Consider the following 288,358-nt stretch of genomic DNA (forward strand, 5'->3'; position numbering starts at 1 on the left):
GGTACATTCTGCTCGCGTGAAAGCCCTATTCATAATCGTGCCAATATCAATGTAATTTAACAAATGTATGTGCTATCAGTCAAATAGATGCCATTACCTTTTTTATATACAAAATCAACTGGAAGAAAAAAAGATTATTGTCTAAGGAACTATGTACAGGTAAATTGGCTTTGACTTTTGTTGATTTGCTGATCCTTTGTTGTAGCCGTGAGCGAGGGCAATTATGGTAAGTAATACATTGAGATTCAAACAGACGTGACATTATCATCCAATTTCGCCCAGATTTTCATCAATTTGTAGCTCCTGTAAAAATTATCCAGTATGCTCAAAATTTTAGGAAGCATCTCATGTACGTCTGCGAGATATGTTTTTGGAGTTTGCCTGCTTGTGAGGTTCGGCTAGCCCTTTCAGCTAATAGTAATTCAAGTAATGTGCATTATTTTCAAAGTTGGACTCAAAAGACACGGAACATACTTGACTCCGTTCGTGCCGTTGGGACTGATTTGATTATCATTCTTATCATCTTGAACATTCTCTCTCGTCTGTCTTAAGTCAATGAGTTAAAACATGCTTATTTTTTTTTTTGTTTAGAATGGGCATTAAGAGTATTGTGTCTGTTTGTGTTTCAATAAATTGTGATTTACTCCATTTTGTCTTTCTTATATGTGTACATGCTTCTGATAAATTGAATCACTGCATGAAATAGTGTAATTAGTTACGGTCATTTTATGTTGGTATGCATATATCGATTCTGTAGCATCAGTGCTTAGTATATCATAAATGGATTTGAAAAAATTCCTTAAAAAGAAAGAGAAAAAAGGTCTCCATGTACTGAGTATAAAAGTAATGTGACCTGAAGATCCAACAGATTTTATACCGCATTTCGAATCACAGTTCATGTCGCCCCTACCAACGAGTAAACAAATGAGGTCGGAAAGGATGAGCCAATAAGTCAATACGATTCACAAAAGTAAATCCCAACAGAGGGACATGCACCACAAACAGAACATGACAAGGATTACCTCCTACTGACCGACAATGGAAGAGACTAGTGGGATGGATCGGTATAATAAGTATGCTCATTTCACAAAGCTGGATGACGGATGTAGAGTCTCCATATTGTTACAATATCACAACTTCTTGAAACCAAGAATGTATACTTGCATAGGTGTGTGATGGTGGAGGTGGTGGTGATGACGATGCTAAGGGTAATGACGATGATACCTAAACATCACCACCATCAGCACAACCACCACCACCACAATTTATTATGTAACAGTGACAACAAGGACAACGTCGATGCCTAAGTTAAAGGGTGTGTACAGTTTTGGTCGAGGTGAGGATTTAGCTTTTAACGTTTTACGAGGTACAATGTATTCAGAAACCATTCTATGAGATGTCAAAGAGCATGCAATTCTAAGGGGTATCAAAAGTTTATTTGATGGAAATCGGTTCTGAAATGGCTGAGATATACGAAAACAATGTGAAACAAAGAAATCCTAATGAAAGGCGTGGCCTGTTGCCTTTTATAATCACTTTTTTTGATATCTCAGTCATTGAAAACTAATTTTCATCAAATAAACATTGAATCCTTCTTTAAATTACATGCTCTTTCATATTTTATAAGAGGTTTCTCATTATCTCACTTAGGAATGTTCATAACATGAATCTCCACCACCTCAACCAGTACTGTACAGTCCCTTTTAACGTTCATTGTGATGGCGTATAGATTTATTATTGAGGACGAGTTCGGCGACTTCTTCTCTTGCATGGAATGATTGTTTTAAATAATTTCCAAATTATAAAATTATGACGAGTAATACACAGTGTCGTGTAAAGACATGGACTTTTTGACTGCATAGGTCTACTGACAGAAGGCTGTCGAGCAGACTCGTTTATGTATATTGTAATTTCACCTTACTCTTTGCAAAATACGAGCCATAACTTGCCTAATCATTAGTTGTGAGATGAAATCGTGCTGTCACGTTTCCAACACACGAATAATGATGTAATGGAAATGAAAAGGACAGAAGTTATATTGAGGAGGAGGAGGAGGAGGGGGGAAACTCGAGATAAAGAAGAAGAAGAACAAGAACAACAACAACAACAACAACAACAAGACGACGACGACGAAGAAGAAGAAGAAGAAAAGAAGAAGACAACTGAAGAATATCGTGATCGAAGGAGCAGGAAACTGAGGGCAGTAATTTAGTTTTTAACTCTCATTGTTGTTTAACTGAGGCCAATTGTCAAAATGCAGACGTTCTTCTAGCTTCACTATGAACAAACAAAGAAAGCGAGAGAATAAGAAGCCACCTACTTCCTCTGCACTGGAATCGTTCGCAAGCTGCATACCACATTGTTTCTTCGAACAAGGATATGCCTTCTCCATTCCGACGTATAGCCCCATACTGTAGTCTGCCCGCTGCGGTCTGCTCCGCCCTTTTATAGCACCGTTGCCGTAATAAAGCTGCGATAATATGTGACAATGGAATGTTGTAAGGAAAAGACGTGCAGACTATTTCCGTGGGCATGGATAGGGGAAAAGTAAATGAATATTAAAGAAATGCAATTGTACTAGGATATATAGTGTTATAGTGACAAAGAATGTGCATGCATGTGTGTGTGTGTGTGTGTGTGTTTGTGTTTTATATCTGTGTGTATCTCCCTCACCTAAATTAGTGATAGGTGAGAGAGGACATTTATTGGATAATTGATGTTTCTAGAGAAAGGGATTGTAACACAGACAAAGAACGAAAAGGATATGAGACATATAGAGAGATTAGGGAGAGATAGGAAAAGGGAATCTTTGAACTTTTTAGTTTTACTTTTTCATCCAAAAAGACCATAAGAAAACCCCTTTGTAATAAATGTGGTTATTCTGTTTTCCGTGATTCTGAACGAGAAATTAGGAATACATGTAACAATATATAAGCATAATCGATTACCATGCAAATCAAACTGAGCTATAAAATGATTTGCTTCAATTTCAAGTCAGTCTACTCAGGAGAATGGACCCAGATAACTCATGAATAATAAAGACTGGTTTTGTTATACAATTTTGTACTACTGAAGCAAGTGCAAAAAAAAAGTTATGCCTTACCCACTACCATGTCCGAGATTTCTTCTTTAATCTGTAAATTGAATACTGTATCACGACAAAGGACACACACGGTACATTGAACAATCTAGTCAAATTTGCCTGTCTGATGATTCGCCTCAAATCATCACACGAACATATATCATACATACATACATCAAAATACATACATACACACATACACCAATACATACATACAGTCAGTCACATACGTAATACATGCAGACAGATAGTATAGGCCTATACACAGATTGTGTTCATACACACATACACACGCATACACGCATATACACACATATTTACGTATACTACATGCATGCATACTTGCTTATATACCGGTATAACTCACGCAATGAATGAATAAAATACACTGTTGTGAAATTCCTTTTATATTTTTCTTACTATTTTCCTTCACATTTACTTGGATAAAAACCTTCCAAACTAAGATGCCAATGACATCGTCTGTCAGTCACTGTGATTAACAGAAAACATTGCATTGCATATTCCTTGTAAGTTTTATGGTATCAGGGTATTATTACTAGTACCCCCCCCCCCCCCCCCCCGCCATTAATACCCCCCGGCTAAATACTGGTACCTGGTAAGTGATAAGGTTAGAGTAAAAAGATTAGGGTTAAGGTTAGGTTTACGGTTAGAGTTTAGGTCACGGTGAGGTTCAGGATTATAAGGATTAGGATTAGGGTTAGGGTCAGGGGAAGGGTCACGGGGGTAAATGTTGTCCAGAGGATTGCCCTAGAACCGGTATGAATCATTATTAAAACTCTATACTGTGTATGTGATGTAGTAGAGTTCTGTGGTTGCGCCACTAGATCTCTTCCCCCAACAGATGGCGCTAATGATAACGCCACACAGAGCCCTCTATGTAATGAATGCTCCGACGCCGCACATTGACGCAGCACCAAAAAGGGTCCAGTGAAATCGAAAACTCAGCCTGCGCAACACTGTTACAGTCATCATCGACATGTACAATACAAAATGCAATCAGAACCATGGAACAAGATTCTCTTACATATACATTTCCCCTAGAAAAGGCCTATAGCCTTTGCATCTGATAGCAGAATGGTCATAATTCTATTATGATAATTTATCGAAATCATGTTGATAACGTTGTTCTCTCCAATAAGTAAAGTGTTATTTGTTCTTTCTAACACAAGTATAATGAGAATGATGATGTGGTACGTATTATTGCCCTCAAGTTAAACTAATGTGACTCTGTATTTTTTGTAGGCCTATTCGGTTACTAGTATCCGAAATGCATTTAGAAAGCTCACTGCTAGCATTTTTTTTTTAATCGGGTAGATCACTTTCATTTGTGCTCATTGGACAAGGTTCAAATGAAACTATGCAACTAACATTCACTGAAAGCAGAAAACAACATTATACATAAAAAACAGAGAAAAACTAAAAATAAAAAAGCGTATTTTTTAAGCGCCGATGTCAAAGTACAAAACCTCATTATCTTATTCTGTTTGTACAATTTTACTCAATTTATTAAAGTCAGCTTGATCACGCCAATACTGCACCATGTGAGGTTCCAAGTGCCAACCTCTCACGTTTCTCATAAGTAAAAGGATACTCTCAGAGCTACGGTGACGGACTAAAAAAAACCACCCCAAAACAATAAAGAAAAAAAAAACACCCCGAGATTTTAGTCCGAAGATATTGTTACACATGAACATGATTAACAAGAGCATAGCTCATCTTTCAGACGCCCGAGACGTTTCTGTCATCAAATTCTTAACTCTTTGTCTGTAATACCTCTCCCAAAGAGATTTTTCCCACTACTCATTAAAAAAAAAACAACTTTATGAAAGCTCGCTTTAATTCTCGACTTGCTCAAGCCGCGTTCTTGTAACTTCGAAAGAAATACATTGTTACTAGTATAGCGCCATCTCATAGGCACGCAAGGCGTCTCGCAGTTGTGATTGGCATGTCCTTCCCTCTGCTCTGTATCTCTCTCTCTCTTTTAACTTTACACACCCCTACATTTTCCTGCAGTTTGAAAGTCTTTTAAAATGACTTGATATCTCTTGCATAATGTTTTCTAATAATGCGCATACAAAGTCGCACTTGAGGGGAATGAAGGGACAGAAACAAAAATAACGTTACCGGACACCTCACACTTTCATGATTTGCACTAATCTAGGTTACGTCCGTTTTGTGATTTGACGCGTATAGTAATTGAATACGACGAACTTGCACAACCGTAGTTGTTTGTGTGGTCGTTATGTCGTCGGTACTCGAGCGGTAGTGAGAAAGCTGTGGATTTTCGCTGAGAACCTCATCATTCATCCCAAGAAATGCTGTTTTTCTGTATGTCATGGCGTGAGAGTGGTTCCACGTGTGGATATAACCATCGATTTCGTGCGTATGAGGTTTAGGAGTTCCTATGGATCGAAAATCACCTAGTACGAGCTGTGTTTATTCCGTGACGATTTCGAGGTCGGCCTGAGCTTTTCAGCTGACATTGGCCAACCAAGGGCATCGGAACGATAACGTACGCTCGCCGCCTGCGCTTGGCGGCTGTTGTTCTCTGTACTGTAGCCTTCTTCGCTTGAGGCTTGCGATGCCATATGACGTGATTCCGTATGCCGTAGTGTGGAGCCGTAGTGGCTTGTAATTGTCTCTCTGTCGTGGAATATGTTCTAATCAATCCTGATGTATGTATTTTTCTCCAGAGTATCGGTATTTTAACTTCTGCAACTTAGTTCCACATCCATCTATCTATTGCTCGCATGCTGTGCACATCCAGAGAGCTAATGTCATTGGATTGGTCAACTCAAGGAGACCAAGTAAAATACAGTCGCTAGTCGCCAGTCGGTAGATCAGAAGAGTCGCGAAGAGTCAACACTTTATTGACATTGGAATTTTTTCATCATGGATTGGGGCGAGAGTGCTGGCCAAATTGATGAACTAGAAAACAGTTTCAATGACCTTGGACTGGAAAAGTCTATAACAAGTGGCTTGAAGGTAAAAATAAAATTCATAATCAGTAGACCATGTGATAATGATACACTGTAGGCCCTATGCATTTTGTATTTTGCAATGTTTTGTACACTTGATTGTGCAAATATATAGAGGTCTACATTTATACACCCTGTTGCTGGGCTAATGATCTTCCTTGAGTAAATGAGTATCCTCCTCCATGAGCTCCACTAAAATTTTGGGAGAAAAAAGAAATGTGGATTTATAATGCTTTTAAGTTGAATATATCCAAAGTCTTACTCTTGTTAGGTTTAGTGTTTGGGAGAGGGATTACAGATTAAACGACCAGGGTTGATATGTAATATTTTTATGATGTAAGTTGTTACACTCCAAACGTTTTCTGAGCCCCATTTCAAATTTAACTTGATGCTCAACAGAAAGACTGCACTCTTTTAAGACTGCTTGTATCCTTAAATTTCTGTTGAGAGTTCATACAGCTGTAGGAAAATTTTTATTCCCTGCTTCTACAGCTGTACTGTACATTTAAGTGTTGATTTTTTTAGTATGAGTAATACGTAATGCAGCTTGTACATCAGTATATAAATTTGCCAACCTGATTAATTGTGTATTCGTCAATAAGAAACCTAAAATATACATATTGTACAAAGCATTTTTGGTGGAGCTGCACCTAGATGAACTTGAACTTGTGTTTTAATATACAGGTACAGCTGTATGAGTCTGTGAATGTGTATGTATCATACATGTAGGAATAGGATTACAATGAATATGTTGGGCAAAGATTCACCAAATTATATGTAAAAGAGAAGATCAAATTCAGTATACCAGCAGAAGTAGATAAAACAAGAAGCACAAAATTAGAATCAAAGTTTGTGTGACAATCCTTTACTACCAATGTACCCATGTACATGACAGCATATCCATTGAACCTTTCGAGTTACGAAGTACTGGGATTCCTGTGGCAAATAATCTGTAACTCAAGACTGCACAATCTGTATTCAGTCTTTTGGGAAAGAATTTACAAGAAGTAGGTTGAGATAAGACTTGCTTCCACTGTTATTAATACAAACATTTGATACCAGAGTGTTTGTCAGGAAGTGCTCATAATTTAAACATAGTATATTGTACCTCTTTGAAACTAACGGTTTGTATAGTAGGGACTGTACAAAGAGCGAGTCTTTATTAATTAGTATTGAATCAACTGTATCAATGAATAAAATGAATCTTCATATATAAACAGTATAAAGAAGCTTTAGAATTATTAGTCTAAAGACTTCAATGTTTTATGTCATGTGCATATTTGTACTTGGCATGTTTACAGTAAGAGTATACAAAGACCCAATCTTTGCTGTGAACTAAAACATGCTAGTTATTGACATTCATTCAGGATCATGCCCACTGACAATGATACATTTACCACCACTACTATAGCCGATGGTGTTTCAAGGTTTTGTCATACATTGTATTTGTTATACTGCTATTGCAGTGCTGGTAACTTCTGCAAGTTGTAGATGAAGCTGTGCACAGCTGTGTGTACACTGAACTTCAGAAGTTTGAGTGAATTTATCATAGTGAAGGCCTGCCTGATGTACCACTTGTATGGCTGGTATTTTGTTCATGAATAAACTTTATCCTTATTTTTTGTCTTTTCTAGACTGCTGAAGAAATAGAAAGCTTGACAGTTGATGAACAACTCGGAGATATTGATAGAGCGGTGTTTCTGCTCAGGTGAGATTACATTTTGATACAGCATAAAAGATATGCAAATCAACAGATCAATAGAGTTTCTCTGAAATAATTGATATTTGTACCTGATTTCAAAGTCGAGCAAGTCTTTGGAACAATGAGAAAAAATGCTTGCCCAAATTGGGCAAACAAAAACGTTTTTAAACCACCTTTTTTTTTCACCCCCCCCCCCACAACCTACAAAGTCAACCATGCAGAAGCACAAAGATAATGACTGTTTAGTGATGCAATACACTTTGATTTCATTTCAGCGTTTTCCCGATACTTGAGTGAAGAAGATCCATTTCAATGCAACACAATCACTTGATCAAACCAAGTTTGTTACTCCAATGTGTTTTAGCATGCAAAATCAATGTGTAGTGTTCATTCAAATGATTGTGTTTCAATAAGCTCTTGACTTTGTGATTTTCTTAAACAATTTTTTAATTTTTGGTCTTTCTTTTTGGGCAAGTAAAATTTGTTTGGGCAAGTGTTCTGCAACAATTTGAAAATCTGCTTGCCCAACCAGACAAGTGGTTAAAAAAAAAGAGAAAAGTTATGTACATTGTGCATGTAGCATCCTGCTAACAGGTAGTAATATTTCATCTAAAATAACTTTATGAGTAAATGGGAGGTTTCTCCATTAAAATGTGTAGATTAAGTGAGTTCATAGAATACAGGAAGCTTAATCTAGTTACGTTCACACAGTAATCCTTAAAGGATGTGTACAGTTCTGGTCGAGGTGAGGATTTAGCTTTTAACGTTTTGCGAGATATTCAGAAACCACTCTTTGAGATGTCCAAGAGCATGCAATTCTAAGGGGTATCAAAAGTTTATTTGATGAATATTGGTTTTGGAATGGCTGAGAGGTGAAACAAAGAGATCTTAATAAAAAGCGTGGCCTGTCGCCTTTTATTATTATCACTTTATTGGATATCTCGGCCATTTGAAAACCAATTTTCATCAAAAAAAAACGTTGAATCCTTCAAATTACATGCTCTTTCATATTTCATATGAGGTTTCTCATTATCTCACTTGGGAATGTTCAAAACATGAATCGCCACCTCAACCAGTACTGTACAGTCCCTTTAACCTCAAGGATAAGTTCTATGGAGCACAAAATGTTGCACGGTCAATTTCATTACAAAATCAGTCATTTTGTTGACGTAAAAAAAAATTGTCCACCATCTTAAGAGAAATTAAAGTCTCAGTGCAGACATGCTCTCAACCATGTCTCTGAAACTACAAACATGGCACATGTTTTTTCTGCCTGCATGGCTGCAAAGGTACAGAATGCCTTATCATAGGCCTGTGCATATGAAGAACATTGTAGTTTTAGAATTCAGCAAGTTGAGGAGGAGAGCATCATTTACATTTGGACCCCTAAAATCTTTAACTCTGAAATTTTGAAAGATATAAGTGGCCCAAAATAAAAACAAAAGTTACAATCCATTTTGAATCTTAGTTGCCCGATTGGGCCACCAAAAATAAATTTGGTGACCCAACACCAAGTCTTAGTGGCCCCAGGCCACCGCTAACATTGAGCCCCGATACTGTATGTTCCTGGATAACGTCATCCTGATATATTTCTGTAGGAGCATGGTGAAAGCTTGACCTCACTGTTAAATGTCACTACTTTAATGAGACTTGTGTCCCCAGGTTGTTATCAACCCAGATTCCCAAGCTGCTCATCAAAACTTTTCATGGATTTAAAAAAATGCTTGCCACCAAAGCTGTGACCGAGATATTTGATACTTTTTTTTTTGTATTTATTCAGGAAAAATAAATTGAATTGATATGAGATAGTTACTACATGTATATGACGTACCCTGTTGAGATGAGTCTTATTCTACTCTGCATTGCATTAAAGTTAGCTTTAATAAATGGAGTAGATCTGTGGTTGAATTTAGTACTAAACTACTATGAAATACTGATAACATGATTTAGCTCTGAGATGTTTATTGTCCCCGCCGAACGAGTTCGAGCAGGGGACTATGAAACGGGCTCCGTACGTGTGTGTGTCTGTGTGTCCGTCCGTCTGTCTGTCCGTCCGTCTGTCTGTCTGTGCGTCCGTGTGTGATCAAAATGTTCAATTTGCTACTTCTCTGTCATTTATGAGCCAATTTTGATTCTGTTTGCTTTATATGATAGCACTACATGGGAGCTTTGAAACTTCTACACAGAATTTCAGTTGTGACCTTTGACCTTGACCTTTGACCTATATTGTACATTTTGCTTCAAAATGCTACTCCTTCGCCATTTCTACCCCGATTTCGATTCCGTTTGCTTTATGTGATGGCACTAGGTGAGGGCTTCAAAACTTCTACACAGAATTTTGACCTTTGACTTCTTTGACCTTTGACCTTGATTTTTGACCTATATTGTACATTGGCTACAAAATGCTACTCCTTCGCCATTTCTAACCTGATTTTGATTCCGTTTGCTTTATGTGATGGCACTAGGTGAGGGCTTCAAAACTTCTACACAGAATTTTGACCTTTGACTTCTTTGACCTTTGACCTTGATTTTTGACCTATATTGTACATTTTGCTACAAAATGCTACTCCTTCGCCATTTCTAACCCGATTTCGATTCCGTGTGCTTTATGTGATGTTACTAGGTGAGGGCTTCAAAACTTCTACACAGAATTTTGACCTTTGACTTCTTTGACCTTTGACCTTGATTTTTGACCTGCCTTGTACATTTTGCTACAAAATGCTACTCCTTTGCCATTTCTAACCCAATTTCATTTCCCTTTGCTTTATGTGATGGCACTACAGTCTGTAGGTGAGGGCTTCAAAACTTCTACACAGAATTTTGACCCTGGACTTCTTTGACCTTTGACCTCGATTTTTGACCTATATTGTACATTGGCTACAAAATGCTCCTCCTTTGCCATTTCTAACCCGATTTCGATTCCGTTTTCTTTATGTGATGGCACTAGGTGAGGGCTTCAAAACTTCTACACAGAATTTTGGCCTTTGACTTCTTTGACCTTTGACCTTGATTTTTTACCGATATTGTACATTTTGCTACTAAATGCTACTTCCGGCGGGGACATATTTTACGCACCGCGTAATTTCTACTTTTCCTTGTTAAGTTTCACAAATGTATATTGAACAGTCATATTGCAAAAAAAAAAAAAAATACACAGGGTAGATAGGTCATGAGAAAATTTTCCATTTACCCTGCACTCTAATCATATCTAAAATTAGTAAATGATGCTTTTTGCAATGATATAAAACACAAACATTTCATCTTCAAATTGAATTGCATATGTTAATATGATTTGAATTGGTGAAAATACTTGTGATTATTACTAAGTTATTGAGGAAAAAGTTAAATACATGTATGATTTCATAAAATTCATACCAAATTAGAAAAGTTGTAAGGGGAATGACATCAGCTTCTCTTCTACTTTGCATGTTGGGTGCTACCATTATATAATTATTTGGTGGAATATGAAACTTTCTAATTCTGTTTCCGATTCTGTACAAGTATTTTGTTTGCTTGATTTTACTCATTGATAACAAAATATATCAGAGTCAACCTAGATTTGGGATGCCATTGCTCTTTAAGGCAAGAACAGAAAGGTCATGGATACAGATTTCTTGGAAGGCTGAGGGGTAGGCCTACCAAGGAGGTACAAGCGTACTAGGCGAGCTCGCCTAGTACCTCCTTGGGCCTACGTCGCTACTAGACTTCCTCTCAACATCACGCATAATACTCTGGATGTAACTGGATTGAATCCCCACCCAGTGACACACCATTCTGAGAACCTTGACTAGTAGTAACTGTTCACTTTTTGGATTAACAAATATTTCTTTGAGTTCCATGATCCCCTCTGTCACATCGCCTCAGCGTACATGTACCTTCAAACTTTCATGACAGGAAACATGAACATTATTTGGTCCTGGAGTGAGAACAGTGTGCATGGCATGTCTGTGGAGTGAATGTTATTTAACCTGCATAGTTGATTCTAGTCATCCATGAAATGCCATTGTAAATAAGTGCTGTTAAACTCTTTCATTGGACATGAAAAACTTTCATTTCATCATCATATGCCTTCTTTGGGTCATGAGCATTGTACCTTTTTGTATGAATCATGAGTGAGGTCTTTTGCATTGATACATACCTTTAAGTAGCGAGTAAGTGCTAACGCCAACCCAAACAGAACCATGTTTGCACAAGCTCCCTGACACATAGAGGAGGGATTATAGGTTCATAAAATGGATGTTGTGTTGAACCATGCTAAAATCAGGTGAAATTGTGCCATACCTGATGTACCGGTATCTTACATACAAAGACCTTAGCATACTTGGTACACAGTGTATCTATGCCAAAATAATACACAAGTAGCAGAAACTTTATTCTTTGTGTAGTGTGGTCAGAATGTGGCAGGGCTTACAGAAACAAAGGTTTACTGTCAGAATGAGTTTATGTACTAGGTACTGTGCAAAGAAGATTGTGGCCTGTGGAATCTTTCCCCCACTTTGCTCAGATACAGTTTACATTCATGAGTAGAGCCATAAAACTATAAACCACCTTTTGATGACATGTATATCAAGGGCAGTATTCACGTATTTAGCAAATGTTGTCCTGCTAGACTGTTCAGAGGTGATTATAAAGTGGCATATATTTTACAACCAGGACTGATTCTATTTGCTTTAAGTTTGTTTTACTTCATGTTTCATTTGGGGTTGGCGAGACTCCTGCAAAGACACAAACTTATAGCACCCATGGGTTGTATGCATTATGTTGTATTGGACTGTTGTGTTTGTGCGTGAGTAGGAAAGCATGTATAGTATGCATGTTGCATTGTTCTAGCGGGAAAAGGTTGTTATTCCCTTCAAAGCCAACATGGGTCTTGAACAATATGCGGATGACTCAAATCGAGATATATTGATTTGTTTCAGTACCTCATCCAAGGACACAAGGCACTCCACTGAAAAGCATAGATCTTATTTTCAAAACCTTATGGTGAGATTAGGGTAGTAGCAAAGGACTTTACTTTGGATATTGACAGTCAATAAGTTAATGTGTTTGGCTTATTTGGCTTTTTGACAATGATGCATTTGGCCTGTGTAAGTTATTGTGGTTTTCATAGAACTTTGATACCTAGTGAAGTCAGTCTGTGTTACATACCATGTGTAGGGCATTAGAAAGTACTGTTGGTTCAGTTTTTAATTGTTCATATTTCATGTTTCCCAAAACATTTTCATAATATTTCTAGTCTGTTTCATCCTTATGTTGGGAAATGATGGTTGTATGAAGTGACATTATCTGATTAATGTGGTTATGTTATCGAATTACCTCAAGTGATATTTATCACTTTAGTACAGAGGATTGCATAGAAGTGTATTCTGCTCTCAGTTGAATAATACAAATCTGTGATAAGACTTCATCTTGGAAGTGGTTTCACTTCATTTTCAGTGACCATTTTTGGGCAAGAGAGATGAGATTCACTAGAAGTACTTCGAATTTGTCTCTTCATAATTAATGTAAATTTAATGCATTGAAACTTTTGTGTCATTTCAGGATTACAAATTGTAACACGGCATCGCTTGAAACTTCTGTGAAGAAATTGGAATGCATATAGATATCTTCATTATGTACAGTATGTAAATGTGAAGGAAGATGAGTTTGAGGGATATTCTACTCTCTGAAAATGTTGTCATATGTTTCAAACTTTCATCATTGGTGGATAGGGTCCAGGTTTAGTGTCCTCATACCATCGAGGCTGGAATGTAGGCATAAGGTTGGACATTCAGCATGGCGCGAGGCAAGCACTATTACTAGGGAGCATTCTTTGGCATCAGCAGAGCGTCAAAATTTGTTTAGAAAGGGAGCGTCATTGAGTGGAGAGCAATCTTATTGTTCGCGCCCTGGCTTCAATAATCAATACGCAGCCTCTACCTGTGGGCATAATGGCGATGCAACAATGGCACTTGACTGGAGCGGAGGTTCGGTCTGCAGCCAGTCGAAGTGTGTTACCCTAATGCCTGGTAGCCCCATTGTCGTGGCTATGTACACAGAAACATTCATGATGGGTCCTGGGAAGAGCCACTTTGATATTGGCATGCTATGTTCTATTATTGGGAATTTCTCACTATGCAGTGTATAATGAATACACTCATGTACAGAGCCACTCATTCAATTTTTGCCACTCTTAGTCAAAGAGAATGGGCCCGTATCTCCCATACAATGTACACTGTAGGTACACTGTAATGGCAATTGTTTTTCACAATTTAAATGAAAGTCTGTAAGAAAGACATTTATTGGTATCTAACGAAATCACATTTCTAGGGACTACAGCACCTTGCATAATACCATCTTGAGACTTTTATGTTCACAAACCCCCTTTTTTGTTGTGACTTTTTTTTTCTTCATGATGGCAATCCAACTGCACATAAAACTTGCAACATGACACTATTAATATATCTGGGCAATTACTACCCCCCACCCCCCAAGGTGGCAAGGTTAGAGTAAAGATTAGGGTTACTGTAGGAGTAGGTTCAAGATTAGGATTAGGATTAGGGCCAGGGGAAGGGTCTGGGGTAGTTCAATTGCCCTTGACCCCTCTATTAATGGTGTTTTGATGTGCATAATGCATGGTGCAGCCATTCTATAGTTCCGAACACCCCTACAGCGAATATAAAATTCTTATCAATGACCACTGCATTTAACTTGAATTAGTACCATATGTTTGTAACAAAGTCAGCTTTTCAAAAGTAAACGCTGAGATATGAGAATTATAAGTTTTACCCAGTCAATGATGACCCATACAAAATGCTTGTGCTTTCTGTGGGAGTCCTGAAATGATGCACAATGATTTTTAGCAAGTATTGTTTGATAATGATATTGTTGGAGTGACTTTACCAGTAACCAGTACTCTGTCTGGTACAAAATTTTAGTACACCATAGTCCTACCTATTGTATAACAAGTGTATTCAACAATGGCTACAAATATGAAGTGAAGACAATAGCTTCAATATTCACAGCTTTAAATTCACTTTGAACCATGATATTGGAGTTCATGAACCAGACTCTGAAAGTGTATGTGACAATTTTGCTTTCAATACATACTTTCTAAATTCAATGTTTTTAATCATCATAAAGGGGCTTAAGGTAATATTTATGCCCCATTACACACCATTGAAAAACCATAGTTTTTCATTTTTTGTCAGAAGTTGCTAAGCAACAACCAGTTTGTGAGCAAAGATTAAAGAATTTTAAAATTAAACAAACACTCATCAGAAGTAGTTAAATTCCACAGTTTTATTCCGGATTTTGGTCATGTGACATCTGCCTTTGGTTCCTCTAAATCTTGTACCTGCCTATCTACATGTACACTCACAGACAGCTCGGCAAGGTGACACATGCGCTCTACTCACCGAAAACAAAAACAAAAAAACAAAACAAAAAAAAACAAAACAAAAAAACACAAAAACATGAATAATCTGTTCTTTCCCATACATGTTCATTTTTTTGCCAAAACACAGGAGCGTTTCTGATTTTTTTTTTTCCCAGTGTAACTGGTACTTTGAAAAACTCTGGCTTTTCCAGTTCAGGTTGTTTTTGTTTTTTTTTTGGTTTTTGTTTTTTTTTTTGCAATACATACGTAAATGCACCTATACTTGTATTACTTGCATTGGAGAGGGAAAGCTGTGTTTGTCAAGCATATTAGGTACCAAAAATTAACAAATCAAACTTTGTTGCAATGATACCCCAATTCCAGTCTGGAAATTATTAGCAGCTCTGTTGATATCCTGTTTGAGAGTGATGTCATACACAGGATTTACCAATTTTAAAAGTTATAGTCAGGCTAAGTACAAAATGCTTACTACAGTACAACTTTGTATGTAAAGGCATTGATTTGTGTCAGTGACAGAAAGTGTGTATAGTGAAGTCAAGTGTGTCAGGATTAGGTTTATTTCAAGACTTGCTTGCCAACCTGTGCTCTTACACTGTCATCATACAACCATAATTTGTGACACATTCAAACAGCAAACCCTTTTCATATTTGGTGCATGGAAATCCATGCTTAAAGGTAGCGAATCCCATTTGCACGCCTTAAAGGGAAGATAAACCCCAAGAACAATGTGGATTGAGTGAAAGCAGCAACATTAGTAGAACACATCAGTGAAAGTTTGAAGAAAATCGGACAATCGATGCAAAAGTTATGAATTTTTAAAGTTTTGATGTTGGAACCGCTGGATGAGGAGACTACTAGAGGTTATGACGTATGAGTGGACTACAATATCAAGAAAATATAAAGAAAATACTACAAAAATCCATTTTTCATGAAAATTACAAATTCCATCACCTTGATATTGACATATGTTAAGGGTAGCAATTATTCCCCCTGCTTTCTGAAAGCGGTTGGTCCACTGCTCTTTCATAATTCTAGAAAAGTGAATTTTTGTTGAATATCCTTTATATTTTCTTTGTATTGTTGTCCACTCATACGTCATATCCTCTAGTAGTCTCCTCATCCAGCGGTTCCAACACCAAAACTTTAAAAAATCATAACTTTTGCATCGATTGTCCGATTTTTCTCAAACTTTCACTGATGTGTTCTACGAATGTTGCTGCTTTCACTCAATCCACATTGCTCTTTGGGTTTACCTTCCCTTTAAATGAAGAGTTGTATGAATACAGTGGTATGTTGAAGAGAGTATCATTTTAGAAACTCCCATAAAGTATTGAAAGTGGAAGGTAACATTTAGTACATTTTTTGACCGTTAGATTTTGAATTGAATTGTTTTCGGGGCTCACCGTAAATTCCAGTACATTACTAGGCTACCTTTGCAGACCCATGTACTGCATGTGTGTCCATCATGTATATTTTGTGAAGAAAGTTCATCAACACTTACAAACATTTCTATATACATTCTTGCCACACACTCTATATGTTATTACATCAACTCTTGTACTTTTAGATTTGTGTTTATAGATCACAAATACAGAAGAATGCAACAAAAAGGCTTAAGTGTGGCTGACACACAGAACTACTGAGTAGTTGAGTTTTGTGCATTATTCAAATTTTAGATAACTGTTGACTTCCAAATTTCTAAGCAGTGGCCTAAGCAAGTCCCCTGAGGTTCATATTTAATGTTTTGCTGCATTTTGGGAGGTCTGTAAAAGGTATCCCCTACCTTTAAAGCATGATTGATGCATCATGTATTCTATCAGGATCTACATTTCACTGGCTTCGGATGGCGTTGGAAGCCCTGTATTGAACTCTGCAGACTTACAAACATGTACACAGTAATTTGGTTGAGTAATCACAGTTGACAGAGGTGGAGATACGTGGAAGAACCAGACTTCTGATTTCTGTGCTTGTTTGTGTTGTTTTGTTGATTTTTTTCTGGGTAGAACTACAAAACATGTAGCTTGCTAATCTGGAATGCGATGAAAACACAAGTTAACTGTAGGACATCGCAGTAATTTAGGCAGTCAATTTCTACAGGGCAGTCATCTCTTCTCTTTCTCTGTTACTGAACACTGTTGATTTCCATGGTCTCTAGCTGCTAGCTGATTCTACTTTGCCTTCAATAGCATTGTGATTATGCCATGTGTATAAAATTATGACATTCTTTGGTGATACACGATTGTAGACCTGTCTGTTCTGCAGCTCATCTTGTTTGTGACATGTTTGCTTGTGTGTGTGTGTGTGTGTGTGTGTGTGTGTGTGTTTTTTTGGGGGGGGTTGTAGTTCATGATCTAAAGATGGTCTAAAGAGCTATCTCATAGTGTAGGCTATATGTTTCTGAACAGATTGCAAATGACAGGTTGTGAGAGATGAATTTTTATCTATAAGTTTGTTTAGTTCAATTTCCTCAGCTACTTCTATTCAAAATTTAATGTTTGGCATTTATCAAAATGATTTTTATTTCTCTTTTTTTTTTGGGGGGGGGGGTAGAAAAAAATTATTGAATGTCTGACCTGCACACATGGATAACACTCGGGTATTGATCAGATGATTTACTGTATGAGTGCTGACACAACCACTTTACTGCCCTATACTTTCAATTTTTAGAGTTGTTCAGCTGTAGAACAAGCCCAAGAACTGACCACAAATATTTATCGGTCAATATAATTATTGATTGTCTAATTTAAGACTTACCCTTTATCATTATCATAATCTGAAGAACTCATCAAATATTTTTTCTATATTTTTGTTAATTGTGCATTCCAAGCAGCTATCCACGTATTGATTTGTTGTTGTTATTATTCCTGTTTAAATCTCCATCCCCCACAGCTCTGGACAAGAAGTACAGAGGATCAGTGTCATCCAGAACCTACCCAACCTCCTACGTGACAACAATGTGGATGCCATGCGCAGGGTGGTGCCAAAAGTCAGGGTAGGTCATACCCATCGCTCAAGAGGATGGTGTCGTCTATCGCTTCATGGAAGGCTCTGTGATATCTCATGACATTTTCTCTAGAACTTTCATGCTATGACCTCTCACCCTTCAACTTAGGACACACACACAGAAAAAAAAAAACAGAAAAGAAAACAAAAACTTTAGCCAATCTTCGGTATAATTAATATTCTGTATACTTAGCATGTGATTTGTTGACCTTTGCTGATATTGACTTTATGTGTACCTTTTGTAAATATTGTAAATATGTTGTTTACCTGTTGGTTTACATCCAATGAAAAGTAAAAAAAAAAAAAAAAAAAAAAAAAAACTTTAGCCAATCAATGCAAGCATTGCATATTCAGCATGAAGATTCAGCACATGTTTGCTCTAAAGGAGAACTTTTTTATTGCTTACATGTATTTGCCCTTGGGTGCAAGACGACACAAACAACAAAAAACATATGTCTGGAATTAGGCTTTGATCATATCTTGTGTACAAATAAATTTACATGAAGACCAAGCTATGCTAAAGTCTTATTGATGGAGTTCTAATAATTCAGGTATTAGTTATGTTTGAGTTGATGTCCAAATGATCAGATTTTATCAAGCATGGACCTGGCTCATGTTGCAAGCAAGTCAACGATTGTTGGAATGTTTAGCTTGATTTGTTTGTTTATTTATTAAAGGTGAGAGGTTGAAACTACAAATCTAGTGTGGTGTTGCTCCCTGAAAAGATTGGTGCAAAAGAATTTTGCATTCACATGACTGCATAGTATGTGGGCACACAGCATGTTCACCACATGAAAAGATTAGGATTTAGCAGATCCAATAATGCACTCTTATGTGTTGCTTGCACATGATATTTTATGTCATCATGGGGTTTAGCCTGCCCATCAGGGTTGGCTAATTCCGCCGGGAATGTGAAGAATGCTTGATGGCGGGGTGAGGTTGTCCTTAGCAGGAATTAATATGTAACATGCTCTCCAACCCTTTCCTTTTGCCAATGTAGACGGTGTTATCCCTCAATCCCTGGATATAGGCAGCCCGTTTCAGTAGAAACAAATGAGTAATATGCAAAACAACAATTACCAAAAGTCTCACACACACATGATTTTTGACCAGAGCAAGTTTAAGATGGCCATAGATAACCGTTTGTATACTCCTGGGTGTGTACATCTCAAAAAGAGCTTATAAATGTTGTGTCTGACATTGTGAACATATGATTGGCACATGGTAAGAAGTGATGATGCTTCGTAGATACGTATTAGACATTATTGCCATTCATTAGGTATGTGGCTGTCAACATAGACTATTTGCATGTATTTGAATTTTGCGAGAGCCAAGATTCACAAAATCAAAATGCATTCGAAAGTTCTTGTCTACACTGTATGCACTGAATGCCCATGGCAATTCGCGAAAATTTCATGTGTGAAAGAAGCCGTTGGCTCCAATTCATTCGTGAAAATTTCATGCCGTGAATATATCTTGCTGTACAGTGTAAGAGTAGTTAATAACTTGTGAGGAACTGTGCTTCTTTTCAGATGGTAAGTTGCAAATTGATTTATAGTGTAAGCGTATTGTTAAGAGGATTGCCCTAGATATCGTTGAGAGTCAAGTGGCTGGGATACACACAGAGAAGAATGACAGAACATATCACAGTACAGACTATGATCTACTTTTTCGTAGTGAACAGTTAATTATGTAATTTATATATTTGCGCAGGTGCTCAATGAACACAAGGATCATTTAATTTTTCATCATATTTAGATAGTAAAAAAAATACAGTAATTGAAACTTATGTTTAATGGGCAGTTGATTTAAAAGAAATCATTATTCAGTGAAATAGACCTAATTGAAATGTTCTCACCAGTGTACCGTAACTGCACAATGCTAAGAGCCTTTTTCTCCTGATTGCTTTTATAGGTCATGACAATTCTTATTGACACATGCGTCATTGCATTTTTCTGTTTGTTTCTCACTCGCATAAAGTATGGCCATTGAACCATCTGCCATACCCACTATTAAAGAACAAACATGCTCAAGATATCCCACACCCTGTCTAAAGAGTCCATGCGGGCCTGAAGCTTTCATTGATGTGCATTTCATTTATCTCTTATTGTTTGATTTAATTGCTTCACCTTCCTTCACCACATGGTGTTATGAGATATATGAGCACATCAGGCTGCTATCAAAAGAGATTATCTCACATAATGGGCAAACAATACACTCCTGACCTTTCTTGCTAACGGTTTATGACACAAGATCTTAGAACAGAAGATGACACTATACAGAGATGTATCCATTTAAGTAGTTATTGTTATTGACCACAGAGCAAACTACTACAAATAATGATATACTGTAAAAGTGGAAATAATCATGGCAGTATTTTTTTTTCATGTTTGGCCATGTAAGATAAATCTGTGTGTTTTTTAATTTCACGGACATGACTATAAAGCAAGCACTGAAAACAGCTCACCTCTGCCACAGCACATACTAAAGGTAAAAGGTAAATGGTCTGCAACTGGTACCTGAACACAAAATCAGACTAGATGCAGCCATAGCCAATGTGAAGAAAACTACAAATAACTTATCAGTTATACCTCTGCAATGAATCTACCTTAAATCAAAGTTATAAGATACATATTTAACAAACAAACAATTTGCATGCTTTTATTTTTGTAGTGGTTTCATGCATGAAATGTGCAAAAATTTCCACTTCAACAGTAATCCACCACCAAAGGTTTGCAGGTGCTTGTAAGTAAGGACGCTGTATCAATGTGATGGCTCAGTATCAGAAATTATTCGTTTTGAATTCTTTGAGCATTATGATTATGTTCAAATGCATAAAAAAACACTTTAGCACACCAAAGTTTTGACTGTTATGCTGCCACTATCAAGTGATATATGAACAGGTATCACATGCTGATTAGGTGCTTAACTCGTTGAGGACGAGTCCCGAGTATACTCGGGCAAGTGTCTATGGGAAATGCGTGTTGTAGCTAATTTAGTCTGTCCTCAATGGGTTAATGAATTCTATCGCTGCTGTCCATGGGAAATATTGAGATCTCTGCAATCCGCTGATGTTCACTCTTTTTTCCTTTTAAAGACCCAATAGCTTATACATGTAGGGAGACATGGATGGTTTGATTGAATTGATTTCCATTTGATGCCCATTGGGATACATAAGAAAACTATTAAGAATAGCACCTGTCAGCTTTGTGTGAGCGAATATGTGCATTGAGGCACATGCTCATTGGTAACGGTCGACTCCTGTCAAGATTCTTCGGCTGTGTGTGTACTTGCACAGAGATCAGTAATAAAGATCTGTACAATTCGTTACAGGGATTCTTTAGTCTGAGCAAGGAGGTACTACCACCTTGGTCTGAGCAGGGCCATCCTTCTAGCTCCATGGTATTCCAATGATACCAGGTCTTAAAAGCAGTTTGACTTTATTATTTTTTAACTGCTAGCTTGTTCATACCTTCATAGCTATACCTTATCAGAGACTCTGGTAGCATGTAGGACCATGCAGTGCAAATTTGTCAAATTGGACATAAACTGTTAAACAGTGCCTTTATTAAAGATTTCATACACTCGTCCTGCTGTACATCTTGTCAAATTAGCAGGATGATCTTTGATGTTTGATTTTTGTTTATTTGTTTGCTGTGCCAGGATGTCCTGCACTTTGGCAATCAAGACTTACAGGATGCTGCCACTGCGTCCTTTATCAAGATTGCAGAGGAGCAGTCGGTGCCGCACCTTACCTATGCCCAGACTTTTCTGCAGACCATCCTACAGAATGCAGATAACAGAGACCCAGGTGAGCCCAGATAAAGATTGATACAACTGCATACATATGTAGCCTTGACTTTGCAGACCCTGTTTTTATGATGACTACCAGTCATTTTTTCCTTAGTTGAAACATACAAAGTAGAAGTTACAGAGGGAGGATATGAAAGAGAAAATAAAGGAGAATTGAAAGGATATTAGTTCAACATGTATCAATTTTCTGGTCATTTCTGCTGAAATATATATAAAAAAAAAAAGAAGCATGCTACCTTCAAAATTTGCAGGAATGCGAGATGCTTGCAAATTGTGATATCACTCTAATGTTGAGACTACATGATGAAGAGATGGGGGGGGGGGGGGGGGGAGTTAGAGGAAACATTCTCTAAATAGCTCTGATTTGTGTCGATTGATCATCTTTATCAGTTTTGATTTATGGGAGCTTCAGCTTGTGAATGTGGGTACCGGTATTGTACGTGGTTATTGCACCTGAATATTTTATGCAGTGATGATCAGGATTCCACCTTTTGCGTGGAAATGATAGTGCCAGCACACATGATATATAGCATAGTAGTTTTTGTACTGGAGAAAGCTTATACTACTCAACTGTAGAGTTTCTCTGTGGTCTTCAACGGCAATGCAGAAAGAAATTTTATTTAAAATGAATGATAAATTTCCAATCTGAACAAGTACATGCACTGGGGCACAGAGTAACAGTGCAGGCTGTATTGAGTTGCGTTGTCGTACTTACAAGTATAAAGTGTCTTAAAACAGACATGGATAACCACTTTGTTTCAAAGAAATTGAGGGATTAAATTGTTGTAAATGTTCATCATGCCAAACTTTTTATTCTGTTGGTATTGCTATCATGATCGTGATTTTTTCCCCCTCTACATTTAATAGACATCTCAGAATCCTGGCTAGATGTTCTTTTCCATAGCCACTTTGTTTCAAAGAAATGGAGGGATTAAATTGTTGTAAATATTCATCATGCCAAACTTTTTATTCTGTTGGTATTGCTACATGATCGCTATTTTTTTTTTTCCTCTACATTTATTAGACATCTCAGAATCCTGGCTAGATGTTCTTCTCCAAGTCATTGTTCATCTCCCCAAAGAAGTTCTCAAGAAAGATGTAAGTGACACAGTGCCTTGTCAGTTTGTGTGAGCCTCTTGTTGACTTGATATTTTGCAGTATGTAATTGGACAATAATGCTGGAGAAATGAAAATATACCTATGTTTATTACATAGAAAGAAAACTTGAAGCTGGTGTGAGATTCCACGATTTAAAAAAAAACAATGACACCGTCAGTGATTACAAGTGAAAAATTTGGGTGTGGGTGAACAAAAAAGAAGGAAAACTGTCGTCTTCTGAGCAGCTGGTAGTTTCCATACAGGTGTCAAAGCCTTTTCAATCATGTGGAATATTTCTCTACCTTTAATAATTGGAGTCATATTGTTGTAGAATAGGATGTTTGTTGTTTTTTTTAAAGGTTTTTTTTATGCAGCGTCATCCCAAGACATGCAGTCACTACTCACACATGTTGCCCGTAGCTTTTACCATGACAGTCATGATGTTACTTCATATCAGCCTATCCCTTACTCAATCACACACCCTTTCTCTCATGTCTCCTCTCCACCATCAGATCTTGCCTGTCGCACTGTCAAAGGGTCAGCTGGCGCAGTCTGTCCAATCACGGCTTGCGAGTTGTCGGCTGTTGGGCAGGATTGCCACACGCTTTGACACCTTCATGTAAGTTCCTGCCTTTAAGAAAAAAAAAAAAAAACATATAAGGAAAGAAAACAGTGAGATGAGTAAAAGCCAGTATGTGAAGGGCAAGGATGTATCTTTTGAATAAAAAAGGAAAGAGTATTATGTGTGTGTTGTTTGTATGTATATATTTCTGTCTGTGTAAAAAAACAACAATTAAGTTATCTGTCTTGAATTCATACAGATGCAATGTTCAACATCCTTCATAGAAATCCTGAATTTATATACATATGTGCATCCATGTGATTTGTGTGAAAAGCGTACCTACATGTATAAAGAAATTGTTGGATGTCATTTATTGATGTTCCTGGCATTTGGCAAGTTTTGTTTTTAGGAGTTTGATGGGGTTTGGGTGCAGCATTACAAATGGAGCACTTGTGATAATGTATGGGGATGTGATATGGATTGTTTACACCTGCAATACAAGTATAAGGATTGACCGTTTCTGTAATTTAGTACTATACATGTATGGATGGTTCTTTTCTTACAGCCTAAGAACAAAGCATTTCATTCACCTGCTCCCTCCCATGAAGTTCTATAGGCAAGAATTTACGTAGTTATTGCTAGGTGGGGCAAGCCTCTGGCAAGCTTTGTGGTTGTTAGGGCAACTTTTGTGACCAAATAGTACTTTAAATCTGAATTCATTAAAGAATCAGTCTCTTGTGTAACACAACAAAGCTAGTGGGCTCAAATTATTTTACCTGCTGGCATCTGGTATTCACATTTTGAATGATATTGGGAATGCATGCGTAAATGTTACAGTCTGTAGATAGTTGTCGATGATGTTTAAGATTTCATATTTGTGGCGCAAAGTTTAAAGGTCAATATATCAGAATTGACAACAGTCGGTTGACTAATACCATACATAGTTTTCTTCCATCACAGAGAGAACTCATTGTTTGCCTAAGCTGAATTTATCACCCAAACATTTAGTTTTTGGTATTTGGGGCAAGTGTTCTTATTGTTGTTGTTGTTCTTTTTTTTAATTCTTTTTTCCGGGGGGGGGGGGGGGGGGGGGGATGGAGAGCATAAAGGTGATGCCTTCTGGGCTGCATGTCACTTTCAGCTGACAAGAGCTCTCTCAAAGAAGTTTTTGATACCTTCTTCTCACGTGCATGTTACTGTGGTTACAATGGGTTTGCAGTCCACCACAGAATCAAAGGTGTTTATCCATAGAGGGTAGGCAAGTGGATCCCCGGAGAAAATTGGAATGTCCACCTTCGGCAACTGGGTAGAGGCTAGCATTTGCTGATTTATGCGACCTTGCTGAAGAGATGTCTCAGCGAGTTGTAACATACACTTTTCCAGAGACGAGATGATATTATGCCAGTCCGCTTGTTGTGAATTGGCTTTCGGCTGAGATGTTACTGGAGGCTGTCCGGCTTCTAACGTAGGAGGGGGTGTTCCTTGATTGTCTTGAGAGTTAAGGAAGCGATCGATACATTCATCCTTGTCCTCCTTTCGAATGTTCTTTAAAGCAGGATTTTCATCCTCCGATGATTCACTGCTGCATTCATCGAGTACAGCTTGCTCTGCTTCGATTTCTGCGAGTTCTCGTTTCTTACGAAGATTTCTTAGCCTAGTTTCAGCCAGCCTAGCTTCAGACTCCAGTCTAGCTTCCTCCTCGTCGAATGATAAGGAAGCCCGAAGAGCAGCCTGACGTCGACGCAGATCCACAGAACTCACTTTCGAAGATCGGCTGGCTCTGCTCCCACTGGTCTTGTGGCTGGCAACACTAACATTTGTTTCGTCTTTCACGGGATCCATGACGAAAGTCCAGTTTAAACAGTGGTCGAAGTGATCAATTCGGTATCAAGTTGTTCATTCTTAATTTGTCAATTGTATTTTATTGTGGCTGCCTCACTTAACACGAGTTGCTAAGTGAGGAGTTTCGGTCGAGTTCGAAGAACGATAGCACTCCAACAGAATTTATTCCGAACAGAAAGATATGAATTTGCGAAAACGAATTTATTGGAATCCAAATCTCCCATGTAGAAGTAGAGTAGATAAAATACTGCAAGAAGAATAGAACAAATAAAGCGAACATTTAGTATGCTAATCAACGAACAATATTACAAGGAAAACAAAGTCATAACAGCGACTAAGTGCGTGTGATATTAAAGAAAAGTGCTTACAAATAACTCTCCTTATACTAAGGTCAACAGATGTGCATTCACTGAACATAACAGATATAACCAAATCAAACCCACATGTACATATCCGAATAGTGAAATGTAGATTATTTCTTAAGCCTTAAATATTACTGAGCATTACAATTCATAAAATGATAAAACAAGTACAGCTCTATCTGTTTTACTAGACTGTTAATCTATAATACATTGTAAATACACACATGCGAACATATTATTCCAACAATGAATATGACCTTTAGACTATCATTTGAGTTACTAAAATCAGAGAAATAAAGGGAAACAGCATTACAGAAAGTAACTAGCAATAACATGAAAATCTTAACTTTTGTAATGAACTCAGAGTTGATGAGAAATTAAGCATAGTTATTTAGCCTACAATGTACATTAATCTTATACTTGTAAAAACTGATTTCAATTATAACTCTGAGCAAGAAAGCTTCCAAGAATTGAGTTCAGAAATGCTAGAATAGTTTTGGTCATTGAAATTACTAAATACAAATCACCTTATACTGAAATAAAGAACTGTTCTTACCAATTGGAGGCTCTGAACTGTTGAAACTGGTTTTGGAATGAAGGAACGAACTTCGAAGATACGAGATACGAGATACGAGATACGAGATACGAGGTACTATATATGAGATGCTTTCTCAACGATGATCGAACATGATACTGACTAGTTTAGCTTTCTTGCTGGCTTTCCAAGCCCAAGATGTTGCAAAAGCTAACTTGGTTCCCACGCCAAGGCTACCAGCAGAAGTTGGGTTCAAACAATAGGGGACTACACAATTTGAAAGGGGCCTTTGTTGTGTGCTTGGGAGGTTAAGTTTATGACTAAGATAGGGCCCAAGCGTCCAACTCCTATACATAATAGAGGCTGGACAGACATAGAAATTAACAATAGGGGCTGTGGGGGCAATGCTGCAAGCTTCATATTAAACGCCAAGTTGCAGGTATACAGGTATATGTAAGATACATGTGTAAGTAACTGTATACCAGCTATGTACAAAAATGTCACCATAAGTTATATCACAGTACACAAGTTGCATTCAGAATACTTCTGAGAAATATATACACAAAAAATAGCGATGAAATGGAATGAGAACTCTTATATCTCTTCACTGCATACTGCTGCAGTGACAGTTACAGTGTGCATTTTGTTGATGATGAAGCTGCTCCCAGATCTTATCAGTGTCATCTCAGGAGCAGCATGTGAGGTTGTGTTTTGATAGGTTATCACTGGTGTGTGAGAGACAGGATGGGAATGTGTTTGCCATTTCCCGGTCATTGCCTCTCGCTGCATCTCACTGAGTTGTGTGTGTGGAAACATCAGTGGTGTAAGGGCATCCCATCTGTGATTCTGATAACGTGTGATGGAGAGTGAGGTGGATGAAGAATGTCTGTGCTTGTAATTCAAATATCTATCATTCCTTTTTTATTCAAGGGTGCATTTGAGCGCTCTCTGTCGAGAAAGCGTACCGCACAAGTTATTTTTAGAAAAGGTCACGCTTGTTTGTAGCAAGAATGTCATCCACCTGGCGCTTGAACTACTTATAGTTGTCCCGAACAAAGAGAATGATGTCTTTGCATCATGACGTATGCGCTTGATATGTGCATGCTTTACAACGAACTTTTGGTACGCTTTGGTACGCTTTTGGAGCACATCGGGAAGTGGTCCACTTTTGGATCGGTGCAGTACGGTACGGTACACTTTAGGAGCGTTCGAGCGCTCCTCTGGTGCGGATACAGTACGGTACAGTTCGCTTTAGGAGAGCGCTTGAACACACCCCAAGTAATGCTAATATGGTTAGATACATGTAGGTATAGCCTCTCACCCAATTGATGCAAAACTTTTTTTTTCTTTTTTCTTTTTTTCTGCTACAGCCCTACACAAATAAACGTATTGAGAGGAAGGTGGTGCTTGAGCCAAAACTTTTGTGTCAGAGTTCAGGCAGAAGCATATAAATCAAGTTCTACAGTAATACAAAGTACTCTGTGACATGTCCTACATTGTCAGCATCCCACACTTCCAGTGTAAATATGAGTTTCTCATTGGGGTAAATGTAAATCTGCATTATCCTTTCCAAGATGTGAAGGAATTTATTACGTCAGTCTATGTGGAATGCCTACAATACAGTGCACGAGTTGACTAGCTGGAATTATTTTGCAGGGTTATTTTGCCAGTAGAACTGTCAGCCTGTAATTTTAGGTTTATGTCAGGAGTCTTCATCCTGCTGTCTTTATATAATATGTTACAAGTATCAAAATTTAAAGGGACTCTATATACATTCAATATAAAAGCATTACAGCAAAATCCCTCTTTGATCTGCTCTCTAGCAACAGTTTGTGAATGGTTGTTACCTTCAGTGACCTCATTGACGATGTGAAGAAAATGTGTCGTTATGACAGCCGTCAGTGACAATTAGGAAATATCAGTTTCATCCTACAATTTGCTGCACGTAAACATTAACTTCTCACATTTCGTGTGCAATACTGTAGTAGAAAGCAGATACAGGTGTGCAGGTGAGCTTTGATGCTGTGTGTGAGTGTGTGTGTGTATGTGTGTGTGTGTGTGTATGTGTAGTTGTACTTTTGCCACCCATTAAAGCCTCACCACCTCGCAGAAAGATGGATCTCTTACGCACCTAACCCATCAATTTATCGTTTGTCACGTTCTGTATTACCTCATTAGAGTGCCGCTGTCAATAGCCTTGTTTACAGTCTCACCCCTGTCACAATATTAGAGATAAGGACTGCTGGGAGGACATGTAGAAATGAGATAGATTTATTTCCCTGCCCTGTCATTCCCATGCGAAATTCTATCCCCATGAGAGAGCTGTCCGCTGTTTGAAACCTCTGCCAGATAAAGATGAGCCGAACTGGGTTGAAAAATAACATCTATATCTCTTTTCTCCCCTATCCCCCCCCCCCCCAAAAAAAAAAAAGGCTTATTCAGCATTCAGTGCAGTAACTTATTGTGATGTAAAGATCTTTAGTACAAAATGATTCTGGTGTATCACACACTTTCTCAATGCATGGTCTCCAAATTTTGTTTGTGGAATAGTATGATATATTCAGAAGAGTTTGTAGAAACAGTTTTTAGATTTAGAGACATGTTCAGAGGTGGGAAACTAAACTTCACTATTAAAGATAATTGATTGGCATGCAGCAAAACTGTCATTCATTATTGTGTAGGATGAGAGTGTGTTATGTTGAGGGCAAAGGGAATACAAGTAATTAATAAACTGATGTTACCATTCAAAGCAAGCCATGCATCTTAAAATCGTAAAGCATCCTCAATGGATGTGGGAGGCAAAGATTCTGAGAGCCAACCAAAAGACTCCAAGCCCAATATCTACCCAATGTGTCACACTTGGGGGAACCGGTTTGAATAACTCTGTGTTCCATGTCCCAGATACAGCAGACCTTTCAGCCCCGGCTGGCCGGGTAGAGGGACATGGCCTTTTACGTCCAGACAAACTGTCTTGCCTCCCCGATTGATTCATGTGTCAAGTATGGTGATGGCAGTAATCACTGCTCAGCGGGGTCTCTTTCAGTCCAACTGGGGTCATGCTGTACTCTCAGATTGATACACCCTTGTAACAAGATGTGGCAGTAGAGTGCTATAGGATGTACAAATGACAGGGCTTTACCAAGTCAGTGTACCTTGGCTCATTTCAGGTCAGATTGTCAACATACCTTCTAACTTAAATTTGTTCGTGGCAACCAAGTATCTTGCCAAAGGCTTGCCTTATATATATGATATATGTTAGGCATTGCAAGCCTTTATTATGTACTCTTAAAAGAGTTGGTGATAATAAAGTGTGTTGTGAAATAACTGATATGCCAGGTAACAAAGTGTGTTGTGATATAACTGATATGACAGCTAACAAAGTGTGTTGTGATATGACTGCTCATATCTAATAGACCATTATACTTGTGATGGCAATACATACCTCTATAGCAAATGTTGCTCCTTTTAACGGGAGTACTTGCTTGATGCTTGCCTTACATATCATGCCACTGACATATGATATACCTACTTGTTTTCAAGTATTGAAATATATTCTATTTTGATAGATGCAAAGTGAAGCTGGTTTGTAAGTGTTTGGGTTAAGGGGAAGAGAATCTATATAGTTGAATATGTTTATGAACTGGATTATGGAGAGGCATCACAATGTTTATAAATACACTGTATGAGTTTTGTTTCTAGTCAATAATCACCTATTGACAACTACTTTCTTTTATGGCAGAGAAATTAAGAATGTATGTGTACATGCTAGACATTCCTTTACCTACCTTGTTCCAGTTCATTACCACCACCAAGGATGTTCTGTTTGTCTCTCTCTGTTTGTTTGTCTGTCTGTCTGTTTGTGTGCAAAATAATTCTAAAAGTTTGGAACAGATTTGCATGAAATTGTCAGGAAAAATTGATAGTGATGCAAAGAACAGATGGTTAAAATATGGTAGTGATCTGGATGACCATCTGGATAACCATCTGGATCCAGGATTTTATGTGAGATTTTTGAAGGATTTTGTGAATAGCTGTTAAACTAGCAATGACCTCAGTATGATACCAAGTGCTAAGGGGACGTTTTGATGATCAAGAAATCTAATAATCTCACTGTATTGAGACACCAATATTTTATATGCTTTATCACTGACCTCTGAGGCCTTGCCCCCTTTCCAGGGGAAAAATCCCACCTCATAAAGAAATGGCCATAAGGCACACCTGTCACCAACCCTGTTCATTCCAACCAAATATATGCATTAACCAATTATGTGATATGCATGGACAATGTCATTGACCTCGAGGTCTCCTCCTGTTTCCAGGATCAGAAAAGGATCCTCCCTTACTGAGGAATGACCGTAAGACACACCACCCACCAACCCTATTCCATTCCAACTAAATGTGTTTATAAACCAATGAGGTGATATGCTAGGATATGTGACTAACCTCAAGGCCTCGACTCCTTTCCAGGATAAAAAAAGAGAGATCTTTTTATTATGAAATGACTGTAGGACTCACGTCTCACCAACACTGTTCCATTCCAACCAAATGTATTCATAAACCAATAACATTATATTTGCCATTGCTGTGTCACTGACCTCGAGGTCTCCTCCCCTTTCTAGGATTGAAAAAAGGAGATCCTTCCTTGTTCAGAAATGACCATAAGACTCACCTCTTACCAACCCTGTTCTATTTCATCATTCCATCCAAATGTAGTTATTATACATTGTACCAATGATGGTGATATGCCCTGGATGATGTCAATTACCTCAAGGTTTCCTCTCCTTCCCAGGATCAAAAAGGAGATTCTGCCCCTGGTTACCTCTCTCTGTCAAGACGTGGACTACGAGGTCAGGGCTTGTATGTGTAAACAACTGGATAATGTCGCCAGAGGCTTGGGGTAAGTCGATTGCCTTATGGTAGGGCCAAGTTGATCACCTTATGCCAGGATTCTGTTGCATTCAAGATATACATGCCCGCATAAAGTCCAAAGTTCAAGGTCAACATTCTGTTATGGTGTGTAAGTATTGATTTGACAGGTCACATGTTAAGGTAGTAGGACTTTAATGTTTCACTTCAAACCATATGTTATTGTGCAGTAGGACTCACACATTCAGGAGTGCACCTGCTTTGTGAAGCCAGGGTTGGGAGACAATGTCAGCTCATGTTTGTTTCATGCAAAGATGTCTTTGATCAAATTTAAAGGTCAAAATATTGACGTCAAAGGTTACAGATCCAAGGTTAAAGACTGAATCACTACATTTCATGATTGAACAAATTGCATATTCATGATTTAAGTATTTCATGAAGGTCAAAGGTCGTGCTTAAATTTTCAATCCTTTAATTGTTAATCCTCTGATGGAATTTATCAATCTTTGTAAGGACATGAACTTTAGCAGAGCAGTTCATTAAGTTCATGGTACACTTTTCTTTGCATGATATCATGTCAAAAGCAGGGGCCAATTAGAATATTTCCATAGGAGTAAGATAATTCTGCCATCACTGGAAGACACTGAGCAGATATTCCAGGATATAGAGTAGCAGGTGAAATCTACTGGATTTCTGATTGCTGTCAGATCACTTACAAGTTACATGTGCAATCAAACTAGCAAGTACATGTGGTCTGGTCAAACTGCTATGTAAATCAGATGTTGGAAACAAAAATTGAGTCATATGAGTGCTGAGGATAAAACTTCTACCAGGTTGAGGGAAGTTTGGGCATCTTGAATCACAGATAACTATACTTGATATTTCAAGTTTTGATAGTGATTCAAATATGTATGGATGACTGAAATCAAAATGGGTGGTTTGAAAAAAACTCACTTGTTGTTGCAGTCTTATACTGTATATGCTGAATATTTCACAAGGCTTTTATTCTGGCAAATTTTGCGAGTCGAGTGCTGATCTCAAATTTAGAGACACACAAAAATATTGACTCTGATCCCATTGTGAATGTGACGTGCATGTGTACATTTCTCTGATCAATATTGTACTCCAAAATTGGGAATTTAACCACTTCTGAAATTGTTGGGAAGTCCTGACTTGCAAAAAAATTAGACTCACTAAATATATGGCATATTCAGCAGTTGAAAAAAGATGTCTTTCTAGTTTCTGCTTCCTTTAATGAAAAATAAAGATATTAATGATATTGATAAGATATCATTTGTGTTCATGCCAAGATGAGTAAAATGTATCATTGTTTCATCGATTTTCATTAAGACTGGAGCCAACAAGAAGTGCAATACTACCTGAACTGGTGGAGCTTGGGAAGGATGAGGAAAGTTGTGTCAGACTGGCTGCACTCGAAACAATAGTCAGCCTACTCAGTTTGCTGGACGATGGTAAGTCACTAACTCTCATGAGAAACATGTTCCCATTCTCCTTTGAGGAAGAAAAAAAAAAAAGGTCTGTCCTTGCCATGAGTTCAAGGTTCCATCCAGCTTGAACAAACACTGACAATTGTCACTTTTGTCTGTGTGTGCTGTCTACATTGGTGATTTCCCCTCACAATCTTCCTGTGAGCTAACACGGCAGCATATAAGAAGGTTGATACACTGTTCAGGGTAGTGTATGCACAAGCATTTCCCACGATAGTACAAAGGTTTGTGTGAAGTTCTTGGCTGACTGTGCTTTTTTAACATATTTCTCAATTACAGAAAAATGTAATGTTTGATTAACGAGAGTATGTCTGTGATTTTGAGTTGCAGAAAAACTACTGGGATCATATCAGAAATGGTCAAATATCAAAAAGGTCAAAGGGACAAAAAAAAAATGATGAATGAATACAGGAGTGTGCATTCTATACAAATGAAATATGTCTTATCAGCTCATTTTGTACTGCTGAATCAGATTCATATCTTGCATTGAAACTCATGATTGTCTATAAATGTTGATTGAAATAATTCGTATTTGAATTTTGGATAACTAATTATGGCAACTTCTAGCCTGATACCAACCAACTGATGTGTTTTGCTCTAATTTGTTGATTATTATTATTTTTTCTTGTACATGTCCTTTCCCATTCGCATGGCTGACAGTGAATTACATTCCTCCAGGTATAGCAAAATCCACTCTTTTTATTTTAAAAAGAATCAAACGTTGCTGTTTGTGTGAGAAAAACAGGAAATAGGTTACATATTATATCTAAACACATCAGCTTATAACAAAAAATGTACGCTTCCTCATATGCACAGATATTTCCATTTGATAACATAGTCACCTGAGGATATAGTCACAAAAATATCATTTTGTATTATTCATCACATCATTGCAAGAATTTACAATGTATATTTTGAAGATGCCCTGTGATATTCTGGTTTGCTTTAATTTGCTCTACGATGTAAGTCATTTTCCAATGTGTGCTTATTAGTGTGCCTCTACCCCTGTGACTACCAGAAACAATGCACATTCTTTTTGTACACCTAGGTGACATTTATATGGAAACCCTGTAAGGCTTTCTGTGCAGTGCATGAGAATCCCTTAAAACATTTCATCATACTACATTTGTATCTAATACAATTCACAGCACATCTATTCTCAAGCATATGAATTCAAGGTATCATCATATAACTTTATCAAGTGCACATTTCCTGCCTCATCTATACAAGGACTACATCAAACATATAAAGAAGTTAAAGATCTCAGTTACTGCTTTTAATAGGGAGTGCTTATCAACCTACTGCCCTGTGTTTCCTTGTGATGTTCAATGTGTATTGGAGTATTACTGGTTATATTTTTGTTGAAATTGTACATTCAATATACCATGCATGTTTAAAATGTTTGTGCATTCTACCTCTGTGATGAGATACTTAGCATACGATAGATTTTCCCTGAGTTTGAGAGTTTTTCTTTCAAGTCTTTTTTTTTTTTTGGGGGGGGGGGGGGTATGTGGAGAAGATCATGTGTAGCTTTTGTACCAGAAAACAAGACCAAGTTATGACATTCCAATTTAAAGAAATCTCACATACATTGTATGATATCCTTGTTGGTACTCTGACATGAACCTTGTGAAAAAGTGGATAAAGTTGACCTATCAACCGTTCTGAATTAATTCATTCACTTTCTTTGTAAGAAATATATGTAGATGTATATAAATTTATTTTCTTTTTTAATGATATTTCACTAAATTCATACTATAGCTTCAAACTTAGGAAAATGGCAAATGAGTTATCACGTCCAACTCTGCAAAGCATGTCATTATAATATATCGTTATCAGTGCCTCTCAATATTTTCTGCCATGTGCAACAGATAGTTTAATTCCCCCCCCCCCCCCCAATGGAGTTTATGACTGTGAAAATGTTGTGAGGGATTTTTTAGTCTGCCATCTAATCCTGTAGCTTAACTACATCATCAGGGCTTGGGGATGTATTTGAGCATTTGAACAGATGGGCTTGGATCAACTTGAATAGGATTTTGACTCACATGTAATGAGAAACGATCGATCAGAGGGTAACATGGGAGGTCAAATGTCAAAGATTGAACCAGCGTTCGTTGCCTGGCTGAGACTTTTGAGTACAGATATTTGTCCTAGGACATGCTCCAGTTCTAAACTCTGTAGACATCTTTCGATTGGGTAACTGCTGGTTAGGGCGATTTTTAAAATCTCAAGTAGGACATACAATGTAGGTAGGAATGAAACAGTGAATAAGAAGTAGCAGAAGTGAAGGTGTGGACAGAGTTACGCAATTGAAGTACGTAAGTTATGACCACTGGAATGTTAATGCTTAATAATTTCACAGTATCCTTTATATGGTTAACTTGAAATTGCCCTCTTACTATTTATGACTGTCTGATGCTTCAGTAGTCCAAGTATGTTTTTCTCCCCTATGCTTGTTTTGAATGTCTAGGAAGAAAACTATGCGTCAGAAACTTTATGGAGAGTTAACAAAAATTACAAAATCATGTTTAGTATACATACTCTGTAAGGCAAGAAAAAGTCATTCCGAGGAGTCCTATGTACAAAGACGTATGAAATAATATTTATCTTATTTTGTACAAAGATATGTGGAAGCAGGTAAGGTTGGATGAAATACTCTCCCAGCTGTTGCTTTCAATTTGGTCGTTTCTCATTTAATCACTTTTTCCTTTTTTGATACAATTACAAAAATTCTCTCTCTAGAGGGCAATATCTCTTTTTGATGAATGGACTCCACTTTCCAGATTTTTCTTTTGTTTACACTGCAACTTGATTGCATCTTGCTATTGTGTTTGCTTCTGAGAGAGAGAGTATGAATGTTGGCTCAAAGACATGTTTTCTTTACCCTTGTATCACCCATAGAGCAAAGAAGTTAAGTCACGCCCCTGGGGCAGTTGCTACAGCTAGACTTAAGTTCCCAGTCCTGCTCCGGAAATGTACCATGCTAGGTTTTTTTTCCACCGAAACAATGTTTTGGCTAATATTGAGCCAAGATATGAATTGACTGCATTGCAAAAAAAAAAAAAAGAGAAAAAAAAAAAAAAAAGAGAAAAAAAAGTGAAAGGTACATTTCCTCCAGTCAAATCAAACAAGTCTGAGGAAAGCTTTTTAATAGTGTTGTTTATTGTTAATCATGTCTGGCATTTTAGAAAAATAAACTTGTGTAGAGCACACACTGTATCGTAAATCGTTGTGTGTGAGTATATTTTAACACTTGAGGTTTATAGTTGTTTTCAAATGTATCTCAATTTCAGTTTTCGATGAGGCCTACTAACTTGATGTCACACTGATGTGCAGTGCTGCTGTAGATGGCCTTGTTATCAAGCATTTGTTTGAATGGGAAAGATTAATTGCGATTGTGTTTTTGTGGCTGACAATGAAAAATTTTGTGCTGCGCTTTTTGCAAACCTGGCTCTATTTGATCAGATGTAGCATGTTGTGAGCATTGTGTGTGTGTTTGTCGGTTTATTTCTCTGTTTCCCCTCCCACAGTTGCTATGTACCTTGTCATACATGCATGCCCACACTGTGAGTGAATGTGATTGCTGTCTACAGTATGCACTCTTCTCTGATACTGTATACAGTACTGTCATACATGGAATTACCTACACGTTTCATCTGTCAATTATTCGCTCTGTGCTTCCCTTTTTGTATACTCTCATTTTACGCAGTCAAGTGCTGCAAGTACACTTGTTACTCTGCAGGGTGTGAGTCTGTGTACCCATGGGATGTAGAGTTCCGTAAAAGTTTTGTGCAGCCCTGGATGTACGTACAATGTCGGTTTAAATTGATCTTGGCAACATTCTTGTCTGTGTGGAGAGAACACATGTTTTGTGTTATTTAGTCTCCATCTCTGCAATACATTCCACGCTGAGCTAGAATTGGCTACATGTATGGATTGTGGCTATATCGTTTTATACATAACTCCAGCATGATGTTAATTGTTTGCATCACATGCAATTTTCCAATGTATAAACTGATTAGACCTCTGATATTTTGATAAAGTATGCACTTGCACTAGTTAGCAGTGAACCTTGGTATCATATATTTCAAACAACAACAACACACAAAAACACATGCAGAATTGTCAGAAAAGGATGAGAAGTTTCAAGAACGTTATCCCTACTTTATTACAGTCATTGTGAAAAGATCTGGTTTGGCTCATCCAAGACATTTGTGTTGAAAGAGTATTTTATACCAAACATTTTCTTGTGAGTTTGGGTCAGAGAGTCCTGATCAATCCTGCTTTGAACAAAATAATACGAGCAACTTTTGCAGATCTTAGCAAACTTGTAGAGAGCAGACTCGATAGTATTCCTTTGTTCCATTCTTGCAAAGAATAGAGATCTCTGTGTGCATGTATGATCATCCCAATATTTCATTGTTTCTAGGATAATCTGCTGCAAACTGTTTTTTGTTAAATTATATTCCTTCTGTCTTTGTTCATTCATTTATTTATGTAGTCCTTCTTATCATCAGTGAACCAATTTGCTTTGCCCTGCTCAGGAGATCCACTTAAAGGCAATACTCAATCTGGCTATGTTTTATAATTGCTAATTTGTATGGCTCTTCCAGAAAACTTAGACTTGCACAGACAGCAAGTCATGGTTTGTTTTCAATGGAGAGTATACCACTTTTGTCTCGGATATTTGTGGTATCAAGCATCCCTTTAATGATGAAGTTCACATTTGGTCAGCCTTACCTTGGAGTAACTTGTTTGTTTAATTTGTGTGAAGTGACTTTTAATTCTGTATGATGGATATATATGTGACTGAGTGTTGTTAGAATATTGAAGATGATTTTTGGCTTCTAAGAGTCTGCTTTTATAAGATATATGTTGGATTTCCCTTTTGATAGCTCAGTGACTCACATTCAGATGTATTATGTCTGCAGATAGTATAGATAGTGATGGGCAGTTAATTTCATTCTTTTGTGTGTGTGTGTGTGTGTTTGATATTTACAGCTGTATATTAGGAGAAAAATTTCCTGCAACATTGTAGGGCAAACCTAAATGGGAGGGTGAGGGAGTGTAACATTTAATGGCAATATGTATTTAAAAAAAACAACAACAAAAATATCCCTTGATCACCAAGCCCATTAGATAGAGCAGCATTCTGTCACATGAAAGAGATCTTTTTAACTTTATACTCTGGCATCATACCAGACGTGGATAGCGTCAAGATATCTCGGCTTGCTGGTGCAGTGAACAGAGAGGTCATATGGATGAATTGACAGAGACCAGAGGTGTGGCTGTGGAATTTCTCTGGCAGGGATATGTCCTTGTAGCCATTCCCCTCTCAAAAGAATTTCCTACCCTTTGATTGTTCGATGAGCGCTTGGCTCTTACATACGTACATCAGCAATGCTTGTTTCGGTAGTATTTGTCATTCGCTATCATACTGAATTTCCATTGGATTTTGTTGATAAGCTGGTTTTGGGTATAAGAACAACATATTCAGCCCAATTCAGTACAAGGATGAGAAGACAAACAATATATATGAGAATACCATTGTGAGAAAGTAAAAGCAGCATAGTGTAAGAGTGAAAAATGGCAGTATTTTCCAAATTTTATCTTGATATTTCCTGAAAGGGCTTAGGCATCTTTGCGTTGCATTTCAAATTAAGGGTGTATTTCATCTGGGAGATGGTACTGTGGCATTATGAGTGAAATGTCCACCGTGCGTGCTGTCATTTTCACTCACACGTAATACATAGATCTGTGCTTTAGACCACTGATGCTGGCGTTGTTGAACCAATACGGTCTGTTTCTGTCTAGTCTGTAGGAGGGACGTGGTCATGGTAATGCTAATCTTCTGTGTGTGAGCACATGTCATGTCATTATTTCCACATGTATCTCTTCATCAAATTGTGGTAACTGGTAATAAGATGGCACGTTTTAGCAGGACTTTGAAAGAAGGGTTATTCTTCCGAAGAGTTTGCCATTTATACTGTATATATGCTAAACATTTCAAGAGTGTAATATTTCCCAAACTGGGTCTTGTAAGACTAAGTTTTCATGAGTGGTTGAATTTGTGATTGATGACCGCAGAGAAAAGTTAGTGATTATCCCCTTGGAGATGAAATACTGTGCATTTGTGTTACAACAAGCAATATTTTGCGTAAATAGCTAATTTTTTACCAGAGTCATCATCGCTTCTGTTGTGCAACATGGACTGGGAAACACAGAAAGCATGCATGGTTGAATGAACCTTCTCTCAGTCTGCATTTTATAGCTAATTGTGATTACATACACACATGTACCTGTTCAGAGATGCTTGCCAGAAACACTCATTGCTTATCGTAATCTGTGTGTGTGCTTGTCCCATTTGTATACCTTATACACAGATACCAGTCTTTACTTATATGTGTACTTGTATGTTGCCTAGCTTTGTTATTTGTGTTGTTGTTTTTTGGGGTGTCCTTTTTTTTTTTTCCTAATGTACATGTATTTATTCAATTCATACAAAGTTTGAAGGAGTGATATGCAGCTGGATTATCTTCATATTTGCAGCTGCAAGTAGGTTTTGTCACACTGCAATATTGTGATATCTTTTAACATCTGACACGGCTACATATATTCTTTGATTGTGGATTACAATGCACTGTGAAATTTGTAGTGTGTTGGCTTTCTGCTTGCTGTGACTTCTTCTGATGGCATATCAGGGGTTTATTTCAAGTACTAAAACTTGTCATACTTTGTTATTGACTCATGCTTTAGAAGCACAAGGGTATAAAGTCCAGAATGTGAGAATGGGTATGAGAGCCCTTCTGGTTCTGACTGTTCAGAAGGTGTTACAGACTATACTTATAATGCTAACTCTGCATTTGCACCCAGACACTTGTACTCACACCATCATTCCCCTGGTGAAGAAGTTCTGCGAGAATGCCATGAACAATGAAGACTCCACTTTACCGGCTGTAGCCAAACAGTTTGGGAGACTATGCCATGGTTTGTCAGGTAAGGTCACATGTCATTTGGACTGTTAGTATTCCACACGAAAGACAGAATGCAAAAGCAGGCCTGATTGCCAGTTCATTTTAAGGATATTTCACATTGATTTTAATCATTGGTGAGGTGTGTGGTTATGTATCGGATTTTTATTTAAAAACATTTTTTCCATGGTCCTACAAAAACCTAATACTTTTATTAAAAAATCTTTGTTTTCCCTGGTCCTACTAATACTCTTGAAAGCTGTGTAAATTGTCCTTTAAAACATAAAAGGCAGAAATTAGTTATCTTTCACTAAGTATGCATGGAGAGACTTCTACAGTGGGTACAGTATAAGGGAGACAGAATCATTACATCAAAGAATCTCTCTTTTTTGGGACACCAAAGAGCTAAAATGTCAAAATAACAAATAGGCTTCAGTACTAGATAAAGCTTTTCAACACAGACAGAGTTCTGCTTGCAGTTTGACATACTTCATAAAAATAACTTTGTTATTTTTTTCATGCTATTGATACAATTAAAGTGGTAGGAGAATGATTGAACTCGTGGAAAAAAAAAATCCTAGAATCAGGTTTGGATTTATGTTTCGAAGGCCGACCATTCACCTGCTCTTTGGAATCAACCATTTTGTGGTCAATTGCTGTCTGAAGGAACAATAGGTCTGCTCAATCAAAATGTGCAAAATATGCCTACAGGTATCATGCTGTCTGCTGGCTGTGTGCATATGCCAAGTTTGGCGGTAAATCGTAGCCGTCAGCAAGATATCACGAACGTGACCTCATGGTGTAATGGAGAAATCTTGTACGGTGTAACATTTCAGGAAACGCTTGTGGGCACGGAGTGGGCATTAGACAAAGTCATATTGTGACGATGGATGGCTAGATCCTTCGCTTTTATTGGTATTAATGAATGGCATTCCAAGTGTACCACATTTTGTTCTTTCTTTCTGTATGGATTTGATACTGCACTGGTTTGCCATTTTTAGGTGCAGAAAAACAAGCATGTTAGCATCTGAAATTGATTTTGCATGAATGTGTTAGTGAGATGTAGAGGGTAAATTAAATTGTGAGTTTTCTTTTTCTTCCCCCTTTGCAACCTTGCATCTCCTCCAGTGAATTTGACGGAGGAGCTGAAACTCTGGTTCCTCAAGTTTTACTACCAGCTTTGCTCTGTGGGACTCAATGAAAGAAGTATCAGCAATGACAGACTGGTGAGTACAGGAATGTTTGACCTTTGACCCATCAAGTGATGACGCATGTTTGCTGCAGAAGCTATTATCTTTTGGTCATCAAATTGGCAACTCTGAATTTTACTGCATCTCTTTTGAAGATGACATGTATCTATTGGAATTCATTACATCTGCATGATATCAGACTGCACTTGACAAAATTTGTCAATTTGAGTAACAGACTGCTAGTCTCCCAAAATGTGTTGCCGATTTGAAAAGCAGTTAGAATTTATTAAAAGCATTCTTTAGGCTTTTGGAAGTTCTGCAAATGAAAGAAAGAATTGTACATAAGCAACAGAGGGATCAAATGAAAGAGAATTTTCTGTACCGCATGAATCACAAACAATGAATGGTGAAAACATTGAAAAGATATCATTTGGTTTCTGGGACTTAAAGAGTTAAAGTAAAAACAAAAACAAAAAGGCAGTGATGTAAGCAGAAAAAAAAAAAAAAAAAACAGACTTTAGTACTCAAAGCTGTTGTTTTGAATTGAGGTTCTTTTATGTAAGCCTATAGTTTCTGTGTTAGCCTACCGTTTCTGTATTAAAATGCTTGTGAGATACGAGGTAAACAAGATCAACCTAAGGTGTGTATACAGTCAATGTCACAGTGGATTTTTTGTCATCAGTGATGTGTATTGAACTTGAATTTTATTCCATGCTACTATAGCAAAGCAGGAAAAATACACCTTCTATACTCCTTACCACTTGATTGAGTGTCTGGGTGCAACAGATCCTTTTTTACATTTAATACCTTGTTGTGACCCAGAGATATATGTTCATTGTATCGCCCAAACACAGTTTGGAGGATACTATGGATTTTCTTGTTGTATTTCTAGACTTGATTCTAAAGTGAACCCTACAGAAGCTATTGGTGGAAATCAGTCATGAGTTTCTGTGTATTTTTCTTGTGGAACATGCAGATATAATTTTATACTTTGGGGACAAGTGACTTTTCACAGAATATATTCTAACACATGTTTTGTATGACCTATAGATCTAAAGTGTGTTTAACCAGTAAGAATACATATTTGAGAATAATATTATGTTTTGAAGTATTTTTATCTGCATAGGAGGAAGTGTTGAAGTATGTGTTAGGAGTCATCTTTATAAAGAGAGAAATGTAGAAGTGTGATTGCAAGGAATCAGAAAAGGAAATTTAAAGTGTTTTTTTTTTTTTTTTTTTTTTACACAAGGAAAGAGACACACCAATTGTTAATTTTTTGATTAAAAAACCCCACAAAAACACACACACACACAAAAACAACAACAACAACAACCTGAAAACCTTCCATTAAAAAACACTATATTATCATTCTGTCATTACAAGGACATAGGCAGTGGCAAGCAACAATGTGAAATTAAATATGATTTGCCACAGGGATCAAAGTTTGGTAAGAAACAACAACAGCAATACTGATAAAAAGAGGAGTCAGTGGTCATCACTAAAGCATCTTTCATCACTAAAGCATCTTTCATACACCAGGATAATTCATGCACAGATTTTAGTGACTCAGGAAGGATGATACAGTACTAGTAACTGTTGGCTGTCCATTAAGTAGGTTGCCAGGTTTCCCCTTATGAGACTGGGATTTTGTTGCCTTTTAATTGACCCATTAGCTTAAAGCACTGGTATAATCTATGCTTGTCTTTTCTCCCTGGTTGCTATGGGAGACTAATGGAGGAGGAAGTGAGATGGTTGTATATCAGCTATCTTGCATAACCCCCATACCCTCCTTTTCAAGATGCAATCTCCTTTTTTTCTTTTTGCCCTCTGGAAAGATTTGATACATGATCAGTGAGAGATGAATTTCGTGTATATCTTAATGGGGAAGTCCAGACGATTTTCATAATTTCACATCATGCTGTACATAAATCGACAGCTCCAGGTATAGATTTGTGGAATTTGTTGCGGTCCTTGAGGTGAAAAACCAATACCCTGAAAAAACCTAAACAAATTATACTGAATAATGATGATGACAATAGGAGGCTCGGATATTTCAGAGATGTAGCAGTGCAATTCCATTATACTGCCGCTTGCTTAACAAGTTCACCTGAGTAGAATCTATGCATCATGCCTTCTTACTTTTTTCTGGTTCCTTGAGCCCCAACTCATGCATTTTCATGGTGAGGTTGCCACGTCATCATCCTTGTTCTTTGTGACTTGTTATAAATTTTGAAAACATTCTTATTCCTCATCCCAATCACTATAAATTCTGCAACTCTGTACCCAGTTCAACCAATTTATAGTCATTAAAATGTAAAAGTCTGAAGATCATCCAGAGGTCTCCTTTAACTGCTTATTGCAGCGATGGTAGCAATTTGGTTGGTGGGTGTATTACTTTTCCATTTCCTCACCCGTACCCAAAAAACTTTGTTTTTCCATAAAAAAGGAAGAAGAAGGAATGTATATAAAGCTGTATTTTACATCTGTAAGCGATTGTCCTCAACGTTCTTGACTCTTCTTGTTGGTGTTATTGAATGGGGTTGGTTTGAATGTCATGTACAAAGTGTGGAAGTGTGTAGTACAACTCCAGTGTACCTACACCCCAGCATAACAATAGTCCGAGTCAATAGGAGCGGCTGTGAAGTCACAATAAAGCCCTTCACACATCTGACACACGGTCAGTGAGTAGAAGTGTTGACATAACGTGTGTGTGCATTGTATTCTCAATCAGGAACACTCCAGTGCAGCCGCCAATGCCTCCCAGGTATGGTTTATGGTCCCAGCAGAGTCTTCCCCTCCCCCTTCTCCTTTTTTTTTTTTCTTTTCCAAAAAAGAAAGAAGAAATAATGATATAACAACAGCAACTACAGCAGTGCCCGTTGTTGCTGTGTTGTTTGTAGTGTGTTTCTTGATGTAGAGAGAGGTTTTTGACATTTTCTCTCCCTTGCAGTTTGCTCTCAGAATGCTGTTTAGTTTCTCTTCTCCAAACTGAGTGCTAGAGATAAGTACTGTTCAGCCCTGTTGGATCAGAATCATGAACATAGAATGATAACAACAACAACAACAAAAAAGACTTGTACAGGTCATGTCTTGAGAATGATAAATATTGTATGAATTCTGTATGCTGTTTTAAGTCCTGAAAATCTCACTCGGTGATTATGAATGTTGATGTATCCAAGTTTTTCCATGATGCTGTCAAAGCATGGACAAATACAATTGCATTGGCATTGGGCTGCACCTTGTGCGAGGCCATGAAATAACAGTGTTTAATTAATCTTATTGGAAAGACATACAATGTCTTTCATAAAAATCATCTTGCGTCATGATTATGAGAAGGCTGAGCAGTGCCGTACCTAACCTTCAATCTATACTTCCATTTAACCTTCCAGTTAGAAACTATACATGGAAAACAAAATTTCATTCCAAGGAAGAGAAAGCAGGTGTACATAACCAATACTCTCTGAAATTCTGCAGCCAGATTCCTGCTCAGAATGCTTTGTAGTGTGTTAATGTCTCTCTGTGTGTGCTATTCTTGATTCTGACATGTCTGCATATTATTATCTTTAATTGTTATAATGCAGTGTATTTAATGAAGTTCTGTGTATATTGAAAATGTTTTCTTAACATATTTTGAGAGTATTCCAGAACCAGCTTTCTTCTCCCCCTCTTCCTTCCCTTTGGCCATGGTTTTATAGTTGTTATTCTGGTAGGACAGTTTGAACAGTTGCATTGTACTTCTTGTAGTCAGCCCTTGTGAAAGTCAGCTAATATCATATCAGTTATGGCAGCCATATTCATTTTTTTTCTTGTTTTTTTTTTTGTTGTTGTCACAACCATGGATGGTAATCTGTAAACATGATTGACTAGTAAATGTAGATGATTTTATAAGTACTGCCAATTCTCCAAGCATTTTCATCAACTCATCAAAGTCAGGATTATTTCAGTCTTTTATTTGTACAAGAAGACACTTCAGCAGCCACAGCATATGAAATACTAAATTCCCAATAAAATATGCATTGTCAAATGTACAGCATATCTTTCATAAAATGATGGGCTAGATTAAGGAATAGCATATAATATAACATTTAGACAATTCCTGAGTGTGTCGTGTAAAACTTTCATTCAGCCTTGAAATGAGTCTTGTCTTGATTTTCTCTTTCCATTAGGAAGATTTACATTTATATTAAAGATAATATAAAATTTTGGTATTACCTCAAAAGTTTCCCTGAATTTCCTTGTCTTAGTTTGTGTTTCAGGTTAAAGTACCTTTCATATAACTAACACTGTGAGACTTACTCGCCCCAAAGTGCTCTCATGTCTTAGTAATCATGCAATAATGGTTTCGTACCAGAGCCGCCGCCGTACGGCGGCGAGGTAGTACACGTATTGTACAAACCATTATTGCATGATAACTGCGACCAGCAGCGTGCAGCCCCGTACGCATACTGAGTAGCTAACTGCGACCAGCAGCCCCATACTCATAGCTAAATGGGGCTTGGCATTGTAGCTTACAGGATCATGACAGATTTAGTATCGAGGGTAAATATCAACTTAAAATCCAAAAATTTCTTCAATTTGAAGACTTTACCAGTTAAATTGAAGTATTGAAACAGGCTTCGGGCAACGTCTGGTTCTGCCAATAGTCCCTTTCTGTTCGAATTGATGACTGAATGTGACTCGGTCGAGAGGACCTTTGGAGAGCTATACTGAATTGACGGCCAGCGCATGCGCGCACAAACATCTTATCCGTTCATGGATTTGAAATTTGTTCGCATGTGATGTGTGCGTATGCGCTGGCCGTAGTAATCAGTGTATGTAGCTCTCCCAAGGTCCTCTCGACAGAGTCACATTCAGTCATTAATTCGAACAGAAAGGGACTATTGGCAGAACCAAACGTTGCCTGAAGCCCGTTTTCAAGACTTCAACTTAATTGGTAAGTCTTCAAATTGAAGAATTGTTTGGGTTTTAAGTTGATATTTACGCGCGATACTCAATCTGTCATGATCCTGAATGCTACAATGCGAAGCCCCATTACGCTATGCGTATGGGGCTGCTGGTCGCAGTTAATTGCATGATTACTAAGAAATGAGAGCACTTTGGGGCGAGAAAGTCTCACAGTGTTAGTTATTTGAAAGGTACTTTAACCTAAAACACAGAAATTCAGGGAAACTTTTGAGGTACCAAAACTTTTTATTGGCTTTAACAATCAAGTTCTCATAGTAGAAATTTTGCAGCCTGGCAGTGCAGTGTTTCTTATACCTGATGCATGCATGTGTGTATTCATGTTGTCATGTTTCCATTTATGTTGATTGTTGTTTATGAAGTGTTTGTAGTGATGATGTGTCACAGCAAATGCTGATACATTCAGGATGAGTAAAGGTCATGACTTTGTGCTTTATGTGCTCCCAGGGTTGCATATAAATCAGGAGCACTCTTTGATGATATGCCAAGTTAATACACTTGTGGTGCGTGGTTATTGTGGTGATGTCCTTCTATATAACAGTCCTGGTTAATCTGATTGCCTGTTTACAGCATCTCTGGAGTGTGTGTTTCAATGTCGTCTTAAGTCATAGATCAGACATCAAAGATTCCTGGACTGTTGGTAGGATGATGGAAAATTAACTCTTGAGATTGGTTTGGATATTATTGTTTTCAGTCCCCAAAGTCTTGATATGATATTTTGTATGTATTTACATTTTTTTTAATTTTATTTGTTTATTTATTATTATTATTATTATTTTTTCTTTTTTGCTGTAAAAGAAAGAGTATAACATGTTTAATCAGTTAACAAAAGAAAAGACAAAAACTTCAACAAGATGAAATTATGTCCATGGATAACCATAGAATGCAGTGAGGTTGTATTTTGTGATGCAACAGAAACTACACTTTCTTCAATACTTGTGTAAGTTGAGCTGTGTGAATGTATGGGATTTTTTTTTTCTTCTAAAGCTCACTGTTGTCAAACAGGTGAATTATGACCCCCTCATTGATCTGTCATCCTGTAGTATCACTGACATTAGATGAAGAAAACATTGCAACCACATGCTCCCAGGAATATGGTAGTATACAAATCAGACACAGAAATAGTCACTTTCATCTGTAGTATGCATTCATTTTCAGCAGAAATAGCATCACGTAAAAGAGAAAGTCATCAAAAAAAAAAAGTCCTTTAGTAGCGTGCATATTATGTACAATAGCAGCAGAATTAGTGTAATTTTTTTTTTGTTTTGTAAAGAATTTTTCTGTAGTTTTTCTTAGAAACCAGAAAGAATATTCTGCTAGTAATTTGATAACTCTGCTAGTAATTAAATAATTCTGGAAGGTAGATGCAGTGTATTCTATAAATCTGTTACTTTTCCAAACCTAACTTTCCATTTCTTGGAAAAAGTATCACCATCTGTGATCTTTATATTACTGTATATGCCAAATATTTCGTGAGGTTTTTATTTTCACAAATTTCGCTAGTCGGATGCTATTTGTGAAGTTAAAAACACGTGGAAGTGTTAACTGTGATCCCAACAATGCACATTTCTTCATTCAGTAACGTGCACCACAACTGTGAATTTAACCACTTGCAGAATTGTTCGGAAGCCTAGCTGCACGAAAAATTAGACCTGCAAGATATATCGCATATATGCAGTATGTCGTGGCCGCTGTAGAACATCTTTTGAACAAACCAGACATTCCAGCATTAAAGTTTTTAATTCTACTCGTATTTTTTCCCAAAACCTAGCAAAAAGGGGAAAATTTACTGAATATTGAAAATCATGACAGATCTATTGCAATATTGGTATAAATGGATGTCTAGTGTCTGTTTGAAATGACAAGCACTGAGCATGAAGTGTCACTAAGGACCTCAGAGGACTTGGAATATTGGAATGAGGTGTGAAGTTTGTGGCATGAATACCAGTCCATTTCTCTGCTGAGTCTGATTAACATGAATCTTGTCCCAACTCCTCTCTTTCATTGCATCAGAATTCACCGGTGCTGACGATGTATCGAGAGGAACACAGACTGACGGAATGCAGACAGCACTCTGCCTTCAACTTTCCTGTGAGTGAACAAGGCTGCAACCTTGTTTTATTTGTGTTCCTGTCTTTAAATACTCTGAACTCATAACATTAGTGATGCACTTGAAGGTAGTTTACATCCTATGTGGACATAGTCACATGAGAGACAATGATGCTAGGCAACCTTGCAGGTGAAATGGCTACTCGTTTCTTTATAATCAAGAAATGTGAGCTCCATTGCCACTAATTCTAGAGAGTAAGGGGGAAATGCTATTAATGTTGAAGACCTTGTTAATGAAAGGTAATCATACTGATCGAGTCCAGTGTAAAGTATAATGGAACGGAATTGGTATGTAAGCTTATAATGCATAATATCCTTGATCTGCCAAATTAAAGGGAAAGGAAGCTGCTTAAAGGCTTGTGACAAAACTTGCATTGAACAAACCTGTATGCTGAGGGACTCATGATTTTTGAGATGCATTTTATTGAGATCATTTTCTGGAGGCAAACTTGTTCATGTTGACAAGTAAAGAAAAGTGACATCAGAATGTGTACAAGACTGCATATGCGTGGAATAGTATCATAATGCTCATGACTATGGATTGGGGATGTGTGTTTTTTGTTTTTGTTTTTTTGGAGTATGTAATGCCAGAAATCAATGCAATACTGTAAAAGTGGAAATTTTCGCGGTGTTGAAATTTTCGCGCATTTCGCGCAACCAGAAACTAGCGCGAAAATAAAATCCCGCGAATATTTTTGCTTGCCATATGTTCCTGTGCGTGATGTCTAGATTCCGCGGAATTAAAAACACGCGAAACTCTTCTGACCCGGCCAAGCGCGAAAAATTAGTCGCGCGAAAATATCCACTTTTACAGTACTGTAAAGCGGGATATTTTTGCGGCATGAAAATTTTACGTATTGGAGCCAATAGCCTTTTATGCGGCATGAAACTTTTTGCAAATTGCCTTTGGCATTCAATGCACATAGTGTAGCGAAGAACTTCATGTGCATTTTATTTTCGCGAATTTTGGCTCATTATCAGGTGAAGAAGCAGAGTCTTGCAGTTTTTAAAAAATCCAATCTGGCTGTTTCCCAAAGCTTCATTATGGCTGTAAGTTTAAACAATAACTGTCAAAGTGCAGGATTTAATGTCCATTATAGGATACTTGAATGATATTGTGTTGATTTTTCTTTTTATCCTGCTTTTCCCAGTGTATGGTGCTTTTCGCTGGTCCCCGCAACTTCAAGGCAGAGCTCCACGGGACCTTTGCCAGTCTATGCGACGACCCTCAGCCCCAAGTCAGAGCGACATTGGCGTGTGGGTTCCATGAGGTAAGACAGAAGGCTCTATTGAGCTTGGATTTGTTGCTAATAGCGCAAACACTTCAAACAAATAATTCATTACATGGTTGATAGCGACCAATGAAATGACTTGTGATGGCAGTGACTCTGAAGTCTGTATCATGAGAATAACTCAAATTCTAATGGATTATTTTTATAATCTGTAATTTTCATGATCAGTAAAATGCAGTTTAGCCATTAGAATGCTGTTTTATCTTTACTAGTACTGCTGCTGCTGCTACGACTACTACTACTACTACTACCTCCAGTACTACTACTACTACTGCTATTGCTACTATTACTGCACTGCTACTACAACTACTACTGCTACTACTGCTGCTACTACTATTACTACTACTTCTGCTACTGCTGCTACTAGTACTATGAAACTAGCCCTCCCAACCATTCTGAATTTGGAGGAATGAATCTGAATTTTTACCATTCTCAGCTCTTGTCTCAATAGGAGTTTTCTAATTTTCTTGATAATTTTAGTATGCACTCCTATGAGAACTGCTATTTATTTTTCTACTTATTAGCCAAATCATCCCTATTTGATCTGTCAGAAAGGTTGGGAGGTCTGTGAAACATCCTTTTAACATCTCAACTCTTTTCCTTTGATCTATGATCTGCAGGTTGCTCATCTCCTAGGAAACACAGTATCCTGTATCCACGGTGAGCTGGTTAGCTTGCTGAAGGATGACAGCTTACAGGTATGGATCTCTCGATATTTTCATCTCATCTTACAAGAGACTTGATATAACATGTCTATGAAATTAGTATTACCTGAATTGATTTAAAAATGACTTTGCTCTCAAGTAGAGTCATGTAGGTCTGTCAGCCCTCGTTTTATGTTTTGCTTCTTGCTTTATTCCAAACTGGTGTAGAAGTCATTGAAATAGAAGTCAAATTTTAATGGTGTCATATGTGTGACAGCTTTCTCTCGTCACAAAGGTATGCTGTGATGGATTCCCTTTTTCTCCATACCACCTTTGCCAGGTTGTACAGGGTGTTGTGTCACACCTCCCCGAGACCTTGACAGCCTTCTCCAAAGCCAGCGCAAGCCATCACAATGACAACAAGGTATGAACGATTTGCTGCCCCTTGGAAACTTTCTCCTTCCAAAAAAAAGTTTCATTTTCAACCCCATTCACACTTCTGAAATACAACCTGGCTTCTGTCTTAAGACCCGTTTCTGAACACCTGTGTTTTCTTTATGCTAAACCTATGGGCAATCTATGAACAATCACAACAATATGCTACCACACCTACAGTGTATTTCTTCAGATAGACAGTAGAAAGCTTCTCTTGCATGTGCGTGTCTTCACAGTCCTGCATTAAAAGCATTCCTAATAGTCTACTCATGGCATGCACAAATGTCATTCTGGTGCCAGTTGTTTAATGATAGATACTGTAGATACAGATAAAGCAAACATTGTTCCAATCTGCTAAAATTTGGCTATGAGGGTTTTACTGCCTTAAGATCCTGAATGCCAATCTGGAATGGTCAGTCACTGTTGTTATGTTGGACTCAGATCCTCCTTCACCCACCGTAATCATCGGATCGTCCTGTGTGGTCACCAATTTCCACTGACTGTATGAGTGTCACACCTCCATAGAAAACCAAGAGTCATGTGTTTCTTCCCACTTCCTGTCAGATATATCTCTTTACTTTATACTTGTCCCATCTATTCTGAGGATGTGATGGTTGTCAACCTTCCTGTAGCCTGTCTCTCTCTCTTTCCTTAGTCTGCAGAAGATTGCAATTTGACCTATTATCTCCCAGATGCCATAATTCCCCTTAAGGTTAGCACATGGCACTCCAAGTTCCCAGAAACAATGGCTCATCAGTTTGTGACGAAACAAAGGAATTTATTCTGAAAAGTGCCCCTAGCAATTATTAACGACTTGCTGAAGATTCTGATCACAAGTTACACAAAAAACAAAATGACACAAAAATAAAAGAAAAATAAAATGCCTTTAGTTCTTTGGACTCAGCCTTTGTAAGGGACAGAATATTATCTTTATAGTTTTGCCTCTACAACAGGTTTATGTAAGAAATAGTGCAGAGATTTACACTAGTTGCATTAAGTTGATAGTAGTTGATTTTGGGAGAAGATTCACCACCAATGTCACTGTCTTGATAGTTGGTCTGGCCTATGCCTTTGCCAGTATTACATGTGAGTTGGATAATGTGACCCTTGTGCCAAAGCTAAATCAAAATATCTGAGCAAAATGACACCCTCTCACATTTTCTTGTCAGATCTACACAACATGGCCATGAATTTATGGCCATGTCCTCGACAATATCCTGAAATCCTTCTTCCATGTCCTTTCAACACTGATAGGCCCTACCTTGTAGAGAAAGTAATCGCTATCTTGTTTTCCTTTCAAACTCTTGATAATTTTAAAGCTGTAGTCAATGATTTGCATCATTTCTTTATGCTAAAAAGTAATTGATGGTCTTTTACGGGTGGAGAGGTGTTTTCATATGCCCTTTGCATCCTCTATGATTTTATTTACATGTGAGTTTTTGTTGTATGATCTGTCATATCTTCCTCAGATGATAAACATTGCCATTTTTCCCTATCGGAGGGTAAGAGAATTTCATCTGTCCCATATTTCGTAGCATGCACAGCGATACGGCATTTACTTTAGCGGTAGACCCGTTTTGCGTCTTTCATGCATTCGGCATTAGTTTGCTGTCTATTTTTCCTGACATGCCTTTTTGTTTTGTTTTGCATTTATTTTCTTGGTGTGTGTGTGTGTGTGTTTGTGAGTGAGTATGTATGTGTATGGTCATTTAGCTGCTGCAGTGACAATTAAAATATTGCTTCATATGGCATAGTTTTCTTTGTAAGTAAGGCTGGGTTGCTTAGAGGCGTGCTGCTCCCTTTTGGACATGGTTTTGTTTATGATACGTAGATTTGTTTTAGTGTGTATGTGTGTTTGTTTTTTGTGGGACTGATAATTGCTTTGATTTCTATATAGCTACATTTAGCCTGCTGATACAGAAATCCTTGGAATGCAAGAGAGATATTCTGAGAGGAGATGGCTGTATTAATGAAACTCCATTTCATGTCCATCTGCAAAAAGAATAGAACTAGATGAATGAGAAAATAATTGAGAAGTGAAAAGTTTATTTAATTTGTTTGTTGGACTAAGCTCTTTCTTATGGTGTCAATGTAAACATGGAGTGGAGTTTCCATTTAATAACAATATTCATGAACATTTGGATATCTATGGAGACTGACATGCCATCATAGTTTATTGACAGTAGTATAACAACATGGCAGTGCTCACAGGTTGTAGCCCATATTTGCTATTCCATGAAATCACCAGAAGATGTTGGTTAAACAGTGGCATACATGTGCAGCAGAGATGTTTACTATAGACACTTCATGTCTTGTTTTGAAACTGGAAATATGTATATATTCATCAATTTTTTTCAAACCTTTAACGCATACTGTATCTAGCGCAGTTTTTGCAGAGGAAAACAATCACATTTCTATAAGCAAACTGCAAATGACAGCCATGACTTGACTGTAAGGTATGAGCTATCATTGCACAAGAGCACATCAAATCAGCATCAGAACCCATTTTTGCTTCATCAAAGTGCTCATGAACAAGAGTTGCTTTCAGCCTCATACCTTCATTCATCTATTTATGAACCAGTTCGGCAGAGAATTAGACATCTGTAGACATTGCGACTCATTCTATGATTTCAGACACGTCCACCAAGAAGTAGGTCATAATTCATTGTTCAAGCTCACATGACATTTATCGTTTTGGTAAGGTAATTGTCTTAAGTTGTCATATTCATCTCATTCAATACTTGCAGGTCATTCTTAATAAAAGATAACATAATTCGAATTTTGTAAACTATTTGTGTTCAAAGCATTAAACTAGGTGAACCACATGATCAAAAAATATGTGTGCATGAAAAGTAAAATGTTATTTGGTTAAAAGTTTGAGTTTGCTCTGCATTGAATGCCATTCCTTATAAATCTGAAAAACATTGTTGCAGTTTTTTCTTTGTTTGTATGTGTGTGCAGAATCACCTATGCTTTTGTAGGTAAAGTGAAGTCATTATGACCACTTTTGGAACAGAAGAAGTTATTCATATTCATGACACATGATAAGTGATGCCAATTACTTGAAGCTGGGTTGGAAAAAAATCCACATTGTTTATCACATCAAAGCAACGGTGTTTGACTGTTGTTTCTATATTCTTGTGCCTTTTTTTCACTGTGATTTATTACAATCGTCTCTGAAAGTTTCATTTTTCGTATAGGAGTTTGTCTTTAGAGCAGTATGTTTTTAGGAGGATGCTAATAAAAATAATCGTGCAGAATGGCTGATGATGTGGCTAATGAATATCAACTCATCAAACAGCACTTTGTCAAGCTTCCTATGAAATCAAGATTAGATGTGTACTTTATTGAGCTTGTGACACACAAAACCAATTACAATGTGATTGCTAGGGATCAGGGAAAAAAATACAGAGGGTGTTAAATCTGCAGGTGTTTATGTATCTATTATTTGCTTAATCATATGACATTTATCATCTGATGTATATCAAACAAAATGTGCAGCAGAGTGTAGCTCTGTGTAAACTTATAATATTATAGTGGCTGTGCCTTAAGCTATTCTGTGGCATTGAACAGGACCTCTAGCTCTATCTGATCTTGATCCAATAAAAAAATGACAGGAGTCAATATTGATCTCTTCCTGTCAAACTCGTCTGTTGCTCTTCCCTAATGCTACCAATGACTCCATCCATCCATCCATCCATCCATCCATCCATCCATCCATCCATCCATCCATCCATCCACTCCCCTCAACACAGGTTACTGGTCTGTCTGACCTTATCCCTTCCATCTTGGCTGCTGAGAGCCGTGCGGCATCCTCCAGGAATTGGAGGCTCCACGTCGCTGTCCTTGAGAAGTTTGCTTGCCTTCCAAAGTGCCTCACCAGCGAGCAGATCCATTCCAAGTTTGTGCCACTAGTCTTCAAGTACGTCACCTCCCATGTGAGTACCCGCTTAGCATTGGTTTTTGTCATCTGTGACGTTGATTGATACATGCAAAATATGAGGCGGTGTGTGCCAGGATTCTGCATCAGATACTGAGCAGTCCATTTCAATCAGACAAGATAGCCATTTATGTTTAATAGTGTTTCAAGAAGTGTTATTGTGTTTCAAGTAGGGTTATTATTTGTAATGTACACAGGTGAGTTTACATGAGGATAATCCATCACATCTCATTTATCTCATTTTCTCCTCTTCCCCTATGTCTGCATTGTTATTGAATGCCTTCCTTATTAAAATATCTCTGATGGCATTGATCAATTTTGATATGTGAAATGTGCAAACTTGCAGTGGGCCTTGCCAATTCAGCATGCCGCAGCCAGGACATTATGTGTGTTCATGAGAAACTGCAGAAAGCTGGATCACAGGCAAGACATGTGCAACAGGCTAATACAAGGTAAGTTCCATGCGACTGGAAATTGACTTGTGCCATCGAGCACAGAAAAACTGATAGCGTCAGGAGCCATTTACAATAAACATCGATGAATTTGCACGTATGCATAAGTGGAATTGAAGCCAGTCATTGTTTTCCTCTGATTGAGTGAAGTATTTGCACCTTGGTTGAATTTAGAGAATTATGAATCATTGACAGACAGATGAATGAATGTGAAGACAACTTAACATGAAGCAAATAGATATCAACATGATTGCCACCCGTGATTGATATGATCAGGTTCAAGGAGCTTTGAATTCCCATTTTGGGGGCTTTGTACCTCTGTCATTTCACTTTCAGTGCTGTAGCTGTATCTCATCTGACGTGATTAGTCAGCTATTCAAGGCTAAAATTGCCATGTGTCTTCTTGCACCTTTGCAGAGTGTTGTAGGAGTAAGAGCAGTCGCTACCGCAAGTTATTCATCGACGTCTGCGTCATCGTCATGGAGATGTTCTCCAAGGCATTCTTCAAGGAGTTCTTCATGGAATCTCTTATGGACCTTGCCTCAGACCCAGTCCCCAACATCAGGTGAATCCAAGTGATGAGGATTCATAATGTCACTAGGCGTGGTCAAAGGAAGAACATGATACCCTCTATGAAACTTGTTACACCCCATGTAACCTTTTGTCTAGACTCTCCAAGACTAGACTCCATGGACAAAAGAGAGTTCTGTGTTTGATATTAATCATATACTGGGTACCTCATAATCTCTTAATTGACATATGACTGGTTAGCAATGCGATCTTGTATTTTTACTGATATCACCCTTCAAGAAAAAAACATAATTCCGTAGTAGCAGAAAAATTGACAAAACAAACTGAAATGAGTACATGTTGCCCAAGGCAGACTTCCATTATGTGTAGCAGACACCATAATAGTGTTTGCACCTGAAACTATGTTATCACAAGCTGTGTGTTACTCAACACCATACATTGTGTGCAGCTGAAATTGTGTTATCACACTTGTGCTTGTGCTGCACAAAAACACACCCACAAACATTTATGGTAAGTTGTAAAATTGTTGTTGCAAATCAGCCTATCTAAATGTGACTTCTAGTAATACACAAGGATGATGCACAATAGCTCAATTCCTGTACATTTCTTTCTATGACTCAATATTCTTTGCTTGGCTTTCCCCTTCTTCTCAAAGGAAAAAAAAAGAAGAAGAGATGGCTACCATCCAAATACTTCTGAAAAGACTCCTCCACAACAACCCATTTGCTGTTTTTCAGGAACACTCACGATCTGTTCTCATTTTTTGCCCCCCTCCCCCACCCATCCTCCTTTGGTTGCCTAGGTTACGGATGTGCACCATCCTGCCGATGATCAAGAATCAGATGAAGCTCCCCGGAGACCGGGAGAACTTGCAGGCCCTAGAGATGGTGGTCAGGAAGCTGCTGTCATCTGAGAAGGACAAGGATGTTGATGCTGCCATCAGACAGGTGGAGGAAGCCAGCTCACCTTTTTACCCACCAGCCAAATTTTACTCCTTTTTCTTTCCCCTATTGCTATCTCCTTCAATCTTTTTCATCTCCTCTTCCCACATGCTCCTTGTGCCCTTCTTCTCCTCAACCAAAAAAAAAAAAAAAAAAAAGAGGAGAAAAAAAGAGAGAAATATATATGGTGCATTACAAACTGCTCCAACTCATAGTGCCTGTCTTGTACATACTGTAGGTACACTTTCTGATACAAGTTTTGCTGCCCTCAACTTGTGCCCCACAAACAAGCAAACAGACAGACAAACAAACAAACTAGACATCTAAGCCATGGGGAAAGGCAATTTTTATACAAGAGTGCAATTAATCATCCTGTGCCACAAAGTTTGCAAGGCAAAGGAATATTATTTTAGGGATGCAGTTTGTGTCATGCGTGTGATATGTGACAGATATTGAAGTTTTAGAAGTTATGATATATTGCAATAATGCAATAAACTTTTCACTGGTATCTTATATTTGTAATGACTTGGTATATCACATTGCGATTTAAAGTAAATGTTTGCAAAGATGAAAGTACTTATATTGTCAAAGATTCTCTCTCCATTATGTTTTACCGCCACTATCCCAAAGGTTCTTAAGGCATTAATTTTGTTCCTTAAGATAAATGTTTTCAACTCTTGTTTTCTTAGGTTTTATTTCCATGTTTATGTCTAGAAAACCTCTTTACAGGTTCCCATTCAAATATGAATAGAGGGGAAGTTTTGATTACAGTTACAGGCGACTCCTGTTATAACAAAGTCCTCAGAACCAGCAGTTTTCTTTCATAATCTATATGTAAATTTTGTTATAGCCAACTTATAAAGTGTGTAAAGGATATAAACGTGATAACTTTGAAACCTGAATTTTTACTTTGTAATGAAATTTTGTTATAACTGTGTTAATTATAACGAGAGTACACTGTGTCAGCATTGCAACAGTGTTAATGAAAGTCTATCTCTGCCTATTCTCCTTACAGGCTGTCTTTGAATTGGACAGGATACAGGTTCAGGTTGAATCAGTAAGTTGTTAAACTTCGGCATCAATAAGTTTGTTGTTGAGATTGCAGGGCAGTGTGTGGTGAGATGCTTGCTGTGTAGTCTCTTAATAGTCTCTGTCAGGCAGTCCTGATATATATTTCTGTATGAGTTTGTTGTTGGGTTGTGGCAGTAATGGTAAATCAGAAAGGGTTTAGTCCCATCACTCTAAATTAAAACAGGTAATATTCTAATTGAAGCATGACAAAAAGAATATGCCGAACGGAATTGGCGAAAAGTAGTTAAGTGGCTCAGTTTTTATTAGTGTTGACTTATTCTCATAAGTCAGTAGTGGAAAGTGGTGAAAATATGACAAGCATTAGTCTTACCTCTGATTTCAACAGCTACATGTTGTTATCTGAATTCAGTTGAGATTAAAGTGATGTGATTGTATGTTTTTATAATATTTGCAAGTGAATGGCTAGTCTGTGTGTTTGCGTATATCATGGATATACATGCATGCCTGTCTGTAATTAGCAGTCAAGAGTGTCATATAGAGTGGCCTTTATTGAAAGGCGGGCTTTGTGTTCAAATGGTTCTCTTAAGGTTTTGCATACTGTATTTAAACCCAATCATGATTCATTTTCAGCTAAGCAGCATGTCTCAGTACTATGACGACGACCAGCAAGACCGGAAGAAGGAGGCAGAGGAGCGGTCCATGATCGAGGCGGAGAAGAGGAATGCCGACGACGGGATGGAGAAGGGATCGAAGGAGAAGGGCTCCACCCGACACTCGGAGAAGAAGAAGCTGGAGAAGGAGACAAAAGTGGACAGGGGCTCACCGAGCCTGGCAAACTCCTCCTCAGCATCCACCTCGTCCCCATCAACCAACTCATCTAGGAAAGGTGAGTCTTGGGTTGCAGGGATACAAGGTTGCTTTGTGAATGGATCATACCTTTTCAATAATCCTTTTAACTCTTTTCTCCTTTGCTGTGAGACATTGAAAGTAAGAGTTAACTTGTACAATCTTGAATATTGTTTTCTGCATAGTTTGCTTGTCATCAGTTGAAAAGCAGAAAGGCATTAATGTTGAATAGCTACACACCCTTCTGGCTCTCAACTGATGATGTGGTTAAAGTGTGTACTTTCTTTCTCTCAAGAAACTTGTAGAAAATGACAGCCAGATCAGAGCTTGTTGAATGCAACTTTATCCCCTTCTTTAGGAAAAAGCCTAAGTCAATCAATTAGCAAGGAATGATTACTAAATTGGTCCAACAGTTTTGTAGTGTAGACTCTAGAAATGGAATCTGTAGTTTGACAGCAGTTCACAATATACAGTAGACTCTGCTCTTCTTTTGAGTTGACAGCTTGAGTTGATAGCTAGAATACTGCCTCTTTTTTGAGGTATGGAAAGTGCTGCAAAGCAAGATAGATTTAGAAATAATCTGTCATGAATAAGTCCTTTATTTTCTTTGGTGCTACAGAACATATCTAATAGATTAACCTTTTTTTCTATACCTGTTTGATCTCATGTACAACTCTTTGTGTAATCATAAATCACATGGTGACCATAACAAGGTTAATCTAATGAAGTCTTTTGAATCTTGCATGTTGCATGTGGTATTGAATTTTTTATGCCATGCTTACATTATATTTATCTGACTTCTAATTCTATATTGTTTTTCTTATTTTCACTTGAGGATAGTTTCATTTTCACAAGTTAGAAGAAACTTGTTCATTGTTGTTTTTAGGGCAGTTTTATCATGTAGACTGAATATCTGCAGCCACATAACTAACTTGAGAGATGATGTTCATATTTGTAGAGAGGTGAATTAGCCTGCGAAGATGGCTGATTGAAACTTAACGCTGTTTCTCTACAAAAATTTACCTGCAAAATTATGCAAAAACTGAACTGAAAATATATTTTGGGTTGTATTTGTGAATTTTCAAGACTCATTTGTTGATGGTTGTGCAAAAAGCCACCAAAATGTTCATAAAACACAGATTTTTGAATTATAGCTCCTTTATTTCCATGACATCCGTACCCCAAGTTGAAATACATTTAGTTTTAGTTGAATTACATTTAGTTTCAGCCAATTAATCATAGGAAAACCAGAAAAATACTGTATTCATATTAGTAGTTCCCTTCTGAGAAGACAGTTACTCTAGTGACATGCTTAGTGCTTATTGGGTAAGTTTGTAGTGAAACAGTCAGAATGGAAATGAAAATGCTTCTCATTCCATGGTTGCTGCAGTGTTGTAAGGCTCTGCAGACCATTGGACCTTTCTGTGCATGTAACCCTCCTGAAGTTCGTGTTTAGAGAGGTGACATGAATGATGAAATATACCATACACTCCCATTTGGTTGGTTCAGAGCAGTTTTCTTCCCTTTCTTTTCCTTTATTTCGGTGACGGAGAGATGAAATTGAGAATATGTTTGTTTTCTCACATCGTGTTTGTCCAAAATGTATGATTTCTCGTGGCTCTCCTCTTGACTTTGGGTGAACTATGCACAGACTGGTCCCGGAAGCTGATGGTTTCTAATCATACTATGTAGTAACAATGCATGGGGTGTGCTGTGAGTGTGTGTCTCTCTCCTCCTCCTCCTCCTCCTTTTTGCAGTGGCTAAAAGCAGCAGTGGTAGACAAGCTAGCCTGTCCTCCCGTACCCGTGGCTCATCCTCACCCAATGGGCCCCCTATGCACACTGCCATGAGAGGTAGGGGTCTCCTCGTTCTAGTACCTTTTACTGTCAGTGACTTACAGAGGGGGCTTTCTGAATCCTATACATAGACAAAAATTGTAAGCCAGTGGATATGAATCTAATTGATAGCCTTTCCTGTTAGTAAGCCCTAAGAAACTACACCAAACACAAATCTCACGTATGAATGCATGCATGTTTGAAGAATAAAGTGAAATGTCATTTATCGATTATATTTGTATATATTTTATGCAATATCTATTGTGTTTCACACTGTAAATATGATGTAAGGTGAGTTTTGATATCTCAGTACAGTGTGGGGAGAAGGTTTTTGAAACCAAGAGAGCTGAAGTAAGGTAATTTTTGAAGTAGAGTAATTCAAGTAAAGTAAAGTAATTGAAGTAATTTAGCTTGCTATTCAATAATTTATGTGAAAAAGGAATCTGAAAGTTTATGTTAACATAATTTGCTTTCTAGTGCGTAAAAGATTATCAGTGAACATCAGTAGGGAGCTTTAGATTTGAGACGCGGACGTTTAGACGATGATTGCATTGGCCGTTATCCTTTCTCTCTGTGTCGTGTTGCAAAATGGCTTAAGATTACATGAAGATGCAGCCTCTACAAAGTAAAATGGCAACCCCATATGGTCATTGCATCAAGTAGCTCTCTGCATCATGACTTTGAGCAGAAGCTAAGATGGCCCAGAACCGATCGTGAAAACTCAGACGGTGCAAGATAGATTTTGATATAAGTTTGCCTGTGTGCGGAACAAGTTTTTATCCTCTGAACATCCGCGTCGTGAAAATGTAAAGCTCTCATAATTCTTGGTACAACATAATACACAAATGGTGCTGCAGTCATGCATTGAGGTGACCATAAAATTGAATTCATGTGGGCGAGATATGTTTTAGTAATAAATTTTTGATCTTCTAAAGTGTACTATCAGTTACCAGCATGCACTTGAAAGAATCTGAGGTGGTTTGTTGACCTTTGTATGTATTAATACCTGACTTTGTCTCTCTCCCGCTTGGTTGGTTGGTTTAAAGCAGGAAAAAGTAAGTTACTTCCAGCTTTAATCTTCTCATGTGTCCTCTTCTTATTTGTTCATTCCTTCACCTTGAGAAATATATTTCATTTGTATTAATGTTTGATATTAACTTCATTCAGTACCTTGTCACATTCCAAATATTTGTCACATCTAATGTATTACCTGTAGTGTAGTCTATTTTTTTTATGTGTGTGTTACCGATGTTTCTATAGTTTTGTGATATTCTTGAAAGTTTCAGATACCTTTATCTTGTTTATCTCTGTGAGAAGCATAGGTAATGACAGAACAATGCTTATCGCACAAAAAATTCAATCTGCGTGAAGAGTTCAAGGGTTAGCATTTTGCTGTGTTATAGAAACAAGAGTTTTTAAAGATTATATGGGCAGATTTAACTCTCTGTGGTCAAAAGTGTGCTGTCCGGAATGATAACATTACGACCAAAGCGTATCTACCTAGCTAGTGTGGAATAACTTACATTGGACATTTCACAGATATTCTCATGAAACTCAGTGATAATGTAAAGTAATTTACATCATCGAGAAAACAAAAAGGAGATTAGGCATGTTCATTTTCCTTTTTTTTTTTTTTTTTTTTTTCAGACTCACTTTCATATCATCTAGCAAAGGCACTCACATACTTGCACAGCCCACACACTCTCTCTCTCTCTTTCTCTCTCACACACACATACACAGATGCACAGTCATACAGTGGAGTTCTAGTATTTGCATGTGCATGTTTTGCAATTTGTATTGAATTCTTTTTGTTTATTGTAATTGGCAGTGCAAATATCTCTATCATATAGCTATCAGATGCACCCTGTGAATCACAATTCATACAGTATCCACATAATGATCATAACTTAGTCTAATATTCATCAAATTAAAGTGTCTAATGATCATAACTCAGTGTAAGATTCATGTAATCCTTACATGTACTTCTACATTGAGCATCTTGTGATATTGTATAGAGGGAAATAAGATTATATTGTCCTCATCAAACTGATGCACAGTGAATTCAGATTTACTTCGCAATTTCTGCACACATAAAATTTCATAGAAATATAAAGGGCGGGCGAAGGAGCAATTTTACATTTCAGTGTGTCTGTTGATTGAAACCTATATGTGGACAATTGTGTCAATATTTTATGTATAAGAAAAGAGAAAAAGAAAGAGAAATATTTTATACCAGATTTTTAGTATTTTGTTAGGTACATCTACTTTCATAATATTAATTATGAGGACATTGCTTTTGTAATTTAAGATTTTCATTAACATTAGAATCGACTATTAGAATACACACTATGTATATTGTCATGTGCATCACATATTCCATGGATATTTCCCAGATGTTCCTAGTAGTTTCCTTAATATTTTTTCATATAATTGTTTCAGTTGGTTATGTGTATGAATGAAAATGTACAAGTATATTTCATGATATCATTTGTCAGACATTGATCTTTCTCTATGATTCAGTTTAGTTTATTTGCCCTCATCTTTTTCTTTTATGTTCGTTGTTTGTCTGTAAGTTCTAATAAAAGAAGAAAAAAAAATCTAACATATCTACAGAGTTGCCAAGTCTCCTGTTATCTGCAGGAGGCTCCCTGAAAACTTTGATATTTCATCATTTTGTTAACAAAAGAAAGTAAAAGTCTCCCTCAATTTGAGAACTATTTTTAGCCTATTGAGATGCATGCCATGCACCCAAGCATCTCCCTGATCAGTCTTTAGAACCTCCCTGACCTTGAGATAAGAATGTTGGCAGCCATGCATGTACATAATGAATCTAAAAATGACGAGTATGATATAAGGGAAATGTGGGTCTTACCAACACGTAGCACCAACCGGTTTATCACATGTAAACTACAAACTACTCTTATAGGACTACCATTACTGTAGAGATTTCATTTCTTAACCATGCATTACGGGTACTGTATTTCCATGATTTTTAGATGATGTTTAGATACACTTCAGTTTATCAAATGAATCATAAACCATTCATATCTTGAGTTGTTCATGTGGTCAAAACAACAAAAATGAGATAATCTTGTCAGTGATTAGTCAAAGCCTTAACAAGGAGGAAGGGAAGTACAGACACCAGAGAGCATAATAATAAATAGTATAGTAGCATTTATTCATTCTATTTTTACTGCTTTTTTTTTTAGCTGCATTTTGTTATTTTTTGTTGTTGAAAAGTGTAGATTGAGGAATTATGCTGTTGATGACTTCTGAAGGTATGTATGAGACAGCTGTACTGATGTAAAGATGTACACAGTGATTTTGTATACCTCCTGTCTTACCACTCCCCTTTTTGCAGTTTGCTGCTGACCATTTGCACACTCACTATGAATCTATTCTGAAGTGCCAGTTTGTGCTATCACATCATGCTGCATAAGATAATCTTTTTCTAATGCCCCCATTTCTGTTCCCCCATCTATTCTGCTGCGTGTCCCCTACAGCTGCATCTCATAAGGCCCAGAAGGCCCAGAAGAGCACTGCAGCGGCGGAGCAGGCCTCCTCTGCACCCCCATCGAGGAGCAGCCGGGCGGGGAAGACATCGCCCCTACAGCGGGAGGCCAACAACAATGTCAAGACCAGTATCAGGTGAGGAGAGGTCAACTGCAATGGTGATGATGATGAAAATGATGACAATGAATTGAGCATTACAAGCAAATTTGGCTCCAGATAGTAGACTTGAATAAAAGTGGACCAATTATGGCTATAATTGATGATTCATTGGTGTCATGATACCTCCAGCATGACTTGTATAAGCTGTTATTTTTGCAAGGGTTTGATTTTTGCAAATTTCCTGAATCATTGTTGGACCACAAATTTAACAACACGCGAAAATGTCGCCATGCACTAGCCATGCACTAGACTACTAGTGCACTTCATAGCCTTGGTGTCAACTCACAAAAACAGCATCTTGCAAAAATGTCTGTGACCAGCTCATTTGTGAAAATATTTGTACGTGAAAATAACATATGGTATTGAAGAATGGATATACACACTAACAGAAGAGGCATATTGGGTATGCTGATATGCTGAAATGTTTGAACATTCATGGAAAGTTGAAGGACATGTATAGAGCAAGAGCATCATGTACCCTTCTGGTTGCCTAACTGGGATTATGTGCAGTTTAGTGCAGGCTGTACCAAAGCTTATGGCTATTGACACAACAAGAGCAACAAGGTATTTTAAGCAACAATATGTTTTTGCCTTTGTGGGTGTGTGTATGTGTGTATGTTAGTTATCTGTGGAGGACTCGGAGTAACAAGTGACTTTACGAAGAAAAATAAAAATGAGATGTGATTTTTGATTATGGCTTGAGGAAAGCTAGCATGATAAATGAGACATGCAAAATTTATGAACCCATTCTGCTTCAAAATGCACACAGTGTAATATTCGTCAGTGCAAGACAACGCTTACTGTACCACCAAGCTGTGAATGAAACTGAACTGCATGCGTAATGACCACTTTGTTTTTCATTCTGTGGTGCTGCATGTATCTGTCCAGTCTTCAAGCTTTTGAGCAAGAAGTAGAATAGTTTTGGTACACATTCCAACTGTACTGACATTAAGAGATGACTGATTACAACAGCATGGTAATACTATGTTGCTCATGTCTTGCTTACTGATTCTCGTTTCATGGCAGTTAGGAGAAGTGAGTTTGAATTTGGATGCTTTTTAAGATATTGTCACGAATAAACATACAAGTTTTGCATGAGATTTATTGAAAGAGAAATTCTGGCTTTCAGACAACTGCCATTAAATGATCATGCTTGGCTTAGCTTTGAAGAATAGTGAAAGGAATGAGAACAAAAGATGATAGGATTCACATTAATGTTGAGACTATGACTATGTGTGTATTCATGTAAGTGTGAAGGTGTGCATTGTGTATAGAGTTAAATAAAACCACGGACTCTGACCTTTCTGCTTAACTGTAAATTTCTGTCTGGTACTTCTGAACTTTGGAGAAAAACAGAAATCATGAAATTTCTTGATATCCACTTTAAATGCCTACCTTCTGAACTGAAAGTTTGTGTATGTCAAATGTTATTCAAACCTCTGTAATAGTGTTTGAGTGTACTTCACCATGTTTGTTTGTGTTCTTCTTGTTTTCTCCACCCTCTCCTCCTCCTCTTCCTCCTCTTCCTCCTCCGCTCATCCCCTCCCACACATCAATCGTCCATCGTGTGCGGTGTTGATTTGACAACTGCCACATTTGAATTGCCCGCTTGCTTGTTTGCTTGCTTGTGCTGGCCTATCTGTTTGTCCACTCCAGTCGGTCTAGGTCTGGTTCTGATGGGTTGCTCGTCACTACGATGATGAGGAACGCCTCCTCAAGGTTTCTACATTTCCTCTCCCCCCACCCTCTTCATTTATTTCCCCTGCATTTGACACTTTACAGCTTTGTTGTTGCTTTGCTGTGTTATCGTCTTCAAACAGATTTTGTGTTTTGCCTATGAAGAGGCCTTTCACCATCCAGCATACTCACTGTGTTTTTGATTGCACCTGCACTGGCATATTATGCAACTGATCTGATTATCCGTTCTATTCTATATAGCTTTGTTTTGAATTTTTCATTTGCCAGTTACCTGTAACACAGGAACTAGTGTTTTGTTGTTCTTTAACCTGGAATTACCATCATTTAACCCGGTAATCAACAGTTTATAGTTTTCAGAATATAGAGCATTTTTTTTTTTTTTTTTTATGTAATGAACTGAGTGAATTAGATATTATGATACAAATGCTACATTATGAAGGAAAATTGAGCTCCGTGCTTCTGTCACTAAAAGTTAGATGGATTTTGGTATTTATTGTAGTTCTTTAAAAGAAATATTTAATGAAGAGGTGTTGCTGTATATCAAAGATTAAATCTTTATTACAACAAAATTTTGAAAGTGCTCTTTCAGCACTTACACAAAAGACTAATAACATTTCCAGCAAATCTTTCTGAACTGTGAGCATAGCGAAATTGTGTCTCCCTATGAGATAATGGCTACATGTCAACATTTCTGATGTGCTGGTAACATTCCTTTCACCAAAGTTCACTGATTTTTTCCCCCTCTGCAGTGAGTTTGAGAGTGATATACTGTCAGTATGATGTCAGAATGTTATGCACTCACAACTTGGCTTATTTGTGACAAATTAGGTGTGATTCTATATCACTGCAAAGTGACCATGTTATTTGTATGTGTGAGTGTGTGATGCATACCCGTGGACATTATTTTACTAGTATTAGGCAATGATATGTATGGAAGCAAATTCAACTGTCAGCATTCAAGTACTGGTGGTCAAAAAGCCTGCTACTACTTCTAACACTGATTGCACTTGTTTACATGTACACTGTACCCATGTACATTGAGTTATGGTTCATGGCATGTTTTAGGTTGATATTCAACACTTCCTTCCATTTCTCTTGAAATAGTCAGCAAAGACCAAACTCACTGAAAAACAAAGACACAAACAAACTTCCCAATTTGAATACAGAGAGCTGCAAGTATCCAGATTAACTCTTGAGTATATTAAGGACATATCCCATGAGATTCAGTGACCCTTTGCCATCGTTTATCTCCTTCTCACAATTTAAAAACCCTTTCTTGACCTTATCTGTGTAAATTTGATAATGATCCTATTTGTTTTCCACCATTTTAAATGATAATATTATCTTTTTTTCATTCAATTATTTTGTGAGAAAATCTAAGTTCATTCTGGAATTGAAATGCTCAACTAATTTTGTTATTTCTTGACCAAGTATGATTACAGTCACAGTGGTAATGCAAGCCTCCCGACCATTTGTAATTTGGAGGGAAGAATCTGAAATTTGACCATTCCCAGCTCTTGTTTCAATAGGAATTTCCTACTTTCCTTGATAATTTTACTACACACTCCTGTGGGAACTGCACTTTCTTTTGTACTTTTGAGCCAAATCTTTCCTGTTTTTCAGTAAGAAAGATAGCGAGGTCTGGTAATGGGTTATCTTATGAGACCACAGTAGGATCAAAGCATTTTCACAACAATCTGCTAATGTGTAGCATGTGTACATACACTTACGCTTACATAGAAGGAAATATTAAAGGTGCTTGTCACAAGTTTGATGTGATTGAACTTTGCTGTGTTTGTTTACATGACTTTACCATGCATCAGAGTTATTCAACTGCGAAAAAAAAGTTTTTACGGCATTGGTATCTTTGAAATCCAGTGCCATTTTGTTTGCTTGATTTTTTTTTTTTTTTTTTTTTTTTTATGTTAAAAAGCATGACATTGTTAGTTTGAAGTTCCAGTATTTTAGCTTTGCTCCTTGGTCATGTATGTACAGATACATAATTATACTAACATTGTTTTCTTTTTCTTTAACAAGTCCTGAATAAATGTCACATGTATGCTATTCCTTGAAGGTACATCACATTAGTAGTATGTTACATGAAGAGTTTTGTCTGACTTCAGTGATATGAGATATTTGTTGTTGTTGTTTCTTCTTTGATGGTTGTAATTGAGAGATTATGGTAATTTTCAGAAATGGACATGAGCAAATTTCAGCCGAGCAGTAATGCAATGTTTGAGTCATATTGCATTACTTTTACAGAAAGAATGCCAAATTGACTGGATAACAGTGTTTGATTCATGGAATTTAGCCGCAATATCAAAATGATTCATGGTCTTCCAAATGAATGGAAACTATTGAATTTAGTGTTAGGTACTTTTAAATACTCAGCAACCATGTGCATGTAGAATCTGCAGGGCAAAACGTGTCTGTATCACTTGACTTTGCTGTTGAATATTCTGCTTTCCTTTTTTTGTTGTTGTTAATTTGTTTGTCAACTTGGTTTTTTCATTTTGTTCTTTCTTGTGTTGCCTACTGTTCATTGCATTTCTTATAAAACTTGCAAAGTCATTCATGTGAGTGAGCATGTAAGTATTCATTCATGTATAAATATTCACTGGTCAATTTGTTAATGTATTTTGTTTTCCCCTTTTTGTTGCCAGGACTAATAAAGTAGTGGAATACAGTAGCTCGGTGGTGTCCCATACAGCCAGCAGTGCAGCCAAGCGGGCCAGCAGTGGAGGGCATGTCTCTACGAGGTCAGGTATGAACTACAACCTAGGAAGATGTTCTTACATTTCACTGAGAAAGAGAAACAACAGCTCACAGTGAACTGAATGAATAGTTACATTAAACAACTTAAGGCAATTTGTGTGTGTGTGTGTGTGTGTGTGTGTGTGTGTGTGTGCAGTGAATGTGCCATGTATTTCGTAAGCATAAAATTTTGCAAATGGGGACTTGAAAGAGAATATCATGTCTGGTCAAATTCATAATAGAGAATGGCTGAGGCAGAATGAGGAGTATTAAAGCATTATCTCATTTCAAGAAACAAACTTTATGATTCCCTTCCTTAGAGATGAGAGTGGATTGCGTTTCTGTATTGGGAGGCTGAGGAGGCAGTGTTTTAGTGTTTGGTTTATTTGCAGATGACAGTGAACTTACAGAAATTTTCAAGAATACAACCAAAAAAAGAGTATATGATATATTCATTAACACATAATCAATATTCATATTTGATTTAGATTCTGCTTTTCCATTGCAACAAAAAGAAAAAAAAAAGAAAAAAAAAAGTAAGGTGTGTTGCATTACAGGAAGATGCCAGGAACTGGTTCATCTGCATCAGGGAAGATGCTGTTACTACTTACAGCACATGATCAGTATACCTGCTTGTCTTGAGGAGTGGTCAAATCGTAATATTCATTTCCTCTTTCCAGTGAGAAAGGAAAGTAAGCAGTGAATGAAAATTAAAAAGATGAATCAATAAGGTTCCACACATGCAATTATTGCCCCAGGGTCTTAGGGCATGGATATATTCTGAAAGTAGTAGGAGCTGAAATCTATGGATGACTGTGTAGTAATGGTATAATTCATATAAAGTTCAAGCACAGTTTCCATGTGCTGAGAACTGTTCCAATTTGTTATGGAGTGCCAATTACCAAGTCTGCTATGACTTGTTGTTTAGTATGAGGTCACGTACAGCAATCATGGTTGATCCCCAAAGTGTTGCTATTGTGCTCTGTTTGCTCAGAATCTCGCAAGGGCTCGGCGTCGTCCACGAGTTCGACCAGTTCTCGTTCCAGCTCATCATCTCTGACATCGTCCTCCACTTCGAGAACGTAAGTGCTGCCTCTCATCAATAGTTTCATGCATGTGTGAGCTTCTTAGATAGTTAGTACCAGTGCAGAGAAGCCCAATTGCAAACTACCCAATACTGCAGTAGAGATTTTTGCAGTGTGGAAATTTTCGCAGGACATGAAACAAAGTGCAAAAATAAAAAGGCATGTATGTTTTGCTTTTAATACATGATAATATTTCATCTCTGTGGATCCACAGAATTAAGAACATGCGAAATTTATTTCACCAAACTGAACAGGAAAAATTACTCATGCAAAATTTCCTTTTGTACAGTACATCAAAGTTTGACTGTGTGAAATCTGTCACAAGACATTTATTTCATTGTCATATTTTGACTTTGTTATTTGTATTTATATTTGGGTGTTGATATTTGGGTCTTTGTGTAAGTGTTGTTCTTGTTGTGGAATGTATAAAGACCAGGAAGCTGTTGGGTTTTATTGGGGAATGGGACACTGAGGAAGATGAAATGTCCCCTGTGTTGAATCAAACCACAATATGATGCCATATAATGTAACAAGCTAAAGTGTATATATGTTTATAACAAAAACGCAAAGAAACTATCTATGGAACATGTATTTTTAGGATTATATTATTTTCCCATTTAGCAGTCATTCGTAATTCAACAACTTTATGATTCATACAATACTGTGTACATTTTATAAGTGTTCATGTGCTTTCCTTTTCATTCAGGAGAAAGACGTCAACACATAAAACCTGATGTAGAAGCCAAAAGGGAAATGTTGTAGGAGCTAGTAACATTCTGACATGATTCTGGAAGGAGCAGATTCGGGCACAAAGGGAAAAACGTCAAAGCTCTGTGTGCCATGTGACAGGTGGAAACAATTGACATGAATCAGCTGGTTTACATCCTTCATCCTAGATGATGGGAAATCCCCCATTCTGGATGATGGGAAATCCCCCAAAGACATGTGTAAACGATATATGATGTAATGCAGACAAAGTGGAAACAGATGAAAGATTCCATATGGCGAGGCACGGGTGAAGCTGGGAAGTAGCTTGTCCCAGTGGAGAGGAATTGTTTATGATTTTTTTTTTATTATTATTATTATCATAGATATTTTTGTTTGTTTGATAAAGACAGTTGTGCATGTATTGAACTCCAAAGAAGCATGCTCTGTCATCTGGACAGGAATGGTATGGTTTTGTCAAGAATGGATGGAAAATGGTGATCGAAAGTGGACATGATGATGTTTTTATTGAATTTTGATGTCATTGTTGTTCTCTCTGTGATTCATATTATACTGCCAAAGTTTTAGAAAATGGTATTCAGTCTCTTGCAAATAGTTGCATACAGAAGTGTGATCTTCCCATCCTTTTCCCTTTGGTGAGATTACGTGGCCTTTCTAGAAAGAGCGCTTATATTTTGATACATGTACAAGTGAACTGTGGAAAGCCTTACATATTGAAATTGGCACACATTTCTCCTGTATTAAAACAGAGTGTATATCAGAGTCTCTTGTTTGACAGTGCCTGGTGCCATTGGTGACACTGATTTGCTGATGATTGCTAGTACTGGTAGTGTATGGGTTGAGACCAATGAAGTCTCGGCCCTTCCGTAGGCTTAGTTACAGTGTTTGTCAGTTCTTTATGACTGCTTGTCCAGGTGATAACAAGGAGTAAAGCAGAATCCTATAGCTGCATGACAGTATGGGTCAATACCCTCTCACATAATCTGGGGTGATGTTCTGTTTCTTTTTATTTTTTTTTTTCCTGTCCAAAGATTTACTTTAATTGGTATTCTAGATCTTAGTAGTACTTTATTCAAAAGTTGATATCCCAGTAGTTTTGGTTTCCCCATCTCAAGATCTAATTTAGTGACATTATGTGTTGATATTCTGTGAATGCTGTGGGTACAGGAGATGAGGATCAACTCTGTGATCATTCTTACAGTGAATTATTATAGTCATACATTTATTCCACTCATGATTATACTGTTTTTTTTCTTTTTTTTATCAGCAGTTGATGAGCAATTGTATTCAATGAATAGAGTCACTATGGTGACCATTTTTTCCCCCTATATTCAGTATATTTTGTGGTTTTGAGTAAACGTGGATAATGTGTTGGAGCCTGCAGCATACACTTGAAATACCAGATTATGTGCCAATGTACACAAACTCTGTTCTCTGTTGGCAAATTGGATAGAAATGTCAAAACTCTTATTTTGCACATACTGTGTTTCATGACAGTTTATGCATGAAATAAGCACACTGAATTGAAGAAATTATATACTACGGCAAAGTTAGTTTAGATGGATAGGTTCTGCCAAAAGTAGTCATGGATCAAACCAAACGAAAGGAAAAATACAGAATACCATTCCAGGTCAAACAAACTAACAAAAAAAACCCTCTGGACAGTAATTTTAGCAATGAGAAACATCAATATTCCACTTTTGACTATAAATCTCCTTTTGAGGTTTCCGTGTTGATTCGCCCCATTGGACAATATCCTCTAGGTTCCTTGTACTTGCTAGATATCCTCAGTGTGTGTGTGTGTGTAGGCAGTGGCATATGGGGCGACAGTCCAGATGTGCAACGACAAACATTGCCCAGATTAAATCTAGGAAGGGAAGGATGTAGAATTGCACTGTTCTCGAGAGAAGGAGCCATGTTTCTCAGAGCACATGAAGTAGATTACACCTGAGTAACTGAACAGAAGATTTAGAAGCAAGAGTATCAGTTCCATAAGTGGCCAAAAATTTGTCGTATTAGGATATTGATGTCGCGTCCCATTTGGGTAGAATTAGTCCTGGCTGATACTTTTTCATAGGATTGATCCTATTGTCTACGAACCTGAGACAAATTTTAATGGCAAAGTACTTTAACATTTCACTGGCAAGTAGAAATATTTTTAGTATCAAAGATGAACTTGCGATTTGATAAATATGACATGATATCAAATATTTCAATCAATGGCACAAAAGAAATTCAAACAGGTAGGACTCTTGACTCTTCATTCCATTCAAATGAAAGTTTGGTGATGGTGTTACACCATGCATAGGATCAGAAGGAAGTGGTACGGATACTGTAGATAGCCTAGAGATAATAGTTGAGCTGTCACCATGAAATCCTGATGAAGTTGCTGAATATAGAATTTTTGATTTGGGTATTTTGAAATACTCTGGAATTAAAGCTAAGCAAGACTTTGTAGACTTTGAAATTTGGACGAAAGGTGGTTAATATATCGAGTATTAGATTTTGTTTTTTTGGTCGAATGACTTTAAATTTCAATCAGCTTTAATGTCTATCAGCAGGATTTGTCTTCACATTGTTTAGACCTTGTATTCAACTGGTTTAGAGATGGTTGTATTCATCTTATCGTATGCAACAAAATTTAGTATGAATTGTAGGCGAAATGAAGATGTCTTTCTTCCTGAAATGTATTCACGGTTCACTCTGGATGTATGAAGTGCCTTGCACATCCGTCAACACTGCATTTTGCAATGTTCCAAATGTTTGCCTTGAATTTCTAGCAAATAATGGTCACTAGTGAATGAGCAGAGAGAAAGACTGAGTGTCATGGTGATACAGAGAAAAAAAAATGAGGTCTATATGTTTGTGTGTGTGTGTGTGTGTGTCTATGTCTGTGTGTGAAAGAGAAAGAAATGATAAGTAAGTGCACACATCTCTGTATTTAGTGGAGGCAATATTTTTTATGTACAGTTTTTTGTGCTGAATTTGTACATTACCTTTATGGAATTCAGTATCATAAACTGGAGAGAGAATTTCAGTAGGCCATAAAGGTGCTGAGTGATAGATGTGCCTTGCAAAAGGTGATAAAAATTTTTCTACAACTGTGTGCTCTTAAAAAACCTGGAGTTAGTCTTTCAGGGTATGCAACAGACTTCCCCCAAAGCATAATAGCGCATCGCAACTTGGCACTAACGTCAGTAATTAACTTGAGTTTTTTTTTCTTACTTTTTGCTCTTCCCAGGGTAGACATGAGCCTTGAGCACTATGCACAATATGTTTGCAGAGTCAGTGCATACTGTATGTACTGTTTCCATAGATTTATTTTGATCCCCGCCTTTTTTTTTTCTTCTTATTTTTTTTTTTGCAAGAAAGACAAAGAGTAGAGAGTAACAGCTTGTTAATGCCCTTGTCTAGAGGCAATTTACCTGTTTTCTTGGAGAGGGACCGGGGGAGGAGGGAGTAAAGCGTACAAAGTCAGTTGAAAGGCCCCCACCATAACCCTCCAGGTAGTGACTTTTACAAGGCATGTATTAATTGGTTTGTAAATTCCCTGAACTTTGCCCCACCCCCTCCATACCAGAAGAATGGAGGAGGAGGAGGGGTGCAGGTGGACCAGGGCTCATGCAGAGAGTAGATTCTGAGTTTGCGTAGTCTTCACGTAGGTATTTTCTTGGGAGCCAACTGATTTGACTTTGCATCTGCTGTGTTCCTTTCAGCGCTACATCATTCCTCGTTGCTTACAGACTCATTCCTTTTAGTAATACATACTCTAATATATATTTCTTCTTTAAACAAGGGCATTGCTTTTTCCTTTATATTTAATTGGTTTCATTTTGCAAATTGATTAGGCTGAATATAGGTATCAACCCAGTCAGTAGTCACTATTTCATTATATGTATATTCAGTGTAATTATATATAGCTACACTTGTACTTGCATTAACTTTGTTTTGTTATAGTCTATGTGCACATGTACTTCGAAAAAAGTGCAATATTCTGTTTTACACAAAAATTTGTGTGGATGTTGCAGACAGTTGTCTTTTTGTTGCTCTTTAATGCACGCTCCTAATTGGTACATTGTAATAGAGTTAGTGAGAAGGTCCCATGTGTCTTTGGTGTTAATATTATTGTACACCAATGTTTTGATTACTAGCAAACACAAACACAATGAGTAAAAGCTGGTCGATTATAATCTGTTGCTCCTGTATTATTGATGGTATTGTTATCGTGTGTCAAGAGTGCCAAGTGCTGTTTCATGTTTTTGAGACTTCAAATGTGAATTATACAGTTATATTGAGGTGTGATTATGACAATTTACCTACACATACAGAATGAAGTGTTATTTTCATTTTTTTTTTCTTAGTTAAATATTATGGAAAATATTCATGACATGATTATACTCATAACTTTTTTTTTTTTTTGTATGTGTAAATATTCTCTTCATAAATGCAACTCTTCTTGCGCACATTTTCTACGCGTTTACTATTCTGACATCACATAGTGTGATATTGCAGGCAGGATTTGTAAATATTGTTCTGAATGAGAATAAAAGTTTTCTTTTTTCAGACCGACATTGATATACTCTCACTTGTATTTATTTTTGTTTTGAAAGCTCTTATTGCTATTACAGTGTTCTCCTTTTATAACAAACATGGTTATGACAAAATTCTTACGAAGTAAAGATTCAAGTCCCAAAATTATAACCTTTGTATCTTCATATGCTTTACTGTTCGGTTATAGCCAAGTTTTGATATAACAAAAGAAAACTGCTGGTCCCGAGGACTTCATTATAACAGGAGCGCACTGTACAGGCATCTACTTACGTCTGCCACCTATCCACATCTATCTATCCATGTATCTATTGATCTATCTATCTATCTATTCATCCGTCTGTCCATCTGTCTGTTTCTAGAGATATGTTCAGTATATCACCATGACAGAGGATCTGTCCCACTAAATAAGTCAGCACTCGGAAGCATGCCATTGGATGTTTCAAAGTATCTTCTATGTTGTGTTTGAACAAGCATGATTGTCGTGTTACAGCATATTCTAAGTAGTAATAGAAAGATGCTTTACAAATGCTAGTACGTCTGTATGTAGGTGCTGTATATGCCATATGTTTATTTTTTTAAGCACAATTGGTGAATTGGGACTTGTAAAACAATTTCAAGATGGGTTGCATTGGGCTATTAGGAATCACAGCAACAGAATCAGATTATCCCTTATTGAGAAGCAAACTTGGATATTTCTCACTAAGCAGACACTATACAACGCCTCTGTGTTCATATTCTAACAGCTTGTTTTCAGAACGAGTCATCAGTACTTAAGAAACAAAAACTTTTTTAGCATACTTATAAGAGGGCACACCAAATAGAAGCTGCATTGCTTTCTTACATCAGATTCACGTAACACCCAACGGTATGACTTTTATCAGTTCATATCAAATATTTTATTTTGCACCCAACATCCGTTGATACATAGACCTCATACATCTTAACACGAGCATTTGAATCCACATAAGTTTGGTCCATTGCCTAACACACCAGAGCCTATAAAACAGGGGTAACTTCAGTAGCATAGTTGAAGAAAGTAATAGAAGCGAACTATGATATGCAATTTGAATCAAACTGACATGCAAGAATACAGTGTACATCCAATGACAGTGGAGAAATCTGGTGTTTTGTAAAGAACTTTTACACTTGAAATATTGTCATTTTAGGTTAGGTTCAAGAAACTTCACACTGCCGAAGAATAACTATATTAGTGTGTCAATCCTCTGTAGAACAAACATACTGACAGTTTTGCCATTCATCTAGTACAGACAACACCCCCTTCCCAATTTCAGAGTTAAAGTTTGTGACTCGATTGGATTAATAGTGCGCTTCCAGACCAGCCAAGACTTTAACAAAGTTGCAAACTGTGCTCAAACATCAGCAGCTATGAATTACTGCAATCAGGAGCTGTGGTCTATGCCACTTCCGAGTATGAGCTTGGCATTATTCAACAAGGTCATATTGACTTTGTCGTGCATAGTAGGGATGTGTTTTATATTGGCCAGGGAACATTATGGACATTTCTCTTTAAATTTGGGCCATCTGTTGTGCTTCTCAGTAACACTGACTTGATTGTGTGAGCAAAGAACACTAGCATTCTTGGACTTGACCATCTAACCGAAAATTGAATCTTTACACTCCTGGACTCAGCAGCCACTATCGGGATTAAATCAAAGGAACAAAAGTCCTTGGCAGATGAAACCAAAATCAAATACATCCTCAATATAGTCTGCAATTACACCACATGCATTCATATCCACAATCACTTCCATAAGATGAAATGCACTACACACATTCGATTCCTTACAATACATGAGAGAATACTAGGTATGAAGGCTCCTTTGTAATAGGCTGTAGACTGCAGGTATTTAGATCATCATTTTGAAAATAGGGTTTTGAGGCGGTGGACTTGACCCTTTTCAGGTCCTTAGTTGACAATGAAATGAGATCAAACAAAAACTGTATGATAGATGATAAATTTGTTTAATAATACGACTGTCTTAACCAAGACCAAGTCAACTTATTCAAATCAATACTTATATACACATCAAAATCAATTCATTTTTTTGGAGAAAGCATTTACTCAAGACAAGGTCCTCAAACCAAGATACTGATTTTACAAAGGACTTTTTTTTTGAGAGAGAGAGGTGGAATGCTGTAATACTACATGTGGTTACCAGACAAAATCCTCTTCCATAAAGAGAGATACAGAAAGAGTTAGAGAGAGATGGATTTATAAAATACCCTCCGGAGCATAACAGTGTGAAATTCACAGTCCTCACAGCAGCCCTGATACTACAATGCTTATTTTCAGTTTCCTCTACATTAAACCTGGATTAGATTCTCTGCCACTTGTGTTACTTCAGGTGAAGTGAAAGAAAAAATAGAAAATTCTGAATGTTCAGGCGTTGCATTTTTAAATTTAATCCCAATATTTTGTTAATTACAGGAGAGAGAAAATATTACTTGTTATCAAAATTGATCGCATCCAATTTTCCAGCCCGTTACTATACAAACTAAACAAAAATTACTTCATTGAAGTCCAAACGGGGCCAGAATAGCATGTTGTGTTACGTGGCGCGTGACAAAATGAAATTGGTCATGGTAACATTTCCAGAGCTCTGAACTGACAATATTTATACACAAAGTAACAATGGAAAAGACAAGGAAAAGAATGAAAGATAAGACATAATATGAAGAGATAATACAGTCAATCTACCAATCATACCTTGAAAAGATCATGAGCCACAATACATCCTCTGACTTGTGCTTGAAAAATTGGTCTTTACTTTACATATATATAACAATGTATATTAAAAAAAAAAACATGTTACAAACTTCTTGTGATAATGGAGTAAAATTTGTTATGTCCATTGCTCATCTTATATGCAGGCAATGTTGTACATACTGTCCTTGCCACAAATACATGTACACATGGGCTGCAAATATTGTGACCAACACCTTCTTACACTGTGTGGTATTATTGCTTTGTGACTTCATAACCAAAAAAAGGCAATGCACTTTATGGTTTTGAGGGTGTGTGCACATGTATACACTGTGAGCAGGATAAAAAAAAAAAAAAAAACCAAACATGCAGCAAAACTCAATACACATAATAGACATATAAGCTCTTGTATGCACCAAGCTCGATGCTCTGCATAGCTGGCTCGGAACGTGGCCAGGAGTCACACCCACACAGCTACAGTGTTCAGTAATCGATAGTATATTACTGGATGTGAAGCTTGCATTATCAAAAGCGAGTTTGGAGCCAGACAAGTGGATGACAGATACATAAACTCTTGCTGCGCAATGATGCACTGATACAGTGTGAAATGAAACCAGTTTATGTTTAGCCATCACCCAAAAACTGTGATGTCACACAAAATACAAGACTAACAATTTCTTCATATACTATCATGTAAAGACTGTGTTTAAGACAAAATAGGTCAGTCCAATACCAACTGAAAGAAAGACCAGAAAATAAAGTAACACAAAGTACTAGAAAACATGCTGACCTATCTATCAATTTGGATTTATGAAAAATTGCATGAGTAAATGTCTGAATCAGTCCAAGAAGAGTTGGATGCATGGTAGGTTAACTGCATAATGAAAAAAGAAAATCAAGACTGGAAGACCAACTAAAAACCAAATAGAATCAGCATGAAAGCAATAAAACACTCGTAATGAAAAGTATACCTCTCGTTTGGAGTATCGTACACACCAAGCTGAAGCGTTGTCCATTATACACAGGTGTGATTTTGAAGAATATATCACACACATGCTGACGATATCTGCAATATTCTACCATCTAAACTTCAATTCCTCCTTGCCTTTTCTCTCTCAATAGCTTGACCAAGCTTATAATCTATAGTAATTTCATGTTCCCATGCCACAACAGCTTTCAGAGGCTCTCATTGTTTGCACGTATTTTTTTTCACCACCTTCCAAAAAGAGATGGACTTTTAGAGATATTTAGAAAAGAAACATACAAAAATATCATCTATTTAAGTCAATGCATCACATCATATCACACCAAATTTTCTTTGATCATGACATCACATCAATAGTGACATCCTAGATGCTATATATAGCTACATTTTCATTCAATATCTACAACCTAACTTTGAGAAAACTATGAAAATATCTTGTTACGGTAACCATGTATAAACCTGTGAATCAATTCTAAATTCCAGTGAATCAACTTGAGAAAGTATTCCATTCTGTGCGATCAAAGACTTACAAGCATTATTGCTTCAAAGTACACTATATATTTCCTCGTCCCTGAAACTAATTTTCATTTGAAGAATAACACAAATTTTTACACTGTTCATATTTCTGTCTAAATAAACCCAAGCTATGTCATTGATAAAAAAGCAGTAGGATTCCTTGGAACAAAGAAACCTCTCTGCTGCCAGTCATACACTCTTGTAAGATTTCCCCTTCAAGAAACATCGATCCTGACCTCCTAAATGTTCTCTCAAATCTACATGCAAGAAGGGGGGGGGGGGGGAATTACATCACAGTCACCTGAATGATATAGCCAATGCGATGTACATACAGGTACACCTTGAAAAGTAATCTACTCACACTTACAATGGGTAACTACTCTATTACCGCATGTTACCACTCCAAGTCTCGCTATGCTGAAATGTCCAATATCTTATTTTGTATATCTTTCTGCATTTATTCACAATGGCTGGTTAGTTCTGCATGAAATTCCCTTGCCCCCCCCCCCCCCCCCCACCTCACCCATTTAGGGATCTAGGTGTTCACTATAACATTTTCCCTTTGTATGTATGGGCTTAATATGCCTTGATATACACTACTACAATGGGATCAAGTCAGATAACAAAAGATAATACATAGAACAGAAATGAAAGAAACATTCATTTTCTATCTATCACACAGTGGCCTTGTAGTATAGTGGTACAACAGCATCAAAACACAATGTTTATGACAGAAGATAACCAAAACAGAAATCACTGTGAGAATGCCTACTAAATTCGTACCAGCAAATTGAAACCCATCATTAGCAAATGTGCATACCATATGAAATGAATGCTTTGAGTAAGACATCATATCAGATGATGTGAAAATCCTCTGGTATAACTCCTTCAAAAGGATTGATGTTATATCTATATTCCTTTTCAGACAATTCAACGATGCACAAATACTTCCAACTGTCCGTTGCAACAGGTACTGTTTGAGAAACAGTTTTATGTGTGTCTAAATGATGCACCTTGGAGTTTGCCACAGCCGAGTGCTTTCTTCCAACACTTTCAGATACTATCTGATTGACATTACCAGTCAGTAGCAAGGACAGACAAGCATATTGCCGAGTACTATGTGTTGACAGGATAACTTTTAGGGTAGTACACATATTACAGAGTACAACCATCTTGTTTTGTCTGCGTAATGTGTGGATATTAATAAAGGATTGTCCTGTGTTGCATGTATGATGCCATATATTGATACAAATAAACCAGAACCCCTTCAACCACACATACACAGGACAGCAATAATCATGGTTACTCTAGGAGAAAAACCAAAATGATCAAGATGCTGATTAACCTGTTAAGTGCCCTGACACTTAGCTTAACCTGTTCCATACTGAATTCTGAAATGCCCATAGACTTAATATGCAAGCCACCAGGTTCCCGTATGGAACGGGTTAAATGGCCAAGCTTTTTAATTTATAACATTCAGTAATTATCTGGACTTGACTTTAATAGTTGTAAGTTAGCAGGCCCACTCATGTGCATCAATGCACCTCAGTCCAACAGAAAGGTCATGGTGACACAATACATATTAGGGGATTAGGTCATCTACGTTCACTGAAATTTAGTTTCCAAACACCTGTGCTAATCGGCGATGAGAGCACACCAGTGTGCTTGCCACTCAGTGCACAAAGCGCAGTAAAGATAAACAAAGATACAGCACTAACTTTAGGAGGGATGTGATTACTGATGTGATATATTCTTAAAACTTTGCTACTTTGACGGATGTATACTATACACCTCATCCAGGAGCATAAATGTGAATCACACAGTTGTGTCTTGTCAACAAGACATGGCACGAGAAACAGGTTCACCGACTCAACACTATTCTGAGACATACACTCTCAGATTCTTCCAGATAAAAGTAGAAACGTTCTTAGCCCTTTCAAGCATTGTCTGAATGAGCAGCATCATACACATAGATTAGACTGTCGTTTCCAATAATTTGATATATTGAATAAATTTGCCATTATCTATAATATAGACCACAGTCCTTCTCAGCTTGTCAACTCTTATAACTTGATAAAAATGTAACTGCATCTAGAAATACTGAATATTGTAACGCAAGACAAATAAGTTCAATATCATGTATCTTACATCCAAATTACATTATGCTTCACTGAGTGTAAGTTATGCCTAATATGAAGTGGACAAAAAATGAACATACAACAAATAATCACAGCAATTAATACAACCAAAAAAAAATACAAAGATAGAAGAAAAGAAATGCCAAAATTATGGTTTCTTCGGCTGCAAAACACTCCTTTAGGCTCAAGTGGTGAAGAGGGAGTTGGGTGCCAGGTTGATCTTCCCATCTTCCGACACCACCTTGCCGTGCTTGCCCCGCAGGTGGCGCTTGTACGTGTTGCGGGTCTTGAAGCGGGCGGGGCAGTCGCTGCAGCCAAAGGGCTCCTCGCCCGTATGCCGGCGCAGGTGCTCGCGGTAGTGGCTGCTGTGGCGGAACTGGCGGTGGCAGTAGCTGCAGCGGAAGCGTGCCTCCTTGTTGTGGATCATGGTGTGGTACTTGAGGCTGTGCAGTCGGGTGAAGGTAGCCTTGCAGAGATCACACTGATATGGCTTGATACCTGGCACGGAGAAAGCAAACAGCAAGATTTGTTTATGATCAAATTCAAATACTTCAAATCTAAGTTTAAAATCTGAAACACTGAATATCTTACTCACACCACAGCTGTTTCTCTAACTGGGGCAAATGTCAGTTTTATCTGGGACATCATTACTCCCATCACTACCATTTGTAGTGGCAATAGTGACACCAACTTAGTAAATTCTGCAACTCGATGATGCTGCAAAGGTGTAAACATGTCTGATTAAACATTTAGACCCTACACAATACATTTACAGTGCTGTCCACTCTATTTGCATTACAAATCTTGAGTTCTTTTACATTTACTGATCTATTCAAGAATAGACAATGGCCAAAGAGCTTTAGGAAACAAAAATAAAAAAATGGGACCTAAATGAAAACTTTCATCACTAAAGTGACTGACTGAAAATCCCGGGTGAACTTGCAACTATAAAAAGTTCACATATCCAAGGCCTGTGTGAGCTAAGCTTCTTTTTGAATTTGGGTGATTTCATCCAAAGTTTGCACCAATGGCCAACTCATAAGCAAAATACAAATCTGGCTGCATGACAATGTGGTGATTTACTGATTACATCTTTATAAAACTTTTCTGTTCAATTTTTCACCCAATGGTAATTTACACTACATTCCTAACCAGCTCATCTCTGTACATGATGCTCTGTAAATGAGCTTAGCTGATCCATTTTCAACAGTACTGGTAGTTCTTCAAGGACTTCCCAGACAAAAACTTTTACACAAAGTAGCATTACCAATACCTTCGTACTGCCGAATCATAATGCTCCTATCATAGGGTTTGTCTTTCAATAAAATACTAACCAGCATGGCTCCGGTAGTGGGCTCTCAGAGTACTGGCTGCAGTCAACTCCTTGTGGCATATCTGGCACTCAAAAGGGCCTTTACGTTTCCTGCTCCTGGCTAGGGTTGTGAGGTGTTGGATGGCTGTTTGCTGTGGCAGTCAAGAGCGAAAAATAGGGGATGAGCTCTATAAGTCATTTACTAGTAGCTAGAACAAAAGGGAAGCACTGGACCTTTCATATGGGGTATGATATGTGTGAGAGCACAACTTGCAATATATCTGCAGTTATCAGAATGGATACAGAGCTAACACAAGTGTGGATTGGTCTGTCCTTAATCACACAGCTCATCTCATTATCATGCTCCTGTTTCTACCAATAGTCAATCACTTAAACTGAAATATATTTGAGTACGGTCAACCTTGCCGAAGTCAAATCTCTTTGGATTGAAGAAATAGTTTCGAATTAAAGAAAATTATCCTGATGAGGGATTAAAATCTATAGAATATAAACAGAAGAGGACATGAAAAGACCTTCAACTTAGGCAATTATTCGACTTATGTGAGGTAGACTTAAGCAAGGTTGACTGTATTTCTCTGATTAGCTTCCTTCTTATTTGGTGTAAATGATGATACATTGTGTTTATAGCCAGACTGCATCTGAAACATACACAAGCATGCTTGCACAAGCCTTTTTAAAGGTTAATCAAATTCAAAATGAATACTTCATGACACTTTATATATTAAGCACAGTTGAGGCCAGTTTACCTTGACTTCTTCCGTCTGGTAAGAACCCTTTGAGATTATCTTTGGTTTGCTTTTGCGAGGCTTGGAAGCAGCCTCATCCTCCATCTCCACGGTAACATTTGCCCCCTCTCCGACGACAGGCTCCTCGTTCTCATTGGACACCCTACCAGAGGGCTGGGGGGCATCAATGTCCGCTATCAGCTTGTTTAGTTGGTCGTTCATTGAGTTCAACAGAGGGTCAACGTCGAAGCCATCAGGCTCTGACTCCTCAATGTTCGGGGGCGTGTCTGTTGGTCTGCCTTCAGAATCAAGATGTACAGGGCCATTATTATTGTTGCTTGTTAGTGCATAGTTGTGGTCACTGTGGGGAGGCTCAACAGCATTTGGAATAACAGAGGACAGGTGGTCGGATTTCTTTTTCGCTTTGGCCGATTTCTTGGACTTTTTCTCCTTCTGCTTCACCAGCTTGCTAGATGATGCGGACAGCGAGGATCCTGGTGATATTGTCGGGGATACAATCTGTGCTCTACCATTTCCTGCTTGTGATAGCTGGCTTGAGGTTGACGCGTCGTTTTCAACTTTAATGCCAATATCCTCATTCTTTCCAAGCATAGCTTTTGCGAGGGCCTCGGCTGCCTGTATGTTCAGTCCCTGGCTTTCTTTGTCTACCATGGCTTCCACCGCCTCGGCCAGAGACTCTATACTCAAGCCTGTCATACCACTGTCAAAGCTTGATGCCACTTCCATGTCTGTGCCGTTGCCAGAGGCACCTCCATGTAGGCTTACCTGGTCCTCATCAACCTTATCATATTCTGCTGCATTGCTGGTCCCTGCACTAACTTGACTTTCCTCCGCTCCGTCCCCTCGTTTTTTCTTGGAAGGATTGGACACACCTATCAACCTTCCCTTCGGAAGTAAGACCACCTCGTTGATGCCACTGTCCCCCTCGGCTGACCGTATGACGGTGTAGCTCGATCGCTTCATTCGAGAGCTGACATTTTTCGGCAAAGTGACCCTCATAGGGCGTGGGGCACTCGGTAAAATGTACATTGTAGAGTCTGATGGGCAGCTGTCATTCTTAGCTGTGAGATAATCAAAACGCAGAATGTTGAATAGATTATAAGATGTCAGAGCAATGAACTTTACATTCAACACTTGCCACTAGGAAATAATGATAGATAGGTATCCATGTTTACTACTTGGACAGCAGGGCAAACCATGGCTGGACTTCACATTCTGGTTTGCTTTCATGATGAAATTGTTAACATGTGAAATCTTCACATTGTTGCAGCATCTTATGTATAATACATGGCATAACAAAATGTGCAGTGGTTTACAAACAACTCTCAACACCAGAAATGTTGATTGCACTTATTTGCTGGCACAGTGCACTGATTAAACAATAACCCCTGCCCCATCAGAGACTAAAGGGTTGGTACAGTTTTAGTTGAAATGGGGTTGCAGGTTTCCAACATTTTTTGATGATTTTTTGTTTTTTTAGATATTGAGAAACCTCTTATGAAATATGGAAGAGTGTATAAGTCTAAGAGGAAATCAAAGTTTATTTTAATGAAAATTGGTTTTGAAATGGCTGACATATCCAAAACAAAGTGATTCTAATAAAAGGGACCCACCTTTTATTAAGATCGCTTTGCTTTACTTTGCTTTTGGATATCTCGACCATTTCACAACCAATTTTCATCAAATTAACTTTGAATTCCTCTTAGAATTGTATGCCCTTTAACATTCATAAAGTGGTTTCTAAGTATCTTGCAAAAAGTTTAAAGCTGAATACTCACCTCAACCAATACTATACCATCCCTTTAACCTCACTGAACACATTTCTTGCACATACCTGTATGCTTTGTCTTTTCTGGTTTTGGCTTCTTAGTAGATGTAGTCATCATGTGTATCCCTGAAGGAAAATCAGAATGAATGCATGAGTTTTCAATCACTTTGCTGTAGGTCTTCCTTCACGTCACACTCGCGTGCACACATACACACACACGCACACACACACACACACAAAGTAATAATGATTTCAAAACCCCCTACCCTTACTGTTTCCATCAAAGCATGAATGTCCTGACTGGTTTATAAGATGGAAGAATGAGTAGGTATTGACATCCTATTCAGCTCAAATGAATGACATCATGCTTGCCATTGTTCTGAAGGAGGGTTTATAACTGAATTATTACAGATTTACAATGACTCTGTAACCAAAAAAGTTTCATTGAAGAAGTGGAAGAATGCAATGTCACTAATGAGCCCAGTCATGCAGAAAAAAAAAAAAATATTGAGAAAATGCAAATTGAATTCAGCTGCACTACACACAAACAAGTAATTCCAATTACCAGTATGTGAACATGGAAAGCTGCCTAAGTGGTCATCGACACTCGATGTCATGTTTAACAATTTTCCCATGTTTTGAAAGGCAAAACTTATTATTTTTTAATTAAAGTCGGTTTGAACTTTCTCTCTCGTTGCTTTCACGCAAAATACTTTCTGTATGAGCCAATGCCTCTTACATGCTCATTTACCATTATGCTGAATGTTACACTCTGTAATCTTTCCATCATGAATTAATTTTTCTGTGTAATTTGAAATGGGAGTTAGTACGCAGTAAAGACCCCAAAAAAGTGCCTAACGTTGCTTGTGCTGCTTACTGCAATGGTGAAATACCTCTATTTGTGACAGTCAGCAGTTCTCCAACATGTCTGAGTAAGTGCTTGGTGGCTTGTCTCTTAGTATCTTCATCATTGCCATAGAATTTCTCCGTACAGTAGTGGGGCAACATTCTACATGTATACACATGCTGCTTCAGTGTGGTTCTTGAGTCTTCCGTAGGCACCTACAATAGATGACAGATTGATAACTCATAGTGAGACATTGATATGGTTATGACGCACCATCCTACTCCTTGCAGAGAAAAAAAAAATGTATGAAGGAAAATATGATCATTTATGCAGTTTGATACCAAATGCTGCATTCAAACCAACAGCAAACTGTAAAAAGAAAATAAATATTGAGAGACAAAATCACTACAGGCTCACAAATGCACATTTGCTAAATCAGTTCTTTTTTGGCATTATAAACAAATGAAATTGTGACACATGGCTATCATCAGCTCCAAACTGTAAATGACATACAACTTCGACATCTGTGGACAGATTAATATTCTTGCTATCATCTTTCTCTCCTCCTGAGAGATGATCTGCTGTAGATCTAAGCCTTTCAAACTTAAGTCATACATCCCAATTTCTTTTTGTTTATTGCAATGGGAAAAATCTTCAAAAAGATGTCTATGTCAATGAATTAACTCTATATTATTATTATTGTTATAACTATTATCAATATTATTATTTTATTATCATTATTATTATCATTATTATTATTATTATTATTGTTATTATTATTATTATTATTATTATTATTACTATTATCATTACTATTATACTTCTTGCATACTGTATATGAAGTGAGAAAATTTGAGTTTTGCATGTAGAATGAAAGCCACGATTGAGCACCTTGAAGCTTGTGTGTTTGGCAAATTTCTTCACCAGATCGGCGGCTGGCAGCATCCTGAGCAGGTCTACATCGAGGACGTTCCGGTAGACTGGTCTAGCTCTCTTCTTGCTGGAGGAAGAGGTCGCAGACTTGGAGGTGACCTGTGCTCCCTGGGAGGCACTGCTGCCAAGGGAAGGTCCAGGGTCAAGGGGTCGAGGCACTCGGTCTGCAGCAAGGATGGGGAATACAAAAGTCTTTCTCTTCCGCTTTTTCTTCTTCTTGAGCGATGCTTTGTGGTGCTTCTTTAACTTCATCGGCTTGAGTTCCTCAGGGGGAATATGGACTTGGAGAGGCGGAGCTGGTGGACTGGCTTTAACAGGCTGTGCAAAGAACGTGAAGAGTGAAAGAAATGACAAAAAACATTCTCCTATTATTGGTTTGGTTCATATCAAAATGTTATATATTCAAACTAACCCTAGCAACCATGTATCCCTAGCAACCACTTACATATTTACCACACAGAAATCATGTAGCAAAGAATCCAATCATAATGACTGTCTGCCTAAGGCAAACAGCAGTGAACCTCTCTGTAAAGACCACCTGCCTATGTAGATTGCATTTTGTGTTTCCTTATGCATTCTCCGAAGACAGGGAGGAAAAGTAGAATCTAATTAAATAAACACAAGTATTATCTACCTTAGCCAGCTGAGCTGAGGCATTGTAACAAAATCTGTTGCATCTGGGTGATGATACAGACTCCTGATAACAAGTAGGTAGTACCTTTGGTTTTACAGGGGGTGGCTTCTTCTTTCTGCGTTTTTTCCGCCTGCTTGAGAGTTCCACATCAGGTGAAAGGGGTCTCTTCGGAATGATCTTTCGCTGTGGTCTGGACCTGGCTAGTGAGGGTTCATCTGGATCCGGCTTAGATGCACTCCTAGTTGGTCTTGTGCTCTTTTCTGAAAGGCGCATTTGACATGAAGAAATGTTATCCAACAATTACACGCTTAATTTGTGCTTACTCGCTCACATGCACACACAAAATCTCATGCAAATTAGCAAGAATAGGTTTGCATGTTTGTAAATCATAAACTGTTTATAGCTCTAAATGAGTCAAACCAAGAACAAGCAAAATCCATGTAAAGAATGGTAGTGTCATAGAATGACAGTGATAATCATTATTATTATTTTTTCTTTTACTAAAATAAGCTTTCAGATTTTGGAGTTTTACATAATTGTGGTGATTATATTTAAGATGACTGCGAACCTTACAAGATATGCAAATTCCTTCTAACCTGATATTAACAGTAACAGTCTGATCTAGTCTGACTGTGGGTAACTTGGGACAATATGCCCCATTACAAATTATATTCAACAAATTGCCCATCACTGCTATTAAATGCCCTTAAATAATATAAATCACTTCTGTTACGCTATTCTAGAGTATTCTTTTCTAAACAAACATGGTATAAACGTGTGAAAGAACAAGACAGTCCCCCCCCCCCCCCCCCCCGCCTCAAAGAGAGAGAGAGAGAGAAAGAGAGGGATACATCTGAAAGTACTGTAGATGGAGATCAAATTTCCCTAATGGGTAACAAGCTGACAAGTAATGTACAATCTTTTTAATTTGGGCAGCTGGTATAAACTGCTAGAAATATTATCTTTACGTGCAGCTATATCTGCTTATCAATGACTAACTGTGTGTTTCCTTTAGTTTATGTACCAGCATTTGTATTATTCCAATAAGGTGATGTCTCTGGACATACCAACTACACACAGTACCTTTAATGATTCTTAACAGAACCATGATTTTTTTATTAGTAGCATGAAAATTGTTAGACTAAATTTAAGTAAACATATGGTATTACATAATATTGGCTAGTTGATTTTTTTTCCTAATTCAGAATTGGCATGGTTATACTTACTATTTTCTAATTACCTACAGTACCATAGCAAACAATCTTGGGCAAATTGTTGGTCCTCTTCCCAAAGAGAAGCACTATATACCCGGTACTGTAAAAGTGGAAATTTAAGTGCATTTGGCACAAGCAGACACTAGCTTGAAAACAAAGGCACAAGAAGATTTTTGCTTGTTATATTTACAACTATGCAATGTCTTCATTCCGTAAAAAAAAAAAAAAAAAATATGGAAATTCATTTCACTCGGCTGAGCGGGAAAAATTGCTCGCACGAATAGCTTCACTTTAAACAGTATCTGATGAATCAGAATATCCATTCCCATTTGAATCTCAGAATTTAAACTGAATTGGATATGCACTGCTTTTTATCAATCAAGAAGCGATTGCTAAAACAGCACCAATTTGGCAAGAAAAAAATTTTTAAAAATGGTGTTCTGCACATGTGTGAGACAACTGTTTCCATTGTCCAACCAAGGAGGTTGCATCGTCTTGGCATTTGCAACGCAGATCTAAAACTTGCTTATGACTAATCAAGTCCACATCGTGATTTTTAGACAGCATGATTAGAAACACTAGAAAAAAAAAGAATTCATGTATATATTATAATGCTCAGCTTTGAAGACTCTGCTAAATTCTAGAATTATAAAGATTAATAAAAATCCAGTAACAGACACAATTTATATGCGAACATCTCTAGGGATAGCACAGAAAGAACGGATGACAGTCTGTCCTTTCAGGTATAAAGGGAGGATTTTTTTTTGTTTTGTTTTGTTTTTTCTATGGTAGCTACATGTAAGTCTGTGTTTATGTAAGCTGTATATATTTCGGGTCATGCACTGATTGATTTTTTGTTTTTCAATTTTCTTTTTTAGTTCATCAAACATTGCTAATTTATTGTGTTTATTCAAGGTGAATATTTTTGTCATGTGAAATTACACACATCAAATAAAGATTAGTGATAAATAAAGTGCCTACATGAACACACAAACACACAAATAAAATCACACAGTTGTTGACACTTCTTCTCCTGGAATACCGTCCAACAAATCCAGCACAAAACCAACCAGGTAGGTGTGACCATCAGTACACGCACAACTAGATGAACAAACCCTAATACAGTATTCATCGCATAATCGGGCATCTGATAATCGGGAACCTCGCTTAAATGACATACGCTTCCCAGAAACATTTCCAGTGCACGTTATTTTCACTGGATAATCGGGCGGGGACCTCTGATAAACGGGACAATTTTTCTTCAAGCGATCTTTGATTTTGTTGATATTTTACACAAAAAATCTACCAAAATACCACAACAATATTTCAAAGATTCCCTATCAGTTGTCGTTTACATCAAACTTACAAAGCAAGCTTCGGACTGGTGTGTTTTGACCTCCGTCCATCCAGTACACGTACATTTCAGCTCGCTGCCCGCCTTCGCTTTTCTGTACATGTGTATTATGGCGAGCCAGATCGCTACAACACATGTACAGTGCAGTGATCGCGGCAAGTAAACAATCAAGCCGTGATGATTGAATGATTGAAGGACTTTTCATTGACGTTCCCACATCAGTTCTGGGTAATCATTTCCCATGGTTGTGGATATGTATTTATACAGAACACCCTATGTGTCCAAGAATTCTATGAATGTTTAAGAAAGTGCTAGCTTTTAATCCACATACAATTTGTATTTTGTGTTCGAAGAGAGGCGACAGAAGAAGAACCCGGTTGCGATTACTCTACATCATTGCGAGAATGCAGGGACAGCTAGAGGGTCGCGCCGAGGGGTAGCGTGGTTGTGTATTCATGTACAAGTACAGTAGGTCAGTATGCATGTGTGTGTGTGTGTGTGTGTGTGTGTGTGCACTACATAATGTACATGTCGTATGCCGTTAGTGTATGGTGAGTGCTCATCGCGAAATCGGGCACCCCGCTTAAAGGGGCCGTGTTTGCTACTCCCAACCTGTCCCGATTATGCGATGAATACTGTATAAACTGATACTCAATAGCTACTGCAGTGATAAAGGGAAAAAAAAAACCATAAAGCCGCCATCCACACAAATAATAAGACATTACAGTTTTATTTAACAGGCAGGCATGTAGCCTGTATTCAACTGGTTAGTGGTCTACACACCAACAAAGAAACTGAGTAATTGGTTTAGAGGTGTAGATATAGACGTCTATGGATTATTGGACCCCACTGCCACAGACCAAGTCATTTTCGTTACATCAAATGATGAAATATACGCCATCCCATCTCTGTTTAAGTTAGAAGAATGTAGTGTGATATCATCTGTTTTAGTTTGTTGCGTTGTTTCTCGAGTATGTCGTCTGAAGTAACTCGCTGGAATCTGCAATCTGCCTCACCGCCATCGCAGCATGCATGTTCAAGCCTCCCGAAAAAGCACGCTCTCCTTGCACTGACGCTGACTGCGTAATGCATTGCTAACATAATGGATAATGCCATGTCAACCCGACATGCAAAAGATCGAACGAATACGAAAAACAAACTACAAATTATGCAACAATAAATCAATCCACTCTCTCATATCATAAAGAAACATAACACGACACTAAACGAACCTTTCTTCCTGATGTCAGAGGCAGATTTTGTTGGGTTATTTTGCTTCCTTCTAGTAGAAGACATTTTCGAAGCTTATTTCGCAGTCGTCTGCTGTGCAAAAGAATAGCAGAAGCATCATGGCTGGAGCAAATACCTGAATTATTCTTGTCTGCTTTATTACCCAGAGTGCCTCACCCGTGCATCATTTCTGCTCAATAAATTACAATGAAATTGCAAAAATTGGTTATTTCTAGGAGAGAAAATTAACTGTTAAAATAATTCGAAGCAAATTAGCCTTAAAACTAGATACAAATAAAAAGAAATATAATTTCTTTTTAATATTAATTCGTAAGGCATCATGGGTAAAATAGTAAGCCAGCACGAAATACCGATCAAGGTACGCACGAGATTTAAAGCTGTAACTATAACGAGATTTTGCGAGATTTTGCTTATTAGGTCACAGCTACATGCACAGTATGAATGCACACACTATCTAGCATGCACTCTAGACGTATACAATATACACAGTGCAGTACAGTACACATACGAGAGCAGCACAGTGGGAGCATACAGAGGAGTGAGACACTACTCGGGTAAGGATACGCAACTCCAAGCAAGATATCGTGAAAACTATTTACTTTTCCATATACCTTAATGAATGCGGTGCCGGAGCTCCTTGTTCACATTATTTAGTAATTACTGACTTTGGAATTGACCTGAATTTCCTAATTCATGATAGGTGATACCCGTCAACAAGAGTTGAGTTGGTCGTTGGCCGTAAGCGCAACGTTATATACGGAGGTCTGACGTTAGACTGTAGCTTGTGAGTGCCGTGATGAGTGAGTGAAGGTGGAGTGTGTGAGAGCTGAGCCTGAGAGCGAATTGTCTCAAGTATTTTTACTTTGTTGGGTTGTTCGTTCGGTGATTAGTATCTATCCTACATGCGTTTGTATGCGAAATCAGTGATGATGATGAAATGGTGGTTAAAAATGGTATGTATATAATGGTGTGGTACTTCTGGTAGCAGCAGAGAAATGCACACACTGCACACCCAACAACTTTTCCCAAGCTTACGGTTTATTAATAGTCATTGACCAAAAAGTAGGGTAAAATTTATGTTGATCTATCATCGACTGTGGGTGCTTAGATCTACTTTTGCCCTTTTATATCGGCAATTGCCTTATATCCATGTACAAACCCTAGATGTCTTGAATTCCATTGAACCAATTTGCGCTAAAATTGCAAGATAGGTAATTTCCAATTAGATTTCTACCCACATGACTTAACTAGTAGTAGGCCTAGTAGAACCAAATTTGTTGTTGTAAAGTTGACAGAAAGCGTCAATATCAGCATTGAGTTTTAAGTCATCGCTCATAGCAAACTCACTTTGCGCAAGAGATCATGGCGTACACTGCTGGCACAATCTAAAACTGAAACAATGAAGTTAACCAGCTAATCATGCAAATGGACCTTAACACCTGGAGCTAAAAATCAGTGTGCAATGATTGTAGCAAGTTGAAAGTTGATCTATGAAATTTTTAGTGGGTTATTATTGAGAAATGCATGTGTGTGTGTCTGTCTGTGATCTTTTGCGATCTTGGAGCTGCATTTCTCATCCGACTTCATTCAACCAGGGACGTCACCTCCCTGATCAACTTACCATAAATCATTTATACATTGATTTATTTGCTCCCTTATTACTTGAAAGATTTCTGACATAATATTGGATAGCTAATTTCAGTTTCAGATTGTGCAGTTGTTTTGAGCAAATTGAAGCTCTTGTTTTGAGCCACGACTTAGAATTTGACATTGATATTGACACGTTTTCCCAGTGACTGATTTGGTTCAGATTTATGTGAGTGAGTGAAAATAAGATATACCATATAATATCCTGTGATTTTAGTGCAATTTGGGTTTCTGGAATTCAAGATTTCTATATATCCTGGGTACGAAAGTACATTACAGCACTGATCCGCCTTTCATGTACTATGATTTAGTGTATAAATGTGTTGTGGGTTGCAACTGTAAATCAAAGGACAGAAACCCACTAGGCACTAATAGTCTAGATAGTCTAGAAATACTATGGATTATGCAATTCTTGTCCAGTCTTTCTTTTCTTTCTTTTTTCTTTCTTTTTTTTTAGATTTATTATTATTATTTTTTTTTTTTGTCCCGGTGACACACCCCAGGGCTCAGACATTCAGTGGAGCAGGGCTTTTAAAAAGTCCTCTAGATATACATTTGATTTATTGAGACATTCTAGTTGTACTGAACTTGTATTAGTACCTGGTGCTATTCTCTGGTGTGGTATCAGTGCAGTAGATCTAGTTGGAGCTTCTTGATAGAGTCTGCAATTTCAGAGGTATTAAACGTTAAATTAAACATCATTAGGCTATAATTTCAGTTGCATCATGCATTGTTTTCAATGCCATGCCGGTCATCTGTCTCAAAAATTAAAATATGTAAAGCTTAGTTAAATTGTTTCCATTGAGAGTCATACCGCAGATGGGGGACTAGCAATTACAAAACCCTGATATCATTTGTGTCATTTATATGTCCGGAAATTGTTACATCTTAGTTTGTGGCCCCTGTATCATGCATCCCATGTTTACATTATAACCATGCGAGACTTTGAAATTGAAATAAAACTCTGATAGTTAGAAATTTCAAATCAGTGTATTGAGTTATTGTTGAGTACTCATTATGAAACACCCTTAATATTTAAGTAAATCAAGTGCAATTTTGATAACATAAGTTCTGTAACTTAAGAGAAGGTGAAATAAGCAATGTGAAACAGTTGTGTACTAATTGAAGAGTCCTACAGTAGTCATTTGTCCCATATGAGCCTTGCAAGGTTCAAGGCTATACATAGATGTAGATATGAGACAGGCAAAGCAGTCTTTATCAAAATCACATAGCTGACATGCACAGCAACCAACAGTTAAATTGTACATGAGTTACATAAGTCATTACATATCATTGAAACAATATGATATAAAATGATTACACTGAATTTATTGAAAGATTAAAGTTTACAGGCCATTCCATCAATGGGTCTATACAATCGTATCAGGTACTGTTGTAAGTGTATTTTTTTTTTTCCTTTAGTATGGCTGACTTTAAAACTACTGGTACCAGTATACAATATGATAAGAACATTTGCAGAAAAATATCACAAATATTTACAAAGTAAATTGCTTGGCCATATATGTCTGATATGATGTAGCGACAGGGTGCTGTAGATCCATGAAATCAATGTTTACTGCATCTGAATTGTGTATAATTGTATATAAGTATGCTTTCTGCATGTCACCATGACATTGCATTGTCAATTGTCCCAAGATGTGGTACATTTTCTTTAGCTGAGTTGTGTCCTATTGGAGCAACATAGCAGCCAACAAAACCCACCCTTGGAATTTAAAGGCAGCATTTAACATTGTCTAAAGTTTGAAATATTAGAACTGCATTGTCTTACTATGATATCAATTACTCTTGTTATATTTGATTAAAAATATGAACAAATTTGCATAATGATATGAAATAGCCTTCAAGCAAATAAACATCTGTGAATGAAGTACAACTGGATGTACCCTACATCCTTTCCAGTAATGTTACAGAATATCATTTCAGAAATACTTTACTTGTATTGGGTGATTTGTTAAAGATGACTGTTATTTCAAAAACTTATGTCTTAATTAAAAGTATTTTTCATCTATAATGTATTTGAATATCATGACACAGAAAACAGAAAATCCTTTGTTACATACAAATTAAGATACCAGTGTCTAACAGATATGCCAGCAGATTAGGAGAAATGTATGTGTGCATTGGACAGAGAGACTTATTTTTTTACATAAACTTTAAAGGGATCGTACAGTTTTGGTCGAGACATAATTTCAGGTTTCTAACATTTTTTGGTGAGATAATGAGAAACCTGTTATGAAATATGAAAGAGTATGTAATTCTATGAGGAATTCAATGTTTATTCGATGAAAATTGGTTTTGAAATGGCCGAGATATCCAAAAAAGAGCGATTCTAATAAAGTGTGGGACCCACACTTTATTACGATCGCTTTGTTTTACTTTGTTTTTGGATGTTTCATTCATTCCAAACCCGATTTCCATCAAATAAACTTTGAATTCCTCTTGAAGTGGTATGCTCTGTACTATATCATAAGTGTTTTCTTGGTATCTCGCAAAAAGTTAAAAGCCCAATTCTCATCACTACCAATACTGTACTATCCCTTTAAAAATTACTGTTTACAAGTGTATGCTAGAATTAAGCCAGTGGACGTTCTAACACATTATTATTATTGCTGTGCTTGGGCAAGGTGCGGCATAGCTAGAAGCTGGTGTCATAAAAGGCTTGTATATTGTGATATTGGGCGATTTTCAGCATGCATATATGCATATACAGTAGATGGCAATGAGCAGCTGGCTTGGTGGAGGTCTGTGCTCTCCGAGTGCTTCTCTAGTTATTCTATTCCCTTTTTTTCTTTTTATAGAGGACAGTATTGTAAATTGAGAATAAATTGATAGGAATATGTTTGATTGTTCGGGGTACATCGAGCCATCATCACCTAGAGTTTCTATACCTATATAGAAAAGAGTGTGTGTGTGTGTGGGGGGGGGGGGGGGACCCTCATTGATATTAATGATGGACTTCAGTGGATGAGGGAGCCCTGAATAATGCATTGTACATAGTATCAATTCACAGTCCATTAGTAGAGCATCCATATTCTTTTGTACAGTCTTGTGATAGCATGGCATTGTATTGTATGTCAGAAAACTATATTCTGATCAGAGGCTGGGAGACTTGGAGAACAATGTCAGGTTAGCCCATCAAGTCCTAGAGTAATTGTGCTGTAGAATTATCATTCTGTCCTTATAAATTGGCATCTCTAAACTTTACTGTATATCCCCTATTTGAAAAAGGACATGGAGATGGAACTGGTTAGATTCATTAAATCTGCATGAAAGTAGAAGAAGAATGTAACAAAAAGTTGCCAGTTTGAGCGAAAAATATTTTCTTTGAAAGGCAACAGCAAAATTTAACAAAAAGGAAAACAAATGATGATGTAATATGAACTATTATTAGTTAGAAGGACCACACTGTTGTATTATGCATGTGACACGTTATCATGGAAAAATCATAAACAACAACTGGAGGTTAAGTGTATCCAAAGCTGGAAAAGTTTAAATGGTTCAAGGATATTTGCATAGAGATGTGTACAAGTATAATGATAAAGGAAAAGATTCTTTCCTTTCAAACATAAAGTCAAGAAGTGAATAGCTGTAAAATAATGACTTGTAAACCTATGCACATTTAAACTTATACAATGTAATAATTGTGTCAACAATATTTTTTTTAAAGATGATTGAACTATGTTTAGAAGATGATACAGTATGTTTTGATATAATATATTATTAATGACACTCCTCACAAAAGGAGTTGTGTTTTAAATCAGTGCCAGGTGTCTATGGTCCTTAAGGAGTGGTCATTGAATATGAGGTGATTTTCAATCTATTTTAGTGCTCATAACTTGCACATAGTAATGGTATCTGATTTTGCTTAGATTTTGTTTCTCTGTTGCCTACTATTGATTGTAATCATGGTCTAAATTTGTTTCTTGTATTTCTCCGCAAAGTTCTTGACCTAGAAGTTTGGAGTTCTTGTCTTTTGCAGTTAATACTGATTAAGATGACCATGACATATTTAGAATAGGTGGAGAAAATAAAGGCTGACATTTACTTTTGTTAAAGAGGAAATCCACCCCAAAGATAAATAAACTTCAACAGAAAGAGAAAAAAAATTTCCCTACAGAATGATACAAAAATGACAAAAATCACATAAGAAATCACATAAGAAATCACATTTTTTTCAGAAAACATTTCTTGACCAGTCCTTATGAATATTCAGATGAGCAAGTTGACAATGTCACACTCTCACAATTTCTTATTCATTTCAAGACTCAAGCTCCATAACATCTTTTAGAAGTAATCTAAAATCTTAGTTGTTTGACAGTGCGTTTTGAAGACAGACTTTCATGTCTTCTTTTTCATCTTCTTCTTTTATGGTATATGAATTTTCAGTCTTTTTGCCTTTGTGTAAATCGCCTTGAGCACTTAATCAGAATGGAAAATGGCGCTATAGAAATTGTACTGTAAAAGTGGGTATTTTCGTGTGACTAATTTTTCGTGCTCGGCCGAGTGAGAAGAGTTTCGCATGTTTTTAATTCCACAGAATCAAGACATCAAGTATTGGAATATATGGCAAGCAAAAATATTGGCGTCCTTTTATTTGCGCGTTAATTTCTGGTTACGCGAAATACGCGAAAATTTCAACACCACGAAAATTGTTATTATATACAGAAATAGAAAAAAATCTCATATTTCAGCTGTATTATAAATATGAAACTTACCTTAAAACCACCCAAAATAGAAAAAAAGAACAAACATTAACTTTGATTATATCGTGGTACAATTGTACGAGAACATGCTTTTACTTGTATTATTAGCTAAAATGACATTTTTCTGAATTTTATAACATACATGAAATGTTGTGAAGGTATGATATCATCAACTGTGCATTTGAATATTCATAAGGACTGGTCAAGAAATGTTTTCTGAAAAAATGTGAAATTTCAAAATATCATATCTTCCTTATTTCTTATCCAATTTTTGTCATTATTGTATCGTTCTGCAAGGAATAGTTTTCTCCTTTTTTAGCTTATTTATTTTTAGGGTAGATTTCATCACAAAGCATCCATCTTTTTTTTGTGTGTGTGTTGTCAACTTTGACAGCCTATAATTGACAAATTGACGAACCAAACACAGGCAGCTTTTCAAGAAGTCATATATTTGGAGATAATAAACATCATTAAACTGAATCTGAAATATATCATGATTACCATCATGTTGCAGTTCACAATGCTTGCCATTTTTTTTATGCACAATTATAAACTTCAAAATACTGATCATAGTAACTACCCCATCTAGCATCTGTAATCACATTATGTGTACATAGATAGAGATTTTAAAAGATCAACTTTCTATTTTTTGTTCTCAGCCTGCATCTGTTTTAGTGCGAAATGCATTGTGTAATAATTGGTGTGTGCAGCAGTGTGCAGCGATAAAGCAGGCCTATGTACACAATTTAGTTTAGCAGTGAATTTTATGAGATTATCATGACTCTGCAGTTACAGCTGTAAGTGTGATATGAAAAAAAAAAATACAATGTAATGCTCTCAAAGCCAGGATCAGAGTTTCTCTCTTTCTCATTCGTTTTCCATGTCTGTCTCTCCCCTCTCTCTCTAACTCACACACACACACATACCGGTACACACACACACAAATACAATCACTTTCCGTCTGTCTCCATGTATATGTATCTTTCTAGTGCTCTGTCTGTCTGTCCTTCTGTCTGTCTCTGCCTTTTATATCTATCTGACTTTCTCTTTCATTTTTGCTGATTGCTTTCACAGTCATGTGAACCCATTACAATCAATTGTAGACACTCTCCCTGTAGGTATATCTTCATGAAAACACTCCCTCAGCAGGTTGTGTCTTGGGGCGGTAGGCTTGATTCTGCCTGTGCGCTCCCGTGAAGATGGAAGTCCAGATGCATGATTTGATATCCAAACATTCCCCTTGTTGACAGATATCCCCGCGATGAATAAGGAAAATTACTTGTGGCTGAACAGCATCAATGGGATGAGGCGCATTAATTCCCATCGCCGTTCATGGAACGTGGAGGCTTCAGGTGTTCTGTTGAATTTTGAAAGCGTATTTGCATAGCTTGGGTCTGCTTAGCTGCAAGCTACTGGAGGCGTAGATGATGTGCTTTTTTCCCCATTTGCTGGCTTTGGATCCTATTGAGATATCTCTCTCTCAATCTTTAATGTTTGTTTGTCTATTTTTAAGGTTTTCCAATGAATTAAAACAAAGTGTGTTCATGTATTAGTCATTTAATCATGCGATGTTACGATCATCAAAGTTTTCTTATATGTGGGTAAGTCCCAATAATATGTATGAACAGAATACTGTAAAACAAGGAGTGTTTGCATGCATTTTCATTTTGCAAATTTCACAAGTGCCAACATTTGCAAAATTAAAATGCACATGAAAGTTCTTGCCTACACAGTATGCATTGGATGCCAGTTGCAATTCACAAAAAAATTTCATGCTGCGAGAAAGGCCATCGGCTCCAATTCGCGAAATTTCTATGCTGCGAATATATAGTGCTTTACAGTAGTAAAATCCAAATGGATGGAAGATTTTGTATCTGGGCTTTTACCTCAACTGATGATTGAATTTCCTTTTCCTTTACTACTTGAATACATTGATTATAACAAATCACTACAATTAGCAGTGATAAGGAAGAGTAATAATGATGTGCAGTAATAATTTGAGGTCATATGATACCCTGTGCAAGCACATTGATTTATTTTAATGTCCTTGATGTTCTGCAAATTGTGTGTCTAATGCTGAAGTGTAGGCCTATTCACTTGAAGGCTCAAAGGTTTTGACTGTGTCAACTTTAAAGACAATAAAAAGTTTTGGTACCTCAAAAGCTTCCCTGAATTTCCTTGTCTTGGTTTGTGTTTCAGGTTAAAGTACGTTGTCTGTGAGAATTACTCGCCCTAAAGTGCTCTCATGTCTTAGTAATCATGCAATAATGGTTTCGTACCAGAGCCGACGCTGTACAGCGTCGATAAATATTGTACGAAACCACTGACTGCGACCAGCAGCGTGCAGCCCATTGTACGCATAGCTAACTGCGACCAGCAGCCCCATACGCATAGCGTAATGGGGCTTCGCATTGTAGCATTCAGGATCATGACAGAATTAGTATCGCGGGTAAATGTCAACTTAAAATCCAAACATTTCTTCGATTTGAAGACTTACCAATTAAGTTGAAGTATTGAAAACAGGCTTCGAATAACATTTGGTTCTGCCAATAGTCCCTTTCTGTTCGAATTGATGACTGAATGTGACTCGGTCGAGAGGACCTTGGGAGAGCTACATACACTGGATACCATGGCCAGCGCATGCGCACACAAACATCTTATCCGTTCATGGATTTGAAATTTGTGTGCATGTGATCGTGTTCGCATGCACTGGCTGTAGTATTCAGTGTACTGTATGTAGCTCTCCTAGGTAAGGTCCTGTCGACCGAGTCACATTCAGTCATCAATTCGAACAGAAAGGGACTATAGGCAGAACCAAACTTTGCCCGAAGCCTGTTTTCAATACTTCAAGTTAATTGGTAAGTCTTCAAATTGAAGAATTTATGGGATTTTAAGTTGACATTTACCCTGCGATACTAAATCTGTCATGATCCTGAATGCTACAATGCGAAGCCCGATTACGCTATACGTATGGGACTGCTGGTCGCTATGCGTATGGGGCTGCTGATCGCAGTTAATTGCATGATTACTAAGACATGAGGGCACTTTGGGGCGAGTAAGTCTCACAGTGTTAGTTATATGAAAGGTACTTTAACCTGAAACACAAACTAAGACAAGGAAATTCAAGGACACTTTTGAGGTACCAAAACTTTTTATTATCTTTAAACACTTTATGATTTTCATAAATTATGATCATGTACACTGATATCCGAAAGTTAATACACGCAAGAATTGGGCATATCGAAGCTATTTTATAAGCTTTTGTGTTAGAAGGCGACACCTTTTTTATCATGGCTACTACTAAAACACTGATCAATTCAGTGCTTATTTACGTCGATGTAGGGCAATTTGTCAATCAGTTGCAAAGGCGACACCTGTCGTTGAAGAGGTTAAAAGATTGAAGATGTAAAGGGCATGTAAATGTAACCCGCTACAACAAAAGGATCCTAAAGTCGCTGACGGGCGAGCCAAGCATAGCCCAGAAAAATGCTATTTTCAGGCCTTTCCTTTGATCATTTAGCTTCGAAATTTCGGCAGATGATAGAAGATACGTTAGACTACAAAATTATGTGAAAAACAGAAATCCCAACGTTTTGACAGATTTTGGTAATCTGACTTCAAACTCGATTTTCTCAGCTCACCCGTCAGCGACTTTAGGATCCTTTTGTTGTAGCGGGTCACAAATACTGTAAAGCTGAAGCACTGTATAGCTAGAGAACCTTGTGTTTACATCATTTGACAGGTTGTGATGACATGGAAATGAGTGGTGACAAATTATAAGCTGACAATTACAAGCCTATCATGCTGTGGAACACAAGATGACCAATCGCATCTGTGTCATGCATTTGCTTTTTTTTTTCTTCCGTGCTGAGGTGCTTGTTCTTTTAATGCATGATTTTGCAATATCGTAGAAAGGAATATCTGGCTGAAGGTTTTTTGAAGTGCAGTGCTTCTTCACTGTGACTATCAGTAATGAAATGTGTACAGAGAGGATAAATTGTGTTGCAGTGTGTTATTCAGTGACCTGAGCCAGGTTTCTTGGGTAGGGTGCTGCATGTGGCAAGTTATATCCTGTTTTTTCCCCTCATCTGGCCAGTCATCACACTCTGGGCCATCTGAGAAATTGTTGAATGTCTGCCATCTCTCAAATGTTTGTCTCCTTCCCTTACTCTCACTCTTTGTCTTGCTGTTCTCCTTTTTATATTTGTATCTCTCTCACTTTCCACTGTTTCCAGGCTTCTGTCTCTGATCCAGATTTGGTAGGTGCGATCACGTGGTCTGACCGTCTCCGCAGAGGAAGGGGAAATTTTCACTCTGCCATCACGCTCGTGCCAGAGCGGCAGCTTTGCCGTTAAGGTTGCCCGTATTGCACTACTTTGGCTTGGCATTTCGAATGAAACTTGCGACTGCCTGATATTCAAGGACCTGTAAAGTACGAGGATATATACTCTGAGGCAAACTGACTGTGGTTTCTGAGAGAGAGCCCCTGTGGATCATGGGGAGCTAAAAAGATAAAGGTGAGTTTGAAGTTTAAATAAAGGAAAAACAAAATTAATTCTGAAGAGTGAACTGTGCATGGGTACAGTTTAAACTAACAAGTTGTTGCTCTGTTGCTTTCAGTACTTACAGTGTACTGTAGATGGATAGCAGACAGCTGACCATTAAAGAAAGTCTAATAATTGCCCCTGTTGTAAGAAGTTCTCCCCCTTCTGTTTTAACCCAGGTTTTGCATCTAGATTAATTGTCCATAGTAAATACAGATCCTTCAGTTGCTGCCCAAGTTGCTGCAGGGTCACAGCTCTTGGTAGTAGCTATGTACAACAGATTCTCTTGCAGTTTTTAGTGTTCAAATACAGATGCTTGAAGGAGAAATATTTCAGATGTATTGATAGTGATTTTAAGCGTATACAAGTTACTGTTGCTCATTGATATATGGCTGGTAATATGTAAATGCTATTTATTAGTTTCATGAAGCATACGACAGTTTATTGATAAAGTTTCTGAATTAAACCTTCATGCTTAATGGCTGAAATACTTTAGGAAACTCAAATTCTGTTGGTGTAGATCATGCATGATTCACGTGCATCTATATAGTTATGCTTGTTATTATTTATAGTCGTGCCATGTGACCATATTGGTTTCTTTAATTGCCACTTTGCTCAGAATAGATGTGGTGTTTCGTGTAAAGTAGTCTCCCTACCCTCTTGTCAATGTTTCAGTTCTTGTCAAAGTGGACAGACTGTTGAGTTTTATGAATGTTTGCGAGGAGTTATCCCGTTGCCAGGCCCCTCAGTAATATCAGCAAGTCTTCCAATGCTGAGATGCCTTCCCTTGACTGTGGCCCACTCATGTACAGAGTAGTGTGTGTAGCAAGCACCCCAGAAGGATAATTACTTTCTCTGCACTGTGGCAACTGTGTGAATTCTCCGAAATTGTGTGAAGTATGAATTATAGCCCAATGTCACTCAACTGATTGAAGAAATTCAGTGTACTTAAATGCAGGTAAGAATCATGCCAGCTTTCAACTCCCTTATGTGCATACATTTTGCTATAGAGCTATCTGTTTTACTTTTGTTTTCAATGATGTGTTTTTTTTTTTTTTTACAGTTTCTTTTTGTGTTTGGATATGATGTAAAGTATTACTGAAAGGAACAATGTACGTGAGCCTTTTAAACCAGTTTATACATACCTGCCAACTGTTCAGTTATAATCTGAATATAAAGGTTTTTCACTGAAAGAAAACGCATTAATTTTAGTGTGTTCTGATTTTTTGGAAATATCTGTAATAGTAAAGTATATGAAATTTATAAAAGTTCAGATTTTTAAATAATTTTTCTTTGTTTTGTTCAGATTTATTACAAAATGTAAGTCTCAGGGTTGGCAGGTATGTTTATATAGTGATCCCCCACCTCACACAATGCATCGTAAGTATGTAACCATGCATTGTGTCTTGTAGCTTGTCAAGGGTGACTTGACACAACTAGATACAAAGTTGTGTTTATTTTCCTCTTTTGAATGTATTTTTGAACTCTTTGACCATTGTACAGTCAGATTTTTATTCTTATAATTGTCAATTTAAAAGCATTCTTTTGTCATTGTCATTATCCCCCCCCCCAAAAAAAAGTAAAATATGCTGCAGCTTGATGTTCATAAATAATATGCTATTTCTTTCTTGAAAGCAAGAAATCCCCAAAACCCATATAATCTCTATTATTATATTTCAAGTAATGTTCTTTTAATCCCCACGTTTAAAGACCAAGTAGCATGGGAATTCATGGGTGGCCCAATTCATTCGTGGCCCACCAGGGTACATTCGAAAACCATGAATAGACCGGTCAGCGAATAAGTGCATCAAAGGGTACGCTAATTGGTAGGGGTCGATTCCAGTTGAGATTCTACAGAGGAGCTTTGTGTTCGTACTTTAATACATAGAGATCAGTGATGAAGCTGTACACAATTCTTAATGGGGATTATTTGATATATATGAACTGGGCCAGCCTTCTGAATTCACAGGCTACCGGGTCTTTGGTATATTTATCACATTAGTCATTATTTTATTCAAAATCATCTTTTGATGATTGTATGAAATTGGTCCACATCGATCGACATCTACAAGATTCTGTCAATAAATTACAGAATAAACTTCAGAACCACACCAGTCAAAGGGTCTTACATTTTACTGCCTTCTGAAGAAGAAATTGTTTCTTCAAATTCTCCTTGTTAGATTGTAGTTCTTAGAATGTGTGTGTGAAACATATTGCACTTGGCCAGTTTACTTACAGGTGTATGTAATCAAATTTTAGTTCACTGGTGAGTAGTTCACAGAGTTTATTCCAAGTGCACATAGGGCTTACTTGACCTTGGAAAAACAAAGAGTCCAAGTTAGTCTAGCCATACAATATGAGTAAAACAAATATGATCTATGGTATGCAACCAGTAGCTCATCACTGAGCTCTAGGGTGGGAGGTATGTGACAATATATCCCAATCAAAGATTGTGATAGATGCCTCTCGCAGAGATGCCATATTTGTCTTCAGCAAGCATATATTTCGTCTTAAGGGTGTCCCGAAGATTTAGAAGGCTCATGCTCGTAGAAGGTAAGCAAGTAGCTGCATCCCGGTACATGTACCAGCCGTGTGTTCAAGTGTTATGACGTACACATGAGATAGTGACAGGGTAATCCAGACCCTCTCTTGTTCCTACAGACAAGGCATAAGTGAGCGGGTACGATCATCGTCATTCCACTATCGGTCATATTCGGCAAGTGAGTCACCCTGACAAATATAGTAAGACAAACGAAGGTAGAAGCAGGCTGAGTGTATGGAAGAGGAGTTTGGAGGAAAGGGGCTCGGCAGAAAAAGGATTGTTATTTTCTTTAAAGGATCAGTGTCATACAGGTATATATGTCAGCAAATATGATGAAAACAGGAAGATTTCAATAGTTAATCAGCAGAAAGTTCATCATCAGGTGACTATTTTGACGGCTCATTGTCAGTTCTCATCACCTGACCGACCCTAGACTGAGAAAGTTTTGAAACCTGAATTGGTTTACACAGTCATCATATTTCAGTCTCATTATTCTCAAAACAAATGTTCCCATCCGTGCCAGACCTTTTCTACTATGTTGATGTCAAAATGATGACAACATGATACACCATACATGGAGACAGCTCGTTGCAACTTGAATTTCAGAAATAAACCTCGCAGAATGACTTATATTTCACTACTCAAGCTCATGCCAAAGCCATAATATTTTGAGGTGGTTTTTATATTTGTTTTTGTGGTTGTAAATCATTAAATTTGTGGTATCCTTGAGGAACCTTAATATGATGACTCTGACATTTGACCGCCATCTCAACGAAAGATGACAAGCTTCTTATCTCTATAAATTGTACCAGTAGTTGGCATCTTAGACTTTGGCTGTGTTAGTGGAAAACTGCAATATATGTACCCCTATTATATTATTTTAGTCAGGAAATGTTTTCTTGAAAACATTTGTTTTTCTTTTTGTCCAAAAGCTCAATGTTTGAGAGCAGTGCTGTTTGAAAATCTATGAAATTTGTCTACAAAGAAGAAAAAAAAAAAGAAGAAAAGATATTAGTGCACTGGATTCTGGTATATAGCCAATTACTAGCTGAGAGGGAGATAAAAAAAAATGAAATGAATTAGATTAAAGAGATAATGATACATTCAATACATGATTCTTGGCAGCAGTTCTGAAACAAAGCCTGTGCGATTCTTGTTGTCGCTGAAACAATCTTTTGTGTTTGCCTTTTCGTTCAAGATTGTTTGAGTGAAAATGGTGAAATGATTATTTATTGTAGCATGTGTTGTGTGTGAGAGCATTTATGATAAGAGACAGATTTTCTGCCTCATACAGAGATGCTAAGTGCCACTTTTTTGCAATATTTTTTTTCTTCTTTTTTGAAATATTTTTTTTCTTCTTTTTTGAAAAAATACTGTGCCACAGGTTTCATGGAAAATATTGTTTTCTCATTATTGTACTACTGCACATGTCTATCGCAGGAAAGGCAGGAATACTGTTTTTCCACAAAAAAAAAGAAAGAAAATGTAAGCCTTTCAGCCCTCAGAATACTGCAATGTTATTTAGAATATTGGCATCCCTGAACATTCATATAAACAAGGAAAGACTACCAGTACATTTTATTTTTCTGGTGTGTATGTGCAGTTCACTTTGTAAAACTTAAGTGTCTGTCACCAAAGTCTGCTGTGGTACCTCTCCAAACATGGCTCTGAGCCAATACCTTTTCCACAGCCTCACTTAATACGTAGGCTTCCCTGTAGAAAGTGTTACAGAGGACGGGGAGATGAACTTCCACCAGATCAGCAAATGAATGTTCCTCTGTGCTGCATTTTGATTTGACCCGCGAATGACCCGAGGGCTGATGAAACTCTGGGATGGGGGGGGGGGGGGTCCATGATTCATCTTGTCGAATCAATAATGTGCAGTTCAAATGAAGCCAATTTCAATTTGCTGTCCCATCATCCTTCAGACAGACCTCAGTAGAATATGGTACAACTGCGTATTATGAGAGTGTGCACTGGCCTTTATTCCCTACTTGATCGTCTTTCATGCTTGTGTTAATGGATGGTGCTACACACTCTGCTTTTAAATGGATATGATACAGTGATGTATGTACAGCTGTATGTTCTCATTTCTAAATTATGTACTTTAATGTTCAACTTCATGGAATTGTTTTTTATCATCTTGGAGATGCCATCTACTCATTGAATGCTATATACTGTATACGCCGAATATTTCGAAAGTCAGCTGCTTTTTGCAAAATTAAAGGACAAGTTCACCTTCATCTACATGTGGATTGAGATAATGCATCAATATAAGTGGAACACATTAGTGAAAGTTTGAGGAAAATTGGACAATCCGTTCAAAGGTTATGATTTTTTAAAGTTTCTGTGCAGTCACTGCTGGATGAGAAGACTACTGCAGTTGATGATGTCACATGTGTACAACGATATAAGGAAAATATAAAGAGAATTCCACAAAATTTCATTTTTTGAAAAAAGTACACACTCCCTCAACTTGTAACTGATATACAGGTATGTTAACAGTAATATTACTCCCCCTGCTTTCTGAAAGAGGCAAGTCATGTGCTCTTCTATTATGCGAGAAAAGTGAAAATATGTTGAATTTTCTTTATAGTTTCTTTATATGGTTGTACTCATATGACATCACAAACTGTAGTTGTCTTCACATCCAGGAATTGCGGAACTGAAACTTCCAAAATTCATAACTTTTGAACGGATTGTCCAATTTTCCTGAAACTTTCACCTATGTGTTCTACTAATATTGCTGCATTCTCTCAATCGTCATGTTTATGAAGGTGGACTTGTCCTTTAAAAACACGCGAAAATATTTACTCTAATACCGATATACAAATGTGACGTACGTGTATGTATTCATCCGTTCAGTACAGGACTCCACGATTGCAAATTTAACCACTCATGAAATTGTCGGGAAGTCCCGATTCACGAAAATTTAGACTCGCGAAATATATGGCGTATACAGTACTGTGTTTGAGTGACTATACTTTGAAAGTAAGGATGAAAGCTGGAGTCTCATCAGATCATAGTTTGTGTAGGTAGAGAATTCTGCCCAGAAATTATTCAAGATAACATCTCATTGATAAGATTTTGACTTTTTTTTTTAAAGAAAGATTTTGACTTTTTTTTTTTTAAAGAAAGGTGATGTGTGTTGTACTGTTATTTCCCAAATCCATGTATTTGAAATCCCTGTATTTTGTATACTTAGTCTTTTTACTTTTGCCATTCGGCAACCATGTCTTGTTAAGGGTTCAACTGTCAAGGCCTTTACGTTTGCTGTTGTGTGAAAAAGATTAACCCCTGAACGTGGATACAACATTGTGATTTCCGAATACCCAGTCAAGCAGGTAATAGCAACTTTCTGCGGCCTCCCTCCTTGCAGAATGATGTGATAAAAGGAGGGGACAAACGAGAGGCGTGTTGAATAATTTACCCTTAATTGAGTTTGGTGTGAGTAATATTTCTAAGAGCAAAAGTTTATATGTAAGTACATATCAGCCATTTTCTCAATCTGAATCTTAAGTCCATTTTCAAGGTTTAGAAACCACCAGTCAACAAAAGTTTGCTTTCATTTCCTGAAATCAGCTAAAAGAAGATGGGGTATGTGGGATGCTTGCAATTTCAAAGGTTTAGGCAAAGAAATCACTCTATGAGCATATGGGATGTGTAGTCACAAAATCCCTATCTACCTTGGTAATTTTGGGGAAAATATATGTTTGTTTGTTTGGTTTTTTGTTGTTTTTTTGCAGATGCATTTTTCAGATGCTAAGTTTGAAATTGATATAATTTGCCCTACTGTAATAAAAGGAAAATAAGGAAAATATTTTTAGAGATAATCAGAAGTTTGAAAACTAAAGGTTATATTAGCTAAAAGGCTTTGCCAGTATTTTTCTTTCTTCTGTGAACTCTGACTTTAATGGGTAACATGATGAAGCCTCACATATACTGTATAAGCTGTTATTTTTGCGAGGGTTTAATTTTCGCAAATTTCGCAAATCTCAGTTGAATGGCAAATTTAACAACACGCAAAAATGTCTCCTTGTGCGAGGGTAATAGGGTGTTAACTTTAGCTTCGGCGTCAGTTCACGAAAACAACATCTAGCAAAAGTGTCTATGACCTCCTCATTTGTGAAAATATCTGTACGCGAAAATAACAGCATATACAATAATTGATAGGCACATTGCATGGTGTCTTTAGGCAAAGAAGTGTGTCACTGCCCTGTCCTACATACTTCTGTACGAATTTAATGGATAGCTTTTATCTCATCGTTTACTTCCCTTTGAAGGAGTAGTTTCTATTCATAGAATGCTCTGTCTTCAGTAGAATTTAAGGGGTTTTATTGTCTTTAGTCAGTGAAATGTAGTTTGGAGACATTCATTAAAGAATGAAAATACAGAAATTTACAATATGTCTGGAGAATATATCTGCATATTGTGGAGTAGTTGAATGATAATAATGATGATGATGGTGATGATGATAATGATAATTATAATAATGTTAATGATAATGATGATAATAATAACAATAATAATAATAATAATAATAATAATAATAATAATAATAATAATAATAATAATAATAATAATATAATAATAATAATAATAATAATAATAATAATAATAATAATAATAATAATAATAATAATAATAGTGATAATAATGATGATAATAATAATATTAACAATTATAATAATACTAATGGTTAATGATAGTAGCCATAATGAAGGGAGTTATGACTTTTAGGGTATATAAGTCATCAATAAGAGAAGTCTCCCAAGTTATACTTCAATGCCTGCTGTATCCATCCTTTATGAAGGTTTTTAAGCTGTCCCTGGCTCAAGGATGTTTCTAAACATAATGCTATTTACCTCATTCAGACTCTGGGAGCAATTCATTTTATTTGAATTATAGATCGATGGCATAATCAGATTTTATGCAAGATACTCTTTTGCTGAACAACACACACATTTCATCAGGAGCTGGCAAGGTGTGCTACAAAGGACCATCATCTTTCATGGACTTCACTTTGCTGCCAATATCAGCGGATACTTTGGCAAAGATCAGAAAATCTGTTACAGGCGACTGTCCTTGTATGGTGCTTTGCACGTAATCAAAAGTATACAGCACCAAGGTGTTAGTAAACATGCAGTGCAGCGCAGCACATCAACAACAGATATCTGACAGAGACACATTCTGAGTGCATTATGTACTGTGCAATGTCAAAGAGTTTGAACAATATTTTCTGTGGGTCTTCATCTCTTGGTATATACTGTGGAGTCATGCCCTAGAACGTAGGAATATTAAAAAACATATTACATATCAGTATGTCGTCAATTTGTGCCTGAAATTGTGGTAAAACTGAAAATTTCTTTTGCAACTGTGTGTCAAATACCATGCTTCTCTTGCTCCCCCTCTCTTTCTCTCTCTCTCTCTCTTTCTCTCTCTCTCTTTCTCACTTTCTCTCTGTCTGTTCCTCTCAGATGAATATATTCCAAGATTATAAAGAGGGTAGCAGTCCATTAAGCTCACTGATGGCATAAAAAGATTAACCGTGAGCCCCGATGGGATCCTGACTACAGTGTGAGATTTTCATTAGCCTTTGTGAATTTCAAGCTCCATTTGTTTTGCCTAGAGAGGAGGAGGAAGGGGAGGGGAGAGGCCCCGGCATTCTGTCTCTCAGATCATCTTCATCTCAAGCATGCCCATGGGAGGACGGCTGAATGATTTGTTGATTTTGCCTTCAAGAGGAAGCTTGATGCAAGGAGAGTATGTGATCGACAGAGGAGAAGGGGAGGTGGGGGGGGGGGGGGGAGGTTGTTGATGGTGGGTTAGAGGTACCAATTGAGAGGGTAAGAAAAATGTTATCACTTGTATGAGTATTATACTGACAGTTTAGCAGCCGCAATGATAATCAGCATTATAGAATGAATATGATGATAATGATGATTGATATTGTAATATATATATTTTTTGTTTTGCTTAACAATATGCAGTCTCTATTTTTGCTGAGCACAAGCCCAGAATTGATGAAAGAGCTTTACATTGAGCTTCCATCAACTGGAAATGACCAAGCATATCATGAATGTACACACTGAGGGAGTTTTGAGGCCCTGTATACCCTGTTGCCTGTTGGTAAATATCCCAATACATTATCAACACTCAAAGCAGATAGTCATCCTTGGTTTGTTTGTATTTCTATGAGGAAAAATAAACGTTTCTGTCAGCCGATGTAAAGCACTCGTCATAATACAGTTTTCCTCAAGTCATGCTAGCTTATTGGTTTGATACACGTTTACTTGCACTATTTTGCTGTCAAAATTAATTGTTCTCTGTGGTGGCAAGAACTGATATGTAACATGCTACCACCAAGTGTTGAAGGAGGTAGATATCTTTAAACATGCACAAAAAAGTGGACGTCTTTTCTTGAAGATTATAACTGACAGTATGTGGCAGACGAGCAAAATCTGGTATACACTGAAGCCAGTAAGTTCAAAGAGCACCAAGTCTTCACAGATCATTTACTGAACATACAAGTACATTGTACATTGTAGGGCGACATTGAGATCACAGATACTGTGTGTAGCCACTGCTCTCTGCCTTGTTTTCTGTGCACATTTCTGTATCAAAGTGGAATTGACGTGCAAAGCAGCATGTGCATGCATACGTGTACATATAAAGGCGATATTGTGCAATCAGAAGGTGAGGCGAGCTGCAATTCAATAAAGCATACCGGGCTCTACAAGTATACGTCTGCCATTTGTAATTCTGACACAGTCACAATCAATCACTTATACATTGTAGATTATTCGCTCCTCGGTGCTACTGTGCATGCATCAATTTGTTGAAAATGCATCACACATCAATAATACTGTGTGTATTGCATATATATGAAAAGCTGTCAGACTGACAAGTGCACTTAACCCTAAAAAGACTGGGGGGGGGCCTAAAAGGCCCCCCCCTCGACATTTCGCGCGATTACTCTGCAACACGCAATGCTCTCGCCGCGATGCTCTATGACTTTTTTCTTTCGAGTTTCCCGCACATTTTGACACCAAATTTGTGACGCCCGGGGGTACGGTTCTGAAGTTACATAACTTTTTGTACATGCACGTGAGGCCGAAAATGGCTCAAAAATGTGATTTTGTGTACGAAGTCAATGCAAATTGAGTTTTTTCACATGGTTCATATAAATATGCTTATTTTTACTCTCAATGGCTAAAATTAATTTGTTTTAGGAGTATTATGCTTCAAAACGTGTCTGCCACAAACTTTGTTAAATAAACAACAAAAACAAAAAGGTCGAAAAAACAAAGAAATACATAAGAAATTCATAAAATAATAAAATAGATAAGAAATGAATTTTGATACTGAATTTTTTTTCAAGTACATTTGGTAAGAATGCCACAAAGAATAATTTGACCAAAAATGAGCACTTTTGGAGCTTTATTTACTGATTTAGATCAAAGGGTCTGATTTCTCGCATAAATTAGCATAATTAATCAAAATAAAATAAAAGAAGACTATTTTGTAAAATTTAAATATACGATCTTGTAGATTACATCGCACACTACCATTGTGCAAATTTCCGCGGCGATCGCGCGATCCACGGCCGAGATCTTAAGGGGGGGCCCTTTAGGCCCCCCCCCCCAGTCTTTCGAGCTACCAAAATAGCCCAGTCTTTTTAGGGTTAAGACCATGAGAGTAATTGTACCAAGAAGGCTAGAGAGTGAGAGAGAGAGAAAAAAACAAACAAACAACAACAACAAGAGAGGGTGAGATGAGAGATATCTGTTGAATTGTGTTTCTGTGCTGGCATCTGTAAATGGATTTAGGGTAGTCACATGACTTGTGTTGAGCCATTAGCCCAGATCTGTTCTGCAAGAAGGTTCGAAAGACTCCTCATGCACTGCAATTTGTTTGATGAGACACTTAGGTACAGCAAGGCATGGTGATGTTGTTGATACATTGTATGTGCAATAATCCAGGAATTGTATGTACAAAGTGCCATAATATACTGTATACTGTGAATATTTCGCGAGGTTTTTATTTTCGCGAATTTCGCGAGTCAGGTGCTATTCGCGAAATTAAAGACACGCGAAAATATATCGACTCTGATCCCAATGGGGATATGACGTACGCGTGTACATTTCTCCGTTCAGTACAGGACTCCACGATCGCGAATTTAACCACTCGCAAAATCGTCAGGGATTCCCGATTCGCGAAAATTTAGACTCGCGAAATATATGGCGTATACAGTAATTAATGCAATGCATATTACATTGTACATTGATTGATGCATTGATTTTTCTCCTTTCATTTTGGGCTTAAGTGTACATATATGCATGCTGTATTAAGTCAAAAGCAGACAGTATCAGTCCAGGCATTGTTTGAAACAGTGTACAAGAATGCCTGCTAGAGTGATATGTATGTGTGTGCTTGTCTTTGAGTGTGTGTATGTGTGTGATTGAGTTTGTTTGTGCGTGTCTGTGTTTGTGTGTGTGTGTGTGTGTGTGAGTGTGTGTGTGTGTGTATGTATGGTGCATACATTGACATGATGACTAGTGACATACGTGTATTGAACCTGCGAGGCACGAGTGTGGAGCTAGTTGTAATGTACAGCCTGCCAAATATGTCGCCTCGCTCGCTAGTCCATGGTCGTCAAATGCATTCAGAGCAGAATTGTGCTGGGGCTGTTTGCACAGTATATGCTGGACATGTACATATGATTAGAGAAATATGAGAATGTATAGATGTATTATTGCTTTTTTCCAAAGTGCAGTGATGGATTGGCAAAATACCAGGCTATCATGTTGCTCTAAGAGTGAGGAAATAGCAAAATTGCTTTTCTTTCCACAGGATTTGTTATGAATATAAATATTGCATCTACTCATGGGGTTTACATATTTACACTTCAAATTTGTGATTAATATGACAGTGGTATCACTGAAAACATGCCTGAGAGATTTCAGTAAATTTATGTTTAACCACAAATATTGTGATTATATATTTTGTGCCTAATTTCAATACTGCAATTACCCGAGTTCCCTTCTGTACAACTTTGATACAAATGGGTTGATGTAGTTAAAGCTTGCAGTGCACTCGTGGCACAGCTTCAGTTCTCTATGTAGCCTACCATATGATTTTTTTTTTGTAGTGCCTTGTGCACCTGATACAAATTTAAGTGCGCACACACACACACACACACACACACATACACACATACATAACTATCCCTCTGAACATAGAGTGAATTTGTGGAGTACATTCATTGCAATATCAAAATGTTGCATTGCCCTACTGTGCAACACTCTAAACTTCCCCTTTACCTGGCATTAGTTTATATTCAACGCATCAGTATTCAACTTGTGCAGTGTGAAGAGGGAAGGATTTTGGTAAGTTGAGGTTTCCGTGAAATTCCTTGTATTTCCTGCCTGATGCATACAAATGTAAACTGTGGTATTTACATGACCTCTTCCAAGTGTAAAACAAATACAAACCAGAAAAAGAAATAAATTTCTAGAGAAATGTTACCTTGTGACCATAACTTGATTGATGTGATGTTCATTGGTGCTAGCTTACATTTTAATTCAAACTGTGTACTTTTATGTCCAAATGCTTCATATATTCCTATACAGGATATACATGTGTACTTTGATGATGATGTATACAGTTGGGAAAGTCCCCCCCCCCCATCTTTCACACACACACACACACACACACACACACACACACACACACACACACACAGATATCCATGCATTAAATAAATGATATAATGATTATTATGGAAGAAAAAAAAAAGCACAACAATACTTCTTGGAAGACAATGCCTGCTTGCATAGCATTATTTGATCATTGGTATTATACCATTCAACTGTGGAGAAAAAAACCATGCAAAACAAAGAGAAAAAGCAGACTGATGAACTAGTTTATTAGAGTATGAATCTTTCTGCCAAGTATTGCCTCTCGCTATTTGATGACACTCTAGTCAGCGAGTGTGTATTTCAGATCTCGGATGTCTCATTTGGCAGGATGGTAAGCCTCTCAAATCGGGCTCTCTTCGCGATACACGACACTGCCCTGCAGATCAGATCTAACCCAGCAACAAGGCCCTTTTACTACCGGAAGGATGCTCAGCACACCTTTTGTGGTGTTCCCTTTCTCGTTTAACACTCCGAGTTCTGGCAGGTAATCTGGCAAAGAAAAAAAAAAGAAAAACACAAAAAATATTCCAATAGAGAATTGACTGTGGAAAAGAAAGTTTTAGTTTCACTGAGGGATCCCATGTGTTAAATTGTGAAAACATCAAAATTTTAGCTATCTGTGTCTCATTTCAATTTTATCCATGCAGTGCATTAACATCTTGAGAAAACCAGCTATGGCATATGCTCTTTTATTGTGTATGTATTCTGATGTTTGTTTGTTGTTGTTTTTTTTTTCCATAGAATCATATGCTCTTAAAAAAAGCTGGTTGGACGTGCCCTGTAGAAATTTTCTTTCAAGAATGATTTTGTTTTGCCGTATTAAGGATACAGATATACGAAACCTGACTCGTATATTCCCTTAACATTCCTGGTAGGCAATCACCCAGTCTATAGAGAAAGGAATGACTTGTTAATGATCATCCAACGTGCTTAGATGTCAAAGTGAAAGTAAATGTGATGCTCACAGCATGTGCCTGGCATATCTAAATTTGTATATGCTAATATTCAGTATCAGTTGCCATTTTCAGGAAACTTGAAAAGGATTTAGAAGTGAAACGACATATAATAGGGCTGGGTGACACTCTTCAGTATGGCAGTTGTCATTTAAGGACATCAATGTAGAATGGGTGAGGCAGAGTTTGCCATTAAAGGTTGAAGTGTAGGTGGGAAATTGACTCTGAATTTGTAAAGGAACTTTGAGATGTACAATGTACATTGCTCTTGGGCAGCTTGGCTGAGACCTACTTTCCATCTCCATTGCATTAAGAAGTCTGGGATAAGACAAGAAGTGTTGGCAGGTGGGCCTTTTCCTGTAACATATGTCATTGTCGTAAGTTCTATCGTTCTGTGAGTAGTCATATGATGCTTCTTACAATACTGCTCTTTTGTAGTGTATCTCAGGATTATGGAGCAAAGCATTTGTTGCAAGGTTCAATCTCTGAGCTGTAGAGTAGTTTTAGGTTTACCAGTGCAGTGTCATACGATGTATTTGAGGTTTTGAGTATTACATGTGTATGGGTTTGTGCATGATACTCAGTCTTTGTTTTTATTCTATTGGGAAGATAACAATTGACATCGACGGTCTAAAGATGATGTTTATGATGATGACGATGATGATACTGATGAAGATAGTAATGATAATAATGATAAGGCTGATGGATTAACATCACACATTCCCATGGTATCCTCTTTAGTATATCATATGCATTGTTCTACAACATGGTACAAGAAATTCTTTTCATATATATGCACCTGGAGATTTTTAGTACTGTGAGAGATAAACTAATTGGTCTGTGATACTTATGATTAGAGTTTTGTTTTGTTTGTCTTTTCTCCCTGATGTTCCACAGAACCTCTTTCTTTTCCCCTCCCCACTACCCTGTCCCTAATTATTCCCCTGCTCTAATCCTCCCTCACTTGCTAGTATGCTATCCCTTCCCACTTGCATTATGTCTGTCCTCAAACATCTCTTTATACAGTAGCTATAAACAAGTTGAGTTGTATACTAGAATGTGTGAAAAAGCAAATCTGTGATTATGATATTTTTGTGGTGATGTGTGAAACAGATTGGTACTGATGATTAGTTCAGTATGAATGATATATCCACATCTTCTCTAGATTTCAGTATATTCTGCTTGTCTTCAGTGGCAAATTGACCTCTTGACCCATGACTTTATACCAGTAGCCAGAAGATGATGTTCAAATGGTCACTCATCATGTCCAGAGAAGAGCAAGAGTCTCATATTTCTCTGGCGATCAATTGCAAGTTTGAAATCAGACTTGAATTTTAACCGGAGCAACCAGTGAGTTGTTGTTGTTGTTGTTTTTTTTAATGAAAAGAGATGGCAATTCGTATAATGAAACAAATGCTTTCATTGGGTCCATGTTATAAAAGGTATTGTGATGCATGTACACTTGTATGTCAAACTTGACACTTGAGCTGTACTTCTAGTGCATATTTCCAGTTAAAATAAGTTGAGCTCTGTGACACAGTACAGTGAGCCTGCTTTCTCATTCAGTTCTTGTAGCAGAACTCTTGAATGTCATGATCAACTACATGCATTCATGGTGCCTTGATTCCCTTAGACTTTGTCAAAAACAAGTTTTGCAAAGTGAATGTATCATATAGAACAGTGATATCAGCAGTTCTTCCCTTGTATCAAAACCAGTCATGTTTGATTCTGAGGGTCACCACTATTTAAGTATCATACTTTCAGTATCGGGTGTAGTACACACTGGTTTGAAAGAGACCAGGGGATGTGCTTTTCAGGATGTCATTTGAGCTGTGATACCACTTTCATGTAAACTATCTCTTAATGGAATTACAGTTTGTTGAATGTGGTGGATTAGTAACTGGAAAGGCAAGAACTGGTGTAGAGCAAAGTATTCTGTTCAGTCAGATGAATTAGCTCTGTGCATAAAATACTGTACTTACGTACACATGTATCACCTGGTGTTTTCCTTCGTCATGTATTTTTCACTCTTCACTTCTAGCAAATTTGGCAGATCCAGATCTAGAAAGCTGGAAAGCAGTGGTATTTATGGAATGTGCTCTGAGCAAAGCAAGTTTGGCTTGCAGGAAATAGAATTTGATAACATTAATGCAATTACCTCCTTGGAAATATGCTCAAGTACTTTCATCAAATTGCTTTGCTTTTATGGAGTTAAAATACATGAAATCTAATGAGGGTTAGCTTAATAGTTTAAATTAATCGTGTAATCTGTTCATGAAATGGCCTGCAATTCTGTTGGCTTTATCAAATCACACATGAGAAGGTGATGAAAATTTGTCGCAGAAACAGGTGTGATTTTGCCCTGGTAGTAAAACTGAACATGAACATGGGTTAAAAAAAAATGAATAAAAAATAAAGTAAAACAAAAAAGAAGAAGAAAACATGCTTGAATGTGTGTTTTGATCTTTCCCATAACATCAAATTTGAGCATATTCCATGTATCTTAGTACAGTATTTTTAGTTTTGTGAATTTGGTAGTTAGCTGTCTGAAAAAATTACTGGGAATGTTAACTCTTTCATACATTATGCTTTTTAATACACATGATTCAATGAATGAGAGTTTAACTTCATATTCCACATTTTTCTATGCTACAGACCATTACAGTTATCTTTATTTGCACAATATTGTTTGTATGAGTATGTGTGTGTGTGTGTGTATGTGTGTAGGGGGGTGTTGTTATGATGTTGCAAACAAAAACAAGATGCGTGTGTGAAAATCACAGGTCATGTGATTTGGCACATCTCAGCATGTCCTTGTGACATTTAATATGATTGAGTGTGGTTAATCTGAATGAAAGTAGAAGATGCCAATACATCATAGGAAAGGTACAATAAACTTCCATAGAATACTACAGTGATTTTACTGCTGCTTTCTGCATGCTGAAAGTTGGCTTGCTATTCTGAAACAGAATGCTATGATCGGGATAAGTGTATACTAGAGCTGCTTTCTTTCTTTCTTACCAAGTATTTACACTTTTCACAAATGCAATGTTTCATTTCACTTATTTGAGTGTATTACTGCAGAAGCAGGGATTTGTGCCATCAAACATTTTTTTTTTTTTTTTTTTTTTGGGGGGGGGGGGATCAACATTGCAGGGTACAAACACATTTGTACTGACTGTATGTAGTAGTGTGTGTTCCTCTGTGTTCCTGATACAAACCCACCTATTGCATTCTAAATGATTGTCGATTTACATATTTGTCTGTTAAGCCGTGATGACTCATAAATGTCTGCACAATTTCAGGGTTGCCTATCAGATCCCTGCCTGCCAGCCATGGCTTCGTTGTGTGTATTCCTGAGTGAGTTTGATTGAGCACTGCTCTCATTGCCACTTAAATTTTTGGCCCATTGCTACGTGCACAGGGATCTGAAACAATTACAAAGTCCCCACACTTGTGATAATCAATAGCTGCCCGCTCAGACTGCTGTGATTTTTTTTTGATTTTTTATTTTTTTTGAAGTGGCTGTACAAGTATAGCTGTGTCACAATTTGTGCATATTGGTGGTCAATATTTGTGAGTGGCATACCTCAGACGGATTACTTCTGTTTGGTAGAGTGACAGTACTGCCATGATCCCTAGATATGTCAGTTTGTTATAATTAGAGACCTTTCATTATGGCCAGAACATAATAAAAAACTACAATTCTGTGTTTTTCTCTGTACACTGTATATCCAATTGGGCATATGGGCAGGGCAAGGTCTCTATACTGACCTGTCAGCAAATATGCGTTCGATTAAATTGCCCAGCAGCAGGTTTTGCTTGACCCGGGCAAGCAGACGTGTGTTCGAGCATGCTGCATTATGGATACAGAGTACTTTAGTGCACCTCACTGATTGCATGTTTTGCATGTAAATGATCCTAAAAAAGAAGCCCGCTGAAATCAGAGTGACATTCCAGGGCTTTCTTTTACCGTGATGCATGGCACGATGATATGCAGCCTAAATGTAAGATTGAATAGTTCCTTCCTGCCTACTAATGAGTCTAGTCAGTATGGTGGTGAAACTCTTCAGGATTTTGTCACTTCAGCATCGTAGATGAAGTTGTGTTGTGAAAGTGCGTTGTGAAATGCAAATTAAAATGAACGCAATTTAATAAATGGGATTGTGTAATGATTCAGCCGATGGACTGATGGATGCACATTAACCCATTGAGGACGAGTCCCGAGTATACTCGGGCAAGCGTCTATGGGAAATACGTGTTGTAGCAAAATCAAACCGTCCTCAACAGGTTAGTACCTGCAGAAATTCTGTACTCCAGGATGCATCAAAGAATATATTTCTATGACATTCTTTGATTCAGGTTGATTTATGCTTCATACCTTGAGGGATTAAAATGGGCTGGTATACATTATAGTATATTTAAATTTCAATGCAACATATATATTTGAGAAGATACAGTAGGAAGGTGTGCTGTATGATAAAGATCCAAACACTAACTTTTGCTGGCAGACATTGTTAAATGTACAGCATTGAGAACTGAATATACTGGGTTGATAATGTTGGTGTTGAACAGCTGGTGTGAAAAATGCAAATTGTAGTATTCTACACGTACAGATTAGATGTGTATGGGTCAATCACCAGTCTGAAATCCTTTCTTTCATGTGATGAACAATATAATACAATACAATTTTTATGATAATATATTATGTAGGCCAGTAGGATAATGCTTTCAAATTACTTAGGTTACATTGTTCATACAGAGGCAGCTTGGTTATACCTCCATTTTCTTGATTGCGTTGTCACTACTTGGTATTGTTGTGTTCAGGCCTTGACTTTCTGAAATATGATGACAAAGTGCATTACCTTATGAATTTGACTGGTAAGTTGTGCATTATTATAGTGTGTTGCAGCTTAGCAAGCACAGTGCTGAAATACATGTAGTTGTGTAATGCAGATATTCTAAAGTGGTCTTTGAATCAACGGGCGGGGTCCAAACTTGCAAATTACTTCAATTTACCCCCTCCCCCCCCCCCAAAAAAAAAGATAGAAATCATTGTGATAACATGTATTTTTGTAAAACAGTTAAACATGCATTTTATTTTCCTTTGAGAGAGGATGCCAACGTCGTGTTAGTGGTGACATACAGTAGGGGAAAGTCCTTTTTCAGAAAATTGTTCATCTTGGATGATTAATTGCATTGATGGATCCCTGCCCTATAATGTTTGGAAGCTGAGCAGATCTCATGTAGTTGTGGCACTAGTGACATTTTCAGCATGAGATGTGATATAGTGTACCAGCATTTTTCTAGCTTTTTCTTTGTATTGTTATGATACGATTACTTGCTGTTTTTATGAAACAGCAGTCGCATGACACTTTGGAAACCTTGCAAAGAAACTGGTGTAAACAGTTCTCTCCATGTGGTCATATGATAGTTTATATCCTGAATCTTTGGTGATAATCAAGCTATGATCTTGGGCTTTTCAGGTAAGTTTCTGCTTGTACTGTGAACATGGCTTATCTGATCAAGTAGAGAGTGAGAGAGAATAGCTCAGTGAAACTTTAATTGTCACAGTGAGTCGCAAGTTGCATTTCAAATTGACACACGTTTGAATCCTTAAGTGCAGTCAGAATTGTCAGGCGTTGATGTGGCACCGGTAATGAGGTAATGTCCTCTGACAGTGTGGTGTCAGACAGTGTCCCACCCACTCCCCCTATAGCCAAAGGCGATGTTGAATCAACCCTCTCCTCATTCGGCAACTCAGTCATCCTGTGTTGTTCGCGACAAGCCCAGCAGAATGCGGGGCCACTGTCAGTGGGCTCGACGGCATGCTCCACAGTCGTTGTTTTGGCAGTCTCCGTCGTCACCTAACAAGTTCTTCCTATTGTATGTCATATTCGCGCAGGGTTCAACGCATGGTGTGACAAGCCATCGTCTCTCCCCCCAATGCACTACGCTGTCTGTGCGTGCTGTGCTCTGAAATCGGGACAGGCCTCATCCGCTACTACAAGGATCTAATTAAGCGAGAAAACCGCAGCAGATCGTGCTCGGCAATTGCCGAGCTGCATCACACAGTGGATGTACCTGTAAGAGGCATGAGCCAATGACCAGGTCACCGCCAAGTCGCATCCTTTGAGTCATCTCTCTCAGCCTGCTGGCTTTGAGGTAGCGTTAAAGGTGAGAGTCAAGTTGGTGAGCAGTTTGCCACATGGATTTCTGTGCCTGCCGGATAAAATTTAATCATATGCCTTTTTTTTTTTTTGCAATGTCATTCCAGAGCGGCAAACAAACCGTCTGCTTCCTAAAGTGTGTGTTGTTCCCTGTGCAGTTCTATAGATGAGTCAGATTGTTGATATCACCTAACCCTTGAGATTGGTTGAAGCATTGAACATTTTCAGGTCATCTCTTTATATGCCTTATTCTTTGTTCTTTGTAGCAATTACCTGCTCAAGAGAGAGAGACTAAAAAAAAGAAGAAAAAAAAGAGGAAATATTGGTAAGCTCTAAACAAAAAGATAAATTTTGCAGCAAGTGTGCTATATGACGAAAATCTCTCTTGAAACCAAAAGCTTGACAGTGGCATTATGATGTAGATGAGTACATATTTTTCTTCACCTGCCAAGTCAAAATAAAGAAAAAAAAAAGTAAGAAATAAACAGCTAAATGTTGCATTGGTCCCATGTACACATGTGTGTGTTTGTAGCTATCATGCATAGTCATATAAGCTGTTTTTCTTGTTTTACAGTTTGTTTTTTTAATTGTGCTATTGAGGTTGAATTATTTGACATCGTCACAATTCAACTGAATTTATGCAATGTCTTAAAATGATTATGGTTAATTCTAATAGCACTGCACATAGGCAAAAACTAAGAGGAAATGGGGAAATGATTTGAATGTTGAGAAAGCCGATATAGAATGATTAAAGGTCATTGACTTTTCCCTGACGAGATGTTGGCCATATCTGAGATCCTTGTGAATGAGATGTTTTGATTTACTTTGATAGAGACCTTGTGTGTTCGTCAAGGATGGACTACTGTAAGACAAGGAATTTTCATCTTCATTTTAATTCCGCGAATTTCGCGAGTACCAAAATTTGTGAAATTAAAATGCACGCAAAAGTTCTTGTCTACACTCTATGCATTGAATGCCAGTGGCAATTTGTGAAAATTTCATGCTGCTAAAAAGGCCGTCAGCTCCAATTCGTGAAAATTTCATGCCCCGAATATATCATGTTTTACAGTTATCAAATAACTCTACAAAAGGTCAAATGTTTAATGTTTAACCCAAATCTTGCTTTGACACTCATGCCATGTCACCACAGTCTGCAAGACAGAAAGTTGATAGATGTATTTTTGGATGGCATGCAGGCATCTGCTACCAATATTGAAGCGGCTACCTTTTATTAAATGAAATCCTTTACAAGAGGAATGAAATTGTAAATTAAAATGAGAAATGTGATGAATCTGTTGTTGTATTTTAAAGAAAGACGAGAGAGAAATGAGAGAGAAATGATGAATCTGTTTCTGATGTCTTAATTCATCAATTTCTTAAAGTTTATATTATTAATGCATTGCATATATGTACATGGAAAGGCATTAGTACAGCGTCTAACAATGTTTTCTATCTTATTAGCTACTGGATCTAAACTAAAAACTGCCTTTCCATACTGCATCAAGCATGCAATGTGTGTATGTGTACTGAGCCCTACGTGACTTTAGCTACTTTTAGACCCACCTCCAGTTGATGGTTTAAATACCTAGAAGAGTCAGACTTGATTACCTTTGTCAATTCAAGCCTGTCTTTACAGAGTGCAAGGCCATTTTAATTGATTTGGCATTGTTAACAACCCCCCCCCCCCAAATAAAGACACAATTTTTGCCCAGGATAGGACATTATAGAATGAAGGTCCTGTGGATGTTTGAGACAGCTAAGTACTCTAACAACTCATGCACATAAAAGATCACCCCCCCCCCCCTTCATGGGAGGGGTGGGATGAGGTTAATTGTGCAATTTTGTTTTGATTTATTGTAAAAGTACCCAAGAGCATAAAGGAACGTGATTGGCAAAATTAAGGTCTTTTTTTTTTATGCTAGGTGCTCTGCTCGTGGCATTAGATGGTTTTTATTTTAATCTGCGATCATTATAGATGTGCAGCGGCTTACTTTGGATCCATTATTTCAGTCTGGTTCCATTGCCATTCCCACCCCCATGAAAAGAATGTTGTTAACATATTTTTGTACAGTTGTAGCCTTCATGGCATCATGACTCATCTAACACATTCATCATGTCATTTGATTCAAGGTCAGAACTTTAGCACCTGATTCATGATTCGGATAACAAGGGGTACTGTCATACCCCGGGTTATGCCATGGTGTAGTGCCATCTTGTGTTCTAAATATTACCAATGCACACCACGATCACGACGGCCGAATTTTAGCACTTGCCTATAACAAGCCCATTGCCAATTCATCCCTGTCATTGACTTGTGTAACATTATTACAATTAGCAACAAATTCCTGTATTTTTCCCCTTATATATCATCATATCACCTAGTACAGTGCGTAAACCATGTACTGGAGGGTAGCAGTGTTATGTTGCTGTTGCGGCCTGATATTTATGTGCAAATTACTGGCCAAGTTTTAACAAATCTTATTCACATTTGGTATGGAGATGTATCATTGAAATATCTAGCTGCCTATAACTCTTGGTGTTAGTACTTTTGCTTGTTCTGTCTGTATGCACATAAAGATCAATTACTGAGGGTCTGCTTACGTGTGCCCTACAAGCCACATAAATTTCTGGATGGAGTTTGTTCAAGTTTATATAAGGGTTTATCATCCTAATCAAATCTGAACCGCTATATTTTTTGTGATGCTGCCCCCAATGCTCTGCCTTTTACAAGGTTAGAGGTAGCCACCATGCTATGTGCACATTTCTTTCTGCACAGTCACATACGGGTCACTTTAATCTGTCTGCACTGCACTAGCTACATATAACTAGATGGACTTCATTCATGTGTTGTACAGCTGTGTATCATCATCATATCTTGATCTGCACTATTTTTGGTTATAAATGCTACGTACCCTAAATGTTCAGCCCTTTTATTGAGTTAAAAGCTGGTGCTGTGCTACATATTTCTTGTGTGTGCTCTGACATCCACATTTTTTGATGGATATTTTTTCAAAACTCAAATGGATACTTATGGTGAAATTTAGACCCTTTTATAGTACTTTTCCTGGTAATGCTGCTCTTAATGTTGTGCCTTAGATGTGGTCAGTGGTCATTGCAACGTATTTTGAGCAATGTTTTGTGTGCATCGCACAGGTGGAATTACATGACGCTTATTTTTAATGATGTACTAAGTTGTATGATGGTCAAATCTAGACTCCTGTCATTTTTGGTGGTGCTGCCTTCATTATTCCAATTTTTACAGGTCAAAGATAATCTGCATAGGTTTCTGACTAGTTTTTTTTTTCTTTCTTTTCCTTTGGGATGCATGTCTATCATGGTCACATGCTCTTTACGTGTACCTTTACAAGCTGTAGTTTAGAAGAACCTGAGGGATATACCAAGGAGGTACTAGGCGTAACTCCTTGGATATACTTCCAGTTTTTTGAAAGTGGATACAATGTAGTCATAATATTCTATATGGTGATTCATATTCATCATTTTTAATGCACCTACAGGATGCACAAACTTGGCCAATCATTATTTATTTTTGCCTGTGGACTGGTAATGCATAGTGCAGTCATACTGGTGCTACTCCTACCTAGCACTGCTGCTGATCTGCACATGCATGCACTGCCATTGCAGCAGTAGGGCATTATTGGCCTTGTGTATCATAATCTCAGAGAGAGAAAATAAATAGTATAGGTTTAATTGGTCCACAATTAACATTTAAGGAATTCATAGATGTTTTGATACATTATTGAATGAAGTTATTTACATGTGTGATTAGCATTAGTTTGTTGTTGTTTTAAAACCACAACAAAAAATCTTTCATTGAACACTAGAAATTACTTTCCCCCATTTTTTGGAAACCCATGGTACAGCGCAAAAAGAAAAAAAAATATGATAGTTCAACAAATGGCAGATTTTCAGTTGGTACCCCAGGGTACCAAATACCACATCACGTGCTGTACTGTTGCCAGTTTGCCACATCCAGATTAAATCAGGTGGCACATGGGGTTCTTGCTGAAGGGGATGTCTAACCTTTCAGATGAGTATCAGATTTGTACCATCAAGTTCTTTCCAGTTGGCAACCGTCTCTCGAAAGGTGTTCTTCATATTGCATACACGGTGCAAATCTTTCGTCTGCATTGTGCTGATAAGAACAAATGATTTGTCATTGATCAAACACATACACACACACTCTCTTTCACACAAATCTGTGTGTGTCTGGGATAGACATGCTCAGCCGTAAGCATGCTTGCAGTACAGGGTGTCACCATGTTTTGTATTTGACTTTGATTAGAGTGGCCAATCAAAACACAATTTAGTATTGATCTTTGTAACTAAACAAGGTGATGACCTTAGATGTGTATGACAATTAAGGCCCATTACCACGTCATTATTGATTATGGCTCATTTTTTGTTGTTGTTGTTGTTGGATATATCACAGGGTTTTATATACAGTGTTGCAGGAGAGTTAATCTACCTACCTTCATAGCAAACAAGCAGATGCCAAGGATAGCAAAAGAAAGTTTACAGTCCCAAGAGAGTAGAAAAAAAAAATTGTTTGACAAAACTGGCACCATACTGTATTTAATAGATATGTGATTGTGTAGTAAGTATTGATACAGTTCCTACTGTGGTATAATAGAGCTGCAGCGCTTGTCCTTTAACTTCATTGTGAAAAACATAAATAAAAGCAAGAACACTGAACAAATCAGTATTCTGTTTGTTATGAAGTGCATTTAATACCACTCTCTTTTTCTGTGTGTTACAGCAAATTTGTATCAACAACTACATGAAAGAGCAGCCAACCTGCTGTGAGCATTTCTACTGTTTCCATAATGAATGCAGTTATCGTAACACCCAAGCTGAATGTGAGTCTCGTAACATGAATATGGGACTGTAGGCACACAGTGACTTTTAAGATTTGATGAGCATTACACCTGCACCTCACCCAAATGCTTATCATGGTTCACTAGAAATGGGGGTGGGGGTGGGGGAGGGGTAGATAGGGGCGTGTATTCAGATGAGCTTACATGTATTTTGTACCTTGATACATTATTTATTGCTTCCTTCCACAATTAATATGTGCCTCTAGTGCAAAGCGGCATGTTACACCTGGAGATACAGGTTTGCCCTGGAAGTGTGCTGGCTATAAAAAAATAGAGGAAGGGGGAGGGGAAAACGAACAAAGGCTGCAAGGGGTCAGCACAGGAAGTCCACATTTTCACAGGACATGCTTCCAGATTACACGTGTGATGACAGAGTTTGTTGTGCCTGGTGGGTTAATTTGCAGGAGATGAGTGCTCAGTGTTGAGCCCATGCCTGATGCCAGATGTTCAAGCTCTGAGGACACTGTACATATCCTCCTCTCTCTACACTATGTGTGTTTTGTGAGTGTCCGAATGAGGCACGTATGCTTTCTTTTTAGACATTCTGGGTCATAATTATGATGCTTCTTCATACCCTTTCCTTTCTTTCAGGGTTGATGTGTGAGTATTCTGTGCTTTTGACTCTATCAATCAAGTGAAAACTAAACTCCGACAGTCATCCATATTCTTTATTTACTGATTTATAACATTATTATGGTATCAGGGTCTCATCAAATGCTGGAAATCATGGGAAAAGAATGGTGTTTTGGCAACTGGGATGTTTGTTGCTTTGCTTTCTAGTCAGTTGAAGTTTTATGTAGTCATTGTTTAGTTCTTGGATTGCATGCATCTGATAAACATTTGTGTTTTGTTTGTTTGTTTCTTGTTTTTCCTTTGCAGCAATATTGGCAGCTGTGCCGTGATAGACTCCGCTGAGACTTTTCCTCTTGTGGAGGAGTTTGGCCCCGGTTGTGGAGGGAGAGCACTGGAGAGGGAAAGGAACCAAGACCAGACGTGAAGGGCAGGAAGGATGGCCTCGGTGTGGAAGAGACTCCAGAGAGTCGGCAAGAGGGCGGCTAAGTTCAAGTTTACTGGCTCGCTGCATGAGCTGGCTGTGGAGGCTACCAAGAAATGGTGGGCGTTTTCACTATCTCATTGGGGGTGGGGCTGGGGAGAGATACATGTAGAGTGGTGTTGTGTAGTTTAAGGCTACAGATGGAAAGCGGATGTGCAGAAAGTTAAAGGGATGGTATAGTATTGGTGGAGATGAGGATTGGGCTTTTTAAATATTTGTGAGATACCAAGAAACCACTTATAAAAGAGGACAGATCATACCATTCTACGAGGAATTTAGAGTTTATTTGATGAAAATTGGTTTTGGAATGGGTGAGACATCCAAAAACAAAGTAAAACAAAGCCATTGTAATAAAAGGTGGATCCCACCTTTTATTAGGATCGTTCTGTTTTGGATATCTCAGCCATATCAAAACCAATTTTCATCAAATGAATGTTGAATTCCTTTGTGAATTACATGCTCTTTCATATTTCATAAGAAGTTTTTCATTATGCCACCAAAAAATGTTAGAAAAGAGAAGTTAGGTCTCAGCCAAAACTATACAATCCCTTTAAATAAGAATGGGAGATTCCAGAGTGATTCTGCTGTTTGTGAGAGGCTTACTTTTGAAACATGTTTACAAAGTAAATGCAGTGACAGTCTTCTTCATCAAATACTCCTGCCACGTGCAGTGGAGCTGCACAGCAGTGACAAGGCCTCCCTCTCAAACCATGATAGAGATGATAAACGCAACAACTGGAGAAACATGATCCAAAAGGCCTCTGAAAATGCATATTGATAGTGGTTATTGAGACATGTTTCAAACATGAGAAAGATGATAAATGCAGCCTGAGTCGGACATTCAGCTTGCCATGTTCATTTCATCTTCTTTTTTCTCCTGATGTAAATGATGCGGTCAGCACTCAGGTTGATTGGAGAGCTTGAGCCATTTGACAAAACATATCAGTACGTAGGTTATGTACCTGGGCATTCCTTTGTACCTCATCATGTGTATTATGCCAGTGGGAGAGGTTTTAAATGCTGTTGAAGGAAGGTTGTAATATTTGAGTTGACTGTCATCTTCCTTTAATAGAAAACTTTTCATTTCACACCGAGTTGGATAGTGTACAGATACATCAAATGATAAATTTATCAGTACACATGCTGTAAAATTTGACATTCTTTCAGCGTGGAAATTTTTGCGCATTTTACATGACATAGAAACTAGTGCAAAATAAAAATGAAAACACATTTTTGTGTGCATTTTCATTATTTGTATATATATATATTTTTTTTTTGGTCATGTGCGCTAGTCCTATAGCATGAGTGTATTTGCTGTCGTAATGCAGACTGGTCAGTTGCCTTTTACTGTAATATGTGCCGCCAAAGTTCTTTACTGCCATGGGCGCATTTGACTGTTTGAAGCCCTCACTCTATTGTCATGACCATCTGCAAAATTACAAAAACATAAAATTTGTCTGTCACTGAGAGCAAAAAAAAAAAATAATAATTATGCCAGAATGTCCACTTTTACAGTTTGTGTATTTCTTTTTATTGTTTTTCCCCTTTCAACATTTTTCTTTTTCATCTGCATTTTCTTTTCCTGGGGTAGCATAGTGATGATAAGGGCACATGGTACCTCTTTAGAGTGCTATGTGTGAACGTCTTTGAGAAAAAATTTGCTTGCTCTCTGTCATTTCCTTTGAAGGTCATTCATCACTAAGGGTCTTTATTCACACTTGTAACTATGTTCTCTGAAAACAATTCGAAATTGAGTTCAGAATTACAGAGTTTTCAGACACTGAATTGAGTCCCCCTGCTGGTCACAAACTGCAGTGGCATTTCATACAACATCTGCGTCTCAAACACCGTTGCTTATCAATCAAAGATGTATCTCCCAGTACACATTGCATACATGTGAGATCATGCATGTACATTGTACATGCCTATGCTAAAAATATCATATGTACCTTTCAAAGGGGGGGGGGGGGGGGGGTCATCGGCAATAGTGAATGATGGTCCAGTGAAGCTCTGCTTTCTCTACCATGTTTCGTAGGTCAAGCAAAGCTCAATTCTCGCTATTGCCAATGTGCAAAAAGTACCCGGATGTTGATTTAAGCATCATTTACGGTGCATTATGGGATAGTTTGGGGAGCCAAGTCACTTCCGTTCATACGCGTGTGATACGCGAATGCTCTTTACATACAGCTCACAGCTATACAGCTGGCCGACTGTATTCTGGCGTGTACTGTTTCCTCGACTTGAATTTTAGCGTTTATATGATTTCAAATTTCTCCATTCTAGAGAAATTGCTGTAAATATGACTATGGGTCATTACTGTGAAGCTGCCACTCTATGGCACTTCTTCCCCGATTCCTCCCAGTCACATGGCTCAATAACGCTGTAGATTCTACATTTCAGCTACTTTCACTGCCAGTGATTCGAGGTCAGGCTTTTGTTTTCCACGACAGGGAGTGCCTCTTTCCTTCAAAAACGCTTTCAGCTGGGGAATGGTCATTTCAAAAGGACCTTCCATGATCCATGTGGGTAAATATTTTCAAGTATTATTTTCAGCGTTGTCGTGGGGTATGCAGAGATGACTGATGTGCAAGTCGATCACTATGATCAAGCAGTATGTCTAGCTTTTTAGCTCACCTGAGCCGAAGGCTCAAGTGAGCTATTGCGATCGCCCTTCGTTTGGCGTGCGTCGTGCGTAAACTTTTTACATTTTCATCTTCTTCTTGAAAACCCCAAGACCGATTTTCATCAAATTTGGCAGGTAGCATCCCTAGGGGGTTAGGAACTCAAACTTAATGTTAACTAAATGTTAAAATGGGCACCATGCCCCACCCAGGGGGCACCCAGGGGGGCCCAAACCTCCCAAAATTAAGGAATCTGTAAAAATCTTCTTTTCTAGAACCAAAAGTGATAGAGCTAAGTTAATACTATGAGTAAGTACATTGATGACTGTAGTTTCAAGTTTGTTCATGGCAGAATCAGGGGTACCCCCCTTGGGACCGGGGGGGGGGGGGGGGGGGGGGGGAGGGGGTCCTAATAGGGCCTAAATTGTACATTTTCATCTTTTTCTTGAGAACCCCATGACCCATTTTCACCAAACTTGGCAGGTAGCATCCCTAGGGGGTTAGGATCTCAATTTGTTAAAATGGGCACCATGCCCCATCCAGGGGGCCCCCGGGGGGGGGGGGGGGGTCCTAATAGGGCCTAAATTGTACATTTTCATCTTTTTCTTGAGAACCCCATGACCCATTTTCACCAAACTTGGCAGGTAGCATCCCTAGGGGGTTAGGATCTCAATTTGTTAAAATGGGCACCATGCCCCATCCAGGGGGCCCCCGGGGGGGGGGGGGGGGGGGGGCAAACCCCCCCCCCCCCAAATGAAGGAATCTTTAAACATCTTCTTCTTTAGCTAAGAGAATACTATGAGTGAGTACATTAATGACTGTAGTTTCAAGTTTGTTCATAGCAGATCCAGGGGTGCCCCTCTTGGTTGCAGGGGGGAGGGGGTTGGGAAGGTCCAAATGGGGGCCTGAATTGTACATTTTTATCTTCTTCCTGAAAACATCATGATAGATTTTTGTCAAATTTGGCAGGTAGCATCCCTAGGGGGTCAGGATCTCAATTTATCAAAATGGGCACCATGCCCCAACCAGAGGGCCCCAGGGGGCCCCAATCCCCCCAAATTAAGGAATCTTAAAAAATTTGGGCCCTTATTGTACATTTTCATCTTCTACTTGAGAATGCCTGGTCAAATTTTAGTAGAGCTGTGAATAATTTAGATTAGTGACTGCGTGAAAGGTGAACTTGCAATACTCAGGTGAGCGCTAGACCCATGGGTCTCTTGTATGCAAGGCCCAGGACAAATACGGGGGCTAGCTATCACAGGCCTGGCTCGGGTACTGGGGCCTAGATCCATGGCTGGCACGGCACTAGGTACACGTACGCGCACGCTAGCGCTGTGCAAAATATGCCCCGCACCGGAAGTGCACTAAATCTTGACGAAAAAGCCACATCCGGGTACTTTTTGCCTATTGGCGATAGCGAGATCTGGAAAACACTTCTGGATCATAACTGGTTGAAGGTGATTTGAGAAATGTGTTTTGGGGACGCATGATTCAAACTTGCTTTCACACGCTATAAAGCAAAAATAACCCCAAGTGAACATGTGTATAAATTATATTTTAACTGAACTGAAAGGGTTCGCATGTGTGTGATCGTGATATGGGAGATGAATGGATCCTCCCATGGTCGAATGTTGTGTGGACGTCTGTAAAAACACAGAATTGTTTGAATGGCTGTGATGTCACTGGCACAGCACTACTCAGTCCCACTTAAAATTCATGACAGTTCAAATGTAACACAAATTTGAGAGCAGTATGGCAGCAACAACACAGGCACATACCCGAGATGCCACCATTTGGGTCCAGGGTCACCGTCAAGTGACAAGCTGCCCACATGAAAGGCATTTTGAAATAAATTCATGGCTTATATTCTGTCATCTGTACACTCTGTCCCAATACTAAAAACAACAATCCGATTATCAAAACTTAAAAGTCCTGTAATGAAGACATAAGAGAATTCATACTTCATTTTCGTAAGCATTTTCTATTCATAGCAACATGGATACGGAAAGTACAGTGTCAGTCCCTTCATTCAGTTTTTAATACATACATTTCTGTTGTTATTTTAGTAGTATTGATTATGCTGATGAACCTCTGCGCATGGTGAAGTGTATTTTTTTTTCCTCAGAGTTGAGTGTGCCTACACCCCCCCCCCCCCATACAAATTATTTTTGTGTTTGAAGACAAGAAGCTATTTATGGTCACCAAAATCTTGGCACCTGCACTTTGGCCATGATTCCCACTTTTGCTCCTCAGCGCAAGAACTTGCCGACCCCGTAATCTGTGCATTCAGAGTCTGTGCACGGCTGCCGTTATCTCAATTCGTGCGCAAGTGCTGACGTACTCGCTCGGCTCTGCACAGTCATGAATGTCATGTGATGGTATGCTGCCACACTAGTACTGGGCATGCTATTTATGTGTGTGTGTGTGTGTGTGTGTTGTGTGTGTGTGTGTGTGTGTGTGTAAATGAGCATGCCTGTATTGATATCGTATATACTGAAACATGGATGATATCATCTTCATCTGGTATGCTGTCAAGGTTGAAAGAAATAAATGGGTAGAAATAGGAGGTCCTTTGGGCGTATCTAATTTCCTAAATACATTCATGCAGGTTGGTTCATGTGAATGTGTTTTCATATCAATGCATCCCGGCAAGACTGCATTGTAGCTCTGTCCGATGTACTCGTGTCATTGTTTCTGTAACTGAGAAAGAGTGAAGGAAAGCCAAATTTTGCTGACTCACATGGCTGTATGGATGAGATGTACAAAGTCTGTACTTGCATAGAGCATAGATACAGCCACATACTCCTCAATCATGTGATATGTATAGGTGCACTATATCTGTATCACATTCTTGAGGTTAGGATCAGAATTGTATGACTGAAAGTGGCCGAGTTACTCTCCACAAAAAAAAACAAAAAATGCACCCTCAACAGCTGCGTTCTGGTTGCTGGCATATTAACCACTGATATATGCAAATTGATTGATAAGTCAGGTATTTTATGGAAACATCTAATACAACATCGGCCATTTAGGATGCAGGAAGAGTTAAAGAACAAGGGCAAGTAGATGAATAATGATTAATGCAATGACTTCAGTCACCTAACCACCACATATAGAAATTGTTAGCCAGTGTTCTCAAACGTGGTTTAAATTTAGACAATGGTTTGAATTTAGCCCATGGACTAAAATAAGAATGAAATAGGCATACCTTTGACATGCACGTAATTGTTATTGGACATCTGTCAGTGGACGCAATTAGTTTTAAGCCACCTTCGTGAATACGAGCCATTATGTCTGACAGACCATTTAGAATGAATGATATCACAAACCCAGTCGTAAGGATATGATATAAAACTTCCTTAATTGGGCTGTCAAATGTCCTATGAAGGATGCTTAAATTACGTGCTCAATTTCTCCATTACTAAAGCTGACAGACAAACTAAACTAAGACTGTGGCTCATGATGACGGAGCATCATCTGTCAGATAGGGAAGGTGAATAGGAGCTGTTGTTGCCATGGTGATGCCCCTTTTATATATTTGTTGCAGACACCACACTATAAGGACACATTTGATGTTGATGGAGGGCTAGGTTCAGCATTGGTTACAGGCAAACTTTGGCTTTGTCAACACACCTAGTGTGCTTGTTATTTTACCTTACAATGTAGGCACAATATTGTGATTTCAAACCTTGGTTTTGATGCGGTCTGAAGGAGTTTAGATCCGTACAATTTAAATTCTGTTACAGCAGCATCACACATCATGTTACAACAAGACAAATCCTGTGTTGATTAACAGGCAAACGATAAGCCAGACCACAAAAACCATGTCTCTGAAATTAAATGAATGAATTGAGAGCTTGAGAGAAATGAAAAGGAGAGATAAGGAATGCTACACTGCATTTATGGCTATCATGTTCATGGCTTGCATGCTTTTTGGCCTTAATGCTTGTCACCTCATTCCCCTGAGATTTTGTACCATTTGATGGCTGTACCATTCGGTAACCACACCATTTAAAAGATCTGCATAACTTCAAACATCCAATTAACAACTGTCAATATTCAGAATATGTATGCAAGATTCCACAACCTATACAAAATGAATAAGTTTTCCTGCTGGATGTATGTGGCTGCGAGCATAACAGCGCACCCTGCCTAAAACAATTGAAACGCTAAGTCTCCTAAGGCAGTAATGATCCCTTGAAGTCTAATTGTGAAGCACTGGCAAACAAGCCCTACCCCTGGGGAAAGTCCACGGCCATACCGCAAATTGTAAAACTGACAGATGAAGTCAGGGAGGTGTAAACAACATTGTGGGTGCCGCTCTCTGGTTGCCATGGCAACGAGCACGTAGTACACCAAACTCTCTGCATGGCCATGTGGCGTGGCTCTATTCTGATATTTGCCTTGATCTGGTGTGAGGGCAGTGCTAATCAGAGGTTTCCTCTAGTAATACTTCTTGGTGGCTCCCCTGTTCTATAAATAGGTAAGGAATGAACAAAATTAGAACACTTCTTGCCTTTTTTTAAAAGCTATTTTTGTTTGTATTTTGCTTATTGTATATTTTAATATCAGCTATTGAGATGCATTGAACCTTGGGCCCTAGCTTGAGAGTCTCATGACAATGGCATAGCGCCCTCTGGCAGCAGTGCAAGCCACAGTGTGTAGATGCTGACTGCAATCCTCTTTGTAGGCCACTAAACTAATCCCTACCTGCTCCAAGTAGTACTCACAACTGGTCCACCATTAATTGAGATTTCTAGAAAGAAAAGCACATAATTCAGTTTGAACATTGCTGAGTACACAACCCTGAGTATACAACAAAAAATCATTGCAATCTGCAAGTCAGAATAATTCAGCATTCAAGCACCAAGTAACTGCCCCAGAAACCAAACGTAGACATGTGTAGTGGCAGGTCTCTTAGGACAGTGCCTTTCATCCCTTTTTAACACAAGGCCCACTGTCTCCTACAAAGTTTTTTTGAGGCCCAGTTAGATTTAATACAAATCTTTTTTATTCCATTTTGGGTGGACATTGTGGTCCATCTGCGAGAGCTTCACGGCTCACCAGTAGGCTGCTACCCGCTGATTGAGAAGCACAGTCCTAGGATACATAATGTATATTGCACCAGTTTTCAGTGTATGTACCAATATCAGTGTAAGTCTATGTTAATCAGGGAAGTGCTAACACTCGGGGCAAAGGTCATGACCTCTAATGCATACATAGTTGACAGATAGTTGGCAGATAGTCAATAACAATAACATCTAAGCATTTATGTTTTGCACCTTGTGACCTAGTCCTAGAGCGTTGATGTCTGAAATGTGAATGCATTCCTGTTGATTCTTTGTAGTGCCAGCATCATCACTTTTCATTATGAGTTAAAGAGGCAGTTTTTATCTTGCATCTTCTTTCTTGTCATCATTTTCTTTAATTGAAAGTCATTATTGAAATGAAGCAATCGTGAAAGTTTATGGGAAAAAAGTAGACCAACCAAACAAAAGTATGAGTCTGTCAGAATCAGTAAACTTTGGATGTTTCATTCATACAGCAGACAATGTACAAACTGGCACCTATGTCATTGAACAGTAATAGAACACAGCAACAAACTCCTCTGTTACTGCTCCTGCTACTGTAAAAGTGAAAATTTTTTGCGGTGTTGAAATTTTTGTTCATTTCGCGCAACCAGAAGCTAGCGCGAAAATAAAAGCATGTGAATATTTTTGCATGCCATGTGGTCCAGTAGTTGATGTCTTGATTCCGCGGAATTAAAAACATGTGACACTCTTCTTACCCGGCAAAGTGCAAAAAATTAGTCGCATGAAAATATCCACTTTTACAGTATATCAAAGATCCCTTTTCAATCTAGTCTGCATATTGCTCTCAATGAATTTAACCCCTTACCTTTGAGTATTGGTCCTTGTTTGTGGATTTTTGTACATGACGCATCCAGTTCTTGTAAGCAGAGTGTTGAGATTACTGTTGTGCTCCTTAGAGTACAGAAGAAAGGGATCATGGTCGTACTACATGGAGGTTCACTTGAAATACTAGCCTGGATGACTTGCTGGTATGAACAACAGGAAGAACTATTTTGGGCCTGATCTTGTTGACAGCATATTCAATAAAAAATAAAAAAAAAAACAGAAAGTACATTCTGTGTTATTTATAGGCACCTAAGAAGCATTCCCCCTTCAATTGCTCTGTGATGTTTTCTACTGATTCTCAAGATGAAGCTAATTTTTGCATACTGTTGCCATGGCAATAAGCATGGCCATAAAGGAGTTCATCATGGAGTAACCAGTCCTGCCACATGTAGAGTAGCTGGTAAACAAAGCAGCAATGATTAAGGTTGGGCATGTTGACATCACAATTGTATGTGACAGCTCACATTTAAGAATTATCAATTATGGAAAGATGAAGCCTGCACAGACTTTAATAGAGAAATAAATTTGCTGTCATAGGTGTCTATTTGTGTGCTTGTCATGTGCAAAATAATTGCAACTATTACAGCTTGTTTTCAGGCACTTAACTTCCAACAGAGTTATTAGTACGGGAGTCAGAGATACAAATTTCTATGAATGTTTGGGATGAATAATAGTTTGATTTGAGAGTGTGCATGTGCATGTGTGTGTGTTTGTATTTATGGTTAGTTATTGTGCTTGTTAGCAGTACTTGGTTAGTTATCATATTCTTGACTTTGCCTCAGTAGTACCAAACCTTGGTATGCTAGGTCTGTTGTAGCAGCAAACATGGAGTCAATCAGTAACCTTCATGGATATGATGTGGCAAAATTAAAGCTCTTGAATTCAAGTACATTTGTATCTGTAATATTTTAAAACTAAAGCTTGAATTGGATATACTGATGATGCGACTGACTCTTTTTTGTTCAGTATTAACAAGCACAAATAAATTTTAATTTGAAACCCTGATTTTAGTGCTGGTTACTAAGGTTTAAATGTTTTGATACTTACACTGTGGTGCCTTCTATACCTAACATGCAATACAACAAATCCTTGGACAGTACAGCAACTTTTGTAGAATAGTGCCCTCTATGTTAGATTTTAGACAGGCATGCTCTCAACTGGGGTGGGGGCGGGGGGGGGGGGGGGGGGGGGGGGACATGCTTCCAGTCTGGGCTAAGTGTTCATGAATAGGGCAGGATAGAGTACTGGCCAAGCTGAAAAGGGAAAGAGCGACCCCTATTGATCATGCAGAAACAAGACTGCTGGTGCTTAAAAAATCTGACATCAGCCTAATGTTATTCTACTACGAAGGCAGTTATTGCTAAAGAAATGATTCATGGCGTACTTGTAGATGGTATTAGTTGACCTTGGGCACATGTGAGTTTTCTGCATTGTCGACCGCTGCCTGCTTGGAGAAGAAGTAAGTTTCACACTATGATTGGAGATTAAATCGTAGTTGGAATGCTAGAATGATACGAAACGGGTAAAGAAACACATCCTTTTTCTCACATCCACATCCCACACATGCACTCACATACACAAACACACACAAACAATATATGTATAGATGGCCTATTTGGTGACTACATTGTAGCTCCACTAAAGAAACCTGCAGTAGTGTTTCATAATATATTTTGGATGAATTCAGACAAGAAGTGATTGATTTTGGCTGGAAGCTGACTGCGTCCGACTGTTAAGCTGTGTTTGCATAAATATCTGTCTCTGAAATAATTTAGACAACCATAGCAATCTGTAATTAATACTTCAAATGCACGATTCGATGACTTTATAATAGTGGCCCATAAATCACACCCTGGTAAATTCATGATATGATGGAATGGATTGATATTTCAGAAGATGTATCATCCCTGAGGGTAGATGTTTAACATTGCAGTGACAGAGGCTTGCTGGGGAGTTAGTGTTATTGTTGTGATTATGTTTGTGAATTTCTTACCATAAATCAACATCATAAGCTTTCTATGACATCATATCTCCCCAAACACTTACCTTGCCTGCCGCGCCCCCTTTCTCTCTTACACACACAGGCACACATACACACACACACCACTGTATATACGTTAAACTAGTAGGACTACTGAAATGGAGCACTCTTACAAAGTTTGGTATGATAAATAAAAGGGAAATGCTAATCTCTTCTTGTATGTACTTCCTTCCTGCTGATCTCTTCTTTTGTCTTTATACCTTTCTTGTCTTACCTCCATATGGGAATGTGTGTTTGCGTGCACATACACACACACACACACACACACTCACACACACAGGTGAGGGTTGGAGGCTCTCAAGAAAATGAGAGTGTGTAATCTAAAATAACAAATAACCTGGTGTTGAGCCCACTTCATTGCCAGTGCTCACCACTTCCTACAGGTATTGTCTGACTTCAGAAATGCCATTACAAAGCGCCAACCACAGTGGTAGCTACTCTTACCTCAGTCTCATCATTTAAGAATTCAAAATGACATCCTGGCTTTTCAGCTAAATTTTCCTTGGACACTCATCCTCAAACCCTTTTCTTTCATTTTCCTCATTTTTTTTTTTTTTTTTTTTATTCATCCCCTGTGCACACCCATTGTATCCTTGGTTGAAATCTATTAACGGTGTTCATTGTGCAGCTGATCATTCAGCCGGGAATACTGTGGAATGGGTGATGGGCCTCAAGTTTTCTCACATCGTTTTATGAAGGGGGAAAGAAAGGAAGCAAGAAGTAAGAAGATAAAAATGGAAGAAAAGAGAGACAGGGGCAGGTAAAGCACTTGGCTACTTCAGGGTCTGTTCAGGCCACCGTCTCCTTTCTTTTCCCCCTTCAATGTCACCATTACCCTGCCATTCTTAGAATTTGCCTAATTGATTTTTTTTCCCCTCTTCAAGTCTGATGGGGTATCCCCTGCTGTCAGGGAGATAGAATTTTGATAGAAAAAAGTGCTTCAAATACCCAAAAAGATAAAAGGGAAAGAGTAGCACTTTTGCTAGCGTAATTATCATTTTATGTTTGCTTACTTAAAGGTCCTGTTTACCTTTGGGAGCAGTGATTGAAAAATTTTCAAGATATCACTTTTGATGCATATGTATAGGTCATTTGTACACAAATCATCCTACCATATGAAATTTTTTTTGCAATAAAGCCTAAAATGTAAAGGAGATATCACTATTTTTCTCATTAAACCAAAACTGCTGACGGTTTAGTATGGGAACATTTTTATTATAACTATTGTTCACATTTTGTACATTTAACAGTACTTAACACTGATCTTACTGGTTCAAATTTTTGCATTGGTTGTTTCTATTCTTAACTCACATTTTAGAACTATTTTGAAGCACTAATGCTGGGTTTTTGTTTCATCTGCAAATGGTAAATTATGCCTTTAAGCTTGTACAACTTCAGATATCAATACAAGGTCAGTTTCTGATTTTTCTGTGCTGTGATTTTGGTGATCATAAGGAAGTTGAAAGCTTTTTGATGTGACATACACACTGATGTGATAGTGGTAATTAGAGCTGCAAGTTTTTCAAAACTTGATGTAGTAGTCTAAAATGACAAAGTTCAAGATGGCTTTAATGACATTTCAAGACCTCAATATTCCAAGAATTTTATTCATACATTACAATGGAAAGGCTGGAGAAAATTTGTTTCTCATATTGTTCTAGAATGTTATAGAAAGGAGTCTCTTCTGCAGGTATGTTCTTGAAAAGACAAAGGAATAAAGAAGGGCTAAATGTTGCAGGGAAAGTTGCAGGAGCAAAAAAAAAATAATCAAAAATACATTCAAATTTCATTCAATTTGTAGTTTTTATCAATTTGCATCTGATTGTGGGGATGGATATGAAGATCGTTATCCTGAATTGTTGCAGTAAAAGTCATACAGTTTGCTTTTCGCTTAGGGATAGTAATTACTATAGTATAAGTCAGTTGAGCAATTTTCAGTTACCAGTAATTTTCTTTTAGAATAAAGATGAAATTGAAAATGAACTATTGGTAAGAGATGTATTTGGAAGGGAAAATGTCTCAAAATGTTCATCTAATATAAACAGTGTAAGAAAATGTTGTGCCGAGTGGGAAGTTTGACTGCAGTTAGAAAGAATGAAATGCCATTCATCCAGAAGAAAAAAAAAAAATAATGACGCTTATCTGCTCATCTGTGTCAAATGGTGTGCTAAGCAGGTAAAAAGAGGGATGTAATCTGGTCGCCATGCATGACACTGTTAAAGAGATTTATGATTGAGACACGTTCCTGGGCATGCTTTTTGACAGAAAAATTGGACACAAGTAAAGACATGTGAAAGAAAGGTCATAGGATCTTAAGAGATGTTAATGCTTTGCCCTTGCCCACACTGCGATGTGATTTTATTAATCTAACAAACTTTCACCTACGCGCTTCTCCGCCCCCCCCCCCCTTTTCTCTGGGGTTAGGATCACCCATCCATTTCACACCGTAGAAAGGACTTTGCAGAAGTTTTTGGGGGGCTTTAAAAAGGAAGGAGAAGGCGTCATTGTGCAGGAATGTAGCGGCTATTGTCCTGCCTTGCGATGAGTGACCATCAGGTGGACAAAGGTGGGACACACATGACAGCTTTCTCTCCACTCCTATTCCCTATCGATTGGTCATTGGGTCTATTCACTCCCCCTCTCGGCAGTACCCTTTTCTGTCCTCTCTTTGTTTCTAGACTTTTTTCTCAAACCTCTTTTGTGCCAGGGATGCTCCACTGATGAAGCTCAACCGAGAGAGAGAGAGAGAGAGAGGAAAAAGTTTGTATGTTTGGGGGGGGGGGGGAGAGGTTTACAATCAATTGCACAGAAGAAAGTTGAATAGATTTAAAAGGAGATGATAAAATGAGAGCAAATAATAGGAGGGGGGCTTTCGTGCAGCTTCCCTAAGAATGGCTGCCCACAATCTCGCCTTGATTCACAGGATTAATGTGTAAGCTGATGTACAATGCAGATTAGCAGTCTTAAAAGAAGAAGATGAAGGGAGAGAGAGAGAGGGAACGAGGTGGAAAAAAAGAGAAGAAGCAGAAGGAAAAAAAAAAAGAGAGAAATCTGAGATTGTTACGAAAGAGAGATGGAAGAATGGCCACTCTGAAATATTTGCTGAGTTTGGCCCAGTAATAGCAAGTACCCTGGACAGGTGTGTAGATTTAGCCCCATGACCTAAAGCAAAATTTCACTCCTCAGTCCACTTATCGGCACACAGATTGTTCTTTGACTGGTACATTCTAATATCAATATGAGTCATCAGAAAAAACAAGAAATGGAACGTCCAGCATTTCTAAGTTGGCACAAATATGCGCAGGTGGGTCACTCAAAGGAGACAGAACATCAAACATTGTCCTCACTGTGCAAATTCATCATATTTGTGCTTTTTTCCCCCCATGTGTGTCTGGCAGAATATGTGCACCAAGAATTATTGTAGCTACTTTTCAAAGTGCCAGTACATTGGAGATTGTGATATTTCAGCTGTGAGGGTAGGATGGGGGGGGGGGGGGAGGAGGCAAGGGAGGAGTAGAGCCACATTAGCTGCACAATTCTTCTATATTGTATTGGTGTGATGATGGTAGAGGGACAGAGGTATCTCTAAGCTGATTTATTTTGTTATTACCTTCTGTTTCTTTTTCCTTTTTTTTTGTAAATTAGGGGACAGTTGAATTAGGATGATTTCATTTTGAGGTTTCAAGAATTCAATTTTCAATTTCTGTCTACATAGTTCAGATGTTGAATATTCAGTATCCAGTTATTCAATTACACTAAGAAAAAAAAGGGTAAGATTGAAAGGATAGATTATATAGATGTCATTGTAGAAATATTAGTAGCAAGAGGCCGATAGATTCAAAGTTGGGAATCTAAAGCTTAAAGATTATGATAGTGGCCCGTGCTGATTAAGGAGACTGAATTTCATGCATGGGTGTAGAAAGAATGCATGTAGCATTAGTAATAGAAAGCAAATTCGAATGAAACTTTAATATTTGAGACAGTTGTCTGAACATTCAGCACAGAGTTGGCACTAATGATTTCATTTTATAAAGTATCAAATGGCACCTCAGCCAACAACAACAATATGAAGATAAATCTTACAAATATAGCGTAAACTGATTAAAAGGCAGCAAACACATGTTGAATAGGTGACCCCATTGTTGGTTTAAAAATGCTTGGATTGTTAGTAAGGCCCACTGAATTTAATTTGCCAGTTACAGAGTGTCAGTATAAAAGATTTTCTGATGAAATGCAGCAGGTACTATTAAGGTTTTTTCCTCATGGGTAGATGCATGGTGCATGATGTATTTAATGCGTGACAAAGCCTGCACAGTTGAGTTACTACGTAAACATACGGACACATGTTACAAGAGTCGTGCACATTACTGCTGCTAAAGGTGCAATCACACATCGCCGGTTTAGATGGCGGTTCATGGCGGTTCAGCAAATCGCCGTGCTCCGCCAAAGACCGTGTTTACACCGTACACAAACCGTGGTCATCCGTCACCCATCCGCCATGAACCCCGAGAACCGCCGGGAACCGCGGGGAACCGCCAGAAAAATTAAACATGTTTAATTTTTCGTGGCGGTCTAGGCGGTTTGAAATGGACCGTGTTCACATCGCCGTTCATCGTGTTAAGAACAGCATCCTCCGTCTTTGCACCGCAAGATCCGTGATAATACCGTGTTAACACCGCCATAATTTTCAAGCGAAAAGAAACAATGAACTTAAAAGAGAATAATGGCTCCGGCGACACTTCGTGGCGGAGCAATAAAAAATGGAGATAAACGCAAAGATGAACCCATAATGCAAGATCGGGCAAATATATTGAATGCTACAGTTTCCTTACTTCTTTAACACTTATACAGTAACAAATAAAGTTTAATGTTCAAAAAGTTGTTAGGTATGTTGAATAGTACATCATTTACATTAAAAGGTAAGTTCAGTCAAAACTTAACAGCTTTTAAGATGGCCAGCAACGTGTTACACACAGAAGACTTATGTAAATATGTTGGGTTCTGCTTTCGTGATTATGTATGCCATTTTTGTAAGACTGCATGTTGATACAGATATGTTGAAACTTAAGAGAGTAGAGGGAAAAGCAATGTTGAAACTTGAAAAAAAAACACCATTATTATGTTACATGAACCTGTAAGTAAAGAGGAAACTATACACATAATACTATATATGCTTCTTTGATAATGTATAATGTACATAATATGTCTTTTTATTGACTGTTATTAAAGATATTATTATTATATTATCATCATTACCGTTCTTATATAGCGCATAATACCTTTGGCAAGGTCTCTATGCGCTTTAGAGGGGGAACAAAAAAATAAACAGGCAAAGGTAATTTCAGAAACAGTAACATGCTGCATAAATCATCATCTACAATCACTATGTTACTATTTTAACAGTTAAGTATTTAAAAACATTTTTGACTTATTGATGGAACTTGCATGTTCTATCACTTGGGATGCTGTCCACAGTTCTGGGGCGGCATAAACCACGTTTGCCATATTAGTTTGTCGTAATGGATCGAGGGTATCACATAAAGATTCCCCTTACAATTTAGGAACTCTCCTAGGCTCATATTTCACAAGAAGCTGTGAAAGATAAGAAGGAGCAATTTTGTGAAAACATGGATAAACAAGCAACAAGATCTTAAATTCAACACGCGAAATAATTATGTGAAAACTTGATTAAGAAAGAATTAAAAAAAGAGAGATGTTGAAACAAGCAAGTACTTGTACATCACTTGATAAATAAACCTACAAATGATCAGGAAACTTTGGAAACTATTTTGGATTCTGCTTTGATATGTATGTCTTTTTAATGACAGTTAATACGGATATTTTAAAAATTAAAAGAGAAAGAGAAAAGTCACGTTGAAACTTGAAGATAATTGCTTGTTGCATCACTCAAATTGTGTTTATATACCTAATAAAGCAAAACGCTCCTTGTTGAAACCCATTGAGGACAAGTGAAAGGGCTCTGATTGCATCCAACTACATGGGCTTGGTATGGACTCCTCCACCTTCCGGGACGATACGTGTTACTACCGCGTCAATCCGCGTTTGCTCCGTGTTCAAAACGTGTTGAGAACGTAGTCAAAGTGCTTTCCGCCATCATTGGGACACGGTTCACGGCGGTTTGAGAACCGCCATGAACCGCCATCTAAACCGGCGATGTGTGATCGCACCTTTAGAGGTAGGTGTGCTGTTTATGTTGATTAGAAGCATGCTGCTTTTGTCAACCTGTTATTTGCGCTTGTAGCCCATGCCCTCTTTCACACACAATATTCATATTTAACAAACACAAACAGAATAATAACAAATGTTATCAAATATTCATATTTGATAATATTTGAACTAGTGGGAGATTTGCACAGACTGCCTTGTTAGCATTATTTGTAGTTATGCCTGTGCAAAGAATTCCAGAACAAGGCGGCAACTTTTGTTTTTTATTTATTCATTTATCTGTTTTGCCTTGAAATTCTGTCAGCAGTAAATTGGAGCTTGGCAATTTCACACTGGTTGGTTAGGATAAAGAGAGGATGTCTCGAGACTTTGGAGAGACTTTTATCTTAGGTTTTTTTGTTGTTTTTGTTTTGAGTTTTTTGCTTGAGTAGTTCATCCATGTCACTGAACTTTTCCAAAGGATAAATCTTCTTTCTAAAGCAGTGCCCAGCCAGAGTATACTTTGGTACAGAATGGACAGGAAATGGGATGATTTGATGTCCGTGAGTGATCACAACCATCTTCCAGTGGTTGGCAATGTTGTTGACAAGTTGACGGTTGATAAAGCATGTCACAAACTGTCAACCAAGACTGAATAGAACAAATGTAGATCAAGTTAAACTTGACCTAAATTGAGTTCAGCTGCTTTCTAGTACTAAACATGTTCACCACTTGATTGTACAATCTGCAATGATGCGGAAGAACAGTGTCATGAAATCTTGTGTTACAATCAGTTATTCATGGACAATTTTCAGAATGATAAAATTGGTTTTTGGTAAAGAGGCACTAAATAAAGGAAGCTGTAGTTAGCTTTGATATTGGTGAGCAAGTAGATTATCTAACCTCAGCTTGAAAGTCTGTGACCAAAGTGATTTAATATCTATATATGATAGTACACTAAAAATGTTGTTATCTAAAGCACACACTCATTTCACTATGATATCTTCTAAAGGTATTTCAGCTATGTTAGATTTGTGTGTTTCTCTTCCCCAGTTTTAAATATAAATGTCATTTTGTTCCCCTTATTCCTCTCTTGTATGTAAGAAAGATGTCAAATCATGAGTAAGCAGTGAGGCTGTGGCAAGGAATCCATGCAAAGACCAATCAACAATACCATACTGACAGTGATTTGTCTATTGTGGTGTGTGTGGGTGTGTGTATGTGTGTGCACCAAATTGTGATTGCATGTACACTACTAGGGGTTATTTTTGTTCAGGGATATGAGTATGTGAGTGGGGACATCTGAAATGCTCAGTAATGAGTGTGATCCTGACCTGAAAATGTCACTGCTGTATTTGATTCCTGTATGGTGAAGTGCCATCAATTCTGTGACAAGGTCATATAATCAGTTTGGCTGGACAATAGTTGCTTGTTTGCTTGTTTGTTTGTTTGTTTTCATTTTTTAAGTTTACATGCAGTTACTGCAATTTAATGCTTCATTATACCCTTCAGTATCGTCTTTGAGGTGACAGAGAGTTGCTTGTTTTGTCCTGATGTCACTGCGCTCTGAAAATAAGTGGTCAGTTGAAGGTATTTTGATCTGTCGAGAATGGTCTCGGCCTCCTTTGTTTTGTAACTGTGTTCACACCCATTGTGGACATACAGGAGGTGTATTGAGGTCTATTAATCATGGCAGAGCAGTGGGCCATTGTGCCAGACACCTGTGTTGACACATTCCTGCGATGTACCTGTGAAGTGAAGGGTTTCTTTCATTCATGGAAGTATCGCTTGGAGCAAGCGCAAAATATCCCTGACATTGGGCAAGAAAGAAGGGAGTAATTTGCAGCTTATGCCTGTGGGATTCATTGCTACTGTAGGAAAGGTGTGAAAAAAAAAAGAGAAAAAAGATAAGGGGGGGGGGGGGAGGGGGTGGAATAGGTAAGAGGGGAAAACGGGACACCGCCCGAGAAAGAGTTGGGAGCTTTTCGTGGTGCTTGTAACTTCATTTGTATGCTTGGGTTGTTCTTCGAGACAACTTGGTGTGCCTACACAAGACCAGCGAGGATTACCTTTGTAAAGGCTGAACACATTTCAGCCTAGCCTGAGGGTGCATAAGGCACTGCCTAGTCCCACGTGTTCTATTTCCACAAAGTTCCTTTGCTTTTACAATGTGCTATGCCGAAGAAGGTGGATGTAATGGAGGGGGGGGGGGGTTGGATAACCAGTTGAAACGTCAATTCAGTATTGACTAGCTCCATTTTTTTCTCTTTAATTGTCTCTTGAGGGACAAAAAAATTCCATTTGGCCAATTATTTTTACAATTATCTGTCCGCCATTCACGCGCCAGAAACGTTAGTTTGTAATACGGCACGCTCAGCCGAAATGTATCCGCAAGTGTATTGTACTTAAGTGTCGGCGGCCCTGTATACAGTTGCAAGTGGTCGTGACATTCCCAAAGACCTCGCATCGACCGCGAAACCCATTGGTTCAGTGTGTGTCAACAGCGAGGTGCTCTGTGCCGCGCGGCATTTCGGAAACTGCTTGTCAATTTGTCAATCATTCAACAATCGACAACACCTGGGCTAATCTAGACCACTTGCTATTATGGCATTGTCAACTTCTAAAGGTGTCATGGCATTTGAGAAGCCTTCTCCTGGTGCGGCGTCCGTTTGAAAACCCAAGCAGATGTTTGCCCCATAGAAGCAAATTGAATTTTGTAATGACCTAAAGACCTACCTTTCTCTTTAGGGCTCACTTAGCTATTTCTAACAGTGAATAGAATACAAAATCTGTAGCCATTTGCTACAGATGTTCATGCACATTTAGTGAACATGAAAATATAACAAAAACAAATGAATATTAAGTAAGCACAGCCTGGAGTGAAAGCTGTATTTTACAATCAAGTATTTCTTTTTTGTCATTTTTTTTTTTTTTGTTGTTGCAAGCATATGAAAACTTCCAGAAAGTTTTTAATGTGTTCTGATACTGGGATTGTGAAATGCTAATCCTGTCAGACGTGTGGCATTGCAACACATTATGTTATGATGGGCACAGGCATGATGTTGAATGTCAGAAATATAGTCTGGTACAGTTATTGTCAAAAAAAAAACATGTTTAATTCCACTGAAATCAAACAAAAGTATGTTTTGATTCACAAGTCGGTGAAATTAAAGTAAAAAAAAAATGATCGGACAAGCAAAGGACTATGACAGTTTGTTTATCAATAAGTCATCAAGTCATCAAAAAAGCTGTATGTTCATGTGATTGAGAATGATAAGCCAATTAATCTCACAGCACAGCAAAGAGCAGGGCCATGACGAGAAAGTCACTTCAGTAAGAGACTGGTACATTTGTACTTGCATCTTTGGGAATTAGCCTGTAACTGTTAACTGTAAAGGAGATGGTTTAAGCAGCTAATTTGGGCTTGATTTATTCAAGAGGCCTCAAAATAAAGAAAAAGAAAACAATTCCCTGCAGAGCCGTTTTTCTTTCTTTTTTTCTCTTTTGATGACGCATCTAGGGGTGTCTGAAGTTACGTCATGACAAAAGATTAATACTGGAATAATCTTAACAGCTAAGAAGATTTTCCATCTCATCTTTTTGACAGGCAGAAATCTGCTTTATCCCGCTTCTTATCAGATGAATTTACCATTGTCATGTAACATATCCCTGGTAATACTCTGCAAGGGCCTTTGTAGCAGTAGTCAGCCAGAGCTTGGCAGATCAGCCAGGCGTGTCTTGACAAAATCCTGATGGGGATTGTTGCTTCAAAAGACCAAATTCTTGCACCGAGGACTTGGGCTCTACTGGCCCAATGGAAATATCTGACAGATTGACAAACGGACCTGACCTACAGACTGAGCATCTTTGCTACATTATGTCTGTGAATGAAATGATGAAGTGACAATTTATATAGTCATCTAAAACCATTAGACAGCCATGGCAATCACACAAAGTTACTTATTAAATAAGCTCATGGGTAGTATGATGTGTCTCCCTCATGTGTTTATTATTAAAGCTAACATAACCTTCCACAATAATTTCAAGAACTGCATATAATTTGCTCCGCGAAAGCATGTTTTAAGAGCTGGTAAATTCTTGTCGCTTTATTTAAGCTAGTTATTTGGCTCTTGATATACAAATCATTTCTGACTCACTTCCTTCATTCAGGGGACAAAGCAAGAAGATTTTGTGTAGGGATGGTAAAAAAAAAAATATATAAAAAGTAGCCATTGATGCACCCACAGACAAAGTTAATTCCAAGAAATTAATTTCACCATTTTATTGCATGCTTCCACTGCTGAGGTACAATTGTAAATTTGATTCAAAAGGAAACACTCAGATGCTCCACTTTATAGCATGTGCTGTGGTGATGATTGTTGAAGGAATCACAATATGTTAATCCAGGTTTGTTCTTTGTCCATTGGGGAATGTGTGACTTGACGTCCTTTGTGCTTTGAAATTGGTCCAAACACATACACAAAGGAGAGAAAAGGGAAATTAGCGCAGGTGAGGGTAGAGTGTGGTTTGTGATTACTGCTAAGCGATGGGGTAAATAGTGTTAGCACTTTGTGTCAGAATTAGGCATGGCATATCCTCAGCTGATAACTTCTCATCCCATATTAATAGACTCGGCCCCTCTGTGGCCACATCCTACTTGCATGGTGGGACACGTGTGTACACACTGTGTGCAAATCCTATCAAAGTTTCAGTCTTTTTAAGACTTAAGTCCCTCTTCCATGGACTTGTCTTAAAAAAAAAAAAAAAATCTTCTATTTCATTGTCTGTTTGCAAACATGTGAATTAGGACAATTAGAACTTCACATGGCGTTTATTCAGTGAGTCCGCTAAACCTGATTATCAAGTATTACATGTCGAAAGCTTCCCAGATATTATTATCTTCAGCAACCAGTTGAAACTGACTGTGCATTACCGATAATACCATGTCTTATCAACTACTCAAGTCCTTAGCGTAGTTGATACAGCAGCTTTTACTGGCGTGCATGAATTTGAGAGTCTCACTCTGAGATTAGTACTACTAAACTATAGCTGCTTAGTTGTGCCTTGTCTTTTGTGTTTCCACTGTGCATTTTGAGAGAAGAGAGAGAGTTGAGACAGAAAAACTGATTTGTGTGAGATTGTAAATATTTGGCATTTCATCCATTTAGAAAAATCATCTTCACTTTTGTTTACAATATGCGGTGATGGAGAAAGTGACAAAGTTGTCCCTGCTTAATTTCTTCATTTTTCTTTGTACCACATTATGTTCACGACTCAGAAAGGTGTTGATTATTCAGGGCTTATGAAAATTACTATGATGGAGACTTCTACCCCACTTGAAATTCATGAGCTGACATTCCAATGTACACGTAGATTGAAGCCCCCCCCCCCCCTGTCTTTGACTTTTAACAGATTATGTGTGTGACAGATGTTGCATGATGGTTGTATTTTTTTCCAATGCTATCCTTCCACAGCCTGACATAATTTTGCCAACAACTTATTATCTGTTATCCTAACTGTCACAAAGATGTTACAAAGCAGCATTTATTAGACTAAACGTTTTCAATCAACAGCTTTTGACAGTGAGTCAAGGTTTAAAAGGAGCAGGAAATTGTCCACGGAAGTAGATGAAGAGATTTGACTCGACAAAATAGACAATCTACAAGAGAAAATATATATGGTCAAATCAATGTCTGTATTGTATTTGATCCTGATCATATTGTGTGTATTCTTGTTTTACTCCATTGTAGGCAACCAGACAAACTTTGTGTGATATGGACCAGGAGAGGGCGGAAGAAATCTACAGAGGTAATACTGGAAATTTGTATTCTCATCAACAATTACCAAATTTTTTGTTTCTTTGTCACTCCTTACGTTTCATAGGAGAAGTTTTGATTAATTTGCTATCAAATTTGGAAGATGCTGATTTTCGTTGCCCAAGCAAGATGCGAATACTGTGGATAGATTGGTAGTATCTGTTAGATAGACTGCTTCTTATTGTAGAGGGGAAATAATATGTTTCAACGTGTGCTACATTCTCTGTCCAGTAATCCCAGAGTGTCATTACTTTTATATGTAGTGGATTTAGTGACTTGGGTTGTGATGCCAAGAACAGTCCATTATTGATATACAAAGTTTATATGTTTCCTCATCATTATTAAACTGTGTTTGGAAAAGTTTTTGAGCCAACAAAGTCATCCTAGTCAATTCTTCAATGCTTCAATGACTTGTTTCAGAAAATGTAACAATATCTTCAATTGATCATTCCTGTGAAATGTGTGTTATGTCAAATTGAATCAATTTTTTGTCGTTGAGGATGTACTGCCATCTGTCACATAGGAATGACCGCAGGGTAAAATGAGCAAAACCAACCATTTGCAATGGACATGGTCCATGAAGGACTGGCTTGGTTCTGACCTCGTCCAGTTTGTTTCCTTATTGTTCTTACTGACGTTGTTGATGTTGTTGTTGTTGTTTTCAGCTTCACAAGTGGGTGCCCGGCATCAAGGAGCCATACAAGGGGACAGTGACCTGGACAGTGCCAGAGAACCTAGAGATTACTGTCACTTTGTTTAAGGTGAGTGGCATCATGCTGGGTGCCCATAACACCACGCTGGCTGTAGTCTACCGGTGAATGAACCTTTGCCACAAGTTGCTGTTGCTCTTGTTGTTGTGAGTCTGTGAAAGGATGTACAATGCCATGAAAATGAACCTGCCATGTCTGGCGAGCCATTCGACTCACACCGCATCATTAAGTGAAGTAGAGAAAGTTTACATGATAGTTTGCGAAATGGAAAAGTAATTTGAAAAGTTTACATAATAAGCTAACTTGAATGAATAAGTCTCCCCTGACAAATACAATAACGAATGTGCCTCCATCACGTGACTGTGTTTAGCCAATCACTAACCGGTATTTGACTAACCCATTTGATATAACAAAATGTTTCATTGCATGGTCTGGCTAACAGACAACCACATTTACATCTCATACATGATAACAGACATTATGGCCGGAATTCACGAAGGTGGTACAAATGAAACCATGGTTTAAACCACGGACAAAAACCATGGTGCGCCAAGTGTCGCACAGAATATTTCGTTACGAAATTTGTCATTTCATCAACAAAATGACCGTTTCTTTAACGAAATTATAATTTCGTGGACAAAATGTTCATTTAGTTACAAAATGTTGACATTTCGTTACAAAATAATCATTTCATGGACGAAATGACCGATTTCGTAAAGAAATATTCCATGCGACACTTGGCGCTCCATGGTTTTTGTCCATGGTTTAAACCATGGTTTCATTTGTACCACCTTCGTGAATTCGGGCCTATATGTCAAGGCTGGGTATTATCTGGTTATAACTGCCCATTATAAGAGACATTACAGGTATATTAAACTTTGCTTGTGATAGCCGATTGTAAGAATATTGATTAACGTTCTCATTAATAAAGCAGTCTTGAAGTTAACTTGTATTTGAAATTTTGCAAATTGTGCCATAAATTGTAAGTAGTGTGAAAAAGAGAAGTAATCTTGTCTACTGTTCTTCTGTTTTATTTTCATTTTGCATTATGTGGTTTTGGGAGTTTGCTAATGAGGACTTTAAATGCAGACGTAGTCGTTCGTATATACATAGCAAGTGTTTCAATTAGTTTGCAATGGATTGTGGACTGCACTATTCTGTGAGTCATCATTCTTGTGATCAGTTGATGTTTGGAGATGGTGAAAAATATGGTTTCTTTTCCTTTTTGCAGGAAAACAGAGCTGATGCCCCGTTTGAAGACAAAGAGTGGCTGTTTGTCATAGAGGATGTAAGTATCATATTCCCGTATGATTCTGCTCTGGTTGTAGTCAACATTTTTTGGTATGAATGGCATTGTGCTGTACTAGATGAAAAGCAGATAAATACCTCCAGCTCAGAGAAAAGTATCTGAGGCACAATGTGGTGGAAAAGCCAGTGATGTAAATCTATCATAGTGTACAACCTCTTTGTAGAAAGTTGGTTATTTCACTTCCCTGTGTGATGCTGCTCCTAATGTACAATATCACTTTTTTCCCGTGAAACTTAGATAAAGAAATGAAAGAAATATAAAAAAAATGTGCCCTCTGTAAAGCATGTTTAATATAGTAATGTCTTTATATACAAAAGAAATCACTAGTAGCTGTAGATGAATGATGAAGACACATAAATGATGGTCACTTTGATCAATGGCACATTACAAGTCTGTAGGATGGCTAAGGAGTGATATTCATGTGATTAAATTGAATTGATTAATTGTATCAAATTGATTATGAGAGAAATGATTTTTTTCCTGTGTTTTGTGATGTTTTGGTTTATTTATTTTATTAGATGCTGCAGATAAATTGGTTGCGGACTTATCTTGTGATATGATATGCAGGGGGAAGACTAAGATGACATGTGACAAAGTTGTTTGATGTACAAATTTGTATGTGTATGCTTTCATTGCTAGGAGGCTAAGAAGGGCAAGCGGCGGGTGCTGGCCCAGGGGGTCATCAACATGAAGGACTTTGCCAGCATGGTGCCCACCCAGGAGCGCCAGCGGATCAAGCTGAAGGCGGTCAGCAAGAAGATCGTCAGCGCCTCCCTGGAGCTTACCGTCTCCTGTATGCTCCTGAGGGAGGGAGCAGCCACGTGAGTTACATCATTCATCATCATCTCATCATTGTCAAAATAGTTATCTCCCTGGTGCCTGTTTAAAGCGACTCTAATTACTTCAGTAAAATTGATGTGAATTGAATGGAAGAGGCTTCACTGAATTCAAACATTACATGAGAAAGTCATTTAATTTCAAAATTTCACTTGTTTTCACCCAAAAAAAATGTGATATTTACCACAAGAGCAATTGTAGGTTAGATGATAATGTTGTCACCCCTCAAATCTTCCATTTCACCTGAATGCAAGCTGTACTACAGGTCCCTTTTCAAAGTATTAAAAAAAAGATAAATTATATCCTTCATATGTCATAAAGTATTGTGGAGTTAAATATTATCTTCAAAGTTCAAACCAGTGGGAGGAGTTTTGAGATGATATGATTATCATCTTATATGTAATATGCATTTGTAAGCAAAACCTTTTTTTTTGTGCAATTATTATGCAAAATCTATCCTTCTTATTGTTTGATGAGACTCCTTTCATTAAGTTTCACCCTAACAAGAAGTGTCATATCACTTTAAATTTTAACAGTTTCACCATCAGTATAGATCAGAGGAAAAAACTGCTCAGATTAGTTTAATGTGAACACATGAGACACCTGTACCATATAATGGCTCACCACATCAGATCCCCATCGCCATGACAACAAGAAGGAAAATTCAGTGATTTGTAGCTTTAATGGCATACTTGTATATAATCCTTTGTTCGGGCATTACTTCTGTGTTGTATCTTGGGATGATTTAGACATTTATTCTGATGGAGATTTACGCAAGCTGAGGATTTAGCCGATTATTTGCTGTGCTCTCTGTAATTTGTGTGAGGCTGTGACTGCCTACACCACTAATCCACTAATTGCAGTCTGTGGATAAGGTATGGTTAGGATTTAAAGGGTTGACTTTCTTCTTTGGTGCTCGAAATGCCTGTTTGTTCATGAAATGGCACCCCACCCCAATTATACTCTGTGCACTCTGAAAAATGAGGGATTTGCTTATGTTCAGGATTTTTCAATGGAAATTGTTCATGTTTTCACCTCATTAATGCAGTATAAATAAATAAATGAAATATTAGCAAGAGTTATGTACTTTAGGCTTTTTACCTGTGCACAGTGATCATTAAAAAAAAAAAAGAATCCACTTTAAAAATGCAGCCGACTCTGAATAAGTGAATAGTGCCAAGGAAAGCTGTGTATTATTGAATTGACTCGGTAGATTTCACTTTTCAGTGGTATTTAATATGAGATATTTGATATTGTTCATGTCACCACCCCTACCCCACCCCACACCCTCCTTCTGTCACCCAAGGAAAGTAGGTATTCAGTATTAACCTTCTCATCACACCTCATTTGATTGGATTGGAGCGATTTAAAGTGCAGAATTTGTGGAAGGACAAATGCACATTGTTTGAATCAATAGAAGTGTATCTTTTTCTCTCTTTCCCATGGTACCTTTTATAGATGTATAAGTTGAATTGGGAGAATAAAATTGTGCTCATATTGCAAGTCAGGCACGACAAACTCTTTTGTATCAATGCCCTTCCGACACCAATGATAACTACCCTAGGTATGAAGGGCCAGGATGTAAACACACACATATTATATATCAATAGGGTAGATGCCCTATTTATTTGGAATACCAAGGGTAATTCTACTGTCCATCATAGTCTAGATGGATTTTCTCCCTATGGTCTGAACTTGTACTATTCCTGATGCAGTTTATGTACAAATACCAGAGTGCACATGCACATGATTTGATTATTATTTATGAATTACATGAATTGGAATCAGACAGTGCACTATAAACACAGAAGAGATTATTGAGACTCCATCCCCTCCCATGGAGTAGTTTTCAATATGAAAGTTATCCTCTCTTTGATGTACATCATTTTTAATCATTATCAACTATGTTTATTAGACCAATGTCAGTTTATTATTTGTTTTAGGTATTGTGCACTATTGTTCCTCCCCTCCCCCCATTGTTGTTGTTGTTTCATAATCTGGCAATTTGTGTGAATTTTGTGATGTACACCACATGCTCTCTTTCAAATTTGGTCATACAGGGATGACGACATGCAGAGTCTTGCCAGTATTCTGAGTTTCCACCAGCCCGACATTGCCGACCTCAACGACTTCGAGGACGAGGACGACGAGTTTGACAGGGAGATTTTGACGTCGGAGAAGATCTCGGAGCTGACCAGTCAGTACACCTTCATGGTACCGGACAATGATGGGGACGACCCATTCAGTGCGTTAGACGCCCTTGAAGAGGAAGAATTCACAGGTGAAGATAAAAGATGAAATATGCAGTGATGACTTGCATTAACAATGTAAACATGAATGTATAAATTTCTTTTAGATGTTGTGGGAATGAGAGATGATAATTCTGATGATGAACGTAGTGATAATTATGCTGTTGGTGATAATGATGATGATGATGGCATTGTGTGTAATAAATGACATGTTTTTGTCTCTTTTTGAATGATCATCATGAAAATGGTGATATTAAAATGGTGGCCAGATGTTGAAGATATTGACGGTGGTGATGATGATGCTAGTGTTGGAAATGACATACTTCATATTCATGAGAAGTAAAAATTGTAATGGTGGTGATAACCATTTAAATGATAATCATAGTGTTGATGATAACAGTGATAGTGACGGTGATGGAAATGATGGGAAATGATGTTGTAGATGATGTTAGAATGGTGATGCCAGCAGTATTAGTGAAAATAAAGGTTTTATTAATGGTGTGGTGTCTCTGGAGTAACATTTTCACAGCTGTCTTCAAAGAAGGCAAAAGTACAGCCTTGCCAATCTTCTTCTTGTACCGATTTTTCCTCTTCTCCACCTTCCAAAAGAAAATATTGCATGCCAAATTCCAGAAGATAATTTCTATAAAAATTGAAACAACATCTTATAATTCATATTATAAATCATTTTCGTAGAATTTTATTTGGATACATGTATTTACTTGTGGATGGTATTTGCCCAAATGTCTTTGGTGGAAACTTGCCAATCTTTTTTCAAGGTTATTTTTCTTCCTTATCTTCTATGCTATCTGAAACAAACCTACAAACAAGTGTTTGTTTTTGAACCACCCATCTTTTGTCTGTTCTACCACATACCATGTCGGCAGTTCCAGCGTCCCTCTGTTCCAAATTCCATATTGATCTGTTTTTGTGAAAGCCCAAATCGGTGCCTGCTGCTGTTTTGGACCCCGCTGCAAAGGGCCCATGAATAATTAATGAGGCAGCAGGGGAATGGCCCCCGCAGATTTCAAAGACTTGAGCCAGGGGGGCGTGTGAAGGCAGAGATGACCAGTTCGGACTCCTTCCATTCAGCCCCATTTTCACAAGCTGACGAGACTGATGAGATACCCCGCAATCCAGTTTTCGCTCTTCCTTCTACAGTCGCTGCAGCCTCAATAATGGATGGCAAATATTTGCCAGTTCTAATTTATACTCCTTTTCAGAAATGGGACTAATTCCACCCTCATCCAATTAACATATGGTTGTACAGAACTTTCTGTGTGCGTGTGTGTGACTGTGAGAAATACGGCACTTGGGTTTTTGTGGGTGTCTACATGTATCATTCAAATGAAATCCTAGACGAGCTTTCAATATAGGTTATAGGTCGATTTACCAATGTTTCGACTTCAATGCCATTTTTCCTCTGAGGACTTGGAGAGATGGTATTCCATCCATTGGTACATACCTCAATGAATTTCAGTGCTTGGAATCAGTTTGCATGCATTCATTAATGCCATGTTGGGCAAGTCTCAGGCAAGCTTACTGCCAGCAGCAGAAAACCGGGATTGTATTATCGCATTAAAGGCTTAGATTGGATTGTTGATATAGATGTTGTATGATGATGGTGATGATGGTAATAATGGTAACAATTGATTGTATTTTATAATAATGACAGCAATATTGATAACAAAGTTGTGATAATTTGATGAGAATGATGATGGATTATTAACATTGTTTTTATCTAAATTAACCTGTTCAAATTGTATAATTACTGGCATTATTTTATTCTTATTATCATCCACGTCATGATGACAGCAGTGTCTCTTGGATGAGGGAAAAAAGTCCAATTCCATCCAATGAGAATAGTAATCACAATGCGGAGAGTCTTGACTACAAGTGGGACAAATGTCTGTTACATTTCCAAACTCTTTGAATGTTTATTGTTACAATCTCAAGGAGCTCTAGAGGACAGCTGGTTCATCTATGCATCCTGTGATAATTCTGATTAAGAGGGTTTTTCACCTCATAATCTGTGGAGTGTCTGTAATTTCTTACTTAGGTCCCTCATTTATTGTGGTTGCCTATCAGGAGTTTAAAAAAAAAAAGTGGGGGCGAATCTTGGAGACAAAACTCTAGTCACCCCATGATGCACTTTCTCCCTCTTTCAACTCTACAAAAGAATTTGCAACAAAAATTGCAAAAGAAAAAAGAAAAAAAAAAAGGAGAGACTGAAGAATAAGAAAGGGGTGCGCTGGGTTTGTAACAGGGTGAGTGAAAGTCCAAATTGTGAGTCAGTGCATTGAATTGGAGAGATTTAAGCAGCCTCGCACAATGGCCAGAGCGACATTACGCAATCGGCCCAAGCCATGTGCCATTGTGTTGATGTCTCCTCACACAGGCCCTGAGTTAATGAATAGATGAGTCCAATCAAAGGAGCAAGAGGCGTTGGTTTATTTTCTTTCCCTCTCTCTCTCTATCTCTCTCTTGCATTCCTTTTCATCTGAGGGGAAGGATTTTTGCCTGCTATGATTCTCCCTTTTCAGCACTCCTTTTAGTGGTAAAATTCATTCCCCCCCCCCTCCAACTCTCCCTGCTTCTCAAGTAGAATTACAACTGAGCCAACAAAGCGGACAATGTGTCAGATCGTGTTCTTTGTCTCTTGACTGGAGTTTGGTCATTGTGCTGACCATAGATGGACTGGACAATGGTCACAATGGGTGATTCTGCTCCCAAAGCAGCTTTGCAGCCCCCGTTTCCCATTGGGTCAATGCTCTATGGCCACTGTCCACTGGACCCAATCTTAATGGCTATTCACCTATTATCACTCCTGATTGAAAATCTTCGCTTCTCCCATTTTCTACCATTTTTCACTCCTGTCCATCTTAGGCCTTTTTCTCTCTCCCCTTCTTCCACCTCTCTTTTTCTCTCTCTCCCTTTCATTTCTTTCTCTTTTTATATGTGAGCTAGTCAATCTTCTTTTCTATTCTTTCTTTTTTTACTCTGTGTTGATTTTTTTCCCCCCTCAGCAGCGGAATGAATGGAGCTTCTAGCTGGAGGCAGCGGTAACACCCCCAAACTCTTGTCACAAATCCCTACCATCGAGCTCTTCCCAAACCAGTGTGTTTTCAGATTTATTGAATTATCCGCTAATCTCCCGATAGTCAATCTCCTGTGCTGCGTTCAGCACCTAGCTTCTCCTATGCCCTGAAGTAAAGAATAACTGTGATTATGAATATCACATCAGAAATAGATAAAGAATGGTTGTGACATTCTATGTTCAGATATTTGTAAGCATTATCAGAGGCAATTAAGACACAATTTGATGGGGAAGTAAACATGAAGTAGGCAGCTCTTCAAAAACAGCTGAAGTACTGCTTGAAGATTGTGAAACTTTAAGTGAGCTAGTCTAAAGTGAACTCATTAGGACTTGTCATTTATGTGTAGGAAACTTTGAATGCTGTAATTAATTTTTTTCCTGCTGTAGCACACAATGCAATCATGACACAAGTAACTAGGTGATGATTTCTTTTAAGAACAAATTTGACAGAATTACAAGACAGTTGAGATTGCAAATTGTATGTATATTTGGAATATCTCTCATAGCACAGTTGTGCATTAAGTACAATGACAGGAATGTGATTGCACATGTCATGCATGATGATATTAGTGCATTGTATAGTTGTATACTCTCTTGGGCTAGATCATCTTTTCTCTTCATGGAGTTACCTGACACAAGAAAATAAGAATTGATTTAACCATGCCATCAGTGTAAATGCTCCTGCTATGTAAACCATATCATGCAGAGGCATATGTGCAGTCATGTTTACTCTTGAAGAGGTTTAAAACCTTTGAAAAGCAGTGTGAAGGTTTCAACCATTCCAAAGTTCACTTGTACAAAAACACTTTCACTATTCCGCTCATGCCCGTGCATCAAATGTGTAGTAACATACTAGTAGTGCATTGAATGTTACTGATCAATACTTTATTCCTTTTTGAAGTATAAGGCTACTCAAAAAGTACAGCTTTCCTCATAAAGTATCTTTATGAAGAAACTTGCACTTTCATTCCATTCACAAAATAATTCAGTAATGTGGATGAATAGGTCCAAAGAGAATGGGGAAAGTGACAAAAAGTGCATTTTTCCCTTCTGTCTGTCTGTCTGTCTTGGGTTGTTGTTGTTGGGTTTTGTTTTGTTTTGTTTTGTTTTTGCTTGTGTGTATGTGTGTGTGTGTAACATTTTGATCTAAACTTTCGTGTGGGGTGCCCCACAAACCCATGGTTAAGCAGCCAGATAACTGGCATGGCCAAGGTGACACCCCCTGCCTCCCACCGCTGAACACCGAGCCCCACAGCTCAAGTTTCAGGAGTGGGAGGGAAAACAAGTGGTCCAAAAGTGCAGCACACTTCTCTCTTGGAGCATGAAAGAACAGGGAGGGAGGGAGGAAGCAAGAAGCATAGAAACAGGAGCGGGGGATAGAGGGAAGGGTGAAAGAGGAATGGGAGCAATGAGAAAGAGAAGAGAAAAGGGAGGAGAGAAGGGAGGAGAAGGAGTAAGATGAGCTCAGGCTAAGGCATACAAATCTGTATGAGTGTCACTGATATGTAAAATGTGTGAAGAACATACCTTTTGATTGCACAAGTAGTGATAGGTATACAAAAATGATAGAGGAAGGCTTTGTCCTTTGAGTGTGCTGTAACAAGCTCAAAAAGGGTCAAAAGAGATATGGGAGGGTTGCCATTGGTCTTATGACTTGGTTAGCTCTGTGAGAACTATTGGTAGCAGAGCATCAGTAACGCTGTCACAGATTTTTTTTTCTTTGCCCAGGTATGCTTTTTGATATACAAATAGGCTGAATCACTGCACATTGGTTAAAGATATATATATTCTTTTTTTGCCAAAACTTCAGCAGAGAATGCTGATAAAGCAGGAGAGATTGAATTAAATACACAATTAGCGAAATGAAGTAATAGGGGTGCGGTCCCAAATTTTAAGGTCAAAGGTCACTGTACTTTGCTAGAAATCTACCTGTAATCTCAGCAAATTATGAACAAGTCATACTAAAGGGACTGTGCAGTACTGGTTGAGGTGGGGATTCATGTTTTGAACATTCCTAAGTGAGATAATGAGAAACCTCTTATGAAATATGAAAGAGCATGTAATACTAAGGATTCAACGTTTATTTGATGAATATTGGTTTTCAAGTGGCTGAGATATCCAAAAAAAGTGACAATAATAAAAGGCGACAGGCCACGCCTTTTATTAAGATCTCTTTGTTTAACCTTGTTTTTCGATATCTCAGCCATTTCAAAATCAACTTTCATCAAATAAACTTTTGATACCCCTTGGAATTGCAAGCTCTTTGACATCTCATAGAGTGGTTTCTGAATATCTCGCAAAATGTTAAAAGCTTAATCCTCACCTCGACTAGAACTGTACACACCCTTTAAAGAAGGTTAAAGTTCTGTCCCTGGGGTCAATGGTCAAGATTAAATGAACTTCATTTAAAAGTAATTGGAGACTTGTACTGAAAGCAATATATATTGTTTATGTGAGAAGCCAGACTCATTCAAGCTGCCTGCATGCTGCAGTCAATTAAAACCATAATGTTTCATGCTGCTGGCTGGAATTCTTTGGTTTTCGAACCAGCAAGTTTGTCTGACATTTTGCTGCCCATTAAGGCAACCAGTTATGGGTATTTCCACTGCTTCTTTGCTGACCACAAGTGCATCATTAACCTCTGTTGAGAAAATTTGTGAGTGCAATCACAAAGCTGTATCTGAAATTATGAGTCATTGCCATTTGAAACCATACGTTTAGAAATTGTATGTACTATAGGCATGTTGATACTGGCTGCAAAGAAATTCTGGTTACATATTGCACAGATTTACCATGTGTTTGTCTACTCATGAGTGACCCTGCCCTTCCTTTGCTCAGAAATTCTGTTTTTAATTCATTGTTTTGTTTGCCAATTTTTGTCAGATTAATCACTATGGGAGTGAGTTTGCTTGATTTGCTGAAGGCCACACATTGCAATTATACAATGACCTTGTCATAAACTACTTGCAATCAAGTAAACATCCATTAAGACTACATTCGTAGCAGTTGATTTTGAAAGTGAGTTGAGGTACTTGTATATGATGTGGGGGGGGGGGGGAGGGAAGCCTCAGTTTTCTTTGAAAGATCTGGTGTACTGTAGATATTGCGTCTTCATCATGAAACCCAACATCACTTGTTTTATTATGATTTATTTCAATAAAGAATTCCTACTTTTTTGTGGCTTGAGAATCCTGAGCCTTTAATCCCAATTTCTTTTCTGTGTTCACACGTTTAAATATGCGCATGCCATTTTGTGCAGTTAGACATAAGTTGAAGAGAAATAATCACTTGTTTGAAGCCCTGATTTACTTTGTATTTGGATTCATTCATCTTCTCTCTGCATCAGCTAATCCTTTTTAGAAATCAGCATTACTTATATCCTTTCATATCTGTCATTATTAGGCAGTCCCCTTGTATGTAAATTATATCTAAATCCTGTCATCATATACATTGTTTGGAGCACCTCTTTAAATATCTAGATTGTGTTTCAGTCATACGTGCGATTTCTCCCTTGGTATCCACCTGCAGGTGATCCTTTCTTGAAGTGCACTTCCCGGGGGCGACCAACTCACCTGGATGGCTCATTCAACAGCGATTCAGCAGATCCCCTCGAGGATTCCTACGAACATGGTGGGGACTTTGACGACTTCGAATACGACGGCGGAGCACGCTACCAGGAGCAGTTGAGGGAGATCCACAGCAAAGAAGAGGATATTTCACCATCATCGGATTCGACCACGCCCACTGTTTCCTTGACTCCCAGTACACCAGTCGCTTCATCAGACTTTGGAGCACCCTACGTTATTGCAGATGCTTTGGACCCTGATGAGTAAGGAGCCATCATATGCGTCAAGAATGTTTATGTCTATTAAAAGGATTTGATGTGGAGAAGATGGCAGTGTAGTTCTTCTTATGTATATGCACTTTATCTTTATTTTAACTTTATTAAGACATCTTTGATAGGAGGTATATCGATCCATTCGTTAGAACAATGGGGTGTTTTATGAATAAAAGAATGCACAATATTACTACCACTCTATTCAGACTTTGCAAGTTTGTTTGAGTTGACCATTCGTACAAGCGTTTTTATTCCTCCAGTGGGTCAGATACCTCTGGTAATGTAAATGTGTACTGTAAGAATTTAAGACAACTGTTATGCTATCCGTATTGTAAGTGTAAGATACAAGCTCATACATGAATGCGTGTTGCTCTTGTGTACTGACGTAAGGTCCAATACCAAACTATGACTTTGGGGCTTAATGTGTGTCTCCCAATGTTTATCCAGGAATTCGGACAAAAAGCAGCGAAAGCGCAAGGCTCCTCAGCCGCCCCATGACGGAGGAACCAACTCATCGCCATCGTCGCCTCAGCCCCCGAAGCAGAAGGACGGCGGCTGGGTCAGTGCGGCTGCCACCAGCGGTGGCGGTGACCCTGTAAGTAGCAGCACTCCGTCCCCGACTCACTCGGCCTCTTCCGTCGTCATGGCGCCGTATTCGCAATCCCCCACGCCCATGGAGAACGTAGAGAGCAAGGAATTTATAGAGAGGCCAGGTCCCCCACTTTGGGTAACACTCATGTCAAGTGTGCATGCCCACAAACTTTACCCGCATGGGCATGATACTTTGTCAAGCCTTGCTGTGACCCAGTCAGTCTCCCCAAATTTTGATTTTGAATATTTCGTTCTCATCCAGGTTTATCATGAAGTCTTACTTAATTTGCATTTTATGTTATACTCATGTAGTCTGATCCATGCGAACAATGGTTGCATTACCCCCTAATGTAATTACTCCCTCAGGTACTCAATTGTTCAGGTTGTGCTTATTTTGTTCTGCCTGCAAGTGTTATTGTAATTTCATGAATTATTTTGCATGATGAATTGTGAGTTTCAGTTCTTGTAAGTCTGAAGTTAACTGAGCTCACCGGTATATTATGCATATACATTCTTACAAACACACACTAACAGTAACACAAACATGCACATACAGTGATGTGTGAAACTTACACATATTCCAGACAATGCAATATGAAATTCAAGTTTTACTGAGTTCTCTGTGTGTAGATGTTGATAGTCATATTCATTTGTGCGTCCTGCATGGATTTTGGCAACCACTGTGATTGTGATGATGGAGAAATTTAGAGAAGGTTGGGCAGCTGCATGGTTGAAATATTTCTATCATTTTTGAATCACGATATCTGCAGGATAGCAATAATCCAACAAACTGAAATATTGCAGTCCTCATTTGTAACACATTCCTGAAATACATCTGAAACAAATAAACACACAGAAACAAGACTCTCTCCAGTGTGTAATGACAGGACTAATAGTGCATATAGTCACAACATTCAATTCGTACCAAGTGACATACATTTTACCGAGTAGACCTGTCATCATGCTTTTATTCGAAATGCCTCAAATTTTCTGCAAGCATGCAAGAAAACTTGAAACTAAACTGTTGAAACTACGATGCTGTCATGCAAGTCTAAATGTGGGATGTTCAATTTGAACACAGGGCATGCCATCCAGGTACAAATGGCATCATCAGCTGATATTCAATGGGTTTGTCAGAAAGGGTAACAAAACCTCTTTATCAGCTTTATGTAAGTGTCCATGGAAGATAGTTTGAAAAGAAATGTCCATTTCACCTTGAGACTTAGTGCATCTGTGCTCAAATAAGTTAGTTAGCCATCAAGATTTTGATAATTTGGGTAATTTGAATTTTCAGAATTTTTGAAGGCAAAATAAACCGAGTTAGGTGTTTTCTGCCATTGAGTTCTAGATCCTGCATGACAAGTTGATTCATTGTTCATGTTGTGTTCTATGTTTTATGATATGTGATGTGTTGATGTTTGCTAGTCTGTAGAGTTCAGTATATTTTAAGCTCTACGTGCAGCATTGTATTAGTGACTTGTCTCAGGATCTGTATAAAACACAAACATATTACTCTAGAATTTTGCTAATCAAAGCTCAATTCTCTATCAATTTCAAGCTTTCCAAATGTATTCCACCTTGCTTACTGTTGTGTTGTAGCAAATACTCAGTCAGAAATCTAAGAATTCATGTTTTTCCTGACTGAACACAAACTATTAAAGCAAGAGTGATGTTATCTTACATATTGCCTACAAGCTTTATAGTATTTTTTGAGGATGCATTTGCACAGACAAGATGGAATAGATATAATGCAATTGGTTGGTATATTCTCTCTTCTAAACTAGCCCATTCGACGGCATGAAGTCTCGGAGAGTGGGGATAGTTCCAAGCTGAACAAGAGCGCCCCCAGCCAACAACTCCTCCTCTGGTGTCAGGAGGTCACCAGAGGTTATCGAGGGGTCAAGGTCACAAATCTCACCACCTCGTGGAGGAATGGTCTCGCTTTCTGTGCAATCATAAATAGACATCGACCAGACTTAATGTGAGTAACTGATTCTTTCTCCCGTTTTGTCCTTCTCATTTATACTTTACCCAGCTTCTGATAGTATCATTCAAAGATAGTTGTCATTTGTTTATGGGGATTTTATTGACATCTGTTTGAATTTTCACGGTGTGTACTATTGTAATGTTTGATTCAGATTGTAGCAGATGTACGTATTATTTCTAATGGATGTATGTTATATATATTGAATATGCCACAAGATATGTTATGTGGATTTAAGAAGACATGAAATGCGTGAATAGAGATATACATTTAGTTCTGTTTTTATTAAAAGTTGCATGCTCTATCAAATGGATAGCAGTAGAATGATGGAAATCACAGGCAAAGGGGTAGACAAAACCAGACAATTGATAATAGTGTTACAGATATACCATCTGTCCCTTTTCTTTTCAGTATTTTGTGCTCTACTTTGCCAAAAAATACTGCAGGTTTCATGGAAAATACTGTTTTTTCCAGATTGTAGTACTACACATGTATATTTCAGGAAAGGTAAAAATACTGTTTTTCCACCTAAAATACCCCCCCCCCTTTTTTTTTGGCCATCAAAATACTGCAATGCTGCTGCAAGATTAGCATCCCTGGTGTAATAACTGCATTAATGCCAGCCTGATAACCACATATTAGTATGCTATTAGAATCTGAAACAATAGCTCTGGCTCGTGGCTGTAAGGTCGTGTCAGCTTGAAATGGCAGTTTGAATAAGGGACTTGGCACAGAGACAGTGCCGTCTGTATTGAAGGATCATTGAGGATCAGGGGCCCGTTGCATAAAAGTTACTATTAATATTATGGTAACTTTGCCATCCAATGGTAACTTCCATGGAATTCTTGATTTTGATTGGCTGTTGAGTATTGTTGCCATGGTAGTTATCATTGGATGGCAAAGTTACCACAATAGTAACTTTTATGCAACAGGCCCCAGATCTCATTTGATAACATCGTACCTGTGACAATGATAGGTTGACAAACTGATTGTAGGAACTTGCATCACCAGGTGCATTTGTGTGTGTGTGTGTGTATGTGTGTGTGTGTGTGTGTGTGTGTGTGTGTGTTTATGATTGAATTTACTTGAGCGTAGTATGAGTTAGATTGTCCCTTTTAGAGTATAAAGTGACAAACATTGGCCTCTGCTTGTTTTCCGTACACAGAGTGGAAACTGTGGCCAAGATGGTAGTTGGTAGTTGGTGGTCTCATTGCCAGTGTCAGACTTGTGAAATTGGTATTGCATGCCCCTCCTCTCCCCCCAATGATTGCACATTGTAGGTTGATGAGTCTATTAATGAGCTCCTAGCCACACCAATAGCTGGAAGGAGGCTACTGGATTAGGTTACAAGGCCCAGTGTGTGAGGAGTTTTTGGGGGTGTCACTACCCTGGTCATAGTAAGAACACTGTAATCTTGTCAGTGCTAGTGAAACAGGGACAACCTCCCTATTTCCCCCCCCTCCTTTAACCCCTCCCTCTAGCCCCTCTTTTTTTTTTCTGCCCACACAGGGGCACATCAAATCTCACACATGCACCCATACCCCATCTCACCTTCCCTTCCCTTCCCCTCCCTCCCCCCCCCCCCCCCCCACCAGCACAGAGGGGGAAAAAACTTGGGAGAGCTACTGCCAGAGGGATGTGTAAGACGATCTCTCCTTCGAAATTATTTTACTGATGAGTTAGTATTGAGTGGAGCTGGGAGAATAACACTTGTACTTTGTGTGTTGTTCCCCAGCTGCCTGGGAAATGGGAGAGGCCGGGGGTAGGCGCAGACATTAACAAAGAATACAGCTCAGTAGGGTGTTTGCAAGATTTGCCAAAATTAATTGATATTTAACCATGCTCACTTTTTTTTTTCATCCCTTTCTCTTTTTTTTTTTTCTTTCAACAGAGACTTTGCATCACTGTCACAACATGATATAAAGGGAAATAACAAGAAGGTTTGTTTTTCCAAGTTGGAATTTTCAATGGAAAGGGTGCCGTGATGTTATGCAGCGCTTGCTGCAAGATAACTCAACTTTGACATTGTAAACACTGGGCGTCTCCAGTGCAGAACTGGAAAAAAAGAAGCATGCTCCATTAAAGGTGTTTTCTTGCCTGCCAGTGAAATATTATTCCCTGCCCATTGCTTGCGGCCATCAACAATAACATGGCTGCTCGCTCATGTTATGATTATGCAGGAAAGCTCTTGTTGGTAACCCGCTTCGAAAATCTGTCACAGTGTGAACTGCAGACTTCTTTTAGTGGGTGGTTGGCAATAGCTCAGCCTCCTTCTAAAGAAAACTCCATTCACAAGTCACTCACTTCTTGCTCTGCTCGGGAAAGGCGTTCTGTGTATTTTCCTACCTCTTATGGAGCATTCAGTTGTGAGATTTGTTCATGCACTAGTAACCTAAAGTCCTTTTTCTTTTTTTGATGGACACAAAATGAATGCAATGCAAGATTTGAATTCAGAACTGACCTAAAGACATGTTGGATTTCGCTAGTCACATTGAAATGTAAAAGCTGCATTAGAAAATGAGGTCTGTTCTGAAGTAATGTTTTTTTAATATTTTATGTGCTGACGAAGTACAATGTGTAATGGTTCATTGTATTTCATTTTATAGATTATGGTTTGGAGAAACACAAATGTATTTCATATTCAACTGGTTTATAGAACACTTGACAAACAATTTGTAAAGATACCATCACAGATATTATACAGATGATAGTTTAATTTGCCACTATGTTTTAGTTCGACCTATTACACCTTAACCGATAAATGATTCTTTGGAACTGTCCTGCTGTGTTTTGGACTTCACCCCAAGTTGTTATTTCTCCCATGTCCAGGCTTTTGATGCCGCAGCGACGCTGGGCATCCCAAGACTTCTTGATCCCCAAGACATGGTCCTCCTGGCAGTCCCAGACAAACTGGCAGTCATGACGTACCTCTTTCAGCTGAGGGCGCACTTCACGGGCCAGGAGATGGAGGTCAAGCGCATCGGCCGCACCACGAAGAAGAGCACGTACATCGTCGGCAACTACACCTCGGACAAGTCAATGCCGGAGGACGTGTTCACGGAAGAGACAAACACTGTGAGTGACCAGGCAATGTCCAATGGAGACAGAACAGATGGTGGTGACCAGGTGATGTCCAATGGAGTCAGTGTGCCAAAGAGCCCTGGCTCACCCACTAAATCTAGTCCAGGAACTAGCAACGGTTCCCCCAGTGGTGTCGCGGAGCTCAGCAACGGGGCAGTGGATGACAAGAGTGTGAAAAGCGCAGACAATGGCAGTAGTGCCGAACATGCACGGAACTCTAACGGCCACCCGGAGAGACGGCTCGCTAGGCAAAAGTCACAAGAAAATGAGGCAGAGTCGAACGGAACGGACGGGGAGAGGACGCCCGGCCAGGAGATGGCCCAGAACGGGAAGAAGGCGACCAGTCCTGCAGGAGATCCAGGGGATGCCGTGTGGATCAGGGCGTCTGTCATGGCTAGAAAAGGAGCAGCGGAATCCAAGACTGACGGGGAACCACTACCGAAGGTAGGAAGAAATTTAAACTCTTTATTACACGTAGTTGTGCTGTAAATTTTTCCAAAATAAAGGACTCATTACCATAAACCAGATCTTGTAAAGCTTGTCTTTCAGTAGCAATATTTTGAAGTTTTTCATCCATTACATTGTATAATGGTGATCTCAAGTAGGCTAAACGTAAAGTAGAGAGCCTAATATAACCAAGGTATGCAACATGCCTTGATTTTCACATACACTCTTCACATAGGCAATTGTTGGCAGTGCTTAGTATTTTGTGTGCTTTCTAATCCAGGCCAAGCAAGAAGACCTGAAAGAGAGAGCAAAGCGACTCTTGGAGCAGGCCAGAAAAGAAGCAGCGGTGAAGAGAGCTACGCTAAAGAAAGGCCAATCACCCACTGATGGAGATACTACAGAAGTAAGTGTGCATGTCCTGAGTAAATGATAATAGTGATTATGATAATGATAATAATACGGGGTATTTGTTATTCCATGTACCGCTCTGTCTGAGTGCTCAAAACGCACAAGAAATTTCTCCAGTAAAGTGTAAAGCATAAAGAGTGGAGTGAAGGAATAAATGATGCTTGCACACAAATTAAAAGAATTTGAAACGTGTGTAAGTGGTGGAGCAACCTGTAAAAGACACCTCAAAACTTGATGGTGCTGTGCTGGGTAAAGAGGAGTAGTACTGAATGTAGCAGAAAGCATGATAATATAATAATAATAAAAAGACTCTTATAAAGCACTCATTCTACCTAAAAAGATACTCATGGTGCTATAGAACAGAGTACATAATATATTACCTCAAATATAACCCATATTCGACCCAAATATAACCCATATGATGCATGTATAGTTGTAGTGAACTACAATGTAAATTTGTTGGTCTGTATACAACTCGAACATATAAATGCGTGTAGGCGTGTAGGCGTGCACATGTATGTGCATGTGTGCATGCATGTGAGTGTGTACGAGTGTGTGCTGTGGAGAGGAAATGAATTCTCATTGCCTCGATAGTCACCATGATAGGAGATATTTTGGCTAGCTGTTTATTTGTGAGATTGATCAGAGTTTCAAATGGCCATGAGCATTGTAAGTTGCATCTCCACAATGAGCAGTGGGAAATCAGACCTTAATTATGCTCCAGTTCTATGTCCTTGTTGAGTGCCATGCTGGTGCCCAGTATTCATAAATGAAAAGAAAGCTGATGCATTGAAAGGGTAAAAAATGGAGAGAGAAAAAGATAAGGGTGGGGGTGGCCGAGATGAAGGGGGGGGGGGGATATGTAAATGAGTTAGAATATGGGTTATATAAAGCAATATGTGTTCTACATAGTGTGTTGGTAACAACTGGCATAAACTTTTCCTCATTGACTGATATACTGTATCCACCCAAAGGGTTTACACAGTGCAGTGTGACATTATGGGCAATTCACCTAAGAAGATACAGCATAATATGTTTTGTGTTTTATTCATGATGGTGGAGCTTTGTCAAGCAAGAAGGAAGGGATATCTTGTGGTTGAGAACCATAGGAAAATTAAATTGTATAAACTCTGTTGACTTAGAATTTCACTCGCTGTTCAAGTTGACCTAGGTGAATAGATTACAGACAGTAAAACATTTAAACAAAAGTTTCATCACTATTGCACATTTCAGGAGAGACAGTCATGGAATTTTAGGTATTTGTATGTTTTTATGAAACTGATATCTTTCAAAGGACAAAATATAGTGACGATGCCATCCCCTTGCAATTCAGCCTTTGTCTGTTCATAAAAATATTCTAAAAATCATAGTTTTCATTACTTCAAAAGTCAACATTGCTAAGCTGTTACCACTCTATAATAACATGATGCAAATTTTTTATGTCATTACTTGTTTGTCCAAGTATTCATGTGTAAAGATGATATCAAGTGAAGATTTTTGTGCATGTCAATAGGGATCTTGAGAGGTAATGGCATCAACACCAGTATAACCTGCTTTAATCTCTGTAGATATCATGTTGTACATTTGTGACAACATCTAAAAACTGACATTCCATAGATTTGTTATGTCATGTCAGAATGTAATGAAACTTCTACCACATTCAATCTGAGTGTGCAGTGGAGTTTCACCCATGACCTCCGCTGACCCGACAGCACCTCACTAGTGCCGTAGAGTGGTCTCATTTGAGGACTTTGTCCATGCAATTTCAGGAGGATGAAAAGAGAAAAGAGGACCTGAAGGCAAGGGCCAGGAAACTCATCGCTGAGGCTCGGGGTAGCATCAACAAGCCGGAGATTGAGGGCATCGACGAGATGGCCCAGGCAGTGAAGGAGCAAGCAACGATAGGTAGGGGGAGAGAAACAAACTTGTTTTGGTATCATCTCTTACATCATCCTCTGTATCCATCGAAACGTTTACTCATTTCTAATATCTCACGCTCGTATTTACGTACTGCTTACACATTACGATTTATAGTTGTATGTTGTTAAATATATTCATTTGTTGCCATTTTGCTTACTGTATCCATTTTTTGTTGTTGTTCGAATGAAGTGATAAGTACATGATGTATGTTTTCGTTTTATTCATTCACGTGATTAGACATGGTTGTAGAAGATCATTTCACAGAATTACATCTTCAAGTTATACTCTGTGTTTGTTCATGTGATGTCAAGTAATCTGAGTTTTGGTTCTACTGAGCTGTAATTGCGTGATGAGTTTGTGTATGTGTTAAACCACTTTCATTTTATATCTACTGAGCTGAATGTAGGAAATACTGTATATATGACATTTATCATCAATCTGTTACTTTGTGTTGGTGGAGAGATTTAAAGATAAATTCTTGTTAAAGACAGCAACAAGAAGAAAACGTGGATTGTATCCCTTTATGAAGATTTCATCCAAGCATCCCTTCATGAATTTCTGTACCCAATTGCCCCTCTTTACGAAATGTATATATGTGTTTTATTACATGTGTGTGTAAATGTGTCTATATCTCTCTACTTGTGTGAATGTGAATGTGAGTGTGTGTAGGTGTGTGTGTGTGTGTGTGTGTGTGTGTGTACAGTTAAGACTGAATATATGAGTTGGGACATGGGTGCACCCATCTCAGCTGGACCATGTCTAATGATAAGTCTGGCAGAAAGAGTGAACTTTTCAGTTTTCCCACTAGAGGCAGACAGTCTGCCTCAGAGGGAAGGTTGGTCACCCATGTGGCGATAATATAGCAATCCTTGTCTTTACAGAAGCCTGATTCTGTGCTCTAAGTCTTTGTTGTACCCACACTTTCTAAACTTCCCATCTTTTTTCTTTCTTTTTTTTCGTTCATCTTCTTCCCCCTTCCCCGTAAGTTAGATCATACTCTAAAAGACTATGAGTGTGAGTATGAGTATGAAAATGCTTCATCATCAAGTGTGAATATGTAACTTTGGCAATATACTTCACCAGAAAAAAAAAAAAGGAAAGAAATTTGATATTTGTGTGTGTGTGTGTGTTTAATATGAACTTCTTACCATGGTAAACTTTTTTTTTTTGTTTGTTTGTTATAAAATGCAGTATGCGTTTATTGTGATAGGTATAGGAATTTCATATTTTCTTGTTTTCTTTGTTCCGTGGATACCTTCAAAAATTTTGGGTCAGTGTAGCTTTTCCATATTCAAAAAGCATTTAACAGACTATTTGAAATCAACACTTGTAAATGCAATGAGACAAAAAAAGGGTCAAAAGTGTTTTCCGAATCTGTTTTGTCAATACTCTTCTGATCATCAGGTAGTTATTTACAGCAAATAAATTTGGACTTCTTAGACAAAATTAGTTATCACAATATTGGACTATCTTGTTTAAGGAAAGAGCATATCATTTTTCAACTGATCCAAACTTTTCACAGTTGTTAGCATTATGCCTTTCCATCACAGAACTTGTATGAATATGAACTGTGACTTCCAAAGTGATTCTGATATTCCTTTCAAATGAGCCTCTTTTTAATTTTTAGTTACGTAAAAGTTCCTTTTCACCTTCAAAGTTTGGGAAGTAAATATTATATCCATATCACTGTGATCCGCCATCATATGATTGTGGGATATCTTTATTTTGTATGTATCTTTACTAAAAATTGACAGAAGTTGATAATGTGAAATGCCCCAAGCTGCGCAGGTCTTTCATGATTATGTCAAATTCAAGTAACTCTTTGCCATGATGTTAATAGGGAAGCCCGTACTGCTGCATATGTAGGAATCACTCAGAAGGGGGGGGGGGGGGGGGATGGGAAGTAACATTTGGGCATTGACAAAGAAGCAATGGAGCATGGAGATTGCAATACGGTAACTGAAGACCTCTCGTAATTGAAAAGGATCTTTGTCCGGGGCTGTGAGCCATACACGGCAAACGCAGCAGGAGAAGGGGTTGAATGTAAGCAGCAAGAGTTCTATGTGGCATTCAGCGCCCGGTATCTAACCGACTGATTAAGTCCATGGAAACAAAGCGAGATTATGTGTGGATTCCTCTCCCTGAAAAGCTCCAGTCATACATGTACAACTGATCCCCAAGGGTCTTTTCTCTCCTTTCCTCTTCTTCTTCTTTAGGATTTTTTTCTTCTACTTCTTTTTGAGCCTCCTCTCTCTCTTCCAGAGCTCACCCCTACGCTGTCCCTCCCTCTCTCCCATAGCAATGGGTGTAGCGTGCCGAGACCAGGGATTCTTGGTAGCTGCTGCGTCTTGAATGGGGAGAGCCTGTCACATAAGTTGCATTAGCCTCTTCAAATCATACAAATCTTATCAGATTTAGTGGTAACAATGCCCCGTGCCTTTCCTTATAGCATTGTGCCTTTGTGTGCTCAGGGATAAAAGTGGCTGAAAGAAAGTATTCTGACATTCCAACACACTGCTGCAGCCATTGAAAAGGCATGAATAAGGACTTTCACAACCCATCAGAAGAGAGAATTGAAAGAAGGAAAAAAAAAAGGGGGGAGAAATGAAACAGACATGCAGACAGACAGAAACACATATGAAGTGTTGTGTTTCTGTATTTGTTGTTGTTTAGGTTTTTGTGTTGTTGTTTTTTCTTCTTTTTTAAGTGGAAGTGATAGAACTGAGGCATTACAGAGTCATCCTGCACTTTCCCTGCTGCTGTATATTTTCCTTTCAAGAGCTCCCACAGTTCTACTTGTAAGGCTTTCTGGAAACAAAGCGGCCTGTGATGTTGGAACTGGTCTGACGATGAATGGGGTACTGGAGATTAGATGGACTAGTGGTGAACGGGGAGAAGCTGTGTAAAAGGCGGTCTTGGAATCTTGCCGGGCTTCTCTTTACAGTCCCCCCCCCCCCATCATTATTTTCCTCTTTAACACTCTGAGGACCATCATCTCACAATGCTATTGACACTGTACATTAACATATACTGATGGGACTGAAAGAGTGGAAGTTCTCCGGCAACCACTCCAGGAGGAGAGAGTTTGTGCCTCCAGGCACTATCTCACGACTTCTTAGAGAGGATGGGGTCACCCCGCTGACTACATCCAGTGGGAATGTGGGCAAATGTGTGACAAAAGGAAGCTCTGAGAGGTGATAACTGCCCCCCCCCCCCCTTATACCAGTTCCCCTAAATGATCTGACCAGTTTTGACCGATGAAGATACCGGCCGGTATCTGTACAATATGTGTCGAATCACAGCTCCAACAAGCCTAGGGCTTGGTAGTGAGAAATAAAACGGCTCCTCCAGTTTTTCTTGTCATCGGCAGAGTTTTTGTCAATGCCGAGGAGCCTTGTAATTGCTCTAAGATTAAAAGGTGTGATTCATCAATCAGTGTTTCCCAGTGACTGGTTGATGTCTACATGCCACTCAATTTTTCATTCCCCATTTCACTGAGTTGCTTGATCATAGGGTCTTTTTTTCTGGAAGTGTGCATTTCTGGCCAGTCAGTTGTGGTAGACTTTGTAAAAGTAACATGAAATACAAATCACCCAAGGTTTGCTTATGTTTGTTTGTTTGTTTTCTATTTTCTTTCTGTGTTCTGTTTTCTTTTCTGTGTGTTATTATTTTTGTCTGTGGCCTGTATGTTATGTGATGGCATCCCCTACTCTCAACTGAGGAGTTTTTAAGCATTCTTGTTAGTATCACACATTAAATATCAAGTATATTAAAAGTTAATGCTGTAGATGTGCAGCATTTTATTCATGCAGTGCCCTGATGTATTTGTTGGGCATTAGAAACATGATATCCTAGTTGAGAGTGTGCTGTTTTTCCACATTTTCAAAACATTCCTCCGCAGATTTATTCTGTACTTGATTAAGTCTGAGAAATAGAGTGATCCTGACCACCTCACAGTGATCCTGACCAATTCAACAAATATGGCTGTAGAGCTTATTCATTGGATACCCCAAGCATCACTTTTGAACATTGATCTCTTTCCCTCTATCATGTAACCCTCAAGAGTCGCCCCCTCGCCTGACTTCTCTCCTTTCACCCGTAAACTCCTTTCAAAATGTTCATCTGTTCGACAGCACAATATTATTTAGTCATGGTCCGTCAGTGACAAGAGAAATGTCCCCAGAATTTGCTTCTTTCCAGTAGATTAAATGTGCATAGCTAGTCCTTGGATTATCCTGTTTCACACATAGTAGTTTGTAAGACTGAACAGTTTTTAGGTATGATATTGGTGAAATTGTGGTGTGTGTGTTGTTTTTTTTTTAAGATTATGAAACTCTATTCATATTCATTTGAGATCTATGTTGCTTGTCAGTCATGGGGTTTGGACAGAAACATGGTCTGCTTTGATTTCAAAAGAAAGTTCCTGTGGTAGTGGTATTGCAGTTATCACTTTTGTGGTGCGAAGTCATTTTCGTGATCAATACTTGTGTATCGTCTTGTGCCCACTGAATGATGTCATTCTAGCATTGAAAAATACTTTAAGATAGACTCCCATTCTTACAGCTGGACTTGCAACTTGAGCTGAAACGTCTTTTTGATGTTGTGTTAAACCAGAATACTGTCGTCACTTTCTGTACTTTGGTAATGTGATTTAGAGAGTGATTGATGAAACTTACTCTGTTGTGATGTACCAGCATTTTGATAGTGGATACATATGGCATGCTCTGTAGACAATGTTTGATCACAGTTGTTTGATTTCCTTGTTTTAAGTGTTTCTGTAGACAGTCATATATACTCAATTGTGTGTTTTGAGTGTATGAATTCATTTCCATGTCAATGATGTCATTCTCTTCACTGAAAACCAAAGTAATGTCAGGAAGTCACCAGTAAAATAGATAGATACATAGATAGATAGATAGATAAATAAATAGATAGACAAATAGATACATACATAGACAAATAGATTAATTGATGAATAGTTAAAGAAGTGAGTAAGTAGATTAAAAATAGAAGTATGCATAGCATAGTGGAATTGATACGTATATTAATGTATTTAACTAAACCGTAAATTTTGAGAAACTTCTTGTTATTTCATGTGCTTGAACAAAGGCATACAACATGAGTGCAAATGAGGTGTAGAGAATGAGTCCAATACTTAATTACTACATTGTTTATTTGTACAGGAAAATAACTGCAGGTCCCACACACCCATGTTCATGTTAGCACTTAGTAGGAATCTAGTCCCAGGCACATTTGCATAGTTTCCTTTTAATTTTACACCATCTTAGCAGTGAAAAGACCACTTAGACTCAATCTTTACTGGCCTGCCAAAACTGTAGAAGGCCTTCACATAGTATTTCATTTCAAATGAATGATCTGCCATTTGTTAACACACTCTTGCCATTTAGTTTGGTTTCGTTCAATTACTGAATATATTTTCCTCACCTTTTCATTCCTTCTCTTTCTCCTTTACATTTTCCCTTTTGTCATCTCTCTGCCTCTTTTCATGTCCGATGAGTTTTGTAATCTAATATTTGTTGTTTGTACCCACATTTGTTTGTTTGTTTGTTTTTTTTTTACATTTCTGCTTTTGTTTTGTGCTGATTTCTTTGTTTTCTGTTATCCCCACATTCCCCTGCCTGCTGTAGGTCTTGGTTACAAGTTTTATCAGTATGGTCACTCTGGTAAGACATTATCCTAACATGGCATGAACTTTCATTTCAGTTTTTGCTTCAGTAGAGAAATTTATGAGTTGGACTCAGTCAGTTTGCCGTACACACTTTAACACATTGCTTTTACAGGATGGCATATAACTAGGTGGAATGATGTGTATATATACCTCAAGTTAAACATATCAGCTGGTATTGTATAACTTTAAGAATTATATACATGTATTCATAGTTATGTATGATATACCACTCATAGAGTTGCCATACACCCGACCAACTAAGAATCAACACCTAATTTGAATGCATAATGAAATGATATTGTGCCGATGTATGAACATTAACACAACTTGTCTAACCTCATTACAGTGGTGATGATAATATACACATAAATATACCAGGTATGCCATCTCAAGGTGATGAATATTACCAAAACTGAGTGTAAATCAGTGACTTAATGAAATTGGAGTCGCGACATTTCATCCATTAATATTTATTGGTTGTATATTACATTCGTTTCACATAAAGGCAGGTGATACTATCGGGTAATATCAATATGGAGTCCCAAATGTTGATTCTGTACTCTTAGTGTTTGACATCAGGCTGAGGTAGTCCTGTCAAACTGACCCCCTCCCCCTCAAAGAAAAAAAAAATTAAAATAGAACAATTCAGTATGATGATTTTAGACATCTGTGTCTCAAGACAGGGATGGAAAACCAGATTGAAGTGCTAGTTAGGCACAAATTATACACTAGTACATTTAAATAGCAATGATGGAAAGTTTCTCAGCATTCATGCATACATGAGATGTGACCTTTTGCATTGGGATATGTTAGGGAAAATACATAGTATGCTATTTATCTCAGGTATAACAGTAGGTGGTTAAGATCAAATTGAACAAAGTAAAAATCAATCAAATGCCAACCTGTTCTATGTGGCCACCTGTCTGCAAAGAAAGCATTTTCTTTTCTTGGTTACAGTATGTCGGTTTGACTGCATCTGTGATGTAAAATTTTTATTATTATAATGTTAATATATTTGAAGTCTCATGATGAATACATTTAGCCAGATTTCTCTATACTTGCTGTTTTGCTGCTGTTACTGTACAAAAACACACTTGTGTACAACCACAACAACACTGCTATCATTGTCATATGATAATGTCAGTATCATTCTATTGAGCACTTTAAGTCAACATATATTTCAAGTGCAATTTTGTGTACGTATTGTAACAATCATGTTGTCCTCTTGGCTCTGTTAGTTGGGCTGCTTTGGTGTTTGTTAGGGGGAGGGGGTTGAGATTAATGTGATGAATGATGTCTTCAGACCTTTCATTCCTAAACCATTCTGGTGTATTGAACAAAATATATACACACATATGCATCCATACATGTATAGAATATATGATATCTTTTAAACTTTTGATGCGTAATCATGTAGCTGAACATCATACATTAATGCATGGTGCATGATTTTCAAGTGTAAAAACCCATTCACGTATTCTGCTATTTTGGTGTTTAAGGCTTCATTGTCTGTGCCATAGTGTTTCACAAGTTGTTGCAGTGTGAACCTCTTGCATGCTGTACATACGTAATTGTTGAGTGTCTGCCTGTAGAACTGCTGTACAATTACTCATTTAAATATATGCATTGCAATTAGTTTACAGGAAACGAGGTAAATGCATCTTAGAAGGACTGGGGTATTTAATGAATATTCCGTGCCCATCGTAGAACTGAATCTATTGGGCAAAACAAGAGAGTAGAATGAGTGTTAGAGAGAAAAAAGTGATGATTTGACCTTGATTGGTGTGTGAGGAGGATTTGAGAAAAGAAGGTGACACATAGCATTTGAGAATGGAATGCAGACATTGTAAACGTGAGTGTGAGCATGTGTCATTGTAGTAGGTTGGTTTATGCAAATTTATTCATTGTTGTGACACCTTAAAATAGCCTGTTGCATGGACTGCATATTATTTATCAGCTCACTAATTCTTTCCATTATGTTTTCTTTCTTTCTTGGCTCACAGATATCTTTTGTATCTAGATGTATATTTTCATTGTTGTTGTTTACACACTAGCTTATGAGTATTTTGTTGTCATTTCAGCGTAGGGAGACATTGCACTGTTGTTATGGTGCTCACAAATAGTTTTAAATTTCTACAGCTTTGTTATTCCTCACCCAGCACATTATCACCTTTGTTTGTGTTTCACCAGTATACGAAGGACACTTGTTTCCTTGGGTATTGCTGTCATATTTTGATTTGTTCATATCACTGATATTTTCTAGGATCATGATATAGTCCTTTTGTTATTTTTTCTCTCTTTTTTAAGATTTAGTGTGTCAGTGATCTTTTTTAGTGGTCGATTTAATGCTTTTGCTGTGTTTTTTTTTTTCTTGTATTTTCAGGTCAAAATAGTGTTGATGCTTGCTTGAGCTACATGTTTCTTACAAACATGTGTTGCCTCAGTCATAACTACAAAACTGCAAAAATGTGAAATATTCTTCATTCATTTATAAATCGAAAATCATCATGTTTCACGTGAAAAATGCAAGAATAAAAGCATAAAACAACAGCATCCTTCGTCATGACATAAGCAGGTACAATGACACGACTTCTGGTGTGAATGCAGCATTCAGAGAAGGTTTTGATGTGAAAAGAACGAAGTGGTGCCGGAGGCATTATGTTTTCGGGTTGTCCGTCCGTCCGTACGTCCGTACGTCCGTCCGTCCGCTTTCGTTTACGCGATAACTTGAGTAATATGTACTGGAATTTTACCAAACTTGGTCCAAGTATGAAGTATGATGGGGCAATTATTTGATTAGATTTTGGGTGAAATTGGCTAAGGGTCAAGGGTCAAAGGTCAAAGGTCAAGGTCAAATCATGAAATTGTATCCGTTTACGCGATAACTCAAGACTGGATGGAGCAAATTTCACCAAACTTTGTTGGAGGATGATGTATGATGGGACAATTAGTTGATTAGTTTTTCAGTGAAATCGGACAGAGGTCAAAGGTCAAAGATCAAGGTGAAATCCTAAAATTTACGTGATTACGTGATAACTCAAAACTGGATGAAGCAGCTTTCACCAAACTTGGTCCAAGGATGATGTATGATGGGACAATTAGTTGAGTAGATTTTGGTGACATTGGCAAGAGGTCAAAGGTCAAAAGGTCAAGGTCAAATGCTACAAATGTTGCAATTTCCCCAATATCTATGCAGTGCCCGAAGGTATTTTCTTGTAACTTGGTGTGGACATGTACTACTGCGTAAAGATTCTCCAGAGAGAGTTTCGTGTCATAAGGTCAAAGGTCAAAAGGTCAAAGGTTAGGTGAAAATGTTGCAATATTACTTTTCTCGCAAATGGTTCAATGTATCTTCATGGAACTTGGTACTTATGCATGTGCTGTCTGGCAGGGATTATCTAGGGAATTTAGGGGTCATGGGTCAATACTCAGGGGTCAAAGGTCAAGGTCAACTCCTCAAAATTTTACTATTTCCCTCATATATTAGTATATGCAATGCTTGCATTATTAGTTTCAAAACTTAATACATGCATTACCTAATGGAGATTCTCCGGGAAATTTCCAGCCAGAAGGTCAAAGGTTAAGGGTCAAAGGCCAGGTTTCAATGCCCTCCCCCCCCCAAAAAAAAAAAAAAACTATTTTGTACCGTCATCACACTCTTTCTTCGTACCTTGGAAATTACTCAATGCATAAACTTCCCCAAAATCCCCCAAATATGTGTACCTGCACTCTTAGAAAATTATAGCAGACCCAGTTCAAGACATTTCTGACAAACCTGTCATTTCAATATTTTGCCAGATATATGAAACTGTCATGGATCACACATTGTGAAGACATTGTACTATACGCCTATTGGGAGAATCACGCATTATGGCGGAGGCATCAGTCGCCATAGCGACATTTATAGTTTTTTTTTTGTATGCCTCCTCCACGAAGTGTTGCTGAAAGTATTAATTTTTCGGGTTGTTTCTCTGTCCATCAGTACATTCATAATCAATTTTGTGGACAACATAAATTAAGAACTCTTTGGGGTATCTTAATGAAAGTGGCATAATGTATGTATGAGTGGATGAAGTTATACTTATTGATTTGTGAGTGCACATGCCCAAGGTCATAGGTCAAGGTCAAATGCCAAAATGTCACTACTTTACTCATATTTGTGCAGTGCCTGAATGTATTTTCATAAAGCTTAGTTTATGTGTGTATTACCACATAAAGATTCTCTTGGAAAAGTTTTAGGCCATGGGTTCCAAGGTCATAGTTCAAGTAAAAATACAAAAAATTTCACTTTTACTCCCTTCGCTTTGGAATGGCTCAAGGTATCTTAAATTTAGTATACGTGCATGTAATGCCTGACAATGGTTCTCGAATTTTTCACTGCTGAAATTACACTATTTACCATACATGTACCTTGGTATTTAGTCTTTTCATACACTTGATTAAACTTGGTATGCTACATGCATCACCACAGAGATTCCGTAGGAAAAGGTCACCACACATTGTAGACCTATTGGGAGATAGTGCAATATAGTGGAGACATGCCACTCGCCATAGCAACATTTCTTCTTCCTTTTTTTTTTTTCATATCGTGGAAGCCTTACAGTGCTTTGCTGAGTGCATGTTTACTTCAGATTTCTTTCTGTGCTTTATTTGTAGCACTAGAAGACAAATTTGGTTATATTTTGGGGGATAATTACTCATGAGGGTTGCTGTGGAACAGACAAATCAGTCCGCTATTTCCAGGGTCTGGGAGAAGCTGGTTGTTTACCAAGAGAATAATTTCCTGCGACCAGGGTGACAGGGCTGTCCGTACATTAAACTCGCAATTTACCACGAATGCTACTTCCTAGGGAAGCTCATTCTTGATACCGAATACCGAGAGCTGCAAAAGCTAGAAAGGACTCAGTAATCTTTCAGGGAAGGGGAAATCACCTTGTGTTTATGCCAAATTATTTTTTCCCCCACTTTTGCTTGATGACAATTCTATGTCTACAGATCTACAGATGATGTGAATGCTACCTACTCTATCTGCCCCTCCACTCAGGGGGGGGGGGGGGGGAAATGGAAAGAAAAAAATGAAAGGACTATTTTTTTCTTTCTTCTGTAATTGTATATATATGATCATTTCTTTATTTTTTTATTTTTGCTGCTGGAATATTGATTAATTGTGTTCTGTTTATGTTATGTTTTACTTAATTGGAAATCTGATTATTAAACTATTAAATTGCTTTTCTTTCTCATGGGCGCACACTAAACTCCTCAAAATGCTAGATTTTTCTGTTGTGTTGAGGTAGACCGTGTCCTTGTATTGTCTTTTTACCAGCTAGCTCAGACCTGTTGTTATTCCTGATAAATTAATACATTAATGCAAGTTCCAAATATACTACGGCATTTCTTTGGTCTAGGTATGTAGAATATAGTTCTATGGGGTGTATGCATTCTGAAATACTCACTGTGTAGTGTCATTGCTCCTGACAGTGTAGCACTAGCTTTTCTACTACGTAATTGATTAGAGCTAAGTCATCAACATCTTTGGATCTGTGTGGATTTTGTTCCATTGTATGCACATCATTGAAATTAAACCTGTTTAATCATATTTTGTGCTTTAGGTGTTTGAATTGCTTGCACACATTGTTTAGTGAATTCTGAGTTACCTGCACAGCACTGAATATAATCTTTTACTATGCAGGATAAAAAGTGTGAGGCTGAACACAATACCATGAGGTCAACAAACTTGATGTCAGTCCATGTCACATCTCATAATACACTTTGTTTCCATATTTTCTTCCACCCACAGCGAGATCACCCACATCCTTTTTAACTATGCTGGAAGCTCTTGTGTCATACAAGGTGTTAGAGCTGTTACATGTTCAATCACACATACACACACACACATGAAAAAAACAACAACATTCACTCGCCTTTGTTTCTATGTTGGTATCCATGTGATTGGTTTACCTGGTAGCTTATCTGAAGCAATTAATTCTGCTTTATTCTGTGCAAGCTATGCTTTCCAAATTTCTGGTTTTATTTGTGTATGTGTAACCAAATTGAAAACTACCATAGCATCAGATGCTGCACTAGATAGTTGAATTTGATATAAAAGAGACACCTCTTGTAACGTGGCTGATGTGATGCCATCACTACTTAGTTACCATAGAGCTCTCTTGTAAGAACGATGTGTGAGCAGATAAAGTGAAGAGTTAACTGATGTGTGTCTGTTTCTGTGGTGCCCAATAGGTGACAAGTCCAACCAGTCCGTGGCAGACAGACCCTCCCCTACCAGCCCGGATGAATCCCCGGTCAGCAGTGAGGACAAGCAGCTGACAGTGGGGCTGACCAAGGGCAACATAGCGGTCAAGACTCCACTGCAGTCCTTTAGCAGTCTGGTCCCTCCAGCACAACGCAAAGGTCAGTCTAGGCTATAGCAGTCAGTACTGAAATGAAACTACTTTCTATTTAGACATGGAATTAACCTGATTGTCAAGAATTTCTCATATTTGAAAAAAAAAAAATATCCTGATGCTGCTTTGCTAAACAAATTGTGATACTTGATAAAGAAGTCTGTATAAACTGTAATCTTCATGAAGAAAAAAGTTCTTCAAAGCTGTGTACAGTGAAAGTTATTGTTATGTGATGTATTTTGCATGTAGATTGCTTTTCTGGACATCAACTGCATCCAAGTATGCTCAAGAGTAGCCTGCATATATAAATTTCTGTGCAGAAAGATTTAAATACTATGAGGAATTAGTTTTTAATTCAGTGGTACCTGGATGGGGATAATGATTATCCATGGGATATTCACATCCATGTACTTTGTCTTTGAAAGAAAATAAAGCAATCAATTCAGTGGATAATGAATGACAGCGCAATATGAAAAATACAATTTGTGCATTGATATAAAAGTGCAATCAATATCTGGCAAGATACAGCTCAAATAAAAAAGAGAGGAGAGAGTGAGAAAGAGAGAGAGAGAGACAGACAGAGGCAGACAATGACAGAAGGACATTAATGAGAAGAACTGCTTTAATTATGGTAGCTTGGCTTGAAACGTGTCGGTGTACTTGCGACAGATTCAGAAACAGAAATAAACAAAATGTATCCCTACAACTACAGAGAACTTTGAGAAACACGATAGAGAGAGGCTAAGTCATTTTTAGCTGTCATTAGGGATATTGATGACAAACAATGGTGACCGGGGAAGAAAGTGTGGCAAGATCGGAGCTAATTTGGGGAGTATTATGTAATATGCAGATTATTTGTACTTTTATTTGATGTCTAAGATTATATTTGTCTTGTGGCAAACAAAGCACCATACCTTGTTGTTGTTGTTGTTGTTGTTGTTGTTGTTGTTGTTGTTGTTGTTGTTGTTGTTGTTGTTGTTGTTGTTGTTGTTGTTGTTGTTGTTGTTGTTGTTGTTGTTGTTGTTGTTGTTGTTGTTTTTGCAGAACTAATAAGGCGTATTTTGCATGTACTAGAGAAGTCAATCAAAGAACATTTATCAAACCAGCACAGAAGTTGAAATTCATAGTTCATTGTGTTTCATATGCCCCCTCCCCCCCTTTTTTTTTAAGATGTGTTAATGTGAATGAGTTGACCCTATGTATTATACACTTTCTGGGATTCTTCATGTACTGTTCAAAGTAGGGAATGCATTTTCTTTTGTATGAAATATAAACAGCACCCAAAGAAAAAGTGCAGTTGTTTGAATAAGCAATTTTAATTACCTTGACAAAGTGTTATCCTTGAATGACATTTTCTTGCCCAAAAAGTTGATCACAAAGAGGTTGATCAGATTTTGCTATTTTATGATACCATACACAATAGTAATATGTTGCCTTTGGCAACAGGAAAGGGATAATCTTCAGTTGGTATTTTATGTCAAGTGAATGCTGTATACATACTCACTGTGTGCAGCCAAGACACCAGAGGAGCTGAGAGCTGAGGAAGCTGGGGATGGCCAAGAGAAGGAAGAAGTGCAAGATGCGGAGGAGAAAGATGTTGAAGTGGAAAAGACTAGAGAAGAAATACCAGGAGGTGATATAATGGATGAGGTAAATATATTCATATTGTCTTTGTTATGTGTCTTTCTCTCTTCTCATTTGTTTGTTTACCTTACTGTTTGTCTGTGTGTGTTTAATGTATAAATCAATTCTTGTCTCTATTTGTGTGTATCTGTTTGTCTGTTTGTGTGTCCCCTGTGTTTCTGCATATCTGTGTCTCTGTCTCTGTCCCTCCTCTGTCTATTTGTCCTTAAATTTTGGGGGAAAGTGGGTATATAAATAGATAATGTAAAATATGATTTAAGGGAAAGGATGTGTTTATGGAGCTTTCTAGAAGTGACAAATGCAATTTCTGAACGAGACATTAAAAGAGGATTTCTTTCTTTGGATTTACTGTAAAGTCTTGTTTCTTCTATAACTCTGTATTTGCATTTATACTGGATCACTAAATGCTAGGTTATGGATTGAAAATTTTGGATGTTTGTAAAGATATCTTTAAAGCTCAACTATTAGAGATATATGTCTCCTGGGAATGATTGTAAGTGATTGTATGGACACATAAAAGCAATTTGATGATTATACCTTGTTGAATTGGAAGCCAGTGAATAAAGTTGAGTAAAAGTTGAGCAAGATGATGTTCATCATTACCTGAAATATTGATTTAGATCATTACAAGTTACCACTGAAACGTCCACATTATGATGAAACATACAAAGTTTATCAAACTTTATGTGCAGAAAATATGTTGTTATGTACAAACATCTTATATTCAAATTCATGAAATTCTTCCGTCGAGATGTTTTCATTGCAACTGATTGACAAATTGCCCTACATCGACGTAAATAAGCACTGAATTGATCAGTGTTTTAGTAGTAGCCATGATAAAAAATCATGGGCGTACATACTCGAGCAGGATTCGAACCTACGACCTCCTGACGCCTGTCCGGTGATCAGGAGGTCGTAGGTTCGAATCCTGCTCGAGTATGTACGCCCATGATTTTTTATCATGGCTACTACTAAAACACTGATCAATTCAGTGCTTATTTACGTCGATGTAGGGCAATTTGTCAATCAGTTGCAATGAAAACATCTTATATCTTATTCATTTTAAGGAAAAAAATATAATTTCCAAATTCAGAAGGGAGGAGAGAATGTGAACACTGGTGATAGTTTCCTTGAATCATTGCATAACTGACAAAACCCTCAAGTGACTGCAGTACTTGCAGCATGAAGCTGTTAAGTTATCTTCGCTCTTTGCTAATTTCTGACATGCTGTGGTTTTACCCCCCCCCCCCCACCCAAGGAACTTCACGAGGCCAGCGAGTACATCCTAGGCGAGTATTCTGCCCTCGATCGGGAGCAGAAGCAGATTGACGAGAGGGCGGCGGTGGTGGAGAAGGCACTCCGACAAGCCATGGAAGCAGGTCAGTGACCAATGCCACCACAATGTTCTGATCCACTGCAACAGAGCAATTTGAGATCTCCCCCGTACACTCTAGGGGCTACTTGCGGTGTCTCCTAAACCAAATTAGACATTTTTGTTACGCAGAATCATAGAATCACAAAAGCTGTGCCACTCAGAGCAAAAGTAAAATACTCGCAATTTGTGATTTAATCACAAAAGTCACAGGTAGGAAGCCACAATGCTGGCCAGACAATATTTTTACCTGCAACTTTTGCGACGTTCCTCATCCAATGACTCATCCGACACATTACAGTCATGGTTGACCAGTCTTTTCATGTCTCATTGGTCAAGGAAATCAATGTAATTTCACTGTGATACCATCATCCACGGCATTGTACAGAAATACTCTTTGCCTTTTAAAAAGAAAAGGGATAGCAAAATATTTCAACAATTTTTTTTCCCCTCTCATTCCATATTAGGTCATTGTTGAAGAACTATCTATTCTTGATTGTTCCTTTCATGCTCATCAGGTCAGACCCTGCCCCCAATGTGTATTGTGTGCTCTCTATAAATCCCCTACAGGCACCCATCAAACCCTCCCCCTTTCAGTGCTAGAGAGAGAGAGAGAGGGGGGGGGGGGTAGAGGGAGAGAGAGAATCGTTTTGATGGAAGAAGCAAGGACCGTCCACAATGTGGCAAGGTCTTGAAGAGAAGGCCTTGTGTCAGCCCATTACCATACTCTCATTCATACCCATCACTCCGTGGGCCCAATTACAGCCTGTCAATGCGACCGCTATTTTGTCCCTCTTTCAGCCGCAGAACTCCCCTCAAATTGCCGCCCGAATAGTTTATTTTGCAATTTGTGATGATAAATGCCAAATGATTATATTGCCCGGATAATTGATATAGTGTGTGCGTGCCCCCATCGGCTGTGAACCTGCATTCTTTGGCTCTTGTCAAGCCTGTGTGGTTTTAGAGAATTAACTTCATTTTTTCCCCCTTTTTTATTTGTGGAAGATCATTACAGATCCACTTACCCGTTTGATTGGGCACAAGGTTCCAAGAATGCCAATGAAATTTGATGCGTCTCACAGCACATAAATCTTTAGTGTGTTGGGACTTACGTGCGTGTAGATAGACACACTCAGGTGGGCAGTGTGTCTGTGCATTTGGTTCAGTACATAGCACCTGATATGGTTCCAAAAGTCACATGTATTACTAGTCAAGTCAAACTGCATGTTCATACGAGGAAGAGGCTAGAGAAGGGAGAAGCAAACTAGCCAGAATGGATCATGTGACAACTTTGTTGCCGTGCTTAAACAGCTTTTTATGTAAATGTTGCACATCAAAGTTATCCCTTTTCATTTAATCTACTGCTACTTATCATGATGTTCATAGTGTTTATGCCATTTTATTCTGCCAATAACTATAGGGGGTTGTTTAGCAATCATTGTCATACTTCCATTTGACTGATGCTGTGTTGATTATTTTTACCACAAGCATGGAGTACTCAATAATAAGATATGCCTGTAAAAACAATGACAGTTAACAGTGATGTATTCCATTGAGGATACTGCAGTGATTAAGATGCTGCTGAAATAATTTTCATGCTCTTTGTTTAGATCATGTTTGCCAATGTACCTTACTTGAGAAATAGAATATTGTAGATCTGAGGACTGATTAGTCCTTGGAATCTTGGAATATGACTGCATCTTGCATTGCCTTTGGTATATTAATCTGCTTACAGGCACTGATGATGAGGCGGCCTTGATGCAGGAGTGGTTTGAGCTGGTCAACAAGAAGAACGCCCTCATTCGGCGACAAGAGCAACTCAACGTCATGTGAGTCTTACGAGTCATCTATGCAGATTTTGTGCCAAGAGAAAATGGGGACAATCTCATTCCATTGTGGTTGCAAGTGATTCTCATACATTTTTCATGACATTTATAGACAAAAAGTATGTCAAGTTATGAAAATCTTGAAAGATCAATATACCCAAACTAAAAAGTACCAACTTGGACTTCAGTGCATGGGACTATTACAATACATGTGTTGGCTTTATATGATTTACGCTTACCTTGATAATTCTACTACTTCTTGCTGGATTAGCTGAATTATCAATAGTTTGCTTGAAATTGTTCACTCGTGTGAATTTCCTTTAATACTGACTCCTCCCCCTCCCTCCTCCCGACTGTCCCTGCAGGGAAAAGGAACATGACCTTGAGAGAAGATACGAGATGCTCAACCAAGAACTCAGGAAGATGATGGAAATTGAAGGTTAGTCTTTGTTACTGATGACATTTCTCCTCTAGGTTGATCTTGTGTGTCTGTTTCACCTGTTTTCTGTTGTGAATTCTTCACTTACTTTGTCAAATCAGTCTTCATTTTTGCTACATAGAAACAAAATGTAATTGAAACCAAGTATTTTTTTTATCACAAACGAGTTGTATTTTGCTGAGATTTTGGCATAGGTGCAGATGTTCACTGATATGGTCAATTTGTCAGAGCTATGCAGCTTTAAGAATGACCCTAGAGATGGAGACATGATTTAGACTTTTGTATGTTTGTGCAAAGATGCTATTCCTGCAAATCAGGGAAGCAGCTGCTGTCACTACATGGCAACATCTATCTGCAGTGAAGAAAATGTAAATAGTACAGCGGTCGTGTCATGTGTAGTTATTGGAGGAGCTGGGGCGAGGTTTGCCTGCATTGTGAGACAAGCCCCCTCAAAACCACCAAGTCCAAAGTTCTTTGTTTCAATGTTGTGTGATTGACAGACTGGCAGAAGACGGAGGAGGAGCGCCAGAGGGAGGCACTGCTACTGGAGGACCTGGTCATCCTGGTCAACAAGCGAGATGACCTCGTGATGGAGCTGGACGCCCAGGAGCGAGAGTGAGTCCTTGTCTGCATGGTGGTGGTGATGGGGAGGGGGGAAAGGGGGCAATAGAATGAGACAGCCACAGTCTTCAAATCTGTGGAGGATTTAGCAGAGTTCAAAGTTTCATCGTCAAAGTGTTACGAAAATATGCATCTTTCTTGTTGCATCATCTCTGTAGATTGAAGGAAATATATTAAGGGGAGTGCAATTGATTCTCCTGCCTTTAGCAGGCAGTTGAATGGACTGGTTGAAGTTCCTTGTGTGCTCAAGTTTATGTGAAGTCTTTAATTGTTGCTGTTATTTTATCAAAATGAGGATAAGGGGCCTGACCTGAAATTGTATATGGTTGAAGCAGGGTATAAAAAGATCAACTTTAGACACACGCAATTATTTATGATACCCAATCCCAAGGCAAAATGACTTTATTGTCCGTATGGTGTCAAAGAATTTGGATGACCTGCATTGTTCGTTCATATTAGTTTGTTAAAACCTGTATAGCGTTGAATAGGAAGCAGCAAGTCTTAAGATGATTTTCCTTGAACTATCCAAAAGGTGTCAATTTGATATTTACTCATTTACTATGAGATATTCATCCCGCAGATTTGCGGTCGTCTTCTAGGAAACAAATTGAGAAATAATTGGGTTTATTCATTTCATCAAATGATTAAGTGGAGGTAAAAACTGGGGGAATATATGATGCCTCAGTACAATCCCATCTGTCAAAATTTTCACCTCTTCTAAATCTGGATGGATTTCCTGATTCAAACGGATAGCCTTGAAAAAGATTCTGTCCTAGTAATTCTTATCTGAAATCCACAGTATATGTCCTGATTCTTTCCTCCACATATATTCAGAGATTCACTGTTGGGAAAGCATTTCAGCTACACCTGTGTCTGCTTGCATATTAAATGCCATCTGCTTCTGATTGACTTCTCTCCTCTTTCGGTTCTCTTTTTCTCAGTCTGTACTAAGTTCCTTTTTCATCTACAGCTTAGCTCTGCCCATTACAATGCAAATCTCTGCTTTAGCATACCTCTTTAAATTCTGATGAGGCATATCGCTGTTGAGATGACAAAACCTCGTATCTCCAAAATAGCAAATTTTCAGAGGACTGAAAAAAACATGGCAGCCATACATTAGAGCAATTGTATTGCCTTTCCTTTGAAATTGTGTGCTGGCTTCATTTTTTTTGTTTTTTTGTTTTTTTGTTTGGGGGGGGGGGGGGGAGTAAGATGACTAATATTTGAACAGGTCATCACCTTACTGATTATCTGACAATGACTCCAAAAAAAGTCATTATCACCAGAATTTGATGTACATGGTCTTGTCACACCACCGACGATATGACATTTGCGTAATGTGCTTTCCCCTCACAGGGCCGAGGAAGAAGCGGAATACCTGGAGAATGCCCTCATGAGGAGACGAAAGAAAATGAAAGACGAGAAGTGCAGTATACAGTGATGATCACCGTCCTCGCGCCATTTCCCCCAACCCTCTTTCACCCTTGGCCTTGTGAGACCACAGGAGGGTAGATTCTGTACCAGACATTTGGGGTTTCCATTTGCAGGTGCACAATGGACAGTCTTATTCACACCATCACTGAAAGAATGGTTTCTCAGCATCAGAGACCAGAAGAAACGTGATTATGGGCGGATGCACAGGTTTAGTGAGCACTGTGTTGGTGGGGTGTGGAAACCCAGACATATGCACAAGTTACTAGATCTTTTGGTGTGATGATGGTCCATATGACAGGAACTAATTCATACACGCGCACTGTAGTGCAGCAAGCGTGTGCGTTTGAATGCGTACTGCGCCAGACAGTACAGAGAGGAGGTCCGATGTATATTGATGTGTAGTGCTGTCATTTGTACTATGTACATTTTTACTTGTAAGTACCACAGTCGCACACCTAGCCGTATATTTTATTGCAACCTTCCGTTGAGCGTTTCACTTCACACATGGCGTTACAATTCATGAGCATAAGTGGAGGTGCCTTTTGTAAGTCCTTATTCTTTGCTTTAATTTTGCACTCTTGTACATATATTCAAGATGCAAAAGAAGATGATCATGCACATGTTGGGCTTTGATGATACAGTGTAGGCTAGATATCTTTTAACACAAACTATCGTAAGAGTTCCCATAGTCTCACAAAGGGACAGTGGTATTACTTCTTACTTTGAAGATAGATATCATAAGGTGTACGTCAACCAAGAACATTGTCTTTTGCCGCAAACAAAAATACAGAGATTGTTGATATGTTTCTTGTCAGATGATTCTTGTTACAATGATCTCTTTTGATAGACATGTGTTGTATTTGCAAGGATAAGCGTGTTTGGTTGAGATTTGTGAGACCTTGGTAATTGCAAATAAAGTTTTGGTCATGTGTGCGGATGTGTTTGACTGCGAGGGTATGGCATTTCTGCTGGACACATCATTAACAGTTCTGAAAGGACTGTGGACATAATTAGAGTCCTACTATATGTGCTAGAGGGAATGATAGAGTGTGTGAGGTGTGTCTGTATCTGGTTTTTTGTCTGGAGTACGAAATAGAATAAGAGCTATTTGGGTGTGTTTGTGGCAAATAGCTGCAAAGATTGCAGTTGTATGTCTTATTTTATAAACATGAAATTTGTAGTAAATTGCTGAAAGTGTATTCACCTAATTATGTGCAAAACAAAGAGCTTATTTATTTGTAGGTGTAGAGAATGTTTAGCATAGCTGCGCATGTTTTTCTTTGCTGAAAACAAAGTGGTTATTAACAAAAACAGGTTAATATGCAAACCTGGTGTGGAAGGGTCATAGCCCAATGACAGACTCGTGCTTTGAAGCATAATGTTGAAGTTAACTACAGTATTTTCAGAATTCATTGTCAGATATTTGTAATTGTTTAGGGGCATTAATGATAGCAATTCCAGAACAGAGAGAGAGAGCAAGAGAGAGAGAGAGAGAGAGAGAGAGAGAGGACAAAAGCAGACTGATATCATAGTTCTTCAATGGACAATTTTCAAATAAATCATGTTTAGTCTTCAACAATAACCCTCTCGAGTATGCATTGTACAAACAATGACGAAATGTCATTTATGTCTAGCATCTCATGAGATGCATTGAGCGTGTATGCTTGTGTCAACTGATGCTATATAGAGCAGAGAAAACTTATACAAAAAAAAAAACCCTGATTTTCCTTTATGACCAATTATTTGTGTCATGCCTCTATGTTAGAGGAGGAAAAGAGACTTCTTTTGTTGAAACCACAATGTTGTCTTCTTTTTCTTTCTTTTCACATAAAAGTTGTGTCACTACCTACTTGATCAATCATGTATCTCTTCAAATGTGCCAAGTTCTAGAAAAGCATATGTTTCATACATGTTAAGAATTTACCACTCTTCATATCGATCGAAGTACATGGCAGATTTCCCCTACCCCCCCCCCCCCAAAAAAAAAAAAACAACTTGACAACACCATTATTCAGAACAGCCTGTTGCTGAGAGCAGAATGTATGCTACAACTGTGAATCTTTGTGAAGCCTGGCACTGTAAGATAAGGAAACCACATTGGCAATCTTGACTTCGGACAGAGCTGAATTCTAAAATTATCTTTAAAACAGATGAGTTTGATCCATTTCATTTGTCAAGTAGTACAGTACACTGCTCAGTTTCAAATGTGTATCAGCACCAGAGTTAGTGTATCAATTTGGAGTGTATTGCCCTGGACTATTTTAGTTGAATTTTAGTGCAATACAATACAGATCTTCAACAAGCATTACAAATAGTAAAATTGTAATGACAAATTTATGATATAATCATGACGGCTGCACAAAAAAAAAAAAAAAAAAGAGTGTCGGCAGATTTAATCCAGCAGCGTGTGTGCAGTTAATGCTTATAGGTCTGTGGTAAATTTCCACCAATATGTTTATATTCGCGTGTTTAGATTTGTAAGCAGCAGTAAAATAACAAAGACCAGCTCATTCGCTTGTGTGTGTGTGTCCGCAAAAGAAAAGCTTGTTGTCGTTATCTACATGGTGTAAGGGTCAGGCTAATGTTATAAGGACAAGTTTACCTTTATACACATGTGGATTGAGGAACAGCAAGAATATCAGGTAGAACAGATCCATGAAAGTTTGAAGGAAATTGGACAATCCATTCAAAAGTTATGAATTTTTGGAATTTCAATGCCACAATCTCTGGATGAGAAGACTACTACAGCTTGTGATGTCACATGTGTACAACAATATAAAGAAAATATAAAGAAAATTGCATATATTTTCACTTTGCATGATAAAAGAGCACTTGACTTGTTTCTTTCAGAAGGCAGAGGGAATGATATTACCCTGAACATACATCATTACCAAGTCAAGGGAATGTGTACTTCAAAATTCTCTTTATATTTTCCTTATATTGTTCTACGAATGTGATGTCATAAACTGTAGTAGTCTTCTCATCCAGCAGTGACTGCATAGAATCTTCGAAAATTCATTATTTTCGATTGGTTTATCCAAATTTCCTCAAACTTTTACTGATGTGTTCTACTGACAGTGATGTATTCAGTCAATCGACAAGCATATTAAGGTGAACGTGTCCTTTAAAATCATTGATCAGACATGCTACATTTTGCTGTGTGTATAGAATCCATCCAATGCAGTCACAAATCAAGTCTGCTCGTGTTTTCTTCTTCTGTGGAGTGGTAGTCCTCCGTACCTCGTGGGAGGTACATGTGGTGTCCTGCTCTCGCCTTTGCTGTGTGCTTTTCCAAGACAAGTTGGTCCAGTAGAGCCATTCACACTGAAGACTTGCATGACCATGAAATAGATATCTTCAACATTTTTATTTTTGTCTAATCAACTAATGTTTAGAATGATATGTGTTAATATTTATAGAGCTTGCCACAGTTTACAGAATAGTACGTATGTATGATTTATATGTTGAAGGTGTTACGATAAGTTCATTTGCCTCTTATTTCTTTTCTTTTAAGGCCAGTAGGACATGCATATTCATTAAAAGGAAGGGAGAGGTGAATGTGTAAACTATACAGCCTCTGCCAACTCTCTCTCCCTCAGTTTTGAAAGTCCCATGCTGGACCTTTAAAAGCCCAGTGGCATCTTATGCATGCAAGATAATTGATGCTTGTGATATGGGTACTGTGAGTATATTGTTGTGTTAAGATGTCCCGGCCGCTCACCTGGTACGCAGGAATGTGTTATATTTCCTGCTTACACTACAGTTTGACCAGCGCAAGGAGAGAGAGTCACCACAGCAGACGTCTATAATGCGAAGGTTGTTACATACAATGCAAGTCCTGCCATACCGTGCCTTGGCCCTTGTTATTGTGTGTGTGTGTGCATGTGTGTGCATCCATGAATGAAACCCATGCAGGGAGGTGTACCATATACTACATGTTATGCAGTGAAGCCAACCTATTCGCATTGAGATGTACAAAGTCAAACCAATAGTCTCAACATGGAATCTGCATTCATCTTTAAAGCTATTACACAAGCAGGCATAATTATGTTTGTTAAAATTTTTCCTCTTTTATTTTTTGCTTTGAAGGAAATGCATACAAAAAAAAAGAAAAAAAACAAAAAGAACAACCGTTTGTCTTTCTGTGCATATGATTCAGGTATATTTACAGTAGGAAATAGACTAGGAAAAAATTAAATCATTTCCAAATTGCCCGCAATATAACGCCAAAGTTCATTGTAAGCATTGAGAAAGTAAGCTATTTTATATAGTGCTGTTAATGAGACTTCATTTTGGATGTTCCATTCGTCAGTGAGTGATACAAATTTTTATTGTTATTTTGTCTGATGGTATGTCAATGGCACTATTTGCATGAAAATAGATTCCCTAATTATCAATACGACGTGCACCTTATGCCTTATATGTGTTATGTGTATGTGATAGGGAAAAAATAACACGTAGACATCGCAAGCGTAAATATCCTGTACTCTTCACTACTGGAACATACATGGTCGATTTTGTAACTAAAAAAAAAAATGAAAGAGAGAAAATATGTTATTTTGTAATCATATTACCTGTAAAATGTACATAAATTATAGAGGCGAGATGAAAGTGTGATCACCGTACGCAATGCTTTGTTGTTGTAAATGTAATATGAAGCTAACTTGACTGGTGGAACGTGTCAGCGGTGACCATCGGCTGTCCATGCTTTCGAGGCGCCGGTGCCAGCCGTGCCGTGCCGTGCACCAGGCCGTAGATTGTAGCTGAGAAATCAAAAACAACAGCAAAACAAAACTTAAAGCGATACAAAGAAAAGTACGTACTGTGTGTTTGAATATTTCTTTTGTGTGCATCATAGAGTATGCATGCAGACGCTGTCCAGTTGCAATAAAGAATTAAAGTGGTGATCGGATGTCGCTATCAAAACTGTCATGATAAATTCGTTGTACCTGTGTTTCATTCTTGCGCTACAATAATAAATATTGTATGAAGCGACTGTGCTGTTTGTGCTCCAATGTACTCTTATAAAATGTCACTTTCTCCTCGGTAACGTAGGCCCTCTAATCCCTTTACAACATAAATTTGCTTTTTCACCCCAACGGACGATGAAGTTATCACTGAATATGATCACTATACAGTGTACTGGGTTATATGCACTACAAATGCTAAATTAGCTAAGTGCAGTTTTATTTCGCCGAGACCGAAGTGCAGTAAAATCGCAAGTGCGTTAATTATGTATTTGGGATGTATATTGACTAGAATAGTGCATGGAAGAGAATGTATAGTTGTTATAGTAAATTGAATGTATCTATGGCGTTGATTGATAACGGTTCTGTGCCAGGGACTTTGGGCAGCGTGTATAACGCTTTGTAGTTATCACCGAGTTATTAAGTGCCACTTGGCTCTCAAAAGCACACGCAGAGTCAACACGGGATTTCCCGCGCAACAATCAGAAAGTATAATTCACCACCATCACGGCCATGACCTATAACGAAGCCAGTGAATGTCACGTTGTACTAATTCGACCAATCTCAAATCTTGTCATTAATATACATGTAACTATGAAGAAACCAGTAACGGACTTTCTTTCTGAAAGGCATTGTGCATCGGCTATTGTGATAGGCAGTCGCCTTTTAAGATGGTCTGAGGATTTCCTTAAATGAATAATTTATTGAGGTCGTGTGTGTCATTATGTATTGCATTTTGTTGGAGTAGATAGCAGAACAAAATACCGGAGAGTCAAAAATTATAAAACAGCGAAGAGAAAGCAACAGGTCTTTGAGAATTTGACTGAAGTCGGAGAAAAGATGGTGGATAAGTACGTACTGCGAGCATTTCATGTTTGGAAGTTATCCGCGGTGGCGTCGCTGTGGCGTCTATGGAATTTAAACCAGCTTTTGAAGAAGATATGCCGTCCTCGCATATCAGATTCTGCATACAGACATACACACACACACACACACACACACACACACACACACACACACACACACACACAAAATAAAGACATGATAACATCGTGAAGAAGTGCACACTTCTTGCCTGAATGTGGAATAACTTCATGTTGCGGGACTCAAAATAAAAGGACATCAGAGTCACGTGATCAAAACTGATATATCTTTAATGACTACAGGACGTCTCTATAGGGTGATTTAGGCCCTACAACATTTCGTTGGAATTCACTCGTGTCTTCAATAGCCCTTTTTGAAGTAACCACGTGTATTTTAAACTAATTCTACGATATTTCGTGTGACATAAGGTGATGGCATACACATCAGCACACTACACACATTACGCACACATGCGCGCACACGCAGGCAAAATTATTAATATTCCAAATAAATCTTGCCCTTGAGAAGATATTCGAGTGGAAGCCAAGAGAACAGAAACCGACGTTTACAACCGGAGACAGATCAGACATTGATGACAAATCATTGGTATCTTATAAAGCTTCTTGGATGACAGAAACAAATACATCACATGAACATGACTTTGCTTTTTCTTTCTTTCTCATCAAAAAGCGCCGTTTCTACTTCTAAGTACACCAAAGAGTCGGGGGACTCTGACATCTTACAGGACAGCAAAGGAAAAGCGAGATATGCTTGGAAATAAGAGAGATGGTAGAATGGACGCACATATTGAGGTGCACAGTTGTTGTTTTATGCATCAAAGACGTTCTTGATACATGCTGCATAGATCTAATTCTTTATTTCCCCTTCAATCCCTCCGACCCTACCACCTTGCTAAGTGCTGCCAGTCTTGGCTTTCACTCTGGTTTGTTTCCATAGCAACCAGAAGGAGAATGGCTGAAAAGATTCCTATCTCCGTTGCCTTCTATAGGTCCCCTCCCTTCTGTTGACGAAAAGCGGGTACGATGATACAGACGGTGAAATATGCCGCAAAATGTTAAGATAAAGGCTCACAACACAGACACACACTCCCGGTATGATAGTCTTATACGATAAAACCAGTGTTCGATGGTAGTACAGTTTGTTGGTGTTTATAGCTGGAAGGGAAAGGAGAGTAGTAATATCGTTAGATGAGTGCAGATAACCCAAACGATATCAATCTTGTGCGTTCGACCAATTAATACCCATTTATAAAATTAGACTTGTGATTAAATAGATTGGATTCTTGTTAACCCTGCCTATCTTGAGCTGAAAGGGCGTCCATTTTTAGGTCGCGGACAAGCAATACTGGGCCCCGTTGTTTGCTCTTTCTTTCGTTTTCTTTTTCTTTGTGCGTTTAATTTGTATTTTTACATGGTTCTTTTTGAAAGGTATCGTTTTCAATTACCATGATCAGGAGTACCAACGGCTGTGTTTTAGTTCGGCATTGCTTTGAACTGCGGTCGGGAGAGGGCAGGCAGGTTGCACCAGCGTTTGCCGCCACCTTCCTCTTTCTCCTTTCAATCCAATCTGGCTCTTGATACATCTCAAACCCCTTGCCTTCTGTCACTTATTGCCCGAGCTACGGGCCTCACTTCAAAGACGCCCGACCTGTGACGAGCGCACGGCCCGCGTGTACTAATCACCCTTCAACTAGATCGCGCTCTATACAACACCCAGATATCACGTTAGCCGCCTTGCCCTGTAACCACAGTAACGTAAACTTGACACCCGACTCAATGAGTGAAGAATAATTTCTTTACAATACCGTAATTGCGTAGAGAAAGAGGGAGGGAGAGAGGGGGGGGGGGGGACAGGATGAGGGTTAGAAACAAGACTGTTTTGGTAAGAGAAAACTGTTCGGTGTTTGGTACTATAATAAAGTTTCTGGTCGGTTCAAGTTCGACATACGGAGGTGAATGCATCAACACATTAATGGTATTGATACGACACCTTCAGTAATCAGGGGTTTCTCTCCCTCTCTCCCTCTCTTTCTTTTCTTCTCTTTCTCTTTCAGCTTTCCCTGAATGGTCCGAATTGAGGGGGAGAGCTCACTGTATAAAAGATGCAAGTATGGGGTGCGACGTTTGCACCCCCTTTTTCCTCCCCATCTCCCCTCTGCTCCTGTCTGCTGATATTTCTTTCATTGGCAATGCCTCGTTCGCTGAGAGCCCGGCGGGCAGAAATTCATTTACCATTCATAGTAGCATGCTTGGGTGGTGCCACGAAGCCCGGGATATCTCAAGTCCGCTAAATCACACGCTCGCCGTTTTCCTGTCCAGAGATAGGGAGGAGAAAAATAAAGACGCTCAAGGAAGAGTTAGGACGCTTAGGAAATGAGATGAATCTCTCTAATTTCACTCGAGAATTGAAGAATTAGATGATAGAAAATGTGCGAATGCATTGCACAGTCGCACTGAGATCTTCCCTGGCGACATTATCCAATTAGGAGAGACGATACCGCCTTTTAGCTGCTTTCATGTGTGTATGTGCGTATCTATGTATGTCAGTGTGTTTGTATGCGAATGATAAATACATACAATATAATACATATTGTATACAATGTTCTTGTTTATATATCTTATGTGTGTAATCATATGTATGTAAGTATGAGCAGGCATGTATAAGGGTGTTGCTGACATGTTTGTGACGTTATACGACTGTATCGTTTACTTATTCTGTGACTTATATAACATTTTTTTTTGGAAAACTTGAGTTCGACCTTTTTCTTAATCATTATACGCATATAATATGACTATTAAGTAAAAAACAATTATAATCCCACACACATAATACCTTTCAGAGAGTGCAAAGGGCGGTCACGAACATAAAATGCCGGCCCGTATAAGTTTTTAGAGTTTCCCGACGTACAGTGGATATTTTGCTATCGTGCACTTATGATAAATTGCACTCGAAGAAGAACGGATAGGATGATATTACATTATCTTTTTGTGTCTACAGAGACGTGCATAAAGCTGGTTGGGCTGATGGCTCTTGGGCAATTGTTAATTCAATCAAGGCCTTATATGTTACTACTCAAGTAAGAGAATATCCATAATTTCTCCTCCTCTCTCGTACCCTTTCCCTCTTTTTTCCCTCGGTCTCTCGATCTCTTTATACATCTATATCTCTGGCAAAACAGGGTTGCTTGTTGGGAAAAGAGGGGTGCAAATTTAATGTGCTAGCTAAAACAAGGAGCGCTTAGTGGAGATTGATTAAAGACTGCGCGGTTCTAATGGGAGAAAATTTGATAAGAATCACGGGGCGTGATTTTCATCAAATTTGTCATGATCGCATTATATAGGCTTGATGCTGTATTATGTGCCCCGTAAATTAGTATTTCCGTCTCATCAGCCAGCACTGTTTCCCGTTGTTTCCGCCTTGCTGCATCAATGGAGCGACTGCGCGCCAATTTTCGCTACGCCGGAGTTTCCCCGACACGTCGCCTGCCGCCTCGCACAGTGGGCAGACACTTCGTGCTCCTGCAATCTTCTGGCAGGAAATCTTTTTCCCATCCAAAGTTGAGCTCACGCTGTATCTTAAATTGACGTTGTCCCATTGCTTATCGACCCTAGTTTACACCACTTGCCATTGAAAGCCACATCGTCAATTATTGTCAAACGACATCAATGAAATGAGTCGCCATGGAGGGGGTAGGGGCACAGGCACAAGTCACAAGTATAGCGGCAAGTTATTTTCTGCTCCCGTAAACATTTTGAAAGAAAACCGTACAACAATTCGATCAAACCGACAGATTTCTTTTCCATTTCTCTCTTTCTTCTTCTTTTTCCGCTATTTATTCTTAATCTTGAATACTTGCAGCAGCGACTGTTAGAGCTGCGTGATTGGTAATAGAGGGGAAAGCTGCAGACTCGACAGCACGTACAGCGACCGTGCCTGAAATTCGTTGACGGGTCCGCGACGGCATCAAGAGTAGTCTCGTCCCGTCAAAATACAACGAAAAAGTCGCCAAGATTGTATACCGGTCGTACACTTTCATCGACGATCCCTACTTTTCAGGATCTAGCCAAAGTTTGATCCGATTTTTTTTTTAAACATGTCCTCTGTGCAAGCTTATTACCTTTCTTGAGTTCTTTCCGGCTAATACTTGTAGAAGGTATAGCACAATAGCGATGTTTAAAGCCAACTTGACCCCAGTAGCTCATCAGTTCTAAACTATTTTTTTTTTCCGTTACATCCGTTGCGAAGCTGAATTGAACTTAATTGAACTGAATTCAAAAAGGGTTTTCCACATTACGCAACGACGCTCAATCTTCAAGTAGAACTTTAAGTCAATAGAAATAGCGTTATAGTGATCCCAAGTAGAAATTAAGAGAGATCGAAATTATAGGATAAAAAGAAACACACACGCGCGCGCACACACATACACACACACACACATACACACAAACACACACACACACACATACCACACACACACACACACACACACACACACACACACACAAAGGTACATACAATAATTTATCTATTAAGTAAAACAACAGTATTCTTATATTTTTTGCAATAATAGGATACAAAGCCTCAACTTGCTTTATATCCTATAGCAGAAAATATAAGAATAATACTCTTCTTAATATCTAGCCTTGATTTCAAATCCCTCTTGTCAACATCTCAAAACATGTGCTAAACTCGCCGACAGTCTACACAACCTATATTTTCATCACGCTATACTGACATGTTTGTATTGAAAACGTGAACTACGAACCGGCACAGCAAATCAAGGCCAAAGCTGTTTTTCTGAAAAGTTTAATTAACAGGCTGGGAACTATATTTACATCCCGGGAGACGCTTATTTTCACTTGATGTGAGACTGATTTCTAAATTTGTCTAATTTCATCACAGGAAATTAATTAGTCTGTTTTTCAGCATCCGCGTTTTACAGCAGAATATGGGGATCTTAAGCTTCACTACACAGATAAAGGCCCATAGTCTCCTGTTTTCAGCTTGCCCGTTTATAATTACCTATTCTTATCCTCCTCCTCTTCCTCCTCCTCCTCCTCCTCCTCCTCCTCCTTCTTCTTCTTCTTCTTCTTCTTCTTCTTCTTCTTCTTCTTCTTCTTCGTCTTCTTATTATTATTGTTATTATTATTATTATTATTATTATTATTATTATTATTATTATTATTATTATTATTATTATTATTGTTATTGTTGTTATTATTATTATTATTGTTATTATTATTATTATTATCATTATTATTATCATTATCATTATTTTCTCTTCTTCTTCTTCGCTTTCATCCTCCTCCTCCTCCTCCTCCCCCTACTCAACTTTTCGCTTCCTTCTTCGTTTCCCATCATCTACCTCTGTCAGGTGTTTTTTTTTTTTTTCATCTTCTCCTTCAGCTATTGTTTTCTCCCCTTCTCTTTCGTCTTTTTTGTTTGATAAATGTGAAACATTTTCATAGTGTTAAATTAACTGACAACTTGCGTCCCGCGTTTTTTAAAAACGATTTGAGTACAATAAGGGGGCTAGTTGCCCCCCTTTTTTGTTGACGAATTCGCACCTCAAACTTCCTTCATTATAAGTTGTTCATATTCCTTTAAATCACCGTCCTGCCTGCGTATCGGAGGATACAATAAATAAGAGCCTTATTGTAGTCTTACTCTTCCATTACCACAACTTCGAATTGTCATTCCTATCCTATGCAGTAAAATTGCCGCTATAAGGGATTAAAAAGAAAGCCTCTCATGTTAAAACTCGACTAGAAGACAATCGACGCTCGCATTAAAGAAAGGATTCTTCAACATCTGAAGGACATGTTCTCACCAGCACAAAATTAGTTAGTATTTTTCAGCTCACATGTTAAAGGGGAATGAAACCCAAATACATATTTGTATTGAGTGAATGCAGCAATATGAATAAAACACACCAGTGAAGTATGAGGAAAATCGGGAAATCAGTTCAAAAGTTAGGAATTTTAAAGTTTCGGTGCCGCGATCGCTGGATGAGAAGACTACAACGTCACGGCAGGACAACGATATAAAGAAAATATAAAGATACTTTAACATATCGTTATATTTTCCAGCGTAATGAAAGCGCTTTCACTCAATCCACATGATATTACATTTGGGTATCACAGCCCTTTACATGCATCTTGCATGCTTTGCTTCACATTTAATGTTAACTTCAGTTTAGATGTAAGGGGGTTTGCGCGGGCTCACAAAAGATGGTTTGTATACTGTGTTGTGACAGGAGATGATTTCTGGCAAATACCACGAAAAAACATACGAAAGTAGTCACTTCTATATCAAAACCATTTATGAAATTATATTGTCTTGTATATCATTTCTTGATACCTGACACTGGTGTCAAATAATTTCCGCTGGACTCACTATTTTTGTTTTATTCAAATAAAATAAGTGTTCCTCGTCATCATTTCGAAGGGTGCTGCTAATTTATAATGAGCAAATGCTAATTCTGATCACTGTGATTTACCATATCAACAGCTAGCTATGTAATCAGTTAGCTGTTACTATAACAGTACTTCAACAAATTGCCATAAAACTTGTCATCGTAATAAAACCTTATATCTTACAATAATAAGCCAATTAGGCGTTTGCATTTCAGCTGCCTGTTGTGGTATGTCTTATCACAGTACCAGCAATCATTATAGTGACTCACAATCAACACGAGGGCATAGCTATCTGTTTGTATCACAGGTACAGCGTACTCCGTTCCATTCTGATAGAACCACAACGGAAGGTAATGCGGTATTAATAAGCGATACCATTCCCGACACAACGATTACTGAGTCGCCATAAATGTTAGATATGATGTTTTCATCGCCTAGACACACCAGTGATAATGAATAGATAATATCAGTATCAACTTGGAGAAAACTATCAAATGATTATCGTTTCGCCGATCACCAGAAAAAAAAATCGAAGTAAATAGATAATTAAATTTACCATTTGTATGAGGGTCTACTTGATAGCGTCACGTAAAATGGCGGCAGGTTCTTGCGCAGTTGGCCGAACAAGATAATACATCGCACTTGCTGACAGCGATTTTCACAATACTCGGAAACCATTCCAGTCAGAACGATGGCTACAGTAAATTCGGGAGCAACTGCAAGTTTGCCTGGATCGTTCTCTGAACCATTCTGGCACTTTCTTTCTCGTCCTATTCTAATCATAATATGCCATAATTGCGAAATGTACACATTTTACGTCTAATAGAACCGAACTGAACGAATAGAAGCAACAAAGCAATCAATGAAAATTTTTTCCTTTTAGCAGCATGCACGTCAATGTGAAACAAACAATATCTACTATCTTGTTCTTTCTCTTCCACTTCTTATACCTTTATACGTTTTCGCTAAGTTTTGAATAAAGCATCGAGAGTTTTTTCATCTTTCAATACAAGTGATGATAATTAGTGTTCTAACATTTTAAATGATCTCATGTTAATCACTTTGTTTTGATTTTGCTTTTCTTTCCCCCATTTCATAGGACCCGGATATGACAAATACTCCAAATCCTTGATATTACAATGATGTTATTCTGATTGCATAAAGTTGGGGACCAAGGTTAAGTACTATTTTCTTTGATGAAAAACGCATGATTACATAAATAAGACATCAAGATGAAAAGTATAAAGAACATATTATGCAACATTTATGTAAACTTTATCTACGTGGTACTTACACCTTATGATTAGATTATGTCACGTGTCCGACGTACGTCCTATCCTGTAAGATCCAATCACAAATTAAAGAAGATATCTCGGTGACAACTAGCCCTGTAACTATATGCACTCCCCTGACGTTCGATAGCCACGTCCTCAGCCGACCTGTCCAGAAAACAAACTGGCTGTATTTTTCTGGCTATTTTTCGGTTTTGTTCTACACTTAAATACTGCCTTGTTATTTCCCCCTTTTTTACCTGACTGAAGAGTTATTTCTGGCAATGTTTTTTGATCGGATAGACTGTCTTAATGCGGTTTTCTCCGGCTATATGGCCGTGTACATCATGGAAGGCACGCGGACTGTGATGCCACGCCATCTATAATCCCTCCCTGCCTGCCGAAGTAAGCCGATGTAGGGATGCGGAAAGACTCGCAAATCCTCGTCGAGAAGAGAGCGGAAAATATTTTGATCTTATTAACCAAGGCTCTCGAAGAGAGTGACAGGGAGAGAGAAAAGGAGACAGTGGAGGAAGGAGATGAAGGATGAAGAGCAGGCCAAGGGAGGAGGTAGAGAGGTCGAGATGGATAGCTGGGAGGGAGGAAGGAATGAGATGGATAGAATGAAAGATACAGACTGAGAGACAGAAAGGTGATGACATGTGAATATATGTCAATACTTGCTTTCGATGTATAATATGCAACAGGCATCATGAAGAAAAATGTTGATATATTCTTTAATAAACAGATACTCATATGTAAACGGTAAGGACGGTTTACTTAAATAAAAAAAAAACAACAACAGTGAAAGTATCATAAGTAGCTCTATATGCCGATCATTGATAAACAAAACCTACCAACACGCTGGATACCATTCAAACGGATGTATGGGACATTTAAACGTCCATTAGTGTACAATTAATGGTTATTCCCGAACATAAGTGAAAAGGGGGTCTACAAATTTTATAGGGGAACAAATCTGCGCTGCTGTTTTAAATTTTGACTTCGGAAGTACGCAATTTTGTTGTTGTCCAGATATTCACAGATCAAACAACTTTCATAAGGCTTTTATTTTGTATACATTTGCTTAGCATTATTACCATTTTCAGAGAATGTAACAAGTAAAGCTTTGTCTTACTGTGATTATGTAGAACAATGTTCGTTTCATAACATTGAAGCCACTTCATCAAAGAGAAGTATAATACATAGCGCACTCCTCGATTCTCACAAATTCATCATAGATTCTAATCAAACACCGCTATTCTCAATATTGATTGTCCTTCCATGTTTGACGCGATAATCATGATGACAATTAACTTAATGAGTTATTAACTACAAGAGAGGTATACTTAAGCAATGTGTGATTTACAATTGATTGTGCTTATCACAGTATATTTCATCACAACTATGGCGATACGAACCATGTAGTAAATGTACACTGTACATTTTCATTTTCATTACACTGATAGTATAGCATGCTTACACAGAACCCCAAGGGGGCACACCTCCTACCCTACTAGGCATGCATCCAGTATACTACAGTCTGTCCGCTGCTTATGTGCCATTCTGTTTACATAAACTGTCTGTGTATTTTTAGTCAGTGTTACTTTGCTTTATATCTTGCTTTGCTGTATTTATTGCTTACAGATGCACTGCATCGAGTCTTGACGGTAACGTGCACACATTAAAAGTTTTAATAACTTGACAGAAATGCAATTACGTTATTCGTATATTGTTATATCAATTACAACATTCTAAACGCAGTATTCACATTAGCTGGGTAATATGATTACTTTGTGTTAAGTATCAGTGGTTTATAACTTTTTATCACCTTTTTTATTACCTATCTTTCAGTGTATACACAAATGCAGATAACATACATACTCTACTGCCTCTTCTTCCAAGACATGATACATACATTTCTTACTTTAATTTATTTGAAGCACAATATTTACATAATCAATACCTCATCTCATATGTTGTGGAAATAGCACAGTGCCTTATTCGAAGAATGCTTTGTTTGTTTAGTTAGAAGTGAAAATGCATTAAAGACACCCTTAGAATAATGAAATGAAATTGAATTAAATAGAGATTTAATTGTCATAACTGTGAGTGACGTACGTTGATTTTTAAGGGGTAACTACTGAAATAATTGTTACAATACCCTCCCCCCCCCCCCCCATTAAAGTCGCGTTGACCTCCACACTTGACTGTCCAATATGCCTATCACGTCAGTCCGCCACGTACAGATGTGTCGCCACAGCCAAGCACGCGGCGCCACGGGAGCTATCCACAGCACCATCCGACACGGGCGGGCGTGGTGAACGTCATCGAGTCGGCTCATTGCGGGCAAACTGCCACTCAATGAGACGGCTGAGTACCCCACCCTGTGCGGGTAGACGGCCGGGTTAGACGTGAACTTAATGTACGATGACGGATGGAGGTTGAAGCAACAGATAAAAGAGCTGGATGAGGAAAGGGGGAAAAAAAGGACCACAACTTTCGCCACTGACCCGATGGTAGCTCTATAATCTTGCAATTAGGCAAGCGATCCCCTGCCGTCATCGCTCGTTGAACCAGCGGGTGGTAGTTATCATTCATGTACGCAAATTATGACTTTCCTTCCTCTGCCCCCTTCTATCTCACTCTTTCTCTTTCATTCTCTTCTTTCCGTTCAATTTTGACTCCGCGAGTGCTGGCTGGGCGCTACACCCATTTAGAGTACAGTGGTTTAAAGAGGCCTAGCGGGATCTAACGGATTTCACGAACACTAATGGTAGTGTTTTCTCTCAATCTGCTGCACTCAGAGCCACCAGTGTAAGGCGCGAGATTACAGATTGATGTTTATTGTTCTGGTACGTACGGAGCTGCCAAATTACCTTCTGGTTATATGCGGTACGCATAAATCATATATTGTCCAACATAAGGGCGAAAAACCATATGAATAATTTCGGACTTCATTTTTTTTTTTTTTTTTTTGGGGGGGGGTAATTTCTGGTTATTAGAAAGGAAAGGTCGTGATTGGGAATAGTGATGCTCATTAAATGGTATCTTTTGACTTCAAGCTTTACACGCATTCACCTTCACTGGCGAACACACACGCACGCTCTCATACATGTTTTGGTTTCTTTATATATTCAAGTGACTTACAAACTTGTCACTCTGTCAGATTGGTGTCAATAAAGTGAAACAAGACGTTAATTACTATATTTTAATAAGTGCAACGGTGTAGCTGTGTAAACATGGAACATAAACATACTTGAAGGAAAGGAAAGAAGGACAAACATAAATCTGTCGTCTGCCATTGTCAATATCCAGGAGATGTAAAACCGAAGTTGAATAGAACATGTTTCAAAAGTTCCGGCGATAATGCCACTCTTTTGTAGTTGAATGTATAACGGACATTTATTTTGTTATACTGTAGATTCCTTATTTCGATCACGTGTATCAATTCTCTTACTGTTGTATCAACAGGTTCCATGCAATTCTTGATGATTACATTTATGATGTACGATGTACTTGTGAAATGTGGAATATTGAACAAACAAACAAACAAAGTGTTGTCCTATTAGTGACAGAAAATAAAACAGTAAAAGGGAACAAAACTCACCTACAGGCTTGTTTGTTTGATTTATCTGTTTCCATCACTGCTGAATAAAGTTAATCATCATAATTTATTTGTATGATGAACACAGGAGCGCATAATATATATCACTTGTGTCCTTTCTGTAGATACCAAATAACGAACAGAAAATGTTTGTTGTTGAATGTTAATAGATCTTTGTTCTGTGAACAGGGCAGTAAATGGACTTCCGTCTCTATGCACATTGTCGCGCATAAAGAAAAATAATGTCACAGGAGATACCCAGAACAATAATTGACGCACTTTATTACCCTCAACTTTTGTCATGTGATCTCATCACATCATTGTTTACGTCTGAGCTTTTTTTTTCCTTCTAGAAGACACAAAATTATTATGATATCTCATTATGAAATCCATTTTTGTATCGTTGTATGAACTGTTCATGATTTTGTTGCACTCGTCATGATTATGGTTTATCTACTGTGACTAAGCGACAGGAATAATGTATGACTGGTATAGCGTACTCTCGTTCATTATAATAGAATATGCCAGCTTCCGTTACAGTGGCACGAGCGCAGTCAGCATTCTTACAGCACATGTTGCGCCTTCCGCTTTTCAGTGATGAAAGTTTAACTCGCAACATCATAAAGTAGAAAAACGAAAGGAGGAAATTAGGAAATACGCGCCATGTTTCAGGGAAATTATGAGTAGGGATAGTTTGCAAGCACACACGAGATCTTTATGACAATTTGTTTTGTTTTGTTTTGTTTGTTTGTTTTTTTGTTTTGTTTTTGGCGACTCCCTCATACATGGAACTTAAACGGTAGGTTCAAGTTATTCTTCCTGTAAACACACAAGGTCATTTCTAAATAGCTAATTCCAGTCAGGATTTTGCTTATGCTGTTTATATGAATTCAAATAACATGATATGCTACAATTTTACACAATATAAGGAGTACACAACAGAGTGGAATTCCAATCAACATATTGTGTCCCATTGGTCTATATGTAATCTCTCTAATCATCCTGCGGTATTAATGCTTAAGTTCTGTTGCCTTGTATTCCGGTGTTTTGTTTTGTTTTTAAACTAAAAGCCGGTCTCCCAGAGCTGCGCACAATAACATACCACAAGCAAAACTCAAGTTTTGTCGTCAGCTAGGATGAACATTTTGATGTGAAAACACGCCACTATGCAGTATAGACGATGCCCTTACTTAATTACAAGTCGCATCGTGCTTGAATTCGCCAACTACTGCAGGAGTATGTTACGGAGAAAGAAGTGCGTTCTTATAGTCTTGCGATCACGCGTTTTGCTTAATACTCTCTCTCTCTCTTTCTTTCTTTCTTTCTTTTTTTCTTTTGCCTCACATGAAGCATGAAATAAAGGCTTACGTTCTTCAAATTTATAGTACTTAAAATGTCACCGAACTTACCTGGATGGCGTCTTGTAAGATTCTGGCTCGCTGTTGTTCCTTATTCTCTCTCTTATTACTCAGAAATGCCTTCCCTCATGTAATTTATCAATGCCGAGACTGGATTGATGTTATTCATTGTCATGGTTATTCGACCAAAATGGATAGGCTGAAGTACATATTATTAATCATGTAGACAAGGGAATGAGAGAGAAAGAGAAAGAAAGAGAGAGAGAGAGGGAGAGAGATATGCACAGGAATAAAAAAAGCAGAATCTACACTCTAAAAAATACCTAGTCAGATATGACTAGAATCTCGTCGTATTTGACTAGATTATAGGATCCCAGGGGCACTTACTCTGTTCTAGTCATTTTTACTAGAAAAAACTAGTCACAGATTTTGAGTAGAAATCTAGTCAATGTTTATGACTAGAAAATCTAGTTGGTTTGACCGGTTTCTAGTAAAAGATGATTAGAATATACTGATCAGTTATTTGACTAGATATGTAGTCAGTGTTGTGATTCATGAATCTAGTCAAATTCAACTAGTTTCTATTCAAAATGATCAGAACATCTTTTCAATCTCACCAATCACACATCAGTCACAAATCAATTATGAATGCAATGACAAATTGTGTAACATTTAACTGACACAAATGCATATTTTATTCTGAACCAATAATCATCGGAACATGCTACTCGTAACACTGAGTATAAAGCTTGCAATGAATATTGCATTGATTCATGAACATCTATGATTTTTCATTCATTTTCTTTCATGACTCTCTCTTTGCAAATTGAAAATTCAGCATTATCAACAATGTGTGTAGAATACAAGGCATGTACACGAACGTTTTTTTTTTTCCTCAAAATTAACATTCATTTTCACTCGGCCTTCCATGACATTCTACCTTGTCACATATCTCAAGTTTCCTAGATCATAACAAACGAGGCATCATGTAAACTACAATAATCAGGCTTTCAGTTGATAGCACATTTAACAATGGCAAGTTAATGATGATAGAGATCTAATTGATCGAAATGGGCTTACAAAAAAAAAATGTTTCGGATAAAAAGTTCACATAGACAATTTGATAATTGATATTTGATAATATTGAGTGATTGATTTGATCAGGGAGCCCCACATACACACAGCTCTCCTGCATTGCGTTCGCACGCCCAGTCAATTGGCGAGTATATACATGTATAGATAACGGGGATCAAATATTTGATAAGAGTCAAAAAGTATGATTGTTCTCATTGGGTACGCTCAAACCCAGCCATCTTTGATCTCATACACAATGCTGAATCATTGTGCAGACTTCCATTCGGTTTGTAGATTCTGAAGTTGAACAATAAAACAATGAAATATCTTTTTTTGGCTCATATCTCAAATTGCCAATGCTGATGAAGCCTTTTTTGATGAAGCATTTTTCTGAGGAAGATGACGGTTTTGAGATTCGAATTATGTTTAACTAAAAATGTCACTATGGCGACTGGCATGCCTCCGCCATATCTCATTATTCTCCATTAGGCGCAGGACATATTGCCAGTGTAAGACCGTATGTTACATGACTGGTACATAATACATTTCTGATGATTATACACAAAGTTCCATGACAGTACTTAAGAGCCACTTTCAATATATGGATGAGCAAAATTTTAGCATTTTCACTTGACCCAAAACTTTTCCTACACAATCTTTGTGCATTAATTTATTTGTGTATATTCATGTATGACTATACATATTTTCTCCGAATGAATATGGAGAAAGTAGTATAATTTCAGCATTCAATAATGCAATTTTAGCATTTTAAGGTGACTTTTGACCCTTGATCTTTGATTTCATGTCCCAAAACATCCACAGAGAAGCAATGTCAGGCAACACATGTACATTGTATATGCATTACGTTTCATGAAGATACCGTGAACCATTTCAAAGATATGAAGAAAAATGTGAAATCTTAGCACTGTCACTCGACCTTTACTTTTGACCTTTGAAATTACGTTGTTACTCCAACAAAGCATAGAATAAAAACGAATCAACCAAATATTATGATCTTGGTGTCATTTTCTTTTGCATCATATACACTATTTAATCTAGGCAACACAAAAAGGGCTTCTACAATAAGGCCACCAAAATCGACCATCCCTCCTTATTATGGCCAGCTCATATAAACCTGGACAATCCCAAAGAAAATTTCCGCATGCCACAATCCACAAAATCAACTATATCTTCAGAAATAGATATGTGTTACAAAAACAGATCAATATACGATGTTACTGTTCAATGAACATTTCAATTCAGCGCCCTAGCTGGTGTACAGTGGAGCCCTTACGGCTTTACTCTTGCTCAACGAAGTTATTAAGCAATACAACAGAGGATGTTGGTGGACCATCACCCATTCCCAGCCCATACACATACTTTTGCAAATATGTTATGTATGACTGCACTGCCAGCAGTAGTTGATGTCCAACACATAAGTAAGTTTGAAACATACATCTACTGCTTTCAGCAGAGATGTGCAAGGGATCGCATCTCCTTCAACAGCCACGAATGCCTGCTCCGGATTCTTTCTCCCCCCGAAGACCAGGACATGAGGTTCTCGTTTCCCTTCCAAATACATAGGCAGGTTCGTCCCATCTATATGTAAAAAAGCAAATAAAGAAATTTCTCTAATAGCTTTAATAAGAGATTAACAAACAGATAAAAGACAAATATTCAAAATTTTGATCCACAACCAAGGCATAAAAGAGAAGTGCTTTTGAATAATCTAACCAATATAAAAACACAAACATCAATCAGTGTATCAAACATGAATTCTGTTGATATACCATCATAAACATTGGGAGATTCATTCATTTTCTGAATTTGGAAAAAATATTGCCAATGAAAGCCCCCTTCATCTACATGATTTTGCCATGCCACTTTTATATCATTTTTTTTTTACATTTCCTTCTGCACACCTCTATCTTCAGCCCTTCACCAGTTTATGGTTTTAATTTACTTGATCTTGCCTTACAATATATCAAGCGGACAGTGAGATAATTCCAGCTGCAATAAACTATGGACATACGAAGCACATTTTATTATGGTGACTGTAATTGTTATCATTATCATTAGTAGTAGCACTAGTGGTAATACTGTTATTAGTATTCTTATCATTATCATTAATAGAAATTCCATCGATTACTTACTAAATGAACAGGAATCAGCAAGCATTTTCAGAGCAATTTGACTATATGGTGAATTAAAGGATAACTAAATGTCAATTAAAGGATAAAAGGAATGTGTTCACTTGACTGAATATAGATCTCAAGTGACAAATATTTCATAGCATGTCAACTGACCCATTCACACAACACAGGGTATTGCACTATTTTCAGTGTTAGATCCCTATTTCTATCATCACCTTCTCGACATTGATGAATGCAGGCATGCTCTCTTCCATAGTTGCACGCTGTACACTTCTCTGCCCGTTTCTTCACCCCAGCTGGAAACAACAGAGGAAGAACCTGTAGAGCCAGGTTGCTCTTCTCATCATCTAAGGAGAACACAAACATTAGCAAACAAGTTCATGAAATGTGGCACGTGGAGTTTTATTATCTTTTTAATACTTTCTCTCTGTAAAAATTCAAATGACAGAGAAGATACACATTTCAATTCCAATCATCCATTATAAAGGTTGCATTCTCTAGAGGGTTGCATTTTTTCTCAATCTATTACCAAAATTAGTTTTATTTCATTTATTCATATCAGAGTTTTTAATTTTAAATCTTTATCAAGACTCAGGAAAAGATTCATATTTTTCAAGGATTTCAAAAGATCAATAGATTATGTATCAAATTAAAGAACATTCAATGGTCTTTTAACCTGGTATTTGAAACAAAGAGAAACTTAATGCATGAGTGAACACATTCATTTTTCTCTTCTAATGGATCCAACCCCCCCCCCCGTCAAAAAAAAAAAAAGAAAAAAAAAAACTACTACAGATGAATCCTCGACTGCACAGGGTCAAAATTTATGTCTCCACCTTTGCCAGATCAGGAATATGACAGTGTCAATTTGAAATGTATTACACAAAGTGGAAAATAAAATCTACTTAAATGACGTTGCGTCAGGCCCATTTCATATTGATCTAATGGTTCTCAACACTTAACCTGATTAAGCCCGGGCTATTTTGGCGGGGTAGTAGCTCGGGAAGGGTGTGATGTGAATAACAAGTGTTTTATGCAAATAGTGGCTGCCGGCCAGATCAAATAATGTCAACGGTGGGCGAGGTCGAAGGTCATTGACATTATGTTTGCACGTAAACCATGCAGATTCCCCATCTATAGGCCAATGTTGTGATCCCAACTCTAATATGATCGTTGTCCCTCTCATATGCAAGTATGATTCATGTTTGATCCACCAAATAAATAGTTAGCACAAGAGTGTCCTTTTCACATATATAAACGCAATGACCTTGACCTTTAAAATTGTGACCCCAATATCTGCTTAGATCATTGTCCCTCCTATATAATGCATACACGAGTCAAATGGTTAAGTTCCCGTGAGATTTGTGCTATTTTCATGGTAATGTGATACCTGAATGTGGATCTTCGACATTGAGAATCTTCTTCCACTGCACTTGTTTTTCTGCATATTCCAGAACTCTTGCTGACATTTTCGGCCATTTTTCGAAGAGGGCATCTGCAGAGTTCACTTTCGAAAAGTATCCGAAAGCCTTGATCAACCTGCGATATATAAAATCAGAAGTTAACATGTAGGCCTTTCATTATAAAATCAACAAACCCCAATTATAACTTATGCATCATCAAAAATAGGATTTCATGAAAAATTATTAAAAGATATTGAAAATTTCATGGTAAGAGCAAAGGGAAAACATAGGATGTTCAAAATAAGACATTTTGCGATCAAAAGTCAAATTTATCCATTTATAAGATGTTACCACCTTATCCTACCTCATTCTCAATTACATTTTGGAAATCCTCTGGAAATTCATTTTTGAAAATGTATATCTTTAGGGATAGAATTGAAATATTTTAAGTTATGACCACTTTGATCCTCATAGGTGCACAATATTTAGGTGTCCTAAAGGATACTTTTTTGTTTAACTTAAAAACTAGAAATGTCGCTGTGCCACTGGTATGCCTCCGCCATATCACATTATTCTCCTTTATGGGTACAGTACATATTGCCAGTGTGAGACCATAATATAACATGACTGGCACACAATCATTTTCTGGGGATTATGAACCCAGTTCCATGACAGTACTTCAGCCACATCAGTTTGTCGAATTTCCCTTTAGATATGTCAGTGTCATTAGACTTTTAATTCTAGACTTAATTATAGTACATACACAGCCCTGTCGCTCAACCAGCTCCGCACGGCGTCTGGTCAGGCTATTCTAGACTAAGTCTAAAACTATTTTACACGCAAGTGCGCGCTTGCATAGTGAATGAGTGTGGACCTATTTCACGATAATGCCTCTAGAGCTTCTCACTATTTAGGGGTTCTATATGAAGGCTAGACCTTTTGTCTGGAACTGGTGGTAGTTTCTACAGTAGACCTATAGATCCGAGGTCTAGGCTACCATTGTACCAAGCGCAAGTGTCAGTTAGATCTAGACCAAATGAGAAGAGGACTGAAAGGGCTTAGACTAGCAAAAATAAATACGTTGTAGTTAGAAGATCTAGACTAGATGTTCAATTACCAAGTATCTAGATCTATGTGTATTTGACTATATTTCTAGCTTATCGTATCAGGAAAAGATCAAGCAACTAAGACTAACTGCTAGATTCTAGTACGGTACTTTACACGCAAGTGCACGCGTGCGAAGAAGTGAATGAGGACCTATTTCACAATAATGCCTCTAGACCTAGTACTTTACCTACATCCTTATACTATAGATCTACTAGAGTTCTTCTACATGAAGGCTAGACCTTTTGTCTGGTACTACTGGTACTGGTAGATAGGTCTAGGTCTACACTACACAGTACAGAGACTCGATAGATAGATCACCGGTCTATAGGCTACCATTGCATTGTACCAAGTGCAGTTAGAACTAGGTGCCAAATAGATCTTGGACCGAAGGAAAGAGGACGGGTGGGGACTGACAGGGATGAGCCAAAATGAATTAAGCCCCCTAAAAATATGACGGAGATCGGCTCGTTCGCCTGTGACTTGCGAGTGCGCGGTTGTTTGTGAAGTCATTCGAAAAGTGAACCTTCTGCTAATTGAAAGGTGGTGAAGTGCGGTAAATCTGATTACATCACCGTAATCGTCTCTAACCAAATTAGTACAGACCTCCCAATATTGTAACAGCATATCTTACAATTGCTTGAAACCATATTTGCCACAAAGCCGATTTTGGGGGGATTTTTTTTTTTTTTTTTTTTTTTTTTGCAATGTTCACCGATGTTTACGCTGCTAATCATTGCCGCCCAACAACGCAACGGTTCATGCAGCACGTTTTACACATTTAGGCTAGGCGCGAACAATTTGAGGCAACTTGATAGGCCCAAGGCAGCAGCAGCTCTCCCCCGAGCTCGCCCAATTTTAGCGAATTATCTTTTTAGATAATACTGAATCAATACCTAATATGAAGCTGTACACTACAAGCTTCTAAACACGATTTAAAATATGCTACAAAATAAATACAGCACTTACCCTCAAAATTTTTGATAGATTTTGTCGAGGCCCCACTCAGAAAGCTTGTCATCCACAAACTCCATTTTGATCAAGTACGTACGTACGTACAACGTGGCGCTTGCTAGGGTACTGACGCTCAGCATACTGAGTACACTCCTCACGGATCGTGCGATCGAGTAATTTTGCTCTCTGCCTGCTGCGCCGCCATCTAGCTCTTTGCGTGCAGCGCGCAGACAAGAGCCAATCACGTTTCAAAGAAGTGTTGACAAGACGGTTCTAGCTAAAGCGTAAAAACGATTGACTCGATTGTAGTCAAAATTGCTTGAAAGTTGATAGAATTCTAGTCAAAATAACTAGAATTTAGTTGAAAAAATATGAACCAAAAATCTAGTCACAAAATGACTAGATATTTTTAAGAGTGTAAGGATATATTATGTATTCACTCTTAAAGATGTGATTGAAGTGTAATTTGCTTTTTACCTGCTGTGCTGTGATATGGAGTATTCAAGAATTTCGCTCCTTCGACAGGAACCTGATTTTTCCTGTTGATATTTAACAAGAACATGTTCTTTTTTTGAAAAAAACAACACAATAATTACATTGATTTTCAGTGAATGATTTCATCCACATACTATATAAAGTTATATACAAGGTGAAAAACGCAGATCTGCAGATTGACGTATGAATAACATAAACAAAAAGGCTAAACATTAGTTTTGATCCTCAAACTTTGGGTACGACCATTTTGTGATGATTCAGACACTGAATAAAATCAACTAAACAAAATACAATCAAACGACATTGTTTGATTCCGACTGGCGCTATATGCATATTCCAGAGCACACAAAAACGCCTAGAACACAAACAAACACAAAATAACTTCATAGAGAGCGACATACAGCAAGGCTCAAATGGAATAAAACCCAAGACGTGTAAACAAATGCAATAAAGAAGAAAAACGGAGATGCCGTACAAAGATTATTAAAATCTTCATTTTAACTTATGTATTTCGCTGAGTTGAAATGGCTAATGTCTTCATGATCTTTATCAGAATTAGAACATTCTTTTAATCTTTATTTGAATACGTCAGCATATGTGTTTTATCCCACCTGTAGTCAAACTAAAATGCCATTTCACGCCAGCGAACTGTATCTCGGCGCTCATTGGCTCAACGTGTTCGTTTCTCACGCTGCAGTTGCCATGGCGGTTCGCAGCTCGTGACGCAAATTACGTAATCAAGTCGCCGTGTCGCCAGTAGGCTGCCTTTGCATTGACCTTCTGCACTCCTCCTGAGAAACAAACAAGAGGAGAGTAAATAAGATATGATTGCTGGAGGGGCAGAGTTTGAAAAAGAACAGAAACTGCACAAAAAACAAACAGGTACATGATGCACTTTAACCCCCTTTATGGAGAATGATATATCATGAAACGTGACGAGATTCCTCATTCTTGGTATCGAATTTTTCTGCAAATTCATAATCACTCATTCTCTGTGAAAGTTCCGTTACTCAGTATTGAAGAGGAAAGAAAAAAAAAATACAATTCTCGATAAGCTGCAAAGCTGCTTCTTAAAAGAAGAAAGAGTGCCGGCATGAAGTGACAAATACACAGGCAAAATCTGTCGCTAATTTTACTAACGCGTACTACAAGAAACTGTACATTTCCTAGCTTTTATACATTTTGTCGTTACTTTTTTCCCTCTCCCTTTTCATATTTTTCCTATTCTCTGACGAGTCCAGTGTTGCTTTTAATACTCTACAGGTTCTGCCGCGTCTTTCCGCCGCAATCATGAAATATGCAATACATCACCTACCTACATCATTTCAGGAGCGCGCGAGCGAGTGGTAATGGCCGGGCGGTATTATGAATAACTCATATGCCGTATACCATCGGCATCGTTTTAGTCTAACAATCAAAGAAGGAATGCGAGAGAGAGAAGGAAATTTCGAAGACGGAGTTAGAAACTCAGCAAAAGAGTGACTTTTGTGACATAATTTCTTCTGCCTTGATTGATATAAAGCACCGTCTCATTTCTTACGCGGGAAATCTCTTGGCGTTAGAGGTTAATGGAAGCTTGACAATAGACCTGCTGTTATCCCTTTGATACTGCATGCACTTTGTGTTTGACTACACCAACAACAACACGCACATCAGAACGCCCAGCCAGGCAGCAGGGTTTCTTCTTGTATAGCACTGAGGATAGCTCGTTCTGTCTGTCTGTCTGTCTGTCTGTCTGTCTCTCTCTCTTTTTCTGCTTCGATCTCTCGTTCTTCGAGCTTTATCTTTGCATACACTTAAAGAAGGAGCTAACATGATCTTTAATTACTTTGATTATTATTCCCATATCAAAACGAGATGACAGTTGGAATGAAGACGCATTTGAATGTTTTATAATGTCATATCACATGACTACTGTGGCGTCGTTTCGTCATGTGATCTCGTGATTTCCGATCACTGTCTCATAGTGGTCTGACATCCTTTCACAATGTTAATCAACACTGAAATAATTGCAGTGTGATATCACTTGAAAACTCAGCAAATTGGAATCTGGTAACCTTTAAAAACAAACAAACAAACAAACAAATTTATAGACATATAAACATAGATACAATGATAAGCATAATCCTTTTATTCAGGACGATATCTTTTTCATGAAATTCTGAATGTTCATCTGTTACTCTGCGTTCCGCCACATTGCATTACGTAGGTCACTTAATGCGCGTAAATGTCCAAAGCGTATTGGCTTCATCGATTGGTACATGTGGTGTGTGTGTACGTGTGCGTGTGTGTGTGTGACTGTGTGTGTGTACATGTAAACTTCGTCCACTCAGAAAGAGACGAAAAATGTGGTATTTCTCTTTTGCTTACTTGCATCAGCATTTATCTGACGGATTAACTCAATCCCTTCGGTAAACCTACGACTTATCTGAGATCCCGACACACCTGGTAAAGATAACATTACCCAGCCGCCACAAAAAAAAAAAAAAAAGTGTGCTATTTCCGTCCATTGTGCGGTTATGTATAACTGATGCTTACCGTCATGCTGAATGATCTGCGCTTCTGGTAACACATAATTGCGTTACACTCATGTTGTATCATTCATTTCGGTATGTTGCATGTATAAAGTAAAAACAATACAAAAACAACATACAAGACAAAAACAAAAAGGGACGAAACGCTTGTGAGATACAGTCGGTTTGTTCACATAGTTATGAAAAATGTGTATACACTACAAGACAGACACATTGAAAACATCAACAACAGTAAGCCAGCTGCAGCACAATACACACACACACACAGACACACACAGAGACACACATACATACACACACACACAATACATACACAAACACAAACACACGATAATGCAAACATGACCTAAACATAATCAATAAAGGCCTGCAATGTTATGGGACAAAATATTTTAGCATTTGTTTTGCTCTGTAATTATTGCACAATATTTATTGTACAGAATGGAAGAAGTGAAGTATTCTATCTTTTTCATTTTCGTAAAGTTCAAAGTTGAAAAACTTAAAACAAATAGGGCACAATGTTCACGGACTTATTGCAACTTACACCATGAAGCAAGATATGACCTTATTTGATTTTGTTTTAACATTCGTTTTATGTGGCATATCTTCGTAAGAAGCTTTCAAGTTTCATAAAACATTTGGAACTTTAATCAGTCATAGCAAAATGAGAGAACGAGGGAGAGCAAGAGAAAGAGAGAGAGAGACAAAAACTGTATGTTGCCACCTTACTCAAGTATACCAGTTTAGTACCATTCAAGTTTTATGCACACCTAATTTCTAACAAAGTACTACCTGACAGTCAGAAAACTTGCCAGAGGTTTGCCCGAGATCTGCCAGGGGCTTACCCGAATCGAAATGCACCGAGTTGTGATTATGTGCAGGTTAATGGGATAACTTTTTACTAGGTCTTTAAAGGATTAACATGCATATACATTTCAGTGCAGTTGTAGTAAAATGTCTCATTACATTCTATTTAATATTACAGTTGTTTGAGATATACAGCTGTAAATTTTAATTTGTATACATTGAATGTTTCTGACAATATATATTGAATGGTTACAAAAATAGTTTATGTCAAGCGGAGTTTACTGTAACCTCCTCTCTTTATAAATGCCAAAATTGCACATAAACATTAATTCGCTAAAATCACTTGGATAGTTAAAACTATTTACGCCTGTATGATATGCCCCTTTTTTCCTCTACAAAATTCCGCAAACACTGTCCGAAAGGAGAATGGATAGTAATATTATTTCTTAGAAGAATAACTCATAGTTCAGCTCGAAGATTTTTCTTTTCTGATTACATTCAATTGAATACGAAAAGTCAAGAAGCTATGAGGAAAGGATTCGATTCAGCTTCCGTCTAACTGTGCATATGGATATAGACGTTGATATTGTAGTACATCGTGTAAATCTATGTATTTATGGTACGTTTTATTTTGCTTGCATACCTCCCACATGTTTGTTATATGGCGGCAACTTGCTTTAAGTGACTGAGCTTTCGGGGAAATTGGCGTAGATAATATCTTAAGATGGAAAATTCCTTACTGGGGCGCAAGAGATTCACGTTGGTGTACGCTGCATCACGTTACGCAATTATTATGATGTTAATATACTCATTGCTGTTATATTGTTCGGTATTTTGCTATTGATTGATTCTCGTATACATACAGTGTACTGTGAAAACTAACAGACAGAATTCAATGTGTATTTATGGAATATATTTTTAAGAAAATGAATGGCATTTTACAAATGACTATAAAAATGATACTGTGTAGCCTACATTCTGGAGATCGATGTAGTGAAATCTTCCCAATACATGATTAATTCCCAGACTATTATTTATCAACGTTTTTATAGAAGCATACAATTGAAATTATCATGCTCATTATGTAGAACAAGGTGTCAATATTGCATATTCTATATTCTATTTGTTTGTGTATCAATATCATCGGAGCAATATATACGCGAGGAAGTTATAATCACCAGAATAAAACTTATATTTTGCTTTTTTATTGTTCTTCTTAGTCTCGATATGATTGTTATCATCATCAACTGTTGTTAGTATTTGTGTTATCATCATCATTGCTATCATCATTATTTTTTTTTTCAATTTGAGTTACGTTGATAGTATACTTTGTTTGCATTCAACAAAATATAACACATATCACAAAGTACATTTGACAAATTACAGTGTGTGACAGTTGGTAGGAAGTAGGTCCTATGTCATTAAGTATTATACAAACAGTATACGCACGAATTTATATAATAAATGTAGAATGAAAGAAACAATGTACGCATCCTATTATCATCACATTCATACATTTTGTCATGATCATGATCTGATTCTTTCTTATTTATACTAAGAGCAAAGTTCATCTATTCCAGTAATCAGAGTGGTAACAATTGTTAGATAAGACAATGTTACAGTCACAGGTAGATTGTTGCGTAATTTTATTTCATCTTGATTGTATTCTAATAAGGGGTTATGAAATATTTAATACTGTATGAATAGATAACTTTGCTGGCATAACATTGTTAATCTATGAATATTGATCTACTGAAAGAAGATTAAAAAACGATTGTACCATGTACGGGCAATAGCATTCTTCAACTTTACCCTATATACCAAACGAGTGAAAACTGTAGAAGAAAGAAAAACACAATGGGCATCAGCATGTCAAAAGCATATTATTAGAGATTAAAAGTAGGTATTACAGAGGAAGTTCTCATAGCGTCTTATAACGTCTTTGAACTTCAAACCTGCAACTTTCGATACCGATGTTCCTCTTTAGCCATTATACTTCTGTTTATATCATAATTATTCATCATCAGTGAACTTTGATTTTTTTTTTTTTGCTTTCTTTTTCTTCTATTTTTTTTTGGGGGGGGGGGTGGACGGCAAGTTATTTTCATTGTAAAGAAAAAAATAGTTGCGTGCAAATTAAGGGACGTGCTTGCAGCGAATACACGTATTGATTTTTTATCAATACGATTATTCATCAGTTCACTCATTTATTTTCACCCGCTTAACATAGACACACGCTCTCACCCGTCGTACATACATGTTATCATTGTCAGTTTATTGAGTAATTTTGAGGAAAACAGGGTAAATGAAGCGTCCGTTAATCCATTGCTAATTATTATTGATGAGAAGGATGTACGGGTGCATGAGGCATACCAAGTGCATAGCATGCTTCATCGAAGACATGAAAATAAAATAATTTCTTATTGTGTTGTTACGCCAAGGGCAACATGAAAAGAACACACAAATAGAGATTGATATAAAGGGATCGAGTAGCAACAGACAAGCTGGAGAGGTGAAATGGAGAAAATAAATTGACCTCAAGCTGGTACGACAGAAAAGTACGAGAAGAATCACTTCTCTTGGCTTCAGGCGCTCGCATCGTTTTCATTCCACCGTCGGCTTTTGGCCATCCTTTCCCGAGATACCTCAAACAATCAATGTTCACCTTAGGCTATCTTTGTTTCCCTTTTCTCCCTTTCTCATTCCTCCTCTCACATATCATACCGTATTTCCGTCTCCCAGAATTAAACAGGAAAAATTACCGGTATGAAGTTCCTTTTTTCCTTCCCCTGGGATAAAGAACTGCTCGTAAAGTGCGATATCCATTGAACGAGACCATTGATATTCACTAGCTTTCCCCTCTCTTTCCTCTACTCGCTTTCTTGTTCACTCTCCCAATCAAAAGAAAACAATCGACTTGTACACTTCAGAGGCAAAGGAGGAGGAGGAGGATGAGGGGAAATCCATCTAGCTTCTTGCGATCTTCGAGGCATGCGGGCATGCGATCTTATCGGGTGTCCCCTGGGAAGGGACAGCGGAGGAGATCGGCGGGGGAGAAAAATGGGAAGAAAGACCGTTCACTTCTGTTGCACCAGATATTTATGATGTATGGCTGTATATGCGTGTATGGTTAATAAAGAAGAAAAAAATAAGTAAACTTGTCTTCTTGAGTCAAGAGTACTCCAAGAATCAAGTGAGGATAGTCACTCGAGATGGGGTAAATGACGCGGGGCTCTTAGGTGGCTCTTCGATGCACCATATCACGAGTCGCCATGCCCATAGAGGTGCAAATGGAAAGCAGAATAAAAATGAACATTGTATGTACGAAGAGGAGGAAAAAGAGGGGGTAGTGTAATGTTACAAACGATGTATTTTCGTATGGTGTGTGATAAGTAAAATTATCAGAATTGAAATTCGACACCAACACATGGTTTAACAAGAGCATTCCGGACCAGTTGATATTAGTCTTTAAAAAAAGCGATGAAATTTTGTTCAATTCAATTCAATTCAATTCAAATGAAATTTTATTTCCATTAACACATGTTTGTTGTCGTACAAATTCAATAAAAACAAAATGTATAAAACAAAAATGCATATAGTATGTAACTAATTGTTCAAAATAATTGCGTTAATGGAAAAGAGGGACCCACGTAAAAGACAAGCTTATAGGAATGTGGACCACTCATTGAACTTATAATATATTGTATTGTATTGTATTGTATTGTATTGTATTGTATTGTTACTTATAACCACAACAGTGACAACTTGATCAAATCAGATACATTGTAATAGGAACGTTGTTAAATTGTGAACTTTTGCTAATTTTTACAAAATAATTCAATTGAACAGTTGATATGAATATACCAATGAGTGAGCTGATGATGTCATCACCTCACAATTTTCTATTGATCCTGTACAAAGAGAAATGACGAAAAAAAAAAAAATCTGCTATAAAAGGGTAAAACATACACTACTGGCTGAATGACTTCAAAATAATGATAATTCACGTTGGTTTATAGGATTTGAGACTAGGGCATAATTGCATTTGAAATCTAAAAAAAAAGCAAGCAATTTCAAGAGTTTGTGCATGCACAAGCTCTGGCAATTAGTGAAATGAGGACAGAGTTTACTGATACTGATTATTATTGACTGTTCAAGTAAGTGTTTTGTGAAATTCCAGGAACTTCATTATTTCATAACTTCCTTAATTTTTATCCGATCCTGTTCAAATTATAACTGCTGTGCTCATAAATGTTTACTCTTTCTTACCAAATATTTCTTATTGAAACTTTAAACTGGTCCGGATTCCCCCTTTAACCATTCCAGATAGGACATTTTCTAGGGAAAACCAACCAACCAACAAACAAACACAAAACAAAAACAAAATAGCTACATTGCTCTAAGTTTCGTGATAAAACACTACATGCACACACACACAAACAGACAATGTATACATATATCATTTATACACACACGTTGTTTATGATGTTTCATTATGATTACGATATATTTTCCCCCCTATTTGTTCATCTCATTTCTTTTTGGAGTAGAATTTGACTTTACCCAGACTGACCAAAAAAAAGAACTAGACTTGGAATTTGTCAAGACTGACAAATTAGGTGATCCGATTTTTTTTAATCAATGATTCGAGTCCTGATCGCAATAGACATGACCATATACGTTTCATCTGTGTTTAGAGACATTGGCCGTGTGATGTTTGGATTCTCATTTAGAAGAGAGAGTCAGGTCTGCCATCTTTGGTACCAAATTCTGTATACACTATAACGAAGATACAGAATGAAGTATTTTGACCATTGACCCAACTTTGCACAGCCAAGATGGCATCTGAGCAAAAAGTGGTTATTTTGTGAAATGATTCTTGTAACATGGTCTTTACGTGTGCAAAATATGGGAAAGATAGGACATGTATTCACCAAGATACAGGTTGAAACATTTATGACCTTTGACCCTAATTTACATACCCAAGATGGTGTCTGATCAAGTAGTTGTTATTTTATGAAATAATGTACGTGACATGAACTAAACATGTGCAAAATATGGGGATGAAAGGGGCTGTTTTTCTCGAGTTATTGCAAAGAAAGTTGCAGAAAGAAAGAAATATCTCAATACATCGAAGATAAGTTTGATTTCAACGAAGTTTTTTGACGTGATCTCGGCGTCGTATGAAAAATTGGAGATAACAGTGACGATAGCCCATAGTCTCAGCTACAACATATTAAAATCTGGGAGAAATTCACCGAAGAGTAAGGGAACTCGTGCTCGATAAAGACCGCCATGTCAATTTTCATTTCCAGAAAAATTCCCTCCCATAGAGATAACACGTAAACTGGTTAAATTTGACAAGGTTACATTATATCCATTTTCACGAGGTGAAGACATCATCCGATTAAATCTTTGATGGAATAGAACTTAAAGAGTATTAAATTGGCTACAACATACTAAAATCTGGAACAAATTCACCGAAGGGTAAGTGAGCTAGTCGTAGATAAAGACAATCATGTCAATTTTCACATCTAGAAAAATTCCCTCCCATAGAGATAACACGTCATAATGAAGATAAAGAAAGAAGTACATATGACCTTTGACCCTACTTTGCACAGACAAGATGGCGTCTGAGCAAAAAGTGGTTATTTTGTGAAATGATTCTTATAACATGGTCTTTACGTATGCAAAATATGGGAAAGATAAGACATGTATTCACCAAGATACAGGATGAAACATTTTTGACCTTTGACCCTAATTTACATACCCAAGAAGGTGCCCGATCAAGTAGTTGTTATTTTATGAAATAATGTACGTGACATAAACTAAACATGTGCAAAATATTGGGCTGATAGAGCTTGTTTTTCTTGAGTTATTGCAAAGAAAGTTGCAGAAAGAAAGGAATATGAAAAAAATGGAAGATAAGCTTTAATTTCAACCAGGTTTTTGGGCATGATGCCGACTCCGTATGAAAAAACGAAGGGCACACTAACGATAGCCCAAAGTCTCAGCTACAACATACTAAAATATGGGAGAAATTCACCGAAGCATAAGTGAGCTAGTGCTCGATAAAGATAGTCATGTCAGTTTTCATTTCCAGAAAAACTGCACTCCCATAGAGATAACACGTAAACTGGTCAAATTTAACAATGTTACATTTAATCCCTTTTTACGAGGTGATGTCGTCATCCAATCAAATTGTTGTTATTATATATCTGAAAGACCATTTAATAAGCTACAACATATTGAAATTTGGACGAAAATCAACTCAAGAATAGGTGAGATATGCTTGAATGAACTTGAAATTTGATGACGTCATTTTGAAAATTTACTTTTTTTACTTTATTAAGAAATTTGATACCTTTTAATCATTTTTTCAGCATTGCCAACCCATGAAATGACATGTACAACTCATCAGCTTTCAGAATATGTAAAGAAAATGGGGGGTCACCGTCCATCCTGACGAGTAAAATCGGATTTAAAATTGGAAGTTTTTTGGCATTGTTGCACTGTATATCGCCATTGACGCGCGCGCGGAATTTCAACTTTGACGGACCCGTATGACGTCATTTTGAGTGGGATTGACTTGAAACTTGGTAGAAATATTCCTTGACATTTCAGACATCCGATCAAAGTGAAAAAACGGGAAATTTTCATTGCATATGAGCTGTGCGTGCGTATATGTGCGCGCGCGTACGCGTCCGTCCGATTTTTTCAATTTTTCAAAAAATGCTCCAAATGGTCTGAAACGTGTGCAAAAAAATTTTGAACTCGATTGGAGCATACAAATATTTCAACGCGCGCGTACGCGCACGTTTTAAGAGAAAATATGAATTTTGAGAATATGAGTAAAATGCGCATAACTTGAAATGTATGTGACGTAAATTTCATTGAAAAATTCCATTCCATTAATGAGATATGAATGAAAATGTGTTTTCATATAATGACGTCATAGTGACGTCACGGTCGACTGATCACAGTGATACATAAAATTTGTCGTCTTTGGGACATGATACATATATGGTATGAGTTTGAAATTGATACTCTGAGAACTTTTTGAGTAAGTAGATACACAACTTTTGTCCAGAAATAAGAAGAAGAACCAACAAAGAATCCGTACAAATACAGAAGGTGATCCGAGAGGATACTCGGATCACCTAAAAAAGTATTTATTAGTGAACTTAGCGGATATTGTAGCCAAGGTCATTAACATCATCATACAAACAGAGACTTAATTAATAATGATTGTATACAAATGATGCACAGGATAGAGTGCGTTAGCTGAGATGTAGCGCACTCGAGGGTATTTACAATTGTGAAACATGCACGAGGCGAAGCCGAGTGCATGTTGCACTACATTGTAAATACCCGAGAGTGAGCTGCATCTCCACTAACGCCACGAAACGCCACTCATTTCAGCGCTTCCAATTGGCTACATTCTTGAACCCATTTTATAAATTATAATCATGACCAACATAAACACAGGAAAAAAGACAATAACTATAACAGCAACATAGCAGCTCTCTCTCTTTTTTTCTCTCCCTCTTTCTATATATGTATAAAGTCGAGTATATGTTTATTATGTATGTATTCATATAATGTATCTATAATGCATATATATATATATATATATATATATATATATATATATATACATTAATATTTGCAGTTACATACAAGTAATGACAATGATGACTGATATGATAACGAATGCAAATAGAAAATTGTTTGGGTTGTTCTGTTTTTCTCCCCGACAAGGATTGGGACAAGCAGTCAAGGAAATAGGCATTATACAAGAACCGCATGGAGCAAGTTTAACTGTGATTGAGGTTTGACCCTTTAAACTCTTGGCTAAGCCAGGTATGAGTCTGGTGTAACACTGGATTCCGGGTGATTTAATCGGACAGAGCCAACACGGGAATCAGAACGACATACATCACGAACATTCGTCTTAATCACATGAATTGGAATGTGTGTAAACAACACAGAGTCGCAACAAAAACATGACCTTAAAACGACTGCTTATACCTACAAATCGGAAACGATTCCACTGTTTGAACATCGACTAATTCGGATTTAAGCAACCGTAATGACATCGTCATTAGAATTAGAATACATTTGTTTAGCTATAATCAATGCAAGGGTGTTTTAAGTCCGCTGCATTCGTGTGGGTTAGAGCGACTTAATGGAAAGCAGATTACAAGGCGTAATCGGCCGCCGCGGCTCCAATCCAACCTCACGCTCTCGTCTCACTCTCGCGGACTATCTGGGCGACTGTCGTTTGCACGCAGCCACGCACGACCTATCATGCTTGCAGCCACCGTAGCCTAGGGTACGTCGTCTTCAAATTGTTGCATTTTCACAGTTGTATACTTTTTGCCAAGTAAATCCTTTGCCGTGTTGTGAGGGGCTGCTAGCGCTAAGTGCATTAACCGAACTCATGCAACAGATCAACACGCGTGATTTTGGAGCGCTAATCGCATCAGAGAATTGTCACAATTACCGATATTACGACACGAATCGGGTCGAGTTGAGACCCAGTATGCCGCGTAGAAATACCACTGGTTTTGTCTGAACAGTGAGCATGTTTTTTTTTTCCTGTTTTTTTCTTGAGAAAATGGAGAAAGGGGTCATCCCTTCGAAATCCAGCCGCAGAGATAGAAAACTATGGCTGCGAGGCAAGGAAGCAACAGCTCATGCAGGATTGGAGTTTAGACGTTCGCAGTTTAGGTTGTGATTAGAATCGTTCCTTGCAAATCATCTTTAAGTTGTATGTTATACTTAAAAAAACAAAGGAGTTTTGAGATCTCTACTTTGAAAGTCCCGCATTTTATACGTTATGCAGTTAACCAACACCTCTTGAGATGATAAAACGAGCTTAAAATAAAATAAATTGTGATTTGAATCGTCGCCACAAATCGCTCTTTAAACTGAAATGAGTTGGTAACAACAAAAACGAGATCTTATTTTCAATCTCATTAGAAATCATTCGCATAGATTTATGTCACTATATTCCATCTGCATCGTTTCCATTTTGATTGAGCTTTTATTGAAAAGCGAAAATGGTATAGTTTGGTTTGTAGTATGTTGAGGTATCTATTTCTCATGTATAATAAAAGTTGACATTTACAAATTTACAGTTGACAAAGACTGGTGTAAAGCATGCGATTGGATAGCCCCACTCAGTGATAATTACATAGTATTTACAGCTAATTGTTTTGTGGTGGGGTTCATGGAAAAATGACATAAAAATGAGAATGAAATTCAACAAATCAAAAAGAACAAAAAAGTAAATTCTTTTCATTCGCATTTAAGTATTTGTACAGATCTTTATACAAGAAATTATATTATGCATGTGTTTTTGTCGCTTATGTGTGTGCACGTGTGTTTGTGACAAAAGACGAAGGTCATTGGCAAAAGTGCGTCTAGCGTTCCATTCAACAACCATGCGCATCAACATTGGACATTGTTACATATCATTACTTGTAATCATTGAAAAGATATCATCATAAATTTATTTAATGTACCGTTATGTCACGCATACGAACACATAGTCACAGCGTGTTTACAGTTTATCCGTCTCTCGTGCTATGGTAAGAGAAAAACACAAAATAAGGATCAATAAACCTGGTTTTCATGTTGTGTCAAATCCTGCTTTTTGCAGTTCTCATCAAGCTAAAAATATAACTTCATCACCTCAGCCCAGGCGTCGAGGTAACGACAGTCCTGGTGAAAACTGTCTTATTTCAGTCGCAGTTTCCATGAATAATATCGTCACTGATTATTAACAGAGAGGGGGAGAGAGCAGTAATCATGGCTTTTTGCTCTGACTTATTTCTGTAGGTGAAGGATGGATGCTAGTGGGTGCGTCCGAATTCTCCAGGTTGTACGATGGCTTCTAATGGCAGGGTATCGGCAAAGGCTTAGTCGGCTTTTAGCGTGGATTAGCGCTGGGTGACAGAAAGAAAGAAGAAAAAACCCTCGCCGTTTTATATGCAAATGAGGGTTGAGGGAAATTATTTCGACGTTACATAAAATGAAACCTAACCACTCTCACAGTGACAAAATATGACGGGATGGAGAAGAACCTCCGTGCATACTGTCGAGTACCAGCATTTCTGGCTTACAGCAATGCCGTCCAGAAATCATTATCTACCAAGAAAACCTGAGTTGAAGTAAATATAAGAAAATGAAAAACAACAACACCAGCTTGATTCTGACTGTGTTTGTTGCTTCATTACATTTTTTTTAATTCCTTCTGCAAAACATCCATTCATTTTTTAGGCCAGGAAACTGAAACAACAACAAAAACAAAACAAACCAAAAGACCGTATGAAAGAGGGAAGGAAAAGAGGGAATATACCCAATACATTCCTGCAAGCTATTTCGGTGAGGCAAGCTCGTGTTCGTACTGCCAATTAACATTTTCTTTTTTCTTTTTTTCGTCTTGCATTATGTCATGTATCAGTGCGTTTCTTAGTTAAGTTTCCACAAGTTCCTTTCTACACGAACTTGCTATACCTGACATTCCAAATCGTCTCCTCCCCGTCGCCATCAAATGAAGATGATTTCTCAACGCTTCGACGGACATCGGGAGCGATCGGTGAAGAACTCAAGCTCGGTGAATGCGCTGTATAAATGCATTTCAATTTGGTCGTAATCTACCACCGCATCTCGCTCGCGAGTGCTCTCGCTCCACCCACCCAGCCTCACGACGCGTTGTTTCCCCTCAGCGCCCCCATGCTTTTTCGGCAGACGACCGCCAGATTGGCCGCGCTGATTGCCAATACTATATGCAAGAAGTTCAAAGACAGAAAAAGGTCTCTGTCTGCACCCTCTTATTTCTTCGAGATTTTTTCTTTAAAAAAAGCACACACACACACACACGCACGCACACACAAAACAAAACAAACGACAATCCCTTCATTCCGCGGTATATTGTTTCACCATTGCAACGTAAAGGGGAAGGGGTGAGAAATATTGAAGGAATTACACTATTACAACCGGTCCTGTGAAGGTCAGATGGAAAGTGTAGGAGGCCCCCCAAAAAAGTAAAGTTAGCCTTGACCTTGCTTGTGGAGGTTCCCTTTACTTGCTCATAATGTTAGCATGACTGACAATTTGCCATTAGAGTGCGGAGGATGAGTGGGCATCTTCCGCACTTCTTCTCCGAACATTTTCCTTGTCTGTACGTGTGGACGGGAATAGCAGATACTCCCTGTTGTTCCAGCGTCTTCGGGCCAAGATTTCAGTCAATTATTTCCTGTCAATACGAACAAAGAAAAAAAAAAGCCTCATGTGAAGACTGACTGAAAAAAAGATCAGCACATACATGCTTTTGCACGAACATGAGACAACCATGTGAAATGTATTTCAAATTATCTCCTGTGTTTCAATCTATATATAGTATAGATGACTGGAATCTATTCGGCTTGGTGTCTTCCTGGCGCCAAAATTGAAGGCACATTTCCTCCCGAGAGATTCTTTGTATGAAATTGCGAGGATAAAAAAACAAAAACAAAGACAGAACTTAAGAGACATGTTATGAATGTTTTAAATGACTTTAGTGAAAGGGATTGCTATGTTTCTCTGTATCAAAGATGACTGAAGATATCGTCCTAGCAACAAAACTGAAATCATATTTCCTGCTGAAATGATGCACTATTTTGACCATAAGTGTAAAATGTTGTAGCTTGACTGAAATACAAACGTACATGATCCACAAAGACACGGATAACATACTCTCAGCATGCTTTATCTCAAGATTTGTTATAGACTGATCATTATTGCCCATACGTCGAATGTATCATTGTTATGCAAATTTGTATGCCAACTGTCTGAAATATCTATTTATATTTTGCCTCCAAACCACAAGAGTGCATAAAACTCATCCAACGATTAAGAAAAAGAACAACTTATAGACTATATAACAACTCATTCGGCGTCAAGTGGTGGTGTCATTGATATAAAAAAAAAATGACCAATTCGTGACTAAGATTTTAAGGAAAAAAATGAAAGGGCATCGTTGCACTGAGACTTATTATAGTTATTATTCATGATTTAAAAAACTATAATGACAAGTACTAAACAACCTTTGCAATTTCTATTCAGGTTATAATACTTTATGGTCACTGGTATTGTCTTAAGCCGTGCAATATCTTTATTCTGTGTCTAGTGCCGAGTAACACATAAGATACAACTTACCTATAAGCTGAATTCACATTACGCCAAGTTCTTTGGAGGAAATTTAATATCAGTGATCCAATAATAGTGTGCTCATAAGCTTTTGACACTGGTGGCTATGATGTTTTGAACAACTTATGATTAAATAACAAATACAACAAGAAAAACAGGACTTGATACGTATTACACAACAGTATTATAAATGCACATCTATACACGATAACATGTTACGAAATAAAACTGAATTGTATAGGGAAGAGAGGAATGATAGATGGAATATATATATATATATATATATATATATATATATATATATATATATATATATATGTATATATTATATGTCTATACTTAGCACATTCAGCAAACGTTTCTTACAGACAAGAGGGAAGTTCATATGTCTCGTCTCGAGATCGGAACAATGACCAAAATAACCAATGATCAGCGAGATGAATGAATTTGATGACCTTCACTTTTTCTTCCGAGCGCTTTATGCCATCAGGGTCACATGATTTTGTATTCGACCAACAAAACAAACAACAGCCAAACAACTAGACGTAGGTAAGCCATGGGCAAATTATCATTTGTGAAGCAGTTTATCCCCACACGTCTACTTCACTGTAACGCGACTGCAGTATAAATGGTGTAGAATTGAATGGAAGTCGGTATGAAAGTTGTAAACAAGCATTCAATAACAACTATACACGCGCCCGTTATTACGGTCTGCAGACGACTTCATTGCAATGAATAGATTTCTGAAGTGACTGAGAGCGAGAGCTGCATGAAGTGGGGTTATTTTCCCGCCTTAAATCCTAATCTAAATCCACTAACGGTTGTTTTCCGTGTTGACCTCACACATCGAGCTATCGCTTAGTCCTTCCGATGGACATTGTCAGGGGTTTAATTTCAATTGTAGATAATCGCAAAGCTTGGTTTAGAGTATATGTCCACTTCTAATGGCGGCGATCTTTTGTGGTGTCTAATCGGCAGACAATCGAAAACACGAATGTAAGCTAGGCAAATCCAGATTCCCACCAGTTAAATCGAAAAGAGGATGTGTAACGAGTGGCGGTCTGGATTAGATAGATGTTTATCTCACCCACGTGGAGAATCGGCCATTTGGACAGGACTTAACATTAATGGCTGGATACTGAGTTTACTGCTGACCAAGGAGTTACTACCGGAGGAGGAGGTTCCTACCGGGCTGACCTATCAAATTAGGTGTTTTGATTAAGTCAGTCATATTTGATGGTGTGATCAGTTACCTGTTTCTCTCTCTCTCTCTCTCTCTCTCTCTCTCCCCTAACTACGCAGTAATCTTAATGTGAATGAATCAAGCCATTCAAAACAATATCCGTCAATATTGTTTAACTCCATACAATCCCCTACTAGACCATAAAAAATAACAGAATAAGTTTGATAATTTATCATCTTGCTTGATGACTTTTTTTAATGATTTTTGAAAACAGCTTTGATTCCAATTCTACATGATTTGTAACAACGGTATATGCGCGCCTATATACATGCCTTATTGGCTTTTTATGTGTACACCATTTTCCATTTTACTCGTTGCCTTTTGTATTCTGGAACAATTCATGACTGTAATTCTGATGTTGTTGTTGTGGTTTCTTTTACATGTCATTGTTTTTTATGTTCATCTGTAACACCGAATGCTTCATGTTGTTTTTATTGTGATTGAAATGGAAATAAACGAATTGAATTGAAAAAAAATTGAATTGACTTGACCTTCGTATTTGTTTGTTAAAATATTTACCCTAATCTTCTGTATTTGTGTTTGGGTGTAAGTGTTCGTTGTTTTTTGTTTGTTTGTTTCTTGTTGTTGTTGTTGTTGTTGTTGTGTCTTCTGACGTATACTTTCTTCATAGAATATAGGCAAGTCATATGGCAGACAAGAAGTACATGTATGTAAACCCATAGTGCATAATGATTATCGCGATGTGCGGTTCGTCTCTTCAAGAAGGAAAAGCTTTTGCGTTCAAGTGTACGTATGTCCGCATGAATATGTGTGAGAAAAACAGTATCACTTAGGATGCAAATTGCAAGGTCTTTAGTCAACACACTATACGAGCATGATACATAAAAAACGGGTATACATAGAGCACACGTGCATGAGTACACGTTCACATTCACGCACCGATAGCTGAAGCCATAATCATTCTGAGTTGCATTACACTTTGCCGGGTAGAGGTTCAGAAAACCTGGATAGAATCCCTTTTCACCTTTCAAGTTGGATCATTAGTCGTGAGAAATTCCAAACGCCATATCCTCTCTCTCCCTCCCCACCCCCTTTTCACTCATTCTCTTTTACACTTCAAGCACAACCCACGCAGTGTGCTCATTAATACAAGCCGAGTAAGAAAAAAAAAGGTATGGAGTAAAGCGAGAGAGAATGAGTGGGGTGGGGTGGGGTATAGCTACACTCTCACTGGTATTAATCCTCGCCCCTTCTTCTGCCGACTTCTAGTGGTTTTGTTGTCTTTCATTGGCAGCTTGGATCCTCTTGGAGGCCTCTTCCCCGCCACATCTCGGCCATTCTCCTTCTGCCTTTCGTTGTTTCTCAACCAACCATGCAGGAAACACTTGAAAAGCAGGGCCCACTCGGAACAATGCTGCTCATGGAACCATGAATGCTTGAATACTGACCAATCAAGACAGCACACACAAAAGAGTATATAAGAAAATAGAAGAGATAAAAGAAGAAAGAGAGGAAGAGAGAGAGAGAGAGAGAGAAAATCGGCTACGGGGAAAGAATCTAAGTTTCAGCATTTGGTGCTTTTTTCTTTTTTGTTTTGTCTAACAAAAAAATTAAAGTTTTTTAGCTGTCACGTTGCCACCAAACGGAGCTTAACGACAAAATTATCATAGAATAACACTGTGATCATTTCTCTATTTGATTCAGTTTATTTATTCTCTGCATGCCAACACTTTACAATTATTCATTTTCAGCATCAGACATTATAATGCATATATAATATGGTACTACAACTATAACTATTTAATGCAATTTTCAACAGTTTTATTACATACGTCATTCTATGACATAATGACATGCTTTATAAATTTCCAAACAGAACGGTGCCGACAATGAGCTTGACTCCTTGGTAACCGATAAGAATCTTACATTAATACAATAAACAAGAGTGTCCGACATGATTCTTTAGAAGAGAAAGATAAGGAAAGAGAAAGAGACAGACAGAGAGACAGACAGATAGAAAAACAGACAAACAGACAGAAAGAGCGAGTAAGAAAGGGGGACATGCGATACCCGATAGTCAATGTCAGATTCTGATTCTGCATTCTGGGAAGTCCTTTAATGTTTACAGAATTCTTTTTGTTATCATTGACGTTTATTTATGCTTCAGAGGGGTATAGTTCCCTACAGTATTGTTGTAGATATTGCTATACTTCATTTGTATGATAATGATAATGGGAATGGGAATGGGAATGGTAATGGTAGTGGTAATGGTAGTGGTAATGGCAGTCAGATAGCTTAACTGCAGAATTTAGAGCATTGTGTAGTGACATAATCATAGAATCTTAAGTCAATTGAAGTAATAAATCATACAGTTATTAATATCAAATATTAGAGAGGGAGAGACAATGGAATTGAGATAATTCATTTTCTTACATTGTTTACGAAGATCTCAGAGTAGAGCTTTATATACTGCTTGGATCATCGAAGAAACAACACTGTTGCATTCAAAATATTCCCAGCAATGTACTGCGCATTAAGAATGTCTTTGCAAAATTGTGATGGAGTTTATAGTAAGAACAATGATAATATTATGGTCAATTCTTGTGTATGTGAGAATATTTCTTTTTTCACCGGACATATTGATTCACGTCTCAATGAGATGATTTTTAGAAGCAGATTGCACTTTTTACGAGATTGGGGGATATGGTAATTGGACACACATGATGAATTTCGTGACAAATTACCTTCCTGTACCTTGGAGCAAAGTTCATAACGGATTGCCATAGAATGCTCTATTTTCTTTTCAATGATGAGAAAGCTGTTAAATGAGAATAATACATCCCAAGTAATGTACCAGCGTTTACCGCGAAAGGAGCAACGTTGCCAAAAGGACAATTTCCAATATAGTCTGGTCTCTATCTTATTTCATTTGTACTTTTTTCGCTAGCGAAATCTCAACCTACAATTTGATTTGTATTTCTTCTTTTATCAGCAGTGGAGCCTACGTTGAGTCAAACTGGTGTAGAAGTCGAGCGCGCTAATTCATCACGATGGTCCATTAAATTGGATTTCCCGCCGGTACAGCGCGATGATACGTCTGGCAACGCCACTGGCCATGGCGCGTTGATGCATCCGCCGAATGTTTTTCGCGCCAAGACTCGGGTACCGCGTAGCAACCGTCTACGGTAGAAAGTGAATTACTGGAACGATCGGGTTTGGGCAAACTTTTCTTCTTTTTGTTTTCCTCGCATGCGACATCATCAACACACATCGATCATAGGAATATGAAGAAAGCATAGAATATTGCTCACTCTTTTTTTTCATACTGACACAAGGACTCATGGGAAATCATGCTGTTGTTTTGCCCTATGATGCATTCAGGCGAATCATGGGTTGAAATACGTGGTTCTTTTTACGGATAAGAAAGAGAACATGTAATAAAAAAAAAAAAAAAAGAAGAAGAAAAGAAATGTCTGGGTCAGTTGACAATGTCCTGGACGTGCCGACGCACCATTTCATTAATTTTGGAAAAAGAAAAGCGCATAACCAACTCAGTGCACATGAAACAATGTCTAAAGAAAAAACATTGCTTGTGACATTGATTCCATGTGGATTTCGCCCTTTTCTCTTTTGACACTTTTATCTTACTTCTTATCACACTGGCTGTTAATAAGATAACTTACTATGTAAAAATATTATGTATTTTGTCCGTTGTCGAACACCTTCTCCAATATTGTTTGATGTACAAACTCCAACACACTTTTAAAGAAGTGTCAGCAATGGATAATGTTCACACACACACACACACGCACACGCTCACACACTCACAAATCCGTAATCTATATAACTATCTCATTATCATCAGTAATTATCATGTGATTTCAAGCACGTAAATGTGACCATACTGGATCACTAGGGCCTATATTAATATTATGCCTCTCAGGCCCCATCCAAAGGTACTTTTTCTTATATGTAATGTAACTTTTTTTCATATGTGTGTGTGTGTGTGTGTGTGTGTGTGTGCATGTGTGTATCATGTTTGCGACGTTATATTTATATATTTGTGTATGTCCTTACACACCTATCATAGATACACCTTCCAAGGTAAATCGATTTATCAGGTGCGCATAACCGAGAAAGCGCTTAAGGAGATTGTTAAAGCTCTAAACAAGGGAAATCATGGTTTCTTTTTTTTCTCTCTCTCTCTCTCTCACTCCCTTTCTCTCCTTCTGTCTTTCTTTCTCTTTATATCTCTCCCTTTCCCTTTCTCATTGCCACTGGCTACTCGAAACTTTCCCGAGGAAGAAGACAGCAGCTATTGTCCGCTGCCTGATTGGACCAGGGATTTAATTAGCCTTCACCTCCCGATTTCTTTTCAACATGGTTGTTCACAGCCTGAGAATAGACAGGACGAAGACACAACGCCAACCTTAATCACCTGTTTCATTCTCCAGTCAGGCTGGGCTGGGATTTTCTTTCTTTTTTCACAGAGAGAGGTTTACCGAGGATTCTTCTTGTGCGCTGACTCGGGAAAAAGGGGATGAAAAGAAGGCATATCGGTGGAAAGATAGGTTGGAACTTCTTTCAAATCTGTTCCTTTCAACCTTTTCTTTCTGTCTTTTTTTTTTTCTTCCCAAGGCAATCGATTTCTCTTTTCCACCAGCCCCCGAGTGTTCCTGGCATCTTCCTATGAGAGCCTCATCTTTTGTCTTCTTCTCACATGCCTTCACACACACCATTCCTGGGAGATGGAAGCAATTAGTGGACCATCCAGTACGTTAGATTTGACCATCTCATACAGTATATTCAAGCAGAACTATTCCTTCCACGTATCACCGTAAACAAGTCAATAGGCCAGTTTCCGTTCCCTGTACTCCCTGACCTATGGGCCCATAAGGGGCGATCAGTGGAAAAATACTTTCTCCTTTTATTATCTGTTTTTCTCTTTATCACTTTAGATTTCAGCCCATATCGAAATGTTTTATAGTAATATGATAATGATATGTTCATATATTATGTATTATATATCTATATTTTACATAATGTATTGTTAAATATGTCTTGTATTCTATGTCTGGTCACCGTACATACGGGCTGTTTCGATTATCTTTAAACAAGTATATGAATCACTTTCGCGTCCACACATACACACAGACACACATACAAACAGACAAAATCACACACATACATAAACATAAACAAAAACAAACATTTCTTCCGTTGCTGTGTATGGGCTGATTAATCTCGAGTGCACATTATAATATTTTCATTTCAGGTTACAATATTCAGCAGGCACTTATATAGAATGGTACGACTGAAAAGAGTAACATTACGTGGAACTAATTATCATTAATAAAAAGTGGACTTCTCACCAGCTTCCGATGTTTTTATTTCATTTGGACACATGGTTCCTTGTGGCAATATGCTCTCCGTTGATAGGCTGCAGCCTTTAACGGCTCTTTACTGCTACTCCTTTGACTTTTACCTCAAAGTAAGTTCATAAAGTGAGTTTCAGGTACTGTAAAAAATGTTTTGTGGAGTCATCAAACTTATAGATCCCTGTACGTGTAAACTAGATTTCAAACATCCTGGGTGGTATTGATTCTAATTGTTGTATTGATTTGTTAAATAGTATATCATGGTCGATTTAGTAAAGCAAAAATAGATTCATTAAAGAAATGATAGTACATATCCAGTGCTATTTTTCATATCACTTATTGGTATATTTGCAATTTGTATTCATTAACGGATGCATGTATTTTCAAATATTTTTGCTCTGCTTCAGTCACCTCGACTCTCTAACTGGAATTAGCAACGTCCTTGGAAAAAATATGTCTTTAAACGTATCTGTGTGGGATTGTGTTTGTGCTTGCGTATTTGATGGCACATGTATTACTCACCCACTCAACACAGCAGCCATAACCTCTTCTGGAAATGTCGTGAAAGGCGGAGGGAATTTATGCCATACAGATTAACCCTAAAATAGTATAAATATCATACATACATAAGATAATATTTCATGTGCAATTTTTGCCTCAGCGGAAACCACATTAAGCCCAAGTCTTATATCATTTGTATTTTTGCTTAAGTGTTTGTTGTTTCTGTTTAATTCTTCTCACTTTGTATTCTTGAGTGCCTGCACTTCAGTGGCAGGAATGCCAAGGAATTCCACAGCAGCATACAGCGAAGGGACAGACCAGTTGAACTTGCTGTCGAACACGAACCCAAAGGGTGTAATCTGTGGCCCACTGAATGGACTCCTACCCGCGATTGGGACTGATTCTCACTTCCTGCTTGGGTCCCCCCATTCATATTCACCTCTTGCCCCAGTGCCCAAATTCAATAGACGCTATGGGGAGGGGGGGGGGTCTTACAACACAAATTGGGAGAGCACAAGAACTGTAGACTTTTTTGGTGGGGGGAGAGGAGGAGAGCAGAAAGCAAAATATGAAAGTGAAGGTGAATATATGCATGTTTATGTTTTTGAGCGCATGCATTTATCGCAAGAGAGAGAGAGAGAGAGGAGAGAGAGAGAGAGAGAGAGAGAAATTGTCACTGTTCTGCCTAATTCTTGTTTTTGGAGAAGCCGCGCACTTTGATTTTAAACGGACAATATGCACATATAGACCATGCACCTTGCCTTACATTGAAAGGACATAATTACGTCAACAAAAATGGTGGTAAAAAGATAAACACAAATTGTAATAAGTATCAATCTACACTAGGCACCTATTAGCAATTCCGAACTACGATAACACCTTTTCAATCTCTCACTATATACAGTTTATATACATTATATCACTTATATACATTACGCATGATAAGCATGCTTTCTTCAGTTGATGACGATTGAATAAGACACTACTGGAAGGAGGCCATATAATTAGAGAAGCCGGGGTTGTTTTTTTTTTTTTTCGTTTTTTTTTCTCTCGCAAATTCGGCTTCGTTAGGATTCTTCTCCTTTCAAAAGTTAAGTTTGTTTGATCGGACAAAATTCATCAGTTGAAAATATGGATGTGTCGTAACCAAAATGTCATGGCCTCGGTGAGACTATACTCTATGTGTGATGATCATCCTACTGGTTGGTGTTGCGCCTCTGAATACATGAACAAATTCGATCTGTTTTCAAGACATTCATATATAAATATATATATATATTTATGATTATATATACATATATATATATATATATATATATATATATATATATATATATATATATATATATATATATATATATATATGTATATGTATATAATTACAATTATAATAACACAGAATCGCACCAAGCTTGCTTCCCTTACACTACCTACCTACCTACTTACTTGTTTTCATTAGCACAATGCATAATAACAATACCATGGAGGGGATTATAAGCTTGTCGCATGATACATTGTTGTTTTCTAGACCAAAAACTCTTCCATTACATTATTTTGTTGACTGTTCCTAACAATGATTACTTCTTACTATTTATACAATAATATTCCTCTCTTCACAATGTCTTGATAGTGTGAATAGTTTTCTGATAACAAAATATCCATCTTGTCATACTGCAACTGGTGTTTTTCATAGGATTGTACAGCAGTCAAATATATTCCTGGATGATCTTCCCGCTGTGTCCTCGATCAAGAACAGTTCTCGAAGAGGATCTCTCTAAACAAGAACATAATGTTAGCCCATGTTTTGGCTTTGATATGTTTGAGAAGCTCGTTTTAAAGCTGACACAGTTGTGACCAGACATCAATCCCCGTCTATTGATTACAGTGATGTACTGAAAAAATATACATAAGCTAATAAATCTTTTGAATGTCTTCTACACTAGGATCTAATGTTTCCTTCAATCTGTCAATGCATTATTTTTTCCTCTTCAATTCGAGCGTGTGTGTTTATTATGAAAGACACTTCTCTCTAGTTGTGTCTCAAGTTTACATACGGATCACCAGCCGTTCAGATCGGAATATTGAAAATAACGCCTCGGATTCCGACAATTTATGCGTCGCAGATTGTCATGTCATGAAAGGGAGCGCGTTGAGCCTTTGTAATTCCGAGACAAAAGTGATTGTATTACCAGGGCTTTTTACTTGAATTTTCTTTTTTTACCTCTCTTCCTTTTTCATTCTTTTCGTCCTTATGAAAAAAAAAATGTGGAAAAGGCTGAGGTTTGGAGTTGACAACTGGGAAGAATGAAAGGGTGCCAAAGTAAACGCGGTCTGGGGTTCACAGGTGCGCTAGAGTTGGCTTGGCAGCGTCGATACCGCCGTGCTAACCCCATTTGATGAAAGGCGAAATTTGATAGAAAGTCCCGTTCTAAAGGCGTTACTATTATGATACGTCAGCCGACCACAAGTAAGAGAATTCTTGGGCCACAATAACCAGTGTGCAGCAACTTAAAGGGTGTAAACATGGGGGTAGCCAGTTTGAACTCGTCCAAGCGCCCGGAGCAATGAGGGGCATAAAAAAAAAAGAGAGAAAAAAAATAAGGGAAAATGTCATCTTAGAAAAAAATGGCAACAGGCTGACATGAGTCGGGGTTATAGGAGGCCCTGTTGAACGCCGTGGTTAGAGTTATTTGGAGTGGTTATTCAAGACGTGGTTAGGGAAAGTTCGATGTCCTCATGATAGCTGAGAGTGGCACTACCTTTGAATGTTTAATACGTAAAGCATCTGAACTTAATTAAAAGCAAATAATGTATTCCTTTGCACACTCATGACAACATCAATTAATTGATTGTCCTGAAACTGGAATACTGTCTCTAATTATCATCATTCTTTCTGCTCATCAAACTATGCCATAATCAGCGAAAGATAACTTTTACGACATTATTCTGCATATTGTACACGGCAAAGCGCTATGTTCTGGCAGAGGCGACTTCTAGTACGCGGCACCTGATTGGCGGATGTATTCCCGACTCAATGAATACATGCCGCGGGCATACCGAGAAGCTGAAAAGTGAGAGAAAGAGAGGGAGAGAAGTGGAGAGGGAGGGAGAAAAAAAAGGTGCTCGTTGATGTGCCATATAGACCACCAGCCCGTGCCAGACTTACATGGGTTCAGAAGTACACCCGTTAAGACCACTGGTCCTATAAGCGAAACGCGGTAGGAATTCTCAAGTCTTTTTATCATCAAGTAAAAGGTAAGGACTTAGAATTAACGTGGGACCAACATAATCTATCAACATCACTAATCACATTTATCATATGCAGTGAATATCTCTTACTAACGTTGTCTAAAGCTTAGCAAGATTCTTCTGATATTTTTTTCACCCGCTGGTGTGTCATATCAGGCTTATCGTCTGTCAAGCGGGTGCGAATGCTTGTCACCACCAGAGCTACGGCGCTCTAACCCCGAGCGCGGCGTGTCTGGGACCTGGTAGCCAAACGGAGGCGATTGAATCTCGTCGACCCGACGCCGTAGTGACCACTTAAATACCAAAACAAAATCCCCTCAATTTGACTAGTCAGATAATTCTCATAATTGTCGCACAATGAAATCATGCTTCGCTTATGTAATGCTCATATTAATGTGTGTGCAATATACATTAAAAACACCCACGACCACATAATAATTTCCGATGTTGTCTTAAGTTTCTGAGTACTCTTCATATTTATTCCATCGATAGTCTTTCAGTCATTTGCTTTTATTGTTTCTCTGACAGGGACCCTTAAGTCGCCTGCACTATCTGTTTTTATAGCAAAGTGCTGCAAGTAATAGTGTGCCTGGACAACAAGCAAGCAAACAACTGGAAACCGTCGGAATCTTAACTACTGAAGTGACAGCAACTTCACAAGTGGAGTACAGGTAGGAACATAGAAAATAATCATTATATATATATTAATCAAGCATAATATCTAAGAAAAGTAATTTAAAGATTTAAAGAAAAATGGTGGCTTAATGAATACTAATAAAAACATAATAATTGATTGAGAGTTTACTTCGTTTGGAACTTAATGGAACGTTGTTAGGCATGTTTTATGTTTGAAGTAGAAGTACAACAAGCGCAAGACAAGCCAAAGTGTTTTAGCGAGAGAGTCCGCCAGAAATTCTGGAAGCATTGAAGTATTTCATAAAGAAGATCAACATGAAGACGTATCCTAGACTGTGAATTGTGCGTAAACATTTCTCGTCGTGACAGTGTACTGATGACGTTTATGTTTTCTCTAATCCCTGCTGTCACGAGTTGTCCATAGTCACAAACCGTAAATACCGAAGAGGCATATGATGATATCAAAGTATTTTGATGATGGGCAAACTTCCGTCGCTTTTGTGACAGAGCAAGAGGAAAAGGCTACCCTAGAGCATGAAAAGACGTGATCTATTGCCCATAATTGGTCCCATTCATCTCGTCGATATCTGTTTTGATTATGACGTATTAGTCGCTCGTGAACCTCGATTGTCGACCGAACTAGCTGGCTGGAAAATTACTCTGTCAATAAGAAATGGAGTAATCTCCGGATAATCCAGCTTAAGTAGATTAAAATGCTTTGTGTAGCTCGCCTAGCTATTGAGGCTAACTTTTCATTGACAAGTAGCAGAGTATCGCACACAGTTGCTGAAAGGGGGTTACATGAGAACACAAACGTAGTAATTCTTGGCTGGATGTTTTTCTTTTTCCTTTGACCACCAGCCTTCTTAGATATTCCTGTAAAGGTTATGAAGAATGAAGAAAATAGAGCTGTGGTACTGAGCGATCGGCGCGCGTTGGAAGATTGCATGTGCGTACCAATGACGCGCGCATTTTAACGGTGATTATGCATACACTTACGACTCATTACGAGAGATATTGTAATCATTGTATTCTCATATGTCCCTCAGAAAACGATAAACAGAAACGGCAAGTGCCCTGTCTTACAGTTTTGAAAAAAAGAAACATAGATAATCCTGTTTCATAATTGATAACAGTCTGAGACATCTGTACCTATTCAAAACATGGTGTTGTATAAGCAGAAAAGTCAATTTGTTAATATTTTACCAAATGTTATCATTTACGTGTGAGTGAACGCATCTGACGAAACGGTTTATTACGTAACCCTTCGAGCGATAAAGAGACGGATATTCTACCGTATCTTGCAGTGTTACACATTTTGGTCAATCAAAGGGAAAAAAGGTAATGATGTTAACATGATACAAAAAAAAATAATAAAAACTTAATGTACGTATAGATAATGGCAGTTGTCTTGCAAATCTAAATGGTGATGCAATTAAGTGTAAACTTCTGGATTCTCTACGGGGAAATCTATAACTGATATACATGAATTATTATTATTATTATTTTTTTTTTTTTTTACAAAACCAGAGCTTTCCTTATCATGTCCATTTTGGCCATTTTACAAAGTTACATTTTCTCCTGAAATATGGGAAATGAGGCTTACAGCTCGTGTAACCGCAAATGCTACTTGAATGTGGTAAGCAACCACTATCTTTTTTTTCTCCAAGCCTTCTACACTTGCTAATTAGGTAACTGAGCAAATATTTTCTTAGTTCTGAATTAGTGGGTAATCAAGGAAGGCCAGAAATCATTAATTAACCCCGAGCCATTGTCTATGGCATCACCAAATAGAGAGGCCAGATAGCGCAAAGATTGGTGAGATAAGATCTGTGTGTTTCTTCCTGATGCCTTACTGACTGGTAGTTGGTTCCCGGTAACCTTGAAAGATTGGAAATTAACCATCAACTTAATGTCGGCTTTTTTCACAACTTTTGATTTAAAAAAAAAATATGAGTACGCGATCAAAATGAGAACAGGTTGATTGACAAAAAGAAACGAAATGAAACACGATCAGAACCGTGTTTTCCATGACTCCACCTTTATCCTTTATATCCCGTCTTAAACTTCATAATTTCGTCTTCTCCAATTAGTGTGTGCGACAACCAGTAAAACTTCATTCTTTTATCTTCTTACAACTTTTGTCTAAGAATTGGGATTCCAAGGTGACCGCAAGCAAATTTGACAGCAGTCATTTTGGTAGCATAATGTGCTCAAACCAACTTATCACATTTTCATCTGCTTCGTGCATCATGTTTCAATGAAATAACAAGAAGTATCACTCTGAACACTGTCATTTCCTGCGCAACTAGTTGCATTCTGTTTTGGCGACAGAGTGCCAACATAATTCAATCTACTCGTTTCACTAAGTATGATAGGTCATCATAGGTGCACTATTATCACAGTCTTTTATGTAACTTTTCTAAACATAATCATTGGTGGCATATAACAAGTTATCATATGTGTCTCTATTTTCCCCTGGTGAGGGAGGGGAGGAGGTTGACTGTTCGTTTCTTGACTAATTAGTAAAATTTGTTAACTACGTTTGGCAGTAAACCAATTTAGGTTTGGGAATGAGTTCTACCTGGCAGTAAAATGATTACAAATCGCTTCTTATCGGATCTGTGTGGTTTTACAACTTTATCCAGTCGTGATAATTAGCCACACACTGCCCACCCTTAGAAAAATACCACTAATAGGTATATGGCCTCCACTGTCTGTCGTTCTGCTGACCATACTCGAAATAAATGGTGTCCACGCACCTATTACACTGACCATTGTCTGTTTGGTGAGCATGTGTGTGCGTGTGTGCGTGTGTGTGTGTTGTCTATTTGTGTGCATGTGTGTGCATACTCCTCGTGCAACCTCGTTGTCAATGTACACAAGCCAAGCACAAAGTGACCAGAGTGTTTGCGTAATAGGTCCAGAAACTCAAACAAGGTTGTGTGATGCTGCCTCCGACGCCGAGTGAACACACATAGAAAATGAACTGACTTATAACAGGACGCCAGAAAGGACGACATTTTATTTCTCAACCCCACCCCTCCCCTGTTCGTCATCTCTAGATAGAAAGATAGGCACATACACACACCCACAAACATACACACCCAACCACACACATACAGCCCCCCCCCCCCCCCACACACACACACACACTCATACTCGTACTTCTCCTCTTTTCTGTCTTGGTTCAATATACTCATTAAAAGAGCGTCTCAGTGAAGAAAAGAAAAGAGTAAGAGACCATTTCAATCGCTTCTTTTATGCATGGATGGTGAAATAGGACACGCACCCTTCTTCAACCTCAGTCGCCATTTTTCCCCTCTAGTCAAATGAGAAAAAGAAAAGGAAAACGAGAAAGTAAGAGTGAGAGAAAAAGAGAAAACTTTCTTCTGCTCGCTTTGTATTGGTGTGATCTTCAAAGGTGCTTTATACGTTATGATGAACACAAACACGCAGGGATCTGGATGAGCACGTTCTATTCACAGCCTGGCGATCTTACGTTGATCAAAAAAGTTGTATTCAATCCAGGGGTATAGTAGCAAAGTGTGCCCAGTGTGTCCGAACGGACCCAAGCATGTTAAGTCATCTACCTGAGACATAAAAGACGGGGTATAGCTGCACAACCTTCCTCTATAGAAAGTACTACTCATTTTGCACGTATATATTCAGCTCTTGAAGCATTGGTGTAATGAGGAACGCACCTGTTTAATGTTGACACTCGTTCACTTCAATCATTTACCCATGATTCTCACTGCCATGCCATTATGGCATCTTTTCTCGAAACATCCATTCTACTCTATGTGGAAAATGTATACATATCACAGACGATATACACCACATCATCATGGTTTCTCTCCACAGAAATAAACTACTAAGTAAGCAATGGTGGTTCGCGAATCTACTCCGTGTTTCTTTTAAGCGATGGGCTTTTCACGAGAACTAATTTACCCTTTGCTTTGACTTTGCCGCCAACCTTGCAAGATGCAATCTCATGTGTTTGTCAGCACCCATAGCTCAAAGAGGGTCGAAAGCCACCCCATAGTTTCTTTTTTTTTCATCTCTTTCTCTCTCATTTCCTATTGATGAGGTGGCGGGGAGGGAAGGGGGTGAGGGATCTGGAATGGGGTTGCGGGGCGCTGGTAAAGTATTGCCTTTTGCCGAAACAATTGATCGCGGTGAGGGTGTTTACCAAAGCTAGAAATCTTGCGCAAAATCGGAGGAGAACGAGAAAGTTGTCTCGATGCACTAACTTGGGCAAACACATGCAAATTTCGCTTCTCTGTCGTCGTAATGACGTGTTCTCTGCGTAGCATAGCATGGACGTTGTGCACATTGGGAAGGCATGATCGACGAAAAAAAGTTGGGCACATATAAGTTTCCATGCATAAAGCCGACCAATGTGATAAACGCAAAGTTTGTATACCAGATAAAAGGGAAGCACTTTGATAAATGTCATGCCATCGCTTGATATTGATTCATTTCCTTTATCATGGTTCTTACTCTCGTCATCATCATCATCATCAACTACATCATTACAATCATCATCATCATCATCATTATCACCTACATCATTAAAATCATCATCATCATCATCACCACCACCACCGACACCACCACCATCATCATCATCATCACCATTACTATCATCATTATCACCATCATTATCATCATTATTATTATCATCATCATCATCATCATCATCATCATCATCATCATCATCATTACTATCTTCACTTTTTAATCGAAATAGTTGTAGCAGCAAAAATGATACCAAAAATGTAGCTATAATAACATGTAAAATTTCAGTAAACTGACATGCACATGGAACGACCTAAGTGGGAGTGGCAGTTCATGGTAGTTCATCAAAAAATCATTCATAAAGACATTCCCTACCAAAACTACCACAGATGATATGTCTGCAATCGTACAAAACAAAACATAGGGACAGGGGAAAGTACAGGAGTGGCGAATACTAAGCATGCACAAAGTAGAATAACTGTGCAGTCTTGCATAATCGATATGAATAAAAATGGCAAATATGTGACAGCACTTATCCAGTTATCGAAATGAAGTTATTGGTCCCATAAAGTTATATCAAAACTTAATGATGGCCATACAGTTAGGATAACGGTTGACTCCTCCACAACCCGAATACTTTGTGTGTGTGTGTGTGTGTGTGTGTGTGTGTGTGTGTGTGTGTGTGTGTGTTAGCATGAAAATAGATATGAGAGGATGGAGGGCTATGATTTTAACGTTAAAAAAATAAGGACTTCGTTCGATCAAAATGAAGTATATTCTTTATGAGATTTTAGCTTATTAACTGCAGGCTTTCGTGCCATGCTGCCATTTCATTGTCTACTTTGAGTGATTAACATGTGATTAAGCAGAAGGTTTTGAGCTTGATCAAGTTGATAAAGGTGAATTTTGTACTATAAGACTTATATCTAATCATGTTCGGTAATACTGCTCAATACAAATTTGTAGATGTGAGTATAGTCTTTTGTTTGCTTGTTTGTATGGATCTACACAAAAACATTGTTTATATTCGTGTCATTGTGAAAACAATTGTAGTATTGAACAAAATTCGAATGAAAAATAATTTAAAAAATAAGTGTGTGTAGTGTGCGTGTGTGTATTGCATGGATGTGTATGTGTGTGTGTGTTTATGATTTTCATGTTGCTCTTGTGTCAAGTAACTGTATAGAGACAGTAAGCTGGGAATTAAATAAAGGATTATTGTGCCACTTATGAATCGTCACGAAGCATACCAGTCGTGTAAAATGAACCCATGAGAAGAGTAACTCTTATGCTACCGATTGAATAATAACTGCGTTAAATTATGGCGCCATTTCCAGCGCCACGGTATACGCTGGTAGAGCAGGGAAGCATCACCTTTAAAACGAACTGACAGTTGACATTACATTTTGTATTACTATATACCCATCCACCCTCATATCCAGTGTAGAAGTGCGCGCGCACACACACACACATCACACACGCACATATGTATTTAATATAAAATATATATGTATGAATAAATAGATAAATGAATACATACATGAATATATATATATATATATATATATGCAAATATTATCTTTATACACTAAGTATGTATATACCCACAGAGAGAGACAGACAGATATACAGACAGACAGATAGATAGAGAGATAGAATGATAGATAGATATGTCTGATGTCTGATATAGATGTCTGGTTGAAGATTACCCCAACTCTAACTGGTTAAGTGTCCAAGAAAGTTCATACATAGGCCTACTGTTACATGCAACTACCACATGTTTGGGTGATTCATTGCAATACTGGTTGTTCACCTTAACTTATTACAACAAAGCAGCAACTTTAAGGATGCACTCATCTTAGGACAAATGTTAATGCACTTAGTCGTCTTCTTTTTCTGAATCTCCTGAAAAAAAGGGCACAAAATGCAACAAGTTTATAGAATTTCCACTTGCATTGGATGTACCAGTATTACCTCCAAGGTGCTTTCAGTTCGTTGCTGAAAATGCTAAAGCTTCGAGCTAACGTGGTTAAGCTTTGTTGTCTGGAAATCTCACGTTTTTATATTCCTTTCTGTTAGAAGAAATTGAATGCACATAGATACACAAAGTTGATAGTGTGCATCGCATTTACACTGCATTCACAGGGGAAGAAATCGTTCTTTCACGCCTCGCTTATTCATCAGCATTCGTGCGGAGTGTGAAAACGTTCATAAATAATTCCCACCAAAACTAAGGGCGCTGTCTGATAGACTGTTGCGTTTGTTCCCCGCATTATTAACGGTGCAGAGGACTTGAATTCGGAGAGCAAAACAAGGTATTCCTTTACAGTGGTTAGGTCAGAGAGAGAAAGAGAAAAGAAAGAAAGAAAACGGCAGAATGTCGCGCGGAGGCAAAGGCTGTGTTCTACTATTGTTGTCCCCTACGGCCCAATAGGGTTTACACGAGTTAGAACTCTGGTTACATCCTGCAGAATGATAAACTATGCACTGATACGTGTTGGAAGCAGGCAGGCACGGCACACATTATAACCTTCTACAGATTTGGTATGAAAAAGAGAGACAGACAGTCTAGACCGATCACACATGAAATTATGTGCAGTAGATGTGAATGTACAGCATCTAAATGACACCTTCCGATCTATTTCAAATCTGTCTTTAAAACTTCAGTGCGAGATATAAGCTGCAGACGCGCTTATTCCTTACGAAGAACAATGCAAAACCAACACCTGGATGAGGTTTTCTGTTCTTTTCTATTAGTCTTGATATTCTTCAAGCTTTATGGATAATAGTGATCACAAGAATATTCCAGCAGTGATTCATTATCTTCTTCGGTCATTATTGCGTTCTTACATGGAAAAATCTTACTCTGAGATGAAAAACTATAGCCATAGCTGGGGAGGTGTTGAAGACGAGACATTTAACGTCTATGGCATAATGACATAGAGTCGTATTATGCATTTGGTCCACTTGTCTTGGGATTAGGATTTAACAAAATCTATTTCAAGACGTTATGTTTTCTCCCCCCTCCCCCCCACCTCCTCTCTCTCTCTCTCTCTCTCTCTCTTCCTCTCGGTTGGGGTTGGATGAGTTGGTCTGTAATGGTGGACATGTAGTTGTTGTGAACGGGTGAAAATAAATGAAAGACGAGAAACGAAGAAGAGAAATGAAATTCTATCCTCATCGGGAGAGAGAAGCTGGGATGAGAAAAGGCGGGAAAACGCCAGGTGGTCACACACCACAGCCATTTCTTCAGCGTTGAATTTCCAAAATAATCCGAAATATTATCTAGATTTTGGAACAACTCGCGGTACTTCAAAGAATGTCGCGAAGAGACAAGAAAAGGAAGTGACAAGAAGCAAATTTTTCTCTAGCCAAAAAAAAAAAAAAAAAAAAAAAAATCGAGTTGCACTCCAATATTCCAAACAATGCGAGTAAAACACAAAGTTGCCTTACTTTGTAAAGGTTAGAGTCTTGTCCGACACTAACGATGCAAGTTAGCATGTTTGTTTTTTTTTTTTCGTTTACCTTCTATGAAGTCGTTTACCTTCTATGAAGTTAGTCGAAATAGTTAGTTATGATTGCGAAACGAACATCATAATAGTTATAGACATCAAAAATGTTTTATAGTCCAATAAACGGCAAGCAAACATCAGTAATGGAGAAAGTGCAGTTTTACCCACGCATATTCAACCTATACATACATATACAAAGTAAAAGTCATACACTAAGAGTAGACACACACACACACACACACACGCACGCACACGTACACACACATCACACATAATGATATCATCAGCATCTTCATTTTGGAGATTAAATGAATTGTGTTTACCATACCTTTTTTTAAACCCAAATTTATCGGATTTTGCGTTACGAACACTAGCGTCTTCTTGGTCTATTCAAACGCGGAATTGATAACTCTTGAATATCAAAGTACGTCACATCAACAATTATTTGTGTCAAATAATAGATTTCATGATAAGTAATCTTATTCTGTCGTATCATATTTACAGTTGTTATACAGGTAAAAGAATTTGTTAATCAACTTTAGAATGACAAATGAAACATATACAAAACAAGGAATTGAATGTCGTTGTATAATTATGTAAGAAAAAAATAGACAACCAGCCTTTTTGGAGGTATAACATCGATGACGCATCTGCGTGCCAGATCATTTCGGTCTCGAGTTGAAAATTTGATGGGCTGGATTTATTTGTGTGTTTTAGTATTCATTGCGCCTCTCTCCTCAGATTGGTGATGTTGTCAGAACTACGCTTTCATGCTCACGCATGTTATAATGTAAGACGTTTCTCATTGATACCGTGATTGTGATGTTGCCAAGAGCTAAACACACACGGAGACAGAAGGGGGGGGGGGGGAGTGGACGGGGAAGGAGAGAGAAAGGAGAGGAAAAACGCTTGTCCGTTTGGGAAATGAGCTGACATTTTAGTAAAGTAGATCATCTGTCACGAAATCTCGTGAGGGGTACCGGTGGGACGGCCTGATACCCCGGTGAGGGCCCGCCTCGTACCCGCTTCAACGACCACTCGGCGCTCAGCCATCTAGAGCTTGATTAAAATCTCTGCTGCCCAAGCTTTCACGAGTCGGAGTCGGACTGTGGCAGGCATCTCTATCGCCCCGCGCACGCTGTGTGATGGAAGGCGTATCACGGGGTGATAGAAATAGAGAGCTGAAAAAAAAAAGAAATAGAAAGAGGGAGAGGGGGAAATGAGAGAGAGAGAAAGAGAAAAAAAAAGATGGAAAAGATGGTAGGGTGCAGGGAAGGGGTTTGTATCTTGGATAATTAATTGAAGTTGCTTGGCTCTCTCACGATTGATTTGACTGCCGACGGTGAGGGAGAAACCATGGAACGCCCTCCCTAGATATGAATCGTCCATAGTCCCATATGCTCCGTCCGATCATTGCGACTACTGACTAGTACCTATGACACCTAATTGAATTAATTGTTAACGAGCTAGCGGTGTTTATACCTGATTACTGGAGATTGATGATTAATTAATTGGGTTAGGGTCCCATGCACAAGAAAGGGGCGAATCGCTCTTCGAAGGGGAGGAACGATATGGAAATTAATTTTACACCTGATGAGATAGTCGAATAACAACTCCAGCGACCGACAAAAATCAAGTGAAGATGAAGGAAGGGCGATAAAAGGGAAAGAACGAACAGACGCAGGAAGAAACTGGCCTGACTTTGAATGAAACTGGCTGGAATCTATGTGAGACAAATCAACCGGAAAAGGCTTTTACCCTGTGAGTGAGCATTTAGGCAGTTAAGCAACGGTGTCTGCGGGGATATAGTGGGCCTCATTTATGCAAATTTTCCCCAGAGTGAGAGGGAAATCGGGGGACTAAACATATAAGACGAAAAAAAAAATCACTGCTCTTTTTTTGGCACGAGAACTAACATGAATTTGCTTCTAGTAAGAGACCATAAACAAGAAGACCAATTGCTATGGACGGTTAGCACGCACCGCAAAGGTGATGACAAAGTTTATTTTGTTGTATTTTGTTTGATTTTTTTTTTTTAGCTGGGCTGACGTCATTCCCCTCACTTTCCTTCATCGACTCCGCATAACGCTCTTTGTAGTGTAATCATCTCACTTTCAAGCACTAATATCAATTTTCATGATTATATGGATATGCCACAGATTGTCAGGTGAGTCCGAGCTGAACTGGAATAAAAATGACCGAGGCTTAGAACCTTAACTGTTAAAAGATGTAAAAGTGGTCTTAAGATTAGGATTATACCCTGCCATGCACTGTCTGACTGGTACGTCAAGTACATGTATGTGTGTGTTAGTGTGGATGTGTTTATGTTAAAAAAAAATCCATGATGAAGTCGACCTATTGATAAGTCATTACACACACTGATGAACACTCATGCAAACACACACACACACACACACACACATACACACGCACACACACACACACACACACACACAATAAGACCTCGAATATTTTGGCGTACCTGGTAAAAACTCCAAAATATTTCGTATCATACGGAAGATATCATATGTATTTCAGTAGTTCACATTACCATGAAATTGCACTTTTATCATGATTAGTGATTTTCATTCTATTCGGATTGACAGTTTTCGTAGTGGTGTGAAAGGACAAGTTCACCTTCATAGACATGCGGGTTGAGTGAATGCAGCAATATAATTAGAACACATCAGTGAGAGTTTGAGGAAAAGCGGACAATCGGTTCAAAAGTTATGAATTTTTGAACTTTCTGCTCAGTCACGGCTGGATGAGAAGACTACTATAGCTTGTGATGTCACATGTGTACAACGATATAATGAAAGAATAAAGAGAATTCAATATATTTTCACTTTTCTCGCATAACAAAAAAAGGACTCGACTTCTCTCTTTCAGAAGTCAGGGGGAATAATATTACCCTTAACATTCGTCAGTAACAAGTCGAAGAAATCAGTGTGCACTTTATTCAAAATGTAAAGTTTTATGAAATTCTCTTTTTATTTTTCTTCTAATATCGTTGTACGCATGTGACATCATACACTGTAGTAGTCTTCTCATCCAGGAGGGACTGCACAGAAACTTTAAAAATTCCTAACTTTGGAACGGATTGTCTGATTTTCCTCAAACTCTCACTGCTGTGTTTCACTAATATTGCTTCATTCACTCAATCCACATGTATGTATGGGTGAACTTGTCCTTTACTGCCCTGAATCAAATGCCCTTTCTTACCCTCTTCTAGCACCCGAGCAAGTGCTGTGAGTTAAAAAAAAACACTCAATAACTTGTAATTTTGTTCAGCCCATCAGACTAAGGTAACATCTGTTCGACAGTGTTGGCATCAAGGCATCAACAAAACAAATTAAAGACTGGTTTTCGAATAACATGATTTTATGAGCCAGACTAGAAGTTCTTTTGGAGATTAGTTGTGGAGAATTCCAAGTTGATTTGCTCTGCTGTCGTTTGTTACAGGGACACCTCGCAAAAACAACTTAATGTTTACGGCCAAGTCACGTTTTCGCGAACATGGTTATAGAGTGGCTACAATGGGCTATGTGACTACGTACGGTTGCAAGATAGCCCATAACTTTGTGTGGGAATGAAGAGATGTGCGATTCAACACAGTCGGAACATTTAGTTGCATTTATTTGCCATTCATTGGTTAGGGTTAGTTGGGTAAATCTGCCTAAACCGGCTTAGTGCACGGTGATCCCATAAAGACGCTCGAGCCAGCGGCCGCCGCAGGGCGGACTGCACATCTCTCCCTTTCTCGCTCACTTCTCTCTATCAGTCTGTTTGTCTGCTTGTCTGTCTGTCTCTCACTCTATCTCCCTCTCTGCCACTTCTGCATTTTCTGCACTTTCTCTCCCTCTCTGTGCGTCTCAACAACTCGACGAGTTATCTCTATAAAAACGCAGACATAGAGAGACTCTGTTTTTTGTACGGTAGTGTTCAGTTTCGCAAAATATGCGTGACGATGACGCCTTTTGTATAACGTGACCACAGTGACAGTTGCGAGCGCCAACTACCACCCCTGGTCCCACCTCTCCGCTTTCATCCTACGCTGGTCAGTGATGATAATGATCATAATTATGCCCATGATGATGATTATGATTATGATAATGATACTCGTCATCATCATTACCGTCATCACAATAATTGCATGAACCTATATCATGGTCTGATTTGCCCATGCATGCAACCTAATGTTAGCATTCTTTGTGGGTCCTTCATAATCGTTACCTCGGCGCCACTGTGGTACCCATTTCCTTACCCTGGTTAATAGGGACATCATGGATACATACTCGTGTCCAAGGATGTTTGCAGCGGGCAAGAATGCCAGTCAGGATCTGTTTAAGTTAAAGGTCCTGAGACTTCTCCAACATGCAACACCACATCATCGTACTTTGTAACCTCCTGAACTTCAAGTGGCCAGACTCGACCAGCATTCATGCTATTTCCTGGTTTCTTTTTAGGTGATCCGAGTATCCTCTCGGATCACCCATTCTATCTGTACGAATTCTTTATTCTCCTTTACCGGATGGATATGTCACAATTTATAAGGATGAATTCTGGAAGCTACTGTAAGTGTGGTCACCATGCCAACGGGTCCTGTGCTATGAATTGATTGGTTATTGTCTCGCTGCTGCAGTAATAACGGTATACAGAGTGTAAATTGAACTTATCACAGCACTTCTCACGGATCAGAGCCCAACAGGACTGTAGAATTATTGACATTTTGCAAGGGCGAAAAAAAAGTATGAAAAACAAGACCGCAAAGAGGATGGCAGGGAAACAAGCTCCGAGCCGATAGGTTCAGCAGGTGGTTCCTTGAAAGATGCGGTGTGTCCACATCTACTCGAGTTACCATGATGCGTCACTGATGAATTCCTATATGAGCGATCATATCCCATACAGAAGGAAAAACGAGAAATGAAAAGGACGAAGTTCATGCATGATGTGCCTGTTTTTTAGTGATGACTGCGACATGTTAGTAACACTGAAATTACATGTGATACAATCTCTGGGCTCAGGTAATGCTTAAGATGATACTCGCGTTAGATGCAGCAAATACGTCACCTTCCTGTACATGGGAATCATGTCAGTAGACATAGGAACTAAACAGTCATTCCGAGTTATACGTTACGTTATTCGTCAAAATGTCAGTGTGTGTGTATAATGTAGGTGGTGTGTTTGTGTTTGTGTGAGTGTGTGTGTGTGTTTGTGTGTGTGTGCGTGTGTACGTGTGTGTGTGTGTGTTCGCGAGCGAGTATTATCATATCGAGATTGTGTTAGGATCCGACAGTCATACGCATATTTTGTTTATCAACCAATCACACAATAATATGACATTCCTATTGTTATCCAGTAAGAATCGGACGTGACTTTTCTTCAAAAATTTGACGAAATCGTCGGTGATTTGATAAGTGCGATATTCAGATGATTAACACATTTCTTCCCCAATGTACTACCATGCTAAGCACACGCTGTAATCAATTTACATTTGAAGACTTTTATTCCCTCAGTAACTGCAGCTCACTCGATTCATTTTTCTTGTCTATTCTTAAAGCTCTTGAGCACAGATCTAAGTCGATTAGCTTTGTATCGTGTCGAGGCGCGACACTTCACTGGTTGCCCCGAAAACCTTTTCCCTCTAAGAAAGCTTTGTTTAAGGCGTCCTTGTCTTTTTGCAGCCACACAACACAGCCATAGCTGCCTCGAATTCCCGAAATGCACCCATTTTTCTGTGCCTTATCCACGCAGGATTATCCCCTCTCCTATCGCTATTCTGTACGCCTGGGTTGTAGGTGCTTCAAGGAGTATTATTAAGGACATTCTCTAAACCCAACGTGTGCTTTCTATGTTTGGATGCTTGCGAACGTGTGTGAGAGTTTATCAGTGTGTGTGTGTGTGTGTGTGTGTGTGTGTGTCTACGTGAAGTTTAAAATTCCCAAAGCGTTTACATCACTTTATCATACGTCTTTCTTGGTGAATTATGATAAATTTGTTGGACATTTTTTTCAGCATCTTCTCATTGTCTGTGACATACTATTATGTAAGGTAATATTACTTATTGAAAATGTCTATATATATTATACCAAAAAAAAAAAATCAAGGAACTATTTAACACTGTCAAAATATAATATACACTTAAACCATTATTGACAGCTCTGAAATCTCTATGTTATTGCTCTCTTTTCATGTTAGTCACTCCACTTCAAAATATAAAAACGAGTTGCAGTCAGTACGTTCTCTAAGAACTACTACGAGACAAAGCATAATCAAAGGGTTTTTATATAACACATTTCTTGTTTTCAACCATAAAAATTGATTCCTTTTAACATGCCAACGCTTGACCGACAAGGACCTTTAAGTGTTTAATCAAATTTGGTCGTTTGTGAATTCAAGCTGACATGATTTGATGATCAAGGGTGTGAATTTAAATCTTACTTTAAGGAATTACCAAATTTGGCGAAATAATTTGAACAAACCGAGAACGGTTTATTATTCTCAAACGATCCTTTGCATTCATCTAAATAAGCCGCCAACCATTTTCTTGATTAAAAAGATGTTCTAGTTATTTTCTGGTTGATTTTGATTTATACCAAAGCTGTTATCATTTTGGATGCCATCGTTTACCAATTGAACTGTCATGTCCCCTACATGTATACACAATATTCCGGTGACACTTATAAATATAACTCTAACCTCTATCCATCAAATACGGCCAATAGATTTAATTCTCCTGTCTATTGTATTGCTGATCTCAAAGGTATGTGGATCCTATTTCCTTTTAAGCTTTTTCTCAAAAAGTTATATTTCAATGAAGAGAGAAAGAACTAATATATAAATATATATATCTATCCATGATATATGTATATATTTATGAATATATTTATATTTATATATATATACATAATATATGATATATATATATATATATATATATATATATATATATATATATATATATATATATATATATATATATATATATATATATGTATATATGTATGTATATATATATATATATATATATATATATGAATATATATATATATATATATATATATGAATATATGTAATATACATTTCTTGTTGATGCTTCCTCTCTCATAGTTCCTTCTATACTTCTCTCTCGTTTACTACCCCTTCACCTCACCTCTCCTCCCTTTGCCTTATCCCGGCTCTTCACCCTTCCCCGAGATGTCGGCCGTTGCAGACGATGGTATTAACCGCCTGAATAATAATTGTGTGAGATGCGTTCCCGCCAATGAGATTAAAGTCGCCGTGAGAGTTCCAATTTGACACAGAGCGCGTGATTGGAACGGAGAGAGAGCCACTTCTCAAACCGACTTATTCACATTCCAATGGGCAGCGGGTGAGATGGCGGGTTTGGTTATAGGGACGACATGGAAAGTTGTTAATGAGGGACTACAGTTCAAAATGATTGATAACCGAATATCGCATCGATGTAGGAAAATAGAGCTATAACCGAGGAGAAAACAACGTGTAAAACATTTCGAATTGAATATTATTTTATTGACTCTGTCAAGACAACATTAAAGGGAAAATTATCAAAACATAATAATAATACGACATACGGATTACTCGAAATTTTGGTCGCACACGTTAAAAAAACAAAAAACAAAACAAACGAACAACCAAGAAAGCATCGCATCCTACATGTTTATGATGGGAGTGATATTATATAGCACACATGAATTATGATTATCATTCTAAGTGCATAACAACACATTAACTTTTGTACAAGGATAATGTACTCTAAAGAGGGTTCAGATAATATCAATTTCTCGCCGTTGCCCTTCATCGCACTTTCCAAAGTTTTTACATTCTAGTGCCTTACCAAGACAAAGTAAGAAAGTCGGTCATAAAACGAAACCAGGGCTAAAAGTCTTAAAAGGTTAAAATCAGAGCTCACTCTCTCAGATGAATCACTACTTCACTGCATGCGGAGCACCACAACGAAAATATATTTGCATACACTCTTCTCATCAGTATTTGAAAAACATGGAAGGCGACTGAGAGAATATTTCAGAGAGTGCAGCAAGAGATGGATGCGTGTGATAACAGAAGTCGTGCTGCTATCTCGTCTGAGTCTCTTGCCCTCTTCGGCCCCCGATCCCCTCCCGTCGGCTCTCCTCCTCCCCCCGATACTAGCAGCGTCCCGGGCGGGCTCGCTCCCTACTGCTTTCGGGTGACTGAACTTTTAACGACGCGCAAAACATTAATAGGATAAGCTCGAAGCGGGGAAGATGGGGGGACGGGAAGAAAGAGAGGGAGAGAGAGAAAAGATGAAGAGGAGCAATTCTAAGATATTTCATCAAATATTTTCACTTGACGGTAGCCTTATTCTAAAGACAGCAATATATGAGTTTATACCCTTAGGTAAGACACTATTAGGCAAATCAATTTTGCCGAGAACCAGAGAATTGGATTAATCATTACTAGGCGGTGGATTTTTTGTGTTATTCCCAGGTCATTTTCCCGGTTCTGCAGGGAGCGATGGTCAACGATACCCAACTGATTGTCAAATCCATGTTAGGCTGTAGTTAATGGTGACTACAATTATTAGGAATATTTATCATTCTCCTCCAAGTTCGCATCGTCAAAGAGGTAGAAAGTTGTTGGACTGACCAGATGGTGGTTGTTGAGACACAATTTTATGGAAGATGAGGTTAGCCGGTACTGCAATTTTGCTTTTTCCCTCATTTTAGATATTACGGGGATACAATTATTTTATCACGGATAGCAATATGAGGAAGGACGATGTACGAAAAAAATAAAACACATCCACGCACGCTGCAATACGCACGCTGCTATACGCTGATTTCGTCAACATTTTTGTTGGAATTCCAACATGTCCAACGTCCAATTAATGTCAGACAAGCAGAAACAAAAGCATGATAATTGACACAAGTTGTGATCCACAGAGTTACCTCTGGTGTTTTACACGGATGTGTAACAATTTAAAATGAACCCAATGCAAAGAATGTGCAGCGTGCAATTCCGTAATTTGGCAGTTACCGGAGGAAAAAAAAACACACACACCAAAGGTGTATAATTTGGGCTCTTGACTGGGGAATATATCTGATCTTATCACGCCTGATAAAAAAAAAGAGGGAATATACAAGAGACCGCAATGAAGCAGTAACAATGACTTCTCCAGTACCTCCTTATTTGACCAGTGTCAAGAGGGAATACTTCATCGTGTTTGATTTTCATAACGAGTCAATATTGCTTGAAATGTCGATAAACGTTCTGCACGCGACTACCTCGTCTACCGATTCTCCAATGGAGCTTTTCTCCATGAAGCTTCGCATGCACACACACACACACACACACACACACGCGTCTGTATCGGTTCGAATAGTCATCAGACATTCTTGCCTAAATCGAATTATGATATGTATAATATATATGATATATATATATATATATATATATATATATATATATATATATATATAAACATAATACAAACGACACAAAGAGATTTAGCCATAAAGTTGATATAAATATATAAGATAAACCATAGAAAATGTATTTTCTCGAATTATCGCTCGAAGGCCTTTATCAAGTTATTGTGTGTTTGATTATGTATCAAAGAGTTTGTCAAGAAATTTTCCGCTATTTTTATACACACAAACACACACACACACACACACACACCACAAAGTATAATATATACACATGTATCCCTATATAATTATGGTCTATACTTATACATGGAGTCATCAAACCGGAACAGACACAATCATGCTGTGTTTGTGTATGATATTCTATTTGAGTTTCATTCAAATCATCAACTGGTATAAAAGTATACTAACTAGGGTTTTCAGCACGTAGTTAAACACAAACACACACACGCACACACACGAAAACACACATATACACACAAAACCAAAGTATCAACATACTACCTAGAGCCGCATTCTCTGTGCCCTTATTTCATAGTACTAGTACATGGCATTATGCAACCATGAACACGCGTAAAAAATAACCCAGCGGTGATGCTTCTTGGATGGAAATGTGTTGTTTGAGGGTCAGAGTACGGTTTCGTAGATATCAATTATTTCCCTGATTTCTTTCCGGCTTTTGCAAGCTATCCGAACTACCAAAAAAAAAAAAAATCAAAAGAATGTGAAAAGAAAGTGTGGTTAAGAGTGACGTAACCTAACAGGAATTCAGGTTTGTAAGCAAGGGACGAGTGGGAAGCAAAATACATGAAATAGGTGGTGGTGGAGTAGGGTCGGTAAACAGGATGTGTGGTTGAGTGTCTTGAGGGTAGAATTGATGCCTTGGGAGTCAAAGAGGAAAGTATTCTATTCTCAGGTAGAGACTTATGAAGGCGATGGTGGTGTTTTCTGCAGCTGGCGCCAAAAGTGTCATTCTCATTTCTCTCTGACCATGTTTGTTGACTATATCACTCAGCCACATATTCCGAGAAAGTTTCTAATCTTTCCATTCCCATTGGAGTATTTTATACCTAGATGCTCCTCGTCGTGACTTTAGAGATGATTATGACGGGGAACAATGAATTAGAAAGAGGAGAAAAAAGATTGTCCAGATACAAACAAACAAAAAGAGGGGAAATAGAAGTAAGACTTATGCGGGTAGGAAGGACTGATGGTTAGCCCAGAAAGCCCCGCCACAGTGGAACCCGTCCATTCTCTTTGCTCGTCTTTACTGGACAGTGTGTCTTGTCTTGTCAATGAGACACTATTGTCACTTGCCCGGAGGACGACTCGGCTGCGGGATTGGAAGCCCTAGTAGTGCGGGGATGAGCGGATCGAGCTGTATCAATCGCGTTAGGACCGCCGTACACGTGGGGATTTAGCGCTCCCCACTCCGCTCCGCCATTGAGCAGCGATGCGGGAAGCACTATGACTGTACGCCCCACGCAGCAGTTCACACAAATCGCTTATGTGTGACGGCCGTCGGGATTGGTCGTTCCCAATCACGTGACTAGACGTTCAGAGCTGGTAAATGATTGGCCGCTTGCCCAGGAAAGAACCAAAAGGAGACAAGTAAAGAAAAGAATGGCTCCCGTACTTCTGCTAAAGCGTTACGTACACACAAACTTCTCTCCGACTTAAGGTTTTCATCGTCGAGTTCTCTCAAGCACGTATGTCCGCGTAGAGAGGGCTAGAGGCATCACACTTGACCGCTACTTCGTGTATGCCCGTCGCTAGACCGAGTTCTCGGCCGGCTTCTCTATCTCTCTACCTCTCTCGCTGTCTCTCCCTTTCTCTTATCCAGTCTGCCAATATTAATACCCAACTTAATCCGAATATGTGTGCTTAACGAGTAATCTCATAACCATCTATTGAACGTCGAGTAATTATCGTCAACTCTCTCCCGCTCTCTCAACTACACATCACAATTGGCGGTACATTCATCATCCTTAACTCTAGTGTATGCCAGTTTTTATTTCGTGATCTGATTTAGTCTCTTCGAATCATTGCTAATCGCTTGCCTCGACTGGTACATCCTACGCAGAACTGCATGCATGTGCATCTGGAACTGTTCCTACTCTACCAATCCGAATATCTGTAATCATTTAGAGCAATGTGTACACTCTGAGAAGTAACGGCGGTATCGGACTACCATTATCAGCCACGCGGATACATTGGCAAAAGTGTTTCCTTGTCTTGAACATAGCAGTGAAAAAGAATATACACTAAGTGTCACCAGAAGAGCCAGTTGATGCAAGAGTTTGGGCAGACAGATTTTTCGAGGCAACATCTCACCACGGAATCTTATCCCTTTTTCCAGTTTGTCAGGCGGCTCGAGCCCACCACCGCCAAGCTGGATCACTCTGCGCTGACGGGTCCCCGGACCTTCCCGGTCGCGAGCATGGCGTACACCATACCACCAGTGCCGCCGCACCACCACCAAAACAAGATGAACGCCATCAACTCCCCGTACACGGTCAACGGGCGTTCGCTGGCGTCGCCAAACGTGGAGCTCATGCACCCCGCTATGTCATATCCAAGTAAGTTCAAAGTTACGAATGCAAGTTCAAAGCATATGAGTTACGTGTTTTTTTTTTTGTTTTTGTTTTTTTAATATTTCATCAGTGTTTGATTTTATTCGGTATGGTTTACGTTCCCTGATCTGGTCATAATTTTGCATTTTCTACATTTTTTCAGCGCTACTTGAAAGATAGCTTGAAGTTAAGGTGAAAGCAGTGAGAGGGATTCATCTTTGCTTTATTATCATCAAGATAAAAACAAGGAATTCGAAAAATGCCTTACTATACTATCAAAATTCCATCATCTTTGTATTTAATTAGATAATGTTGATACTTTTTTTTTTATCACACTACATTACGGAATTTTTGCAAGGACGGGAGGCGCAAAATAATAATGATCAGACAATGAATACCACGTTTCAAAGTTGCTTGGCTGCATGTTGTCATCTCTTATTATCTTTTATCTCCTTTTTGATAAACGACTGATGATATTATCAAAGGGTACCTCTCATTTGTACTCATTAACTCAGTTTTAACCAGAATTACTGTATGTCACATTCTCGCGAATAGTAACGAAATGTGTGTGTACTTGAAAATGCGGAAATAAACAATAAACCAAATCAAACGAAACATACAAAAGTGGAAGAACTTGCTTTGTAAAATCGTTTCAACCCTGAGCCTATAATATATCCATTTACAGATTGTGTTTGGCAACCCAATTTTTGTATTATTTTGTTTTTATTCAACATCATCGGAGTATAAGCGGAATTGAATGATATTGTTAATAAACGCCTGGTATGAATATTGAATAGTCAACATCAAGCAACTCTTACAGGTGGAGTTTTATTTTGTGCTTTCAGGGCAGTAAAACATAAATAGGAATCACCTACTGGTGCAATATTTGCACTCAGGGGGTAATGTTGACCTAACATATTACCTGTAATACCCTGTATGCAGTGCTCGCTATTTTATCTTCATTGCAACTAAGCCGCAATTTGTTACCCACAGGAAGACTGGCGAAGTAGTATCAGGAACAATAATCTAGTCTTTGACAAATTCCACTGAATAATAATAAGCTCTTTAGCACGCGTTGCATTATTCATTCTCTTTCTTTGAAATACATAAGTTATACATTGTAAGCAAGTTTTCATGGCTGGAATTATTTATTTTCCAAGCTCTTGTGGGCAGTTGGAACTTTCAGCCAGAGGCCTTTTTTTTCAAATAAGTCTGATAGATAAAACTAATTCTTCGATGGAATAGAATAGGCTAACAATCGCATCAATTGAATATTTTCACTAAACGATGATGCTTTTCAGTATATGTTCCTCATATTTACACATTATTATATTACATGTCCTTATACATTTGTGAAATTATGTCTAAAATTGACTGTTGTGTTAAACATATTTTACTTCGAAATTAGATGGAATATGAAACCTGAATATGAAATGTGGAATATGGAACATGAATGAAAAAAAGGAAAAAAAAAAAAAGATGAATGACGCGTGAGTTGACGTAGGTTTTTTTTTTTTTTTGTTCATATCCCAATCCCCCACTTTCTCCTCATACCTTTCTGATATCTAGCGTCAGAAGTTTATTCTGCATAATGTGAAAGAAATTAATAGGGTTGTATTTTAATCGAGTACCCCCTTTCCATTTTGTAAATCTTACACGTGACAGCACAAAATTCACCTTAGAACGCTGTTTAGGACACCACCACGGACAAAATCTAGAATGTTTATTTTAAAGTAGAGATACACATGAAAATTGACAAATCCTGCTCAGCTGTTAAGCTCGACTAAATATCAAAGAACAGAACATTCGAATTAATGTACTTATTAACACGGATTATTTAAGTTTATCCTAAATGGTTGTAAAGCTGATAGTTACGGTTACCAAGAATACATGAATGTAATTGAACGCCGGTAGAAATTTCAGAGAATCAATATTATACTAGGTCTTACATAATTTCAACAATGGAATAGTCTTTCTCTGTAATATATTAATTCTATTCTGTTGCATCAATCTCACACTAATAACCACAATAGCCTAAGTTCCTATTCATTTCTAATCATTGTAAAGATTGTGAAAGTCATGAGGATGACTTATTTCAAAAGTATGATTTGGTTTCCGCTCACCATGTTCTGAGAATCATTGCTTTGCTGATCACAATTATAATTAGTGACAGTCACGGCCTTTGCTTTTCATGAATTCTGGCAACAGAAAGAGAAAGTTTGTTTGGGTATTTCACCTTATTGCAATTTCACTTCATGTAGCTGTTTTCTCCAATCGCTTAAAAAAAGAACACTTTTTGTGTATTCTGTACGATTACGGGGAAGTCGCTACAATGAATTATAATGGAAACTGGTAATCTATCAAGATCGCAAGGTACAACAGAGGATTATAAGCGACAGGAATGTGATTAAGATTTACTAGCCTAATGTCGAAGCCAAACATGTTGATGTTTTGGTAGATCTATCGCAAGAAGCTGATTTCATTCGGAAAATCCAGTCAGTGGCTAAATCAATGTTAAACGCCAACAGTGATTAACACTTTTGGCCGGCTCTCGAACGGACCGGATCCATGTGTTGGTTCCATTGTTTCTTCCTACATTCCTCTTCTTTAAAGATCTACATTCTAAAATGAATAGGCGTTCTTTAACCAATCGCAATACTAATTCCACATTCAACTTTCAAACCACCTTAACCCAGAGACATGGTGCATCATCTTAGCTCCTTGCTTTTGTTCGTTGTTAATTTAGAATCCGAGGCCCTTCCCCCCCCCCCCCCCCATCACAAAACACCCCATCGGTAAAACTCCAAACACAGGCGAGTATATCGATTGATTTGAGGGGGTAAGGGTACCAGTGACTTCGAATGGGGTACGTGGAACAAGGGGGAAGGGGTGTATCATTGTTCTCATTGCTTTCAGAGGCGGAATCCTATGGAATAACTTTGACTGCAGAGACCAGGACCTAATCAACGCACCTCATACGACCACATAAGCTTTCTCAGCAACCTCTATTCAGGCCCGATCGATCCGGGCGCTGGCTTTTACTTTCCTTTCATTCCCCCATGCACATGTCTCGTTACAATAGGTTCGCTGCTAGCTTTTGAGGAAAGTTATTTCTCCCTTTTCACATACTAGAGGCATACCACCAACTTGTCTTTTTGTGACGATTAAAAGCCGCGAAGGAATATCGATAAAACCATTTCAACACAACATGTTTGGTCATCGCAGGTCTTGTGATTTACAGAGCTATACCCCCTACAAGATGAAAACAAAACTAACATAGACCAGAGCGTTATGGGGCCAAAGAGCATAATCGTCTGTGATAAATTTCATAGTTAAGGAATATACCGTACGTGTATTAACCTCATGGTAATCAAAACACCTGATCGAAGTTATATAACACTGGTAACAACGGTAGTAATACATTGTATGCTGATGGTTTCCTTGTTTCAATGTTGTCTTTGAAACTTATCAAACTTTCCTTGACTTCATAATTTACTGAGATTGAATATGGGAATGTTCAGAATGCATACATGCACATACATGGTTTCATCTTTTTTGTTTTATTCTTCCAATTTGATGCAAGGAAAAGCAGCGCATTAAATACATTTGAGCGTTGTTTGCCCACATAGAATCAAAACCGGCAACGATTATAAAAAAGTAATTACACGATAATGTTTCTCGACCACATCATGAATCGTGGACCTCGTTCAATCGGCGAAAATATGATTCATTTTGTTGTTATATCGCTCTTCGATTCGCATGGAAGAACAGTTGTATCCTGCTATTCTTCTTAGCGTCAGTTAACCTTTAGCTTTCCAGATCCCCGAAAGAAAATTGTTCTTTAGCCTTTTTGTATAAGACAGCATTGTATGAGACTATAGTCATGAATATATCACGCAGTATTGTTCTCAACTTTTGTGCAAATGACAAACAAAATTCCATCATATTTGTCTCTTTCTCAATGTTTAAAAGGATTTTCTTATATCACTGCCAGTGGCAAATGCGTAATTAATGTATATAATACATGTATAGGCAGTCTTTGCAGCGAACGTACAATATTATATCATTACTTATCACATAATATCACGGGTACTTTTTGACAGTCAGTCATAGTTTCATCGTAGAAGTGTTTTGCTAATTCGACAAGTTAGAGATTCGTTTTATGTTTACAATGTACATGCAGTGAATAATTCTAAATAATATATGTTGGTATCTTACTAGTCAGTTATAGCTTTTAAAAATGCCCACATATACACAAAAGAAATAAAAGATACACCTGACCGATCTGTTTGGAAAGACTAGAAATGTGAAAGTTGAACAGCTCTGGCGATGCTACAAAACTTAACAGAAAGTGCTTATGATTTCATGATATCGAACTGTGATACAAACCAAAATTCAGTGCACGGTGAATTAGTGAAAACTGCCCAATGGCACGGAATTATAATCATATATGCATAGACTTATCAAATGGGAAATTGTTTAAGCTATTTGTTTACGCTTAGCAGCGACTTTTTTTTTTTAATTTCGAACTTTTTCAGGTGAATTATAAAAAATGACCAACGTATGCATTTTTCGAGTTTTATGGACGAATTCTTTGGCATCCTACTCACAGTTAGTAATTAATGCTACAGAACAATTTATGTATGTTATCTTATCATACGTTAAGCAAAAGTAAAAGCCTCAAAATGACACGTGGGTCTACAGTGAAAAAAGACATGGAAGTACAAATGAGGAAGAGCAAGGTGAACACGTTGATATAAATTTTTCTAGGGGAGGTAGTGCTTTCATAGCGTCAATGACAATGGGTGGGACTACCAGTTGTATGGGTGGTTAAATGAGATCAGCTAGCCATTTATGAGGACTAGATACTCTTCTAGTACTTAACTTGATCCCATTTAACCGGGATAATCCTGATGAGCTGTTATCCTACACCAACACCGCTGTCTGTATCTGGAAAGGATTTTGATATGGCTATTTCATGCAATGATGAGACTTGTAGCAATATAACATCGTGTGTTTACGTCGCATCTTACACTCAACATTGAGCACTCATTCTTAAGTACTGAACATAGTTGAATTATTTTATTCCAATGTGGAAGAGCACCAAGATTACAGGTCTTAATCAAGAATAAACTGTTGTTGAAAGGCCTGTAGATAAAAGGAAAGTTAATAAAGCTTTCATCATCATTCACAAGATCATTATTTACCAAATTAGCATAAGTTTTGTTTGTTTTCAGTCTCGCCCTGTTCAGCCTATTACTCCGTACTTTTATTGTTGATGTCTTTGTGTTTATGTTTACCCCCCCCCCTTCTACAACGTGCTGTTTATTTCTCTTGTTTACATGTTTTCATGTCATATGTCATGTCACTCCTGATCTTGTGTTCTTTTCGCACTTTATGTTTTCACGTTTTTGCAATTGCTTTCTCTACACGAACTGAACTTCGTCTATGCCGCACGATACAATGTTGAGGTATTAAACGAATACAAGTTGACACATCAACAGACACAATCTGCCTCACAAACATCCGGCGATGAAACAAACAAGTAAACATAGTTAATGAATGGTTCTCTGAATTCTGCGAAAAACGTTATCGTGGGTGTCTTGTTCTTCTACTTCCAAGTGACGTCATACCCCTACGACGGCGGGCGAAAGATGTTCAGCAGCCGGAGTTTCGGTCCGTTGAGAGCGCCTCGCTCGCCTGAAATGGCGGGTGTAAATTGAGAGCAATTTGAGGGTGGGATAGTATGGACACTCCAGAGCCCCGGGGGATCGCTTTTGGATAAGATACTCCCCCAATTAACGTAATCGCAAGAAGAGCGGAGGTAAACGGTGTCATCTTCGATTTCACACTATGGAGACATTGCCCCGTCACGCCACTGAGGACGTGCTTCGTTTTGAGTCCTCACTGTTAACTGCTTCAGTGTAGTCACTCTGGATAGACTTGTTGCGTGCACTTTTCGGCAGTCATGCCATCATAAAGACCGAATAACGTCCCAATCTCCCTAAAAAAGAAACCTGACCACAAAGAAATCACACTTAAAAATAATATCAAAAGGGGAAAAACTCACCAAACTCATGTACACAAAGAGAGGGGAAAACAACACAGAACTTCTAGTCAATTAAAATGATTATATTTCGTCACCTTTTTGAAAACATGAATCCGTCAATACACTATCGAATACGACAAAAGTGATATTTGTTGGACTGGTGTATCGCAATTATCAAAATAGAAGCAAGCATGCAGATATGGGTTTGGCTCATAACGGTTGCACTGATAACGTACTATATGAGAATTATGACTGCTAAATCAGTGATAACATGGCCCCCTAAAATATCAGATGACAACATTTCCTTCTTGTTCTGGCGAATCCTAAATACGACTTCAAATCTCATTAGCAGTTCAAAAGCCGTGAAATCGAATGACAGATTAATGCTTATTAATTTTGTCCAAACAATCACATTTCATGATAGTGTGTAGTTTTGATTTTTGGTTATGATGTATAAAAGCGAATTAACGTATAATTCGTTTGCAGCACGTTATGAACACAAATCGAGATTGAAACACTCGTTAGTATTATTTAATTTGAATATTTTTTTTCAAGAAATAGGGTCTTTAAATACATGGTAAGTTAGCATGGCGCATCTATCTAGCTTAAAGAAGAGACTGATTAAATCTAAGGAGTACTTCCGTCTTATTTGTTGTTTTTTATTTCACAGTATTCTAATGCAACACAATCCTAACCATTTCTTGACTACTTCAATATTGAATTACTTTTTTATTACTCCAGTAGTTTGAGGGACGTTAATTAAGCAAAAACTTCTAGATGCTGCCCCTCCCCGATGGTCAGGGTGAATGAACCAGATTATCAAATATAAATAAGCCTAGCTAAATAAGAAGTAGCATGTTCCCACGCGTTTCGGTACCGGAACAGACTGGCAATAAATTACATTTATGGCCATTTAATGATGGCTATGTAAACCCCGCCAATTGACATGGTCCGTTTATAGTTTGTACGTCTTCTGTCCCCAGTCATTTAACACTGAGTTGACCAAGCCCCAGTTCGTGCGATTGTTCCTTTCTTATTATAATACTACTTGAATGGCCACCATGGATTAGCCTACCTGTTTAACTAACAAGGTGCGAACGGACCAGTCTTTTCATTTACTCCCAGATTCTTACAAAAAGTTGCTGGTCAGGGCATTGTTTCTCCCTTCGGTGGTATGCGAGAGGTGTATTGTTCGAGGAATGGCGTGGCTGACAGTCACCTTTTATCTCTTATTCTCCCCCTTCCTTGTTTCCACGAATTTTTCTCGGGCGGCGGTTTGTGTTGTCAAGTGGTCAATCGGCGACTCATCTTGTTCATGCACGAGTAATGTCGGTGGTACTCCTCTCGTAGTTTTCCCCTTTTTTGTGGCGATCACAGTCATACGCACTCAAGGCTATCAATCCCTTCCACATAGAAGGATGAGTTAGCGTCTTGAGCAAGGGTTAAGTTATTTCTACCATATCCAGTTGAAGTCGATCTCTACAGCCATCCGAATCACATCACGATCATATCCAAGAACATGGCTGCCACTTCAAGCCAAGTGATCAAACTTGAACCGGAGGAAAAGGAAGAGATCATGAAGATCGCACACGTGAGATCCGAGTCCAGCTCACCGGGTGCAGGCGATCCTTGCAGGCCCATGTTGGCGCCACTTGACGCTTATGGCGCCACCAGAATACCGTATCCAGTATCATTCCATTACAACTACCAGCACCCTTACCCCGCCGCCTTTTTTGGCGAGGGTGCCGTCGCGCTGCCCAGCGTACCCCAGCAGCACCCCTTGTACCCGCCCCAACTGCCCGCGCAGCCTTCCAGTGAAAGGACGTCGTCTACTGGTAAGCCGAGAGAATCACCGAAACCACCATACACGGTTGTTCTCACTCCAAAAAACTCGTTAAGAATTAAAGTTTGAAACTTGGCTAGTTTAATATTTTGAATTTGAATGGTGCATTGCCATTTTCAGAGCATTGGGGGGGGGGGGGGGGGGGTCATTACACTTGTTGCTCTGGGTCAATAACAGACAGCAATCACGGTACCCCAAACCAAAATAACGTATTCTTGAACAGAGGGTACACTTTGTGAAATTAGCTGAAAAGTTACGATCACAGTAAAACTCGAAATAAGAATTGTATTCTCGAATTGCATGCGGATTTGAAGTACAACGACAAGAGGAATGTAAAGAAGCATTGTCATGTTTGAATGCCGCCAGGGATTTCGTAAATTTCCCTAAAATCAACATTGGATCACTTAGCTTGTATGCAGCTTATACTTTAAGTCTTCTAATAGCATTAGTAGTCGGTCTAATACCCTTGATACAATCAGGCACGAGTGCGAACCAGTCGATTGCAGTGCATGTGTACCTACTATTTGTGTAACAAATTCACTTGTGACTTTTCCTTTGAGAGAGGTGCTTCAATTGATTCATGACGATAGCCAATTAAAACAATTATGATGATCATGATCATGAGAAAATAATCTACGCATTGAACTAACCATAATACCGCCTACGTATCAATAGTCCCATTGAGGTCTATGCCAACTTGTATCGCGTCTTTGAATCAACAACCCAAACAGGACGGCGAACGATTTTCAAAGATCAATTCTATAAAACCTTTTGTCCTCGAATAGTCTAGTGATGGTAACATGAAGATGTTTTGCGTTTCAGGTAACGGGTAGTTGACCGGGGAGGATTTTATCAGCAAAGATTAATTGACATTTTAATCTTAAGTTGTAATGGCACGTATTTGTTTGATGTACGTCCTACTTTGCAGTCATGACTACTTTCACTTTATTTACGACTCATCTTTGAAGTCTATCACCAAAAAGAAAACAATGCCTTGATCTGTCGCAGACGATTTTGCCATGACTTTTCTTTAAAAAAGTTGCCACTTTCGTTGTTGAAATGGTTCTATAGGCTTTGCTCCTAAAATAGTTTATGTACATCGCCCTAGATTGGTCATGTCTGGTAGTGACAATGTGTTCCACAACCGAGTAAACATCACTACTTTTGGAGGCCCTATTTTCGACAAGTTCACAATCGCGACAATCTAGTCAATATTTGGAGCGGTGTGTCTAAAATATTGTTATCGTTACACCAACCTACTGTACGTAGGCTACGTCTTTTACTCTGATCTCTTCACCACATCGCTTCAAAAAGGCGAAGAGTTGAATAAAGTTTCTTTTCGTAGATCGGTTATTATCTCGGCAATGATCTTGCTAGTAGATGGCGGCCATTTCCCCTATTAGGGTGATATCGCGAATATAACTTTCATAGATGCCATAACATTCACCTGCGTTTATACCAGCTTCTCCGCGTCCACAAATAATCTTGGCCGCACTTGTTGATTTACAGGGAATTCTTTTGACGTTTAAGATTGTATCACGACCCAAACCAATTATTAGATCATAAAGGCACCTACAATATGCAACTCAAAGAGTTCAATAGACCGATACCGCCATAGAACAACACATACTTCTCTTGTAAGCGTGTGTAGCGGTTTCTTTGTGAAAGTTAGCCTTCTTGCAAAACTGTTGGTTGATGTGGTTCTTTTCTCTTCTCCATTCCTTGCTGCTGGTTTGTCATGTAGTTGGGCTTTGTCAGGAGCGTGTCTCAACCGACTCGTATCCGTGCCCAGAGAGTGACCACGCCGGCTTCGAATCTCGAGTTTGGTGCCCAAGGTCACCAAGAGCGTTTTCGCCATTCTAGGTAGACCAGACTACCAGCACAATTTGCCGCCCTCTAAAAAAAGGAGACCAATTATCCACTTTTGTAAAGGCCCATTCTGTGGAACCTAAACTTGAGAGTTTGTCTTGGCCATGCAGCTCCATTGACGAGCGACATCTGATAGCGCTGTAGCCTATCGGCGCTGGGTCGGCCTCCTTCTGAGCAACCCGTCCGCTGTTCTCTCCCCATCACTGCCCACAATGGACAGGGGGCTAAAGGTGGCCTGCTTTAAGGTTGCCGACGCCCACAAAACTTCGTCGATTCTTTCCAGTCCCAAATGTTTCATTTTTTATGATAGCTGTCACCTAGGAAAAAAGAGGAGGAAAGAATAAAGCTGTTATTGTCGTGTGTATGATCACGCGTGTTCATTGTGCTCTAAGCATTTTCAAACGGTGAAGAAAGAGATAGGAGTACGTGGCTCGGGTCCTAGTCCTCATTGCCGGCAAACGCTGGTGACATTGAACTTGCACTTCGACATTTACTTCCAAACACCCCACGTCTTTGTCCAAATTGGCACGACTAGAAGATCACACACCGCTTTGCTTTCTACGCTTTTGTCTCCGGTTTCAGCCCAATTTTCTCTTTTCATTAACTAATTGCCATCGAGACGGCAAGACGAGGTGGTCTTTTCCATTGGTATGAATTCCACGCCAGAATACTAGCAAGTTTTGCCACCCTCTTACTCTTTTTTTTTCCTAAGTTAATGTCATATAATAGGGAAAGGCAAACTCGCCTGACAACCCATATAGGGCATTGGTGAATTCCAGCAATCGAGTGAAATTGAGCTGTCTAATTCTACTTCGCTAATATTCTTTCCAAATATCAGGACACCACAAACACAAGGAATAAGTAACATTTCTCTAACACGTTCGGTGTAGCCTTAGACTGAATTGGCAACACTTAAATATGGAACAGTGCGGTGTGAGTTCATGCTGCTTTCGTTTTTAAAAACTGAGTGACATGGTAAGGAACCCAAACATGAATATATCGTTGCATTTTCATACATTTCAATGATGACAAATGACTATGGGGACTACTTTCCTATCTAAGTTGATAAAGGAGTGATGAGAATCCATACGCCAGCTGTGTATGAGATGTTTTTTCCCGCTTCTTGGGTCCAGGGAGGTGGAAGAGAGATTCCACCTCCCTGCTGGGTCTTTGCTTTTGGAGCTGCAGCTGCGTGATTTGAACCTGATAATTTTGTAGAACAAATAATACACTTTTCCCATACAAGTCAATCGCTTAAAATTAATCTGTGAAGGCTTGGATTGACAGCTGGATCATCAATGACGTATTGAAAATGCTACCACACTGCATTATATCAAAGCAAGTTTTGTTGAGCTCTGAAACTGTGGAACAGTTTTAGCGTCGTCCTTGGTAGAAACCATGAAATAAATCTTATAATTTTTCATTTCTTTGTTGATTTCTTTCATGCAAAGATCCTCCGAGAAAGCAGAGGCGAGAGCGCACCACGTTCACCCGCGCCCAGCTAGATGTACTGGAGACGTTGTTCAGCCGGACGAGGTACCCCGATATCTTCATGAGAGAGGAGGTGGCTATGAAGATCAACCTTCCAGAATCACGAGTACAGGTGCGACCATTTTCGTCTCTTTCTTTATTCTTATTCTATAAATCTCCCCCCCCCAAAAAAAAAAAAAAAAAAAAATGTTGTGGATACGTTTTCAGATAGTGGGCGCAATGTAGCTAAACGACCACCAAGTAATTATTTGACAACAAAGTAGCTGGTGATGCAGCTTTCTCCTCTACTGCTCCGAGATGGAACAAGCCCCCTCCTTATTTTCCAGCAGTTGAATAATTCAAATACAGTTTAAGGCAAACTAATCTGAAGCCTCGTATACTCAATGAACTTGCGTTGTCACTGTCTTAAAGTTTGTTCACTTTTGACTCCAATACTGACCCAGGGACGACACATCCCAAAGCGCTTCAATTCCAGTGGAAAAGGCATATGAATATCGATTATCTACAAAACGAGGGATAAATCACAAACTAAGTTTTGTAACTCTTCACTCCTTATAGTCACCAGGTGATGTCAATATCAGGACTTTGACCTTTAGTCGCGAGGCGTTTAGAAGACGTTTCACGTACTTAAAGAGAGTGATGGGTACTACTTTGTCTTCATTTTCTGTGTGGTGACGTTTTGAAAAAGAATAATCATCTACTATGATCATTAATCATTATATCTCTGGTCAATAGAATACAATTAGGAAGAACCTATCCTTTTTATAAACGCCAACTGTTAAGAATGACATATCTAAAAACAAACAAACAATCAAGCAAACATGTGAGCGTTATAAGAACAAAATCCTTTCTTTTTCGACTGTAAGGTGAATGTAAACCCCGGTTGAGGGGAGGAAGATTTCAGTAATGCATGCGCACTTGTATTGGGTAGATGTGTAAAAGTTTCACAATTGTATAGTACTCGGAAGCCTATAAGCAAGGTTTAGACATCCCTGAATGTAGTTAGACAAACCAAAATGGCTGTCAGACCAATAATGTCAGGCATATTCAGACGGGTTTGTCCATGAAATGTTAGGCATGTCAGGCGCAGGACGTCCTCATTCAACAGGGTACAAAGAACGCCATACGTCCTTATAGTGTCTGCACATAGAAATATTGTGAACAACTTCTCAAACGCCGTGTATATCCGCTGGTCCATCTGTCCATTTTGATTTTCTTTTATATATCTCTCTCTCTCTCTCTCTCTCTCTGTCTTTCTCTTTCTTACCCTCTCTGTCTCTCCTAAAGTCGTCAAGGTCGGTCGTGCCAACAAAGCCCCAACATTTTAATAGCGACTCTTTGTTTTACAACAGTGCAAAACGTTGCCTTGAAACACAAAGGACAATAAACGACGTGTTTGATCGATTTTTGAACATATAGATTTTGCTGTAACTAAATGCATACACGACTGCAACCCTGTTATGAACGAAATTCCGTGACTTTTTTTTTTCGTGTGTGTAGAAAAAAAAAGTGCCAAGAGTTCGGCTGTGTAATGTTTGAAATTTGTCGGAGTAAATTCTGCGTGGACTGCCGCGTACAGGTGTTTCGTGATACATTATAGTTAGAGATTACCGTGACTGGTTGAGGAGTAATTGTGGATGTTGCAATATGAACAGTTTTCCTTCCAGTATTATTTTCATGAGTGACGAGAGTTTACTCGTAAATGATACAAGAACTTGAGCTAATAATGCTACTAATCTACATTCTGAAAACAAAGGTGTAATAACACACGTCAAGCACTTCGCATTATGCAGTGATTCATACAAAGACTTTTCAAATTATCTTTTGAGGATTTGCGAATATATTGACAGAATTGGAATCGCTTGTCTTCCTGTGAAAATGTAATGAGTTCGACATGAGAAGCAGTTACACTAGAATACAGAGAAATTATCAAGAGAACGCTTTTTGTAGGGGCACTAAGTTTAAATTACCGCCATGCAATGACTACATGGAAGGAGTAGACAATGAAATTTAAGTGGATTTGGATGATAATAATGATTTAGTATTGCTTTCTGCGCCTCTTTGGACTGCGCCTTGCTAAATATACTGTCACTTATCAATTCAAGTGACACCAATAATAACCGATATTAATTACAGCAATGTATCGTCATGGATATAGACAGTAGATATCGCAAACGACTACGATACCTTTATAGAGATACGCAAACTTTTCAGGAGTGAAAATTACGGAAAAAAAAAAGAAGTATGTACGAGTTATCGACATCCAAAGAGTTACTCCCACAACAAAGGTCGATTGAGAGACGTACATAATACACCCACCCATCAATCAATCCACCTCGGCATTCCAAACGTTTGATTTTGCAGTCACGCGGGTTGTGCGTCACTTCGTGGCAGGCTTTGGAGAAAAAAAAAATATTGAGAGGAAGAAAGCGGTGCAGTAAAACCGAACAACCTTACTCTTTGGCGACGTTCATTGATTCGGAATGTGGTTATGCTGCAGAGTTAAAATTTGCTAATTCGCCGGCAGTTCAGTGGCTGCATCAGGGCTGTATTATGACGACATCATGGTATAGAGTAAACTTTCAATGCTCATTATGTTGCCTTTAAGTAAGGACATATCGCAGCAGTGCGTGTGTTATTCCCGTGGTGCTTTAGATGTAACTCGAGCACACTATGGACGACGTACCACTTTCTTGGAACGACATGTGACTATCCATGGGCCATGTCATCCGTTCATTAATGGTCCTAACCGAGCAAGTTGTGAATGTGATATTTACACTGACCTGTACAGGTTTATGAATAAGACTGGAGACCTCTGGGACGATTCGACGAGGATTGTTATGATGTCATTTGTCTTTTCCTGTCGGAAGAGAGCAGTGGTTGATCAAAAAACTCTCACTCAAGATCAACGGGAGATGTGAACGTAACGAGCGATGTTCTCGCCTATTAACCATGCACGGTTATTTTCATACGGTTGACATTGAATAAAACACTTCGCGTTCCATAAAAGACCTATACAAGCGAACAATCACAAAAGTTTGGTTCTTTCACCACCATCACCTCACCTCACTTAATCTTTCTCTCTTTTTTTCTCTTTCTCTCTTTCTTTCTCTCCCTCTCTCTATCTCTCTCTTAGCATTCATACAACCACCACGCGCAGTTTCGGCATATGTTTTGATTTCCTGCATTAAGACTGCTAAATAAACCCTAATACCTTGTATTCCTTTGTGCAAACCATTTTCCTGTGTACATGAAGCTTTACGCAGTTAATCCGTCCGACGGGACAAGGCAATTTGCTGGCCGATGTCGCGCCCAAGTTTTACTTCTGTCGTTGTTTTTTCGGGGAGATGGTGAGAATTGTCGGATGAACTTCAAGCCGCCTCATTTAAATGCACATCGGAATCATGTCTGTATCACGTGTTTTTTTTTTTCTCTCTCTCTCTACCCCCTCCCTCTCTCTCTTTCTATCTCTATTTCCTCAACGGTAACTTGGCAATTCGTTACATTTTGAAGGGGGCAAAGCTCGGTATTTTGGCATGTAAAAACAGAATTGGAATCTCATGTTTCTAGTTGTTCCTTGTAAGATTGTCGGTGTAACCAAGAGGAAGAGAATGGGGCTGCATTGTGGGGCGGGTGCTCGAGCCGCAGGGGCTATATGGGCTTGCACACAATGGATCGATCTTACATTCAAACAGTGGAAGACCCATGCAGGGCCTTGGGCTGTAGGCTGCGTGAATAAGTGCTGGCTTGTCTAATTAGCCCCGCTTTCAATGTGCCGTCGAGGTCCCCCTCATCATGCATGGGCTCGAGAGTCCCTCGATAAAGTCTTGGTCCAAACTAGCTCGCCTACTAGTGGAATGTCATTTTAGGCCAGGCATTGCATGCTCACAGGTTCTGATCCACGTGTGGGTATGGAGTGTCTGAGAGCCCAGGTGTGGGATTTTTTTTTCGTTCTTTTTAAACTCCTTTTCCCTCATTTTCGCCGAACCTTTTGTCGGCTTCTACGCTGAATAAGATTGAGAAATGGACGTGGAAGTGCCCCGGGGTGTGAACGTGTGGTAAGGGGTGAGTGGGAGTCTAGCAACCATGACTTGTTAATGTGTTCTCAACTCAAGTTGCCTTCGCGTCGCGGTGACCCTGGTGAACTTCGCCACAACTCCCCTTTCCACGGCTCCATTTTTACACGGTAATTGACCGAAATTTGAATCCCAAGTCTCGATTAGAAAACTCTATTGGTATTGTGCGTTGCCGACTGGGCCGTCCATTGTTGGAGCGCCTGTTTTGTGCGACGTCCAAATGTTAAGAGAAGAGAGTGGAAGAAGAAAAAAAAAGTGACAGCAATCTGGAACACCGACCCTGTGGTCCTTTGAAACGTGCTAGAATTGAAGGGTATTCCTACTTGAAGTGCGCACTACTTTCTGAAACCTATCCCAGAAAGTCGACACTAGTAATTTTAAAAGCTCCCGTCTCGAACGGTGCTCTTATTTGTTAAGCATAGAAACGCGGCCTACTTATCGGTCACTCAACTTGCCAGTGCCAGTGTTGAAGCGAGGGCCTTTTTCTCCCAGTCCCCGGTGTTCTCACCAACCATCCGTGCCTGTTTCCACAGTCCCATCCACAAACACTCACGATGCAAAACATCGGGTCGAAACGAAACGCAACTCAGCGTGCAGAGGAGAATAAGGGGATAGCGGTGGTGAACAGTGACAGAGGACCTGGATGAATACTATTCTCGAATTGAGTTCAATGATCTTTCTGCAGGTCTCACAGAGCCAAAGGTTCTCTCGCCATCTCCCCTCCCCTTTCTCTCTCTCTCTTTGGCAAGGTTTAGGGTAAATAATGTATGACTATGTCGAACAGGAGTTCATTCAAAATTCTTGTGGCTATTTTCAATGTTAAAAATATGAAGGGAGGTGATAGCCGGCATGTATTCAAATAACATTCCAATCAAAAGACAGTCGTCTGTCGCTGTTAGAGAAAAAAGGTTCTACTAGTGATTTCTTTTTTCTGTAACTAACTTGTTGCTTCGAGATAGTAAACATACAATTGTTCGTTTATTTCATTGGAAACAATCATTAAAGCGGAATATATCAATTGTCAATTGACATGAAATCTGGCTCATGCTAGTCAGCCTAAAGATCGCAAAGCTTATCATTCCAAACGAAAAAAAAAAAAAAAAGACCAGCTGTACTTCAGTTACCAACATGACTGCTTTGTATGTAACAAAAGAGAAAATAAAAAACGTGTCTCCCAAGTGTACTTGTCGTCCTTTTGGTTTTGAATATTGTTACCTCAGTGATTTGACTCTTCAAAGTTTTCGCGTTGGTACACACTTTGTTGGCGACAACATTTGACATATCAGGGCAACGGTGAAGGTATAATTTTTTTTTTGTCATTTATTTCAGGTGATTTCGAAAACTGAAGGCATTAAACATTTTGCATTCTCCCGAATGTGCAGCAAACTACCACAATTACCACCAGCACCACCACTACCACCACCACCACCACCACCACCACCACCACAACAACAACAACAACAACAACAACAACGCAAACACATAATTTGATCAATCATTATGACACGTTTTCTTTCTTTTTCCTTTAAGTCTTTGTATGTCTCTTTCGCGTGTAGCATCTCAGCCTAGCGAAGATGACAATGCGTTTTACAGTGAATGAGAAAGGGTTGGACCTAAACAAACTTCCATTAGGAGCACTTTGCTCCGAACGTTTGTAAATACAACCTGGCAGGGCTACAATAGAAGAGAATTCAAGATGAAGTTCTGACAATCGAGAAGCCAAGAGCAACACATTGTGAGGGAAAACCGTATATACGGTAGAAAATTGTCAGATGGACCGTTACAAACATCTCTGTCCAAACGAAGCCTTATAAAGTATAGCTCTTTGCTGTTTTCTTTTTATTCGTCCTTTAGTGAATGCCCTTCAGTTTCCTTTGCTTCAAACAACCTCTGCGGGTCCGGCTGGTTTCAATATTTCTGTCCCTTGTCCACTCTCAGAATAGATTTCCTGCACACTAATTTCGACTCCCATCATTGAACATTGCTTACACGCGAGCAAAAACTATTGGCAGCCTCAAGAAAGCGACGTTTTAGATGACACGTCGTTAATTAGCATTCCAATTAGCTGTGTTGTCCGACCTATTATCGGCCGAATCCCAGCCACGGCAGAGCAGTTTTTCGTCAAGTACATAATGGCATGGTATGGAGTCGGGACCCACTTATGTCGCTAATTGATAATATCTTTATCACATTCTGGGCTTTCTGTCATCTGCAACCGGATATCAGAGTGATCATGAGTCTCTTAAGTATTATTTAAGATTCGGGGAAATTCTGTTTGGATGGTGGCAGCCGAGGAAATTCATTTTCTTTTTTTTCTTTTTTTTTTTGCTCAACAAATATACTTTAAGTCGTCGTATAGAGCACAATAGTACTCAGCAAGAATATTGGGACTGTGCTCAATAGTGGGGCTTCGAAATGAAACGTCGTGTTTTTGCGGAACACTTTTTTTTTTTTTTTTTTTTTAGAATGGACTGTCACTTACACACGTCCTCGATTTAATGTAGTGACAATAATTGCATGATTTGATCGTTGGCCGTGTCAAGGATGATTTGAAAACGATTTCTAGGAGCCATTAAGAGCATCTAGTCAGGGACATTACGAGTCATATCTTTAACCAAACCTTTTAGAGAAAATAGAATATAGTGAACCACCTTGTAGAAAGGTCACGGGACAAATCTTGAGTGTCAGCAGCATGTTACATATGAGTACATGGCTACTCAGCATCTAATAAGGAATGCAGTTATCGTTCAAAGCAGACTTGCGCATAGAGACAATGATAAAGGATATTGTTTAAAATCGCGGCGCAGTTTGAAAAAAAAAAATTGCAACATTGCTGGTTGAGCGGTATGATGATGGTACTCACGTGCATGAAGAAACCACTCCATAACATAAACGTTTTGAGAATTATGATGTCAATCTCGAGAAATCTACGAACATCCATTATCGCCATGCTGAGAAGCCATCTACTGAAAGGTTTGTTGCGACACAAAAGTCTATGGAAAAATACTGAGAATAGCAAGTCCGGTTACACACAGATCCATCATAAGGCATTTTAGGTTGGAATCTCAAATCCCATCTGTATTCATAAGTATAGTATCTTTCACATATAATCAGAGTCTGACAGTATGAGAGACACTGGAGATCAGATATTACGAACTGTTCACGTTGATGAATAATATGTATATATCACACATACACATACATACAGAGACAGATAGATAGATATTAGATACATACATACATACATACATACATACATACATACATACACACATACATAAATACACAGGTAGATAAATCTACTGGAAATCATGAAGTTGAAATGCAGATCAATGAGAATTCAGAGGATTTTAGCCAGTTGGTTTATTACACGTCGTAATACACTCTATCGAAATAATAATTGCGAATTGTGAGTTCTGATGGTGTTGGCTTCATTCCAGTACACGAAACGCATGAAAATGTTTTGAATTGTATATACAAAGTACATTCTTGTTGATCATGTCGAATGTGGGGATAAATGGCGCTCTCGACAAAGGGAAAACTGAAACAGATTACTACTTTTTAGCAGTAAGCAGGTGAGCAGGTAATCATGAAGGCATATCAACGCGATAACACTGCGGCTCATCATGTATGTGTTGAAAGTACGGACAACACACACACGGACCCACACACACCCACTCAAATAAGTTCTCTGTACACAGTGATTCGCTTTGTGCCTGTGTGTTGGCATTTGAATCAATACAGCTATCGTTGTTACGTAACTATTTTGATACAAAGAGATAACTCTTCACACGATATTTATCATTTTTCACCTGACATGGGAAGAGATACTTATTGTATTCGACGAGTTTTACTCTATTTGCAGACTAGTATTAAAAAAAGAATAAACAAGAAAAACAAAAAACAGAACGAACCTGTCGAGAGCCGCAGGTCGATAACGATGCGGAAGCTAGAGACTTTGTTGTCAGTTGTTGTGTTTTAAAGAAAGAAGAGAGAGAAAAAAAATTGGGGCCGTATACTAGCACAAATAATTTGCCCCAGACACATACTAAAATAGAACAAACATAATAAATCTTAAAGATATTAAACAAGAATATTAAATAGACCATGACCATGAGGGAGCTCATAACGTCAAACGTTTAGACTTTTCTAATAGAGTCAATTAAACCATGAAGCTAGCTCCAGGATTAAACCATGCCCTTGAACATGTAAGTATGATCATTGCAAACCCTAACCAAGGCAAAAATAAAACATAAAAACAAAACCAAAAACTAAAAAAAAAAAAACCACACCTCAAACTAGCCATGACAATCTGAAAATGTTGACATGGATGGACGTATTGGATGAGGATAATGATCATTGTCGGTGATCATTACTGCAACGAATTAGGATCATCCAAAGTAACATACTAGATTTTCGCTTCTACCTGCAGTAGCCAAAACCTATGATTGTTAAAAAAACAGAAATTCAATTGCCTCAGTGTTAATTCATGTATGTGTGTTGGATGTGTAGGATGCCGTCTGTCTTATCCGGTAAAAATCAGGCATTGTCACTGTCAATCGATAAATAGCTGGACCAACACATCCCACCAGCCCCATGATTACCAGTAGTGTGTGTTGACTAGACCCAAGCCAGCTCGTGGTTATCAATACACAGGGCGTATTGCGTTGGTCCGATCTCGTCCCGGACTTTAATGCGTTGTCGTGTGTGCTGTGCAATTATTGACTCTGATTTCGAAGAGTTGAAGGACCGCTCTTGTTAGCGCCTGGCCATGCCTTGTGTACTACTAACCTCCCTGGTCAGCGGCAGACATTGTATGGAATTTAGTTAACAGAGAAAGCCTATTTCTACAACCTTTTGTGGTTTGTGTGAGGAATGGCGAACTTCATGCGTATGATATAAAGTGTCTAGATATTAATGACAGTAAAATCATTACAGTGATACAGATTTAACATACCATCCTATGAATGTATTACGTTCGTGCGAAAGACGTATGATAAAAAAAAAAAAATGTCAAATGACATTAATGGTTTCTATACAGTGTTCTGCAGGTAATATTACCACATCACATTCACATCATCTTCTAACCAAGTGTTTCATGTGTTTGTTTTGTGATTACAGGTATGGTTCAAGAATAGGAGGGCGAAATGTCGGCAACAGCAGCAGCAACAACAAAATGGCAGCAACAACAACAGCTCGGCCAACAAACCACGCCCTGCTAAGAAGAAGACGCCCCCACCGACATCGCGAGATTCAGACGCACCGGCCAGCACGTCGAGTGAGACGCCGCCTTTCAAAGCCTCGCCCTCTGTGTCGTCCAGCATGCCAAATAACAACAGCATTTGGAGCCCTGCCTCCATTGCACCCCAGCCTGTCATGTCCAGCGACCATTTATCAGCGAACATGAGCAATAACAGTTGTATGCAGCATTCCTACCCTATGACCAACGCACAGCCGGCTGCAGGCTACACCGCCGCGCAGGGCTACCAGTCTCCGTACTTCGGGCCCGGCCTCGACTACCTCTCCGCTCACATGCCGCAGTTTCCCGGCGCCATCAACCACCAGATGGCTTCCAGTGCTATGAACAACAGCCCGATGACGACCATGGCGTCCCAGCTGCCTCCACCACCCCACCACCCTCACATGCCGATGGGCGCCATGACGAGCGCCGAATGCATCGACGGTAAAGAACAGACGCAGTGGAAGTTCCAGTCCTTGTAGAACTGCAATATGACAACGTGTGGAGAGAGCAAGCGATTTGGAGTTGGAATGAAAATGGCAATGTTGTAACTTATGATGACGCAATTCAAGCAAGCACGAAAGCCGCGCGCCTGCGAAGAGTATGCTTTTAAGCAGGATATAACGCATCATCGTGTCAGATCAAGCACTTTGTTATCTCTCAAGGAACTCGTCCGGCAAGTTATTAGATTGAAATCGATTCGCTGAGAACACAGAATATGCAGCTTTCCTTGAAGTAAAATGTCTGGACATTGTCTCATCACAAGGAAATAAGTTGAAAAAGTGTTATGAATAATGTGCTGCCTCAACGGAGGTTGTCAAAGTCGGTATAGTGACTGGACTGTGCTCGTGACAATCTAAACAAGGTTCCTCCTCACTCGCATATAGGAACAAAACCTGCTCATTATATCCGTGATACGATGAATAAAAGGAGATCGCTGTTATTGTCAAGGCAGATGTATGTGAGATGCATGATCATCGAATGTGGCCAGTGTTAGGTTCGACGTTGAGCGAAATCAGAGGCCTTCGATGCTTGAACAAAGACGCTATCTGGAGCGTAACTTTACCGCCACCAGAACTAGCCCACCGATGAAGAATGGGTATTATGCACTGTAAATGTATAAAAATTTATTTATTACACAAGAGTTAACAGACTGTTGAAGTGTGACAACGAATCAGCGCAGAGTTTCGTATTTATACTTGCAGTAATATAACTCTAGGATGCTTCAGTGGACATTGTCCCTCGAGACAGTAATACCACGTCACTAACAACTTACAATCAACTCTTATTCCAAAGCAAAATAACCAGCTCAGATAATATGTATGTGTTGTCGGATAATACGTTCAAATCAAATTTATACGTAACATGATATGGATATGAAAAAGTCCTCGTATTTTTTTTTTTTTAATAATTCGTCAAACCGTTATTGTATAGCACTGTTTTTCATTTTTCATACCAATATGTCCAAGCCACGGCGCATACAGTTTGGTTGAGCTTAGATCTATTTTTGTCTTGTTCAGGAAAACAGGGTAAGTTTAATGATCATCGTTTCTTCGTTATTGTGTTGTCTCCGAAAATACCTTGTAATAATTATTTCACTGTTAACTTATACTGGAGATGAAAGACGCATTCATTACTTGGAAAATACAACACGCGTGTTTAATCAAAGTAATACGCACTAGGACTCCGAACTGACGTTGACTGGAAATCAACGCGGGCTCGGGCCTTGTAATACTAATATATATATATTTTTAAAAAAAAGTTGGTAAAACCGAGGGTTTGGGATTTTGTCAACACCAAAAACGATCTGTCCTAACACGTCTAACATCTAGATTTCAAGTATTTATGATTGTGTAGATTTATTTTTTGTCTCCCTATCATGTTTTTGTTTTCTCTTTCTGTTTGTTTGACCACAGACCGCATAGTGTGTTTGCAGCATGTTATAGTTTGTTTCCTTATCTTAACATGTCATCTAAATCTCCAAACTTTCGTAGGTTTTTTGTCTCGAGCATAAGGGATCCTACCATTTTAAGTGTACATACAAGTATATCTATATTCTGACAAATCAATCACATGTTTCCTATCATTCCGTGTTGCTTTAGTCTGAGACGATTAATTTAGATTTTAGTTTCTGTCTATCTTTCAAATCTGTGTAAGCTTCTTCGGTTGTTTCTAACATGTCATGATGTTAGGGATGTAAATGCACATTTTTTGAATGAAATCATTAAGAATCGCACTGAAAATTACCTCTTTGCTTCTTGTTTCTTTAAAAAAGAATAGATTTGTATATCTCTGCGTGATGAGTGATGAGAGGAAAGTGGTTACTGGATTATTTACCTGAAATCTAAGCACTGATTGATTACACAGTAGAAAGCCGAATGTGTATTAACACTCTCTCCAACATTAACGTATACGAGCATATAATACTAGGAGATTGCACACACACATACAATAGATACATACACACATAAAGGCCTACATACATACATACATGTACAGTATACGCACTTACATACATACGTATGGACTTTTGCGAGAGAATGGGATGAGAGAGAAAATACACAGGTCCTGAATTAATTCAGCAAAGTTAACCCAGAAGTGTCTTTGTATAAACTTATACTTGTCTACAAACACACACACACACACACACACACACACACACACACACACACACACCTATCTCTTTCTCTAATTATATATATGTAAATATTATATATATATATATATATATATATATATATATATATATATATATATATATATATTTGTGTGTGTGTACTTTGATTGTTTTAAGGCAACACTTACAAGCATCCATTCGTTACATGGTTTGCTATGACTGAAGTTCAGTCTCTAAATATCGTTAACTTGCGCCGTCTTTGATGAATGCATTCTTGTGGTTTGTGTGTGTGTGTGTTTTCTGGAAATATAAAATATATTATTTAAACGTGTCATATATATATATATATATATATATATATATATATATATATTATATATATAATTATATATATATATATATATATATATATATATATATATATATATATACAGCAAAAAAGTTTCTACTCGGAGTCTATGAAGACATTGGTTCACAACAATATAATAATTAAGGAAACTCGGTGAAAGACGTTTTAATGAGGGGGAGGGTCTAAGGGAGAAGAAAATAATAATCTCAGCGTTTAATCCATCAAAATACAATTCTTTTTCACGTGTGAATGATGTTGATAGTGATCGGATTAAGTTATTTTTCCGAAACTCACCTGTACGGAAGGCAACATCTTTCACGGCAGAAACGTCCAGAAAAGACAATGAAATATAAAACTCTTGTGTTAATTTCATCTCTTTGAAGATTTAATGAATATCTAAAACTTAACGTCACCGCTTTTTCTATTTTGGAACAAAGCAGCATGCATGACAATGTCTGAGCGATGCTTAAGATTAAAGGGATGGTACAGTATTGGTGGAGATGAGAATTGGGCTTTTAACTTTTTGCGAGATACCAAGAAAACACTAATGAAATAGTACAGAGCATACCATTTTAAGAGGAATTCAGAGTTTGTTTGATGAAAATCGGGTTTGGAATGACTGAAACATCCAAAAACAAAGTAAAACAAAGTGATCGTAATGAAATGTGGGTCCCACACTTTATCAGAATCGCTCTGTTTTCGATATCTCAGCCATTTCAAAACCAATTTTCATCAAATAAACGTCAAATTCCTCATGGAATTACGTACTCTTTCATATTTCATAAGAGGTTTCTCATTATCTCACAAAAAAATGTTAGAAACTTGAAATTAGGTCTCAACCAAAACTATACGATCCCTTTAATGTGCATTCTTCTCACTGTGAGCCTCCGTTGAGATATTTTCATACAGCTTTAACACCATTAAATACGTTTATCGGCAATGGCAAACTCCACATTTTACAGAGTGTGACTATCTAGTGAGACATTGATAAAGTTGGAACATTATTCATAGAATACGTTTGCAGATAACTCAGTGACAAATTCTACATTTCCACAGAGTGTGACCATCTAGTGAAACATTTCATATAGCTGGAACATCATTTAATGCGAGCAATGTGTAGATAACACATAACGACAATCTCCCACTCATTCCGCTGAATAGCACTGTTTTTTTTTTTGAACAGTCAGATGATAACAGGTACCAATAATATTAACCAAACAGGATTATTTTTGTATCATAGTCACTTGTCTGATATCACAATAATCAGAATACTTTTATCTCTCTGTGCTGATAATAACACCGAGTAACTTCTCTTCAATTAAACAAAACAAATATTAGCATACTTTTGAATATATAAAACATGCTTACCTAGATCATTTACAAGTACAAATACCGGGAGAAAGAAATAACGAATTCGAAATTTTCAACAGATTTACATTGTGACATTGTATGCTGTATACAAAGTATGCTATTTACAAGTTGTGCCAAGCGTTCAACCAACACACATCATACGGAAAAAGGAATTCATTAACACTTACCTCACCATGTACATATCTTTACTTGTATTTTTAATCAGGACATAAATTATACATTTATGACAGAACGTAGGTTATTTACAGTTGTTTGAGAATGTAGTGAACTGATGAAAATCACACTGGCTTTCAAGACTTTAATACGACTGAAAAGACAAGAGACGCAAGCGAAAAAAAAAAAATCAAGAGATGGCGCTATTCCTCTTTAGGGACTGCTCGTATAAATTGTGACTGCAAGCATTGCCCTGGTATTGGGCTTTGTGTTTTGTTGAATAGTGTGAACTTGATATAATACTAACTTATCAATCAAAGAAAGAATACACACTTCATGTTTCCGAATAGTATTTTCACTTAGAAGACGTAGTAGTGGTGTGCCAATCTTCGTGACAACTTCCTCCGTCCTTTGTTGGAAATATGTAAAGGTCAGACAAAACAAAATTCAACACCAACGCAAGAAAAAAAAAAAACACCCAAAAACATTTATTTCAGTTTTCAGTCGATCATCATCAATTAGAGTAATCAAGCGCTAAAATCATTTTCATCTCATCCAGAAGATAATAAATTTCATTTCCTATATAGCTTCTACATGATTTAAATAATATTATTGTCTAAAACACTGGAATATAATTCCACTTTTCTATTACGTCCACATTGATGAAATTTTCCAGATACATTGGTATCTCTTATTCTCTGCTAAAAGAAGTCAAAGAATATCAAGTTGGATTAAGAAGAAAAGTATGTGGCATACAAGCGACCATTTCAATCGCAAATAACTGGTATAATGTGGAGTTTCAACCCATTTTTGTAACTGAGCAGTTCATCTATCAAAATGCGTCCATAATAATTAGAAAGGGAAACAGAACGAACGTTATAAAGGAGACTCATCCACAAATTTTGCATTTCTTTGTTCATGTTTTACAAGCCAAAGTAAACGACATGAGATGACAAGGCATAAGGAAATGTTAAGATGATGTTCAAGTCGTTGGCTATTTCGTCTGTCAGAAAGTGAAATACACAAAATGTACATTTATCAACATGCAGCAGTGATTGATATCAGCAAAGCTACTCATAGAACTCGTGGTGTCGTTTCGCAAGAGCTGCTGTAGGAAGACAGTGTACGCCAGATGGCTAGTGAAATAGCGTCCTCTGTCGACGCTTAGACACCTTCGTTGTTCATCGCACTCCAGATTTGACTAAATGCTTTGTGTACATGCTAACAAAATTTATAATAACTATGTCAACTTGCTTAAAGAGAATTTGCGAAGTTCACATTATAATATGTTGAGCTGAATGAAGCAGGAAAATTCTCCAAAAAAAATCATAAGTTTCTCTAAGATTTCTAATGTCACGTAGAGATTATTACTCAGATATACGATTTCAGCAACGTTTCACTATTAGTGTCTCACGGGACCCTAGAACAGCAATCCTTTGTACATCTTTGCAGTTTTGAGGGCTGTTTTTACACGAATATAACAGTTTTTATGGACTCTCAGTCTCAGCCACTATCTTGC

General features: G+C 38.2%; 4 protein-coding genes and 1 pseudogene across 6 annotated transcripts; 3 read left to right on the top strand and 2 right to left on the bottom strand.

Moving 5' to 3' along the window:
• The first annotated feature begins 5,966 nt into the window (after positions 1-5,966).
• LOC140246992 (serine/threonine-protein phosphatase 4 regulatory subunit 4-like) lies at positions 5,967-70,206 on the top strand. The gene is made up of 25 exons (XM_072326299.1): positions 5,967-6,088; positions 7,716-7,789; positions 18,051-18,153; positions 21,828-21,975; positions 23,002-23,075; positions 23,588-23,694; positions 31,166-31,273; positions 32,593-32,714; positions 39,624-39,746; positions 40,850-40,947; positions 47,887-47,964; positions 49,134-49,253; positions 49,895-49,972; positions 50,259-50,342; positions 54,109-54,291; positions 54,640-54,745; positions 55,163-55,310; positions 56,079-56,223; positions 57,233-57,274; positions 57,880-58,135; positions 59,853-59,948; positions 63,434-63,578; positions 67,964-68,064; positions 69,049-69,136; positions 69,846-70,206. The coding sequence occupies exons 1-25, from the start codon at positions 5,996-5,998 to the stop codon at positions 69,871-69,873; spliced, it is 2,748 nt and encodes a 915-aa protein (XP_072182400.1). The 5' UTR covers positions 5,967-5,995; the 3' UTR covers positions 69,874-70,206.
• Positions 70,207-79,696: 9,490 nt separating this feature from the next.
• Positions 79,697-90,954, bottom strand: LOC140233602 (uncharacterized). Its single transcript, XM_072313701.1, has 8 exons — positions 90,842-90,954; positions 87,126-87,301; positions 86,366-86,725; positions 85,521-85,689; positions 84,694-84,753; positions 82,860-83,920; positions 82,115-82,244; positions 79,697-81,278 (listed from the first exon to the last, which is right to left on the bottom strand). The coding sequence occupies exons 1-8, from the start codon at positions 90,903-90,905 to the stop codon at positions 80,965-80,967; spliced, it is 2,334 nt and encodes a 777-aa protein (XP_072169802.1). The 5' UTR covers positions 90,906-90,954; the 3' UTR covers positions 79,697-80,964.
• Positions 90,955-91,418: 464 nt separating this feature from the next.
• On the top strand, positions 91,419-191,022 carry LOC140247002 (EH domain-binding protein 1-like). 3 transcript variants are annotated; one of them, XM_072326311.1, is made up of 24 exons: positions 91,419-91,513; positions 101,467-101,748; positions 120,877-121,148; positions 126,916-127,149; positions 149,586-149,643; positions 150,317-150,412; positions 151,593-151,649; positions 152,310-152,491; positions 154,568-154,788; positions 161,382-161,682; positions 162,139-162,286; positions 164,067-164,263; positions 166,158-166,206; positions 167,096-167,791; positions 168,075-168,197; positions 169,972-170,107; positions 175,771-175,806; positions 182,052-182,222; positions 183,729-183,865; positions 185,118-185,238; positions 186,967-187,060; positions 187,423-187,496; positions 187,997-188,111; positions 189,474-191,022. In XM_072326311.1, the coding sequence occupies exons 4-24, from the start codon at positions 127,046-127,048 to the stop codon at positions 189,556-189,558; spliced, it is 3,201 nt and encodes a 1,066-aa protein (XP_072182412.1). In that variant the 5' UTR covers positions 91,419-91,513; positions 101,467-101,748; positions 120,877-121,148; positions 126,916-127,045; the 3' UTR covers positions 189,559-191,022. The 3 variants fall into 3 exon arrangements, with proteins under 3 accessions (XP_072182412.1, XP_072182424.1, XP_072182419.1); XM_072326323.1 differs by lacking the exon at positions 175,771-175,806; XM_072326318.1 differs by lacking the exon at positions 120,877-121,148.
• A 19,038-nt stretch (positions 191,023-210,060) lies between these two features.
• LOC140247027 (uncharacterized) lies at positions 210,061-212,849 on the bottom strand (annotated as a pseudogene).
• Positions 212,850-261,649: 48,800 nt separating this feature from the next.
• Positions 261,650-282,831, top strand: LOC140247038 (homeobox protein OTX-like). Its single transcript, XM_072326337.1, has 3 exons — positions 261,650-261,788; positions 272,995-273,146; positions 282,232-282,831. Exons 1-3 carry the CDS (start codon positions 261,650-261,652, stop codon positions 282,829-282,831), a joined length of 891 nt encoding a protein of 296 aa, XP_072182438.1.
• Positions 282,832-288,358: the final 5,527 nt, after the last annotated feature.

The sequence above is a fragment of the Diadema setosum genome, chromosome 1 (genome assembly GCF_964275005.1).
Source record: "Diadema setosum chromosome 1, eeDiaSeto1, whole genome shotgun sequence".
Classification (NCBI taxonomy): Eukaryota; Metazoa; Echinodermata; class Echinoidea; order Diadematoida; family Diadematidae; genus Diadema; species Diadema setosum.

What these genes read in the sequence shown, in the direction of transcription:
- LOC140247002 (XM_072326311.1), top strand. Translation starts at nt 127,046, where the DNA reads ATGGCCTCGGTGTGGAAGAGACTCCAGAGAGTCGGCAAGAGGGCGGCT. An exon ending in TGAAGAGGAAGAATTCACAG is followed by an intron (nt 154,789 to 161,381) that starts GTGAAGATAAAA and finishes ATCCACCTGCAG; the next exon opens with GTGATCCTTTCTTGAAGTGC. An exon ending in GAAGGAGCAAGCAACGATAG is followed by an intron (nt 170,108 to 175,770) that starts GTAGGGGGAGAG and finishes TGCCTGCTGTAG; the next exon opens with GTCTTGGTTACAAGTTTTAT.
- LOC140233602 (XM_072313701.1), bottom strand. Translation starts at nt 90,905, where the DNA reads ATGTCTTCTACTAGAAGGAAGCAAAATAACCCAACAAAATCTGCCTCT. An exon ending in AGAAAAGACAAAGCATACAG is followed by an intron (nt 83,921 to 84,693) that starts GTATGTGCAAGA and finishes ATTATCTCACAG; the next exon opens with CTAAGAATGACAGCTGCCCA. An exon ending in CCACTACCGGAGCCATGCTG is followed by an intron (nt 81,279 to 82,114) that starts GTTAGTATTTTA and finishes TCTCCGTGCCAG; the next exon opens with GTATCAAGCCATATCAGTGT.
- LOC140246992 (XM_072326299.1), top strand. Translation starts at nt 5,996, where the DNA reads ATGGATTGGGGCGAGAGTGCTGGCCAAATTGATGAACTAGAAAACAGT. An exon ending in AATGTCGCCAGAGGCTTGGG is followed by an intron (nt 31,274 to 32,592) that starts GTAAGTCGATTG and finishes ATTTTCATTAAG; the next exon opens with ACTGGAGCCAACAAGAAGTG. An exon ending in TGAAGGATGACAGCTTACAG is followed by an intron (nt 49,973 to 50,258) that starts GTATGGATCTCT and finishes CACCTTTGCCAG; the next exon opens with GTTGTACAGGGTGTTGTGTC.
- LOC140247038 (XM_072326337.1), top strand. Translation starts at nt 261,650, where the DNA reads ATGGCGTACACCATACCACCAGTGCCGCCGCACCACCACCAAAACAAG. An exon ending in CCCCGCTATGTCATATCCAA is followed by an intron (nt 261,789 to 272,994) that starts GTAAGTTCAAAG and finishes TTTCATGCAAAG; the next exon opens with ATCCTCCGAGAAAGCAGAGG. An exon ending in TTCCAGAATCACGAGTACAG is followed by an intron (nt 273,147 to 282,231) that starts GTGCGACCATTT and finishes TTGTGATTACAG; the next exon opens with GTATGGTTCAAGAATAGGAG.